Source organism: Aulonocara sp. 'chitande type north' Nkhata Bay, linkage group LG7, assembly GCF_057382095.1.
Source record: "Aulonocara sp. 'chitande type north' Nkhata Bay isolate Kocher_YH1m ecotype deep benthic linkage group LG7, A_spYH_male_GT1.1, whole genome shotgun sequence".
NCBI lineage: Eukaryota > Metazoa > Chordata > Actinopteri > Cichliformes > Cichlidae > Aulonocara > Aulonocara sp. 'chitande type north' Nkhata Bay.
This window is the reverse complement of record NC_141350.1, coordinates 49,173,915-49,386,365: the sequence shown is the minus strand read 5'-3', so window position 1 is coordinate 49,386,365 and position 212,451 is coordinate 49,173,915. Positions and strand designations below refer to the sequence as shown.

General features: G+C 40.3%; 10 protein-coding genes, 1 long non-coding RNA gene and 1 pseudogene across 24 annotated transcripts; 8 read left to right on the top strand and 4 right to left on the bottom strand.

Moving 5' to 3' along the window:
* The first annotated feature begins 18,792 nt into the window (after positions 1–18,792).
* ccbe1 (collagen and calcium binding EGF domains 1) lies at positions 18,793–68,010 on the top strand. Of its 4 annotated transcripts, XM_086300998.1 has the most exons (13): positions 18,793–18,881; positions 18,973–19,053; positions 19,185–19,312; positions 19,414–19,494; positions 47,485–47,537; positions 47,713–47,847; positions 48,092–48,229; positions 54,185–54,294; positions 55,295–55,400; positions 55,974–56,113; positions 65,009–65,044; positions 67,122–67,157; positions 67,412–68,010. In XM_086300998.1, the coding sequence occupies exons 3-13, from the start codon at positions 19,209–19,211 to the stop codon at positions 67,670–67,672; spliced, it is 1,200 nt and encodes a 399-aa protein (XP_086157124.1). In that variant the 5' UTR covers positions 18,793–18,881; positions 18,973–19,053; positions 19,185–19,208; the 3' UTR covers positions 67,673–68,010. The 4 variants fall into 4 exon arrangements, with proteins under 4 accessions (XP_086157124.1, XP_086157125.1, XP_086157122.1 ...); XM_086300999.1 differs by having other exon boundaries at positions 18,815–19,053; positions 54,188–54,294; XM_086300996.1 differs by having other exon boundaries at positions 18,815–19,053.
* Positions 68,011–75,609: 7,599 nt separating this feature from the next.
* On the top strand, positions 75,610–87,863 carry lman1 (lectin, mannose-binding, 1). Of its 2 annotated transcripts, XM_086300994.1 has the most exons (13): positions 75,615–75,871; positions 76,897–77,051; positions 79,198–79,305; positions 79,632–79,693; positions 80,000–80,099; positions 80,232–80,355; positions 81,518–81,576; positions 81,782–81,914; positions 82,172–82,359; positions 82,650–82,726; positions 86,896–87,058; positions 87,146–87,270; positions 87,364–87,863. In XM_086300994.1, the coding sequence occupies exons 1-13, from the start codon at positions 75,652–75,654 to the stop codon at positions 87,398–87,400; spliced, it is 1,551 nt and encodes a 516-aa protein (XP_086157120.1). In that variant the 5' UTR covers positions 75,615–75,651; the 3' UTR covers positions 87,401–87,863. The 2 variants fall into 2 exon arrangements, with proteins under 2 accessions (XP_086157119.1, XP_086157120.1); XM_086300993.1 differs by lacking the exons at positions 86,896–87,058; positions 87,146–87,270; positions 87,364–87,863 and adding an exon at positions 83,881–84,589 and having other exon boundaries at positions 75,610–75,871.
* Positions 87,864–90,318: 2,455 nt separating this feature from the next.
* cplx4a (complexin 4a) lies at positions 90,319–95,196 on the top strand. The gene is made up of 3 exons (XM_086300992.1): positions 90,319–90,693; positions 92,581–92,668; positions 94,685–95,196. Exons 1-3 carry the CDS (start codon positions 90,530–90,532, stop codon positions 94,910–94,912), a joined length of 480 nt encoding a protein of 159 aa, XP_086157118.1. The 5' UTR covers positions 90,319–90,529; the 3' UTR covers positions 94,913–95,196.
* Positions 95,197–95,937: 741 nt separating this feature from the next.
* On the top strand, positions 95,938–103,230 carry LOC147326078 (uncharacterized; annotated as a pseudogene). The gene is made up of 9 exons (XR_015130413.1): positions 95,938–97,116; positions 98,684–98,824; positions 98,931–99,103; positions 99,344–99,480; positions 100,025–100,118; positions 100,565–100,889; positions 100,983–101,151; positions 101,606–101,730; positions 102,066–103,230. The product of XR_015130413.1 is annotated as an uncharacterized LOC147326078 (transcript).
* Positions 103,231–107,650: 4,420 nt separating this feature from the next.
* On the top strand, positions 107,651–110,957 carry rax (retina and anterior neural fold homeobox). Its single transcript, XM_086302569.1, has 3 exons — positions 107,651–108,308; positions 108,749–108,984; positions 109,833–110,957. Exons 1-3 carry the CDS (start codon positions 108,047–108,049, stop codon positions 110,280–110,282), a joined length of 948 nt encoding a protein of 315 aa, XP_086158695.1. The 5' UTR covers positions 107,651–108,046; the 3' UTR covers positions 110,283–110,957.
* An 823-nt stretch (positions 110,958–111,780) lies between these two features.
* On the bottom strand, positions 111,781–113,188 carry grp (gastrin-releasing peptide). The gene is made up of 3 exons (XM_086300991.1): positions 112,854–113,188; positions 112,150–112,361; positions 111,781–112,059 (listed from the first exon to the last, which is right to left on the bottom strand). The coding sequence occupies exons 1-3, from the start codon at positions 113,005–113,007 to the stop codon at positions 112,006–112,008; spliced, it is 420 nt and encodes a 139-aa protein (XP_086157117.1). The 5' UTR covers positions 113,008–113,188; the 3' UTR covers positions 111,781–112,005.
* A 6,579-nt stretch (positions 113,189–119,767) lies between these two features.
* znf532 (zinc finger protein 532) lies at positions 119,768–137,781 on the top strand. Of its 2 annotated transcripts, XM_086300989.1 has the most exons (10): positions 120,837–120,965; positions 122,205–122,265; positions 125,304–127,642; positions 127,970–128,151; positions 129,566–129,742; positions 131,178–131,340; positions 131,514–131,828; positions 132,372–132,484; positions 132,731–132,860; positions 132,946–137,781. In XM_086300989.1, exons 3-10 carry the CDS (start codon positions 125,336–125,338, stop codon positions 133,447–133,449), a joined length of 3,891 nt encoding a protein of 1,296 aa, XP_086157115.1. In that variant the 5' UTR covers positions 120,837–120,965; positions 122,205–122,265; positions 125,304–125,335; the 3' UTR covers positions 133,450–137,781. The 2 variants fall into 2 exon arrangements, with proteins under 2 accessions (XP_086157116.1, XP_086157115.1); XM_086300990.1 differs by lacking the exons at positions 120,837–120,965; positions 122,205–122,265 and adding an exon at positions 119,768–120,007.
* A 331-nt stretch (positions 137,782–138,112) lies between these two features.
* On the top strand, positions 138,113–144,737 carry oacyl (O-acyltransferase like). The gene is made up of 15 exons (XM_086297772.1): positions 138,113–138,269; positions 141,255–141,388; positions 141,478–141,556; positions 141,657–141,792; positions 141,957–142,150; positions 142,328–142,540; positions 142,620–142,722; positions 142,809–142,910; positions 143,039–143,204; positions 143,298–143,377; positions 143,520–143,630; positions 143,797–143,920; positions 144,070–144,256; positions 144,407–144,549; positions 144,645–144,737. The coding sequence occupies exons 1-15, from the start codon at positions 138,113–138,115 to the stop codon at positions 144,735–144,737; spliced, it is 2,022 nt and encodes a 673-aa protein (XP_086153898.1).
* A 3,472-nt stretch (positions 144,738–148,209) lies between these two features.
* LOC147326073 (general transcription factor II-I repeat domain-containing protein 2-like) lies at positions 148,210–150,206 on the bottom strand. The gene has a single exon (XM_086297771.1). It carries the CDS (start codon positions 150,022–150,024, stop codon positions 148,210–148,212), a length of 1,815 nt encoding a protein of 604 aa, XP_086153897.1. The 5' UTR covers positions 150,025–150,206.
* Positions 150,207–156,362: 6,156 nt separating this feature from the next.
* On the top strand, positions 156,363–165,568 carry alpk2 (alpha-kinase 2). The gene is made up of 10 exons (XM_086300987.1): positions 156,363–158,204; positions 159,246–160,785; positions 160,872–161,019; positions 161,176–161,303; positions 161,411–161,455; positions 161,552–161,850; positions 163,469–163,557; positions 163,648–163,865; positions 163,971–164,019; positions 164,116–165,568. Exons 1-10 carry the CDS (start codon positions 156,456–156,458, stop codon positions 164,321–164,323), a joined length of 4,473 nt encoding a protein of 1,490 aa, XP_086157113.1. The 5' UTR covers positions 156,363–156,455; the 3' UTR covers positions 164,324–165,568.
* On the bottom strand, positions 165,235–166,447 carry LOC147326071 (uncharacterized). Its single transcript, XR_015130412.1, has 2 exons — positions 166,246–166,447; positions 165,235–165,767 (listed from the first exon to the last, which is right to left on the bottom strand). It is a non-coding gene; the product is annotated as an uncharacterized LOC147326071 (long non-coding RNA).
* A 1,688-nt stretch (positions 166,448–168,135) lies between these two features.
* On the bottom strand, positions 168,136–209,814 carry nedd4l (NEDD4 like E3 ubiquitin protein ligase). Of its 8 annotated transcripts, XM_086300984.1 has the most exons (32): positions 209,455–209,813; positions 207,625–207,698; positions 203,626–203,707; positions 201,205–201,243; positions 200,448–200,501; positions 191,479–191,514; positions 190,776–190,826; positions 188,438–188,499; positions 188,060–188,162; positions 187,085–187,239; positions 186,090–186,225; positions 185,789–185,974; positions 185,589–185,666; positions 184,051–184,110; positions 182,859–182,996; positions 181,737–181,919; positions 179,123–179,320; positions 178,794–178,871; positions 177,007–177,061; positions 175,650–175,708; positions 175,259–175,324; positions 174,868–175,097; positions 174,051–174,172; positions 173,807–173,877; positions 173,516–173,611; positions 173,325–173,398; positions 173,163–173,223; positions 172,707–172,766; positions 172,297–172,404; positions 171,476–171,572; positions 171,007–171,079; positions 168,136–170,047 (listed from the first exon to the last, which is right to left on the bottom strand). In XM_086300984.1, exons 1-32 carry the CDS (start codon positions 209,497–209,499, stop codon positions 169,945–169,947), a joined length of 3,033 nt encoding a protein of 1,010 aa, XP_086157110.1. In that variant the 5' UTR covers positions 209,500–209,813; the 3' UTR covers positions 168,136–169,944. The 8 variants fall into 8 exon arrangements, with proteins under 8 accessions (XP_086157110.1, XP_086157112.1, XP_086157111.1 ...); XM_086300986.1 differs by lacking the exon at positions 191,479–191,514 and having other exon boundaries at positions 184,051–184,107; positions 209,455–209,814; XM_086300985.1 differs by lacking the exon at positions 191,479–191,514.
* Positions 209,815–212,451: the final 2,637 nt, after the last annotated feature.

Sequence of the window (212,451 nt, the reverse complement as noted above, 5' to 3'; positions counted from 1 at the left end):
TTCGTTTCCCTTCCTTAAGAATGGCTTCTTGACAGCCACTCTTTTATTGAAACCATTTCTGATGAGGGTTCAGTGAACAGTAGATGAATCAACTGAACAGCCAGATGCTGTTCTCTGGTCCTGTGTCAGGTTTTTGCTGCATTTTTCCTATTTCTTTAAGACATGACTTTCTGACTTTCTTTCCTCAAGACATGGTTCCCACTCTTGCCTCAGGCTAGCGCTCTTCAGCCATCACACATGTGCCTCATCTGCCTGTAGTCAAGAGGCAGCTCCTGCATGTAGTCTCCACCAAATTTTCTGTGTGGTATCACCCACCTGCTACCCATCCTACCACTAAATTTCCTATGTTCCAGCACCTACCTCGAGAAAACCAGTGCCTCTCTCCGGAGCTTCTCCCTCGACACTCTAAAGTAAGCTGTTCCTCACTCACACTTACCAAACACTTCTGGAGCAGCACTGTGAAATTCCCTCTGACAGACTCACCTGGACTAATCTCCCTCTCCTCTCTAGGCATGAATTCACGCCCAATCTCCTGCATTGATTCCTGGAAATACTTCTTGTTGTGATCTTCCCTGTGTAAGTTATTCCTTTGTGTAAATAAATCTGTGATCTGTGAAAACTTCCTCTTTTAGGTCACGCTGTAGAGTCCACTAAACTTAGACATCTTTAAGACATGACAGATCAGGTACAAGGACTGGACTAAAACTGAGTGAAGAAACAGCCAACATACAAAGAAAAAACTCTGAAAGAACTACTGCTCAGGACTAGTTTAAACATTATAAGAAATCTGGCTCCTTGGAAGTCAGATCAGCGCTTCTCTTTCACAGTCCTCGAGAGCAAAATATGAAGAAATGAGGGGTGACCCAAGACTTTTTCACAGTACTGTATCTTTGCAGAATTTCATCTTCTGCATCCGCTTTTGAATGACATGCTGATATTTAAAGTTTAAAATAACTTTGTTTTCTTCCTAACATTTACTCTGGAGCCACCATCAGGTTTGCATTTAAGAGTAATGCTTGAACAGCTTTAGGGTAGACTTCCCTGAAATATGGTAAAAAAACCATTTCCGGATAAAATTTAGTATCTGTCCGTAAACCATACTATTTTGTCAAAGCATTATCAGGCTTGGCTCCGTTTCGTTATGAAATGCTGGTATACAGGACTGTATCCATAAAATAGCTAGTGTAGTCATTACGTCCATGTTATAATAATGATGTTAGCGTTTCCTTCAAAGTGATTAGCGCAGCTATAGAGTCCTTTGAAGTCAAGACTATGTTGCCTATGTTTCAGTGATGTTTTAGTCCAACAAAGAGCTCATGATTTTTATTAAATTTTCAATGTTTTTGCTAATAATCAGCCATCTCGGTGTATTTCAAATAGAAATTACATCACTAAAAGAGTAGATTAATTAGCACAGACTACTCCTTTGCAAGTGTATATCCTAAAGCCTTATTTCTATGTGTCACCATCTAATTCATGCTCTATTCATTCACTCGTGCCCTGATGATTCACGGAGGTGGCACGTGACAGTCATTAATCAGGTGTTTCCACGTGGCTGGGAGTGGTGATAAGACCAAGGCTTGTGATGAATGCTGGTGGGGATGAAAAAGCATTGTATTTCTTCCCTTTCACAGTACATTTGTCATATTGATTCAGTCAATTTACATAACAAAGAGGCCAGATGATCTCTCTCCCTCCCCTACTTTGAGGGTGGGTTGCGTGTTGTTCTGCAAAGTTTCTTCCTGTCAGCATCGTAGGAGGGAGCCATTTCTGGATCAGTGCTTTGTTGATTCTGATTTGGCGTCCCGGTGGTTTATTGACAGGAGGGAAACAGTTGGGCCACTTGACGTAAACTACTGGCCAAAGCTCCAATGACCTGAATGAGCGCAGAGGAGAGAAATCAATGTTTTTTAGTAGACAAGTCAAAGTTTCTTATGGATTCCAGAGCTTAATTTTATCTAGAGAACTTGGATTCATTCTGCTGTCTCACAAATACATGCAAATACACGCATGTCCTTTTTGTGAACCATTTGTCTTTGCCTCTCTTAAACTCACCGCACTCTGTTGGTGGCTTACTTTGAAAACAATAGTTTATGGCTTTGATAGAGCCTTCTTTGCTTTCAGATCTGCTTTAATTCTGACTCTATCATCTAAATGCAACATTTTTATTCACTCCCTGTAAACCCTTGAAATGTCTGTGTGGGAAAATCCCAGTAGATTAGCATTTTTCTGAATTACTCAGGCCAGCCCATCTTGGGACTAACAACCATGCCACATTCCAAATCACCTTTCTTCTCCATTCTGATGCTCAGTTTTAATTTCAGCAAGCCGAAATACACTGAGTTCTTGCCGTTGTATTGGTTGATTACATCTAAGTGTTATATGAGCAGTTGAACACGTACACCTAATGAAGTGTTGAGAGGACAGAACTCTGTAGATACTCTGGTGAGGACAGAATTAAGTCAGACATTTGTAGTCTACAATAAAAAGGCACAAATGCATAAAAGGTAGAGCAAGATAAATGTAATTTTGGATGTTTTTGCTCTCTCGAGTGGCCTACAAAGATAAAAGGGTTGTTTCAGTTATCTAACCTTCTATTTGCCCTGTTGTCAAATTACAGCTGGTCTGTGGTCCCTGAATCCTGACAGCTAGCTGAGTGGTGATCTGTCTCTTAAAAGCTTGCATTACCCCTGAGGTTAATGGCATTTCACAGAGGTTACTGAATCTGAATTCCTTGAGAGACATTTTCTCTGCTAGTAATGTCATAATCAGCTCCCTCCATGTTTCTCTGTTTGATGATCATAGTACACGGAGATTTGCTCAAAGTTCATGGTCATCTTTATGGTTGTGATGGACATCCTTCATCATGACACATCTATAAACACCAACTACAAATGAAATAGAAGCTGCTCGAGATCGTTTGGATGCATCGTTTTCCTGTAATGCTGAGTCCAGCGAGTCATCGGTCTTACATTTTCTACTGCAACACACACAATACAATTCAAAGCCTGTTCTGTCTGCCATTATTGCCTCGCTCAGCAAAGTATCCTCTTTCATCTACCGTATAGAATGATATCCATTTTTTTCTATCATCTTAAAATCACACAGAATAGACAAGTGGCTATAGGAGAAAAAGGCCCTGGCATGTACCTCATGGCTTTTTTTTGTTTGTTTAGTTATTTATTTGCATGTCCTGAGGCATAAAATGAGAGACTGGATAGCGCTTTGGCCCTGGTTCTGGTTATATAGTGCCTCTTCCCTGTGAAATTCTAAAAATAAACCCATTTATCCTCTCGTTTAGTTTTTCTCATGGAGAGGAAATACACAATTGCAATTACAGAGATTGGGTTACTCTTTTCTATTATAACTTTTATTATTTGTCACACATATCAAAGTGAACAGAAGTTGCATTCACACCGGAAGTGACTTGCAACAACGTGGCAACCAGAACCAGAAGCCAATGATAAGCAGCGACTTCAAGCAACAACAGGTGAAAACTGGACTTGGGCAGGTCTGGAGATTTTTTTTTCAACTTCAAGGCCAGCAATTGAAGTGACTACCAATGAGAGCACAGGATACCAGTGATTGACATATGAGAGGTTGGTAAATACATTACAGGTTTGCCTAGGCACGCAGGTCAACACAGGAAGTGATTTGTAGCAACATGCTGACCAGAGACCATAGAAAGTGAATGAAATTTAGTATTTTCAAGCAATAACAGGCAAAGAAAACATTGATGACATGAAAAGGAGAGTTTTTTATATAAGATATTAACATGTGGAAGTCCCTTTAAGTTGTGTCTACACAGGGAATGAATCGCTTATTGTGCATTGCTGCCTTGTGATATGACAGTCACCAGCATCCTGGACTCCTTGGTAGTTTGATCTTAGGGTCTGCTCACCTCATGTTGGCAGCATTTTCTTCTCCATTAGTTGCTTGAAGTCACAAAATGCCATTGACTATGTATACTCACTGGTTCTTTTTTTTTATTTTTTGCAGCTGAGAAGTTTTTCCTTGTATAAATGAAAGTGAAAACAGCTCCTAAGTGTCCATAAAACATCCTCAATTTCATACCATTTTAGCCCACTCACTAACTTTCTTGTCAGTATATTGAGTGGTGTATAAAGACTTGGTTGAACGAGACTGACTCACAGCATGACCTTACCCCCTTGGATGTTTAAAAAAGAAAAGATCACCAGATACAGACATATTGTGTTGTTTATTCCATGCAAGCTCTTTCCTTTTCAACACCTTCTCTAGATCAGCCCCCAATGTCCTTTAACCACGAGGAGTTGATCAGATATTCATTTAGCGTCAAGCAAAGGTGACAAGCGAGTCACAGAGATTTATTTGATACCACAAAGAAGTGCAGTAGATCTGAGAACAGACTCTGCTTGGGTTCTTCAAATAAATGTCAAGCTGGGAAATATTTTTACTTTCTGTGTCAAAACTTTTTTAATCACCTTATCCAAGCAAGATTTCTTTGTATCCTTTATTTATATATTAGCCAGAGTGAGTTTCTAAGTTAAGTTAGGGGAATCTTTTCTGCATACAGCAGACAGAGTTGTGGTCAGAAGACTTTATATTTTACAACATTTGTGGTCAAAAGTAACAAGTTTTGGCTTTTATTGGTTTCTTTGAGCTGTTCTTTTTCCAGGGTGGAATTTTTGCCCAGCATAACTCTTTGTGACTTAAAAAAAAGGAGAATTGGGTGCATAACTTTGAATTTGACTTCCTTAAAATCAATGAGCTTCCTAATATGGACCCAGCTTTTAAGCAGAGTCCAGACATTTTCAAAAGGGTTAAAGTCAGGACTTTATAAAAGCAATTCAAGAAGCTTAATGTTAGACCATCAAATGAAAAAAAAATGTTGATCTGTGATCATGATGTTACCACCACCATGCCTAACAGCTGGTCCAGTTTTCTTAGGTTTGAGAGCCTTATTTTCGCCTTTAGTACTCCAAACATACCTCTTGTCATTGTGGCCAAATAGCTCCATTTATGTCTCGTGCAACCATAAAACTTTTCTCCAGAAGGCATTTGGTCAACGTATCTGTATATTTGAGCCTGGATGTATATTTTTTTACTCTTCATGGATTAGAAAATAATCCTAAACTTAAGCTGTGTCCTGAACATTCATTCCACCCTGGAAAAAGAAATCATTGAAGACCCAAAATTACAGTGACATTCAGGGACATGAGTGTATGTAAACCTTTGACCATAACTATGCATTATATCATAACAGAGACATAGCAGACTTGGAAAACCTGAACTCAGCTGCCGAGGGATGCCTGTTCTTGTAAGCCCGGATAAATAGCATCCCGTGCACAACCTATTTGTTTTGATGAACAGATGAAAGGAGCGGTTTTTGTTCTGACCTGGTAAAAGTCATCCATCCATTTATCTTTTAGCAGCTGATTTAGTGCAGATTACCATTCACGTGCTTGTACTTTGTCATGCAGCTAGACTTTGCAGCTAAAGTAATGGATATGGTACAGAAGCAAAATGCCTTCCATTCATTTATTCTATGTTTAATTGTGTTTTAAGAAAGGTTGTCAAGGACTAAAAAGAACACATTTCTCATTGTGTCATCTGTTAGTATGCATCCCTTCTCTCTCTTTCTCCTCTCTGTCTCTTTTTGCCTTGTTCTGAATTTCAAGCTTGTCCTTGAGTCTGGCTACTTTTGATAACTAAATTAGCCAGATGACATGTGCAGGTACTTAAACCAATTTATATATTTTTAAAAGTTAAAAGTTGACCGACACTATTTTCCAAATAGCTTTGTAAGCTTTTCTACCCTTTGCGACTACATGGAGAATGGTTAGAAACTCAGTGTGTGTCTCAGTTGTAATTTGACACTTCTGATGCATAGTGAAGGACAGAAAAGTCTTTACTGTTCCAAAATGTACTTAGGTCCATTTCCTGTTCCATCCCCCCTTTTTACAGCACATCATTTTAATTATCACTGTCCACATAGAGGAAACCAAATTATGTGAGTGAAAAAGGTAATAATAAGTGATAAACCAAAAGTGTCATTTCTATGCAATCATGTGTTACTTTGTTTTTGTGTGTGCGTTTGTGTATATGTGAAAATGTGCTTTGGTTTGTGAGAGGTGCTGAATGACTGAGATGATTATGTGGCTGAAGTGGGAGAGAGAGGGCAAAGTGGCCAAGACTCTAGTGACAATGCTGTATGAGCCTTATCCATATTGATGCTGTATTTACCATCACCGCCTCCCAGCACTGACCTGAAAGCCACTGTTTAATGCATTATTAAAAAGGCTTGAGGGCTTCAAGTGTTCTGAACTGACTGCAGACTATCAGAAGAGTTATACTTTATATTCCTGCAGCAGTGAAGACATGTATATATTCACTGCTTAGTTAACTGTAGTTTTTTTACAAGCCAACATGGTGCTTGTTTTTAGGATGTGTCTCTTTAGCCCCCCCCCCCCCCCCCCAATTAACTCAGTATGTTTGACTTGATCAGTTGGGATGACGTAAGTAAAACAGTCTTAGATAATGACCAAGGGGAAAACTCTACAGCTGAAACATTAACCCAACAATGAGACCAAAACCTTCGATTTTGGTCTCATGTACATAGATGATTAATATCACATGCCCATACTTCTGTTTAATATAAAATGGTGGATGTGCACTAACTTGCTATAAGCCATGTTTGTCTTTGGTTATTAGTTTCTTACAGCAGGACAAAGTCACGCATTGCAAGACCCACAGCAGTCTCAAACTATAGCCAACAACTATGTAACAGCCTGTATTTATATAGCGCTTTACTAGTCCCTAAGGACCCCAAAGCGCTTTACACATCCCGTCATCCACCCATTCACACACACAGTCACACACTGGTGATGGCAAGCTACATTGTAGCCACAGCCACCCTGGGGCGCACTGACAGAGGCGAGGCTGCCGGACACTGGCGCCACCGGGCCCTCTGACCACCACCAGTAGGCAATGGGTGAAGTGTCTCGCCCAAGGACACAACGGACCAAGACTGTCCAAGCCGGGACTTCTGATTACAAGGCGAACTCCCAACACTTGAGCCACGATCGCCCATGTAGATAAAGTAACTTTGTTTAATTATTACAATCTTACTTACATTTCATTTCTCAAGCATGCCAAGAAAACTGCCAGGGCCTTGGTCGACTGTGGTCTATGACTGACAAGTTGGTCAGCTGGGGTCAGAAACAGAATTAGCCAATGCAGTCAGCAGGTCATCTCGCAGTACATCAGTTTGGACAGCATAGCAGTAATCTGCATGAGATATTGGACTGAAAAATGTTTCATTAGGACACATTTGAAAGAATACACAAGGCTGGATAGGTAGAAAAACACCAGATGAGGAAAAATGTAAATGAGTAGATGATGCAAAGTGCCAACCTGTCAAAAGGTTTTGGCTGTAATTATATTATCGGGTGTTTGTAAGTGTGAAAGCTGCCAGTCACTGTGCTGTAACTGTTAAGATTTCTGCAAGCTACAGTCTTTCTCTGCCAAAAAGTCCACTAAGGACCTTTTGCTTTACAGTAAATTTCTTTTGCGTACATTTGCTTACAAGACAAGTATAGGGAGATGTGTGCTGGGCGCAACTACCAGGCAAAGTTAGGTGTCATCTTACCCCAACATTAAACATTAACAGATCATCAGTGAGAAAGCAAAAGTAAGTCACGTATCAACTTGCTTAACATGGAGTATCTTAGACTTTGATAACAGGACTGCTTTCATTTCACAGTACTAATTCTTCATTCAGAGAGAATGGCACTTATTTTATTAGTATGTTTTCAGGTGCTTTGGAGAGTTGCTCCATATGTGAAAAAACAACTGGTAGTACTTTATCATAATGTCACACCATTAATAATTATTAAGGTAGTAGCGAGTGATTAATTCATCATTTATAGATCATTACTTCTCCTTAGTATGTCATTTAGAGATACAGATATGTTTATCCATCTGGTACTGTTACACCATGTATAGCTATCACTGCTACTACAGTATCACTTCTAGTAATAATCATAATGATCATGATAATAAAAGGGCTGTAGAAGGGATGCAGAAGCTCTTCTTTGTAAAATAAGAGGTTTTTTTCACAGTTTATGTTTGTAAAATTGCATCTAAAGAAACTGGACTTGTGGAGTAATGTCCTACTGACACATTGCGAAGATGCTTGGTCCTAATACACAGTGCCATGTTGATAGAAAACCAAACAGAGCGTATCAGCACGAACACCTCCTACAAACTGCCCAGCACAGTTGTGCTTGAGGGTTGATGATTTTAGCTTTTTCTTTTTTTTCGCAGCCACGGGACCTGGGCCACTCACAGTCATAGAGATGTCCATGAACTCCTCTGTATACCAGACTTCTAACCCATCTGTTCGACCGTTAAAGTTCAGCCAACACAGGATAATGATCTCAAGCACAGCAAAAAAATCCAGAACAAAATGACTCTAAATGAAAAGAATCAATGTGTTGCAATGGCCCAGTCAAAGTCCAGACCTCAGCATGATTAAAATTAGTTTATGCACAGCTCTCTGTGCATGCCCACAAACCTCAGTGAGCTGAAGCAACGTTGTGACGAAGAGTGGGCAAAAGGTTCTCCACAGCAATGTGAGCGACTGAAAAGGTCATGCAGAAAACAAGTACTGTATTATTATACTTATTATTAGTTTTTGGCAGGACTGCATGGAGTCATGGTAAAAATGCATTTTAGCTAATTACAATGTCACATATGTCATTATTTGTCAAATAGGGTTGGAGACTTCAAGGTTTCAGACTAGCAGCTCAAGAGTAGTGTATTGTTGATAAACAGATTGCAACAAGAAAAAAATGCATGAAAATATGTTTATTGTGCATTAGCTTTTTTTCAAATACATGTTTTTAAACTGACCATTAATGCTTTAGGCTTGCTTTCTGGTGTATATGCACATGCTGAGATTCCCTCCAGTAGAAAAGCATGTACTGTTAACATAGATTGCTTTTAACAGACATAGACCGGACAAGACATACAGGGAAGTAACGCCTCCTGAGGCAATACCCCCACATTTGTGCTTACACCTTGCCAAGAATGGTCACTGTGTTAGTGATAGCTGCACCTCTGCATTATATTTTTAGGTCGGTATTAAGGCTTTGGCTTTAGCCACAATATGGCACAGCAACTTCAGAACGCAACACCATGTTTATAAGGAAATGAAATCATTAACTAACAGCTACTGGAATGGAAAACTAGTGAGCGGTGTTACAGCTGCAAATAAATATAGTGCATGACCATGACAGGAAAAGAAATGGGTGTGATAATAGTTTCACCCACCCAACAATGTGGCTCGGTGTAGTGGTGCATGTTGTCTCAACTGTGCCATAAAATCAGTGATATGCAGGCCCAGTGCCTAATGCTTCAGAACTAATTTAAATATTGATGAGCCATATTATGAAACCAGCACACGTTCTGACCAACACAACACCCACACCGGGTTTTTTTTAAGTAGTTGACTGCAAAAGTGAATGCCAAATTAAAATCCTGTGTTTACATGTACAGTTACAGTGGTAACATAATAACATCGAGCTCTCTTTTGTTATAAATGTCACATTCGTTCTAAGGGTCCACTGATGAAAAAGAATCCTTCTTTTGCCTGTTTTTGCTGCATGAGCTGCCACAGTCCAACCATCTGCTCGCTGGCATCACGTTACCCAAATATATAAAAAAAAATACCAGAACTCTTAATATCTTAAAAACATTCAACCATCCATCTGATATTGGAACATTCATGTCAGTTATTTTACTGAAGGCAATTTAGCATTGCCGACTTCACTTCTAGAAAATTAATTTTCTAAGTTGTTTTGACCATCTTGCCTTTTCCCTGACATTACTTTGTTACAGGGGTCAGTAAATCTCTTCCTTTATCAAATGCATATCTAGCTCTGATAGAAGGATGGAGAAGGAGAATTAATTCAAGGACGGTTGTAGTGCACTGCACATGTGCAGTTGTACATGTGGATGTGTGTCTGTCATGAACTAAAAAAAATGCAGCCAGGACAACTGGGGATGGGAGTATAATGGCTTGGAGAGGCAATGAAATGTGGCCATCTCAAGGATACTGCACTAAGGTTATATTTATTGATTACAGCTCTGTGATGAGGACACATGAACTGACATGTACAGTATTCCATGTATGTTTTCATCTCTCTATAAATGCTAGTGATGTTTTGACATCGGTTAAATTCTCGCAGCTTACTTGAGATTTTTATAGCTCTTACTGCTCGAGTCTGTCGAGTTCAGAAATGAGAGCAGGTTCACCCTGAGCTCATGTGACAGACACGAAAGAGAAACCGTAGAGAGCATTGTGCTGCCTGTTACGTCGTTCAGCGTGGCCAGTTTATCTGTGGGTCACTGATGGTCTTGTGAGGTATTTCATTGAGGGATGCACTGACCTCTACAGGCTCAGCAACGGGACCCTGACTGGCGTTAGGTATCAGGATGAAACAGTTGTCCCAGGACCCACTGTCAGACCTTACACTGGTGCAGTGGGTCCCAGGATCATGAAAGTGCCTGGCCTCATGTTCAACCAGTGTCAGGTGCATCATTTTTATCCTTTGATCTGCAGGGTGCAGGTCAAAGGGAGCAGCATGGTGATAAGGTAGCACTGTTGCCTTACAGCAAGAAGGGTTTAAATTTACTATCTGGCTGGGGTCATTTGGAATGGTGTTTGCATGTTACATGTCACATGGGTACTCTGGCGTCTTCCCACAGTCCAATGACATGTAGTTAGTAGGGTTAGATTAATCTGTGAGTTCAGATTGTCTGTGAATGATTGTCTTCTTCTCTATGATGATTGAGATCTGATGTCTTTTCAAAGAGTTTAATTTCTTTGAGCAGTACATTAAAACAGTGCTTTTCACAGTCTTTCTTTCTCCTCCTCAGTTCCATGCAGAGCCAAGGCTGTTTCTGTGTGGATGGGAAACTTCACAGCAACTGTAAAGCAAAGCACATCTCTTGCTATCCTTATGTGACTCAGCAGTGAACAGCTGGTGAAGAAAGAGAGAGGGAGAGGCAGAGCCACAGTGACATGTTCAGAAGCAAGTCACCATCACTGAGATGGCAGTAAGAAAACTCTACATTAACCTGCTGCCACAACAGTGGAGAGCACAGTGTTGAAGGTTGAGCTTCACCGGCTCGCCCGCCACATCCTTAGATGGCATCTCATACAACACTTCCAAAAGGAAACGATGGACTTAAAAAGCTATTTTATATTTGGCATAAAAACAAATATACAATTTTTTGTGTCTTTTACTCTGTGTATGAATATGACTTGACATATGTTCAGTCAATTTTCAAGTCAGGCTTAACCTACACTGGAATTACAAGATTAAAAGATCTTTGTAGCTAATTTTTAAAATGAGTGTATAAATAGCCATTTTATTACAATATAGACACTTTCGGTTAACATAAGTGCATCATCCATCCCCTGGCCTATCGTGTTTGACGAATTATAGGAAAGAGTTCAAGAAAGAAATATTTTCGGTGTAACTGATTCTCACTTTTTCTTTGATTTTTCTAGAGAAACAACAATAGATCCTCTTCATTTTTACCTGTTCTACATTTATGATCTTTTCTTTAACTGAATTATGACTCAGTCTGTTTGCTCTTTGATTTTATCGCTCACCTATTATTGTTCCAACTACTATAACAAAAAGTAAAATAGAGGCTATCATCTTGCTAAGGGAAAAGGTAGACTAGAAGAGCAACATAATGTGCTAACATCAATATTTTCCTAGAAGGAAAGTCTGTCCATTAGAGTTGCTAAGCTACCGGATAGTTTGAGAAAGGAAAGGTTAGGAGAATATATATACTCAGAATAATAGCTACTATATGGCACATGCAATCTGAGACATTATTGAGATCCAGAGGGGTCGGATCATTAGCTCATACAGCACAGAATTACATGCATATAATGAGGGTTATATTCATCCTCAAGCTAAAGCGTATGTAATCATAAAAAAAGACTTGGTGTAATGATGACGGGAGGTAGAGTTGACCTTGACACCCAAAGACAACCCTCTTTGCTTCAGTGAATGTGCTCATGTCAACAGCACCTTGACCTTCCAAAAAAAGGGAACAAAAGGAAACAAAAGATACATATATATAAATATAATCTTACAGATTTAGAGATTTTTTCTCTGGATGCAAATACATCTTGCAGGACTACACAAATGTGTCTGTGATGCAGGCTGTTAGTATTTCTAGTGTGCTCAAAGTTGCTGTGGCACTCTCCCAGTCTGTCTGGGCATGTGCAGGAAAGCACTGCAGTGCTGCACTCTGGAGAGAGAGAAAGACAGAAGGAGAGGAGTTTTGACAGTAGGGTGCTCATTCCCTGCAACATACTCTTTTTTTATCCCATGTGTGAGGGAGCATTTAGAGGATAAAAGGCTATGGTCGGCTGCTGCATTATAATGCATCCATTAAGCAAGAAAAGGTTAATGTCATTGTCAGGAACCTACAAGGCACTGAACAACTTTTCATGGTACGTATTGTGATTTCATAGCTCATCAGTGCAGTGCAACATGTTCCTTTTCAGATCTTGCTCTTGCCAGCAAATAACAGAGTATATTTGATGCCGCATAATTAAAGAAGCACATCCAAGATTAGCGATGTATTTTCTACCCTTTTTATGAACGCAGACAGTTTTAGCCAGGCAAGGACAGCTCCTTGATCAAGAGAAACAACCAAGTCCACTCACAGGCGGCTCTTCCTATTGGCCTTTGTTTGCTCCAATAGAAAATGCTTCCTTTCATCTCTTTTTTTAATGTGATTTTATTTTGTGTCTATACAGTATTTTTGTCTTCCCCATGCTTTTATTTGTTCCCCTTTCCAGGCAATAAACATCCCAAAAAGTGTCTGCTGAGAAAAAACAGGTGGTCTAAACAATCCTTTTAGATCAGAAAACCCCAGTTCTTCCCGAACAACACTGTAGTTGATCAGTGAGAATGGTTCCCATTAAAGGCCACATAGTGACTTCTAACGTGTCATTAATTTGGGAATTTGTTGTTTAAAATAACACAGGAGGAAAACAGGGATTAAAAGTACAAAAAGAAAAGAAAAAATGAAATCAGTAGTAAAGATAGAGGTAAGAAGAAACAGCCCCTATGCCCTATACACATAAATAGAGGTCATAAGGCAAAACACCTTTTTGAAAGAGGCAATAAAGTGCTAGTAGAACAGAGAAAGGGTAAAACTCTTCTTCTGTTGTCATTTTTTTTCTCCTACAAATTAATTACATAAAGAATCAGCCCTGGAGCTTTGATACAATATCAGGCTGCAGCATTAATTGGATACTTGTGCTGCTGCAGGCATGATCACTCTCTGGCTCTCGAGCTGCTGAGGCATCAAAACAGGTGGAACATAAATGGCACAGCATGTGCACCTCAGAGTCGTGACGCACCCTGGTATTGCTAAAAGCTGTCATCCATTTTGTGGGCAATGATGACGATAGTGGCGAAAGGGGGTGGGTGGGGGTGAGATCTCTGGGTTGAAAGGGCCATCAAGTGGCCGGGAACTGAACTGCACCGTCAGCTCAGTGCTGGAGCACCCAGGCTCTGCTGTAATGACTCCAAAAGACAGACAAGCGAAACAGTGCTTACCACTGAACTTGAAATGGTCACACTTGAGCAGTCCCATTTAGGCAAGCTGCAGGTGTAATTTTCTGCTAAGTGATATTGAAGGAGGTGTGACTGACAGGCTTCAGTTGGGAAAAAGAAGTTTCCCATGAATAGAAATTCAAATAATGTCTGGAATAAAGCTCAATCATACCTGACTGACCTCCCCAAAGGTACCACAGTTGCTGTTTCACTGGGATATCCTTTACAGACGCCTCAGTGACTCCGCTATCCAACTCCCTGTAATGCCACACTGTGTTCCTGAGAAACTGAAGAACTCTTGAGCTTCGCAGGTGCTGGAGAGCGGCGTTTGTGCTTATATCAGGCCCGCTGTTGGAGGTTACAGCGAGGTCGAGGTCAATCAGAAGTGAAGTCAGCAGCAGCCTATTATTAGTGTAGGGTTTCTCCTCCGTCTTCGTAGATCACTTGACCCAAAGAATGAGCTAGATAGCGAGGTCACTTAGCAGAGCACGAGCGTCACAACTTGGTTCCAGGGAATCATTACATAGTTGATGGGATGGAGGCACACTGGGAATAGTTTTTCTTCTGTGTAATGATCTGTCAGGATGAGAGAGGCTGCTCTGCTCTCAGGAAAAAGACACACCTGTTAATGAGCGGTGTTTTAAATCCTAAGTCAGCTTTTTTTTTTTTAACATGATTTAATAAAGTAGAAATTGGACTGGTAGATCTGCAGCACTTCAGTTGATTTTTTTCTTCTAGATACTCAGTTATAATTCAGGATTTTTTAAACAAGTTCCTGGCTGGTAAAACTCTTTTGTACAAAAACATTATCTAAGACAGGAACTTTACACTTCTACATTCTCCAGTGAAAAAGCTGTCTGATTTCTGTATTCAGTGAGTTCCATTCAAAGTGACAGAAGCCACATGACTGAGGTGTGAGTCAGGTAGGCATACATCTAGGCACCTGGAGTCCCAGGCTTCTACCGTTCTACCTTTAAAAGCCGGAGAGCAGTCAAATGCTGGAAGTGGAAGATATGTATATTAGGTTGTTACCTAGGAATTCTGGAGGGAGGGGAGTGGGGGTGTGTTATTGAGGGGGTGGGGGAGCTGCTAAAAGCTGTGAACTTCCCTTTTGTGTTTCATCTTGATGCATTCTCAATCATCCAGGGAAATAAATCTCCAAAAGTCACCAACTTGGAGTGTTTCAGTTTGCCATCTTAGGGAGAAATCAACACACATGGGTGTATTTCCTTTGTTGCTGAGATTTATTGATAAAAACAGTACAAAAAACCAACCATTTGTACTGTACTGTACTGTATCTGAACCACGCTGTGCATGCTGCTTGACCTTCCCATTGCTCACAATTTGAATTTGTTCACACTGCAGATGAGGAGACTGCTTCTCCACCGAAAAAGAGAGCTTGTTTGGGGACTGAGACAGCGAAAGATGGCACAGTGTGGCGTGAAGAACAGGTGGGGACCTGTCTCCCTTTCACCCCAATAGAAGCGTACGCTGCAGATGGAGAGCCAACGGCTAAGGCCAGGAGAAGTATCTCGAGTCGCCTTCAGAGCTTCCTGTGTTTCATCACTCTTGACATGCTTCATAGCATTCAAGAATGGACTATTCAACATGCACAGCAAACGGAGCATGTTCATTGGTTCATGGACCTCCCTGAACTAATGGCATTTATTGCAATTGTCATCTTGCGGGGGGTTTACAGGGTTCCATCTGTAAATGACTGCTGGATGGATAATTGGAACCCACAGATAATTGGAACTATGGCACGAAACCGCTTCCAAGACATCATGCAACACCTACGCTTTGATGACAAGTCCACCCGCTGTGATCGAGCAAAGACTGACAAGTTCGCTGCAATTTCCAGTGTGTGGGGATCATTTGTCACCAACTGCATCACGTGCTACAACCCTGATCTACATATCACCGTTGATGAACAGCTTTTCCCATCAAAGACTCGGTGCTGTTTCCTGCAGTATATTGCAAGTAAACCTGACAAGTTTGGGATCAAGTTTTGGGTGGCTTGCGACCTAAAATCCAAGTACATTTGCAATGTCTTCCCATATCTTGGCAAGGACCCCAATCGTCCCACTGGGGAGAGACTTTCTGAAAATGTAGTAATGAGGCTGATGGAACCATTCCTAGACAAGGGCAGAAATGTTACCACGGACAATTTTTTCACATCGCTTTCACTTGCGCAAAAACTTCTTAGACGGAAAACCTTCTATTGGGGTGAAAGGGAGACAGGTCCCCACCTGTTCTTCACGCCACACTGTGCCATCTTTCGCTGTCTCAGTCCCCAAACAAGCTCTCTTTTTCGGTGGAGAAGCAGTCCCCTTATCTGCAGTGTGAACAAATTCAAATTGTGAGCAATGGGAAGGTCAAGCAGCATGCACAGCGTGGTTCAGATACAGTACAGTACAGTACAAATGGTTGGTTTTTTGTACTGTTTTTATCAATAAATCTCAGCAACAAAGCGTGGTTCAGACTGATAACACTACCAAAAGGAAGCCAAACACTGTCACCCTTTACAACAAAACAAAGTGTGGCGTGGATGTGATGGATGCCAGGATTGTGAGTGATTGCTGAAAATGTTGTAATGTACTCACTCGCTTTTTATTATTATTTGTAAATATGTGTACAAATGGTTGGTTTTTTGTACTGTTTTATCAATAAATCTCAGCAACAAAGGAAATACACCCATGTGTGTTGATTTCTCCCTAAGATGGCAAACTGTAACACTCCAAGTTGGTGACTTTTGGAGATTTATTTCCCTGGATGATTGAGAATGCATCAAGATGAAACACAAAAGGGAAGTTCACAGCTTTTAGCTCACACACCCCCACTCCCCTCCCTCCAGAATTCCTAGGTAACAACCTAATATACATATGAATGACTAGCCAATTTAGCTTCCACTTCCAGCATTTGACTGCTCTCCGGCTTTTAAAGGTGGAAACGCAAAATGATGGCTCCGCGGGGGTTTAAGTGCTAGGCAAATGCTACTGACTTGTTTGACTATCCATCCATCCATCCATCCATTCACTTCCGCTTATCCTTTTCAGGGTCGTGGAGGGCGCTGGAGCCTATCCCAGCTGTCATAGGGTGAGCGGCGGGGTACACCCTGGACAGGTCGCCAGTCTGTCGCAGGGCCAACACACAGAGACAGACAACCAGTCGCACTCACATTCACTCCCGCATTCACACCTATGGGCAATTTAGATTGTTCAATTAACCTATCCCCCCATTGTGGGGATTGTTCGACTACTTAATGCATAATACAAACCTATATACGCTCAGTGGCCACTATATTAGTTACACATCTGTAAAACTGCCTGTTAATGTAAATATTTAATTAGCCAATCACATGGCATCAACTCAAAAGATTTAGACATGTACACATGGCCAGACCATGGATAGATAGGAAAGCATCAGTAACTCAAGAGTTGCAGAAGAGCATCTCTCCACAAAAAACATACTGAAGCTTGAAGCAGATGTGTTACTGTATGGCAGCAGAAGACCACACTGGTTCCCACTTCTGTCATTAAAGGACAGGAAACTGAGGCTACAGTTCACTCAGGCTCACCAAAATGGGAAGTTCAAGACAGGAAAAATGTTACGTGGCCTGGTGAGTTTTCATTTTTGCTGTGACATTCAGATGGTGGGGTCAGGATTTGGCATAAGCAACATAAAAACATTTCTGAAATTCATATTTATAGTGTTTACGACAAAAAGTCAGGGCTTGCATTTGTGGTCCAGGGGGCCCACCGTGATCCCCAAAATAAATAAATAAATACAAATCTTGAAATTCCTATGCATGATACATGCGATGAAAGGGGATTTTTTTAAAATAGCTGTCTGATTTCAGTTATAAGTCACCATCTACATTGTTGCCTACATTGTAGATGGTCACTTTACCTTCAGCAATAAAACGAGTACAGTCAGGGGTTACAGTGGGATTCTGTGTAGCGGCTCAGCGTAGGGAGAAGAATCACAGCTCACAATAATTTCTAACATGAGCATCAATAGATTTTCTTAGTGTACAGGCTATGATCAGCTGACCTGCGGCTCTTTCTGGATTTACACAACTGAATTTAGCAAGATGTATACAGTTTCACAGCTATCTTGGCTGAAGTCCATCCTCTACACTGACAGTATACTGTTTATCCTGTCTTATACCTGACAGTATGCAGTTGGTATAAAGTTGGAATTCAGTTAATTAATCTAATCATCATCAGCTTAAATGGAGATTCATCTCTGCAACACTTCCTATAACCTAAACACAGCCACTGTATTATCAGTCCAACACAGTGCTTTACTGTGAATTCACCACAGTACTGTAAGCTAACCTGTTTATCCAGGACAAAGCTACCCAGGATTTTAAAGCAACATTTCAAAAACACAAAGTTAGTGTAGCTTTGTTTGTTTTGCAGCATTTTTCACAAAATGCCATTTCCAACAGGATAACACGGCATGTCACAACGCTCAAATCATCTCAAACTGGTTTCTTGAACGTGACAGCCAATAGTCTCGGTCCAACTCATCTATTTTTGAGATGTGGTGCAATGGGAAATTTGCATCACGGACACGCACTTTTCTTCAGATATTGAAGCTCATCTTCTGATAGACAGGACATTATTTACAGTTGGACCACCTTTTAGGCACACTAGGAGGTTGCTCAGGACAGGCTGCCCTGGGTTTCTTCCTGCTAAAAGGGAGTTCAACAGTCGAGGTTTTCTCTGTGTTATTTTAAGGTCTCTACCTTACAATAATGAAGCACCTTGAGGTGATTGTTGTTGTTGTGATTTGGTGCTATATAAATAAAATGTAATTGATTATTCACTAAAAACATCTGCTGCAACTGTGTGATGCTATCATTTCAACATGGATTACAATTTCTAGATTCTCAAGTAATTAAGACAAGTCTGAAGGCAAAATGGGGTGAAATAAAAGTTAAAAGAAAAACAATATCACGAAGGTTTACAGTTAAAACTTTATAACATTAGGAGAACAGAGACATACTACATTAGGTGCACCTACCTAAAGTGACTGAACTGATGAACACTAATTAGGTGTTATTTTATTTACAGCCGCGTGGTGGCAGCAAAGCTCAAAACGCTCAGTAGCTCCGGAGCGCGTGTTTGCGCACGTGCATTTGCCTGCGCGCTCTAAAGTGTTGAATGAGTTTAGGGTTTTGCCAGTCAATGTTCAACATTTAACCGAGGAGACACTATTTACAAGAGGTTTACCTCGGTGCACAAACTACTTCTACTTTAATTAAAACACATTTTGGAGAATTAAAAGACTTTAAATTAGTCTTAAAACGTAACTTCTTTAATTATAGAAGCGGCGGAAGTTAAAGTGAGTTCAGGTCCTGCAGTGGCACATCAAGAATGAGCAGCGGTTATACACCGACAAGCGCTGGGTGAGTGGGTGGGTTTCTCTGCGCTCCACTGTGTGTTTGTGTGTTGGTGTGTATGTGTGTGTGTGGCGTGTGTGTGTGTGTGAAGTTGCGACAGTGAGGAGATTACCCCTAAAAGTGCGGACTGTCAACAGACGCCAGGTGACCGGACCGAGGAGATGCTGCTAAAACACAACGGGAGTCTTCTTCTGCTCACCGTCACCTGCATGTGCTTCTCAGGAGGTTTGCTTTGGTCCTACCAAGAAGAGGATGCCACTGACGGGTAAAATTGTGTGTGTATGTGAACCCAAAATAACTTGAAAGGTCCTTGCAGTTTATGTGCAATGAAATTATGACTTTACTTTCGAAATGTTTCATCCGCAGTGAGAAATGCTCGGAAAATAATATTTCTACCACAAAGTACCCCTGCGTGAAGTCAACGGGAGAGGTTACGACGTGTTACAGGTACAGCAGAGACTGTCAGCGGAGTGATTTATACTTCTATGCAGTTGTGATTGTGGGAATGTTTGAGTGAAAGGGTTATAATTATAATCTGCGCCAATGCACGTAGCTCAGCATGATGTCAGATTCGGATTTGTTAATGTGACATATAAAAAGTTTTTGATTTGGTAGACAGTGGGTGCAGTTCTCTTTTTATGAAGTACTGAATGGTATGTGTAAATGAAGACTGCGTAAGCTGTCACTGCCTGGGGCTAATAATAATTAAACGTCTTCTTCATTTTATCTACTGTTTATAAAAGTTATCATATCTGCGCTTGTAGGCATGTATTTATGCTCTGAAGAGTTTTCCTGTGACAGATGTGGATTCTCCACCTTATCATCCTTTGTGAATTAAAGGGATCATAGGCATACACAAGCCTTTAGACTGGCCTTGTCTGTGCTCAGAGACTGCCTCTAATTATGACAGTTCACAGGCATAGTGGACACAGCTATGCCCTGCAGCAAAACTTCTGTCAGAGGCTTTGGATTAAGTTAATCTGTCTTCACTGCGAGGGGTGCCTCACAGGCATAATAAAAAAAATACTCGTCACTACATACTTTAAAGAGATGGTCATATTAAAAATGTGTAAGAGACAGGGCAGATTTCATGTAAGCAGCCGAGTGTAATAAATGCCGTTAGTGTTCATCATGGGTGTGAGTAAGTTTTCCACAAAGCTGACTCATTTAATTAGCGGCAACTACAGACGTGCTACTGCACCGCCACCCACACAAACCTCCTTAGGGTGTTCCTTTAAGATATATGCTTGAGAATTTATTTAATTTTGGCTTGGACAGATACTAAATGCTCAAACACCACTTTGCTTGGTAATGCTCTATGTTTTGATTCGAGCTCACAATGTGGGTGTGCTGCAGCTTTGGAAGCAAAATCATACGACCTATTTAGGGAAGTAATTTCAAACATTTTGTCAGTGAGCTTGAGTTATAGAAGCCTCTATCGCTGTATGTGCTTTTGGGAAAGAACATTGAGAAGTAAAGAAATGGCAGCCTTTTGGATGTCTCCTCCACATTTCACAGACTTTAGAGAGGTCCATTTTTGCATCACTTGACAAACTGCTGGCCGCGGTTCAAGCACACAGTAACATCCTGTTTGATCTCCAAATCTCAAACACACTCTTAACATAACGATGTTGGTTTACGGTTATTGGCTGCAGCCACAGTTGTTTCCCACAATGTTTACTTAAAGAAGAAAAGTTGTTTTAGCTAAGAGCCAAGATAATGCGTCCTGGGTGCATTTCAGGTCGCATGCACAGTGTGAGCTGATAACTGTCTGTCAGCCAAAAATGGTCAGATAGCAAAGTTCATTGTAGTCATCATAGGAAAGAGGATAGAATAGCTGAATGGGGATGTATAAACACAATCTCATGTTCAGTACATCCACACGAAGGAATTACTAACCACTCGCATCTCATTTGCTGAATAAGATGAGTTGCACTGTCCAAGGTTCTTGTTTAACATCATTAACAGACTACTTAATCCTGCTCAGTCTGCTTTCCCTGTCATGTCTGCTGATGACTGTGAAGAATTTATAAGTTTTCTTAGCTGGCAAGATTAGGGGCATCGGGTTTTAGCTCAAGTCTGGATTCTTTCAACCTGTCCCGTTGCCCAAGTTTAATCTGATTTCCACGACAGCTCACTGATATATTCTCACACATGTACAATTCGTCCTGCCCAGCTGACGTTATCATTTACATATTTATTCAAGAAGTCCAGTCTGCAGTAGCATGGTGGTGTGGTCGTTAGCAAGCAAGAAGGTCCTGGGTTTGAATTTAGCCTTGGGTCTTTCTTTGTGGAGTCTGCATGTTTGACACAGGTCTGTGTGGGTTCCTCTGGGTACTCAAGGTTCCTCTCAAAGACATGCATAGGGTTGGGTTAATTGTTCAATCTAAATTGACTGGAGGCGTGACGGGTTGTCTGTCTTTGCGTGTTAGCCCTGTGACAGATTGATGACCTGTCCAGAGCGTACCCTGCCTCTTGTCAGCTGGGATATGCTCCAGCCCCTTCTGACCTTGAATTCGATAAGCGGAAGGAAATGGATGGATGGTTCTGCCTGTCATTTACTGCTGCCTTCTCTTTATTATAAATCAGACCCTTTCATCTCGCTGCACACCAGATTAGTTTAAAACACTCAGCATCTTCCCTCTTCTTAAAGAAACCTCCCTAGATCTCAGTGTTTTAGATAACATTTTACAGGCCCATTTATTAACTGCTAATCGTTTCTAGAAGGCTTGAGAATACTGTCGCTCATCAGCACCTTCAGCTGGTTAAAGGAAATGGTATCGTTGACAAATTCCAATCAAAACCACACTACTGAAACAGCTTTACTGGAAGTTGCTAATGATATTCTGATGCACTTGGATAAAGGTGGTGTCAGTTTTTGACACCACTGATCATCTCACTCCCAATAACATTACAAAGCTGGGTTGGCATCTCTGGCACTACTCTCAAACGGTTTTTATCATACTTACACAGACACTTCAGAGTTCATATTAATAACTGAAACTGTAGCTGCTGTCATCACTGCTCATAATATTAGGGTTATATGTGTTACCCCTAGATCATCTGCTTAACAGCTTCAGAAACATATCTAGCTATTTCTATGCTGATGATGCACAGCTGTACATTTCTGTTAAACCCAACAGCCTCAACAGATGCTCCTACCTCTGTGAATCACTGTCAGCTGAGGTTGTCAGGTTTGGCCCTGACAGCTTCTCTAAGGAGATCGGCCATTCCTTCTAAGCCCATCTTTAGCTGGTTGTGAATGCAGCAAGCTCGAGTGCTTATGAAAACAAACTGGCACTCACACATCGCCGCTTTTCTTGCTGCCCTTCACTGGTTTTCAGTGAAATTCAGAAATAAATTTTAAAAAAAAGTATTAATAACATATAAAGCCCTACATGGCTTGGCCCCTGTGTGTATATGAGCGCTACTGAGACCTTATTCCAGTAATTGGCCTCTCCAATCGCCTGATCAGTCTCTTAACTGTTCCACACTCTTATTTTAAAACCAGAGGTGGTCATGCTTTTCAGGTTGTAGCTCCTGAACTTTGGAACAGCCTTCCTCAGCCTATCAGGTCGGCTAAATCAGTCGTGTGTTTGAAATGACTGCTGAAAACTAATTTGTATAGGTTAGCCTATCCTTACACTTTCTCCCATTACTTTAAACATGGTATACACCTAAGGAATATGGATGGAAGTATTTATGTTAAATGAATGTGTGACTGTAGCTGGAATATGTATGCTTATCTTTAATGTGTGGTTTTATTCAAACTGTGGAGCACTTTGTCACTGCGTCTTTTAAAAAATGCTAGAATATAATGCTAGAGAGTTATTATTATTAGGAAAAAAGACTAGAGTGATTGGCATTTGATAGCATGAACCTGCATGCTGCATTATTCTCAAAATACAGTCGCAGAGTGCTATTATGCCTTGGCATGAATGAGACATTCTTCAAAGGGAACCAAGCACCATTTAAGTTGGCAGGATTCAGCTGCCAAAGGAAAATAAAGGCTTATGGCATTCATTACGCACTCTGTAGAGTATCAGTGTGTCTGCACATCTCGGAACATTTTGTTGGTTTGCTAAACACTGTTGAAAGAGCTGTTTATGTAAAAGGTGTTGCTAGATGGGCATCAGTACCACAGAAATTTACAGTCCACAAGGCTGTGAGCAGAGGTGTTGCAGAAGTTACAAAGAAGTAGTGTGTATGACTAGCTTTTAGTCAACGTGATATGCTTTCAATGAAGATTTTTTTCAGGGCAGTCATCACAATATATTTTTTGAAGCTATTGTATTACTTTAATTTGCATTTTACAGTGGATTTTTTACCAGAAAGAAAAATAGACCTATTTTTCCTCATGCAGTGGCACTGTATGCACAACACTGATGCACCACTGATCATACTGAGAAAACAGGACCAGAGGAGAATTGGTACCAGGGCTCATTTGTCTCTGCACATATATCTCTCAGTTTCGCTTCTGGTCTGATCTTCTCTCACTTTCTGTTTGAGTTGTTTCACATTAAGATTTCAATATTATGGGTTGTACTGAATTAGGATTCTGCATTTCTAGTCATAGCGTTTGATATGCTTGGCTCATACTAAAGCTAAGGCAGGAAAAGCTGTGTAGAGTTGCATTTGAATAAAAAATACATAGGATTGCAACATAAAAGCCTTACAAAATAACAGACAAGGGTTTGATTAACATGATACATTGAGCTTTGTGTTTGTTTGGCAGCATCTTCTGCCTGTTGTGTTGTTACATTGTAACACCCAGAATTTATGTCATAATTGTTGCCAGTAGCAGGGTTTATGTTGACAAAGTTTTTTGTTTCTTTTAGCAGTGCTGTTTTCTGTTATACTGTATTTTTTATGAAACCACAGTTGTTGACGCTCAAACATCAATTCTCCTAAATTAGGTCATTTTTCTTTTTGTGGCTTAGCTTGAGCTGAGCTTGATTTCTGATTTATTGGAACACTGCATGGAGTATTATCAAGCAACGTGCTTTATTTGAATCAGTGTTACAAATTTAAAGGCCTTCCAGTTCTTGCTGAGCAGTTGAAAATAATGTCTTGTGAGACATAGTCATTGGAAAAATACACTCGATGGTCACGTTATTGTGTGCATCTGCTCAACTGCTTGTTAATGCATATATCTAATCAGCCAATCACATGGAAGCAACTCAGTGCATTTAGACCTGTAGTCACAGTTAAGACAACGTACTGTTTTCTCTAGAGTTTACAGAGAATGGTCTGAAATTATCCAAGGAGCAGCAGATCTGTGCAAAATACCTTAATGATGCCAGAGGTCAAAGTAGAATAGCCAGACTGCTTCGAGCTAACAGGAAGGCAACAATACCTCCAATAATCATGTCACAACACAGATATGCAGAAAAGCATCTCTGAAGCAGCAGCAGAAGACCACACTCCCATCAGTGTATGTCTTCTCTCAGAAAACTGAGGTCACAGTTCACACAGCCTCTCCAGAATTCAACAACAATTTCTGCAGCAACATTCAGATGGTAAGACCAGAATTTGGTATAAACAACATGAATGGATGGATCAATCCTACCTTGTGTCACCTGTTCAGGAACCTAGTTGTGTTGTTATAGTGCCGGGGATATTTTCTTGAGCATCATTTAAAGACCACAACATACTTGATAATTTCCTGATGACCATGTCCATCGCTTTATGACCACAGCATAACAATCTTCTGATGGCTGCTTGCCAACAGGATAACACACTATGTCACAAAGTGCAGATCATCTCAAACTGGTTTCTTGAACATGGCACTGAGTTTACTGTACTCAAATGCCCTACACAGTCACCAGATCTCAGTTTAACAGAGCAGCTTTGGAATGTTGCAAAATGGGAGAGTTGCATCATGGATGTGCAGCAACTATGAGGCTGGATCAATATTTCTGAGGGATGTTTTCAAAACTTATTGAATATGGACGATGAAGAATTAAAGTAGTTCTGAAGGCAAGTATCGGCAACACGTACTTAATAAGTGCCCAGTAGATGTATACTTTACAGAAGCTCTTAGTGAGTATAACTTTTGAGCTTGCACTATTTTAGGCCAATTCACAAACTACAAAGGCAGGTTGTTTGATTGTTTTTGTACCGTGTATTCATACGTTTATTCAGGTTGTAGATGTTTTTCCATACTGAAGTGTGAGTTCTCTGACAATCCAAGAAGAGAGCCAGGTCCAGTATGTAAAACATCATAGGATTGAGACACATTAATAATCTTTGTTTATAACTTTTCTTAGGGTGACAAGAAGGTACAAGAAACAGTTATAACATTGGCTTGATTTATTGTCTATATGATGTCAACCCTGCCTAGCCTGCAAAGGAAATGCTTCTCTGGAGAAGAAGCAGAACACAGGCAGTGCGATTTTAGTTCCACTATACAGCTGTAACAGTTACATATAATTGATGTGGGGCATGTGTAATTGTTGCTTTGTTATTTTTCCAAACAATTCTGGTGGTACTTAGCAGTTTGTGTTCCCTCTACCTTTTCTTCCTTTTTGTAGTCGTTAACTTTGGAAGTCCGGGGAAACTCTGCCTTACACAGCAATAAAACTGAGTCTAACCCCCCCCCCCCAAGTGGGACATCATAGTCATGACATATGCACTTGGCTGATCCAAACAGCGCTGTTTGTGTCCTATAAATGTCCAGTCATTTATTTCCAGTTAACTTCTCTGGATTCTTTTGGTTGCATTTCCTGTAAGTATCAATTACTCCTTGTATTTTAGTGAATCACGAAATGCACAAATGTGCCAACAGGAATGAGAAGCATTGTCTACTCACTACACCATAAATCAGTTCCTGATTTATGCTGTAATTCCAAGTCATATTCGGGCACAGCTGGGGGTGCTGCTCAGCTCCAGTGAAGTGATCACTTCAGCCTGATTATTCAGCTTGGCCAAAAGACCTTAAGTCTCCCTTGTTTCCTTTGGTTTTAAATCTGTTTTTCACATCATATTTAAATCTATTCTGCACCTTGGAATAATCCTCTCACTTGGACTTCTGTTCCGTCTCCCAATTCAAATAGCTTTCAACACAAGAAATACATTTTGCAGGGCATTGTTTCCATACTGTTGTCCCTCCAATGATCCATGAAGGATATATTGCAGCACAGTTTAGCAGACCCTAGTAAAATGATGTTTTGTTCTTCTGGGCTACTATGGTTCTTATGATGTTGTAAATGTTTTGGACTGAAAAACAGAATGAACCTAGATTTATAGACAACATATGTGTAGTGTCATTCAGGAAATTTCCATGATGGAAAAAAATGTGACTCAGAAAAGCTCCCGTGTTAGGATATTACTAAATGAAAGTCAACTGAGCCGCAGGCAAACATTCACTATTGTAAACTATTTGATTGGGTAGAGCCCTTTGGATATATGTCTTTACTTCAATTTTCCAACAGTTGAATGTCTTTGCATACCGGTCTTCTATCTGTAACAACACATTGATACAATATAATGAGGCATTAATTGCACAGTGATTATTCTGAGACTAAGGAATGAACATCCGGCGATGGAAAACTGATGAATAAGACAGAAAAAAAGTAGGCTAGCTGAGAATCATTACACCTAGTTTTGGGTTGTCTCTCTATTACCTACAAACCCATCCATCGTATACTATGTGGGACTAATCAAGTCTTCCTACTCGTTTATGGATAGCAGAAACTAAAGAGAAGTCCAAGTAAAAGGATTTTGGAAGATAAATTCCAGAAACTGGAGAACTGTAGCACACAACCACATCTTGTTTTGTTGTTATTCTATTTTTTTTCTCCATTTGTTCCAAAAGAGGCGCGTTATAAATTATTAAAGCAGAAACACAAAACAGTTTTAGGTTTGGCGTAAATATTATATATTTAAGCCAAATATTTTTAGGCATGACAACATAATAAGCTATTTGTCTTTGAACAAAAACAAAAATGCATTACAATAAATTGAGTCGTATGCTTCATATCTCACATCTGCTTCATATTCATGAAGCAGATGTGAGGAAGCAGTTTAGGAGTCTGAATGCTCGGAAAGCTCCCGGCCCAGACGGTGTGTCTCCTGCCACCCTCAGACACTGTGCAAACGAGCTGGCCCCAGTGTTTTCTGGCATCTTCAACTCCTCACTGCAGGCATGTCATGTGCCTGCCTGCTTCAAGTCCTCTACCATAATCCCTGTCCCCAAGAAACCTAGGATCACTGGACTAAATGACTACAGACCCGTGGCTCTGACATCTGTGGTCATGAAGTCATTTGAGCGCCTAGTTCTCTCCCATCTCAAGACCCTCACGGCCCCCCTCCTGGACCCCCTGCAGTTTGCATATAGAGCCAACAGGTCTGTAGACGACGCCATCAACATGGCCCTACACTTCATCCTGCAGCATCTGGACTCCCCAGGAACCTACGCCAGGATCCTGTTTGTGGACTTCAGCTCTGCCTTCAACACCATCCTTCCAGACCATCTCCGAGGCAAGCTTTCCCAGATGAATGTGCCTGATCCCATCTGCCGGTGGATCACTGACTTCCTGACGGACAGGAAGCAGCACGTGAGGCTGGGAAAGAATGTCTCGGACTCCCGGACCATCAGCACCGGCTCCCCTCAGGGCTGTGTTCTTTCTCCTCTGCTCTTCTCCCTGTACACCAACTGCTGCACCTCCACCCACCAGTCTGTCAAGCTAATCAAGTTCGCAGATGACACCACCGTCATTGGGCTCATCTCTGACGGGGATGAGTCTGCCTACAGGAGGGAGGTTGAACGTCTGGTGTCTTGGTGCAGCCACAACAACCTGGTGCTGAATGCCCAGAAGACAGTGGAGATTATTGTGGACTTCAGGAAGCACACAGCCCCACTCCCCCCCATCATCCTGACTGACACCCCCATCACCTCTGTGGACTCATTCCGCTTCCTGGGTACCACCATCACCCAGGACCTGAAGTGGGAGCCCACCATCACCTCCGTCATCAAGAAAGCCCAGCAGAGGATGTACTTCCTGAGGCAGCTGAAGAAATTTAACCTGCCAACACGGACGATGATGCAATTCTACACTGCAATCATCGAGTCCATCCTCACCTCCTCCATCACCGTGTGGTACGCTGGAGCCACTATCAGGGACAAACAGAGACTGCAGCGTGTTGTGCGCTCTGCTGAGAAGGTGATTGGCTGCAGACTCCCATCTCTGCAGGACCTGTACACCTCCAGGACTCTGCGGCGTGCAGCCCGGATCTCAGCTGACCCTTCTCACCCTGGACACAGTCTGTTTGACCTGCTGCCCTCAGGCAGGAGGCTCCGGTCCATTCGCACCAGAACCTCTCGCCACAAGAACAGTTTCTTCCCCTCTGCTGTTGGACACATGAACAATAACCACATGACTGTCCCCGCCACTAACACATGACCCTACGCTGTGTCACTGCATCATTTCATGTCTGGCACTGATCACCACCTGCACTCATGTATATATCTTTCTACATAGCACTCATAATTCTTACTCTCATGTATATATGTTTGGCACTGATCACCACCTGCACTCATGTATATATCTTTCTACGTAGCACTCATAATTCTTATTCTCATGTATATATCTCATGTATATCTCATGCACATATCTTTCTTTCTACATAGCACTTTAATTCTTATTGTCTGCACTGAAGCACCGCAGCAATTTCCTAATGTTGTAAACCTCAACATCTGGCAATAAACCCATTCTGATTCTGATTCTGATTCTGATGAGGAAAGAGCATGAAACACGTCCAAGCTGTTTCTCATCAGCACTGGCAGTGAAACCAGTAGATGCAAAACTATAGATAAGATGGTTCAAAATGATTTCAATAATTTCAGATGCTTGAAATTATTTACCTTAACCAGCTCCATATTGTCATATTTTGATACTAAGGTAAGAGAAAAGAGGAAGTTAGAAGAACAACCTATATTAAGTCAGTGGGTAACACGTGATTTATTTAAGTTAACAAGCCAGATCAACCCAACAGATTTCAGTTTCACACAGTGCACAATCAGTGAAATTTTACTTGCATGTTTTCAATTAAATAATATCAGAAAGTTAGGGGAACAAGTTGTAATTTCAAGTTGATGAAAACTCTAAAAATATACCACCATCAATAAAGTGGAAAGCTGAGAGAGAATCATTTAAAACATTGTATTACCTCAACTACAACTCAAATACCCATTTTACACTGTAAAATGGGTATTTGACCACAAGCTCTGGTATTAAAATGTCATAAACCCTTGCCTTTAAAAAGTACTGAATATATGATCTCTATGACTGACATAGTCATGAGAGTGTGGTTAGATATATTCCATAATAATAAACCAAATGCCTGAAATGATGCATAATGTCCTGTCAGAGAAAAAGATATCAACATCTGCTTTGTATCAGGAGCCAGAAAGTGGGTATGAAGCCTGTTAAGTGTAGCAGACTGCTTTAATGCACACTATGTTGTGAATTCTTGTTTGCTTTTTTTTGCTCTCCAGTGACAGCTCCCACACTGTTGAACATTAAAAAGATGTTAAGAGGAGGAGGAAGTCAGCTGCCCAGTTAAGCTCCTAGTCTATCTCATTTAAACCCTGCTTTATATTAAGTGAAATCAAATGAATGATTAGTAACTATAACTTTTTATTTATTTTTTTGTTTCTGGGGTCGACTGTTTGAATGCTGGATCTTTGTGAGCCAATAATTTGTTGTCTGATTCAGTGAGGCGGTAGAAATAAATTATCATTTATTTCCTAATTTATTTCAATCAAAGCTCCAAAAACCAACAAACTGTACTCCAGAATTAAGTATAAGCAGCTGAACTGGTACCTTTGCTAGCTATACAATAACTTCAAAAACTGAAACTGAAAATTTTTTATTCCAGCATAAACATGATTTACTTAGTGATGGTTAAGACTTTGTTTTGGTTTGAGTAGATCTGCAAAGGCAGAAGACCTTTATTTGAAATTGTTACACAATAACCACTTGGTTTAAGTCGGGGCTTGTTTGTGATTGTGGTTTGAATTTGTTTCTTGGTGGTTGTAGAGGGCATGGATATAAAAAACGAGTAAAAAATATTTTTGGTTTTTAGGTATGGTCACTTCGGGGGAAAAAATGTAATTGTAAAAATTAAAAAAATCTTAATTAAACTGATGTATTTTCAGATTTACTTAATGCACTTTAAAAACACAGTTGCAACTTTTATTAGATTAACAAGCTTGAAACGGAGCTTGCCAATGATAACAAAAAAAATAGCACAGTCATAACACTACAAGTTGTGGTAAACCCAACGCACTTTTGATTCCTGATACGGAACAGAAAATTAGGTCTTGGCTGGCGAAATAAATTGTGTTGTTGATGTATAAAATAAGTTCTAATTTATACCGGTAATTTGCTGGAAAAGTCTCTCTTTTCCAGCAAATTACCTTCTCACCAAGTCTGACAGCACATTCATGGCCCATGATTTCTTTTCTTGTAGGTTGCATGGAAGTCCTAGAAATGATCCAGAATATCCAATCTGTACATATTCCTTCATAGCCACTCTTATAAGCTGGTTGTCTGTTATTTAGACTCAACAACAGGAATCGTCAAAACGTGATGTTCCCTGTTACAAACACATTCTTTTATGATTTTATAACATTACAGCTTTCAAAGTTTACAATAGTGCCAGTTCTTCTTCTTTTCAGAATAAATAATTTCAATTTTGCCAGATGTTGTACAAAGTTAAAAGTGTACCCGGTAGGTTGTTGTGTGCATGGCTCTGTTGCCTGGTCTTTTTGCTCATCTACAGCTATGATGAATTATCTCCTTGTGTGCATGTCCCACTTTGGTAAATACATTACTCTTGAAAAGGAGGGATTAGGTGCACCTGCATGGACTTTTCTGTGCGTATAGACCTAATTGTAAATCCATCATTGTTTATTCAACTATGCTCATTACTTAGTTCTCTTTTGAACTGAAACAAATCTTTTTTCTGTTGTGGGCCAGAAGAGCCAATGCTGCTAATCTTATTCAGTTTTAACATAATGATTTGAGTAGAGAAATATATCATATAACCTCCTCACACTGCCCCCGCTCACCATTATTTTTATCCAGCTGTGCGACCTGCGTCAGGTATAGAGAAGCGGTGTTAATGCACATTTGTACATCTATATAAGGTCATCACGAAACTACAACATTACATGAGGACAAGTTCATCATTCAGTCCTTCAGATGACAATGTCTGCAAAGTGAATATCCAGAACGCCTCTCTTCTCTTCAATTATAAATCATGGTTTCCACCCCTTGGAGGAACTGAAGCACAATGGTTAAAAAAACATAATGATTTGGGAAATCATAAAAGTAGGTTTTGGTGTAGACATCATCAAACTGACGTCATAAGAAGCTCATTGGTCATTTGTCAGAGATAAATTACCTTGATGTTTGTTGTTTTGAAGAAAGGCTTTTCCCTATTAAGAGTAATTTTCATTGAAATAATCCTCTTTTGGAAAAAGAGTTCTTTAAAATTCTTGGTTTGATATTAAAAATCAAAGCCAAAAAAATACATAAAAAAACCAATATTGTTCAGTTTCCCAGACATGGATTAAGGCTGGTTAGAGACTAAAAATGATTTTCAATCCATGTCTGAGAAACTGGCTAGATGTGTTGCGTGGGACTCTATGCCACTGATTTTAAGACACACTTTCACATGGGATACAGGATGATGTCAGACAAACTATATCCATATAGTTTAAACAAGATTTAAAAAATGTGCAGGCTAAGAAATCCTCTACACTAATAACCCCAACAGAGAATGTTTCTAACAGCAACATTCAGGTAATCGTACACTTTTCTCAGAAAAAATAAAAAATGCAACATATCAACAGCAATTAGTTCTGTGTCTCTAAAATTCAATATGATCTTGCTTTGGAGTTTATTCAAATCCATTTTATCTTTTATTTAGATAGTAAAGCTGAGAGTAAGAGCAGAGAGGATGAAACATGCAGTAAATGGCCTTGAGGCAGATTCAAACCCGGGCCTCTACAATAGCCTTACTGCACATAGTTTGCATGGTCAACCCAGTAACTTATACTTGTGCCCTGTTCACTCTCATTCACTCTGTTCACACATTGCCTGACTGAGCTGAGGCAGGTTTATAGTGGACGGCCGAATATTAAGAGTTTTTCACATATAGACAGTACCTGGGCAGGACACTCACATATATGAATGATCGTCCAAAATGCGTTAACATTTTTATTGGTGTCACCCCTCCAGTCCCAACCACAATCACTTTATTAGTGGAAAATCTCCTTATTGTGAAAGTTCAGTCACTGCTAATCAGCCAGCCCTGGTCTTTCCTGTTTCATGTTTTCGCTGCTGACTAACTTGGTGGCCTTGTTCCTGTTGTGGTGGTCCTTTTCATCATTCAGCAGCTTCCCAAGGAAGAATCTTGCACTGCGATTGTTATTCAATAATAATAATGGATTGGATTTATATAGCGCTTTTCAAGGCACCCAAAGCGCTTTACAATGCCACTATTCATTCACTCACTGGTGGAGGCAAGCTACGGTTGTAGCCACAGCTGCCCTGGGGCAGACTGACAGAAGCAAGGCTGCCATGTCGCGCCATCGGCCCCTCTGGCCAACACCAGTAGGGTAAAGTGTCTTGCCCAAGGACACAACGACCAGGACAGAGAGCCCGGGGATCGAACCGGCAACCTTCCGGTTACAGATACGCTTCCCAACCCCCTGAGCCACGGTCGCTCAGGGGGTTTCTTAGCTGCTTTCTTAGCCATATTTTGTTGCAGACACAGACATTGCTGTTATACTTCTTTGAAGTCCTCTTCAAGTCCGTTGCCTGGGTACATACACAGTTGGTTAAATTCTAATGCTTACCATCCAATAACAAAATTTACGTCACTGGGACCCTAGTGGAAACGCGGAGACGTAAAGTATAGAAGTATGTTCAGCAAGTTGGAGGGCCACTCTAACCAGGACCTCCAGGGTACTTTTTTTTATGGAGAAGAAACTCGATTTAGAAGGACATGTAGGTGCGTGTGTCTACCTCAACCACAAAGTGGTAAAAAAGAAAGAAAGAAATCTGTAGCATGTCCTGCTTGCTTTGTGAGGTTTCCTCACTTTAACATTATTGGCGCATGTTTTTAGCATACGAACTAGAGGACAGGTCTTTTCACTCATGTCACCATAGTTATGTGCCTTGACTCGTACTGCTCCCATTGGACCCTGCATAACTTTATTGTTTGTAGATGACTCATGTTTAATCATCTGGTGTTTCAAAGTAGATAATGCTAGTGTGCTGTATCATCATTGCTGGGGATCATTGAATAAATCTGCCGTGGATAACCTGATATTCGTAGGTTGTATCCTGTCCCTCTTGTTGCTGATTCTATCACTGCATTTGCTTTGAACCTACTTCCCTATTCGTAGGGCCCCCTTGTGACCTACACAGCCTATCTGTTCTGTTGGCTTGTCCTCGTCATTCAAGGAATTTTAATACATATTTACTTAAATACAATTGTCTGAATGCTTATTTTCCAAAACCCAGTAAATGTATTTTGTGCATCAATTTTTTCCACCAATGTTATCATTACCTCTACTTTATTTTGTTTCTCTGTCCCATGCAAGTATTATAGATATGTATTTGTATTTAATAGCTCACCCTAGGGTAAGCAGCTTAGTGATGCGCCTTATACGGTAAAGGAAGTGTCCCGGTCCCGTTCCTTAGCGCTTAGGTAGATACAGTCATGTGTAAGTTATCATAGTGATTGCAGGGGAGGACATGTTAGTGTTAAGGAGCATTCTTTAGTGACAGATGTAAAGCACCAGCAATAACAAACATCCTTTCTCCTCTCCTTTGTCTTCAGCACATAACACCAAACTGTTATATCAGTATTATAGATTATGTGTTGATTCAGTTGCTGTTGATATAAAAAATGTCATGTGCTAAAGGTTCAAATCAGCATTCATGACACATGATCTTTAAATACACTTGGAATTAGGAGGCTCCCTTTATTAGTTCATTGCCTTTGTTCTCTTATTTTCTTTCTTTGAATAATTAGAAACATGCTTTCCCGATTCTGATCAGACTTATTTCAACATTTACAGCATTACTGGACAGATTGTAATTTGATTTGGTTCCTTACATGCATTTTACCATCTGTTTCCATTTGAAAGAAAACTGTAACACAAAACATGCCTCACCCGAAAGTTCAAATAATTTAAAATGTGTCCTTAAGTCTGTAGACTTTTTATTTTTATTTTATTTTGCTGAATAGTTCAACAACAGCATGTGGAGCATTTTCACTTCTTTTAAAGACTTAAACACTATAGCAGTTATTGGAGAGCGTGTCAAAGCATATGGAGGACACTTAAATTTGATTGCTCTCATCAGTATTTCTTATGTACTGGCTGATTATCTTTTTGAATATCTCCCTTTTTCTTGCTTGAATAAATCAGGTGTTAAAGAATGCATTTTGCACGGGTTTTTTCTAAATGATAATCCATTCTACATGTAATGACCTGTCAGCTGATCTTTAAGACTTTTGTGTGTGGTCTGTTTTCACATTCAGCCTAATTTTGCAAATCACAGGCACTTTTTTCCTCCTCTAAAACACGTATCAGCCATTTTTTGCTCGACATTTTGGTTTCTTTAAAGCCTGCTCTTGTTTCTCTTGGCTGATGCTCATTCGTGCATCTGGCTCATTCCGCAGAGAACCGAAGTGTGGTCACGCTTTGGTCACGCTGTGGTTTTGCTTTGGTTAAGGGATGTGGTGATAAGTACACCTCATGCTGTGGCTTTTCTGCCCCATTTCTTGGCTCGAGTTTTACTCAGTATGTTATTTTAAAATACCCCGATGTTGTTTATAAAAATTACACTGTAGCACACTATACATTAAAACGATGTTTGTATACCTATTACAGTGAAACAGGAACTTCTTGACAAGCTCATCACATAATTAAAGTAGTTTGAATGTTTCACCTTGATGTCCTTTTTGATCATTTGTTATTTGTCGTTAGACCACTTGAAGCTGCAATTTCTTCTGCCATTAGTGGAAATAATATGCAACTAATTTGTCAGTCCTGAAGGACAGCAGCTCGACACCACCTCAGTAAAAACACACATCCATACCAGTCATTTTAAATTGTAAACAGCTGCAACGCGCGATGTTAATAACACATTTTGGAAGAGGGACCTCAGGTTTTGTGGTTTTCGACAGATGTTTCCCCTTCCGTTGAGAATTTTTTTCATTTGTTACTGAATTTCAATATTTGTAAGTCAGATGTCATTTATTTTAACGATAATCATCACTGCCGCCGCCGTCAGTGGCTCAGTCCCTTTCTGCAGACTTTATTACACTAGTTTTGGAGCTACATAATACCAGCCCGCCTAAATTTGCTGTCCTTTATCGTTGTCCTCATCTTACCTTCTTCTCCCCATAAATGTGCATTTTATTTGCACATTTACACGCAGCGCCCAGCAATAATCAGAACATGAGTAAGCCATTGTTGGCTAATTTCTATGTGCAGTCGCTGGAAGGAAAATTCCGTTTCACTGCAACATAAAAATAACACAAACACCAGAAAGCCTCGAGCGGGCTAACCTCACATTCCTCACATCTCCATTTGATTACTCTTTTCTTGTCATGAACATATGCTGAAAGCAGAAAAAAATACAGTAACTACTTAGCACCTACACGTAATAGTCAGTAGCTGTTTTCACACTGCAGCGCTGTGGCTGAGGAGCACATGAGAAGAAACATCTGAGGAAGTTGGACCAGGCACGATTTTTAACGTTGATCGCTCCCTAGAACAACGTTTGCGTGATGACTGAGTGTGTTTTCCAGTGATATGAGACTAGCACAGGTACGGTAGTAATTCTTTTCGTGCTTTCTGGCTGCACTATCGAGGCAGCACCCTGAGAGAAAAGACAAGTTTGGATAGTCCCACTTCCCCCTAACTTTTTTCGGGAGTTTTTGAAAACGGGCAATAGTACAAGTTGTTCCAGGGCAAACGCTTGTAGTCCTGTGTTTGTATAAGAGCACGTGGCAAAAAACGCAAGACACCCAAAAAATGGATTACAGTTGTTAAAAAGCAAAACAAATTAAATAAATAATAATTAAATAATTTAGGTATAACAGTTTTTTGAAGTAATTGCTAATGTCATGATGTTTAGTAGTTATGTAGAACCATGTGATATATTGCTCTGGCTTCATATAATCAGTCACAGATCCATTGATTTAGATGTGTATTGTATTCATTTTTGAAGAACGTCATTCTAAAACCGACGCCGGAGTAATTTAATGGTGGCGTCAACACACAGTTTGTTTATCAGAGCAGCTTCTGCACTATGTTTACATGTTTATCAGCCCTATCTGCAGCACACTGTGCAGAGTTAGCATTACAGGGAAGACGATGTTGCTTCAGAGTCAAGTTATGTTTTCACGTTTGATCTTTTTTTCTGGTAATTTTTTACTGGGTTTCGATTTTAGTAAAACATCTAGAGTTTCCTAGCACCACAAACATCTTTCATCATCATTTGCGGACACTGTTGTTTACGTTCACTCAGTCCTACTCACTGCAAACTATCTTTCGAGTGCGGTCCAATTGAATTGACTTCAGCACATTAGCATCATTTGGAAGCGTAACCCAGCAGTGGTACAACATTTCATGGAACTATACAGAGTAATTGTGTTTTTCAGTGTAAACCAAAGTTTATTAGAGCTACACTAGAAGCATGACTGTAAATACATGTAAATATGTGCTGGAATTCAGCATTTATTTATTAGCCAAACTCATACAGCAATTCGGTACTTATCATCTGAAAGATCCATTCTACCCTTTTGAGTTTAGAGGAATGTATTTGTATTTCTATTAATAGTTTGTTGTTGTTTTTTTGTATGAGGTGAAGGTTCTGCAGTATTACTGAGAGAGACAGAGAAAATCTGCTTTATACATCACCATTTTTATCCAACTATATTAGCATTCAAAAGCAAAAATTCAGACACATTTTGATATCGGTTGACCTTTCAGGAGCTTAGTTCTTTAAAACAGTTTTTTCTTTAGATAAGTTTTTCATCTTGTTATGGCATCATTTACGTAGAATGGCTTTTTTGCAGTGCAGAGTTTGTTTTTCAGCAGATTTTTCCTCACAGTTAAAGTAATGAGCTGTTAAATCTGTGAATAATAGCATAGGAATTAAATGACTATCATTCCCCGCAAGATTCTTTTAGCATTTCCCTGAAGTGAAAGTTGCATGCTTCCACAGAAATATCTGTGTTTGAAGGGGATTCGTAATACCTGGCCTCTGTCCATCAGAATGGTTTGAGTTAGAAACACATGGAGGTGTAATCAGGTTTACTGTAACAGGCCGCAGATAGCCACGCTCGCTATAATTTCCTGAGGTGTCACTTTTACTAGCTCATGTAATTGAAATGTTTCTCAGCTCGATTTCATCGTGTTGTGTTTTGAATTATTTAAACATTTTTAAGATGTGATCACAGTTCAGTTTAATTTGTCTGAGAGAAAGACACCGCTTTGGAAAAGCTACAGAGAGAGTAAAGAGCTTGGGCTGACTCTGTTACAGCCAGCTGGTGGCTTAGCTGAGCTTAGTGTTTTGTTGCGTGAGTCTTGTTCAAAAAAAAAGATGTTGGATTATTTTGCAGATGCCAGCACAGCGGGATGACTGTACGTAGTCGCTATAACTGTTGACAGCAGATAGATCCACAGAGAGAAGTTCTTATTTCAAGTGAACCTTTACAGCCAAACAAAAGCAGTCAATGAACAGCTGTATCTTATTCCTAGTATGGCTGCATGACAGGCAGAGCACTTGTTTATTGTTTGTTAATTCAGGATGTTATGCAGTTACTAAAAGAGACTCTTACAGAGGAGAAGAATACAATGAATTGTTTTAAGGTTATTCTAATGTTTAAGAAACATGCGTGTTTGCTTTGTAGCAGACAGTGAGATAAGAAGATCAGTACTACTCTAACAGATGCACTAAATGAAGTTGGAGCCAGGGGGCCGTTAGCTTACTCGGTTTAAAATCTGTTTGGAAATAGGGGAGAACAGCCTGGCTGTGTGTGACTGGGGGCTTTTTCTCTCTTGTATTTTTGCTAATTAAACATGCCAAACAAGTTTTTTTTACATGTTTCCAGTCAGTGAAAACTAAGAGGCTGCTGGCTATAGCTTCATGTTCGTACAGACTTCAAAGATGTCTCACTCTTCATTTATTCGCACATAGATAAATAAGTGCACTTGTCAAAATGTTGAAAGTTTCCTCTAACCACAATGAAACACTTTCATGTAATTAAAAGCAACATATTCTGCTGCTACACAGAGCTCTGGAAGCAGATTTTCGCATTTTTCCTTCATTTACTAAGCCTCTCTGTTACCAGCGTGTCACAAGAGAGCATATGAAAACAAAAGGGCAAAAATTAAGCTGTTTGAAATAAGTGCCATGAAATTGAGCAATACATTTGCACAAATCCAATCCAGAGAGACCTTAGCTGTGTACCAGATCTGTGCGACTGTAACAGGCTGTGAGCAACGAGTTCAGACAGTTAACATACCATGCTAGTGATCAAATGAGGCATCATTTTTATTTGAGCAGATATACAGTATGTGCGAATACACTCAGTGGACACTTAATTCGTTAAACCTAGCAAGTACTGGGTTGAATTGGCTGGTGAGTCTAATCTAAACAGTTTTTATTTTCCCGGTTGAATTGATGTTCAGACCTGCTCTTACTTATCCTCCAAGTTTCAGCCTTCACAGTCTCTGTATGCGGCTTGCTCCCTTCTTTTCTGTAGCATTAGGATTTAGCTTCCCATAAAACAAGTGAAATTATTATTTCTGAGTCTTGGATATGCTTGAGGTTTTAATACCATTCCCTTTCAAGCTCTGGATTAGGCCGTTCCCAGTAAGCGCAGGACATCGCACTCAAGCTTACTTAATGCAGTGTTTTTATATGACATCATGCAATTTGCAGTGAAGATCCAAACATAGCGCTTCTTGTATAATACATAACACAGCTCTTTTGTGATACTTAAGCTCATATTTAGAGTTTTGCAGATTCCAGAGGGTTGATTGTGTGCCACATTGTTATAAAAAAGGTTTTAGCCAAAACACATAATTTGATGAAAAGCCAAGGCTGAGTGTCTGGGCGTCTGTTCGGATGCTCTTTTGCATTGCCCTGATACCTGCTCTTCCAGGTGACTCTTTAAACCCGAATTGTTAGGGAAATTTTAAAGTGAACTCTTTTGTTAGGCTATAGGTGTGTCAGCAGAAAACAGTGCAGTGGCCAATAATTTTCTGCACATCTGTCACCCTAGTATAGTCCAGACATGGTTAATTTATTTTTCTTGTAACCTTGAACAGCTGAGTTGTTCTTGGATGCCACAGTCTATGCAATGTCAACTTAGACTACACAGTGGGTTTAGAGGTTATCATGCTCCAACTGCTGTTGGTAATAACCTCCTTCTACCAGACATATATCAGCTAGTGGAAAAACACATTTTCCAAGCTCAGTTACCTTTTATGGTTTTTCCAAACAGTTGCCTTTAATTACATTATAATAAGTGATAATAATTGGAGATAGCTGAAGCTGAAGTAAGAGCAACAGACGCAAAGAAAGAATGTTAAGATCCCCTGCTCGCTGCTACAGAGAAAATTATGGTCTGCAACCATCTGATTATTTCATTCTGAGTGTATTATTTTTAGCAGAAAGAATGACCTTTCCAAGAGTCTTTTGTTTTCTCAGTGGGAGGTTTGGAAAACACAAAGGTATCCAGGCATTTGGAAGATGCACTCCGTAGTTTGTTTTTTATGTGTTCCTGTGAAATCATTTTCATCAGGGAGAATTTTCCCCCCTTTTTTGGATACAGCACTGGCAGACGGAACTGTCTCTCTTAATGTTCTTTAGTTTTGTCTGGCTGTAACGCGTTGGCTGAACCTTAGCCACTGTTTGTCTTGACAGCTATTGCATGTTTGCAGAAATAAGACACATTGTGACATGCCGGAGTTTTATTTCTAAATGACATAATCTAAATGAAGCTCAGAAACACACGTCCAAACCAGGAGGCCTTAAAAAACTGGTTTATATTACACCGTGATGTCCCTGAAGCTGCAGAGAGAGTCTTATGTCTTTATCTGTGCGCCTGTGTCTGCGTGGCTGAATTTGTCTGCATTTGTAACTATAATCTGTGATGACTACATGAAGGGAGCAGGCCTCGGTTGACCTGAGGTTTCACTTCATTTTGAGGCAATATCTGGTATTACTGTTGTTTTTTTCCTTGTTTCTTCATCAATGGGAGGGAATTTTTTTGGAATATTTTGAAGGGAGTGGCTGTTTTCGTTAAAATATTTGGAGAAAGCTAGATACACAGAGATTCCAGAGAATCCTAGACATAATAAAATGCTCCAACCTTCCCAGCAATATACAAATATGGAAAACATCCGCAAGAGTTTTTCAGGACCTACGTATATGCCATCTCTCTTTCTTCTAACTGTTCTGCGAATCTTAAATGAAAAACACACTGAATCGTGATATAACATCCAGGAAGTGTCTGCAGCACACAAGAGCCCAAACAGCTGCTAAGCTAAACCTTTGCCATAAAAATGAAGCTCGAGTGTAAAGGTCGAACATCTGAGCACACACATTGAATGTTTCTGGCTTAAAGAGGACTCTATCCCCTTGTCCTCTGTTTCCTTCCTCGAAGGACAGATATTTATACCAAGAGTTTGCTCATAAATGCACATAACAAAGCTCAAGTACTGTCAGCTTGATCCAAAGAAATGTGACCCATTACTGCTCCAGTTCTGACCCTCACACATTTCTTAGAGTTTACCTCAGTAACATTAATATTAACAAAAGATGTCATTCATAACATTCATGTCACTACCTCTGACTGCTAATTTGTGAGAATTATTACTCTTGTCATGTCACAATCATTCACTCAAGTCTGGTTTTCTTCAAGATAAGGGTTAAACACTTGGACAAGTTCCTCAGTTTGGTGTCTTTGCAGAACACTTCAACAACCCCTACACTTACTGTTAAATTAGTGCTCACTGGAAACTTCTTATTATAGCTTATTTTTAAAGCATCTGATAGCTGAGTGAGGGAGTGATGATATCGGCTAGAGCTTGAAAATTCTGCTAAACAGCAGAGGATCCTGCAGTAAAGGTGAAAGTGAGCTGTTAATGAACGGCATGGAATACTAAGCATGTAATATGTCTGCAGAACAGTTGCTTTGTGAACATTTCAGAGGTCTGTGTTTGGGATCTAGATTAGAAACTGGCGGCTGCAGGAGAATATTTCTGAAAGAACTGCAAGAGGAAGCTCTTGCGGTCCAAACATGAGACTGAAAGACTGAAAAAGAATTTGGGCAGAGGTACTGTTGATGAGGAAACATCTGATTTAACAGATGGTTTTGTGCAACCACGCAAAGTCCTGTGTTGCAGGTTTTCCACAACAATCAGTTGACTAAAGCTCACACCAGATTCATTGCAGTATAAACAGGAGGTCCTGTTGTATTTACACTAGCATCTCACGACACATAGCACGTTCATGCAGACTGTGAGGCGAATAGACGGTGCTGATGGCGGTGATGTGGTGCAATGAAACAAGTAAAAAGTGAAGAGAATTCAAAGAAACTAGAAATTGAAAGGACTGTGCCAAAGTGCCAAAGAGTGAGGTAAAAGGAGAAAAAATGGAAAAATGTCTGCGATCCAGAGAGAATAAATAGTCTGAAGGTTCAGTTAGCGTGGCAAATTATCAGAGGCCTTTGAGACTGATCATCAGATACGGACTCAGCGGGCTGGGGAAAGTTATTGTCAGAATAACCAGCATATCAGCTATTCTTTGGCAGCCACTCACGTTCACTCCATTTAATTTTCCCTCTTTAGTTGTCAGGGACCATATACAAAAAACATTAATCTCCTAAGGAAAACGATGCATTGTACCAGATTTAACTTAATTTAACAGTCCCTGGGCAGGTCAAATAACAAATAGAAATACATGAAAACACAACATCGATGAACAAATTACACTAACCTATGTAGTTTACCTTACCTATGTACACTACCTTCACAGATGTCAAATTACACGTGTAAATAATATATACATATTCAACTGGTCAATGTGTGAAAGATCTGAAAAGAGTGGAAATATAAACAATCAATAAAGTCTGTTTTGTTTTGTGTTTCGTGTTGAGTTCAGACCTGAAATTCTGCCTTTTTTTAGATCATTTTAGTTTCTAATGTAGAAACTGTAGATCGGTGTTTTATCACCAAATGTTTTCAAAGTACAGAGAGTCTCTGGAAGGTCAGGGTGTAAGGTAACCTTACTCACAATCAGACTCACAACCCACATCCACAGTCATAATATTTTTATTCTACTCTGAAGCTTTGCCTAAAAATCTAAACTAATTAGGAAGAACCTCATAGAACAAACCATAGCTGCATCAGAAGTCCGTCAAATGGGGTAGATGATGAAATAAGTTTTGTTGTGGATGGTTATATGCATTTGTATATTAATGATATGTTTCTGTTAGCGTGTTCTTTTGTTTTTATGATTGTAGCCATCCTTTTATTTATTTATGAGTCATTTGTAAAAGCTCCACTATTGAAAATGTCATCAGTGTCTTCAGTTTGTTTGTTTTGTCTCTTCAAGCTACCGAGACTTTAATTAATATAAACACAAGTCCAAGAAAAACAGAAAATCCTGGTAGTCATTATATGGTCATAACGGTGGTTTCGTTTATGTCCCACTCTTTTTAGCACGATCAGGCTAATCTGAGTACAGAAGCTGCATCCTCTTCACTTTAAGAAACCTCTTCTCTTGTGAGGAATGCAGAATCACTGGCAGCAATGTTAGACAAATAAGCCTCCATGGAGCAGAGTGCATGTGTTGTCTCACAGCTGTGTGTTTGTGTGTGAGTGTGTTACCATTCAGTTTGCTATTTTTCCTTTTTTGTAAAGCGATGATCGATTTATTTTTTGAACTTCTTGCTGTATCCAAATGTTCACGTTGATGCTTCTGTGTGCTGTGGTGAATTAGTGTGTCACAAGGCACTGCCAGGCCAAGCTGGGTGCACCGTGTTGGTTCAGGGAAGGGCTTCTGTTTATAAGGTAATTAGAGTGCTTATGGTTCACCTCGGGTAACTGAGGTCAGACTAGTTTATGTCTAGATTTCAGGGGCCCCCCTGTAAGAAGATATGCATTACTAGCACATTTAAATAACCTTGTGGTGAAGAAAAAGGCACAGGTGACAAAACAAACAGGCTGTGTGTTGTCCTGATCACTCTGAATAAGTGCAGGTTTTCACAGTCTAGTGTGTGTGAAATCAAGTGTCAGTCACAACATGCGGGCATTGTGCGTGTGCAGGCCTGTGACTCCCTGATATTCTTGTAGAAAAGTGGCATGAATGCACCTGGGAAATCTTTCTCCCTTGTTCTTTCACTCATGAATATGAATGAAATCCACATGTGTTTCAAATTTGTTTGCCGATTTGCATGAAGCACATGAGCGAACGGCAGGCTTGCAGGGGAGAGAAGCTGTTGTTGCGAAAAGTGCCAAGGCTCTGTGCGTCAAAACTCGGCGGGGTTTTGTTTTGTGTGCTGAATCATAAAGTGCTTTGTGGTTAAGTGGCCGTGCACAAACTCCTTAATAGTTGTTGTTGGTAAGAGAGCAAAGAAGCATTCATGTCGTGATCCCTGACTCTCCCCAAGTGTGGAGCGTGATTAGGATAAGAGCATTTTCTGCTATTAAACAGTGTTAGAGGAGCAGAGGTAAATTGCTAAATAGTTTTTGGTGAATCAGGAGTTGTCTTGGTACATGCTGCATTTATAACAGTTAAGGTATCCGTCATCACACTTAATCCCAGCACTTCAGCGCTTCAGTGTTACACTTGTGTAGACTACAAACACTAGCTACAACCCTAACCACTACACAATGTAGGAATTTGACAGAAATGAGCAGTAATATCAACACAGTGCATTCGTTTTTGAGCATGTACTTCACTATATGGCATGTACATTTTTTGTTGTCATGTATTATCCATTTATCTCTGAGGACTTCCATTAAGGAGTTGTGGCAGATTTTTCACAATCAGGAAATAAATCATGTGGATAGTTTGAGGGTATTTTATAGCCTTAGTGCACCAACCTTAAACCCAAGCATCTATCATCCCATGTCTTTACAAAGCATGTTGTTTTAACTTTTAGACAGGTCATGTCTTTACCATCACCCTTTATCTCTTAGTTTTTGTGTCCACACATGTCAAAATACAAATGTTTAACCAAGTGGTGTCATAATAAATCAGTAATTTACATTTAGCCAATTTGTAAAAATGGAAAATGTCAGATAATACTTAGTTGTGTTTAAAGTGCTTTTTTATCAGCAAGGAAACCAAATACCAGTGCAATTACACATGTTTATTTAATAATATAATGAGAGACAGTACGGCGAGGTATAAAATGATAGAGATAATCAGCATTTCACTGGATGCTAATTTAATAAAACAAAAGATGCAGCTCAGTAAAAATGAACTTGAACACAGCTTGGGATCCAGTTTCCATGGGATGCTGTTGCCTCTTTCGTGATCCTTTGGAGACGGACATAGATGTTTGTTTTCTCATGATTGTTCAGCTAACCCTGGTTATTTTGCTAAGCTGGTTATTTGCTATAAGTGCCTTCTGCCCTCAGGGGGATGTTATTACGACATGCGATATTGGGTCACGCAGGAAGCCATCCTCAGATCTACTCTCTCGGGGTGTCTAAATCCAAGCTTCTCCCAACATTCAGTATGCTGGGATGCAATCAACATAAATTGAAAGACAGATGTGCACAGATCTGCTGTATATGTTTTCTGTACAATAATTTCATACCTGCTTTACAAACTGATTTACAGTACAAATATGACAAGGAAAGATTAATAAGAGTAGCAGCTCTTGAAGTTGCCAGTTGTCTTAATCAGCGCTTCTGTGACAGCGTCCAGTGTGTGTGTGTGTGTGTGTGTGTGTGTGTGTGTGTGTGTGTGGTACATGCATAGATCTGTTCCTCAGTCAGTATGTTTCATACTATGCAGATCAACAATGGTGGTCATCTTGACTGATTTCAGGAACTGACCAGTACCTCATTTATGTGCTAAAACCCCTCTCTCTGATGTTCAGAATCACTGCACTCAATTCAACAACCCAGCAAATCATATGTACTCAGTGAAAAATACATCAGTGCACCATATTTGAATTTATACATAGATGCGTTACACATGGCCTGCTCTTTCCCCATTAAGAATCTCTTGAGTGGTGAGTGTTCCTTTTGTATGATAATCACTTGTGCATGAGTTAAAGTGTTAAGTTTGAGGTAAGGGTTCAAATCTGGTTTTTGCAGGTTAATTTCCTCCTGTGGAAACCTGAAGAGTCACAAATGTTTTTTTTAAATAAAAAACTACCATAGTCAACTTACAGTCCTCTGAATTATGTTGAAATTCAAAGAAGTGTAATTAGACCTGAGCAAACATGCAGAAACAGACACAGCAACGAGATCTGCCTACAGCTGTTTGTGTGTGTGTGTGTGTGTGTGTGTGTGTGTGTGTGTGTGTGTGTGTGTGTGTGTGTGTGTGTGTGTGTGTGGTTATGTGTGTGTGTGGTTATGTGTGCATGTGCGTGCATAACAAAATTAGTTTTAGATTTCTTCAAACACGTTCATATAAACAGCCTGAAATATTGGAACAGTTTAGTTTTTACTTTTCTTAAAAGCTTGAAAGTCAGTGTTTGGTATGACCACCTTCATTCTTCAACACAGCCTGAAGTCTCTTAGCGAGCTTTCTTCTAATTTCTTTAAGCAGTCTTCAGGAATAGTTCTCCCAGCTTCTTAAAGGACATTCAAATGTCTCCTTTGGATGTTGGCTGCCTTTTTGTTTCATTCTCTGTCAAGATGATCCCACATTGCTGTAATAAGTCTGAGGCCTGTGCTCTGAGGAGGCTAATCAATGACTGACAGTGCTCCTTGTGTGTGTTTTTTTTTCCAGGTATGCTTTTACTGCACTGGCAGTGTGTTTGGGATAATTTTGCTGAAAAATGAAGGTGTCGCCAATCAGATGCTTTTAAATAGTGTTGTCAACACGTTCCATCAGCATTCACAAGATCGCTGTTGCAGTCCTAAACATGACAGAGTGCCAAGCAGATGGCTATAGAAAATGACTGTTTTACCTCTTTCCTGATGTCTTCCATATATTTATGACCCAGAAATCTTACACTTGGATCCATCTTTCCATCAGACCTGTTACCGATGATTTTCAGTCTAGTTCTTGGGTAATTTGGCATACCTCAGCCTTTTCTCCCCATCTCCCTGGGGGAATGGGTTCTCAACAGCCACCCTTACACTGAGACCATTTCTAATGAGGCTTTAGTCAACAGTAGATGGATCAACTGAAGGACCTGACATGTCTCTCAGGACCTGTGTCATGTGTTTTCTGGATTTTTTCCTATTTCTTAAGGACATGACTTTTAGATACTGTTCATCTGCTGTAGATCATTTTTAAGGCCTGCCACATCTTCTTTTGTTCTCCAGTTGTCCACTTTTTTAAGTCCACACTGTACATTATGCTACAATATGGCAGCGTTTCAGCTAATAGCTCTTTGGGAATCAACTTGATTGTGCAAAAAATACTATTGTATGTCTGTCAAACTGTGTTATCTTTGGGAGTTTCATGGATTCAATCAGCTAAAGAAATGGAAACAAATTATGTGTTCTTACAACAGACTAGTAACAAAGATACAATTTGAAATTGGCTCTTTGCTAAGTTTTCTGTTATGTGTAAAAACAACACTGGTTCATCCTGTAAGTTAAGAGCCTTTTTTATGTTTCAGTGATTCATAGGTCAGTGTTAAGAGGGTCAATAAGCATTCCATTTAAGTAATTGTTTTATTGGTGCTGAAGTACTACAGTATTTTATACCCGTCAGACTGTGCTATCTTTGGCATTTGTTGTCGATTCAGCTAAGGAAAGGGACAAATTATATCTTTTGGGACAGGTTGCTAAAATGCCCAAAGGTACAGTTTAAATGTTGTTCTTTGTTAATATTTTTGTTATCTGTAGAGAAAACATTGGTTCATCCCTGTATGTTAGGGGCCTTTTGTAATACTTTAATTATTCATAGGTCAGTGTTAGGCTTAACACACCGAAAACATTCCTCTGAAAATGTTCGGGTACAAGGAGTGGACTGAACATGAGCGGAAAAGCATTTTTCGACCTGAAGAAGTGTTGCTCAAGATCACTTAAAAGAATTGTAAGTCTGGTTCCTTGGAAGCAAAATACAAAGAGAAAAAGAGGAGCTCATTTCTGTATATTCTCACAGTACTGTATATTTTATGTAAATACACCTTTGGTATTAAAGTAGTGAATTTGTCTTCTTATGCACATGTTCCTTTGATATTTTACAGAAAGAAGTGTTGCAAGGGCTTTAAGTTTGTTCTGGGCCAGTGCATTCCTGAAGGTATGAAACTGGATATCTCTCCTGTGCTTCTCTGATTATTTTGGGAATTCTTCCCAAACCCATCCAGTCTTTAGTCTTATAATATGTAATAATAAAAACTTAATGGTAGATGGATCTGAGATGCTCAGTTTCTGTTTTCTTGCTCATACTGACAAAGCGCTTCATTTATGTCCAGACTATGACGTATGCGCCGGCGCCCCCTGTGAGCAGCAGTGTACCGATCATTTCGGCAGAGTGGTGTGTACCTGTTACCCCGGCTATCGCTATGACCGTGAGCGTCACAGAAGGCGAGAGAAGCCCTATTGTCTGGGTGGGTACACCACATACATATTAATCAGTGTCATCTTTTAAAATAATGTTTGATTATTTGATCTTAACGGTCATTTAAAAGAAGCCTGTGCTCCTTTTGTACAAAGACAAAATACCTTACGATGAATATTTTTTATATATATTTCTTTAAATTATCATGAGGTTGTGCTTGTCAGTAAAACCCAAGTGACCCGAAGTGACACTTTGTCTTTCTTTTATCTCCCTCTTGTCACCGCATGATGCAGACATCAATGAATGCGCAGACAAAAACATGACTGCATGCTCTCAGATCTGCATTAACTCTGTGGGGAGCTACAGGTGTGAGTGTGAGAAAGGCTACTTCCTGGAAGAAGATGGGAAAACATGCACCAAGGGGGAGAGAGGTGAGATTGACATTTTCTCTTCAGCCAAGGTCACCTCACAGTCAGACGTGCCCTTGAATAAAGAGACTGACATTTTGTCTTTATTCAAGGGCACCTCTGACTGTGACGTGAAGCTGACAGCTTGTTATTGGTGTATGTGAGCGAGAGAGGGAGGCGGAGGAAGAGGAGGGGTACTGCAAAACACAGACACCTGGGAGTCATTAGACATCTTCGACCCTTGTGCATGTCAGAATGGTTCTGTCTCCTCAACGTGCTGCTGCCCCTTTGACTCCTGATCTTTCCTGATTTGCTGGGTGTATTTGAAGAAAGCTCAAATGTTCTAGGCGATAAAAAACCATTTTTTTCTTATTTTGCCTCAGATTCAGTTGCAATGAAGCAGTAAAGTGCTAAAGATTTGTTACTTCCTCCCTTGTGTTCATCTTCCATTGCATACTATAGTTCAGCAAAAAGCTGGAGAATGAGAAACTGCGGTACACATCATGCTGCCACTTTATGTCCCGCTGTTTTGTAATATAGTGGGGGAAAATAATATCCAGACAGTTTCACCATTCAACCACAGGCTCGAGACCAAACTAGAAGAGCTACAGTGTGCTTTTTATGGGCTTTGTTTCCATAGGAATGTGAGGTATGTGCAAGTTTATTGATTAGATATTATCGTTTTATGTATTGCATATGAGAGCATGAGGGTGGGAATGGATGTCTGTATCTGTGTGTGCCTGTATGTCTGTGTCTATATGTCAGGTTGGGTATCAGACACCACCTCTCTAGGGACATCCCAGGTCCTCCAAGGTATGGAGGCCTATCTCTCCCCACCACTCCCCCTGCCAGTGGCAGACGCCCTCAAACATCGGTGCGTTGGTGGTTCTTTGTGTCCGGGGGTGGGCGTCCAGGTACACACCGGCTCACTCCTGGTGGCTGCTTGTCGGGGCTTGGAGCCTGGGGCTCACTCGGGCCACTTCGGGGGTGGGGTGCCCCCGGCCTCTTGGCACTGCAACCCCCCCTGGCTTCTGCTCCGCGGCTGCTGAGTGACCCCTCATCTGGGGTTCTCCTCAGCTCTTTCTGGGATATCGTGCAGCTGCCCCTCTGTTGGTCTTCCTTGGTCTCTTGTGCTCTGAGGGCCTCTGGATGTCTGGAGTCTTGATCTCCTCCATACCTGCTTCATGCCCTGGAGGACGGGGCTGTGGCCCCCCCACACCCTCTAACAGATCTTTACATGAAGGAACCTTTTTATACAAGCGCGTCCATGCTCACAGGTGTACACACATGAAGGAACCTTTTTATACAAGCGCGTCCATGCTCACAGGTGTACACACGGGAGCTCACACACACAAACTACACCCTTTTTGGCTCCTACCTCAAAGCACACTGTGCACTGTCGATCTTACGTGCTGCACAATAATGTTTAATATTTAGTATTTACTGTTATATTCACATACACTCAACAAAAATATAAACGCAACACCTTTGTTACTGCTCCCATTCCCCATGGGATGGACGTAGAGACCTAAAATTCATTCCAGATACACAATATAACCATCCCTCCCAAACAGTGGTCACAAATCAGTCCAAATGTGTGGTAGTGGGCACATCTGCTATATTGAGATAATCCATCCCACCTCACAGGTGTGCCACATCAGGATGCTGATCTGACATCATGAGTAGTGCACAGGTGTACCTCAGACTGCCCACAACAAAAGGCCACCCTGGAATGTGCAGTTTTGTCTCACAGCAAAATGCCACAGATGCCACAAGCAATGAGGGAGCGTGCAATTGGCATGCTGACAGCAGGAATGTCAACCAGATCTGTCGCCCGTGCATTGAATGTTCATTTCTCAACCATAAGCCGTCTCCACAGGCGTTTCAGAGAACATGGCAGCACATCCAACCGGCCTCACAACCGCAGACCTCGTGTAACCACATCAGCCCAGGACCTCCACATCCAGCAGGTTCACCTCCAAGATCGTCTGAGACCAGCCACCCAGACAGCTGCTGGAACAATTGGTTTGCACAACCAAACAATTTCTGCACAAACTGTCAGAAACCGTCTCAGGGACGCTCAACTGCATGCCCGCCGTCCTCATCGGGGTCTTGACCTGACTCCAGCTCGTCGCCGTAACAGACTTGTGTGGGCAAATGCTCACATTCGATGGCGTCTGGCACGTTGGAGAGGTGTGCGCTTCACGGATGAATCATGGTTCACATTGTTCAGGGCAGATGGCAGCTGAGAATGTCCCAGTTCTTGCATGGCCAGCATACTCACCGGACATGTCACCCATTGAGCATGTTCGGGATGTGCTTGACCGGCGTATACGACAGCGTGTACCAGTTCCCACGAATATCCAACAACCTCGCACAGCCATTGAAGTGGAGTGGACCAACATTCCACAGGCCACAATTGACAATCTGATAGACTCCATGCGACGATGTGTTGCACTGCATGAGGCAAATGGTGGTCACACCAGATACTGACCGGTTCTGGGTCCCCAGACCCCCAATAGCGCAAAAAAACTGTACATTCCAGGGTGGCCTTTTGTTGTGGGCAGTCTGAGGTACACCTGTGCACTACTCATGATGTCAGATCAGCATCCTGATGTGGCACACCTGTGAGGTGGGATGGATTATCTCAATATAGCAGATGTGCCCACTACCACACATTTGGACTGATTTGTGACCACTGTTTGGGAGGGATGGTTATATTGTGTATCTGGAATGAATTTTAGGTCTCTACGTCCATCCCATGGGGAATGGGAGCAGTAACAAAGGTGTTGCGTTTATATTTTTGTTGAGTGTAGATCATCATGATGTTGTTTATTATGTTGCTCTTTTTTTTCTTCTGCTTGTTTTCTTTTTTCTTTCTCAACAGGTGATCCAGGGGTCCGTTCTTCGTACCTCGCTTACTACATCCAAGATCAAATCATCGCGCTAACTTTGAGCTCACTATTCCGGTTCTTCGAACACACCTGTTGTTGACGATTAGTATAGCTGGATGAAGTAATGTGAGATCACTGGGTGGCTTAACAGGGGCTATGCATCGATAGTAGAAACATTGATCGGCAACCCTCTGATTGGTCGGCGAAAATGTCGAAGGAGCGCGCTCAGTATTTTTCGGCAGCAGAGCAAGAACTCTTGAGTGAGGGATTTCAGGAGTTTCAGAGTTTAATTAAAACGCAAGGGAACACTGCAAAGGCTGCAAAAGCAAGGAGAGAGGGCTGGCAGAAAGTTGCTGACAAATTAAACTCGTAAGTAATTTAATAATAATAACAATAATAATGGAGTGGATTGATATAGCGCTTTTCAAGGCACCCAAAGTGCTTTACAATGCCACTATTCAGTCACTCTCACATTCACACACTGGTGGAGGCAGCTACGGTTGTAGCCACAGCTGCCCTGGGGCAGACTGACAGAAGCGAGGCTGCCATATCGCGCCATCGGCCCCTCTGGCCAACACCAGTAGGCGGTAGGGTAAATTTATTATATTATATTATATTATATTATATCCTCTTTCACATTAGAGCCACAACAGGACCCACTAGAACATAAGATAAGATAAGATAAGATAACCTTTATTAGTCCCACACGTGGGAAATTTGTTTTGTCACAGCAGGAAGTGGACAGTGCAAAAGTTATGAGGCAAAAATTAGAATACAATAAGAATAAATACAGTACACAACTGTACAGAATAGAATAAAATACTATATACAGTAGAATAAAATAAATATACAATAAGATAAAAATAGAATACAAATACAAATACTATATACAACTGAGTAAAAATACAACGATGACAGAAAGGATTATTGCACTTAGTATTATTGCATATGTATGGATGTGTGTGCTTGATCAGTGGGAACAAGTAAAAGTGAAATATAAGAATATTCTACAGAATGGTAATATTTATCACTTATATTGCTTTTAGTCTCTTGAAAAGAGACCCTGAAATAATCTGTTTGTTTATAACGGCAACCAAGAAAAGGGCAGAGCAACAAAAGACAGGTGGTGGTCCTGCACCCCCTCGTCAACAAGTTGGTTAAGTAAATAATACCCTCACGGGAAAATCGATATCTCTCTATGAGCACACTGTCGCGCTGAGCTAAAGGATCCTGTCTATCCCGCAATATACGCTGAATTCTGAAAACTCTCCTTATCAATCTTGCACCTTCCGCAATGGGTGGCTCGCGTAAACGGACAGGATATGACTGCGACAGACTTCCCAAATCCACCTTCGCTTTTATAGCCGTGGTCTCCCATCTTGATTACACGAAGTAATTTCCAATTACTACTCTAAAATATGAATTACATCTGTAATAATCACATACATGTAATAAGATGATTAATAGTACATTTCCCTTTTTTTAGGAAATGACCTGTATGTATCTGTGTGAAATCAATAAATGGATCAAGTGCTGCATTATCTTTAGTTACATTGATAATATTTATTTATGGTAAAACAGTGGTGAAATATCGCTGTTGCTTTCATATAAATGAAGCGGACATACCTGAGTGGTCGCGATCTAATCCTGTTTACATAAAGTAAGCCTGCTCCCGAGCAGGTTTACGCTTACGGATCTGTTGCTATGACAGCAAGTCCCGGATGAGCTTCGGAGAACCGAACGATCCAAGATCACGCGAAATCGTCAACAATCAAATCCAGCTAACTTACTTAGCGAGGTACGAAGAACGGACCCGAGGTGATTGATATATGTATTTTTTGTCTGCTTATTTTGTTGGTTTTTGTTGTTTGCCCTTTATCACATTTCCTTTTCCCCACTGTTTTTCTTTCCCTCTTTCTTTCTCCCCTTTCTTTTCCCCAGTCAAATCTGTCCCGTATTCAGCAAGTGAAAATAAAATAAAATAAACAATAAAAAAAAAAGGTGAATCAAATAGACCATTACGGCAAGGCTGGGATGGTCCATTTGGTAAAGTAAATCCGTTGGGCCTTTAGACAATAATTCTGATGGCAAAAGAGCCAAACGGGACAGGCAAAAAAAAGAAAAAGATATTATCGTTTTAATCTGGACGAACGAGCAAAAAGCTGAAAAAGTGGAAAGGAAAGTAAGAAAAAAAGACATGTAGTTATTTTCAGTTGTAACAATATGTTATTAAATCACATTGTTAACTCTGAACTCATTTTAATTCTGCACTTTCCAGCGACTGACTCATTTTTTACAGCCCCCTGCCAACTTTAGTTCAGTAAATCACCCACAATGGTTAATGTACCTTTTCGCTAGTGGATTTGCTTTTCCCCAGTTATTAAAAAAGAGAGTGTTTGCGAGAACAAAACTGCTCAATCTTATATTCATCACACAAAGAAAGCAGTCACTATCCGGTTGTACAAATCAGATCAGAATAAAGTCAGAACTGGTTCATGAATAGTTTCCTCATTTCAGGTTTTAATACCTGTTTCTGAAAAGACTAAAGCACAAACAGAACTATAAGACTAAATAACTGTTTTGCTGCTTTTGCCTTCAGAACATAAGCCACTCATCCCTCACTCTGCTCACACAGCTTATCAGAAACCCATCGAACAGTTACGAAGGCAGCACTGCTGAACATAACAACACTATTTAAATTATTAGACTGTTTTGGCGACAGATTTAATGTAACCTGACAGTAATAACAATTGTAGTTTCCCTTTATGTGGTCAATTTAACACAGCTCTGAATCATACGCTTTAGGTTAACTTTCCCAAAGCATAGCTTTTGGTTTACACTTTATGACAAGCAAGTGAAAGATACGTGGTTCGGTCCCAGGAAGAGACACAATTCCCTTTGGGGGCTACGTCAAGAAGAGAATCCAACATAAATATCTGCCAAATCAAAAATGTGGAGCTTCCCACTGTGGTGATCCTTGTTGAATAAGGGAGCAGCCAGATGTAGCTTCTTCAGTAAAGTCTGTTTTCCGGACAGTTTTCTAAGAAAAGCATTATGTTAACATAAACATTTTCCCATTTCCCAGCAGTACATCTCTTTGAGAAGTCTGATAATGTCATGAATACTGGAACCTGCTCAGCCACGTGTGATGATTTCTACCAAATTAAGATGTCTGTCCTACAGCTTAAACAGAAGGTAAAAAAGTGCGCATTGGATTGGTCCATTTCACCCACAAACTCAACAGAAATATCACAAATCTTGCAAACTGAGCTACACATGTGCATGACAGCAGTATGTTAGTTTTCATTGTGGAACTCAAAAAACTGTTTTTGTTTAATAAAATAAACATAAAAATGTAGATGTTCTTTAAAGTTTCAGAAAAAAATAAGTAAAGATTTCATTTATTCATATCATGGAAAGGTTAGGAACCCTCAGTTTGAACACCTGTACCCAAGGTCACAGGCTAAAGTCTTGTATAATTTTTACTGATCAGCAGGTGAACCACAACCTTTCAGAGTGTGTGAGTGTGTGTGTGTGTGTGTGTGTGTGTGTGTGTGTGTGCGCGCCAGCATGGACAGATGCTTCTGCGTCTTGCATGAATTCTGATTTGTCAGCCCTGGCAGCATGGTGAGGTCTTTAAGGTATTACCCCCAGGGGTCACCAGCTCCACATGATGTTCTACTCAGATCAAAGATAACTTTTTCCTCAAGGATGCTACTTAGTATACAGGAGCAGGAAAGCTCCTGGTCATGCTGAATAATGCAGAGGGGTTGCCTGGCCTTCCATCTGGCTGGGTTACTGCTTATACTGTGGTGCAGATAGATGATCAACTTTAATCTTTAAAGAATAAAATTTTAGCTTAATTTTAGTTTATGTTGGCCCTCCAGGGTGAAAGTTTCATTTCCTGTTTGACATTGCAGGCTTTTATGAGTCATTGTATGTAAAACTGTTTTTAAAACTAAATGCATAATTGTACAGTCAGATATTTGTATGTTTTATATACACTGTCCACTTCCTGCTGTGACAAAACAAATTTCCCACGTGTGGGACTAATAAAGGTTATCTTATCTTATCTTATAACTTCCAAATCAGCTTAAAAAAGGGCTTAATTAATTCAGCAATTTTTAGTTAACTTTCCATGGCATTTACAGTGTTATTCAACCATTTCTTCTTTTTCTTTCGTAACTCCTCTAAGATGGCTTTGCTGTCAAACAGTGCTGGCATCCCTGAGCAGATGACGAGTGAAAAACTCCTATCACCTATGTCTTTACCAGGGCCTCCAGGTTCCCCTGGACTCCCAGGTAAGACACAGCCTCAGTTTCTACGGGAGAACACCAGCCTCTATGAAGAAGTCATGACGTTAAGCAAAATGTTGGAAGTACTGATAGGCTAGATGCATTTAGGCACACCTTACATGAAAATATTACTGACAGCACTTATGCTATTAGTAGGTTTAAGCCCACACTGGGGTAATGCACTTTTTACAGCATGGTAAAAATGCATTAATCAATAATAATCAATAAAATACATGAGTATTTAGCTTTCACAATTCAAAGCATTGGACAACTTTTAATTTTGACCTGTTAATAGAGAATTAATATTTGTACCATATTTAACTGCAAACTATAGGTAACCTCAAATTGTAAACCTCTGAAAAGCTAAAATCCAAACTTCAGGGTGTTTTTGTGGTCATCCCTCTTTTAAACAATGTTAGCACACAGTGCAGGTTTTCCTCATATAATATAGGCATTGTTGGCATCATCTTAACATTGAAATCTCTCTAGTACAGCTAAGAAGCATCTATTATGCAGAGTCTGTGTGTGTAATCTCTTCAGTTGTTTCCTACCCACTCATATCAGTGTGTAATACTTCAGGAGATCCAGGACCAGAAGGCCCTCCAGGAATTTCAGGACAGACGGGGCCCCCTGGACCACCTGGCCCCAGAGGCTTAATGGGACCCATTGGACCAACACCCGACCTGTACCACATCAAACGAGGCCCTCGGGGACCTGTGGTCAGTTATTAAATCCCTGTTTTACAATTAAAAATTTACGCAGAATTTAACAAGAAAAACTAACGTTCGTCTTGGATGAAACAAACAGCCTCGCAGCATTTTATATCCAATTTGTCTTTGTTACGTCCCCCCCCCCACCACCACGGCGTAGGGTATAATTCTGAATAATCAGTGACCAACGCATAAGCCGCTGGTTGTGATTATACATCTTGGAGAGGAAAACTAAAGGGTTGTGATCTGTGAATACTTGGACTGACCTCTGACCTGACTCTGTATAGACTTCAGAATGTTGCAAGGCCCACAACAAAGCAAGGGTCTCCTTTTCAATGGTAGAATACCTGAGCTGGTGTTTGTCAAACTTCCGAGAGAAGTAACTTACAGGATGGTCAATGCCCTGGGTATCCTCCTGGAGAAGCACCGCTCCCGCCCCAACTGCGCTGGCATCTATTTCCAGTTTGAATGGTAAAGAGAAGTTAGGAGCAGACAAAACAGGGGTGCAACAAAGTAAGCCCTTAAGGCTTTCGAAAGCCTGCTGGCAACTCTCAGACCAAATAAACGGCTTTGAGGGGCTGGTTAAGTCAGTGAGGGGGGCAGCAACAGAAGAGAAATTCTTACAAAATCGTCGGTAATATCCTGTCATCCCAAGGAACCGCCGCAGTTCTCTCCTGGTGGTTGGTTGGGGGAACTCTCTAATCGCAGTGACTTTGGCATCTGCAGGGCGCACTTTTCCTAGACCAACTTGCTGGCCAAGGTAGAGGACACTGCCTCTGGCAAAATCATATTTGGCAAGGTTCAAAGTGAGAGATGCATTTTCTAGGCTAATGAAGACTTCTTTCAATGTAGCCATGTGGGTTGACCAGTCACTGCTATACACAACGATGTCATCCAAGTAGGCTCTGCAGTTGGGGATGTTTCCCAACACTTTATTAACCAGTCTCTGAAATGTTGCAGGGGCATTGCACATGCCAAAAGGCATAACCGTATACTGCAGAAAGTGGTCAGGAGTGACAAAAGCTGAAATGTCAGATGCTTGCTGTGTCAAAGGCACTTGCCAATACCCTTTTAACATATCGAGTTTAGTGATGCATTTTGCAGGCCCGATTTCATCAATGCAGTCATCGATAAGAGGTAAGGGATGTGCATCCGGTACAGTGACAGAGTTCACCTTTCGGAAGTCGGTACAGAATCTTGGGCTTCCATCTTTTTTTGTGTCTAAGAGACATGGTGAACTCCAAGAGCTGGAGCTTGGCACTGCAAATCCATTCTGAAGAAGATACTCAACTTCCTGTTTTATGATCTCCCTCTTTGCAGGACTAACCCGATAAGCACGCTGTTTGATTGGTGTAGGGTTAGTCAGCACCACATCATGTTTTATGACAGAGGTTTGAGACGGGATATCACTGAACAGAGATGGGAATCCCGATATGAGTGTTATAATATCATTACTCTGTTCAGCAGGAAGGTGGGACAGGTATTGTGTTAGGGTCGACAATATCACAGAATTACCTAGTCGAGCACTTTGAGGCTCAGCACCCCGTAACACCAACCCATCTTCATCTGGAGTAATCTCCACCTTGGTCACCGAAGCCATCGGAAACGTAGCCACAGATGGCACAGCTGAAGGTTCACGAGAGTTGTACAGCTTCATCATGTTGACATGACACACCCGAGTGGGACGTCTGCGATCTGGGGTCTGAATAATGTAGTTAGTCTTGCTGAGTTTTCTCTCTACAACATAAGGACCAGAGAACCTAACGGAGAGAGAGGAGCCGGGCACCGGAAGGAGAAGGAGCACTCTGTCACCTGGCAGAAATGAACGGTCAACAGCCCGCTGATCAAAGTGTCTCTTCATTTTCGCTTGTGACGTGGCTAATACCTTCCTGGTTAAGGAATAAGCCCTCTTCAACCTGTCATTCAGTGTCTTGACGTACTCTGGAAGGCTTTTGGCGTTGTCAACCGGTGTAGCTAGCCTTTCTTTAAAAACCTTCAAAGGACCCCTCATCTCACGCCCAAACACAAGTTCACTGGGACTAAATCCCAGAGATTCTTGGGTTGCTTCCCGACAGGCAAATAAAACAAGTGGAACACTTTCATCCCAGTCCCGTTGGGAACTATAACAGTGTTTCCTTAACATAGACTTCAAAGTCTGATGAAACCTCTCTAGTGCCCCCTGACTTTCAGGATGGTAAGAACTCGAGGTTATGTGTTCAATGCCTAATGTTTTCAGGGCTTGGGCAAACACTCTAGACTTAAAGTTAGTGCCTTGGTCTGTTTGCACAACCTTAGGCAGACCAAAGGTTGAAAAGAATCTCAACAGTGCTTTGACAACAATCTGAGCTGTTATTCTCCGTAGTGGGATTGCCTCGGGAAACCTGGTTGAAACGCACATGACAGTCAAAAGAAACTGGTTTCCAGTTTTAGCTTTAGGTAGAGGCCCCACACAGTCAACAATCACTTTTTGAAATGGCTCCTCTACTACTGGGATAGGACAGAGAGGAGCTGGGGGGATTACTTTGTTTGGCTTGCCGGTCATTTGGCATACATGGCAAGTACGGCAGTATTGAACAACATCAGATTTCAGTCCGGGCCAGAAAAAATGTTTCAGAATTCTGGTGTATGTTTTATTAACCCCCAAATGTCCTGACCATGGATGGTCATGTGCTAAGGACAGTACCTGGGTACGATAAGCAGTAGGTACAACCACTTGATAAACTGCAGACCAGTCTGCGTCTTCCGAGACCTCACTTGTCCATCTGCGCATCAGAAGACCTTCGTCAGAGAAGTAAGCCAGCTTTTTCCTTTTGGCATCCTGTTGACTGAGAGTGGAGGAATGACACTTGGACAGGGTTACATCATTTTTCTGTGCATTAATGAACTCCTCTCAGGAGACTGGCAAATCCAGAACTGGTTGTGTTTTGTCAGCAGGTGGAACTGTGGCCTGAACCTTAGATCCAGAGGTAAAGTTAATCACGTCACCAACGGGATCTGACCTCATGAAGGAATCGGCCAAGTCAGGACCATACTTTTTTGTCTGGGGCCTCGTAACTACACAAGCTGGAAAAATGGCAGGCTGGTCTTGGGCTGGGTCAGAATCCCGGCTCAGCTCGGGTCTGTCTAACACCTCAGGAATGGGTGTGACCTTACCTCCAGCAAGGTCATTACCTAGGATGAAGTCAATGCCTGGTATGGGCAACGCAGAACGAATAGCCACTTTAACAACTCCGCTGACTAATGTTGACTGAATGTGAATAGTGTGCAAAGGGGCAGATACAAATCCGAGTTCTACTCCCTGGACAATAACACTGGACTGGCAAAACGACGACTCAGAAAACGGTAAGACGTTTTCTCTAATGATGAACTGAGAGGCCCCTGTATCTCTCAGTATTTTTACTGGTTGTTGATCTTTTGGATTCCCAGTCAGCGAAACCACTCCCTCTAGAATGAATGGTTTGAAACAGGGGTCAGGGTGGTTAGTGTTCGGTTGAAATGCCCTCCCATTCTCTGTGGCTTTAATCAGTCCCACCCCTTTTGGTTGTGAGGATAGTTGCTGTTTACGCTTTAATGCCTGACATTCTGCAATGAGATGACCCCTCTTGTGGCAATAAAAGCATTCACGCTCACCGTGGGGAGGCGAGGGCACCCTCACTGGCCTCGCAGCAGAGCAACTAGACTCAAGCCGTGCTGAGCGCAAGGTTGTGGGCCTATCTGGATGGGAAACAGGGGTAAAAACATTCTTATGAGTTAACACAAACTCATCGGCCAACACAGCTGCTTTGGACATTGACATCACCTTCTGTTCATTTAAGAACATTATGAGCCTCTCAGGTAATGAATTTTTAAAATCCTCCAGTAACATTAACTCACGCAGCGACTCATACTCATCCCCAACTCCGTTAGCAGCGCACCATTTATCAAAAAGAGCCCCTTTTTCATGTGCAAACTCCACATATGTTTGACTGCTGGACTTCTTATGGTTCCTAAATTTCTGCCTGTAGGCTTCAGGTACCAGTTCGTAGGCACGTACAATTGTTTCCTTCAACACGTCGTATTTCATGCTTTGCTCTAGCGAAAGTGAAGCTACTACCTCCTGAGCTTTGCCCACTAATTTACACTGAAGTAATATGGGCCACATGTCTCTTGGCCATTTCAGAGCAGTAGCCACCTTTTCAAAAGCGTTGAAGTACGAATCTACCTCAGTCTCACGAAAGGTAGGTACTAGGGCAATATGTTTGCTAACGTTAAAACTTTCCGGGGAGACTTTCGGGATTTCTTTAGTGGCATCTGTTTTCTGTCCTGATGACACCCACTGTCACGGTCCGGGGCAGCGGCCGTGTGAAGAGTGGAAAGGAGGACTCAGATGCAGCACTTACTCAGATGTGAAGGTGATTTATTGACAAACCTGAACATGAAGGGAGAACAGCAGGGAGAGCACGCAGGGGATTCACCGGGTATGAACACAGACGACGCGACGAGGAGCAGAGGAAATCACACACTATAAGTACACGAAGAGACACTGGGAAATCACACACAGGTGGGGGAAACAGCTGGACCTGATTAACCTGACGAGACAGGGGAACACTAACACCAGGGACCAACAGAGGGAGCACAAACCCAGAACCCAGTGTCTAAAATCCCAAACACAAACCATCCCAAAACAGCCATGAATAATAATGAAAGTAATAACAATAAAGAACATAAACATAAAGTCACTGAGTCATGGTCGCAGGACCATGACAGTACCCCCCCCTCAAGGGCTGGCCCCCGACAGCCACAGAAACACACCACCAGATCCGGGCGGGCGGCAGGGGGCCCAGGACGGAGGGACCAGCCGATGTGGCAGCCGGTGTGGCATGAGGCCGGATGGGCTCCTCGGGCCCCCCAGCCGACGTGGCAGTCAGTGTGGCATGAGGCCAGACGGGCTCCTCGGGCCCCCCAGCAGGCGAAGCAGGAGGCTGGACGGGCTCCTCGGGCCCCCCAGCGAAAACAGCCGCAGAACCAGCGGGCACACACAAAACAAAACTAGGAGGCACGTGGGCCTCTGGCACACATGAAACAAAACCAGTAGGCACGTGGGCCTCTGGCGCACGTACGGAGGGCTGCAGCTGCGCAGAGCACTGACCCTGCTCAGGCAGTGACAGCCCGGTACAGTTCACAGCTGGCATCTTGGCCTCCAGGGGTCCAGAGTAAGCTGAGGGCAGTAACCCAGCCTCTGGGGAAGCCCCGGAGTGAGCAACAGTCTCTAATGTTGCCAGCTTTTGAGGAACAGGTCCGTAGCGAAACAGTTTGTCTCCCTGCCCAGAAACAGCGGTGGAAAAACAGTGTGAAAATTGTGGCTCAGCCATTACCGGAACTGTGGGCTGTAGCGATGCTAGCGGTGGTGGTGGCTGAGTGGCTAACTGGAGCGGCGGCAGAACGGGTAATTGAGCCCTTAGGGAGGCTAACGGTTGAGCCACAGAACTGGGAGCTTGTGGCTGGACACAGAACTGAGCCGGAGAATGGTGATAAAGTCCTGGCTCAGAAGGAGCGGCAGAGAAACAGTCTCTCGGTTTTACAGAGGGTTTGTAGACGCCCACTTGCGAAGGATCCGTTACCACGAAGGTAGGTAAGCTATCTACACTGTCTCTCATCCCGCTCTGAATAGCCCCAGAAAACAGAGTCCCGGAATCTGGGGAAGCCAGAACATGTCGCTCGCTCACCGCCTCGGGCTGCTCGAAAGTAAAAGCAGACGGGGGGTGAAGTCCGAGGTCCAAAAGGAGGAACTCCCGCTCCCATGAACAAAGCGAGCCCAGAAGCCATGGGAGACCGGTCACCAGACGCTGTAGCCGCCTCTCTATAGCGCGCTGGGACATGCCACCCGGGTTTTCCAGCCACCGGTCGATGAGCTCCTGTGTGGCATCGATGAGATTTTCCCGTAGCTCCCTGGACGGGTTAAGCGCTGCTGGGTCCATGTTGTGGTCGCGTCGTACTGTCACGGTCCGGGGCAGCGGCCGTGTGAAGAGTGGAAAGGAGGACTCAGATGCAGCACTTACTCAGATGTGAAGGTGATTTATTGACAAACCTGAACATGAAGGGAGAACAGCAGGGAGAGCACGCAGGGGATTCACCGGGTATGAACACAGACGACGCGACGAGGAGCAGAGGAAATCACACACTATAAGTACACGAAGAGACACTGGGAAATCACACACAGGTGGGGGAAACAGCTGGACCTGATTAACCTGACAAGACAGGGGAACACTAACACCAGGGACCAACAGAGGGAGCACAAACCCAGAACCCAGTGTCTAAAATCCCAAACACAAACCATCCCAAAACAGCCATGAATAATAATGAAAGTAATAACAATAAAGAACATAAACATAAAGTCACTGAGTCATGGTCGCAGGACCATGACACCCTCAGTGCTTCTACTTCAAGCTGCTTTAACCTGACTTCTTTTTCAGCTTCTATCTCCAGCCTACGGACCTCCAGCCGGAGATCATAATCTGCTTTACGCACCTTATCCTTCTCTTGTGCCTCTAGCTGTAAACGCAGTAAGCGAACCTTAAGCTTTGCATCACTGCTAGACGTTTGGGATTCTGGAGTGAAAGGCTTAAAGCGAGGCAGAGTTTGGGGAGCCGCATCCGAGTTAACTTGGGCACCCGGAGGTGTAGCAGGCAGCGCTTGCTCATCAGTTCTCTCTGGAGAAGCTGGATCAGCAGAGGCTCCAGGGGGAGCTAAAGGGTCCTGAGAAGGCACCCCAGCTGTAACAGGGCTGATTAAAATACCCAACTCGATTAATCCCTCCAACAAAGCCTGCTTAATCTCCTTCTTCACTCCATACTTTGGTACAGAAAGGTTATACTGGGCAGCAATACTCAACAGGTCGTCTTTGCGACATAAGTCAATCTTATCAACGCTAGGCTGACTAACAAAATCAAGCAGGTCAAAACTCATCTCCGGCTGATACTATGAAACGTAGACACCCTAAAATCACGGCACCCTCCTCATTAATATAGGTTGTCCACCGCATACAACGATCCCGGACGAGCCCCCATTTGTGTTACGTCCCCCCCCCCACCACGGCGGGGGCAAAGGCAGGCAGGGGACAGCAACACTGGACAACCACAATCAATGAAGGAGGAAGACCACAGAGCAGTTAGGTATCAGGCAGAATTTAATGGTTGGACAGTCAATCTTAACAACAGAGAAGAGGTGGGGGGGGAGGAGGACTGGGCGGTTGATCCAAATCAAAGAAAGTAATAAAACAAAAAGAGGTCAGTAGCTTCCAGGGCCTAGCCTAACTGAAAGAAAAGTGCAAAACAAAAGGCCTACCTAGCTACTCGATAAAAGTCAGTGAAAACCTACAAGGGTGGCATCAACCGCATAACCTAGTGTGACTAACAGAGTAAAATCTACAACCAATGTATAGGGTACCCCGGCTTACCTGTCCAGCCTCCCACCACACACAACATAAAGAAGCCTGTTCGCAAATGTTTCTCAAAGCAGAAGCCAGCAGCCCCAGCTGGCCAGGGAGCGGCTCATTTGTAGTGTTCCTTGGAGTGTGATTGGCCAACTGAGCCCAGACCAGCCAATAGACACCTGCCAATCAACTTCGAACTGGCCAATCAGAGGAGGCCTGACGCCTGAAAGATAAACAGAACACAAAACAGAGCACAAAAGCAAAGCCACACCCCTTGGCACGTAACAGTCTTATTCTTCATGTCAAATGGAGAATATAAAAATCAGAAAGTTTGTGTCCTGATTGTGACCTATGAATAAGTTGATGTATAGCACCACTCTTACACCAGTTACCTCTATTTATTATTATTTTTATCTTATAATTTTACTTTGTGACACATAGAAGAATGGCTGTTTTAATATGAAAAGCAATACAATCTTGAAAATCTCTTTTTTCATTTTAATGATTCACTAAATTATTATATTATCAGATAATTTAGTGTAACTGCATTGACAGGAAACCCCCCTGAGAAAGACACAAAATACATCCCGTCATGCACCCTTTTAAAGACCCTCATTCTTGCGAGGTGGATAAGGATAACACGTGGAAATGGCAGGACAACAGCTTCGGTTGCTTTCTTTGGCTTGCTGTTTTTGTGCCGTGCCAAGTCTTTCCTGCAAGTGTCAACCCTACATGTTAAAGTGTGGGACTGGAATCAAGAATGTGCAGGATGTGGCTATCAAGACATATTTTCTACTTTTTTAAAGCTCTTGTATTTATGCAATCTTCTCACTGATAAATCAGACTATCATCACCTACCATCAATCACATCACAAGCTGCTTAAAGCCAAAACAAGAGCTGTAGAGCAGTGTTTTTTAGAAGATGACCTGTTGCTTTGTGTTTGAGCGTGGATGCGTTTTTTTTAATCTTATTTATACATTTCATCAGTACACATGCTGATGATCTCCTACTGAAAGGATGTTGTCCTCTCATCGCACAACAACCTGGTTAAACTCTAGGTGCAGTTAGGTTTGGTTTGGTCACCAGGCCATGTGTGTTTGACTTCATGTCTGGATTTCAGAGGTGATGAATGCGTGACTCAGAAGGTTTTTAGTGATCTGAATATTGGCGCTACTCCCTATACAAAGATTATTATCCCATGAAAGAGATCAAAGCACTCTGTGTTGTCAGTTTGAAGTTACTCAGAAATGGCCTGGAGGCAGGAACAGAGTTAATCGTGGGTACTCTCACTTGATGTAGCATAATAAAGTAGTTTTGTATTTTGAGGGGCTTTGGGTAAACTGTTTCTGGGAATATACTGAATTCAACAAGCCGCCACAGAACAATACTTTAAAGCAGTAAATATAATTTCATACCTTTGGAGTTTGAAACAAAAGTGACTAAAATATGTTTAAAAATCAAATATATCTGAACTACTTTTTGTATTGAACAGGGGCCTCCAGGAGCACCAGGAAAAGACGGTCTAAAGGTGAGTTCAGATGCTATTTAGTCAACCAGAAATCTTCATTTTGGGGAATTTTAAAGTATAAATTTCCTCTACAAGGCAATTACTATAGACAAGAGTAGAATTGCCCATCACATTGATCCCTTAGGGAGCAGGAGGAGTCATCACCATTGACATATTGCATCCTATTTTAAAAAAGAAGTCGGTGCGGTGAGTGCAGAAAGCACCGGCTGTATAGATTTGCCAAAATCATATCAATCAAAGTAAATTTCTCAATAGCTAAATTGTTCCCCCCCTCTCCAGATTTGTTCAGGATGAAAAGCACAAGGCAGGTGCCAGAATACTTGTTAATCCTCACCTGGGTGCTGCGCGGGCACATGAGGGGATTACTTAACTGCAAGTTGCTACAAGTTTATAGGCAGTTTTCACAGTTTTGTGTACAACATGAACACAAGCTTTGGTCGATGCTTGAAACATGCGTTACATATTCTTACAGAGAGGGTCAGGATTTTGCTCACTTGGAAAGAAATTTCTCAAGTCAGACTTGAGCCCGTGACTTCAGCACAGAAATGTCATTGACCACCAATGTGAACACTATAGATACCTCTGGGCTGTTTTGGTTGTTTGGAATCACCTGGATTTATTCAGATTGGCCAGCTGGAGATGTTATTTTAAAGGGCTAACAGGAATGCTTTTCTCTGCTTTGCGTTCTTGTGAAGCCTAAGACAAAGGGTTAAAAAAAGAAGGCTCTGACAGATGGTTAAGTCTGAGATTAAGTGGGCACAATGCAGATTTCATCCTAGTTACTGTGAGATTTATTTTGTGCATTTTTCACATCTTTGCATTAAACAATATGCCTCTTGCTCTTTTTTACAATATCTATAACCAGAAGCTCTTGCTCTGCCACTTTGCTGCACCGTGTTGTAGTTGAGTTTGACAGTGGTTCGCTCTCATTTAGATGATGATGGTTTTTATATGGCAAAATAATGTATGAACATCACTTGTGACTGTGGCAGTTGTTACTAAGATTAGCCTCAAAGAAAAAGCTTTTTAAAAATAGAACAGAGCTCTCTCTCTATCTTTGATTTGGCCCTAGCCTGTGATAAGTACAGCAGGTCGGTGGTGCAGTGAGTGAGTGAGGTAAGATTTTCTTTTTTAGTTTCACTGGGGACTTGATCCTGAACCTTCAGGATGTCAGAATGAATTTAGACTGAGAGCAGCCAGGTGAAGTAGTTAAAGGAGCTAATATGCAGAAACCTTGAAACATTATGAGACTTAACAGTGCCCGTGATTGGACACCAGGGTGGTTGTGTTTATTTAAAAGAAAAATAAATCACTTACAAGAGCAAGGTATGAAAGCTTCAGAGATTCTCATGTTAAATTGGACCTTGTAACTCTGTTTGCTTGGCTTGTAGATTGAACGCATGGAAAGACTTAGGTGCATCTGCCTTATTGACACAGTACCTTGGTGTTCTTTTCAGTGCAGCTGGGATGTTTGTGCGGATAGATTGGAGGGTTATGGTAATATGTCTCTCAGAGTAACAAATCCAAACCATCTGCCAAAACACTCCCAGCCCCCTTGTGACCCTGAGCATGGCTAACAGGGTAGTCAGCTTAATGTGTATGTGCTACTGTAAATCACCAGGCTGCCATGATAATTCACAGTCAAGCTGTAAAGGATCCAGCTTACTAAAGGGGCTAATTTTACTTTTTTGCTTAGAAATGTATTTGTTATCTAAAGCTAGAAAAGAAGATTTTACACTAAACTCTATGGAGAGCCACACTTTGTATTCTCACATTTTGAGCATGAGCTTTAGGGTGACATTTAGATAGTTTATGTTTCAAACTTTACACAGAGTTGATGAAAGCTGCATTGCTCTTTTAGCAAATATATACAGTATAACAACACAGTACATGCTTCTTTGATATAATGTGCTCCCATTTATTCCTTTTTTAATCCATGAAGCAATCGTGTTTACTTTCATCCTGAACTCAGTTTTCCAGTTTGTGAAAGTTCCCGTAGCAGAATATCATGAATTCCTCTCATGCATTTTCCTTCAGTGTAATTCATCCTAGCTAAATATTTGTTTTGTTTCCTCAGGGGGACAGAGGAGCTCCTGGGCCTGTTGGACCACCAGTAAGACTAAGGCTATCTATACCAAGGCCACATTACTGTAACTCGTTACTATCAAATAGAAAAGTGTAGTTAAACTACAGCATGGCTGGGAAATTAAATGGTATCTCATGGAAAGTATTCATTATCATCATGTCCAAGCATCCAGTGGCCTTGATGCAATAAACTCTTGTGTAATAATTATATTTATATCCACAAATAAGCTAAAAATCTAAATTTCTAAATCAGTTTTTCTGTATCTCTTTGGTCAAACCCAGGGCCCTCCAGGATCCTTTGATTTCCTGCTTCTGCTGATGGCAGACATCCGAAATGACATCGCAGACCTGCAGAGCAAGGTGTACGGTCGACCTATGCACTCTCTAGAGGAGGACTTTCCCACAGTCCCTGACAGCGGGAGACAAAACCAGGACCCTTTAGATATGGGCTCGGGTGAGGACTCTAAGGAAGCGCCGCCTCGAACAGGCGCAGGGCCGAAGAGGAACAGGAAGAGGAAACCAACACGAGAGAGAACAGAGTGAACAAAATGGAATGAATGAAAAAGTACAAAAAATACATTGTCTTTGGTGTGAATATTGAAATGATCTGCCTTCTTATTTAACTTCTTAAAAAAAGAACATATTTTATGCTGTTTGATTACAGATTGTCTATTTTTGTATGATATACAAAATTTCATCTATTTTTTAACAAAAATGAGTAGACTGTGCCAACGCATGCTTTTTTATTGCATATTTTCAGAAACCTACTGTTCCTTTATAGCACATTAAAGAAGTCTCTCATAAAAACAGGGTTTTTTTTCTCTTTAACTGTAAACAATCGGCATGTGTTGCATCATTTTTGTGCTTGCAGGAAGAATTAAAGCAGCAAAATATAGAATTTTACTTTTTAACCTTAGTGCATTGAGTCTCATCTATTGCATGACCCATTGTCATTTTTAAAACTTTGTTTTACCAAAAGTAATGATTCAAAGAAAGTTTGGAAATACTGCTGTAGTACCAGCTGTGATCAGAGCTGCAACTGTGGATTATCGGTAAGTTTCAAATGTCGCTGAAATGACACCGCACCTTATCTAATACAGCGTTCCTACAGTTTTTGACTTCTGTCAAGGAGGTGCCATTTTTTCTGTGTAGTTTTGAATGAATTCTCATAAAACTTTGTTCTGATGAAGACGAAATGAATACATACCAAATATTCCCTTAAAAGTGAATACTGCCCAGAGAGTGAGCTGTCTTGGTGGAGGTTTGCGCTGTCACAGTGGTTCTTGTTTTGTAATGTTTTGCTACCTGTAAGAGCTCCAAGGTGAGAACAGTTTTGTTTTTTCATAATTTATTTCTAGTTTTTACAAAAACAAAAAACAGATGCATATTTGTTATCAGAGCTTCCTTTGATATACGCAGTGACGCTGCGCGCTGAGGTGTTAGTTGGAGGGCTGCGTTAGGCACCAGAGCTGCCTTCTGGTGCCTAACCATAGCCTGTAACTTGATAATTTTAAAGTAAACTTCTTAAAACTGAATTATATCTCCTGCCATGGACACCAGACTAGAGATGGCACGATACCACTTTTTTATGTCCGATACCGATATCATAAATTTGGATATCTGCCGATACCGATATGAATCCGATATAGTGTTTTTTAATCAACAAAACTGTTTTTTAAATATCTTGCTGCATTTTGTATAAGTTCATACTCAAGTTCAAAACAACAACTACACTAAAGCTATTCTGTTATACCTGTATGCAAAAAAAAATATTTCATAGTTCAGCAATACTGATCAATCTAATAAACTTAAACCTACACCATCCTCCCTATTCTGGTATTTTAAAGAGTACTTAGCATAAATATTAAGCAACCTAACTAATAGGGTTCCAACTCCCAGCAACAACAAAAATAAAAAAATAAAAAATAGGGAACCACCCCTCACGCTCCACCTCATGATGCTTAATCGACGTAATCAACCTTAATTTGATGCAGTGTGAAAAAAAAATGCACAGAAATCAATTATTTTTCAAGAAATATTAAATAGATTCAACATCTTTCTTCAACAAAATTGCAGACTGCACAGATGGTACCTTCCCAAAGGAAAAAGTACTATAGCTTACTAGGGTATATTAGACTTAATAGTTACTATATACAGTAATTGACTTCTATTCATTTTACATCAAATTAAAACTTTGGGTGTCAGATAATTATTTATTAAAAGCTAGACATTTTAAATGAGAATAAGAAAGAAAAGTATGTCTTTGTGCCCCCTTTTCCCTGTTAATGCCCTATCGGCCCCCCTGGCTAAACTTTGCTAGATCCGCCCCTGCACAGTTACCTGCGTCAGCTACGTAGAAAAAGATCCTCGAGTAGAAACTAATATTAAATACATTGTAAAAACAACAGCTGATCAAGCTTAAACGTGCTGCTGTTGTTCAGCCGCTGGTTTCCTCTTTCTGGTGCAAAGTGGGCCAAAAGCAAACTAGAGACACGGACTCGCAACAGAAAAGCCGATCAGCTGATCGTTAAGCAGTTTCATGATTGAAGTAGCAGCAAGAAGAGGCAGTCGCTCGTTAAGCTTAACGCAGGAATGCTTTACAAACATTCAGAGATGGACTTACACACTTGCTTTACTTCTCTCGGGATAACTTTGTCGGAGATGAAATGCCGGGTTGCTAGCGAAGCTCCAAATGCTATCCAGACCACCGACAGGTCCCGCATGCCACAGCCTCTCTATCACGTGATGCATACTGCTCCGACTGCTAACGTTCTGAGGTGAGTTACGGCGTGTTGCAAGTTTTGTGAGGTGCTTTCGTGATATTTAATGGATCGGATTACATTTTTTATTTTTCTCCGATATCCGATCCAGTAATTTAGGTCAGTATCGGACCGATACCGATACGTAATATCGGATCGGTCCATCTCTACACCAGACTAAAGTTTCTGTGCCTACAGCTCATTTGTGGCTTGTTTAAAACTCGGAATAAAAACCACTGCGCTTGTATATCTGATCTAATAATAAACCAACCAAAGTAAAGCCTTCTCTGCAAGCAGGCAACTTTCAGAGGGCAGTGTGAATGTCAGCTGACTGAATTTCTAAAATGTTTTAATTTTTTTCTCCACCAGAGGGAGACCTTCTCAAAGCAAGAGATCCAAAGCAGTCTGATGTTTAAAAAGAAATCCTATTTTTAACCGACCTGTTGATTTGTTGGCAGAAAATTTATAAAAAACTGTTCATCCTTGATGAACATCATGAGACTAATAATCACCAAAACGAGAATTTTATTTCCTGATCTTTGTGGATTTCAATATCAATTCTGTCTGATGATCAGGCATATAGGAAACAAAAAAAGAGAAAAGAAACTCTGACTTGACTCATCTGTGCATGTTTGTTTGTTTGTTTTATTTATTTTATGGTATTTGGTGTTTGGGTTTTTTTTGCCATTATCCACAATAATCCCAGCCACATCCACACACTATGAACGATTTTGATAGCATACTCTTACATATTACCACCTAATATTACCATTATATGGTGCCACTCACTCTCTGGTTGAGTTAACCTGATTTTATATGACATTATTATCCATTCCTTATTTAATAAAGAATAACCAGAAAAAAGGACAATACACTACTTAGTTGTGTTTTTACATCAAGCATTCCCTTATGAATCCACTAGATGGCAGTAATTTCTCAGTCCTGTACTGCGTGTACTGTTTGAGTTCAGCCCATTAAATGATGCACAGCACAGAGTGCTGACTGAACTCATTAGACTTTGGCGTGTAGTTCACAGGGATCCACACAGACGCAATCAAAACACCGTGATGAATAAAGCTGTGTGGGAATGCTCACTCAGCATGGGTAATGTGTACATGCTTGTTTATTTTGGGACTCTGTGACATTACCTTTTCTTCTCTCTCAAAGATTGACCTGCAGGCGTCAGAGTGATCATTTTGTTCCTGGAAGAACTTTTTTCCCCTCATTTAAATCATATTCACATTCGTTATCTTTTCTATTAGAAACATTTATGTCGTTCCCAAAAGACAAACGCAGATTTGTTCATTCTTTGACAACATCAAAACCGAAATCCATTCAGATAGTTGGAAGTTTTGGATTTTGGATGCCAGCCTCATTAGACACTACATCATTGTTAACACGTTGTGTATTTGTTTCACAATGAGCCCATTTTCCCACAACGCTGTATGTTATGATTTGCATTTGATTAAAGAGGGACCGATATTGAAGTGCTGGGCGATTCTTTTTAACAAGCTGGGCTCCTCTCGTATAGAAAGAGACAAAAACACGGGGAAATCTTGGCAATAAATTTCTCAAATATCTCTTCTGGAAGTAATTATTCACCACTGTACAAGGACAGGCCTTTAAAAGGATTTCAAATATTTGCTGAAGTGGCCCCTTGTTCCCAATTATATCTCTCTGCTTGCCCCCTTCATTATTTAGAACTGTCCACAAAAAATATGCAGCACTAAATGGGAACATGCACACACACACACACACACACACCCCAAAGAAAATGTTTAGTAGCAAAAAGGATGAGTGAGTTACTGTGTTGCTAAAAAGCCCTAATGAGGTAATTTTATTAGTAGCGGCTGCCCAGGACTGTTGGAAACAGATGGAGGAAACAGAGAGGAGCAGCATAAAGAAAATTAGTGCTACCCAATTCATTAATTAATGCATTAGTGTGGGCAGCAAATTAACTGCCCCAAAAAATCTTCCATTCAGCAAAGATTATGATGGAAGAAAAAAAATACATTGTTGCCCTTCAGCGTAATTACAAGACAGTGCAAATTCAATTCTAATGAGGCGAAAGGCACCCCCTTAACATACATCCCCTATTCCCCCCTTTATAAAAGGGCTTGCTCTTGTTGAGGCCTAAGTTTAAGGAAGTATTGAGAGTGAAGGAGACAATGATGAGAGATCGGCCAGGGTCTAAGTGCTTTATGTGCTGCAAACAGGTAGAGAGGATTGAATGGCTCTCTTTCTGGGACTCCTGGGGGGCCTGTCTTCCCAGCACAACAACACTTGGCCCTGAGAAAAGGGCCCGCTGAGGGGCCTGGAGAGTGAATGGACCTGTGCCGTGGTGGGTCAGACTGAATGGCCACAAGTTCTCCACTGATTAAAAACGATGTTGTGCCGGTCCGGGCTTCAACACATGTACGCAAACACACACTTATGCGTGTAGACACAAAAAAACACACACAATCACACATGCACATACTGAGAGCCCTCACCCTTCCACCTCTCCCTCTCATTGAGTTATCTTTACTCGGGCTTTGTCTCCTCTAATTGGAGCTGATGAGTGACTAATTGGTAGCTTTTTTACAACACCCGGTACTTAAGCAATGGCAAACCGAGTGAGGCAGCATGAGCGGAGTTAATGAGAGGCTTTGCACAAATAAAGGCTTTAAAATGGGCCTGTTTCACAGAATGGGAGAAAAAGGAAAGTTGAGGATATCTTTTGTGTCCTCCACATCTTTCACTCATGTGCAGGTATCTAAAAAGGGAGCGGGAGTGGTGGAGGGCACACAGTGGCTGCTGAAACGTTGAGCACTTGTCTGCATAAAGGGATCTGTTCTGTATTGTTTGGGCCCCATCGTTTAGTGTGTCTGTTAATAATGAGAAAGGGCTGCTCCTCAAATGAATGTGGCAAAGTCCTTAGTGGACAATAAGTGCCCCCTCTTCTGCCCAGACCACACTGGACTGTGTCAAAGCAATCTGAAATGAAGGTTTAGCCCCTTTCTGCATTGTCCGGGGTGAGTGTGTGGCCTGTATGCACAGAGCCAAGCCTGCGAATAATACAGCGGCAGATCAAATCTATGCATTATTGGCTTAAATGATCATAAAACATTCAAAGCTTCTAGGCGTGATAAGCAAAGCTTCTGTGTCTCTTGTGCATCGGGTCAGCATCAGGCTCACTGGATCGTAATTAAAATCATAAGAACAGTGAGTGCCCTGGTCCTCAAAGGAGAGAAGCGATTTGCATCATGGTGGTAAAAGTAAGAGCCCGGTGGGACGTTTCCTTAGCATGCTGTCACCTCAGCGGATATTTAGTCTACGTGATAATGGATTGCTTTGTGCTTTTCCGGTATGAATAAACGCCATGAAGCAACAGGCTTCATTTAACTAAGCCATCGTTCACACCAGGCGTTGACAAGCCACTCTCCCTTTCCTCTTAATGCTTTAGATGCCCAGATCCCCCAAGAACAAATGGCCCCATGCACAACACAACAGGTATTTGTTTTGTCTGTTAAGGCCACTGGTTCCACAACACACAGAATGATAGGAGGACATCCAGCGGTCAAAACAAGGATAGAACATGCCCCTCAAAAAAGTGCCACCTCAAACCTCATGTGGCTCAACGGCAGAGGCTCGCTGTCATTTCCAGGATTATATTTAGTACAGTACTGTATAATTCGCTGGCCAAATATTTGTTCTGACTCATGCAATAGGCTATTCACAGTTTCACTGACCCATTAACAATCCACGGTTTCCTATTGTCCACTTCTAAATGGATCTATTAGCACCGCCTTTGTTATTCAAATCCTGCATTTCCCCACAAAGAGTGTGGTTTAACTCTCTAATGAGGACTTCCTCAGACAAAGGACAGATGTCTCTATTTTCTCTGCCCTTACAAATCCACTGGAAAGATGTCACGAGTGGTAAGAGCCTGCACCAGACATTTTCACAATCTCATATATTCTCCTTCGTGTGTGTTTTGTTTGGGAGAGCATTTTACAGATGTATTTTAATAGTATATTTTATAGTAGATAATAGATCAATCTAATAGAGTTTTCTTTCCACAGCCTCATGCCACATGACAGTTTTCTGCTATTTAAAGACATGCAAAACAGATCTGGTTTGGCAACACTTGTGCATACCTGTCATATAATGGATTTTATTGTTGTGTTGACACAGAGTTGAAAAACAATATTCACGTCTTTCACCTGCTCGAGGAGCTGATCTCCTATTAACCTTGTTTCCAAAAACACGATTAAAGCTTTAGCTCATCTGAATTTTTTTCATCTGCTTCACCAACTTTTCACATGTTGCTTGCAAAGGTAGCCAAATAATTCAGTGGCTCACTCACAGGAAGAAAAAGGCTCCAAACGGGCCCTTGTAGTGGTGCAGCACCCATAGAGGCAACTGGGGGAAAGTGGGGAAAATTTTGAAGTAAATCAAGGCCTCGGTATATGTTTTAATAGTTTATATCATGTTCATCCTCTTCATATAATCACCTGCAAGACCTAATGGAGTGACAACTGCACATATTAAGGTCACATTGACCCAGTATGCTGCCCTGGGGTAAATATGTGCTATTATGCCCCAAAGTCTTAGTGGATTGTGTCAAGTTCCTAAGCATCGGTCAGACAGTGCAACATGATTTTATTATTTGCCCGCAATCAGCAGCAGTTACACACAGCAGGACTCTGCCTCTCTATGTGTGTACCTGTGTGTTTGTGAGTAGAGGTTTATTTAGTGAAATATCCAAACATGTAAGAAGAATAAAGTTTTCTAGTCTTACAGTTAGTATTAATAATAAATAAGCTGATCCGATTTAGTTAACATTACTACTAAAGTACAACGTTATCAGTTATATTGAAATACCCCTCTTTTTTGACAAGAAAGGCGGAGTCTTGAGATTCGGAGAGTCTTCTGCAAGAGTGTCCTGGGCTGTCATTAGTAGAATTAATCTATAAAAAAATAATAATAATAATAAATAAATAAAAATGAAAAAATAAAAAGCCTGTGCATTCCCAAAGTGGCACCTGGGCAGTTTGTGGTTTCTTCCATGCAAACTATTTGCAACAGATGCAACTGGTACTTGCTACCAGCTCTGACCACTCCCTAGACCTTCAGAATGAGATTGTAGCAATGAATTTCAAAGCAACTGCCAACAACAACTTACCAAACAGCCAGTGAACGCACATTTTTGTCTAACGGTTGCTGGTCGGTTTATAGGCCTCTGTGACTTGAATCAGTGTTTTGTTTATTTATTTATTTATTACAAATATACTGCATGGTAAAATGTCAAAATATCTCACATGAAAAGGCATTCTAATCAAAAGCATGTTGGCGGAGTGAATCCACCCTTGACATGTAAATGCTATTTCACCATTTTTGTCAAATTTAAATTGAATTTGCATTACAGCTCTTTTTTAAAAAATTGCCAATTCCAGCCTATCACTAGCAAGGATGTGGCCATTTGAATTTCTGCTGTGGTATACTGCCTCTGTTCCTGGAAGCTTTATTGTAACTTTTTTCCGTTTATTTATTTGTTGTCTGATTATTTGGCTTTTTATTATTATTATTATTATTATTATATTCGCCGTTGATTATTCATGTTGTCGTTTACGTTTGTTGGTTGTGTTGCGATAGCGCAGAGAGGAAGGGGCGGGACGAAATAGGACCCAAACATCGTCCAATGAGAAAACGCCCTGTTGGCCCAACAGGCATCCCGTCATGCTCGCGGACTCAGCGCTACGTCAGCAGTGATACAGAAACATGGCGGTGCCCATAACGGAGAGCCCGGCTGTCGGCGCTCGTTTGTTGATAACAACTTTTGTCACGACGCTAATATTTTACAGCAGTGTCGCCGACATCGCCGTGGGAGCTTCGACGACAGAGGAGGCTCCACACCGCCGGTTTGAGTACAAATACAGCTTCAAAGGGCCGCACCTGTCTCAGAGTGACGGCGGTATCCCTTTCTGGATCCACACTGGAAGTAAGTTTGTGTCCAGCTGTCAGCATCACTGAACCGCTGCTCGTCAAATCTCTTCGACAGCCGTTTGTCCAGCTGGCACGAGCACGGCTGAGGCCATGTCCTGTTTGTGGTTTGTTTCGGCTCTGGGGTGTTCAGAGGCGACAGCGGCTTGTTTTGTTCATTCACAAGTGCACTAGGAAATGCTTTGATTTTAGCACTCGACTCCCAGTCTCATTTTCATTCAAATCAGTGCAGAGCTGAATAAGTCAGAGTTAAGTTCGAAGTCCTGACTGGCGCTGGGGAGTGTGCAGACACAGGCCTCCTCATTGTTGAACTTTCCTCTTGCAAAAATAGGCCTTTGGAGTCTTGCATCACACTGTGAGTATTCCTGCTGATACAAGAAAGCTGCACCAGCTTACACTGCATTCTCTCTAAATAACACTGCATGAAGACCACCTTCATTAGCATTCTGCAGGTTATTTCCTCAGTGAACTGTTTATTGGTGGCTTCATTAAGTGTGTGAGTAGAGGTTGACAGGAAGCAAAGAGAGAGAAAACAGAGCACCCAACATATTGTGAATAAACTTTTTTTCTGTTGTCCCCCAACAGCTGCAAAGATTACTGTCACATTTGAATGCATATTAAATATGACCTTTTACACATTCCCAGAGCACAAGCTGATGCTCTTCTTTGCTCATTTTGTCTTACAAGAGCTCCAAAGCCATACTTCCTGTGATATAAAACTGCTAAAAATATTTATTCATTTATTTATTTATTTATTGACCTGGTACAAAGTAGAAGCAGTGTAGCATTTGGAGAGGGGAAAAAAGCGTACAAACAAATCAGGTGCTAGGCAGTAAAGAGCTTATCAAGTAGGTACAACTTGATAATGCTGACGTGTAATAACAGTAATACACCTCTGCAGCAGTAGTGGGGGAAAAAACAACATTTATTGTGTCACTGAGTTCTTTTCCACAGATTTGTGATAGTAGAAAGTTTGTGATAAATTAGTAAGTAAACTCACTTTGCGTCCTCTCTCTGTTCTAGATGCCATTCCTAGCGCAGACCAGGTGCGCATTACGCCATCCCTCAGGAGTCAGAGGGGTTCTGTTTGGACGAAAAACAAAGTCAACTTTGAGCACTGGGAGGCCGAGGTGACATTCAGGGTATCTGGAAGAGGAAGAATGGGAGCTGACGGTTTGGTAAGAAGGGGAAAAACCTCAGTGTGGGCTGATTGTGCAGCTGCGAGGGTCTAGCTTAATTTTCCACCGTCTACTCCAGCATACTCCAAGCTAGCCTGTGCCAGTCTCTTCCTCATGATGAGCATAAACATAAAGAGAAATCTTTCTAAAGCCAATAGGAAACAATTTTTTTCAAAGATGATAAGAAAATGTGTGTTTGTTAGCTGACCTTAACCAGTCACATGAATGGCTGAGGAAAAACACTCTCAGTGATCCCACACTGATTATCACTGCTTCTGGCTCAGCTCAGCTTAAACCCCCTCCTCTATATTGGACATTTAACAACCACGTATGGTGGTAACTCCTTGAGGTGGATGGCTGTTGCTCGGGAAACTGGTTGCAGATCTTCTGCACCAAAATAGTAGTTTTTCACGTTTGTCTGCAGTTACTTGCTAACTTCTAGCTGAGTGATAGTAAAATGTCAAAAGGTCCAATGCAAATTAGAAATGAAAAAGGTTCACCTTCAAAATAAAGTTTTGGCTCAGTGCTGCAGCCAGCATTTTTCAAAAGGCACATCTTTTACTTTGAAGGCAAACCTTCTCCATTTCCACTTTTCACGGTTTCACTACTGCTCAGAGAGCAGCTGGGCAGTGTTTGTAGACAAGACCGCAACTTCCATTGAAACAAAGACTGTAGCAATATGGTAGCAACCAAAGCAGTCACAATGAGGGTTTATCTTACTGCTTGTGCAATACACATTTTCACTTAGCAACAAGGGTTGCCAGGGGGTCACTGACCAGTCCATAGGTCTGTGTGACTGGGACTTTAGCAATCATTTTCCCTGTAACTACCATCAACATCCAATAACTAGTTGAGGAATAATAATTTTTCCCTCATAGCCAGTATTGACTGTGTGGATGGAAGAAATCTCCCCGTTGCTGTACAACAGGCCAATATTTCTTTTGTGGATAATCTAATAGTAGATATTAAGAAACTTGCTTCAAAACCTGTTTCACCTACACACCCTGTTTCAGGTGTGTCATACCCATAGGGTTGTATGACAAACACTGCCTAACAAGTGTAATGTGAAGCATAAAGATATTGATTTTACTTGTAAAATAAAAGTAAAATTTTATTTGTATAGCACCTTTCAAGACAAAAATCACAAAGTGCTTCACAGAAAAACTAAAACATAAAAACAAGTTTAACCTTGTAAGAGGTTAAACTTCTCTGGGGAGCCTAAATGAAGCACTTCACCCAAATACACAATTGCATGCTACAAATATGTAAAATTGCAGATTTTTATATTGTCAATGATGTAGCAGTATTTCATGCAGTTTAGTTAGGTGCTGTTTCATGTATATAGCACCAAATCACAAATAATCTCAAGATGTTTTATATTGAAAGATTGAAAGAAAACCCCAACAATCAGAGATTAATAGTGACTAATGAGTAAATACAGAGTTGTGTGTAAACACGTCAAGAGTGAAAAGAGGTGAATAAAGAAGAAACACACAATGCATCACAATAGACCCAGTAACCTTGGCCTGTTACACCATATCGTCATCTGACACAAACTTTAAGCTTTATCAGAGGTTTTAAGGCTAATCTTAAATAAGTGCGCTTCCTTCTATTTTTAAATACTCTAGGAACCGCAAGTAAACCAGCACTCCGAGAACAAAGTGTTCTGACAAGGACACTATAGCTTATGAAATGAACTTACACTGTATCCGTTTAGGTCAGTTGTTAACAAGAAACTGGAGTAGAGAAATGGTGCACTGTGTAGTCAGTAAGTGGCATTTTAATCTTTATTAGATAGTGACAGTGTAGAGATAGAAAAAGGAGAGAGGAAATCAAAAAGAGAACAGATAAATGTATGACACTCAACTCAGCTGGGCACGCAGAAAAGGCTCTGATCTGATCTGATCACACTGTCTTAAAATAATATTGCCAAACCATCAAAATAAAAATTGCTTTCCAATAGAAAACAAATATATGTGTATGTTTGTATATATGTAATCACCCATATATCAAATTTCCTTTAAATATTAAATCAGATATTCTTTATTCAGCTCTAATCCCATGGATTCCAAACAAGTTCTTTTACATAAATGAGCTATTTATTGTTTTTTTATTTTATTTACTGACTTATTTTTATGGCTGACAGGCCGTGTGGTTCACCAGCACACAAGGCCTTGAGGGTCCAGTGTACGGAGCTGCTGATCAGTGGAACGGAATTGGAGTCTTCTTTGATTCTTTTGACAATGACGGAAAGGTTGGTGTCAGCTATAGTTTTTAATAATGGTAAAACCTTAATGAGTAATAAGCGTAAAGTGTAAAGCACTATAGCTTTATTCACATTTGTTTCTGTTATTGTGTGGTGGGAGCAGTCGGTTGAGAGACTTTCTGCCTATATTATAACAAACAGCTTGATTTCTCAGTCAGGAATCATGTTAGCAATTAAGAACCCAGAGCTTTTTGTTTATGTGAAATTTAAATTTTACTTAGTTAAATAAGATTACCTAAACATCAAATCTATTTCTGTGCTTTAGATGACAAAAAGGATTAATTTTTTTCTTTGTTTTCTGGGAATCTTTCCAGAAAAATAACCCAGCTATTCTCATCGTGGGAAACAATGGCAACCTTGTTTATGATCATCAAAAGTAAGTAAACATTTCTTGCGCTTTCCTCTGATGTCATCACCAACTCGAATTTTACCAACTTAAAGAAGATTAGGAAATATGATTATATTTGCTTGGAAAGTAAATAATCCTCTCTCCTTCCTAATCTCCCTTGGGCGAGTGAAAGCTTTAAATCATTTTTTTAAATCTTAAATTCTGTGCCTACTGTACCATAAAGTATATACGCAGGCATGAATGTTATTATCTAATAAACGTGAGTGTGTTTTCCTCAAAGTTTAACCGTAATTATGAGGTGCAAGTAATAGTTTTTTGTTTGTTTTCACGCAGCGATGGCTCCACGCAGGCCCTCGGTACATGTTTACGAGACTTCCGCAATAAACCCTACCCTGTCAGAGCCAAAATAACATACTACAAAAGGACACTGACGGTAGGAGAAAACATGAACCTTTTAGCATTAAGTGTGTATATATTCACAATGTGAAGTAAGAGAAAAACAATGGCACTTTTGAGACAGTAAAAATGTAGCTGTGTTTTTGTTTTTGCTGTTTTTCCTCTTCAGGTCTTGATCAACAACGGTTTCACTCCGGACAAAGAGGACTACGAGTTCTGCACAAAGGTGGACAACATGGTCATTCCATCTGACGGTTTCTTTGGCATTTCAGCTGCTACCGGTGGTTTAGCAGGTATTATTCTATTTGCTGTTAAAAGTCTTTACTGTCTACAAAATCAAAATTTCGTAAGCAACGGATTTCTCTGTAATAACTCATATTCGACCCAGCAGTCGCTCTTAGCTCACTTTCTAAACTGAGCCACGCTCACAGGCATTTTATCAGCCGCATATTTTTCCTCTTATTGACTTAGCTCCTCCTTTTACCTTCAAAACCATCCATATGAGGTGATAGCTTCACACCACAGCTGCAGATTTGTTGGCTGCACAGAAACGGTTTGAATCTTTTGTTCCACTATTTCCCAAACAGTGACTGTGGAGGTCATTTGAGTACAGTCCTTTTCTTAGCAGTGTGGTCTTCTGCTGCTGTAGCCCATCTGCTTCAAGGTTTGATGTCTTGTGCATTCTGAGATGCTTTTCTGCATTTCTTGGTTGTAAAAATGGTTAACTGTCATCTTCCTATCAACTTGAAGCAGTCTGGCTATTCACCTCAGACATTAACAAGGCATTTCACCAGTTTTTGGAACTGGAACTCACTAGATGTTCTCTCTTGTTCGGACCATTAAAACATAGAGATGTTTTTTTTGGAAAATTCCAGCAGATCAGCAGATTCTGAAATACTCAGATTAGACTGCGTGGGACCGACAACCATGCCAAAAATCACATTTTTTTCCTCATTCTGATGCTCTGTTTGAACTTAAACAGGCCCTCTTGACCATGTCTACACATCTAAATTCTTGCTGCGATTTAACTGGCTAATTAGATGTTTGTATTAATGAGCAGTGGCAGTAGTAGCACTAGAAATATTTCAGGTCTGCCTTCTATTAAAGACTTAATTTCATTTGTACTGTCTAGTAATTTTCTGTAGTTAAAACATTATTGAAACATTACCTCAGTCTTATGATGACGTCACTAGTTTTGCTGGTCTGGTCTTGACTAGTTAAATTGTTTCCATCTTAACATTATTGCCTATTAGTGCTACCTTTAGTCCTTGTTCCTAGTATCACTATTTGACTTACTGCTTATTGGTAATTGCTAATTACTAATATAGCATGATAGTATTACCTTATTGCAGTTGTTTCTGAGATATTATATTATAGTCTTAAAGTGTGGTAATTCAATAATTTTATTTCTGATGTTTGTGATTTTTCTCATTGAAATTTTCTTTTGTCCGTCAGATGACCACGATGTTTTATCCTTCTTGCTATTCAGACTCACAGAGCCTGGCCAGCAACCGGTAACTACATTTTTTTTTTTTTTTTTTTTGTCTAGAACTCCTAATACGTTTCCAATCCGTTGTGTCTTTTACTCACTCTGTAGTTGTGTGTGTGTGCGTGTCTGTCTGTGTGTGTGGACGTGCATGTGTGCGTGCATATGCACTATACACCCAAGCAGAGCCTCTATTGAGTTCACAGAGGGGTTTTTTGTCTTTCCCATTGAAGCCCCCAGTTGAATCTGAGATTCCTAAAGAAGAGAAGGACAAGTACCAGGAGGAATTTCAGAACTTCCAGCAAGAGCTCGATAAAAAGAAAGAGGAATTTCAGAAGGAGCACCCGGACGTCCAAGGAGAACCAAGTTAGTTTTCTGAAGCATGATGGTCCAAACAGTTGTGTAAAATTACACAATGAATGAAAAATACACATTTGTTTTTATTTATATTCTATATTAATCTGTTACGTGTTACCTAAAAAAAAAAGTTAAATTATTTGAAAAATATGAATCAGAATACATTCAAGACAAATATGTCCAAATATTACTTTTGTAAATCTACATGAAAAGTTTACAAATTTCTTTTCTATAATTAGGTTTTAATCTGCAGTCTCTTTTTTCAGTCGATGATTTGTATGAGAGTGTGAATGACCGGGAGATTCGTCAGGTGTTTGAAGGCCAGAACCGGATCCATCTGGAAATCAAACAGCTCAACCGGCAGCTCGCTATGATCCTGGACGAACAGCGTCGATACGTCTCCGTCATCACGGATGAGGTCGCCAAAAAGGGGGCAAACACTGAGTCAGGACAGGTGGGCATGTCATCAAGAAGCAAACTTACGCAAGCTAAAGGTGTTCGCTGTAAAGCTGCAAGATAGATTTTTAGATTTTGTTACGAATGGAGAAGCATGTTTCTTTCTTCTTCTTTTTTTTGTTTCTTTTTACATTTTAAAAATGTGTGTCGGGACTTTGGACTGTCTTTCTATGAACTCCTACCTTATTAAACTTTTCATCTGAGCACTTATCAAAACATAGGAAACCCTTTATATGACAGCTGTAACAGTATGAACTTTGAGACCATTGTGCTTCATTTCTCTCTTAGCTGGATTCTGCTGGTCAGCAGCTGGGCTCCATCGTAGCCACGCAGCAGGAGGTTCTCAAAAGCCTGAACGAGTTGAAGTAAGTAACAACAGTGTTTGTTGTTGACAATCAGTTATTCTTAAAAAATAGCTGTTTTTTCAAAAAAACAACATAAAGACACATCTGTGATACTCCAGAAAAACAAGGGAAATCCTGCCGCTTAAATCCATCACATCACATTTAATCTTAGGAGAGGCTGGCTGCGACATCACAGGTGTCTGCTGTCCTGATAATCCAGCGGCTGTAACGGCTTCCTCCACAGTTGGTAACGCTCGATTTCTAGGCCCAGATTTACTGATGCATTGCGCCAGTGTAAACTGGGTTTTGGCACAGAGACAAGAGTGCCCAAATACCTAATACCAATTACCTAATAAAAAAAACTCATTTGCAATGAATCCGTTGCATGATAGAGAAATACCGCATGAGCGGGATAGTGTTGCAGTCGTTTGGACAGACTTTTTGACAGCTGATCAGGAAGCAGAGAAACCCAAAAGGTGGCTGATTAGGAATTCTGTCATACCACAATTACAGCTCAAAGTGCACACTGATATCCAGCTCTAATGTGCTTCTTTTAAAACCATAAAAATAGTCACCTGTGCTCAGATTTCATTTTTCGCAGAGAATGATTGATTCTGCTACTTAGAATAAGTGAGTCTGATTTGGTGTGTAGGTTCAATGTTATATTAGGTCAATAACATATCTTTGCTTATGTATTGTTTACCATAAGCTCTTTATGGACTATGTCATTGTGGGCATGCCAGCATTTTTAAATACACTCAACAAAAATATAAACGCAACACCTTTGTTACTGCTCCCATTCCCCATGGGATGGACGTAGAGACCTAAAATTCATTCCAGATACACAATATAACCATCCCTCCCAAACAGTGGTCACAAATCAGTCCAAATGTGTGGTAGTGGGCACATCTGCTATATTGAGATAATCCATCCCACCTCACAGGTGTGCCACATCAGGATGCTGATCTGACATCATGAGTAGTGCACAGGTGTACCTCAGACTGCCCACAACAAAAGGCCACCCTGGAATGTGCAGTTTTGTCTCACAGCAAAATGCCACAGATGCCACAAGCAATGAGGGAGCGTGCAATTGGCATGCTGACAGCAGGAATGTCAACCAGATCTGTCGCCCGTGCATTGAATGTTCATTTCTCAACCATAAGCCGTCTCCACAGGCGTTTCAGAGAACATGGCAGCACATCCAACCGGCCTCACAACCGCAGACCTCGTGTAACCACACCAGCCCAGGACCTCCACATCCAGCAGGTTCACCTCCAAGATCGTCTGAGACCAGCCACCCAGACAGCTGCTGGAACAATTGGTTTGCACAACCAAACAATTTCTGCACAAACTGTCAGAAACCGTCTCAGGGACGCTCAACTGCATGCCCGTCGTCCTCATCGGGGTCTTGACCTGACTCCAGCTCGTCGCCGTAACAGACTTGTGTGGGCAAATGCTCACATTCGATGGCGTCTGGCACGTTGGAGAGGTGTGCGCTTCACGGATGAATCATGGTTCACATTGTTCAGGGCAGATGGCAGCTGAGAATGTCCCAGTTCTTGCATGGCCAGCATACTCACCGGACATGTCACCCATTGAGCATGTTCGGGATGTGCTTGACCGGCGTATACGACAGCGTGTACCAGTTCCCACGAATATCCAACAACCTCGCACAGCCATTGAAGTGGAGTGGACCAACATTCCACAGGCCACAATTGACAATCTGATAGACTCCATGCGACGATGTGTTGCACTGCATGAGGCAAATGGTGGTCACACCAGATACTGACTGGTTCTGGGTCCCCAGACCCCCAATAGCGCAAAAAACTGCACATTCCAGGGTGGCCTTTTGTTGTGGGCAGTCTGAGGTACACCTGTGCACTACTCATGATGTCAGATCAGCATCCTGATGTGGCACACCTGTGAGGTGGGATGGATTATCTCAATATAGCAGATGTGCCCACTACCACACATTTGGACTGATTTGTGACCACTGTTTGGGAGGGATGGTTATATTGTGTATCTGGAATGAATTTTAGGTCTCTACGTCCATCCCATGGGGAATGGGAGCAGTAACAAAGGTGTTGCGTTTATATTTTTGTTGAGTGTATGTCTGCTGCTTGATGAGTGAGTCGTTATGACTGACTTATGAAACAGCTACGTAGTCTTACTCACTCTTTTGTCAGCCATTTAGCACAAATATTTATTTTCCTTTCAGGAAAACTTGATTGACAAGTTTGATTCAATCTGGGCGTTTTTAAAATCGAGCTGCACGAACAAAGAAACTGGATTTATTTATTTTTATTAATACATATTTGTCTTGTGTTAATTTTAACACACCATCTGCATAAAGATTTAATCAGAATGACAAGATATTAAAGATTGTAGTTTATGTAACATTAATCTCTCATGTATCACAAAAAAGCAAGCTGTTTATATGCCCTAAATCCAACAGGACATTCATTCTCAGATGACTGCATACATGATTTTCTTTATCATATTGTTGACCCATAATTCCCGTGGCACTCGACTCTTGGTTACTCGTTTGCTAAATCTACCCAAGCACTCTCAGTTTTTGTTTTTTGCTTCTTCTTTTTTTTAATCCTGCAGTGAGTGGGAAGATGTAATAATTGAATATTAAGGGTGCTACACAGGAGTAAGCTGATTGGCACAGTAAATAAGTTTGCTGGCAAAAGGCTTCAGCAGCTTCTGCTAATGTGCTAATGTGAGCAACTGATCTGTATTACTTTATAGATTAAGTGCTCAGTTTATCCTGACCCGTCTTAAACACAGAGTTTATGATAGGACTTAGTCTCGCTCCAAAACTACATAGAGGGCTCTTTGCTCATAAATGGGTCACTTGGAGTAGACGAAGATTAGACGTAGGGTTTAATAAATGCTCACTTACTTCCTCAAGGGAGATTCCCCCCCCCCCCCCCCCCCCCCCCCAACATGTCCGTGAAACAAATTAGATTTTGTTTGTATGTCGTCCTTGTTTCAGACCAAGCCGAGCAAGAAAAGGCCCCTTCTTAGCACCGTTCTGCCCTTATCAGCTTAGTAGTCTTTAAATACATCTGTCATATACAAGCAAAATACAGTGTCCCATCCTTTTGATTTCTTGTCACAATCTCCCTCAGGGCTGTCTTGCTTACACTAGTGGAATTCTGCTCATTTGTCTTTTTTCCCCTTCATAATCGCCTTAGACGTGTTTAAGATGATAGAGGGGAAACTAGTTGCTTCCTCCCTGTAAGTAATCAACTTTTAGAAATTACATTTTGTTGAGAAATGTGATCCTGGCTTAAAGTCTTTCTTCTCTTCTGGGAATGCTTTGCATTCAATGTAGTCTTCCTTTAGTGATTAATCTGAAAGTGAAGATGCAGATTTACAGATTTCACATTCAGTCCTTGGTGGGCCTCAGCACTAGCACCTCAGACTGGTTTATTCTGCTATCTGACGGGGTGAATGTGAGAAATGATTTGTACTAATTTCCATTGATAAATCAAGGGTGAATGGCAGCTTGACACAAATCTTCCAGACAGATGATGAAGTGACCAGGATAAACCAGTCTGAACTGGTCAGCATATGTTCTTTTGACCCTGACTGTTCAGTTAGTGGTGCACAGGAGTTATAGAAGAGTGTTTCTACCAGATATAAATGAGCAATTTAAAGATTGAGACGGTAAAATGCTTCCACGGGTGATCAATTACAGTTAGAAAGGCTCTCAATTTCATGCACATCCACATTAATGGGGACCAGCTATCAGATGCTTTGTTACATTTTCAGACAATTTTTTAATTTTGTCTTCAGCATGTTAGCCGTCCCTCTCATAGATGCATAATCCACATGGTGTCCCCCTGTTTCTGAGCCATTTCTTATCCCTCTGTACTTGTAATCTGTTGTAAGAACATGTTTTTATAAGGGATTAATTTAGCAATCATGACCTCTTTTATCAGATGGCAATTTTCTGTTTTTTCAAAGTTTGAGAATATGTAGCCTCCAGTGAATAGGGATTAAAAGATTAATTTTTAGACAATTTATATGACTTTAAATAAGCAGCACCTCACAGCATGTTTACTGTTCAGCATGTTTCCCCACATGAATTCAATCAGCAGTGATTTATTTCAGTCCTTTTGAGGCTTCTTTAATGTTAATGTCCAGTCAGTAAGCATGATGTCTCTGTCCTTCTGCAGAAGCTCCTTTCACGAGTCGCTGAGACAGATTGGCTCTGTCCAGAATCAGGGTAATCAAGCCGCTATGGGGACATACGAGACCATGCAACATTTCAGCGACATCAAGGAACATCTGCACACCGTCAAAAGGGACGTGGAGCACCTGGTTCAGCGTAATGCTCAGGTATGGATCGGAGTCTGAACTCTTCTGATCTGTTTTACAACAAAAAAAGTGTTGACTGAACTCGCTGATCTGCATTGTGTTGTTTAGAATCCAGCTGACAAGGTCCTGAAGTGTCCCGAGTTGCCTCCCATGCCTTCCTGCTTATCCACTGTTCATTTTGCAATCTTTGTCGTGGTCCAGTCAGTCCTATTCTTCTGCTACGTCATGTACAAGTAAGATATCAGGTTGTAATTTGGGTTGCATCTGCCTGGAAATCTAACCACTCCTCTAATTTTTTTGCATCCTTTTCTTTATTTCTTTTGCAGAAGTCAACAAGAAGCAGCAGCTAAGAAGTTCTTTTGATGACCTACTTTCATAAAGCCAAAGTGTATACATGAGGGAATGTCCATTTCCATTTTTTTTTTTTTTTGATGGGGTTTGATTATTTTCAGTGTAAGTTATTTTACTTAAAAAATTGGTTTTGCTGTAGATGTTTTTTAAATTCATTGCAGATTTGTAATTTGATCAGTGTAACACTTCTGGATTTCCAACATGATGCAACATGTTACTTACAGTATTCCTGGTTGGTCAGATCCTTAGATTCTTTTTTTTTAAAAAGAGAGAAATCTGCCACAGTCCCATTCCCTGAAACAGAACCTGTGTTTTGAAATGTGCAATTTTGTATAAAATACGGCAGAACTATTGATAATGTAAACCCAGACATTGGATTTCTGGGACTGTTTATCTGTTTCAGTTGAGTCAAACAAGTCAGAATCTGACATATCCTCTACCTGAACAATTTACATAAACGACTGTAAACAAATAACTGCACCATGCCTGGTTATTGTTCCACACTTCATACATGGTGCATCTATGCTCAATAATTTGTTTTCTGTTAATTTCTCATTATCACAATTTTCCCACCTATTGCAAAAGACTTCCTGGACGCTTTATTAGGTTAACCATGCTAATACTGGGTTGAATCCTCATTTGCCTTCAGAACTTCCTTAATTCTAAATGTCAGATTTAACAAGATGCTTAAAACATTCAACAGACATCTGCACATCCACGACTGGACTCGATTGGACTGTGATCGGGGGTCTAGAGGCCATTTTAGTAGAGTGAACTCACATTCATGTTTAATAAACTAATGTAAGATGATCTGTACTTTGTGACATGGTATCATGTGCTCGTGGAAGTATTCATCAGGGGATAGGTACACTGTGGTCATAAAAGGATGGACATGGTCTGCAACAATACAGTACTCAGATTATAGTGTTTAAATGACATTGACTAAGGGGCCCAAAGTGTGCGAAGAAAACATCTTTGACACCAGCAGCCGGAACCCTTCATAGGTATGCAGAAGAGCATCTCTTAATGCACAACACGTTGAAGCAGATCCGCTATAGCAGCAAGAGACCACATCAGGTGCAACCCCTATCAACTAAGAAAATGAAACAGGTGTGACAAATCCATGCTTTTGTTGTTCACACCAAATTCTGACCCTACCATCCAAATGTTGCAGCACAACTTGAGACTCATCAGATTTTCTCCTTTCCAGACCATTCTTTGTAAACTCTAGATATAGTTGTGCAAAATGTATTGACACAAAATGTAGTTGTTGTGGGCCTCGGATCAATTTCATGGCCATCCATAAATTGGATATTTATTTGACTAGTTTCAATACAGAGACTAGAATGGCAGCTGACCAGATGACTTTGTTAACTAGAGCAAAACTGGAAAACAAGCAAAACATTGTGTAAAAACAAACCAAAACAAATTGTATTAATTTTTATATTTTGGTATAAAAAGTGAAAGATTCAATTCTTTCGGAGGCAAGAAAGAGCAGATTTACCTCTCTGGGTTTTAAAAAAATGTAAAAACCGAGAAGAAAAAAACCTCATATTTGCCATCAACTTCTGAAAACAACTGTGAATAGTTACAGAAACCCCCCCATCTCTGGGCAGGTCATGCAGGATGAAATAAAGGTGAAGAAGGAAACTGTTCTCTGGTCCAACAAATTAAAAGCACTTTCAAAAATGATGGACACCATGAGGGGGAACATCCAGCTCATTACCAGCACACTCTTTATAAACATGGGATGGTGGTTGCTTCCTGAGCAGGTAAAGTGATTACAAGTGGGGTAATTATGACCCCATTATTTTTTAAATAGCAATAATTTCTCTTTATTTGTTTATCATACTGTTTCTTTCCTTTATGGTGTTCAATATATTTTGAAAAAATATATCAGCAGGATTGTACATCCCGTCACCGGTACTGGTACTTATAAAGCACTTCTCTGCTGCAACTGAGTAGAAAAGCATTCCATTCAAAGAACAAGTCTCATTCACCCAATCATACACGCATTCACACAAGTGGTTTTATTTTCCATATTCAGACTCTGATGAATGCAGGTTCATCTCCAGGTGCAGCATCTTGCCCAAGGATACCTCGATACGCAGACTGGAGGAGTACTCAAGGCTCAAAACTACAACTCAAAGAACTGTACGGATCCTCTGGTGCCAGACATCACAGGCCACCATGACAGGTCTCATATCCATCCTCCTATGGCTGAGAGCTGCTTTGAATCCAACATGAATGAGGCCTCCACAATCAGGCAGGTGGTTTAAATGTTGTGCAGGAGTTCTCTATGATGTTGTTTGATTGTATTAATGAAATTAAAAACAAAAAAATAAACTCTTACAATCTGCACTGTACTCTCTTTGGTAGTATGAGCACCACCGAGTTATTAAATCAGCAGAGCAGCTTTCCTAAAATGTTCAGCGTGCAATCATTCGTGTACAGGTTCCTCGCCAAACTTGAATTTTGATTGCGTGATAGTGAAATGAAATGAAAGGTCCCCACCCTTCCTGTCAATCATCCTCCCACGGAACAATAGCACTGCTTGAGGGATGGCTTCACAGGGATAAACAAGACTCTAATCCTGCTCCTCTCTCTCCACCCTGCTACTCTGCTCTTGGCAGTATGAGCTGCACACGGGCCAACCCGTACTTTACTAATATGATTAAGCAGCAGTGGGTGGAAGCCACATATGTGTGGTGATAAACTGAAGACGCCCCACTCCAAAATGATTTTTGACACGAGCGCGTCTCCAACTGTTGCCAAAGAATCCCCGCAGTGTCAGAGTTATTCGAAAAACATCCAGAAAGTCCTGCATGATTTAAAAATAGAGAGAAAACAGGCCATCTGCCTCTTAGTATAGTGAAGCAGGAAGGATTAAATCCAGATTATGGACGAGGCAATACGTGTGTGCGTTTAAGTGTGTGCATGAGTGTGTGTGTGTGTGTGTTGTGTATGTTTCTGTTGCTTGTTGCCAGTGTGTCCTTGGGTCCATAGACAAGCAGCAGGTTAGCTAGAGAGCTACCACTGGATTTGACAGCTATAGGAAGCTGAAGCGAAGGGGAGCAGGATCATATTCATCAGCTCAAAATTCCTCGTAGCCGTAAAGGGTAAAGAGTCCCAGAACTGAAGATGGCTTTCTTGATCAAGAGCATGATTGGGAACCCCCTGTCAGGAATGGGTCTTGGCGGTGGAGGTGACAAAGAAGAGGAGGCCACCCCCTCAGATCCTGCCAAAGCCGCAGGGATGACACGCGAGGAGTATGAAGAGTACCAAAAACAGTTGGTGGAGGAAAAGTAAGTAGCAACATGGAGGGTACCCCCTGTTTTTTTCTTAACGGCTGTCACGGGCCCACCAAAAACAGTATGGCTGCTGACTGTGCAATCTGACCTTGACGAGCTGTGTTCTGTTTCATCTCATTCATTTCTTTCACAGTTTTCCCTTTTTAATCTTAATATATGACTTTAATCTTCACACGTTAGCCTCACTAAATCTTAATGCCAATGTGGATATTATTTCTTTTGAATTTACAATAAGCAAGGTGTGTTTCTGAGCAGTGGATCTGTCATTGAAGGTCACAGAAATCATACCACCACAGTAAAAATGCTGTAACATTTAATCTTTTTTTTTTTTTAATTCATATTGTTCTACAATATAATCCGTCAGGGCTATATGTCATAATGGACCCAGCTCAGTGATCTTCTATAATCTGTCATCTGATTCTGCATCGAGAACAGTTATTGCTGACATTTTGAGTGACTTATTCAAATTTTGAATTTAAACAAATAATCAAGCAAAACCTACCGCGTGAAGAGCATTTTCTCACTTTTTTTCTTTTCACTTTCTTACTTGTCTTTAAAAATAAAGTAACATTAATAATTTTGCTACATTAAATATTGAAATAATGGCATAATGTGAGTTTACAAATAATTAAATTCAATTAGTTTTTTTTTTAAATGCACAGATTCTGCAGCATGAAGCAGATCCATGCAGCCTGTATTATATAACAAGTTTAATCCTGCCTCTCTACTCCCATGTTTGGGTACTTAAATCCGTTTAATTTTGAAAGGCATCAGAAAATGTCTACATCTGTATTAACTGCACAATCCTACCATTGATCAAATTCTCCAAAATGATGACTCACACACAAACAGAATTTGTTAAAGAAAGAAAACGAAAGATAAAAAGCACCTCTTCAAAGCAAAAATAGGCCATCTGTAACTTGTACTGCTGTGAATAAAATTTCAATAAATGGGAGTTTGTTGGAAATCTTAACCTTAACCACCTTGGTTTTTTTCACTATAGTTTATATTGTGGTGTCTTGGCTGGATTTCAAACCTGCTTGACTCAGTCTAGCCCAATAATCCCATCTTTAATTGGCTGAGGGAAAGTACACAAGCTTTGTCTCAAAAATGCAGGAATATGCAGAGTCTGGCAATCACGATCATCACGTTTTTAACTTTTTTTTAACTTATCACTGATAATCTGAAAATCATGATTCAAAGATCAAAGTATCATCATTCAGAAAAAAGTTTAAATGTTGTTTATAATGTTACAGTGTAATAATTTTTATATTAAATATGCAAATGTTCTTGCTGAGCAGCAGTCTCAGCATGTACTTCATCTTTTAAAGTTATAAGTGTTAAACTTGGGCAGCATACATTAAGAAATATTGTATAATTTTTATTATAAGAAATATTAATTTTACACATTTTACATATTTTTTAAAAGCTGCAAAATAAGAAAAAAAATTACATGTTAAATATTAAAAAAGAACAGCTATACCACATATGTCTACTAAACGTAACTTTATTAAAGCTGCTATTACATACAGCATGAGCGTTCCAAAAACAGCTAATAGGTAAATTAGCAGTAAGTAAAATGTTATTTTTTATATATTAAACTACATACTGAGAGCCTGTAGGTGGAATGAACCATGTTAGTACATAAAACTGAAATTAACTGGAGGATGTTAAAGGCACTGAGCATTGATGAACACCAAACAATAAAAAGCAGAATAAAATACTTTAAAGATTTTTTTTCTGTAGTTATGTCAGAATTTAAAAGAAAATCTAAAAGTAAACCAGATTTCTTGCACATTCGTGGTTCGGGAAAACTTTTAATTATGACTAATGGCCAACACTGAAGGATAGTTTACTAATAACATTTTTTTGTCCCGGAAGGATGGAGAGAGATGCAGATTTCTTGCATAAGAAGGCAGAGAGGGCAACACTGAGGGTGTGCCTCAGAGATAAATACAGACTCCCAAAGGTAAGTATACCCACATTTTTTTACTTTTACTTTGGGGACTTACTCAAATTTGATACAGATTCATTATATTAATTAAGGCTGTGTCAGGTTCCATGAAATCTGAATGATTTTTATTGCTTTTTGGTGATTTACACCATTGTCTACTAATATAGCAAATTACAGCTATTGGTTTACTTGAGTTAATAGATGCACTTTCAATACAAGAGTTCACTTTTGCAAGCATTTTATAAACATATTAACATTCAATATATTTTCATAGAAGCTAGCTATAAACAGAGGTAAGTACAATTAAAATTGCAAATATAAATATATTAATATACCTAATAGACCCTGGTGGTTTTGGTTTAAAAAACATTAAAACATGCTTATACTGTATCTGCTTACAATAAATGTGTTTTAAATTGTTTAAATGTAATTTTTTAATTAGATTACAGGTATGTATGAGGGATTTTTTTAAAGATTAGGGCAGGTAATAATAATTGACAACCCTTTATTAAGCTTTATAAAGAAAATTAGATGGCTGAGCTAAGTGCCCTGTCTGTAGGTAGAAATAGCTACTTCATGGTTAGTTTAGGCTATCTTACTCTAATAGTAGTGCTTGGCAACTCCAGCCTGGACAACAGGAGGTAGAAGTCATGCCAGTAGATTAGTGGAAAAAGATTCAGCCAGTGTCCCGGAGATGTTAGCCTATGTGTTGCGCACTGCGCCTTGAGTCGGACAAAGCCAATTGCCACTGAACAGGTGTCCCAGGCTCATCAGGAAGCACCAAAGTTATTCAGAGTGATCTGGCTTTAAGAAACAGCAGCATCTACTTTAGAGTGTTCAAAGTGAGCTATTCCAGGATTTCCAAGGACTCTGAAAAGAAAAAGAAACTGTAATGGAAGGAGAAAAAAAGGTATGGTAGATTTTTTTAACACCATTTAGAGCTAAAGACCAAAAGAGGGACCTTTAATTTGATAAACATGTGATTAACTATGTGTTCTTTGGTGGAAATGGCAAAATAAGTTTCTGTTACAGGTTTTCTAACATCGTGATTGTTATTTATCTAAATGAAGAAATGAAGTGATGACCTTGGCTACCGGAGGTGTTTCTAACAATCTCTTGCAGCAGGCATGTCATTGTTTGTGTTTGTGTTTCAAACGGCAAATGGATTTCTTAGCACTGTTTCTCTTCTAAATTGAAACCACATAATTATGATAAGGATAATGGCTGAAAGAAGTACGTGCAAATGTAATTATGCTTGGAGAATGATGGCTACATCGCTCATCACTCTTAAAGGGAACAAAGGTCAAAGTGTTTTTACTGGAGATTAGCATTTGAAATAGATTTTTCAGCAACAAGAAAAAAGCAAAAACATTCTTTGAATTATGTGAAGCAGACAATATGAATAAAAACATTGGTGTGGTAAGAAATAGGAATGAGGTCTCGTGCAAGGCTATAGAGGATATCTTTAGATTCTAATAGGAAAGGATAAAGCAGGTCTGCGATAATCCCTCAGATTGAACTTTAAAGTACCCGTAGTCACAGCACAGTGCCTACTGCATGACTATTCCAGATATTAAGTGATTAGATTTTATTTGTTGAAAAAAAAGGCTTTAAATTTAACATCTTTTCTGATGCAGTGACACATGAAGTGTGGCAGTGTGGATAATAACATCAGATGAGACTCATGCCTGCTTGATAAAAACACAGCCAGCCGGAATATCCTCGAGTGCAGTTACTTGAACGTGGATTAAGACAGATATCAGAGTCTATCTGTTTGTCTTCTGCCTTGTTTTTAACTTTGCTTGTTTACAATTTGATTTCAAACCCAGAAAAATGTGCCTAATTTGAAAATAAAGGGGTAAAAGGTAGATCTTTAAAAAGCCTGTTCAATTCTCTTTGTAAGAATTCAACATAAAATGTAGAAATGCAGTGATCATTATCCAGCTCGCTTTATAAATCAACTTTCACCTTAACGCACCGATGTTCCTGGATTCTGACCGTGCTCTCTGTTCTGATGTTGTCACTGTGCAGAGCGAGCAGGATGAGAACATGATCGAGATGGCCGGGGATGACGTGGACGTGCCCGAGGAGCTGCTCAAGATGGTGGATGAGGACGCTACAGAGGAGGAAGGCAAAGACTCCCTCCTGGGTCAAATTCAAAACTTGCAGAACATGGACATGGACCAGCTGAAGGAGAAGGCCTCGGCGACGGTCACCGAGCTGAAGACCAAAGCAGAAGAGAAGTGTTCCGTCATGTGAGCAGCCAGAGAGGGCGTGTGTGTTCACAAAGTCGGGAAGAAGAAGAAGAGAGAAGAGAGGAATGAATATCACCACTTCCTGGGGGAAAAAACACGTCTGGGATACAGTCAAAACGTAAAAATGCCTGCAAAGTATTCATTTTTCTTATAAGAACGAAAAGGCATTATCTTCACCAGGGTGTTATATCTTTACCACAACCAGTCTGCATCTATTTAAGAATATACATTAAAGGTTTCCATGTCAGCTGATTACTCGGTGGGTAATCGTTTCCAACTTTCAACAAATAATACTATTTGAAATCATGTGCTGAGTGCCCTATCCGCTCCCTCCCCCTCATCCCCGTTTAGACAAGAAATCTAGAAAAGTACATTTTCCTGATCCACTGCCACAGTTGATTTCTTTTCATAACTCCTTCATAAAGCTACAGGCCCTGATATATTTCGAAATTTGTAATTGTCATATAATATATTATATTTTTCTCTGTTTATCAAAAAATTTAAATGTTCAATCTCTAAAATTGTTTTGCGGTTCATTAAAATAACCAAGACTTATTAAACCAATCCTGTCTGCGTATTTCCACTTTCCTTTTGGTTTCATGGTGATTCTAGATTATTTTTTTTCTTTTGTATATGGTGTTGAACTAATGAAATGTAGTCTTTTTTTCTGTCGGTGTTACTACAAAAGGTGATCTTTACAAGTTTTGACATTATAGTTGTAATAAAAACTGTTGTGTCTGACACATTTGCGGAGACGTTTGCAGATTTGCACAAACTGTAATTTCAAAATCATTACAATAAAAGCAATGCTCATAAACGCTTAAAACACACATGGTGGCTACACTGAGAAAACTTCAAATAAAGACATGTGTGGAATACAAGTAATGTCTTGGTTTGCATTGTTAAGCTTGAAATATCTTCTCAAATATCTGACTTTTTTATGTGTCAGTTATGTGCAGCAATTTAAATGGAAACACCTTGTTATGAATGTACTGTGTATGGTAATGTGATTTTACAATCAGATTTAGTGGCTTTTAAACTGGTGAGCCAAGCAGAAATTCTGTTGTACAGACATCAAATATTTAAGATTAAGTAACTATAATCCCATCTACTGAATCAGGACTAATACAGTAAGTAAATAAATAGGTCTTAATTTAATTGGGCATTATCCAAACAGTTTGGAACTATAAGGCAGAAAAGGATGGGGGCTGGGGGGACAGGGAGTCACAACCTTAGGAGTTTCACATGAACCCAAGATGTGGATTTGTAAAGTCTGGAGATTACGTCTAATAGGATCAGCACAGCCAAGGTTGTCAGCCTGTGCCGTCCTCCTCTCTTTCTCTCCAGATGAGAGGACAAACTCAGGTTTTGAAAAACCAACTATCCAATTCTCCTTTTACAGAACAAGGAAGTACTAGCTTGGAATATTTCCATAACACCTCCATTCAGCCAACAAAACCTTTGCAGCATAAACATGCTTGCAGACATGCTTGTAAAGTGTGAAACAAATGGAGATTTAAGAATGAAAATATTTTCATTTCTAACTATTTAAAGAGCTAGCAAAAGTAATGGCTAAACAGTTTAAGCTAACATAGTTAGCTTAAAGCAAGCAATGCACTGTTAAAGTATACTTTTTCTTATATTGAAAAATTTACTGTTGCTAAAAAAATAACCAGTTATAATGAAAAATTATATGATTACCCATGAGTATTGATATACATTGCTAAAGGTAAGAGTTAAAGCACTGAAATAATAATGGATAAATGCAAACAATAACACTAGTTAGCTACCGGTAATCATAACGGCTTAATACTTGAAATTGTTAGCTCCTTAAGGTGCTAAACAGAGAAACTGACTCACCAATGAGTGCAGCCAGTGCAGGTTTAACAAAATATTAACAGGAGCAGAAGTTCTGTTAGTTGCTTAAAACATTCTCCTGTATACTCGCAGCTTAATTAGAGTTACCTACACAGCAAAAATGCCAGTGTTGATTTTTCAGTGTTAGTAGATTTCAACAGAGTTCCGAGTTAGTTCAACACTTAATCGAGTTAAAATAACACATCGGGAGTTGATTCCTGAAAAGTGTAAGTGTGGATTTTAGTCGTTACTGCATTTTAACACTGTGGGTGTTAAATTAGACCACGCCTTCATTTCCTGTGGAGCTTCGCATTTCAGAATCTTCGGTCGCCATTTTTTCTTGCTGCTGCGGTAAGTTTTATTCGGTCAAATATTAAGTTTTAGATTGATGTTAGAACAAGTAACATGATAACTAGTAAAAACAATAGTATTTGTATCAAAATACATTATCTTTAAGTGTCATATTTGAATTTTAACTGTTTTTTGTTAAGCTGGGCTACTGCTAGCTAAAACTGCAAAGTACCAGTTACTTTCCTAGCATTCATTTAGCATAATCTGGCTGTTGGCAGACTATAACGAATATTACTTGTTAATATATGTCACAGTTTTTACTAAACGCCTTTTATTTATTTTCAAATTAAACTTGCTAAATCCTTAGTTCAGGGGTCTCAAACCCGCGGCCCCGTGTGGGACTCCCCCCTCCCTCCCTCCCGGTTTGAGTGCGAGGGAGGGAGAAAGTATGAGTTGCTACCCGCGAGAAACGGAAGATGAAAGCATGTAGATATAATAACCACTGCAGCCAAAAAGACTGGCTGACGAGCCCAGTTGTAAGTAAGCTGTTTATACTCGAGTGTACACTGTGTTCGCTGACAGTAAAGCTAGTTAGCGGCCACGAGCCCGACGCGGGACCCGACGTATTAGCCAGGTTTTTTTTTTTGTTTTTTTTTAACCACGGTTCAGAGCCGCGGAGCTAGGCTTCGGTTAGTTTGGAGTGAGAAAAATGCGTTCAAGTTTGCGGTTTTGCCTTCTTATACAATATTTGAAATTTTAAAAACTAACGAGGAACTGCATTTTGGGAAATATTTGTGGGTGGTTTCTTTGTATTTTTTTTTTTGTACTACTTGAACACTAAAGTGGCCCTCCAATGAGATGGCAGTGGCCCATAGCTCATTGAAGTTTGAGACACTGGCTTAGGTGAACTAGGATGCTTAAGGCTACCCTGAGAGTATGTATAGATGGAAAGATTTTTACACTAGAGTATGCCCCCTACATCTTGTTAATTATGGTAATTTCATATGTTATGCATTTCTGTGACAATAAGGCATTTTTCTTTTTTTAGATTGTTTTTTTTCATGGTAAAATAAGCATTTTTCTGCCTCTTTATATTAGGGTTTGTTAGAGTGCAGGGAGAGTTTTTATGGCTTAAAGTATATAAAAATAATAAAAAAGAAATATGGTTTCTACTAACCCCCGCGATTATCAAGAGACTACTGTATTGCAGTGCAGTTATGCAGTTTTGTTCTACTCTTGGAAGGTGGCGATATGCTTGTTCCTGTCGAGTTTAAGGGAATGAGCAAATGGGTCAGGGTACCAAAGACAGACGATGCCTACAATTACTCCGAATTTTTGCAAGGAGGTCATTTGAGTGTAGTGATTAAAAGTAACTAAGTAAATTTATTCATATACTATTCATGTAAGTATTGTTTTGATTTACTTGTACTTTACTCAAAGCCTTCACTGCAGATCAAGGGCAAATACTGTAAGTTTACTTCACTACATTGATTGCTAATTTAAATGAATAATTCTTTTAGTAATTGAATGAATAAAGAATTTATAAATATTGTCAAAGTAAAACTGTGATTCACGGATTTATGAATTATAAATTCATATAGAACTTTATTGATTGTTTCTTTTTTAGTGCTGGTGAAATTCAGTTTGCCAGGTTCTACCAATTTGGTCCTGATGGATTCTGCGGGAGTGGAAGTGGATTCGGACATATTTGATGAACTTTTGAAGTCATCTCAGGTGTCTTTCAGTGTCTTCACTGAAGAATGCAGTGGTAAGAAGTTTAAGCCGTATGTTTCATTTAAAAATGCGTTGTTAAATTTACTAATTTATAGTTGGTGTAATCATGTTTAAATCTATGAGGCTGTCTGTATTGTTAGACAACAGTGTTGCAGGGTCTTCTTCAGATCACACATCTTCATTAGAGTTGTCACCGTCACCTGCATCAGGAGGATCATCATCAGGTTCAGACACAACAATAATACTCGAATCTACCAAAGCTCGGAAAAGACAGTTAATTGAAGGACCTCCTGACAGCAACACTGCAAGAAATGTAAGTAATCTTCAGGATATGATATGTTGTAACTTAAGATTGCCAATTACCTGTTCATTTGTACCAATACTCAATATCTTTAAAAATATTATTAAAAAAATTATAAAAACAAAACAATGGTCCCTCTCATGATTAAATAAGATGTAGTGATTAATGCAAAGGCTATAGCAGTTGATGCTGATAATTTTTATACCCACCTGGTAGGTGCTTTCTATGAATTTCTTGCAATTGTTATTTCAGATCATCAGAGCAGCCTTGTATTCAAAGCCAGATGGTGATCAAGTATTTAAGGAATATGAGAAAACAAACTGCCTCTCTGATACTACAAGAAGAAGGATGGTGAACATCCTTGTGGCAGACATGGTAGAGAGTCATGGGTAAGTGATGTAAACATTAAGAAAAATCTTTGTTTTGTTTTTTTTTTTTTTTGTCTGCAATTTTAGTTGTTTACCATTATTGCACCACTTAAATAGATTCTTCTATATGTCATGAAGTCATTGTTAAGTTAAATCAAATCAATCATAGTTTTCATTAGTTGCTAACCCCATATTGATAATGTTTCAAAAGAAAGTCACAATTTGTTATGGAGTGATGTTATTTTCCATTGTCATTATTGTAGTTTCTGAATATAGTGCTTCTTAACAGGGATGGTTGACAACAGCAAAACATTAGGAAAATGTCTGCATCAAATTGTCATAGTCCATGTGGAGCATAATCCAAGTCTTCATTTTCATTATTCTTAAAGACCTGTCACGTGTGTGATGTGGTCAGTCATGATTTACAGATGATAGGTAGTTTGGGTAGTTCAAATCATACACCTGGATACATGTTGTTCTTGTTGCTGACATTTTATAATTGAACTTGAATCTGTGTTGGGGTAAATAATTGATAGTTTTCGTGTTCTCTGTATCTGCCTTTTAGGAGGATCCCACCAGTAAGTGTCCGCATTATGTATGCACTTGGGATTACAACCTTGTTCCCAAACTTGAAGGACCCAGATTCAAAGAATGGTTATGTATGTTATGATGCATACATGCTGTCAGTGTCATAGTCCTGGGTCTGTGACCCAGTTTTTATGCAATTAAGACTTTTTTGATTGTGGTTTACGTGATAAATGCCTACACCTGCAGATATGACAGTCAGTGGTCTGTGAAAGTATTTTGTTGTTGGCTTTTCTGATGGAGTGGTTAAAGAAATCATATGATAAGACTAATTCAGGTCAGTCTGTCATTCAGGCAGTTTATCAAGTTATTCCCTAATGGACCCAAAATAAATAAATGTAAAAAAATGTCATTGTGTAACAATTGATTTAAATAGACCTCTAATGCATGATGCCATATCTGGCTTTTTGACATGTAGCACTGAACAATCCCACCAGTCAGGAGTTTTCTTCACTTGCTACAAACAGAGTAGCAGGTAATCAATATTGAATAAATATCTCTCTTGCTCTTAATTCGGCAGGAACATTTCTATGATCACCAGAGTGGTTCTGGTTACCTGGCATGGAGATTGAAAACTGTGCAGCGCAACTCTACTGAAGAGATGAAGAAATCAAAGTCAGCTTTTCAAGACAGCCCCAAGACTCTTCGCAACTTCGCAACAAATGCGATACAGTTGTCGGGTGATGAATGCAAGGAAGCTATGTCAGTGATGAGGCACTCGACTGATATGAAAGTTGTCAAAGAGAAAAGTGACATTTCAACATAGGCAAAAAGTGATTCAAGATCCAGCCACAGCTTCTTCTGTCCTGGACCTTTTCCCAAGATTTCTGGATACACCTGGCTTGGTAAGGCATAAACTGATTGACTGACAGCTGTGTGGTTCCTTTGTTTGTTTGCTCGTTAATGCGTTCTTTCTATTGTCACATTTTGTGTTTCAGATTGACCAAGACTTCACAATGCTGTTTGGGGAGGAAGTGTCTGGTAAATTCCTTGCAAAGTGGCCAACATTCTTCAAGCCAAGAATCATCAAAGATTGCAAAAATCTGTCTCAGAGTACAGAATTGGATGACCTGCTTGTCTCTGCACAGGGGGACTCTGATGAGGGTGGTAAGTTGGAGATGGTAGACTTCACATGTCTTTACAGCATTTTCACAATTCCCACAGCACAATATATTAGGTGGACCATACTATTAAATCAAAACATGTTTTGGCACCTTTACAACAAATTGGAATACAGCTGTCGATTTTATAAATTACGTTGAGTTTCTGTTCATTTCAGTATGGTATGAAAAGGAATTTACAAACAAACTTTAATGGCATTTAAAGTTTGACAAAAAAAAGTTACTTAATGTTAGTATTGTTATGACTCAATATTTACGTCACTTGGTGGCCAGAAGATTTTAAGTGTCTTGAAATGAATTTTCATACCATACTGAAGACATTGGAAAACTGCTTTATTTGAAAAATTATCAGTTATCCAAAACTGAATAACACTGACAAAATGACTGCTGTGGACCTTAAAATGACAGTAATTGCGATTATCCTAATTCCTATTCTGTAGTTTGGGACTGCGAGTTGGCTGCCATTCTTTTGCTGCTTCACTTGTTACCTCCAACATCTAAGGGAAGGAAGTCTTCAAAGATTAGCACATTAGATGCTGCTCACCACCTAATGAAATTCATGAAGGTATGATTTTTTAGAAATGTGTTAAAGTAGCTTTCTCTTTTGATGAGAAAAGATTATCAGATGTTTTAAGAGGGCAAGGAGTTCCACTGTGCAGCAGATATATCTATGCCAGATAGGCTTGGTGTTGCAACGCCGGCACATTATTGTTACCATTAAACCTAAAATTACACATTGGAACAAAAATAACTGTGGGCCCGAAGTAAAACATTTTAATATTTATATAATAATATAATTAATATATTTAATATTGTCTTAATTTTAGGCAGCACTGCCACTCAACATCCGATTACCAATTTTGTTTAATGTGAATCATTTGGTTTCTTTCACTCCCTCAGGTGGGAGGTAGCATGGAGACTTTTCTTAAGGCTGGCCCCACTCAGCCATTCCTCCTGTGTGTTGGAGAAAGAAAGAACATCATCCAGACTTTCTACATTGTCCTAGATCAAAAGGTCATTCCCTGTGTGACGCAGACGGGAGTTGCAGCTTTTGACGAGCTTTTCAAGGCACATTTTGTATTTGCCGTGTCCTATGACGAAGCATTGCACAACTTCTACACATTCATCCAGACCACCGTGTATGGCATTGATGTTGGCAGCGTGAAGGAGAGTCCTCGGGTCAGGGAAATCAGAGCAAGAATTCTTCACAGTACAGTCTAAAGACATCGACTATACAGTACTTTGACTGTTCTTGTGTTACTTTTGCAAGATACACCACACAAGTTGCTCAGTGTTATTTAGACATGTCAAGTTCCAGCAACGTTTTTACTTTTGAGCTTTGGACAGCCTAGATATTAATTTATCTTTTACAAGCAACACCTCTTCAAAGCACGTGGAGACTTTGTTGACTCAGAGGTCATCAGTAATTTTTATTTTGAGCCTGCACCTTATGATAGAACCTTTGTTTCACAGCCTGTAAATGTGGCTCATCTTGTGACAGGACATGTATAGGACTGTTATTTCTCAACTACAATCCTCAGGAGTTCTGAAAGTACTGTGCAGTGTTTAGTTGGTTCATTGGAGGAAAGTGTTAATGACATGCGTCATTGCACATGCAAAACAATCTGTTGTTGAATGTTTGTCATCAAGAGAAACCTCGGAAAAGTTGAATGTTTTGATCAGCTTGAAAACCCATTCTCATATCTTAACAGAATCTAAAAGGATGAGACATTTTGAGCAAAAATGGAAAATAGTTGAACCTGTAGAGCATGTTTTCCTGTGTGTGTTTTGATGTCCTTAAAGCTGCTTGTGCATGCTCTAAGTAATATGGAGACCGAAGAAATGATCAATGGTCACTTAAATGCATTTGTTATTGAGGATAAACTGGATGCTGTTGCACTGATCTGTGTAGATAATGTGGTGTATTATAGACCTTACAATGGGCTATTTTCAAATGACACTAATGACAAAATGTAGATTGTCCAATATTCTAGTTTTGTATATATTTATGCGCTGTTTATTTGTGGTGTATCTGCTGTTTGAATACAGAGTATTTTGAACACTGTCCTGTTGTTTCTTTTAATGGGTAGAGTGTCTGTAGCTGTGAATACATTTTAATTAATTGTAGCAGTAGAGATATCAGAGATTAATGGGAGTTTATTGTAATCTGGCTAGTATTGATGATTTGCCTGACACTAGTGTTAGTGTTAGACAATCAACACTATTCAGTGTTAAATTTTTAAACACCAGGGCTAGTGTAAAGTACTACCAACACTATTTGGTGTTACTTTTTAACACTTAACACCAGTGTAGAATATTGTTGACACTGGTCAGTGTTAGTCAGTGTTAATCTTTAACTCTGTACAGTGTTAGAATAACACTAGGTCATTGTTAAAAATATAACACTTTGAAAAGTGTTAATTTAACACTCAAAAGAGTGGACACATATAGACACTTTTCTAGTGTTAAATTTAACACTCACGGTGTCAATTTAACACTGGCGATTTTGCTGTGTACCAGCGCCATAATAGTTTAGTTATGCTCACTGATGCACTGTGGCAACAGAAACCCTTTATTAATAAGTCAAGGCTTTTAATTATTCCCCAGAAGGTCACAGCATTGGTCAGGATGAGCATAATGTAAATCTTTACTTTTCTACACATCAGATGGATGGAAGTCATCACAGTAAACCTATTGTTAAACCACTTGTTACACTGGACCTGCAGTGGAGCTCTTGGGACAGTTTTAATTTAATAAAGTGCATTTAGTGTAAAGTTAAAATCAGAAAAGCATCACTAAAAGTCAAACTCAAATTCACCAAAAACACAGACAAAATAATGGTAATGTTTATTATTAATTCATTATTCAAGATATTATTACCTTGTAGAACTTATGGTTTTCCCCTTACCCACTGTTGTATTTTTCTATCTAGAATAATGATTGATTGATTGATTGATTGATTGATTGAATCTTTATTTTGAACATGTTGAAAAAGTATAAAAAAAAATAGAATTAAAAGAGACAAATGAACAAAGCAAACAAAAGGAAAACAAGCAACCGCAACTCCAAATAACGTCCATGTTCAAAAAGGAGCAGGAAGAAGCATAAGCTTTTCAACTAAACTATTTAAATATTGTACTTTGTACCTATCCATTTGACTGTATCCCCAAGCCATGCTTAAACTTGGGAATTAATTTCCAACAAAGTAAAATCTAAATCATACACCATCTGGTTTTTCAGTATTGTTTTATTTCTTCACAGTACATAAATGGATTAATAAATGAAATGCTAAAGTACAATCCTACATGGGGTATCACATCATTTACACACATCAACAATGTGTGTTTTTCATACGGTTCTGTCCTTATCATGTAACAGTTATGTTTATTTTTAGCTTTTTGGGGCCTTTTTGCTTTTGTTTTTAATAGAGTAAAGTAAGCAAGAAGGTAGAGGAGGAGAGTGAAGAGGGAAACAAGCAGGGGACACTCAAACCCAAGGTACTGTAGTGAGGATAATAGCCTTTGGTATACAGGGAGTGCAGAATTATTAGGCAAATGAGTATTTTGTCCACATCATCCTCTTCATGCATGTTGTCTTACTCCAAGCTGTATAGGCTCGAAAGCCTACTACCAATTAAGCATATTAGGTGATGTGCATCTCTGTAATGAGAAGGGGTGTGGTCTAATGACATCAACACCCTATATCAGGTGTGCATAATTATTAGGCAACGTCCTTTCCTTTGGCAAAATGGGTCAAAAGAAGGACTTGACAGGCTCAGAAAAGTCAAAAATAGTGAGATATCTTGCAGAGGGATGCAGCAGTCTCAAAATTGCAAAGCTTCTGAAGCGTGATCATCGAACAATCAAGCGTTTCATTCAAAATAGTCAACAGGGTCGCAAGAAGCGTGTGGAAAAACCAAGGAGCAAAATAACTGCCCATGAACTGAGAAAAGTCAAGCGTGCAGCTGCCAAGATGCCACTTGCCACCAGTTTGGCCATATTTCAGAGCTGCAACATCACTGGAGTGCCCAAAAGCACAAGGTGTGCAATACTCAGAGACATGGCCAACGTAAGAAAGGCTGAAAGACGACCACCACTGAACAAGACGCACAAGCTGAAACGTCAAGACTGGGCCAAGAAATATCTCAAGACTGGTTTTTCTAAGGTTTTATGGACTGATGAAATGAGAGTGAGTCTTGATGGGCCAGATGGATGGGCCCGTGGCTGGATTGGTAAAGGGCAGAGAGCTCCAGTCTGACTCAGACGCCAGCAAGGTGGAGGTGGAGTACTGGTTTGGGCTGGTATCATCAAAGATGAGCTTGTGGGGCCTTTTTGGGTTGAGGATGGAGTCAAGCTCAACTCCCAGTCCTACTGCCAGTTTCTGGAAGACACCTTCTTCAAGCAGTGGTACAGGAAGAAGTCTGCATCCTTCAAGAAAAACATGATTTTCATGCAGGACAATGCTCCATCACACGCGTCCAAGTACTCCACAGCGTGGCTGGCAAGAAAGGGTATAAAAGAAGAAAAACTAATGACATGGCCTCCTTGTTCACCTGATCTGAACCCCATTGAGAACCTGTGGTCCATCATCAAATGTGAGATTTACAAGGAGGGAAAACAGTACACCTCTCTGAACAGTGTCTGGGAGGCTGTGGTTGCTGCTGCACGCAATGTTGATGGTGAACAGATCACAACACTGACAGAATCCATGGATGGCAGGCTTTTGAGTGTCCTTGCAAAGAAAGGTGGCTATATTGGTCGCTGATTTGTTTTTGTTTTGTTTTTGAATGTCAGAAATGTATATTTGTGAATGTGGAGATGTTATATTGGTTTCACTGGTAAAAATAAATAATTGAAATGGGTATATATTTGTTTTTTGTTAAGTTGCCTAATAATTATGCACAGTAATAGTCACCTGCACACACAGATATCCCCCTAAAATAGCTAAAACTAAAAACAAACTAAAAACTACTTCCAAAAACATTCAGCTTTGATATTAATGAGTTTTTTGGGTTCATTGAGAACATGGTTGTTGTTCAATAATAAAATTATTCCTCAAAAATACAACTTGCCTAATAATTCTGCACTCCCTGTATAGGTTGTTTCCTTAACCAGCTGAATTACAGTAGCATCAAAGTTAAGAAAAAAAATGTTGCTTTCTTATTGAGAGCTGATGAGAGCGAGGAGACTGATATCACTAACAAACAGTTCGGGCAAAGTTGGGTCAACAATATGAGACGTTAATGTTACTCAGTCTACCAGTACCTCTGTTTTTACTGACCCCTTTGTCAGTTTTATAACCAAATATAAAACCACAAAATTACCAGGTTTTGGATTTGCTTTAATTAGATGTAAGTAAATGTTTTGTACAGAAGCTGGGCTGTTTTCTCCTGTTTACAGTTTTCATGCTAAATATTTGGCTTCTGGATATTTACAATACAGATGTGAGAGGGGTATCAATCTTCCTCTCACTCCCCCTCCCTCAAGAAGTTCAAATTTCAATCTCTAATTTAGAATAATCTGAAAAGATCAGGGTTTTGTTTTGGTTTGATTTTTGATGACATTTAGTAGATTTAGGCCTCTTTGATGAGCAACAGACCACACAGACGTGAAACAAAAAACAGAGGACGACTTTTAGCGATATGTGGGCTGCACATGTCTCTAAAAACCCCTTTTCCAAACAGCTATCACTGTTAACTGACATTTAAACTTGTGAGCCCTGCACTTCTGTCTCTTGGCTTAAGGGTTTAGTCTTTTGGACAAAAACATAATCGAAGATCATTATCTGCAAGTTGCAATCTGTCTTATATGATAGCATCGTGTGTGCAACAAAACACTGACAGCATCTTCTGTAAAAGTTTTGCTGGCAGTTGTCTTTTTCCCCCGTTTGCATCTCTCTCTGTTTTTGTGCCCCCTCGTCTCTGTGGCAAACAAAGGATAAGGTCACCTTCTTTAATTAGGAAAAGCTAAATAGTTTTAGGGGTTTTAACTCTTTTGAGTAAAATAATGTAATCCCCTTAAGCAGGATTACCACACTGCTGTCAATCTTTGTTTGCCGTTAAGTGGCTATAGCACAAATATGTTATTGTTTGGGCTTTGTTAACCTCTTTGACTCGACACTTGCAGGAAGCCGTTTTTAAAATGAACCTTGTTGACAAATCATTAAGCGCTTTTATTGGTTTTTAATGAGTGTATTAAATAATTTAAGTTGCTTTCAGTCGTGTGTCAGTTGGTGCATGACCTTTTCTTTGGGTCAAAAAAGCAAATAATCTTTAAACTGAAGGGGACGTCTCTTCATTTTTGGCAACAATATCTTGACGCTTTGATTAAATATTAAGCTGCCATCTTGCAATCCTTGTCCTCACCAGAAATCTTGTAATTATGATTTTGTTGTACCTAAATCTGTGGGCCTAAGCTTCCCTCTCTTTCCCCCTCCCCACAGACTGACATGAACATGACATCTGGAGGAGTGGAAAGATGGTTTTAAGATTTATGTAAGTAGGTTTAGAGCCAGCACCGACTCATGCACTTGTGACGGGGAGGAGTTAGGGAGGGTGTGGAGGCTGGTGCCCGCAGTGGTCGTCGCACTGCCACCCCTAAATCCAGCAGGGCCAAATCCAACAGGACGTCCCCTCTATGACGTGCAGCGGGGGTGCCGCATGAGCAGGGGGTCTCAGAGCTACTTTAAAAGCCGGCTCCGAAGATGCTCCACAACCACCGAGCAAGATACCTGGGTGTTGTGCGCAAGTTTTCCAACGTCGCCCGACATTGAGCTACAACTTTATCAAAAGGGGTAATATTATCTGTGAAGAAGTCAGAGTGTTTTGTTATTATTATTATTATTATTTTACTTTTGGATATTTTTTCTGGACTTATCAACCAATGTGGCTTCTTGGATCAACTACCCAAGTAATGATGATGGATGAGCGCATGTCTCCCTCCGCACGCTGCGTCCAGAACCCGGGGAGCAACCCGTCCACAGTCCACAGCATAGAGGCTATACTGGGATTTAAAGAAGACACCATATTCCACAAGTCAGCCTCCTATAACGTAATGGAAAGAGTCCAGGTCAAAGATGCTGAGCGCAACGGGAATGGGATAGTGAGCCAAACGAAAAAAAACCATTACTCGGAAAGTTGTGACAGTAAGTAAATTCGGTTTTCTTCACATTTAGTCCCGCGTCAGTCAATCTGAGTGCAAAAACAGTATGCTGAAAATATGCAGACATCCTGTGGTTTAGTTTGGATTAAAGTTGTTTAAACTCCAGATAAAGTAACACTTTGAATTCGGTTTTTACCCAGAAGGAAATCAAAATGTATTTTATATTGGTGCAAATGTCTAAAAGGTTATTTTCTTTTTTTAAAGGAGAGATACAAAAATACAAATGAAATAATGAATGTTTAAATAAATACATTAAAAATTTTAAACAAATCTAAGAAAAAAAAGTAAAATAATTTTTTTAATAAAAGCCACACTGGACTGGAAAAAGTGGAGTTACCATTTTATTTTGAAAAGCGAATTTTAACTCGGCTAAAACTTCCAGTCCCGGTGTTTGACTTCTTCCACCGCCTCCACTCCTCACAGGTGTGTGCTGTGGCAGCAGCACCGGCGAAGCCTCCGTGTGCCCGGACTCACCGGACAGAGACGGCAAACTGTCCGACGACGAAAGCCACAAGAAGAAGCACCGACGGAACCGGACCACCTTCACCACCTTCCAACTCCACGAACTAGAGAGAGCTTTCGACAAGTCCCACTACCCGGACGTGTACAGCAGAGAGGAGCTGGCCTTGAAAGTGAACCTGCCCGAGGTCCGGGTGCAGGTATGTCCCCGAAGCAAAACCACTTGTTTTATTTTATTGCAAGTACCTTTTATTATATTGAAGACCGTTAGGCCTGTAAGTCAAACCATAATGATGACGGTTCCTATGCTTATAAGGCTAAAGAAATTATTTTTTTTAGACCTTTTTAGATTAAATTTAATATATTTATTATATATTTCTGAATATTTATATTATCTTTTAGAAATGTAGAGAAACGACGTGTTCGTTTGATTTGCAAAAAATTACTTTTTCATGCCTATGATCAATATAAGATCATAAATATGGTAAATATGATGGAATATTAAAACGATCATAAATGTATAATAAAAGTAACCACAGTGGATTTTTTTTTATCTAAGAGGAAATGCTTATTTATTTGTTTGAATTGTAACCAAGCGAAATAGGAATCAAATTTATAAAATTAAACAAAATAATTAATAAATAAATGTTGAACTTGTCTTTATTTATTTTTTAAACATTTAAAAGAAATTTGAAAAATGGAATTTGAATCCATTTCTAAATCAGTTTCACTTTATTGTTTGTGCAGCGACACAGCTCAAGCCAAGTGCTGGAATCAAAAAGTTTCCACTGACACTATATTTAATTCCTTTCTTCTGCACTCATGTTCAAATGCTTTCCTGCAGTATTTTATTTCACATTCTAAATTATAGAGGTTACAGTTTACATTTATGACTGATTATGGGCCTAAAAGTTGTGTTTTTCTGCTTTTCTACTGGCTGCTGGGTCGATTCATAGACGTCATTCCTTTTTCGGGTATAAATCAAACTTTTAGGGAAATGTTTTATCAAGATAGACAGATGATTAAAAAAAAATCTTTATATTTTCAGGTTTGGTTCCAAAACCGGCGAGCCAAGTGGCGTCGACAGGAGAAGCTGGAGGTGAGCTCCATCAAGCTTCAGGATACCCCTTCCTCGTCTTTGCTCTCTTTCAGTCGTTCTCCCACCAGCTCTCTGGGCTCTGGGCTGCAGCTGGAGCCCTGGCTCTCCACCCCGATCACCACCTCCACTTCGCTGCAGTCGCTCTCGGGCTTCGTCAGCAACTCGCAAGGCCTCCCAGGCCCTTACACGCCTTCTCCTCCTCCGCCCCTGCCCTCTTCCTTGCCTTCATCCTTCCTCAACTCCCCAGCCCTGGGACACAGCTCTCACCTGCCTCACATCAGCTCTATGTGCCTGCCGCCCCCGGCATACCAGTGCTCAGCTGATCCGAGGAACTCCAGTATTGCTTCACTGAGGATGAAGGCTAAGGAGCACATTCAGTCTATTGGGAAGACATGGTGATGCTGGGTGGACTTTAAGACCCCTGAACACATCATGATGAATCTTTTTGGAGAAATCTGGCTTCATTTTCATGATGGGATTGTATTTTTTTTTTAAAGACTGACAACTCGAGCTGCCCTTTGGAATTCAAGACATCCACACGTACAACTTTGTGGAAAAATTGTGACACTTTATGTGAAATTCCTGTAAATATGAAGCCGTCTCTTCTCCTTTGTCTTCACTCTAAATTGTTTCATTGTATCAGCCAGCCCAGTCCGCATCTCATCCAGTGTTACTGCCAATAGAACAAGTACAGAGCCTACTGAAAACTCACCAATGCCTGTTTATGCTTCCTCTTGTAAATGGATAAAAGGAGCATTTTAAATCTTTACTTGTTTCTGAGTCTGAATCATAAAATAAATGTATCAAATGGGATTACTTTCCTTATGCAATAAATTGTTTGTGTACAAATACATTAACAAATTTACGATTTCTCCCGTTTTCATGCGTAATTTGAGATGTCTGACAGAATGAAATGATGGTAGATTAAGTTTCCATCAGGAAATGCATTCATTACCTGCAGAGGTGTCTTCAGTATCACACTTGTGTAAAGATAAAAAAAATCTGCACATGTTATATGGAAAATGTTAAAAATTAGCCCGGTACAGCGGTGAAAGGTCAGTAGACCCAGGGAGCTGCATTATTTAAATAAAAAACATTCCTGCTGTGAATCTAAGTATATTCATGCTTCTGAATTATTAAAAAAAAAACATATGGCAGGTTTGTTACATGCAACAGGCTTAAACTCGCCCACTTTCTCTCTCCGTTTAGGAGAATGAGTCCCTCAACCCACTTATTTCCTCCTCATTAACTCCTGTAAACTTTATCCCATTCGCTCCTGGGATTAAACCCATAATGGGGGTGAAAGTGGCTTGTACTTCTATTGTTTGCCAATCATCCTTAACAAATGAGTGAAAAAGAAGCAGAGTGAAAACTTTCCTCTGGCTTTAAGAGAAAACTGTGTGTGTGTGTGTGTGTGTGTGTGTGTGTGTGTGTGTGTGTGTGTGTGTAAACCAAATTGCTGCAATTAGCACTTCCTTCTGTCTGCAACTCCAGAGGGATGATAATTATCATTAATCCAACTACGCAAAACACACTCACACAAACACACGCACACACACACACACACAGACACACTCACACAAACACACGCACAAACACACGCACACGGCTGGTATCTCTGCGTTTTTGTGCTTGTGCGTTTTTTCCTTCTAATGAGAAAGTGTGATCATCCATTTTCGTCTGCAGTCGTGATTATGTCAACATTTTACAATCCACCTGATTATTTGCTGGAAATGAAAGCACTCTTAGATTGACGCTGTGCGACACCTAGTGGTACAAACTGGTTACTGTACTGGTGAAGTAAATCTCAAAAGCGCTAACAATTTCAGAAAAAAAGAAAAAACGGCAAAGGACACTTCTGACATGCAAAGCATGCTTTGACATCCACAGTGCAGTTATCACAATGCCCATTTTATTTCAGATTCTCAGCTTATGTAACACAACCTTGTCAGATCGTTCAGCAATCAAAACGCTGCATGATATGCATACAGGAAACCAAGATTAGTGATGAAACAAACAATCTGTTACAGCAGAATAAAATACACAGTGTGGATATGTGATTATAGAGTACTTTAAGTTGATAATGATGATTGTTTTTAAAAAACAGAAATTCATCTTGCATTCAGGTGGAGTCACTGTCTTGCAGTTTCAAAGCCAGAAGAAGCAGGTCTGACATCTATAAAGTAGTAATTACATTGGAAATGTACACATGATTAGACGTAACATTGGATCACTTGATAATTGAGGATCTGTTCCACACACATACCTCTGCCAGATATTTTTCTTTGTCTTCTTCTCTCCAGTGGCGCTGAAGCAGCCTGTCTGCAGTTTGAGGCATCATCTGATTTGGATTCTCTGGTTGCATCAGAGCCTGCATTAGATGCTGTGTGAGCCGGGCTGGTTTTAGGGCTGTCAGGTAGTCCCTGTCAGGGTTTACCTCCTGCTCCTCCTCTATGCTCTTCTTTCCCATCAAGTGACCTGGGAAGTTGGAAATAAAAGGTAGCATTCTGAAGAATCTAGAGCATCTTCTGAAATTACACTGCAATCAAGTGTAGATGTGTGCAAAGCATTTTTTTTCTCACTGCAAAGTGCTCATTCCTCCTGGTGTAACTTATAATATATATATATATATATATATATATATATATATATATATATATATATATATATATATATATATATATATATATATATATATATATATATAGCAGCAGCAGTATATATAACTTAGCAGCAGAGAATGACTAAAACATACTTATTTATAACAACAGAAAACAAATGAATGATTTGAAGTGACCTGGGGTTATTACAATTGTAATAAATAGGCTATTATCAATATGAGTATTTGTTTCGAAGAGTGAACAGTCCTGCGAACCTTGCGATATAATCGCCAAATACATAGAACAAAAAGTAATATTAACTTGCCTGCACGAAATACTTTTTTAGCAGATTGTGTGACGGTTTCCTTACCTACTGCCCAGTGATTGCCTCGTGGATACATTTTCCCAACAACTGCTGCAGGGCTCTCTGAGCAGTTCAAAATACACGGTACAGTAGCCAGAATAATAAGAACTGGCCACACGGGTCTGCAAGTCCATGAATACCATAAGCACTCTCCGCCCATGTTGTCGGAAAATATAAACGTAAATATAAACAAAAACAAAACACCCAACGTATGTTAGTCCTTAAGTTACAGTTAATCGGCTTGATCTATCTTTAGAAGATCTCCACCATACTCGTTTTTTATTCGCGTGAGCCGATAAGTTTGGAAACAGCTGTCCAGTTGCAAACCTGCTGAGGTTCCACTCCCGGCGCCTTTGATAAGAATGGCTAACGGTTCAAAGTTAAATGCCCCTCCTGACACAGCCGTACGTCAGTGGGTGTCTTAAGTAGCCCGACGCTGGTGCCAAAATGAGAAAGTGATGATGACAAATTATCATCTATACTCTGTAATTATCGATCGCTATTGTTTGCCCAGAGATTGCTGGGTGATTGCAGAAGATGTCAACGTCATTTCACGCGGATGGACGAGACCTCAGTAATTGCCTCTGTCTCAATAAGCATGTGAGGAAAAGCTGTGACTGAAGAACTCTTTGGGTCATTTACATGTACATTACACTATATAAAAAAATAATACTAACAAAATGAAATAGGGAGGTTTTCACGTAAAAGAAATGAGTCATTTCCACTGAGTGGCTCATTTTAGGGAAAATCCATACATTTTATGTGTTTTATTTAAATGATACATCACGACTGATCTGTTGGAGTTATTTGTACTTCATATGCAGATTTGGAAATGCATTGTATGCAAGCTGAAATCTTGATCCAAAGAAGCAGATAGTAGCAGAAAAAAAGCCTGAATATGAAAATCATTAGGCCTTTGCCCAAAACACTTTTCATGACTGTGATGATAATAATGGACAGTTCTTAGAAATCAGTGTAAAATTGAATTAAACTCACTTTTTCTGCTTAAAACAACGCTTCGTGGCTGAAATTGTTTGCTCAGATTCTGTCAAACCGAAATTAAACATTCATAAGCAAGCAATATTTCACATGTAAAGGTCTGCCTATAAACTGTTAAGGGGAATTCAATGTTCCCCGCTGGTGTCCTTTGTGCACGTCTGAAAAACTGATTAGCTGAAATGTTGTCTTTAAGGGGACATGAAACACCAATGGAGTGTACCACGAAGACGAAGAAGTCCAAATAAACATAAACATCAGAGAATAAATGCACAAAAGTTGGCTCCAAAGCACAGTTTTCAATGTTTTAACACTTGGTTACGCTCCACTACCGGCACAAATATGAATAAGAGTATTACATATTACTGTTTGATTCACATGTTTTTGATGCTACTGCCAAGTGACAGCAGGCGGGGGTAAATCACACACTCTGAAAAGTTTCTGCCACGTTAGTGGGACATTTTCCACTTAGCAAGTGTTGGAAGACTTCTGCAGGTATGTTCGCCCTCAAAGTTCAATCCTCATAACATAAAAGTGCTTTCCTTTCTGTGATTGGTAACTTTCACACGCATATGACCTCAAATACACATGTGAACATGTCACATGTCACAGTACAGTCAAAATACATGGGCTGTGAAAAATCATTGGTTGCCCAGTTGGCCAATGCATTGCATTTGTTATTATTTATTTATTTATTTGGTCTTGCAAGCCAAATGCAGGTACTTGCAGCAGGCAACTTTTGATCAAAGGGTGACGTAACATGTTGCCCGGTGGGTAGCAGCCTGTCTTCAAAGGTTGTCCAGTGCCTGTGTTGCTTTGCAGTTAAAGTGCAGCTGAATTCTTGCAGTAAATACTTTGCTATTTGTGGAGCAATTTCTACATTTCTGTTTTAAATCTACACATTTCTCACTGGTCTCTGAATGTCAGCAATTAATGTGAATTTCTGTGTAGGAGGGCAACAATTCTGCAACAGAAAACAACAGATTTGCAATATTCCCTTATTTATCACAGTTACTCGCCATATTATCACAGACACCATGTAACTGCCAACATGGCATTATTCAAGTCAGAAAATTATAGCAGGCTGATTTCATCTTATGTCATCTTTAAAGTGACCAAAGTAACTTGCAAGTGACTGCAAGTGGTTGCAGACCTGCTCCTTGTTACAACAACCAAAGGCATTTACATTGCAACTTCATTGTTACTGTAGCCTCACTTAGCCAAGCGTGTTAAGGCTCCAGCATACCGCCTTTATTGCTACCCATAGCTTTGCAGATGCAGATCTACAAGTTGCAGTTGTCTGCTGGAATGCGCTATTGTTTTCTTGGAGGACAACACATCTCCATGGGCTCTGCACTGTTTAAATTCCCAGAAACCTTCTCTCTGTATAAGAATGACATAAAAAGACACCATAAATCTGTATTTTCCAATATGGCAGCGTTCTTCATGCCTCAAGTATACAGTTTTTACAATAACCCCAGAAAGCAGGATATTATGTTAATAATATTTCTTACCTCAGAGAGCGCTATTACTCGGGTAATAAAGTACATCACATGTGAGAACTGTTATACACAGTTATATGTGTTGTACACAGTCTATACAATGAGACTTGTTTTTTTTTTCAGAGTAAGAGAAACTGCCCCCTGCTGGTCATTAGAAAGATTTCTCTGTAAGTATTGGCCCATAATAGATTATGCCAGTGGCTCCTACTCTGGGAGTTCTGCATCACAAACTCCCAATGAAAAAAGTTACTTCAATAGTCTAAATAGTATATAGAGCAATTTCTAAGTTGTGGCGGCATAAAATACAAACATGCTGATGCAAAAAAAACAAAAAACAAAAACAGCTCACAAAAAATAAATAATGGCTATCCATGACTCCTATTACCACCTGTAACCGAGGAAAACTCCTTATGTGTAGGGAGGGGTGTTTTCATTTGGTTACTGTTTGAAGATTTTTTTCCCCTAGTGCTTCAAAACTGCATTTATTTAGACCTACAATATTAAATTACAGCTTTTACCAGATTAGGGTTGCTTGCTTGTAGTAATCGGTTAGTTTGGTCAATACTCAGATCACAGTTATTTGACACATCACACACTTTTAAATTTTTTTTAAAAAATTGTAAATTTAAAACGTGTTAAAAAATATTATATTTTCAAGGGAATTTCCTTGAAATGTAAATACAATCCAAAAGTAAAGCAAAGGAATGTGCTGAAATGCAAATATAGGAATTATTTTCACAAGCAACTGGAGCCAAATACAGCAGCACAAAACGCACACTACTCTAACACAAGATTAGTAACTGTGTGCTAAAACATAGGAGGAAATCCTTCAACTTTTACTTCTTCCTTTTGCACAACACCGAATTGTCTTCACGTTTTCTGCATGTTAACAATTTGTAACTATCGCTTTATTTTCAAATCACAGAAAATTATGCACACACATGAAATAAAACCAACGGCTCTTACAAGATGCCATGAATAAGAGTGATGAATATTTTGACACCTGTTGTGTGCTTACTTACATCTGCCATCTTGTTAATGAAGAGTCCAACTAATTTATTGGCACACTTTATTGCAGAGCACGGAAAGGTCAGCAGTGTGAATTAGGCAGTCCTCAAACACAGTGAGGCACCCACGTATGTACCCGTGTGAAATTCTCGTGCTTGACTGATCCCTTTCATGACTTTATTGACATACAGATTGCTGGAGGTACAGAAATGATGAGGACAGATAAGGACTCCATGCAGGGAAATACAGTTTTGTGTTGAAAAGACTAAGGGTTCCACCTGGATAAGTCCACACACAACCCAGCAGAAAATTCGAGTGCGTATGGCTTCTAATATCATATCCTCGTTCAAGAATGACCTTAACAAAGCAGGATGAGTCACCTATGTTTAAAGGGCAGCGACAGATAGGACGCGCAGTGCAGCGTCTTATCAAATATTTGTTGGTTTATTTTTATGGAAGAAAACAAGCTCATGTAACAGAAAGAAAAATGTAAAAAAAAGACCAGGAATATGCAAGATGCAAGAAATACAAGGTTCAGTTGGAGGTTATTCTGTAAAATCATTCATAAAGCCATAGTTTAATTTATCACTTTCACCTTTTTTACTGTAACTGCTCACTTGGAACATTTTACCAACAAAAAAAGGAACAAGATGAAAAAAACATAATGAAATTACATTACCACCTAGTGAAAGTATGAACTTTGGATTACCCCACACTGAGAAGTGAAGGAGGTTTTCATTAACTCATTCAACGATTCACTAACACCTACTCATGTCTGATTGCCTGGATTTGATCACTTATACTAGAGGTCACCTTTTTTTTTCTTTCTTTTTTTTAATTTTCAGCCTCATAATTAAACCAACTTAAATGACTTCTCTGACAGAATAATTGTCCACATCAATCAGCATTTTGTATTTGGAAAGTAATAATTATAGGTTGTGACAGAATAAAGTGAACTTTGAAAGTTTTACTAGTAATTTTCAAGCATAAAAGGCAATTCTTCACCACAGGTTGCCATACCCTACCATGTTTATCATAAAAAAAAAAAAATCTTAACACATTCAACTGTAAAGCTCTATATTGCGCTCCCTTTGTTGGGATTTTAAACAGCAGATGGCAGTGTGGGGTGAATTTACAGAAGACTAAATTTGTGATTGAACTAAGAGTTGCAATATAAGTATAATATGTGATGTCAAAAGGCATGAAACTATTGATTTTACTTGTTTGATAAGTCTACAATCTATTTTTTGTTATTACTGTTATATAGTATTTTTTCAGCTTAGTATATAATTATTTTAATATGAGTTTTGAGCTGTGAGCATCATGTCATATGACGCATTAAGCAGTGTGATAGTGGTGTCACGAACACTGACTTTTAAAGGGTGGTCTTTTTGGCAGCGTTCATTAAAATGAACAGTTTGCTTTGTGTTTGTCACAGTTCTGAAATCTTTTCAGAAAGCCAAAAGCACAATATTGCTTTCATTTTATTGCATAAGGAACCTACAGTGGGTTGTTTTGATACAAATGCCATGATGGCTTGCGCTAAGTCATCAAATGAGTCAAAGAAGTTTGTCCCTTAATTTTCCTGTTATAATCTATGTTTTATCCTTTTGTCAGTCATAGCTTCATGTCTGTTTGTCAAGTTGTCTTGGTCTGGACTCAGTGTGTGTTATTTCCTGTTTTATTTTGATAGTCTCCTGTCTCATGTGGGTGAGGTTCAGTTTTGCTTCCCTTGTCTCGTCTGGTATAACACAGCGGATCCTCTCTGATCCCAGCCACCGCAGCCACAGACTTTTCACACTCCTGCCGTCCGGCAGGCAGTTTAGCAGCATTCAGACCCGCACTAGCAGACACAGAGATAGTTTCTACCCACAAGCCTCCAGGCTTTTGAACTGCTGACATTCTGCACACACCATTACACACTCACTACTCTGCACACTGTCACTTCAACAAATGCCACTTAAATGCTCATTGCACAGGTTTTTGCACAAACTGTAAATACCAACAATTGTCTTAAATTCTCTAAATATTTAATACTTTATTATTTTGTTTGTTCATTTTTTCTTTATCATTGTTATTATTATTATTATTATTATTATTATTATTACTGTTCCTTTCTTGTTATTTTCTTCTTAAATATAACTGCACACTTTCTATATGCTCATGTGAAGCTGAGGAGCACGAGCCAAAGAATGTCATTATGGGTAAATGTGGCTACACCGTTTATCTTTATATGACAATAAAGGTGTATACATCGTCTGTGTCTCCCTCTATTCTTTCTCGTGTCCTCCCTCATGCTGTATGAGTTTTATGCCGTCTGCTTAGCCTCAAGTCAGTTTGTTCCTGTTCAGCTCAGATATTGTTTTTGGTTTTTGTTTCCTGCACAGTTTTACCAGTGTTAAAACAAAGCTGCGGTTTTGAGTTACGTCAGTCTGCTAAGTCCTGCATCTGGGTCAACCCTCTGTTTGCCACACACCCATTCACATGACATTATAGGGTTAATTTGTTATGAAATGATAAAGGATCAGGCTATTCCTGAACATGAAACTCCGTGTCTTCTCCTGACCAAGTGCTTCTTATGTATAACACACCTTGAATTTAAACATCTGCGCTTCATGGGATCTTGATAGTTTAATTTAAAATCCACATGGTGGTGTGCAGAGCTAAAAATCACAACACTTGTGTTCAATAACTTATGGACCTAACTGTAAATATAAGCAATAAAGTATACTATCTACTAGGTATACTGCTTCAGTTTTCTTCAGCACACATAAACAGTCAGTATTGCTGACATAATCATTAAATAATGAGACACTACTGAGTAACAACCATGTTTCACTAAATGATCCAGAAAAAATTAAGCAGATAAAAGAGTTCATCTAGAACTATGCATGAACAAATACTGAACATATCTTCCAGTTGGTTCTCCAGTTAAAAAAAAAAGAATAGAAAGAAAAACACAGCATCCTGCACAGTTTATAGGGAAGTACTGAAGCACTCATTATCTACTAGGATGTCCTTTATTCATTTTTAGTACCCAGTTGTACCTACTGTAAAGTGATACTGTAGTCAGATGTTTTTGTAGCTGCCACTTATAATAGTCTATATACTCTATATCATGTAACTCCATAATTACATGATAGAAATAAGAAAAAGTGTCAAACAAAACAGGAATACATTGTTGGCGTTTCTTCTGCCTCCCTTTAAAGCATTGGGAAAACACATTCAAGTGATAATATCTCAAACAGGAAATCTGGTGGGGCAGGAGATGGCTTGCTTCTAGCAGCTCCTCTTATGCCCTGCATGAATGGAGACAACATGACGTCATGTGACTTTGTCTGTGTTAGGGGGTGGGGAGCAACCTCAGCCTCCTCTCCTGCACTGAATCTGTCACAGTGTAGAGAGACAGGAGGAACCATGAGGGCCTTTTTATAATATACATTCTCAGCTCCAGCTCCCCTTTCAGTGTAAAAAATGCATTTGTGTTGTCTGACGAATAAATCTGGCATGGTGCTTACATAATGAAGGATAATTAGTTTAAGCTGCAGCATTCGAGGCTGCCTTTGGTGGCTCTGCCAGATGTATCAAGGACTGGTAGCAGGCCAAAGAGAGTCAGTCTTATTCTGCTGAAAGCCTCTTCGTGCAGTCTGCCAGGTAGGTTATGAGCTATTTGATTTTGCGCACCAATTTTATCACACGTATTGTCATCGATGTTGTATGTTATACCTTGTGATTAGCTTGTCATTGGTATGTTATTTCTGTGCTTTGCTGTGTGGGCTAGAAGAATCATCAGATCAGGATGATTGAGCTCATGTCTGCAGACGTCCTTTGCATTGCAGTCACACCTCATGAATATTTTGTGTGCCGTTAAAAGCTGGGCAGCTGTTTGACCATCAATGCCAGTGCTTTAATGTTTAACAACAAAAACGCAGGCAAGAGTCTCGGTGGCAGCGGCACACAGACCGACAGTTGGGCCTAAACAGAGGCCTGGGCTATTTATACATTTTGTTTCTGTGTGTTATGTATCACTGGGGAAAAAATGTGCAGGATCAGAACATGGACATCAGCGGTGATCCTGTGTTAACATCATTTATTGACTTATATTTGTGTTCTGTAGCGTAAATATATGAACACGGTGCACAAAATCAGAAACTTATTATACGCTCGCGCTCATTTCCTTTTCCTCCATTTCCTCTCCGCCTCCCCCACCTCCCTGTGTTTTTGCCTCCCTCTCTCGCTCTCTTCTTTCTCTGCACCAGCTGCTGCTGTTTCAGAGCCAAAGTGGAGAGTCCTCTCACCACCTCCCCCCACCCCACTCCCTGCACAGGCAGAGACAAAAGGCCTGGTTCGCCCGCTGAATACTCCATCCGTCCCTTCATGCACGGCCGTAGTGGTGGTGGCGAGGGGTTCAGGATAATACGAGGCCTGGGCTGGGACTGAAAGCTAGGACTGACCCAGGGAAGGAGAGTGGGAGGAGGGGGAAGGGAGGGCTGAGGATGGAGGGTGGAAGCTGAAGTGGTTGGGGCTGAGTAAGGGCAGGTGCTGAGGCCTCCAAAGGAAGACTTTTTTCCACTCAATATCTCTCAGAGTGGGAAAAAAAAATCTGAGAAGGGTATGCCAAGTTTACCTTTTCATATGTACATATATATATGCATGACAGTGCATGTCTATGTCCCTGTGCGTCTCTGTGGGGGTGTATGTGGTGGTGGGGATGGCACGCGATTAAATTTTGGGAGGAAGGTGCATGTGCGGCCTGTTTGCCCATGTTTACTTTTGTTTACACTTCCTGTCATTATATCACAGTGATAGGAATAATTCTGTTAGGGGCCACATCAAAGTCTTCAGTTTTCAGAGGGGTTACTATCATGATTGGGGGTAAAGTACTGAGGGATGGGTCTGAGGAACAGGCCAAGGTTGCAGTATAAGATTTGGCTACTATCCTTATTGTTTAAACTTCCTTCTTCTTCTCAGTGCATTAGTAAGCAGCTATCATAAAGACTCATTTGGATGTCATTTTACCATTTAAGTCTTGTTGGCATCTATTACTTTTTTTTTTCAACATCTGTGTTCAAACCAATCATCATATTCTTCTCCATTATTTGTATTTTTTGGCTTGATTTCAAAGCTGTGCAAGCAACCAGACTAGTGTCCACCTGTGAAATGGTAATAGCTCAATCCTTGTTCTTTTATAAAATCTTTGACAATGTGGACCTGGTTTAGTGAGAATTGTTGCAGTGCTTCCTGGGAGGTGAGCACACTGCTTCTGTCTGCAGCAGAAGGCTTTTATGCTGGGTGACCGGAACCAGCTGAAACCGGTTTGAGGCAGTCAGAGTGCTCACAGGAACAATGCTGTCTCTGTGCTCCATGGGGATAGAGATAGCCTAGGCTGCTTCATGGCAGACCATCACAGCTCAACCATAGCACAAGCACAGACCCCGCTTCTCCTGCTAAATGCTGGCTGGATGTCCGAGCGCTAGCGTGCCGAAGCACAGCTCAGTGTGAGGGGAGCAGTGAGACTTGGGAAGGGACGAGTGCAGTGGGACGTGGCTGGCTGGGAGTCTTGAGAATCTGCAGCCTAGATCCTACCTCACACATACACACACATGCATACACATAGGAGCATGCTTTATCTGTTGTCTGTTTACATGTCTGTGTGCTCGAGTGGTGCAGAGAAGGACGATTTTTACCAAGACCACCATCACTCACCAGATCGCGGGATGTAACCTGAGCCTGTATTCTGGGCCTTTGCCTGGCTGGGAAGAAACAAGACTTTTTTCTTTTTTTTTTCAGGCAGGGTGGGGTGGTGGATGGCTTTTGTGGGTTAGTAGTATTGTGACTTTGTTTGTTTCAGGATGGAAAGAAGGAAGGAAATAAGGTTTGGCTAGTGGCTGGAGAGGGACGGAGGCAAGAGGGTGAGGAGTTGCTGATTCACTTGCATGTTTCCTCTATTATTTATTAGACTTTAGTACTCTTTTACACATTGTGTCGATTTCAAGTGCTAACAATGCACGTCTATTAAACTGGTGTTGTCAAGATGGGTTCTATGTTGTGTATTTGACATATTTGCCTGCATTTAACCTTCACTTGGTTTCTACGTCAAGCTGTTCTGCCTGTCATGGCTGTGAATAGCTGTTCTTTCCACCAGGCCTTTCTCCCTCTGCTGCAGCTTCACACAGCTCAGCAGCCATTTTTTCCCTCACTGCATATGTTTCCTGCCCTCTCCCCCCATAAGATTTCTCCTTTTCTCTGTCATTTCATCACCAGCGAACAATATGGATTACATGGGGAATTCTTTATTTTGCAATCCAAGTCCAGGTTAAAGGATATGGGTCTGTCTGTGGAACTTTGGCTCCTGTAGATTTGGATGAAACAGCAGCACTGATTCAGCTGCACGTACAAGCAGAGCAGCTTAGCTGTCCCTTTTGTCCCCAACACTCATAACAGGCTACATTCAGACAGGCCCAATCATAGCTAGTTTAAATTGTTTTTGTAATAAAAATAAAGGCTGATTCCTAAAAAATAAAAATGTTCAAAACACAAAACATTTCACCTGACTGCCAAGAATATGTTCCTGATTTGTATTTGATTATGATAAACAGACACATAGTGTTCCTGTTTATATTTAAACAAATTATTTAACTAAGCCAATTTATTGTGAACATTTTATTTCATATTATTCAAGACAAAATTTAGCTGAGCAGTGACAACTGAAAAAGGAAAATCATATATATATATATATATATATATATATATATATATATATATATATATATATATATATATATTAGGGGTGCAACGATATTCGTATCGATATTGAACCGTTCGATACAGTGCTTTCGGTTCGGTACGCATATGTATCGAACAATACAACATTTGTAATTTATTTTATCAACTTTCCTTCTGACGATGCTGTCTGTGTTGAGCGCTCAGTGAATCTGCGTTCGACTACTCCGCCTAGGCTGCACTGTCGAGCGCAGATCCACTGAGCGCTCAACACAGACAGCATAGTCAGGAGGAAGAGCACAGGGCAAGCTAGCGAGACAGAAGTTAAGCTCTCCTTGCAAGATGGACCTCCCCACCCTCATTCAGATCTGGCGTTTGGAATTATTTTGGTTTTCATGTGACGTATGACCCTGAAGGTAAGCGAGTCATGGACTAAAGTAAAACAGTATGTTGGATGTGCCATGCAATGCTTAATTACATTGGTGTGAACTAGTGTGTTAGCGCAGTTAGCTCGTTAACGTGTTAGCTGTCTAGCCCCATGCACGGGGCGATCGGCGGTAGCTCGTTAATGGAGATTTGCCGTGTTGTGGCGTTAAGGTCATTTCAACGAGATTAACCTGAAAGCACTAGTAGGAACACAACGAATATGACTGCACATTTACGCCGACATCATCCTAGTGCAAAGACAAAAACAACAAGCATGCTACTAACTTTAGCCGAATCATTTAGACAGCTGTTAGCACATGATTCTCCTTATGCTGCTGAGAATATAGCCCAGAAGAAGCGGATAGTATAGCTTTTATTTTGGAAAGAGACATTTCTCTGTAATAAACTCTCTTTTCCAAAGATGAGTGATTCCTCAATCAGATACAGGGCTTGCAAAATCGCTAGCCCGACGTCCCGGAGCTAGCGATCTTTCCAGTCGGGCTACAAAAATCTCTCTGCCCTGCCCGTCGGGCTATTGTAGGAAAAATATATGTCAATGCTTTTGCATTCTTTCAGAAATGTAGCTGGGTAATTATGTCATTGGCATCGGTGAGCCACTGTCAATATGTGACATATTGAAATCGCGTTTGAATTTGCGCTTGTTTTTTTGCTTTCACTTTGCAATGACAGCACTGATCTGTGAGTGATGATAATTTGTGCACCAATTCCTCTGACATCGTCTTATTAATCGTTAGCTTACTATGCAAACATGACAAGTGAAATCTCCCGCAGCAAGCTTAAACATGTAAGAGGTTGATCGTGCAGAAAATCGCTGAGCTTATGTGAGTGCGCGTGTAAAAGTAGCAGTATATATATTTTAGTTCTGCTGAGCCAAATAAGACAGGTCGGGGTGAAGAAGTGACAGCCAAAGAAAAGCTTACCACAAAACGGAGAAGTTATGACAAATCAGACTATAAGGCAAAAAGAAAGTGCAGCTTTATGGTTTCATGGACAAAAGAATTTCTGTGGCTGCAATATGATGAGCTAAATAACCAGGGCTGCACATAAGTGGTCCGCAGGTGCGCATTCGCTGTCAAAATAAAAAACGCGCACAAGGGTTAGGGTTAAATTTAAAAACTGTACTTTTGAGTTAAAATATATATTTATAATTTTAATAAATGACAAATTAAAAAGGCATGAACATTTTTTTGTATCGAAAAAATATCGAACCGTGACACCAAAGTATCGAACCGAACCGAACCGTGAATTTTGTGTATCGTTGCACCCCTAATATATATATATATATATATAGTTGAGGCATAATTCCATAATTCAGCAAATTCTTGACGAGAGCTAAAATTGACATAATCAGCACTGTGGTATACTTTAAGTTTATTTCACTTTGACGAAAATATTATTACTGTTTTATTTATTAATTTATTTAATAACAAAGTGCTTTTAATGTCATCACAGCATCACATCTACACACTATGTGGATGGTGTGTTACAACCTGGTGTACCTGTCTAAAACTAGTTAGTGAACTTACTAAGTTATGACAGAAATAGGACTGAATTCTACATATTTATATTTAATGTATGAAGCAAACACAAATATAAATGGAACACATTTTCTTCCGTATCCAATTTTTTAAGACTAGCTTCATGCCATCATTGTATGACTGACCTGATCAGAATTCTTATATACTTGCACACTCTTGTAAACAGAACAATTACAATAGAGTTAAGGGTTGTAGCTCCCAAGACCAGCATAATAAAATGTTTTGATACTTTGTCTTTCTAGGGTGATCACCTCACTGGAACAGGAGCAGGAATATGGGAGATATGAAGACGCCTGACTTTGATGACCTGCTGGCGGCCTTTGACATCCCTGACATGGTGGATCCTAAAGCCGCTATTGAATCTGGCCACCAAGATGACCATGATGGACAGCTCAAGCAAACCAGTGGTGGTGTGACTAACAGTGAGAATGAGGCCCAACACCCCTCAGCAGCACATGATGTAGGTGTTAGTGTCATTGTGAAGAACACACGAAACCTAGACACAAGTGACCATTGTGGGACTGAATCAGAGAGGGGTAGGCATTTCCACTCCCATTCCCGACTCCCTTCTGTTCACAATGGACTTCATAATATTTTGGTGTCCACAATACCAACTGGGGCTCAATACACGAAGAATGGATGTAAAATTCCCAGAGAGGAAGGCCAGAAAATGAACAATGAATCATGTACCTTCAATCAGTTTAGCCCAATTTCCAGCACAGAAGAGTTTGATGATGATGATGAGAAAATTGAGGTAGAAGACCCAGGAGACAAGCAGGGAGGTCACACAGCTAGGAAAGGGGAGCGGAACTCCAAATCTGCTAAAAGGGAAAGTCTTTCCAAGCCCAAAACAAATGGAGACCAAAAGCCTGATCTTAACAACAATAACAGTGGTACTTTTAGAAGTTGTAAGTTCAAGAATCTCTCTCAGCCAACTTTACCTGAAGGGAAACTTGAGGAAACAATGCCCAAGTCTCATAGCAAAGAGTGCCAAGAAGGTGGGCAGTCATCGGGACTTGGTAATCCATCCAGCCTTTCACAAGTCAAATCCAAATCCTCAACAAAACTTTCATCTTGTATAGCAGCCATAGCTGCTCTAAGTGCCAAGAAAGCTGGTGCTGAAGACTTAGGTACTTTGGATTCTCCTACAACACAACAAGAACCAGCACAGGTCAAAGAAAATTCAAGAGTCCCTGAGAAGCCACAGGATCAGGAATCAGCCATGGAGATTGCAAAGAGACTGCTAACAAGACAACCAGACAGCCCCTCTAGTGTGACTAGTGAACGCAGCAGCAAAGGTTCCCCTGCCTCAAACACAGACACCACCCCAGTTATCCCAAAGGTCAGGATCAAAACAATCAAAACCTCAACTGGACAGATCAAGCGTACAGTCACCCGAGTCCTTCCAGAATTTGATCCTGAGGGTCTGAAAAAAAGAGAGAACAGCACATCTGTCATGACAACCACTAATCCTAGTGCAATTTTTTCAACCACAGTATTAACCACCACAGGGGGACCTTCAATTGAAATAACCAAGCAAATGACAATTAAACCTGTTGCAACAGCATTCCTGCCAGTCTCAGCAGTCAAGACAGCTGGTTCCCAAGTTATCAACCTTAAGCTGGCTAACAACACAACGGTTAAAGCAACAGTCATCCCTGCTGCATCAGTACAAAGTGCCAGCAGTGCTATCTTGAAAGCTGCTAATGCCATCCAACAACAGACTGTCATGGTACCTGCCTCTAGTCTGGCAAATGCCAAACTTGTGCCAAAGACAGTCCATCTTAGTAACCTCAGCCTTTTGCCTCATACAGTGTCCTCTGCTGCCTGTGATCTCCAACACACCTTGTACAAACAGCCCCAACATCAGCAATCACAGCAAGCAAAACAGCAGACAATTCTCACCAGTCAGCAGTCAAAGAAAGTCTCTAGAGTTCAAGTGTTCACTAGTTCTCAAAGCTCTGTGGTGGATGCCTTCAATAAAGTCCTGAGTAGCATGAATCCTGTCCCTGTGTACATCCCAAACCTCTCCCCACCAACCTCAGCCTGTATCTCTCTACCCTCACTTGGCTACAAGTGCTTGGAGTGTGGAGATTCATTTGCTCTTGAGAAGAGCCTGACACAGCACTACGAGCGCCGCAGTGTGCGGATCGAGGTCACCTGCAACCACTGTGCCAAAAGTATAGTGTTCTATAACAAATGCAGCCTCTTGTCTCATGCTAGGGGTCACAAAGACAAAGGGGTGGTTATGCAGTGTTCACACCTAATCCTAAAACCCATCCCTGCAGATCAGATGATTGGTACATCAGCTGCAGGACCACACAGCGTTAATGGCACCACCACTACCACTCAAGCACATGCGCCTGCGGGTCAAATGCAAGACAAGGTATCTGGTGCTGGGAACCAACCTGCAGTGATTTCAGCTCCAAGCAGTGCACCTGTTGTGGCAGCCATGCCGTTGGAGGATGATGCATCAAAGCTCTGCAGGCACAGCTTAAAATGCTTGGAGTGTAACGAAATGTTCCAGGATGACAACTCACTAGCAATGCACTATCAACAAGCATCGGAGCCCAGAAGTCAGGTGTGTATGTAATGCGTAAATCACCACAGGATGTGAGGGAAGCTATTTTTGCCAACTCCGGTCAATTTGACAAAATCTCTACAAAAGCCGCAGAAAATACCATGCTATGAAAACACAAGGCATTCTATATAAAGGGTAGAGTGTATAGTTGACTGTAAATGCCAAGATACATGTAAGGAAGAAATATAAAAATAATTTAATCTGCAGTATATATTAATTTGCATTAATAATATTTTAGTTAAATAACATGATGTATTCTGGAAGCAGTTTTCTAAACATAGTAGGTGAAAAAAGTCAATTTTTTAATGTCTTTTCTTTATCCCATAGAAAACATGCACCATTTGCCAAATGCTTCTCCCAAATCAGTGCAGCTTTTTGTCACACCAGCGGATCCACCAGCACAAATCACCTTACATCTGCCCTGAGTGTGGTGCCAGTTGTCGCTCTGTCCACTTCCAGTCACATGTGACCAAAAACTGTCTGCATTACACTCGGAGAGTCGGCTACTGGTGCGTTAGAACTTTATAAACTTGTTTTTTTGTCTTCTGTTATGCGACATAGTTTTTTCTTTTTCAAAACATGTGCTATTGAGACCCAGATGTTTATGTGCATAGTGTGAAATCTGATTAAAATATGAAGCCACGTTGCACCATGATTTTCTGAAAGTGGCCATACACAGAATAAAATGTGTCTTGTTCTTGCTTTCCATTCAAAGTGGCACTTATAGTGTCATTTCTAATTACAGTTATTAAAACATCTGCAGCTTGACAATCCCATATCCCCAAAAGTGATATTATTCACAACAAAAATTACTGAGAAAAAATTAGACTGTCACAGTTGGAGTCACCCAAGTTACATGCCATTAAAAATAAAAGTTTGTCTTTGAGCAATTACAGTTCAATTATGACCCTGGTCAATCAAATTGTTATTAAAAGAACAGTTGGCCATGAAGGTAAAATCCGCAACGATGTAATACATTTTATTACATTCTTGGCCTCTTGATGATATTTTTACAGTTGATATGACTTGTAATTGCTTATCAATTAAGAGTGCTATCAACTTCATAGACATGACACTATGTGCAAATGCACTTTCAGAACATTTCAATTTTAACTTAAATTCATAAATCAGCTCAATATACAAAAAATTTACTTTTATCCCCAAGACCAGAGGTTAACAATCCCAAAATATAAATGTATTTTCTATTTCTGTGTGACGATATCTGTATTTCTACTTCAATTAGTACTTTAAAATGTGATTATAGAGAGATTTGTCAGGCTGGTCATTTCCCGCTGTTTCCACATACTAGTTATAGCTTCAGTCACATGCATAGTTGGTAACCTCATGTTGACCTCTGGACCCTGGGTTAAAGTTTGAAATCACAAGGTTTTCAGCTCAGCATATATTCTTCCAATTTCACTTTACAACTGTCCCACATCTCAGTTGCTCACAGAATACACACTTTTACTGATGGCTGCCTGGTGGTCCTGGCAACCTGTCTCTAGTCCAGCAGAAATGGGGCTTCAGCTATTGATTTCACATCAACTGCCAGCAACTGCTTTTTTTCCCTCATGACTAATGGTTGCTAAAGGGTTGCCAGCCAGTCTTTAGGCCTTTGTGACTGGGGCCTAAGTTAACTATCGTGTATTTTAATATTCAATATAAATCTTTATATTTAACTCCTAAAACACATTTATGCATATTTATTCATATATTTTACTATAAACTCAAGAATCAGGTCCAAGTTTGACACGAGTCTTTTGCAGACTAAGGTGCTGGACTTTTGATGGCACAAAGTCAATGACCATTTTGAATTCATATCAGCAAAGTTTCTGTTAGGAGAATGTGCTGAATTGATTCATAAAATGTAATTTGAGTCAATATCTTACCTGTTCTTCCTTTCTCCATTCTTTGTCCCTCCAGCTGTATCCACTGTAGTGTGATCTTTGCTGATGTCGCAACTCTAAAGTCCCACATACAAAGTGCTCACTGTGAGGTCTTCTTTAAATGTCCTCTCTGTCCCATGGCCTTCAAGTCTGCACCGGGAACACACTCACATGCATATACACAGCATCCAGGACTGAAGGCAGGCGAGCCCAAGTAGGTCTTCACATGCTGTATCTATCATCAAAAATATGTAAAATAGAACCTAATTCTGAAAATATTTTTGCAAAAATACAATCATTTGCAAATCACATAAGCCCATATTTTATTCACAATAGATCACAGAAAATGTATCAAATATTTTAACTGACAAAATGTACAATTTTAAGAAAAACATTATCTTATTTTGAATTTGATGGCAGCAACACATCCCAAAAAACTCAGGACACAGCCAAGTTTAACACTTTGTAGAATTACCACTTCTTTTAACAACTGTCTAAAAATATCTGGGAACTGAGGAGACAGTTCTGTGTCTTCTTTGTCTTATTTTTAACTTCATGATGTGGCAAATATTTTTAGCTTGTTAAAGGTCTGGACTGCAGACAGGTCTATTCAGCATCCAGACTCTTCTACTATGAAGTCACACTGTTGTGCATTAGTGCTAATTCCATAGGCACTAATGCATACTATCAGAGATGCGCTGCCAATCAAATGACATCCTCTCTTCTGCAGCATCCATGTTTTCCAATAAGAGTTTTAAGTCCATTGTAAATGAGCAGTGTAGTCTGACAACCTGAAGATCGCAGACATGCAGTATTGAGGTTCAGCCTTGTACTTTGTGCACAGATATTTCTCCAGATTCTCAGAACATTTGATCATATTATGTACTGTAAATACTAAGATATTCAAAAGCCTTTACAATTTTACATTGAGAAACATTAATTAATTCTAAAACTGCTTCACAATTTGTATTTCTTGCAAATAGGTGAACCTTCTGACAAACTCTGCCTTTATAAGATACTTCTTTATACCAAATAATGTTACCAATTTGTTACCTAATTGGTTACAAGATACTCCTCCAGCTTTTTGTTTTAAGGGTTAGGCTTTTCCAGTCTTTTGTCCCCAATGTTGCTGCCATCAAATTCAAAATGAGCCAATATTTATCATGTATTTCCATTTCACACAGATTCCTAACATTTTCAGAGCTGGGTTTTCAAATTAATCTCAGTTATATACCCATATGATAATTGTTTTCATGGTTTACTCATCAACATAAATGTATGTAAGCTTTCTTTGACACAAGCACACGTCAATGTAACCCAATACCCATGTCCAATGCCTTTCATTATCTTTGCTGTTTCATCAGTAGTAGGATTTGTGTGTTTTAGATTTGGTGGCTTAGCTTTGGTTTGTTTTTTCCACACAGTAACCTTTCACTTACTTACTTACATCACCCATCATTAACAGTTCTGATGATATATACGCTCAGCAGCAGCTGTCCTTGACCCATTTGGCCTTAATGTCCCTCAAGTTGAATATTTCATACTATATGTAGTGAACTGGCACCAACATTAATTATAAGCATGATGTAAACCCAAAAGTAGCATTTGAACAGCTCCCATCCCTAAATACTTCTCTGTCTGTCTTTCAGGATGATCTATAAATGTTCCATGTGCGATACTGTGTTTACTCTTCAGTCCCTCCTCTACACACACTTTGACCAGCATATAATCAATCATAAAGTTTCAGTGTTTAAATGTCCCGATTGCTCCCTGCACTATGCACAAAAACAGCTCATGTTGGATCATATTAAGGTAGGCAAAAATATATAGTTTGATTTTTGTGCAATAGGATTAATTTTTGTATGAATATTTTTAACTTGAAAGTAAACATTTTACCGTAACTTCCAATTAATCTCATGAGTTGTACTTTAGAAATGTCAGACTGTAGATTTTTTACACTTTTTGCCCACATGGCTCATTTTCAGGCCATACATGGAACCTTGAAGACCACGGAGGGCCCGCCAAACCTGGGGATCAACCTTCCACTGAGCACGAAGCCCACTAATTCTAACAGCACCAACAGCAAGAGCCCCCGTAATAATAACAAAGATGGTAGAAATATCAACGGTCAAAACAAGGGAGAAAAGAAACCTTCAGCTTTGTCAGTAAAGAAAAATAACAGTAACTGTTCAGAAGACTTGAAGAGCCCTCCCAGTTCAGGATACACATGTAAAGACTGCAATAGCCTCTTCAGTTCCAGGGAGCTCTTTGTGGTGCACATGAGGCGAGAACATGGCAAGGTAAATATCTGCCACTCTCATAAGAAAGTTTAAGATTTGCCAAATTATTGTTTTTAAGATTTGCTTAGTGCTGATAAATGAGTTGAGCCAGAAATGGAAAGCATTCACCTTCTTAGTGAAGCACATTGCCACTGCAACCAACATGTTTCAAAAGGGGAAATTTTTAAATTGAAGACAAATGGTCTTCATGGTAGTTACCATTTTCCATGCAAACAACTCCGAACGAGGTTTGCAGTGCAGCATCACATACCTCTTTGCAAGCAGTTTCACCTAGTGACAAAAGGCAACTTCCTGCAACTACATACCACTGGGTGCAGGACTACACCTTTTTCCCTAGCATCCAGTGGTTACTAGGGGCCACTGACCCTAGGTCAGGTGCTTAGGCAATCAATGCCACAGCAACTGCTAGCAACCTCTAGCAACCGCTTGCAGCTGGTAGGGAATACTCATTTTCCATAGCAAATGGTGGTTTCCAGGCAGTTGCCAAACAGTCTCTAGGTCTGTATGATTTAGTCCTCAGATATTCTTCCCTTCCCTCTGCAGATGTTGAAAAAGCACCCCTGTCGACAGTGTGACAAGTCTTTCAGCTCCTCCCACAGCCTTTGCCGACACAATCGTCTAAAACACAAGGGCTTGCGGAAGGTCTACACCTGCCCGTGAGTATCACTTTCTCTGCAACTGTTTGTGTATGCTTACATTTCCTGAGCAAGTCTCACTCTGTAAATGAGCAAAAGTAAGAAATTATTTGTGTCCATGGTCTCCATGACCAACTCACATTTTTTTGTAGGGATTTTACAGGTTTACAAAGTTCAGCATCAGAACAATGCAATGTGCCTTGTACGTAGTAAAGTCTGAAATACTTTTTTAATGTGCTTTTACTTTTTTAAATTGTGATTTTACAGGCACTGCCCAGCTCTCAGTCAGCCCTTTACTAAAAGAGTGTTGCTGGATCAGCACGTTCAACTGATGCATGGAGTTAAAGATGTAGGAGGAAAGACTCATAACATGGAGGCTTTACCTGACAAAGAAAAGGTACTGTGGAACAATTTTAGAAGGAAACCACTTCTTTGTTTTTCATGACATCTCTGAGCTAACTTTCATATAATGTCCTTTACAGAGCCTCAGCCCCAAAAGGAAGACAGAAGATGATGAAGGAGATCCAGGGCTGAACTCCAGGGGCACTATCTCGCAGCCACTGAAGAGGCTTAAGGTGAACATCCTCAAAGTTCACAAGTGTGCTGTCTGCAGCTTCACCACTGAAGATTTTGCTGCGTTCCAAGAGCACATTCCTCAGCACAAGTCTGACGGCTCATCTTACCAGTGTCAAGAGTGCGGCCTGTGCTACACCTCCCACCGCTCACTGGCCCGACACCTCTTTATTGTCCACCGGCTGAAGGAGCCTCAAGGCCTTGGCCGATATAACGGACGGAGCAAGGAAGATGAGGAGAGTCAAAGAGAGAACCAGTTCGATGTTACTGATGAGAACAGCGATGGGACACCAAACACTAAATGTAAGGTGTGTGGGAAGATGTTTGAAACGGAGGGAAACCTGAACACTCACATGAGGACACACGGGATGGCATTCATAAAGGCAAGGAGACTAAGTGCAGCGGAAAAGTGAAAGAAAGACACTTTTTACTCATTCCACAATTCAACTTAAACAGCTTGTTAAACCTACAGTACCTCCACTGACTGTGTTTATGTTGTAGGTACATCATGCAAATGCAGTGGTATATAACATGTATACAATACAAACTAAAAAGTGTGTGATATACATCAAAGATCATTTAACGTGTCTGAGGAAATTGAACAAAGTTTCTGGTAAAGATGTTTCTAAAGCCTTACATAGAACTTTTTTAGAAGAGCCTTTTATGTGAAATAGTTTCCATAGTTGTCTTCTTGCTAGGACCAGATAATGTATGGACAATATATTCTAATGGGATTAATCCTCATACAGTCAGCAGTGTTCTAAACTTTCAATGCCCAATGAATGTCTGTCAGAAAAATATATCAAACTGTGGGAAGCTTCAGCTTCCCCATAGCGCAGCTAACTTGATTTGAAATTGTTTTTGAAAATTCACGGAGCCCTTTAAGACTTACCTTCTACAAAAAGACCGCACTTCTTATAACACACCCAGAAGAACACATGTGCAGTAACTTTGAGCTGGAGTAAAAGTAAATATCAAACAATTCAGGACAATCGGTTAAAGAAGCAGCTTAGTGTCATTTGAATTTTCATAAAGTAAGCTGCTAACATATCAACAAAGTTTGGAATATGGAAACATAAATATGTGACGCAGCATACAAAAGCTAGGCGAAGTTGTTTTTTTTTTCCATTTTATGTTTCCTAAAATTTCCTAAAACTTCTCGATTAACATGCGAAAAATATTTATTTTTGATTATTTTCTATGAGGTTTAACTTTAGTAAATGATCAAACATTCAATACAAACTTCACGAAGCATACAAGTAACCGTCAGTCGATTACAATTCACAGGCTAGAGACAGAAAAAATATTCAGCATCACTAAAGGGAAAATTTCGTTGAGTATCTGAGTTGCACTCGTATGCCTGAATTACACTTCTGAGGCAAATCTACGTAGCGCCTGTGTTTCAGAAGGGTTTATGGTTACAACACTCCTGCAGATGCAGATTTAACACAGAAGTATAAATCCCCTGTCAGGCATGTGTAGGGTGACCATATTTTGATTTCCAAAAAAGAGGACACTTGGCTCAATCATGAAGAACTTGCTTAAAGAAACATATTTAAACGGCACCTTCTCTGTGCGGTTATTGAATTGTGAAATAAAATATGCCATATAGGCTTTTACAAGTCAACAAGTGCAAAAAAAAAAAAGCCTCTGGAATTAAATAATGGTACAGATAATGGTATGCCTCATCTGCATAGGAAAAATTACCAGTACTGGGTCGGTACGAGGGAAATTTCTTTTGCAGTTCGTCTGAAAAGATGGACATGCGCTTTGGGATCTTTTAAACATCATTAGGTGCGTTGCTGCGCGCTGACTGTCCCGTCTGTGAGTGCAGAACAAGCGCTCACAAAGCAGCAGTTCGGGGATGACGTCACACACATGGGTCCTCTGTCGGAATATAGGAAAACCCGGACATTTTTATCAATCACGAAAATCCCCCCTAACAGAACGTGAAGAGGACATGTCCGGGGAAAAGAGAACGGTTGGTCACCCTAGGCATGTGTGGCTGTGCTGTGTTTGATTTGAACTTGAGCTGAGAGCTTTGATGTGAGGATTTGGGGGTAACATTGCGCATTGTTTATATGCAGTTTATTCATCAGAAGCACTTACAGAATCTGTATTTGTCAGACGGTGAAGTTAAGATAAACACTGGCGATATCGTAAAGTCCCTTTCCTGTGCTGCGTCACATATGAGTTCAAAGCTCCCAACTTTACTGATCATAAAGTCAAACTTTACTATATCCTTTAAAGACACTTGTGGGCCAATTTTTTTTGGAAGTATTTTATAAAGGATTGTGATATTTTTTTAAGTTGATGTTTCATTACTGTCTTAATATACTGTAACTGGCAGCTCTTTGAGATTACAATTCACTTAAAATGTTTATTTACCTAAATATTGTAAATATGAGACAAAGCACTTGACTTCCTTTGAACAGCAGTCCTCTTTACAGTATATTAGCGTAATTCTAACAAGAGCACAATAACATTAAAATTGTAAGGACACTAGAGTATCATTTAATTTGCTGCCTTATTGTGTGGATGTGAATCTTTTTTCATTTCATGGTTCTTCAAGTTATGCGATGTTATGTTCACTGACAGGAATTATACTGAAACAAACTTCTGAGACATAAGAAAACGTCTATGAATGTACGCTTGGCTGTAAATAGGCGACAGCCAATTCAGTGAAATAAACACAAGATTGTTGCTCATTGTTTTCTTTGGTCTCAGCCTTTCCCAAACGAAAGCCTCACTTTGTTTGTTGTTGTTGTTGTTGCTTTATAATGACAATAAGACTTGAAATGTCTTGCGCTGTAAAACTGCATGCGAGAACCAGTCTGTTGATTAGAATGTGTCTTGCTGCCACTGCTGCCATTTTTAAACATTTCTGATGCTTGTAAACAAAATTGTTCTAAATGTTAATAAATGATGTCTGTTACACAGGAGACATCACCTCTTCACTGGGGAAGAAATCCTGTCATGATCATCCTGATGTACCTGATTCTGCTTAATATTACTATTAAGACTAATGTCTAACAGCCAGATTGATATAATTGTACTCAATGATAAAAACAAGTAGTTCTCTGATGAGCCACGCTCCCAGTAATACTTAAGAGTCAGGTGAAAAAGAAGGAAACTTTTAGCCACTTTTAGCAGAAATAAGTTTAGGGCAATCATTTTCTGCATGCCTTTATCAGTCTCTCACTTTGTTGTGGAAACATTCTGGCTCACGCTTGTTTCACAGTTCTCTTAAGGTCCCACTACAGCATTTCAATCTGCTTGACATCTGAGGTTTGACTTTGCCATTAAAATAACTTTATTCTTTCCTTTTCAGTCATTCTGCTGTTGATCTGCTGATTTGTTTGGGACCATTGTCCTATTGTGTGACACAGTTTGGGGCAGGCTTTAGCTTTCAGACAGACGCCCTCACATTTGCCTCTAGAATACTTTGGTACACAGAGGAGCTGATGGTCAACTCAGTGACTGTAAGAAGTCCATGTCCTGTGGCTAGAACACAAGCCCAAATCATCACTCCTCCACCACCGTGCCTGATAGTTGATATTGGGTGTTTGTGCTGATTTGCTGAGTTTGGTTTTTGCATCATGTCCAAACATCTCCACTTTGTTCTTGTCTCTCCAAAGGGCATTGCTCCATCAGATGCAAGAGTCAGCTATTCTGCAGTGTTCTTTTTATATAGAGACGGACTTTCTCGGACAGCCCGTCTAAACATACTCTTTTAGTCTTTTTCTAATTGTACTGTCATGAACTTTAACATTTAACATTCTAACTGAGCCTTCTTTTTTGCATGACTATACGTGTTACATCATGTTTTTGTTTAAAAATATAAAAATTTCAACAATTTCATCACTTATTTCAACACTAAATCCAGTAGCTATCAATGCAAAAGAATCACTGACATTTAGAAAAGTTTCACTCTGCAGTTCCCCTCGGCTTTTGCTTCATTTTTAGTATGTTGTGGCACTTTGTTATGGTTTGACTTCCTGTTACATAAATTAAGAAAAACTATTCTTTTACTTTTATTGATTGCCCTCCTTTGATGAAGCCACAAAATGTGTGTTCCGTGACAAGAACACAAAATTGTTATTTTTTAGCCCAGTGTGACAATTCAAAATCCTCTAAATCAGCATGAAAAACATAAAATAAACATAAATAACCACACTGCACTGTTATCTTTTAGAATTAAATAACCCAGTAATGACTATGAGTATCTTGCAGCACATGGCTAACAAGTGCCGCTAATGCCCAGTATTGCATAGCTCTAAAGGTACCAGTTAGCTGCAATGTAAAAACAGAAAGAAATGTCTATTATTTATTAAAAACTCTCCTTTTCTCTATAGATTCTAATGCTGCACTGTCAGTGACAAAATGTTTTAATCATGCTATGGAGTAAGTAGTTAAAATAAGTGGTGATTGTAGGGTCTTTTCCTCTTTGTAAGAGACACAGAAGCACTTAAGCACTAAACTACTATTATTAGATCAAAATAGGGTTGCATTCTATTAAATATGTGTTGCTAGGTAAAAACGAGACGGCCCAAGAATGTTTTATGGACAATCGCTCCCTCTAGTGGTCAGTTATTTGGAGTGCTGTACTCTGATGGCTGGATGATCTGTGGTGTTTCTTCCATCACTAGAGAAAAGTAGAAAATTGTAGTAATAGTTATAACTGAGCAGAGGAATTTTCAAGTAATTACCTTTGTGTCTCTGTGTCTATTTAATGCTATTTAAAATGTGTGAATATGTAAAATACAATTGGTATATAATAAAAATATAACTTAAAAATGTGTGCTTAAATGGTTATGTGGACTGGTCATCCGTCAAAGCTGCACTTTAATAATGTTGTTCTTGCGTAGTGAGAAAAATCACAGCCTGGATTGTTTTGTTAGCCTCTCATCCTCCTTCATGTAACCAAATCCTGTTTACACCTGCTAGTGAAAACCAGTTAAAGTCATTCAATTTAGCCATGGAAGATGAATTTCACAGTACACTCTGAATGGTGACGTGTTCCCTTCTCTGTTATTTAAACACCTTCTTCCCTAAAAAGAAACAGTCAGAGCCAAAATGATCCTCCATTTGGTGGCGTTTCTTCTTTTTGTGGGGGGCAGAGGAGCAGTGGAAAACACACAGATTTTGACAGTGTCCCAAAGATGCTTGGAGGATACAAACACTTTTCTCCGGGAAATTAACCAGGATGAACCAAAGGGCTATGCTGTTCTAAGTAAGTGATTGTGATTTTTGTATGACATTTCTTATGCGCTTGTGTGGTAAGTGGCATTTAATCCACTTTAGCAGAGGAGCCAAGATAGAAAAGTCAAAAATACAGAAATAGATTACAAATTCTTCAGGACAATGCAAGACCATAAGCTTAAGTTCATTTTCACCTTCTCAGAGAATAAAAATACTGCCGCTGGAAGCTTCTGAAAATTACAAAGATTAGGTTTTTATGACTGTCATGCTTACATCAAAAATGATCGATGCATACATCAAATCCGTGACTTTAACCTGTGCAGCTGGTGTAGAGCCTATGAAACTGCATAAGTGTTCAAAAGAACTGTAAGAATATTTAAATAGTTAAGATGATGATGTTGAAAGTGTTCATTTCATACCTACATTGTAACTAATTCCTACTCATTGTGTGCTTACAGTGGGGCAAAAAAGTATTTAGTCAGCCACCAATTGTGCAAGTTCCCCCACTTAAAATGATGACAGAGGTCAGTAATTTGCACCAGAGGTACACTTCAACTGTGAGAGACAGAATGTGAAAAAAAAATCCATGAATTCACATGGTAGGATTTGTAAAGAATTTATTCGTAAATTAGGGTGGAAAATAAGTATTTGGTCACCTCAAACAAGGAAAATCTCTGACTCTCACAGACCTGTAACGTCTTCTGTAAGAAGCTTTTCTGTCCCCACTCGTTACCTGTATGAATGGCACCTGTTTGAACTCATCATCTGTATAAAAGACACCTGTCCACAGCCTCAAACAGTCAGACTCCAAACTCCGCCATGGCCAAGACCAAAGAGCTTTCGAAGGACACCAGGAAAAGTATTGTAGACCTGCACCAGACTGGGAAGAGTGAATCTACAATAGGCAAGCAGCTTGGTGTGAAAAAATCAACTGTGGGAGCAATCATCAGAAAATGGAAGACATACAAGACCACTGATAATCTCCCTCGATCTGGGGCTCCACGCAAGATCTCATCCCGTGGGGTCAAAATGATCATGAGAACGGTGAGCAAAGATCCCAGAACCACACGGGGGGACCTGGTGAATGACCTGCAGAGAGCTGGGACCAAAGTAACAAAGGTCACCATCAGTAACACACTACAACGGCAGGGAATCAAATCCCGCAGTGCCAGACGTGTTCCGCTGCTGAAGCCAGTGCATGTCCAGGCCTGGCTGAAGTTTGCCAGAGAGCACATGGATGATACAGCAGAGGATTGGGAGAATGTCATGTGGTCAGATGAAACCAAAGTAGAACTTTTTGGTATAAACTCAACTCGTCGTGTTTGGAGGAAGAAGAATACTGAGTTGCATCCCAAGAACACCATACCTACTGTGAAGCATGGGGGTGGAAACATCATGCTATGGGGCTGTTTTTCTGCCAAGGGGACAGGACGACTGATCCGTGTTAAGGACAGAATGAATGGGGCCATGTATCGTGAGATTTTGAGCCAAAACCTCCTTCCATCAGTGAGAACTTTGAAGATGAAACGAGGCTGAGTCTTCCAACATGACAATGATCCAAAACACACCGTCCGGGCAACAAAGGAGTGGCTCCGTAAGAAGCATTTGAAAGTCCTGGAGTGGCCTAGCCAGTCTCCAGACCTCAACCCCATAGAAAATCTGTGGCGGGAGTTGAAAGTCCGTGTTGCTCGGCGACAGCCCCAAAACATCACTGCTCTCGAGAAGATCTGCATGGAGGAATGGGCCAAAATACCAGCTACTGTGTGTGCAAACCTGGTAAAGACCTATAGTAAACGTTTGACCTCTGTTATTGCCAACAAAGGTTATGTTACAAAGTATTGAGTTGTATTTTTGTTATTGACCAAATACTTATTTTCCACCCTGATTTACGAATAAATTCTTTACAAATCCTACCATGTGGATTCATGGATTTTTTTTTTTTTCACATTCTGTCTCTCACAGTTGAAGTGTACCTCTGGTGCAAATTACTGACCTCTGTCATCATTTTAGGTGGGGGAACTTGCACAACCGGTGGCTGACTAAATACTTTTTTGCCCCACTGTATGTATTTTCAGTGAGACAGTAACAAAGACCAGCCTTGAGGCTAATAACTAACTAACTGTACTACCAGCATAAGGAGTAGCACTGGACATTGCGTGGTCAACACCACCCTCCTGATGGAACCACTGAAATGCAAATCTTTGCGGAGCTGTGATAAGAGGCTATAGCTAATAAATGTAGCTGTTAGCTAACACATACTTTTGTAAGCTAACAGCTAACTTATGAAGAACAAAATACCTTATAAATCAAAATATGCTAATGCTACTCAAGTTCAATGTAAATGTTACTTACTACTTCACTATTTCAATACTTTTTTTAAGAGCCACCAACTATAAACCCTACACAATTAGCTTAAATTCACCTCTATCTGTTTTATTTAACTCCCTTTTCCCCTACCAGTGTCACAGCAACATTAATGACATCACTGTTTGTTTCACACTTACTAATAAAAGTAGGTATGCCAGCTCAGCAGGGGTCTTGGGACACACGTAAATCCAACCTACTAAACCTACTGTTAATGCCCTACAATCCACCTAGAGGGCGCTCATGAGTTAGTCTTCAGTGAATAGAGCCAAATGGCAGACTGAAGTATCTAAGCTTGCTCCTGCCACGGGGAAAAAAATCTTTTTTTTTTTTTTGTTATCCAGAACTCCAAATTTGGGGTTATTTCCTCAAAATTTCAACTTTAAAATTACAAATTTCAAATTATTTTCCAAGAAGATACTAAGTCGAAACAACTATATTTTGGGGGATGCACTAGTATGTGTATGTCGTTTTGTGATCAAAATTAGCAAGACAAAAGACACTTCTTCTTTATTTGTTATCTAAAGGGTGTCTTTAAAACCTAGAACTTCATGAAAAAGTGAGATTTACTTATATAGTAACACCATGCATCTTTACAGCCAATGGGCCTGTGAATGAATGGCTTTTTTTCTTCTTCTGTGTGTTTTGTCAGTGTATGATGCTTTTGGGAAAGTGGGCAGCAATGTTGTAGGAGGTAACACCAACCAGCCTGGTTTGCTGCAGCAGTGCCGCTCTGCTCACGGCCCCAGCTTTTCTGGACAGTACTGCCAGGTGTTCCTTCGGCAGGTAACAACTAACACGATAAAAAGTCATGACAACCAATAGATATTAGATGAAAGTAAGCATACTTTAAACTACGTTTTCTTCTTAAACAGGGAAGAGTCCAGTACTTTGTCGGTATTTGTGTACCTGACTCCTGTGAGAAAGATGACGTGCAAACATTGGTGCTTTACGGTCAGTGATTTAAAAATGAATTTATGCGGTATCATCTATACAACACAATATCGCTTCTTTCTTTTTTTTTTAAACGTGACTAATTTTCACTTTTCGACAGACCAGCTTCAGTTTAATCAGATGTCCCTCATTCCTCCTTTACCTTCCATCCTGGTCAATCAGTCCACTCAGGAGATGATCATGACTCACTGTTTGTCCAGCAAAATTGCCCCTGATACATCTGATATCACCTGCCTGTCAGTATACGATTACACTGCTCTCACTTTCTTTACTGTTTTATCTGCATATGCACTTCCATTAGGGTTACCTGTGCAGCAAAGATGAGCATCTCTTCATATGTCCAGGCCTTTAGCTCAGGACACCTTGTTTTTGTCTTGTCAAACTTTATTTTCTCCTGTAGGTTTGTCTGTTGTGTAATGGTAGCAATTCCTCTCGGAGCCACCCTGTTAACAGCTATGATAAGGTGGCAGTGGAAAAGAAAGGTCGAACCTACATTAGAGTCTTCCTGCTTAAACGCTGCGCTCAACCTTTACGGGACCCTGAAGACCAGCAGCTCATCCAGCAGTGAAACTAATAGCTGGAGTTCAGAAGAAAGTAGTAAGTGCAAAGTGCATCATCTAGATTTGCTGAGGAGTAGTACTGCATATCACACATATTATGGTTACTATCTTCAGTAACCAAATAATGCGATTATGTGAGCTGCAGAATCAGTTATTACAGATGTATTTATATTGAGACAATACTGACCTTGTATAATATTGGTTTTGGCAGATAGCAACCACCCCACACAAACATGCGCTCTTCAAAGCCGTGTGTATGGCTACCTTCAAGCAATCTCTATACAGAAGACCACGCAGGGCATTTTTAGCACCTCCACATCAATTCCAGTCGGAGGCTACGCTTCACTGAATGGCATCCGTGTTCTCAGCCTGTTATGGATCATATGTGGCCACTCTGCACAGTTCCCTGTAATCAACAGCTTGGGTATGGCAGTACATTGATGGTCTCATTACTCCATAACACACATATACTTTCACTTATGTTCATAAGACCTGTGTTGCAGACAATTACAAAGACTGGAGGAAAACTGTTGAAAGCAGCCCTTTCTATGTGCTAACCATAAGTGGACCTGTTTTCATGGCTGTCGATACCTTCTTACTGCTGGGGTGAGACTGGAACAATTTCAGATTGACAGTGTAAACATATATTTTTTAATTATTTTATTGCCAGCTTAAGAAATTTGATGTTTTAGGGGTCTGCTTAGTGCCAGGTCCCTGCTGGGCTCTATCAACAAGGCTGAAGACAAACTGAGCCTCAGCCTGGTTGGGAGCTATCTCTTAAAGCGGATTACAAGGTGTTGTATTTTGGTCAGTTAACCAAATTAATTTGTGTCTGCGTCACTCCATTTTTACACTCAAGTAAAAGAGGCTTTCTGCATGTGTTATTCATTTTTTAAATTGCTGTTCTCTGTCCTCTTTGCAGGATTCAGCCACTGCATCTGTTCATTATGTGTCTAACCATTGGCCTTATCTCTCTGGTCAAGTGGGGACCCTACTGGTTCCCATTTATAGACACAGTGATGGATTGTAAGACATACTGGTGGGCTAACTTACTATTGATCAGTAATCTGCTCCCAGTCCATGAGATAGTAAGTTTAACTTATAATTTAGTCCTACATTGGGTATTTTAGAACAGATTTACTTACCTGTTCTTAACCTTTTATCTTCATATCCCTGTGCAGTGTATTCCTTGGACGTGGTACCTGTCTCTAGACTTCCAGTGTTATGCAACCACTCCTCTCTTGGTTTATTTATACAGACTGTATGTTCACATCCTTTAATATGATTCTGAAATACTGTTAAAGTGATTTCTTCATTCTTGAACTAGAGCATCACTAGGAGCCGTATACATTTTTATTATCTCTGTGGTTGTAATCCTATCCCCTCCATGTTTTATTTGTCAGAAATAGGAGTGTGTTTATGGTTGTGGCAGGTGGCCTCCTCCTGATGACTATTGTGGCCAGTGCTATTATAACTGCACACCTGCAGCTACCAGTCTTTCAGCCATCTACAATGTAAGATTCAATGCAAAACAGCATTTGGTGAAATGAATATCAAGGTTTTTTGTTTTTAAGTTTCAGTGTTTCCTTTTTCTACAATGCAAAAACATAATTGAGGCTGTCTACCAACTATGCATCTCTTCTTATGAATTCCCAGAAAATAAACTTGTTTATTTTGCAGGACATCTGAGAATTATGTTTTGTATTACTATGTGAAACCCTACACGAGATACGGGCCATTTCTAATAGGGATCTTGACCGGAATATATCTGACAGCAAAGAAAAATCCACTGTTAAAGCAATGGGTGAGAGCATTTTGACAGGTTTCAATCCCAGACCGTGGCTTAGTCTTTTCTGAGAATTTAAAAACAGCATATGCCTTTTGGTTTATAGCCGAGCCAGAATTTGAACATTTGCCACCACACTTATGTGCTTATCATATCTGTTGTTTCAGTGGCAGGCAGCACTTGGTTGGCTCTGTTGTCTGTCACTTTTGGCTCTTTTGGTTGGATTGCCCTACATCCTGAAGGAGACGCCAGCCAATCCATCTGTGCCACATGCCCTGTATCAAGGGCTGCATAGACCACTCTGGGCACTGGCTGTGACCTGGATTATACTGGCCTGTGAGGAAGGCTATGGAGGTAAACCAGGTGTTGGGATGAACTAAATCCCATATCTCTACATTAACAGTAATAACAATATAGGAAAGCACATAGTATGTTAAAGGAAATTGAGTCTGTATGTTCTTATTTTTATATGTCTTTATATTTTCTTGTTTTTTATCACTCCAGGCTTTATCAAGAGGTTCTTATCCTTGACTTTCTGGGTTCCTCTTTCCAATATCAGCTTCGCCTGCTATCTCATACACCCTGTCTTCATCATCCTGTACATTGGCTTTCAAGAGACCCCAATCCATTACACAGACATCAATTTTGTAAGTATTTCATGTTGCACGTTCTGTTTTAGTGTGCTTATTTCAAATGATTTGGCACAGTTCTTCATAACATCAGACTTTTCTCCTCTGCTCAGATGTACCTGTTCCTTGGCCACCTGGTGCTGACATTGGCAGTGAGCTACATGCTCACTGTGTTAGTTGAGAAGCCCTACCTGCTCCCAAAATAGAGCAGGGCATGGACGTGCCCAGCTATTCACATCCTTAATAACTACCCTCATTATCTTTGTTTATGCATTGTGATCTCTAACACTGCTTTTATTTATAGCTGCTTTTGTAGCTAACGAAGCAATTTAATTAAAAACTTGGAAATATGCTTTTAGTGTGTGTGCGTGTGTGTGTGTGTGTGCTGAGGTTATTATCTGACACAGTAAACACAATTTACATATCTGACAAGTCGCTATGGGTTGATGGAGAAAACATCCTGCAGGGTCACATGACATTTTCTTGACTACATTTTTATTGCCTCACACGTCCATGTTCTTAATGCCTTGCAGATACCACACAAGAAAAAGATAACTTGTCACCATGTGTTAGCGTAAGGTGCAGACATTTTGAGCAACCCCGTATTTCTTTATATTATCTGAGGAAAATGGGAAATAGGTGCAGTGATTTACTGAAGCGTGCCAACATAGATGGAAATACAGTAAATAAGGCAAGAACAGAGTTCAAATTCTGAGAAACAGACAAAAAGTTTATGTTTAGTATGACCACCTTTAAGCCCAAACTCTCTTTCTTGAAGTAGTCTTCGGGAGTAGTTCTCCAGGCATCTTGAAGGACATCTTTAAATGTTGGCATCCTTTCATTCTGATCTCTGTCAACATGATCCCACACTGCTTCAACAATGTTGCCGTTTTAGTCATGTCTATGTGCCACTGATTGACTGAAATCACAAACCATGACAGAGACAGCACTGTGTTTATGGCTGTAGATACTCACTGGTCTCCCTGTCTTCTCTGTACATATTGACAATGATTTGAACCAAAACTTTCAAATTTCGATTCATCACTCCATTACACCTGTTCCCATTGATTTTCAGTCCAGATCTTTTGTAATTTGGGATACCTTAACCATTTCTCCCTGTTTACCCTTCTTTTTGACAGCTACCCGTCTACTGAGACCATTTTTTTTGGCAAACAGTAGATAGATCAGCTGAAGGACCAAATGTATGTCTCAGACCTTGTGTCAAGTCTTTGTTTCCTATTTCTTAAGTGCATGACTTTCAGACATTGTTCATTTGTTGTAGATAGTTGGGCTGCCACTTCTTCTTTTGTCCGGTTTCCTCAAATTTTCAAAGAACGCACGCTCTTTGTGAATCTCTTTGTTGCAAAAAAAACAAAAAACAAACTATTATCTTTGGTGTTTTTCATAGATTTAATGGAGGAAACTGGGTTAAAAAAAATCATGTTCTTTGTAACAGGCTGCCAATATCAAAATGTTTGAAGATATAATTTAAAATTGGTTGTTTGCTAAGCTATGTGTAGACACAACACTGGTTCATCCCTTGAGGTCGATCGCTTTTTTATGCTTGAGTGATTCATAGGTCAACGTGAAGAGCAAAGTTTTTTTCTAGCAGGAGAAAAAAAAAAGAAGAAAACTTAAAAAATGAGAAAATGAGTAGTCATTTCAACACCAGTGCACTGACAATGAGAGAAAAAGTTGCCAATGTATAAAGAAAAGCTTTGAAAGTGCTCATGATAGTCTGGCCTTGGAAGCAAAATATAAAGAAATGAGCAATGGCTCAGGACTGTTGCATAGTAATGTAGGTATTCAAGCCCATTAGCCCTTTAAGAAAACCAAGCTCCGACTGTACATAGCCAGCCTGTAAGCAAGGTACAGATGTGGTTGTGATTATAGTTATATACCTAAAACAACTACTACACCATTTGTGGTTGTCAAATATATATATATATATACATATATATATATTAGGGGTGCAACGATACACAAAATTCACGGTTCGGTTCGGTTCGATACTTTGGTGTCACGGTTCGATATTTTTTCGATACAAAAAAAATGTTCATGCCTTTTTAATTTGTCATTTATTAAAATTATAAATATATATTTTAACTCAAAAGTACAGTTTTTAAATTTAACCCTAACCCTTGTGCGTGTTTTTTATTTTGACAGCGAATGCGCACCTGCGGACCACTTATGTGCAGCCCTGGTTATTTAGCTCGTCATATTGCAGCCACAGAAATTCTTTTGTCCATGAAACCATAAAGCTGCACTTTCTTTTTGCCTTATAGTCTGATTTGTCATAACTTCTCCGTTTTGTGGTAAGCTTTTCTTTGGCTGTCACTTCTTCACCCTGACCTGTCTTATTTGGCTCAGCAGAACTGAAATGCTTTTACACACGCACTCACATAAGCTCAGCGATTCTCTGCGCGATCAACCTCTCACATGTTTAAGCTTGCTGCGGGAGATTTCACTTGTCATGTTTGCATAGTAAGCTAACGATTAATAAGACGATGTCAGAGGAATTGGTGCACAAATTATCATTACTCACCAATCAGTGCTGTCGCTCTCTATACACAGTTCACACGATTGCAAAGTGAAAGCAAAAAAACAAGCGCAAATTCAAACGCGATTTCAATATGTCACATATTGACAGTGGCTCACCGATGCCAATGACATAATTACCCAGCTACATTTCTGAAAGAATGCAAAAGCATTGACATATATTTTTCCTACAATAGCCCGACGGGCAGGGAAGAGATAGATTTTGGTAGCCCGACTGAAAAAAATCGCTAGCTCCGGGACGTCGGGCTAGCGATATTGCAAGCCCTGTATCTGATTGAGGAATCACTCATCTTTGGAAAAGAGAGTTTATTACAGAGAAATGTCTCTTTCCAAAATAAAAGCTATACTATCCGCTTCTTCTGGGCTATATTCTCAGCAGCATAAGGAGAATCATGTGCTAACAGCTGTCTAAATGACTCGGCTAAAGTTAGTAGCATGCTTGTTGTTTTTGTCTTTGCACTAGGATGATGTCGGCGTAAATGTGCAGTCATATTCGTTGTGTTCCCACTAGTGCTTTCAGGTTAATCTCGTTGAAATGACCTTAACGCCACAACACGGCAAATCTCCGTTAACGAGCTACCGCCGATCGCCCCGTGCATGGGGCTAGACCAGGGGTGGGCAAACTTTTTGATTCGTGGGCCACATTGAGTTCTAACATTTGACAAAGGGGCCGGAACAGGAGTAGATAGATGGCATGCTTTGAAAACATCACCTCATTGGGGGAAAAATACACATCTTGGGATATGGAGAAAACATGTGCTTTAATTTCCAATGAAAATGAAGAAAAGCATTACAATAAAATCTCTGACTTCGAAATGAGCCTTTAAACACTGAAAATCAAATAAATGAATATTTTATTTTAAAGCACTGAAAGTTCTGTTATCCTTCAGGATATCACATCACTCTCCTCCTAACTCTTTTTTTTTTTTCCAAAAACGGTAGGAGATGCAGATGTACTTGTCCTGTTCCTTTTATTCAATTTGTTTCCCCGGTGCCAAAAGTCAACAACGACCAGTGCAAGGACGAAACAGTTGCAGCAAGTCAGTCTGTGAAGCGTTATATTTGATCTGCGCGCACTGTTCATTTTAACAACGTGCGTATCACGGAGAGACACACATTTTAATGGGAGCAGTGTTGTTGGTCTCCTTTTTTAGCCAGCGCATCAAAGTCTGGAGTTAGTTTTGTTGTGGCGATTCTCAGGATTGATCTGAGGTGTAGGTCTGTTAACTTGGATCTGTGGCTGGCTTTGTTGATGTTCATGACGCTGAATGTCTGTTCACACACGAAGGTAGAGCCGAACAAAGCCAACATCATCTGCGCTTTTCGCCTTAGATTTGGAAACGCGGCATCATTGAGTGAAGCATAGAAGTCATTTAGTTTCAGAGAGCTGAACTTCTCTTTTAAGGCAGGGTCAGACTGAAGGTCGATGAGTTCGAGCTGAAGCTCCTCTGGAGCTGTTTCGGGGTCTTGTGACAGAGGTAAGGCCACCAATTGAAGTGACTTGTCAATTTTATCGAAATCCAAAAACCGACGGCAGAATTCTCCATGCAGTGCATCCAGTGACTCACTGTATTTCTTTACTTTTGCTCCGGCCTCTTTCAGCGTGGCTAGTGTAGGAAAATGAGTGAATGACTTGTTCAAAATCTGCCTGGAGAATAAAGCCAGCTTGGATTTGAAGGCTTTCACGTTTGTGTGCATGTCATGCACAAACTGCTCCTTCCCCTGCAGTTTCACATTGAGCTCATTCAAGTGTGAAAATACGTCTGTAGCAAACGCGAAGTCACACATCCAGCTCTTGTTGCTCAGCTCAGGAAATTCATCAGTCTTCCCCTGCCGCTCCAAAAACACGCCAATCTCCTCTTTGAGCTCCCACACTCGTTGAAACACTTTGCCCAAACTCAACCAGCGGACACGGGAGTGATAAAGCAGGTCCTGGTGATCCGCATCAGTTTCCTCCAGGAACGCAATGAACTGACGGTGCTGAAGTCCCCGTGCGCGTATGAAGTTGACAAGTTTCACCACAGGATTCACAACATGATTCAGCTGTAACACCGATTTACATAGAGATTCCTGGTGGATGATGCAGTGGAGGAAAATCACATCCTGGTCAGAGTTTTCATCTTTCACTTTATTCTGGATTCTCCTCAGCAGGCCAACGTTTTTTCCCGTTAAATTTGGAGATCCATCTGTGGTGACGTTAACAAGCTTACTCCAGGGAAGCTTCATGTTTTCGATGGCAGCAGACACTCGTTCAAACAAGTCCTCTCCCCGTGTTTGTCCTTTCAGAGACTCCATTGTCAAAAACTCCTCCGTTATTTCAAAGGTTTCGTTGATTCCTCGGATAAAAATGAGGAGCTGAGCAGTGTCTTTGACATCGTTGCTTTCATCCAGTGCTAAAGAATAAAAAGTGAATGACTTCGCCTTTTTGTTTAATATGCTGGTGATATCTTCATCTATTAGTTCTACACGGCGAGTCACTGTCCGCCGTGATAAACTGATTTTCTCAAATTTGTCTTTGGTCTCCGGGCACAAAATACCTGCTGTCTCTACCATACATTCTTTTAAAAACTCGCCCTCTGACAGTGGTTTGCTGGCCTTTGCTATTTTGAATGAAAGCATAAAACTGGCCTTGGTACTTGACTCTTGAATGGCAGTTTGACGGTGAAAAAAACTTTGCTGAGCCTTCAAATTAGCTGCCAACTTCTCAGCAGCAGATTCCCGTTCTTTTGTTGAGAGCTTGCTAGCATAATTTGCGTGCTTTGTGGCAAAGTGACGGCTAATATTATACTCTTTAAAAACCGCCACAGTTTCTTGGCATATCAGGCAAACAGCAGATGATCGGTGTTCAGTGAAAAAATATTTAGTTGTCCACTCCTTTTTGAACACTCGACATTCTCTGTCCACTTTCCTTTTCTTGGGTCCGCTCATCTTCATAGAGGGGCGGTAGGTCACAGGGTAAAGTGCAAACGTGGAGTAATAGGCCTACGCCGCTTCACCTCAACAAAGCCAATATATCTAGAGTGCGCCATCTAGTGAGGAAACATCAGAATTGCAGGGGAAATAAAACATTAACAAGGTTAATTTATTACATTTTTTTCAAGTTTGGCGGGCCGGATCAAAACGTTTAACGGGCCGCACGTGGCCCCCGGGCCGTAGTTCGCCCATGCCTGGGCTAGACAGCCAACACGTTAACGAGCTAACTGCGCTAACACACTAGTTCCCACCCATGTAATTGAGCATTGCATGGCACATCCAACATACTGCTTTAATCCATGACTCGCTTACCTTCAGGGTCATACGTCACATGAAAACCAAAATAATTCCAAACGCCAGATCTGAATGAGGGTGGGGGAGGTGCCCTGCGCTCTTCCTTCTGACTATGCTGTCTGTGTTGAGCGCTCAGTGGATCTGCGCTCGACAGTGCAGCCTAGGCGGAGTAGTCGAACGCAGATTCACTGAGCGCTCAACACAGACAGCATCGTCAGAAGGAAAGTTGATAAAATAAATTACAAATGTTGTATTGTTCGATACATATGCGTACCGAACCGAAAGCACTGTATCGAACGGTTCAATATCGATACGAATATCGTTGCACCCCTAATATATATATATATATATATATATATATATAAAGGCCTTTTTCTTTTACTGAAATTACAGAAAAATACATCGAACACTCCTCTTGAGTGTCTAAGTGCTTTTCTTGCAACTGACTCATAGCTCACCCCACCATCCTTTCCCTACCATTAACTGTTCTGGCCAAGACAATACGTTTGAATTAGACCATGTTTTCACTTCACTTTCCATGTCAGTGACTCATCTTAAAGTGAAACTGATTGACGAGATCACGGCAAAAGGTTTTAAATGTTTGGTGACGCAAAACACACGGCTACGTTTCCATGAAAGCACTTAAAGTTACGACAAGTTTGGTTCTATCAAGATGCAAAATGTTTGGTGAGCAGCCTTAAAGAAAAACATTGTTTTCTCCATTGTGTTGCTTTTCTCTGCCACATACACAAAGACACACATTACATTTTTACTTGAGTAGTCTCTGCTTTTGTAAAATGTTGTCAAGTGATTTAAAAACTCCTAATAATAGATCTGTTTAGCTCATGTTTGACAAAAAAATCTGTATCACTCAAATTTTAGACAAGTTTTCCAGCTGCAGCATTTAGTGTGTCATTATGTAAATAATGTCTTCATACAACAGCGTAACATTAAAGCCAAGTATTTCTTTCATAAGACTGGTGTAATGCATTTCTCTGTTCTGGTGACCTCGCCTTAATTGGTTATGGAACATCATCCTTTAGCTGACGCTCTCACGTACACGCAAAAACAAAACACGGCTGTGACGCACACTTGTTTCATGTGCGGGACCATTCTCACCCCCGCCATACTGCCCTAGAAGTTCTGGGAGAGAGAAAGAGAGAGGGAGCACATGTCGGGCTGAACAAGTTGGTGTAACAACATGGTGTAAAAATACATCTTGCTTTGGTAAGATGATACTTTTCTCTCCATGACTACACGACTCCATGGGGCCACGTCCCAATGACATGCTCGTGGTGGAGCAACTTGTCTGCCAAATGCTTTTAAAAAATAGTTTTAAGGTTTGTAATGCTGCAAAAATACTTTACGATTGTGTTTTTGTGTAACAAATAAAACTCTATCCAACCAACAGAACGAAGAAATTGGAATATGGACCTTAGGTTGACTAACATCTTCCTCTCACCCTCTGCTCTATGGGCTCTAGGGGACTGTCCAGAACAGAGCTAGCCCTCTTTACTAGTCTATTAAACCATTTCCTATCCCTCTCTGTGGTTCCACCTCCCCAGCAGAGAACCGTATAAAAGATAGCAGAAGCCATCACAGTGTCATAAAAGGTCCTTTGTAATGTTCTGCACATCCCAAAAGACTTCAGCCTGCCCAGTAAATGGAGCTGACTTTGGCCCTTCTTGTTTTGACCAGTCCAGTTTATTGTTAAGGTGAACACCCAGAAATGTGTACGTCGGTCCACTTGGTACCGATCAAGCCTGCCGCCATCATGAAATGCAGAGTTTTGGAGCCAAATACAGATGGATGGAAACTAAACCAAAAACAAAACAAACTCCAACAAAGTCCGTTAGGAGAATAAACTAAATCCACAACTGGCTGGAGAAATGTGGGGAAGTTAAGAGACGCACAAAGAAGGGCAACCTGGGAAAGCAGACATGGCTTCCCCTGGAAAGGGAAAAAGTAAACTAAACCCAAGACACTGAAGAAATCCCCAAATTAAAACTAGAAATAAGTATTATAAGTAAACGGAGAAACACCATCACATATATGTACTTATCATAAGGGAGATGAAGACTCAAAAGGCAAACTAAGACTCCAAAAGAAGAAAATATAACAAAGGATTCAACCACAAGACCCAGAAACAGACCTAGGCCAGGATCATGACAGCCACAGCACCCTGTGAATCTATGGCAGAAAAAATGCATATCCTTTAACAGTTACATTATAACAAGTTCAGATTCATTAAATCAATAACTTTTCCATCTATACAATTCAGGGGAGGTAAAACTTATTCCAACTGCCAATGGACAAAAGGCAAGGCGCATGCTGGCATATACTCAACAACACATTCACACCTACAGCCTAACTCCATGCATGTGTTTGGACTGTGATTTCATTTTCTAAATCTAAAATGTTACCACAAAATACCAAATCCGGCCTCAGATCTTTTTTCTAAAGTAAAATAACAGAAGATCCCAACAGAAGAATGAAAATTTAAGCAAAAACAAACGCAGCGAGGACAAACAGATACACACTAAATGTCCATTAATATTCCCTGTGTTGCTTGGTAGATTTTCAAAGCCCCCGACAGGAAAGCAACAGCTGTGAGGACGCGAGCGTTACATAATGGCACAAATGAGTAAAATGATATGACACGGTTTCAATGGTTTGTGTCCTCATCCAGTCATTCAGGAAACGTGTCACTGATTTGCATGCACAACAAACAATTATGACGCAGTGCTTTGTCAAAGCTGTTGTTGTTGTTTTAGAGTTTGAAAGGATTAAACCAAAATAGTCATAGAAAATCTGTTACACTGATATTTTTTTCTCTTAGTTTTGATGTATTGCTGTTTTATTGGACAGTGCTGGCTCCTAAACTACTATTTACAATGTGCTGATTTTAAAGCGGTAAAATGATCCGTTCCCGTCCTCTCACCTGTTCCAGGGAGGATGATGCAACAGCCTCGAATCACTTAGTTATAAATCTGTCCATCCCTTAAAGACAGGAACATGGGAAAGATTAGCTAAGAGAGAAGATATTTTACAGTTTGTCCTGCTGATAAAGAGCTCCATTATGACCATTCATGCTACACCAAAGTAATGAAGTAATAGATAATAATAAATAACAGTTAACTTCCTGTTTTTTCACCATCTACTACTGGAATGTCTGTTTTGGATTGTTTTTGTTCATAATGGGCCAACAGTGAAAAAATAATCCTTTCATTTTTCATTGTAATTCACAAATACTTTCAGTTTTATAATTAGAGGACATCCCGGGCAATGAATGAACAGAAATATTCTCCAGTTTTACACATTTATTTCTTACAAATTTCAGCCCTAAAACTTGTAACTATCTAATTTCTCCATAAGCATTTCATTTTGTGCAGAAAAACTGAGATGAAGTGTACATTTTGAATTTCTTTTTTCCGATATAAAGATATATTTGAGAGTAAATGAGTAGTTAAACTTCTTTGGGCTGATAGAAAAAGTAGTTTCACCAGTCCGGCCCACCTAAGAACAAAGTGGTCCATGATTTAAAATGAATTTGACATCACTGTCCTGAAGTAACCAAATGACTCATCGGTCTTCAGATTCTTTCTTCACATTTAGCATACGATGAGTATGGTATAGCACTATAAGACGATCACTCTCTGAATCCACATCTCAAAAGATAATTTGCTTCGTTTCCCAGAACTCTTCACCACTGACAACAGGGCATTGTTGCTTTGCCAGAGTAGTTGAAGGGGTATTAATTTCTCAAGGAAAATAGCCCTCATTGTTAAAGGTGTGCCACTAGCACAGTTTAATCAGACAGGAACTTTAATTACATGAAAATAACTGAAATAGTATATGCTGTATTTTATTATATGTGTAATATCTGTTGTTATTTAAATACCGCTGTAAACTGGGGTTATTGGGGATGGGACAGAAACAAACAAGATTTTAAGATTTTTTTTTCCTGCAATCAGAATCTACAATTGAACAAGAAACCAAACAGACAATTAAACAACCGCAACTCAAGTCTTCAGTCTGTAAAGTAGGCCATCATTGAAACGGCCTGTAAATATAGATATCGGGTGTTAGATCGGCACATGTCCACTATATCAGGTAACCGACTTTGTACTTGTGGGGAGACAACATTTAAAAATAGACTCACACCCCGAGACCGCCAGCTCTGCCTATGCTTGTACTGAAGTCCTACATCATAGGTCTATATTCTCAACCATACGGCTATCAAAAGGGTACGTACTACTTGCATGGCTGGAAATCCCCCCCACCTCACCAGATAGACAACTGTTTTAATGCCTGGAGTAATAGTTATACTTTTATCCTTTATGATTCACTTGTGTCATGACTTGTTAGACATTTGTTTGTGGCTTTCTTTGGAATGGTAAACGTGGACAGTCACACTTCATGTGGATATGTGGACGCATAAACTCCGCTGTGCTACACGATACACAAGAGACGCTTGGTTATTTATTATTATTATTATATTATTTCGGTTTTCATCTCCCTCTCATTTTTAATGTGTGACTGTCAGGAAATGCTTACATTATCAGGCAGCCTGTGCTGATATTATCAAAACTTTGTTCAAAAGCTTTTCAGGCAAAAAATTGAAAATAGATGCAGCACACTTGGGGAGGTTATTTGGCTGAGGTTGGTTTTATTTTGAAAGATCCACAAGAAGAATTCAAACCCAAACACATTTACATTACGCCATTCAATCCTGCCACCAAAACTGCTTTGAATTGCATGTGCAAGAGTGAAATGTGCTGTCATATCTTAACAAAGTCTCAATATGGGGTTAAGAAATGCACGACATGACACAAGAAAAAATTCAATTTACTTTGGTTGGTATTAAGGTCATTCATCAAATTAACTGGCTTTATTGTGATACAGAAAAATGATGTTGGTGATTTTTTACATTGATTTTTTTTTCTGTCTAAAATCATTGTGAAATCAGTTTCAAATATAAGTTTGTCAATAAACTCAGAGTAGGTAGGATTTGAATTTCATAGTAAACATCTGAGGTGGAGGGCTGTGCGACGTGTCCTTCCGTGCAGCAGGAATGAATGTGGCAAATGCAGGTCACGGGTAAAGATGTTCTGGTATTTTTCCAGTGTCTGTGCCACAACCTCCCCTCCAGAAATCTTGTATATCAGTGTGCATGATTTAAAGTCTCCACCATCAACACTTCATATATTGCCCGCTGCACGTGTGTCGGATTGTCTGCAATGGCATTTTAACGATGCTAAAGTCACGTAGAGACACCAAATAATTGCTGCTGTAGTCTGAAAAATAACAGTGAGGTATTGCTGTACAACTGAAATTGAAATTAAGATGAATGTGAAGGGGCTTAACTAACTATACTATAGCAATAATGATAATAGATATAGACCAGAGATGGTACCTTCCCTGTAGCTTCAGGAACATCAGGTATCAGGTTAGCAACAATCATTACATTTTTAATTAACTTTTTTTGTTTTCACAAAGAATCCCAACTTTGCACCTTTTGGTTCGTCAAATAAATAGTATATTGATAATGTAGTCAATGCACATTTCACCACCACTTGACTATTCAAGAAAATAGACTTTAGAAAGCACAATCTTCCACTGGCAACAAGAAAAGCATCACGAGGCAGACTTCTTTATCAGCAAAGAAGTAATGGCAGGATGGCTTCCCGTTGATAAGATATGTCAAGTGTGTCTTAAACGTCCTTGAAATAGATGCAACATGCCTCTGAATGAACCATCTCCTGCTGCTTAGATAAGCAAAATGCAAACTGACAGCTGAAAGGAGATAGTAGCTTTTGCTTCAGATACTTCAGGGAAGTAAATTCAAACTTAAGACTCAAGCCAGAGATTCTCTTTCACATCTTTGCATTTTAACTGTTTATTTATTTGAATTTTATGCTAACCTCATGTGTCACTTTGCAGATACTGAATTAGATAAACAAGGATCCAAATGTACTCTGGGATGGAATAATGACAGAAGGTGCAACAAATCTGTCACTGTACACAAAACTTTGTCGGCCTCATGTTGCTGTCAGTTTTTTTGACAACCTCCCCGAGACGCTCGACTAGAAGTCCCCATGGACGCGTCACTTCCTTGCGCAGACAGCCAAAGTCAGCCGGCTCTGACAGACAGTCAGACTGTGGATTTTGACTCGGTTATGCACAGCCCCTCAGTAGACAAGCTGTCTGGAACAGAGACTGCGCACTGTCTTTCAGACACCACTGATAAATCCACACATCCACATGTTTCTGCAGACCCACACAGCCTAAAGTCTTTATCGTCCATCCAAAATGTATCAGAGCAGTTTTCGCTTTCCTCAGAGGCTCCACCAACGGATGACAATTCCAGGGTTCAGCGCTGTTTGAGCCAGTCAGGAAGGAAATCACCTCTAATACGTCAACTCTGTCAGGACCTCATTTTACCTCAGTCTGAATCTGCTTCATCTCTTCTCATGGAAGGACATACTCCACCTGAATCTTTTGGGGCTGTGTCACTCACACTTGAAGGTTTGATGGAGCAGTCTGTCACTGTCCCCTACTCCAGTCCCAATTTCAGCTCTGAAAACAAACCTCCATTATTTAGGTCGTTATCACCTCAGTCAGACAGTTCAGATAGCGATATGGCTGTAGCGCCTTTGTCAGATCTTTATATCTTTGAAAGTGACACGCAGGACTTCATTGTAAGCCCAAGTATAGCTCCCGGTGAGATTAAATGTTCTGAATACCAGCCATTATCACAAACAAGTGTGGAACAAGTGAACCGTGACTGTGATAAACATGTAGTGATGTGTGATTCATCAGACGTGACAGGATGTCATCACAGCTCTTGTGAGGAACAATCCACAGAGAATAATGAGCCAGATGTGAGTGAACACTTGGGGCTAAGAACACCTGCTGTAGATGCTTGTGAGGAATACTTTATGTTTCTAAATGATGAGAGAGAAGGAGAAGCAGAGGTCACTGGAGCAACCCCGCAGCGCGGCAACAGCCCTATGGAGGTCTGGCAGGACGCACATCAGTATCTGGCTGGTGATGATACAGAAGATCGGGATGTTTTGCATCACTCTGTGATCCAAGAAGCTCTCTCTCCTGCCAGTCACTTGTCGTGTTCCCCAAGAGAGACACAGGTTTCACATTACAACCCTGAAGGTAGCAAGGGGATTGGCTGGACGGGCGATGACACCAAAGGTTGGGGGCCACCAATTGAGAGGTGGTCATCAGTAGACAGCTGGGCAAGTGCACTCTCAGATTGGACTGGGATCATTGTAGCTCCATCTGAGGACTTCACATCAGCCTTTTCAGAAATAGGGGCTGAAATAGATGCATTGACACAGGCTCTATCAGAGGTAAATACTCATACAGAAGCAGAGACTGTGAAAGAAGGACACAATCTAGAAACAACAGCTAAGGCACAAATGGGCGTGCAGGATCAACCTCTAAGTGCACAAAACATCTCAGAGAGCTCCATCCACTCTGGGCAAGGCTGTCTCTCTTTGTACCTCGACTCTACAGGACTTGAACCCCATCACACAGAGGGGGCTGAATCCTTCTGCGATCCAACACCCACCACACAGGGAGACAAGTGTTCCCCATCCAGAGGTGCACCTGGTACAACGGTGGCCTCTTCAGGAGAAAACACAGCAGATGCAACTGTGGTTACACTGATGCCTGGATCTACTTCTGCTGATCTGGACCTCTCTCCGTTTGATGAATGTGCAGAGTCCCAGGACACAGAACATTTCATCATCGATGAAAAAACCCCAGTCGTACTGAGCATAATAGAAGATACAGATTTGGACCCTCCTACAGATTTAATAACCAAGGAGGTAAGATGATAGATCTTTGAACACTTGAGAGGTAAAAGTTTGTGATCAGTATGAAGTGAAAACATGAACTATTACAGAATATTTTGCAGTCGTGCTTGGGGGATGTGTGCAACTCTTTCCAGTCTGTCTGTTTGCATGATGGCCAACAGCATCGTTGGCCAGCAGACAAATCAGTCATGCCCTTTAGAAACACAGGCACAAAGTTAAAAAACATTCCTGCTCTTGTCCTTGTCGGCGTTGTCATACCTCTAATATCACTAAGCCAGTCATGAGTTGCGCTGAATATAAAATCCACATATGTCACCACACACCAGGCTCGCGAGCATTGTCGGCTTGCTTTGGATTGGAGCCATTCAGTTTGCAACCAAGTCCTTGCACCCACAGCCTTGATTGGATAAGTCGTTTGGCTCCCAACCTCAAAGACTGACAACTGTGGGTGCTGAGGGAAAAATGAGTGCCTAAGAGGAAAACTTTGGATTGACAGAAATGGCACCTAATAATAGCTGAGAGTCCAGTGATAATAGCATGCATCCTTGGCATGTCAGGGTGAGAGGAGAGCACAGCTGAAAACTGAAACACGACCCTCCATTGCCCTCTCTCTATTTGTACGCACCCTTTGACACACCCATTTCCACCACATCTCCTTTAAAAAGCCACGATCAGGACCCTGACAGGGTCTTGGGGCCAGGAGACTGCTTTTGGTTGACTTAGAGGTGCAATTGCAGCTGGAGGTACAGTCTTTAACACTGACAGTCAGGGTTCCAGTTGCATGCAGGACATATGGACTGGTGGATTGGGTATAGAAGCATGGTGTTTTATAAACGTCTGATTTTTGGCTCTATAGAAAGGTACGTGCTAAAATAACAAATATCTGATCAGTCTTTAGTGTAATTGCCTGATACTGAACCCTAAGGCAGTATATTAACAGCACTGTTACAGTGTTCTGTGTTTGTCTATGTGCAACCATAAAGGAAACTGAAAGAGAACTTTTTTTAATTCTCAGTTTAACACTTTGTTGTTCTTTGTCCTTTTCTCTATCAGCCTGTTGGAGATAGACTGTGTGAAGTGACAGATGAACACAGGCTTGTCCAGCTGGGCTCAGTGGCCGAGCCAGAAGCTAAACTGAGCTGTGGGCGATCAGAAGTCAATAGGGATGAAAACAAATCAATAACTGATTTTAGTGTCCTCACCGCGGACGCTCTGACAAACTCAAACGTGCCAGGTGGAGACACACAACCTGGCCTGCATTTTAATGCGGACAACTGCGTGTCTATTGGCACGTTGCCAGACCTTGATAGAGCACGTCAGGTGGAGGCGCAGAGGGACAGTCCCACATTTATTATGCCCTTAGCTCCGGTCAGTATTGGCCCTTCCCTCAACTGTAGGACAAGCAGCAGTTTGGAAGGTGATCAGATTTGTTTGAAAGGCTCTCTCAATAACAACAGTTGCAATCAAGTAAGACAGAGTGCTGTCTTGCCAACCCCGGATGGAATTACTAACAAAACATCTCTGGAAGGCGGTGAGGAGTTGATTCATGAAAAGCAGAATACAACAAAGACTGCTGAGAGATCTTCACCAGAAGGACTACAAGACTTGAAAACTAGTGACACTATAGACTCTTTCTTTTCTAGAAAGACAATATTTGAGGAGATTGATGACTTCAATAGGGAACTAGAAAACTTCATCCCTATCCACGCTGAAAATCTCTTCATTTCAAAAGAGAAACACATTGCATGCATGACTTTAGATATTTATGATCCATTTGTCTCCAAGCCCGTAAAACCCAAAGCTATTAAATCGGAGAAGACTGATCTGACTCATAAAAAGACTGAAAAGATGCCTCACAAAACCCACAAGAACACCTCAGAGGGAAAAACACGATTCAAAAAGGATAAATCGGCCGGTCATCATCATTTCACCCAACCTTCCAAAAAACAGGAAAGCAAATGTCACCGTGTTTCTGCTCAGCAGACCTCCAACCAGCAAGAAACTCACCCTACTATTGGAGAAAATCATAGCAGTGAGAACAGTCAATCTGGACTTGAGGCCAAGGAGGCTACATTGGTTATTGAGACAGGTGTAACCGAGAAGGCAACAAGCAAGCCACACAGCAAGAAGAAAAAGAAACATGGTCAGAATACAGCGCCGGGGGAGCCACTGGCTGAAGTGGAGAATGGAGCAAAATCAAAGACTGCAAAAGGAAGAATCGAGCTGTTCGAATCTAAGTTGGGTGCCAAAGCTGGCAAAGCTCAAAAGGAAAGCGAACAGCCAGATGTAGCCGAAATAAAGTCCCAGCAGCAATCGGAGGCTAAAGCGTCAGAGGGAGAACAACCTCCACATCCCACAGACGATAAGGGCCACCAGCCAAAGAACTTTACAAGTCCTCTGAATGATGATGTGGTTAAAAGGCGACGTCTGTCAGAGGATAAGTTTGGGAAGATTGTGAGCATTTTGGAGTCTAAACTACCAAAGTCAGATGTGTCAGCAAAAGGAAAGGAAGCTGAGCTCAAGACTGATGTTGGAGGAACTCGTAAGAAGGCGTACAGTGAAGTGGTCAAACAGAGGATTCCACCCAAGGAAGGTACGGGAATTGATTGAACAGCTAGTCCTCTGCATGGAAACACATAGTTCACATGGCATTATTAAAGCCTATCATAATATCTGCAGAGCCCAAGGTGGTGAAGCCTATACAGGCAGTGCCCGTGAGTGGTGACCCCCAGAGTCTGTGCCTGTGGTGTCAGTTTGCTGCTGTAACCTCGGCCTACACTGTGACCTGGAGCAGAGAGGGTACTGTCCTGGCTGAGATGAAAAGAAGGTAATTCATATGACTTTTATGTCATTTTTAGCAATAATAATGTCCTACCGAGCTGGTTTAGCTTCCCTGCAGCTGCTTTGTATCTGCAAGCTGCTTTGCAACCCACAGGGCGTGTCTGTTTTCTTCTACTGAGTAACACTGTCCCTTTGTCTGAAGTGCAGGGGATGAGAGCAGAGTGACCCTGACCATCAGCAATGCTTCTCACAAAGATCTGGGCAAGTACCTCTGCCAGCTCAGCAGCTTATATGGCTCAGTCAGCTTGGACTACCTGCTCACATATGAAGGTAACAAAAAAAAATTTAGCTCATTTTTGAAAGTGAAAATGTTTAAAATGTTTACATGATGTATATAAATGAAAACTACATTTTTTATTTTCCCTGTTATTTCACAGTGCTCAGTGAGGTTGTCATCCCCCTGGCTCCAAAAACCATTTCATGTGAGTTAAGATTTAGGAGCATGTTACTTTATACAGCTGAGCTTTAAAAAGAAGACCCTAGATGTAATATTGTGTCTATATTTTTTTCCTCCCCAGCTGACCCTGTTGAGGTTAGCAGTGAAGAAGAGGACGCCCATTTCTCCAGACTCTTGTTCAAAGACGATTTCTTATCCGATCAATACTTTGGAGACAGCCATCCTATCAGTATGATCACCGAGAAGGAATACTTTGGGGAGGGCATGCATCGGCGGGCTTTCCGGACCAAGCTGCATGCGGGTCAGATACCCCTGTTACTGCCAGGTCACTCCTGTGTGCTCAAAGTGCACAATGCTATCAGCTATGGGACCAAGAACAATGACGAGCTTGTTCAGAAGAACTTCACCTTGGCTGTGGAGGTACGAATATCACAATTAGTGTGTAGTAATTCTTCATGGCTCAAGGAGTAATTATGAGATTATAGAAGACTGTAGGAAAACAGCCCTTAGCTCACTACGCCCTCGCTAACTCTCCTGATGATATCTAGCCTCTGTCACTAGTTTCAATTTTACTTTCAATTTACTTTTAATTTTTAATTTTACAAAGTAAAACATGAGGCTAATTTTGGAAATTACGGTCTCCATTAGAGTCAAAAAAGAGGACAAAGCAGATCATATTTTAAGGTAATTGCACCTCATTAGAGAGGGTGCATGGGGAGGGGTTGGTGGCTGTTGGAAAGATGACACTGCACCAAAAACCTCCTTGTGATTGCTTTGGTTGTTAGCATGTTGGTGCAGTCACCTGTGGTTTGCATGGAAGACACTGACTTGTCTGCAAACACTTGCTAAGCTCTAGCCATGCAGTGGCAAACCTTGAGAAAGTACAACATGAACCAGAATCAAAGTAAACGTTGTGTCTCAGTGCTGCAGTTGGCATGTTTGCAGACATGTTAGCATCTTCCATGTTATCATGTTAGAACCGTAGCAATCAGCCAGCGATCGAATCAGTCAAAAGAAGGTTTCTGTCAACTGACTGGTGAACACATTTTCTCTCTAGCAGCTGTGGTTGTTAGGAGCTCACCGACTAATCTCTAAGCCTTTGTTACTGGGGCTATCAATCTGAGCAACCACTCACCAGCTGGTTGGAGCATACCTGTTTTTCCCTAATGACCCGCGGTTCCCCTATGCTTTTAGACCATTCTTAAGTGTGGCTGGGGCCTTAGTGATGTGACTCTACACTGTCACACGTCCACTATGGTGGCCAAGTTAGTTATCGTTAGATATCTGACTGCAAAACCTAATTTGGACTAATTGTGTCCAGTTTCAAAACAGTAAGGTAGTGACAGTGTTAAAGCTCAGGGTGAATCTTCATAACAGGAACTCAGTTACATTTTATACACAGTCTATATATGATTAGCTTTATGGTTGTTGCTATCATTTTTTTTTTTTTGGAGACTGAAGTGACTCTTGACTGTGAGGGAGACATGCTAGGTAGCACTAGCCCATTTAAATGTGCTGGTGTGTGGTCTAGCAGCTTAAAACAATTGTTTTAAGCTGCTAGACCACACTTGAGTTTCAATCACCAAACACTGCAAAACGGACCTCTTGGGCCAGCTTTAACTGCAGTTAAGCCCCAGTACACCACAGTATTTGACAGCTAATGGCGTATTTAGCACATACCTGTCACTCAAAGTGGCCATTCTCTCAATATTGTAAACTTTAAGCCTTAACGAAAGTTAAACAGCACACTTTTATAACATCTATAAGCCATAAAGGAAAGATCAAAAGTGCTCTTTTACCAGACTACAAAGGAAGTTTTACTTTTGTCTTCAACTACATGCATCATAATGATAGTATTCTTATTTTACAACTCCAAAGTGTCTGTAATAGACAGTATGCTGTTCTACAGAACATACTGCAATTTTTTTCTTTGTATGTGTGTTAAAAGTTGGATTAAAAGATAAAATTCTCACCAATTGATTCAGTTCACTTCATTCTGTTTCATTTTATTATTTTATTTATTTTTAATGGTCTGCAGGAATGCCAGGTCCAGAACACAGCAAGAGAGTACATCAAAGCTTACACTTCTGCTGCTCAGTCCACTGAAGCCTTCGGAGACATCCCAGAGTGAGTGACACGTTTGATAAGCTCGTTATAATTTCTTCACTACATTAATTCGCTTTTAACCGGATACACTTTTTTTGGGGCATTCACCAGGATAATTCCCATCTACCTGATTCACCGTCCGTCGAATGACATCCCCTACGCCACGCTGGAAGAGGAGCTAATCGGGAACTTTGTTAAATATTCAGTCAAGGATGGCAAAGAGATCAACCTGATGAGGCGTGATTCAGAGGCAGGACAGAAATGCTGTGCTTTCCAGCATTGGGTTTACCAAAAAACCGACGGCAACCTGCTGGTTACTGACATGCAAGGTCAGGGAAACAATTAAAATAAAAAATTTTAAAATATGTTTTTTGTGGGACCTATTTCTTTGCAGGTTAGAAATCTAAACACCTATGTGATTTGTTGCTTTTCAGGAGTTGGCATGAAGCTTACTGATGTGGGAATAGCCACCTGTAAGAAAGGGTGAGTATGTACATTTTTTTGTGACCAAAGATACTCTACGTGCAAACTGTGATTTTGAACTAACTGATCTCTTAATGTTATTTATTTTCTTTGTAGATACAAGGGATTCAAAGGAAACTGTGGCACCTCCTTCATAGACCAGTTTAAGGCCTTGCATCAGTGTAATGTGTACTGTGAGATGCTAGGTCTCAAATCCCTGCAGCCCAAAGCCAAAAAGCCAGCGTCTGCTCCAAAACCCAAACCCCAGAGCTCCACTCCACCCAAGAAGAAAACATTTGGGCCAGTAGTTAAGGGGAAGTCATAACAAGAGGAGAATACTGGACTAAGGATTTGATTATGAATTGAATCCGTTACCTTTTCTTTTTTTAGTGATTCGCGTGATTCACTTTGGACTGAATACTGCAGTTTGGTGGACAGTTTCTATAAACTTTTTAAAGGTAACAAATGTAGCACAAGTTGGGGCTGACGAGACTGTTGATGAACTGATGAGCGAGCAACGATTTCTTCTTGTTTTTCTACTCCTGGGATATTTTCAAACTATTAGTTCATTAAATTAATGGACTTTTTATTGATTGATTAGAGGAAATGTCTTTAAGTTAGGTTGTATGAATGGGTGTGGGTTTGTTTTGTGCGTGTGTTCGCTTTGCAAACTGGCAAATAATTGATGAACATGTATCCAGTTTAATGTTACATTATATTTGTTCATGTGACTGATTTAGAATGACATCATGATCCTACTCTGGACACAAAACAAAGACATTTTTACCCATAAAGTTGATGTATCACTTGAATGTATGTAGAAGTGTGAGCCGTTGTGAGCATCTCTCAGCATTTCTAAGTTAGGCTTTGGTGTAAAAGTCCTCCAGCTACCCACATTCAGTGCATGTATAGGGAAAGGCACGTAGAGTGAACCCTATAATACCACATTCATCTGACATCGAGAGGCTTTACGACCCCAGGAATATTCCAGCTATTCAGCTGCAGTCTAAAACAGTCTTTATACATTATGCCTCTGATCACTCCTCACGTCTACCTTTCAGACCCTGACCCACATTGCTGGCATCGCACTCAGGTTGCAAATGTTTAATTTCTTTCACATATGCGTGGTAGGACAGGTGAAAGATGTTGAGTCAACATTACTAGAAGGAATACAAATTCCTGCGTATGTTTGTTCACCGCTTGGTCTTGAAGGCATCCGTGAAATGTGAACATCTGTCAGCAACAGATCAAAAGCACTTTATTTATGGTAAACAGAGACAAATGTGCAATAAGCTTTACATTTACAAAGCTGGCATCAGTAGTAGTAAACCAAGGTCTGTTTTAAGGTCTCCAGCAGCAAATTAGCACCTTGAATCCAAAAAGAAAGTGGGTCACACTCAGAGGCTCAGCATCACATATGATGCATAAACACACCAAATGTCTATTTCCATCTCCTGCCCTGGTGTAATGTGCACAGAGTCATTGGCACAGCTGATATACAGTCTTGCTTTACAGTTTGTACAACAGATTTAATAAGAGGATTAAAATTTAGAAAAAAAAGAAAAAAAAACCCACACACCACAAACACAACAACACTTAAACCCAAAAGTGAAGGGGTACGTCGAGGGGCTTTTCACACTGTAGCTATTTAGTGTGATAATGGCGTTTGACGAAGAGGAAACAAACACCATTGTCACACTCCACAGCTCTGGAGGACAAGGTTTTCTGCAGACAGAGGCGCTGTTGGTGCAAAGTGATTGATGGGTGACCTGGTGAAACAGAGGGGGGAAAGAGCAAAATCAGGAAAGAAAAATCCAGATTAAGTGAATTGTGCAGTTTATACTTGGCCAAAAAACCAAACCCAAAACAGATGTTGAAGCCAAAAAAAAAAAAAAAAGCCATAGTGTCATGTAAATATTCTAGGCTTATTCAGCATGTTCAAAGTCCAGTCTAGTCGCTCCCCCCCTCCAACTGATTGTAGGGATGACTGCAGCTGTGTGTGTGAAGGAGACAAAGAAAGACACCCATGTGAGACTCAATTACCAAGTTTGCCTTAACGTCTTTAAAATGAAGAAATTAAAGACTGGGTCAGGCTGTATGCCAAATGAGCTTGAATGAGTTTTCAGTCTACTTTTAATGTTAAACACATCTGAGCTGAATCGGTACAGGGGACGGTCCCGAGCTCTTTACAATTTAAACCGTTCAATCATTAAGCTTCAGACCTATTGGAGGGAAATGTCTACTCACCTTAATTTTCAAAAGGTCTTTCCAGATTCATTTATACTTAATAGTTGCACTTTTCCCTGCAGTTACTCTTCTACTCTCGGTCTTCCTGCTCATGCCAGTGTCGCTTTGTTAATGCCAGTTTTAAGTCCAGTAGAGCGTCCGCAGCTGCAGGTTGGTGAAGTGATCCGTGGTGCATTTGGGTTCAGGGCTGTCCCATCCAAGTCTTTATGTAGACAGAGCAGAGTTTGGACAAACAGCCAGTTGCACATTAGTGATAAGCTACGGGGGAAGTATTGATCGACCCTGACCAGAGGTAGAAGGTGGAGGGGAGACTTTTTTTTTTTTTTTTTTTTTAAATACAACTGTTCAGGGCCTTAATCAGGATTCACTGAAAGTCACTGTGAGCTCAGCAACAACAAACTTAAGACAGGTGCTGCTCCCAAACAGATAGCAGTTTGGTGGAAATGAAATTTCTTATTTTTGTTGGAGGTAGGAATCTAAAATACTCATAATGCCATGTGCCGTTTCACATGTTCTAAATTTTAAACACCAAAGTTCCTAAGAGTTTATTCATGATCAAAAACATCAGTTCTAGGGTCACAACTTAATCTGCAATAGCTGCCAGGTGAATGAACAGTTAATGGCTAAACCACACGAATCCCACAAGTTTCAAATGTCACAAGAGTTAGCAAAAAGTAACTTGCTGCAATAGTTGAGTTATAGATATGGCTGGTACTACGGCCAGAAATGTAGATTATATTGAAACGGATGCTTGAAGGTTTTGAAATATAAAACCTACATGTAATTAGATGTAATTCATACATTTTTTTTTTTTTACCAAACTGAGAATAACAGCGTGCATGAATTTGACAGGTAAACAAAGGCCTGTATGACACTGAAAACAGCTTTACATGAAGGGTCCAGTGTTTCACTCAGAAACAAGTGTTTAGCCTGAAATCAAATCTATTAAAAGTTCGTGTACCTACAAGAACAAAACAAACCTGTTTCAATAGCACCTGTGATTTTTATTTATTATTAAGTGAGTGAAAGCGTTTATAAGGAGGAGCTACAGGAGAAAAGTTGGCTTTTGGTTTGTTTGTGACCAGATTGAGGGTAGGAGGGCTTGATAAAATGTCCCCGGACTGGCAGGGTGGCTTTTATTTGCTCGTCCTTGAAGCTGATAACTCTTAGATTGCCTGTGTGAATGAACTGAGGTCCCTTTACCGCCCACGTGCACACACAGAGAAAGATGGTAGTAACTTTCAAATATTTGTCAATGCAGACAAATTTTCTGTAAAAAAAAAAAAAAAAAAAAAGCAGCAGCAGCATAGATACCTGGAAATTGAATTTAAATAGTTAGAATTGGAGAATGTAGGTGGGGAAAAAGGTGCAGCAGCAGCGCTCCATCTGGGATTACAAAGATTTCTGAAAACTTGTGAGTGAAGTAAGTTGGCAGAAGTGCAGAACTAATACACTTTAAGAGACGGTCAGTCATTTTTGAGGAAGGTCAACAAATGAGTTAAAATACAATAGGGAATAAAAATATAGGTGCATTTTTATCCACCCAAATTTCTATGAACGATCAGTCAGTAATAAAGTTAGACAAAGTCTCTGAATACATGTTAAAAATACACTCACTCAACTTTCATTTTCAAGGGAGTCGTGCAGGTGTTATGGAGGACTTAAGTCATACGATGCCAACCTTTCATATTTATAAGAAGCATATGCACAACTATAGAAAGCAACCAAAAGTTTTTGGCTGACGATTTATCCTAACTTTACAGGATGCTCATGCACTTGAGCAGATTTCTCCAAAGGGGCTTTATTGAAACCGTAAACAGTGTCCGTTTCATGGCTCTTCCACCTCGTTTTTAAGGAAAGTCGGATCTCGAATGATTAAACGACACAGTGTGTGAGAAGTCTGATTTTTATTTGACTGAAATTAAATGAACCACAAAGAGTTGCAGAAGTCAGCGAACTGTGAACAAAATGATATTAACCCTCATTTGTTTAAAAAAAAACAAACAAACAACAAAAACAACAAAAGCAAAACTGTACTGAGTCAGTCTGAGTGTTGGGATCATAGACTGGAAGAAACAGAAGGGAGGGAAATGTAGAGAAAGGGGACAAAGGAAGAGATAAAAGAATATTAAAAGACGTGAAGGCTCAGCTTCATTTCTGTCAGCAGCAGCCCAGATTTACAGACCACATATTGCACCAAGTGAGTGCTTTGAATAAGAGGAGGGGAGGGGGAAATCACATTCAAGTAAATGACAAGAGACATAACAGGCGACATGACCTCAGAGTGATCTATAAAGTGCCCTTTAGGTTCAATAGTGTTAGAAAAAGAGAAACAAGATAGAAAAAAAGAAAACACTTCTTTTCTTTGTAAGAAACGTGCTGCTTTATATTCAGTGGGGATCACAGCTTTTCTCTCAAACATCCACGCGCACACACACGCACAGCTTCATTTTAGTGTTGATCAGTAATACTTCTGTTAAATGTAATACATACATAAATTCATATAACCATGAAAGAACTTAAAATTGTTTTTAAATCTCCCCTCAAGTACAATTTACAGCATTATGAACAGCAACAGGCATGAGAATATTAATGTAATCGTGACGTCTCAGAGAAACTACCCCCCCTTAATTTTAAGTTTTCCCTCCCCAACTTCAAGATCAATTACACTTCCAAATTATTACGTAGCAAACACAAGATACAGTTTCATGCTGCTCTCAAAGCACTACAATAAAAACAGTTTCATTAAACACATTTGCTATCACTGTAACAAATGATATGGATTCATCATTTCCCAGACTAGCCAGATTTTCACTTCACACACCATGGCATATATAGTAAAGAACAATTGTTCATCAGTACAAATACACTGAGAGTACTTTCCTGGAAGAGTTATACCAAATGTTCAAAAGAAAACATGTTCCATGATGACAAAACGTTGCTTGTTTTTTGTTTTTTAAAGGAGAAAAAAAAAATTCCCATCTCTGGGAACTCATCCCCCATCTTTGAATCATTATTAGTGCCTGAAAAAAAAAGAAAACATTATTCTACAAAAAGGCTGCATGGTGATCTCTGATCACACAGTGCAGACAAGGCTCTACGGAGGGGCGTGGCCAATTTCCTGAAATGTGATTGGCTAGCATTCCTAAGGTAATCTGGTGTTGGTCTAAGGATTTGAGAGAGTTGTGATCATAGTGCCGTTGCAGTTTCTTAGAGAAATAGTGCATGTAGAAGCCAGATTAAGGCCATGCGAAGCACCCCTCTGTAGAAGACGGTGCAAATACTGTGCTATAGTGTACATAAAGGAGCTATTGAAATGCATTGGTGTTTTCCAGCACTGTAGATTTTCACAGGACGAGGGTAGAGGGGGAAGAAACAGCGGATCAGGGGCCAGCTCCCGTCATTCATTGCTCATGCCTGTGGATAACAGAATTCAGCATTCGAAACAGTGCGACACTCCCTTCCTTTCCCCAGCACCTTAAAAGGAGGGACCTACCCAAACCGAAAAGATATAAAGACGTAGGCATATTGGCTCGACAAGTCGCTGTACAGTCTCGAACCACCGTGCAGTGGAGGTGGCTCGCAGTCAGGCATTACAGTACAACATGCTTGCACAGAACTGCTACAGCAGCTGGTTTGACATCCCCGTTTCATTTTGTCTTATCGTTGGCGGGTTGGATGCGGTTGGAGGGAGCCGTTCTAGTCGACTCCCTCGAAGCCCTGCGCGTTCTCGACGGCCATCAGGAGCTTCTCTCTCAGGTCTTCAAATGATTCATAGGTGGGTAGATCCAAGCGGTTAAAACTGGAAAAGAAAAACAGGTAAAACAAATAAGGTAACATTTTAAATTAATTAATTAAATTTTTTGGTTCTGTATGTGGCAATTTCATATCATCCACAGTGATCACTCAAGTCATTTTCATTTATATCGCACCAAATAGTTGCCTGGAGGCACTTTTTACTGTAAGTTAAAGATCTTACAGTAATTCAGAGAAAACCCAACCCCGTCTCATTATTAAAGTCCTACCCCACAGCTCACGATCATAGTTAAGGTTGAGAACGTAGATCGACCAGTACATCAACAGCTTCACTTCTTACCATGACAGACCAGTTCAATCTCCACATGACCATTGATGCACCACCAATCTGTCTGTCACATGAGATTATAGGAAGAACTGCAAATATGCAGTGAACATCTGTACAAGACTTGTGTAAACCTTTCACATACAAAAGGGCTTCAAATACTATGGCAGTATATAAAACAGTGGCAATAGTGCTACACTGTAGTTGAGAAAAAAAAGCTCAAAAGTACGATTTAGCTCATACGTTCTCCTGCGTGGCTACAAAAAAAAAAAAAAATACAAATTCAGTCCATGATGCTAAAGAGAAGAACACAGACCGCACACACTGAACACTGGACTGGACGACCGACAAACTCAAAACCAAGAATATTACTGCAGAGTTTAATTTGGTCAACAGGGGGCAAAAACATGAATGTCTTCACACTAGCTGGTACCATTCCCACATTTTAAAAAGATAACATGGTAAACAACCTTTAGCAGCTGCACACTTTTACCTTGCATGTGACAAAAACTCTGCCAAGCTGAGATTCCTGTCAGTTTAGCTTTAAGTGCCTGCTGGGACTGCCACTGAAAGTATATACGATTTTTTGCTAAGCACCACTGTGCAGTTTCACAGAGCTGCTAGCACAGCTGCAGACTCTCAGCTTTGTTGTTCTGTGAGTGTGTGTAGCAGTGACATACCATGTGTGAGCTCTTGGCAACTTATCTGGTGTTCCCCACTGCTCGATGGTGAACAGCTGAGGACCATTAGAACCTGGCACAACGGGAGAAACAATTATGATTCCACTCTTGATGCACACACGAGGACAAATTAAACCCTTTAAGACCTTGGCTGCAGGAAAGCCTTTGGATATTTACTGCATTTTACATAAACGTGTTTTTTGTTTAAAATGGAAATACTGGGTCAAGTAAAGCTGTACAAATAAATCTAAAACAAAGGATTTCGTTTAAACAAATCAATGTGACTTTTTACAACTTAGAAAGAGATGTCAAGATTTGCTATGTATGGAATTACATTTACTCAATGTGGTAAATGGACCACAATTTGTTAGAAAAGGATTTTTGTGACCTTGTTGCATCTTGTTTTGGCCGAGTATATGCTAACACTGCTACAAAAGTAGAAAACACCACACAAACACCAAACACGTACCATAAAGCTCAGCAAAACCATTCATGGGCACTCGTGATGTTCCAGTGACAAACTGGAGGAGTCGAATTCTTTTTTCAGCGTCCATCAGCAGGACAACCTGACGAGAGAGAAACGTTTCAATTTCCCAAAAGTCAACAAAATTTTTCAATCAAAAAATAAATAAATAACACTGTCTTTATTAATGCTTTCCCATCAACTCAACACAAAATTATATTTGAGGAAAGTTTCTGCATATAGTTTTCCAGTGGGGATGAAGTTTTAGATCTCTGGCATGAGGACATGGACGGTCTCACTTTGTGACCTTCAAAGAACTTCAAAGAACTGCTGGACTGCATTTTAGGGTTAACAGTTAGTTAACAACTAGTTTAATAACTAATTGGCAAGCGGTGAGGGTAGGTTTTTGTCAACGAGTATTCTTACAAATATATGCAGATTATAAATGTACATTTGAACACATAAAAAAATTAAAGGAAAAAGTGATGACACAAAATGAAACTGAAGCGGTCGAAGCCCTTAATCAGATGACACGACACAGCAGTCTCTGTGGCTGGTGTGTGTTTGCTGTGTGAGTGTGTTAACGCTCAAGTCAAGACAAATGATAACGAGGGGCAGGTACCACTTTCATCAGAGCAAACAAGCCTGTTCTTCCAAATAGACTTTGATCTTCAAAAACGAGGCCAGCAACTTCCACTCGCAGGCCAGATGGAGGGAAACGTGCTTTTATGATGAAACGTCCAGAAACACGTAGACTAACAAAGTTTAAATGGTTCTGCTGCATCCAGTTATGAGTCTCGAACTGTGTAACTGAGTAATGAGCATACCTTCCAGAACCACTGTATGACGGGATGATTGGGACAGTAGCCATTCTTGTAAACGGTGTGTTGTCGCCAGTCGTTGACGTCAACGTCACCCAGACCACACATGAGCAGCTACAGAGAGACGGAGGCAAAAGAAAAAGACAGCATTTACACCCGGTGCCACATTTTACCATAAAATAAACCCTTAACAGAAATTTTAACGAATCTTTCAGCTATAGCCTTAAATAAGTGGTTTAATATACGTTTCCCCAGCAAGCAAGGTTACTTAAGACAGTCTAAAGATGACAAAGCAGCTTAAGAGTAGGATAAAATATTCTCACAGAAGTAGTATGTTGATTTAAAAAACAATTAATTTTACCCACTGGCTAATGAATTAAACTTTTCTTTCAGCTTTACTAGAAAGATATTCATACCTCCAGTTCGTTTTCGTCAAAGATCTTGATCAGATCTATTTGAATGAGCTCAGTGAAGCCCTGAAAATTAAACAAAAAGAATTATGATAACAAGTAAGCAGGTTTAGAAGAATTTAATTTCAACTCTTAAACTAAGTAATGGTAAAATGAACTGGTCCTTATATGGCACTTTTCCACTTTTCTATACAACAACCATTCACACAAGCACTTTTCTATGCTTTGTTTATGTAAGTGCTTTCTAGCTAACATTCACACACATTCATACTTGGAGTTAGTATCTTGGCCAAGGATATTAGGCATGCAGACTGGAGCAGCCAGCGATCGAACCACCAACCTTTCGATTAGTAGATGACCTGCCTCTTGGGCTCTTAGCCACCCCAAAGGCTTAGGTAAACTAACTAAAAATCAGTGGCCACATTGCCCTCGAGTGGTAAGCATATGGCTGTACATAAATACCTCCAAGAAAGCGTTCATCTGCTTCTGGACCCGATTGACAAATCTCCACTGAATGACCAGACTGACGGAGGAAAAATTCATATATTATTGTAGATGAGCAGATGATTGCAATTTTGTTTATAAATATGAGTCAACGGATGACATGAAAATCAAAATACTTACTCTATGTATTCCTTCTTGTTGTCATTGGTGACCACCATGTCTGAGCCACTGGGCTTCAAGTCAACCTGGTAGGTCTGAAGGATAAAAAAAAAAAGAAGCTGAGTTTTCTTCTGATATGCAATAACATTAGTATACTGAAATTAAAATGAGGTTTTAACTGATTAAAAGTGACTGCTTCGATGCCTGCACACCTGCCCAAAATTGTCCTCATCAATGCAAAACCTCAAGTCCAGTTCAGTGGGATCATTCTCCAGAATCCACTTCAGAGAATTGTAGTACTCACTGTCCTATTAGACACAAAGAAAATTAAAGAATTCATTGGCCTTCACTTGTGAGAAAGGAGAGTTTGACTTCATCAATGTGAAACTGTTCCAAAGAAAGCTAAGCAAAAATATATGTATTTATTTTAGTAAAGCAAGTTCAAAGAATAAATATTTCACAGATCCAAAGTCACTGGCTCTATAGTGCAAAAGAAACCTTACCACAGACTCCATGTCTTTAAGAGAGATCTGTTTTCCTAGCATCATCTTATAGAATGGTCGGATGAAAAAACCTGAAAAGAGGCACAAAAAAACCCCAAAACATGATGATAATCATCAACATCACTTTTATTTTCTACATTCTACAACACGTTTAAAAACACAAGTGACAAAGTGCTTTAACCGAGCTAAAATTCTGTGCCAACTTTGCAATATCAAAGCAATCCTCTACAATCAAGTCGCCTACCATCCAGCAGCTTTCCATGAAACACGGCCATTCCAGCAACACGCCCGATGAACTTGAAATAGGAGAGGTGATCCTCATTGCATAGGCCAGAGTTGGGATTAATTTGGAGAGTGTAGTTGTCCCTGGAAAGACATGAGCACAGATTTAAAAAAGTATTCGATTAGACAGTAATATCGATATCATAAGAGTAGACGTTTAAAAGCATACACAGCACAAAGTAAGTAATTTAGGTAAGCAATGAAAAGAAAAAACAAAAAACACAAACAAATAGGAACAGTGGAGTGGAGACAGACATCTTTTAAGGCGATTTCAAAAAGTTTTATTAGCTTTTCATTGAACCACATCTATAGACTACTTTTTCCATTTAAAACTTTCAATTCTTTGCCCTTAAATGTCACCATTTATTTTCTTTGGGTACCTCATGTCAAAAATATGTGAGAACAAAGTCATTACATATTGATGACGGTACAACATAAGACACTTTGACCACCTTAATGCGTATTGTGTGTGGGAAACCCTTGTTCGACGTTGGCTTTTTGAATAAGAGGAAAAGCTAATCAAAGTAAAAGGAAACTTTCACAAGTCTCATGGGGATGACACGGCAGCACTGCCCCTCAACAGCTAACGCAATAAATGAGTAGAGATGGATGTTTTCATGGCTCAGAACAGAAAGAATGGTTCCTTTACGACTAGCTTTGTGTAACACTATGTCCTGAGTGGTGTGTGAGATCCTGTTGAATTCTCAAGGGTTCAACGCCTTTCTTCAGTCTCAAAAGCAGCTCTTAAAGGAGGCGCACACAAACGAGCAGACACTTACGTGGCAGAGTATTCGAAAAGGCCGTAATAAGGATTGAACATCTCCTTAGATAAGAGGAAAAACCACTCTCTGGCCACACCGCCGTAGTCTAATCCTTTCTCCGATTCAAACTCGATCCATAGACGTGCCTTCAAAACATCTGGCCTCTTTAATGACATGATTCGACGGTAAGACTCTTCAAAGATGTTGTTCCTGTGTAGCTTCATCTCAAATCGATTAGGGATGTCAGCCTGAAATGGTTAAAAGTAAAAACTGTAACATGTGTTTTGTTGGAAATAATAATAATAGAAACAGCTAAAACAAGACAGTTTTTAGAAGAAAGTAATGTCAATGTGTCATTATGCAAGAGTAGCACAGACAGAAACTAGAGACACAGGATAGAAAGTCTTACCGGTTTCTTTAATTTCTTTCTGAAGTAGTCATATTTCTGCTTGAATTCTCTGGAGTAGGGAACCGCCTGCAAAGACAAACAAAACACAGAAGTCAAGAAACAGTCAAAAAATTATCAGTCTCCTCGTTGGGTTTCCTGATATAAATGTGTAAACACAAGCGCAACATGGTGGCGACCTTCCAGTGAGAGTGAAGTCTGAAGTGGTACACAGAAGGACACCAGGTTAGCATGTTACAAATGCAACAACTAAGTGATTTATCTCTGCTGTGCACAGACGGGCCGGGGCTGATGAGAGTGCACGGCAGATAGAACTGCTATGTTAAGAGAAAAAGCTGTCATTTGTATGTAGCGACTCCCTAAACAAGTGGGGCAGTAAGAGGAAACAACTCACGGGTCCTGTGATGGCTGGACTCTGTAGACGCGGGTCCTCCCACTGCGTGTTCTTTGTATCTGGATAAAATGAACACAACAGAACATAATTTCACTTCATTTCATTTGTATCTTTAAGAAATTATGTTCAGGGACACTGGGACGAAACAGATGTTTGAAACCAGTTTGAGTAAATAAGAAACAAAAATAATGGCAGAAAAGCAATATAATGTGAAAAAGAAGGTTTTCATAGGACTCCATGCTATCCTGTAAAAAACTTAGTACACCCTTACTGCTGCCACAGGAACAAACAGGTCAAAAGCTGCTGAGAGGATGATGAGAATGAGGATGATGATGTAGCCAGAGTCTGCAGCAATGAGAAGGTTGTTTGTGATCTTGATGAGAGAAGTCTCTGTGCTGTAGTGCGTTCTGAAGCCAAAGTGAAAGGGTTCACGGAGTTCATGAATAGGCGTGTTGCAGGGATAGACTATTCAAAGGATTTGATGATGATGTCAACAAAAGCTAAAGCCATGCCCTAACATATCTACTAGGTCTGATTTACTAACAGACTTGATGTGACTAGATGAAACTCAACAAAAGGATGGCATGGAGGTCAGAGTTGGTGAGGTGAAATACTTGACTGTCTTCAAGTCAGATCAGGTGAACACCAACAGCTAGTTTGGAACTTAGCCTTCATGAGAGAGCCAAATCGAGGGAAAAGTCTATTCCTGAGTAGTCTAAAACAGTTTGTGGGAAGTGATGTAAAGTATCCGGAGGAGTTAAACATCCCGGCATTAAAGAAGAGTGCAGTCTGACTGCTATCAGAGAGAATGTTATTAGTAAAAGTCCATTGTAACATAGCGATGATCATAAACTGGATCCAGCAAGAAAGTACAGTAGAAGGCAAGTACACAAAATGTAGTACAGCTGTTAAACTGTAACAGCACAAGGTAACCCAATGGGAAATACAGATTCCCAGAACTGCAGGTAGAGATATCAAAATGGAGATATTCTGCCATAATTCACAGGACCACATTTGCTAAAAATCAAACACACCATCTTAGCACAGCTTAAATTTACTTTGCAGTCATTCCCCAGCCATGAACTGTATTCAAGAGTCAAACATCAGGCCATCTGTCTGACAGCTAAGGCTTAATCAGGACAATAATCCCAAGCACAGCAGCAAATCTTTATAAAAAAGGGTGGGCCAAAATTCCTCCAGAACAATCCGAGAGACTGATAAGGTCATCCAGAAAATAGCTACCTCGTGTTTCTTGCTGCTAAATGTGGCTTTATGAGCAACCGAATAACAGGGTGTTACTTGGTTTTTCACATGACTGCACACATAACCAAATGCAAGCATGGAAAAGGTATCTTACTGTGGTCGATGTAAAAGGTGCGTCCGTCTGTATGAACTCTTTCTTCCCATCCAGGCTGAAAAAGAAGAAGAGAGGAAGAATAAGAATCTACTAGAAAGCACCAATAAACAGGCCGTGCTCAAATAGCAATTTAAATCCATCCATTTATTTTTCCTTTTCTTCAAATTTATGTTTAATTGAACTTCAGTGACCATTAAATGGTCCAAACAATGACATCCCAGCACTGCAAGCAAGGTAAGCTCAATCAAACACCGACAAAGGAAATGAAAGGATTTTGTGCCTTATTTGAGTTCGGTCTGGCACATCAGCAAGGCAGGGATACGACCACAACATAAAGGTTAAATCACCACTATGAGTTCAAACCAGTATATCACGACTGACACGGTGACCACTCAGTACAGTGTCACAGGCCACACACACTCGTACGGCACCAGCAATCAAGCAAATAAAAACATTACAGTAGACTGAGTGTAAAGGGGTGGGGGGAAAGGCACAGTTCAATCTGTTGAACAAGGTGTAGCTACAAGACGTACGGTATATGTGTAAGTATGCTGCTGCTGCATGAGTGGAGACCAGGCTGAAAAAACTGAGAATACATGCAGCATACAGCCAATTCCTTCCTCTGATATATATGTATTTTTATATATATATATATATATATAGCTCCTTGTGTTTCCTTTGAAACCTCCCTCCCTCATTGTTTTACTCCCATTATGTACTCTAGTCTCACTCCTTCAGTCAGTCCAACTCCAACAAATGCCTGGGAAATCCATCTAGTGTTAACCGTTTCTCAGACATTGATACAGACTGAGAGATCCAAGGACAATGATGGGGAGCTCCAAATGTTAAACACTAACAGAAGGAGCGGCAGTGGTGCAAGGAGGCTGCACACAGAGAGAGGAAGTGGGGTAAAATACCAAGGAGGTAGAGCGACAATCCACCCATGCTGGTCATGAAAAAAGAAAAGATTGAAAGAAAGAAAGAGAGAAGAGGAGAAAAAAAAAGAAAAAAGAAAACAGAAAGCTGTCTGCAGGCATTTGACCAGACTGGACTGGACCAGACAGGTAGGCAGGCAGAGGGAGGGAGGCACCAACCAACCTCCTCTGGTAGGTTCTGCCAAACAGACATGGCCAGGTGTAGAAGAAGCATACATTAGATCCATCAGAATGAAGAGAAAAGAGAAAGGGGGAGAGAGAACACATACACACATGCACACACACCACACAAGCCTGTGAGTTGTACAAACCCATAAAGCTTTTTTATTATTACTGTCATTAGTAATATTCTTATTATTAATACTACATCTAGCTACAGTAACATTTTGCCCACTTCCAGGGAAGGTTTCACCTCCTAATAAGGTTATTACAGTCCCCAGACCCTCTTGGCTAAGCTTCACACAAACAGCTTCTGTTCTTACAGGACTAAAAATGGAAATGTGTAATGGAGTCCGATCACATGAACACATGAAGTTTCATATTTTACTGTCAAAGTAATTTCTTTCATATTTTAATTTTAAACATAAACAGACCAATCACATGCCGATTACAACATGCACCATAACACAAAAAGCCAATTAATATGTTGGCTTGATTCTACTTTAGCTAAGACTACATGGTTGTACTGCTCCAGAAGAGCAGAGTTGTTACACACACATTAAAGACGGAGTACATATTGCTAATGATGAGTGCACAAAGGTATGTAGTCTTTGTGATTCATGAGGTTGTTTTTCATCTCCATTGCAGGCCAAAAGTTAAATATCTACTTAGTCTTATAGTAATTGTACTTACAGGAAGAGGGCCAAGGTCACCAGGCTCCATTGAGTTCTTATTCCTCATATGGACCGGATATTTCAACCTGGGATCCTCCTGATTGTCAGCAGTGAAAGACAGGAAAGTAAACAATTATACTGGAAAAAGCACAACAAACTCTAAACGTGCACTTTGTTCTCTATATTAAAGTTAAAAAAGCAGCTCTGTCAGTGTACATAAAATTGACCTTACCACCACCAGATGTCACTAAAAGACCAACACTAACTACTGCCCCACATTTTCTAATCACTAGATTAAAATCACAGAGTGTTTTTTCTTCATCCCTAAACAGCAATGTGCTAGCTCACCCAGGTGGTGGTCCTGCTGTTGTGGTCGATGAAGAAAGGCCGTCCGTTTGGAGCTATTCTCATCTCCCATCCTGGGGGCAGGAAGCTCTGCTGGGTCTTGTGTTGCGACTTTGGGGAGCTGTAAGGGGACGGCTGGGGAGACTGAGGGTTAGAAAGTGTGTCTTTCACAGCCCTCCGTACCTGAATGTTGTTGGCTCCCTGGGGGGGGGGGGGGGGGGGGGGGGGGGGGAGTGATATGAAATAAATAAATAAATGTCATGTAATGTTATCTCCCATTTCATGATAAAATAAGGATACATATCGAAACTTAAACGGACACTCCAAAAGTTGATTCTGTTCAGATTCTGTTCATCTGGACGTAGCGTTTTGTGGGAGACTGAAGAAGTCACTTGGATGAGCGACGAAACGTTTCTCCCACAAAACGCTACGTCCAGATGAACAGAATCAACTTTTGGAGATTTACTTTCCTGGATGATTGAGAATGCATCAAGACGTTAAACGGACACTGACTGACAGCGAGATACAAAATTAGTGATCATTAACAAAGACAGAAACACATCTTCCAACAAATCGCTTTTTCTTTGTCTGCTCATAAAAAAAGAGAGAAAAAGATTAGAATTCTTAGCACCATGAGATTTCCATCTAAAACTTGCAACATTTGAACATATCATCACCACTTTTCTCTTTAAACTATTATATCACTTAACACCAGGCTCATTTCTGATTTCCATGTTCCATGCGGTTTACTCCATCAACCTGTAAATGAAAATGTCACACACATCTGATTTATCACCCTTCCCAGATAATGCGTAAGACTTCTCTTGCTCTCTCTTGGTTACCTAGATACTGAAGAAGTACAAGAACAACTAACAAATGTTTACTTTAAATCCAGCAGAACTCATTAATCTAAATCTGGTAACAGAGCTTTCTGTCAAGGCTAAAAGGAAACCTAATTACAACATAATACCGGAAACTATTTATATACAGGAAAGTGAACATCTCTGGTAAAAGCTCCTTATGTCGTCCAGACTAAAAAGTGTCCCTGCATCAGATAATTTTTTTTTTTTTTTTTTTAATAGCAGTAATCATCACTGATTGACCTTTTTTTTTTTCTTCTTTCAAACAAGAGAGAAGAGTGCATTAATTAACCACATCCCCTGCAAGTTGTAATTACAACAATCTGCTGCGACTATTTCGCTTCCTTTTACTTCCACAATACTCGCACACACTTTAATTAAACCTTGTTCAGGTCTGTTCCCTAGGTAGCATCTTCGCCACCGAACGAAGCCATTAAAAGGCTGCAGAAGCACTAGATGAGATCATGCATTTCTACAAACGTGTTGATCAGACTTACATTTGCATTCGTAGTGCATAATTTAGGTTGAGGAAAAAATGTACGTGCAAATTAATGCGATGCAATTAAATTGACAACCTCAAAGGTTATCTGCATGATGTAGCCTGCAGCTTAAAAAAAAAAAAAAAAAAAACACATTAAAATGTGAAGTAGAAATTTCAATATTTTACCAAGGTGTTATACGGCTAACGCATTAACCACTTATGCTGTGTGAATATTAACACCCTCTGACCAATGAGTGAGAGAAAGCAGTCATATAAAGCATAATGTTGGGAACAACGTAACATGGATGAATGAATTGCTATTGGTCGTTAACATTCAGGTTATTAAAAAGCAGTAATGAAAAAAGCTAATATTTAATCTGTCCACTAGATGAGTCAAACACCAGGAATGTACACGGATTGGCTACATAAAATCTCCTTGGCAGAAAGACAGATGTCTATTAAGCTTTCTGTGTGCTTTGTTACTTTAGTTAGACCTTTGATGTTTTGTTAGCATAGAGTAGCATCGGAGAATGAATTAGCCTTGAATGCGGTCTTATTTGATTATAAAAACTTGTGCAAACACACAGTAATATTGACACAGCCTTCCTTAAGTTCCTTATTTACAATTTGTCACGCCTTCCCAAATAAAACCGATTGGCCATTGCGTTACCAAAACAGTCTTTATTTAATAGTTTTTCCACTCCTTCACTTGTATGTCCCTAGTTTTATTTTAACAAATGACATCATTAGGGGCCCATTATCAATTTAAGTAATTTAGCCATCTTAGATTTACCACACCAGGTTCATGCTATTATTCTTTTAAACCATAGCGTGAATCAAGGTGCTTAAGGAAACCTCGGATCATATTATTCATCTAATCAGTGTTTAGCTGCAAGGTCCTTTAGTACACAGTCATGAGCTCAACTTTCATTAATGAGGAGAAAGTAAGAGCAATATGAAAAAAGAAAACTGTCATTAATGGAGAGATCCCAACAACACTTGAGAAGATTTCATTAAGTTTGGCAATGAGGAGAAGACAAAAGCAGCAACCTGAAAAGAGGAGAGCTAACAGGTGGAAATGTTAATCTTTAGAAGGAACAGGCAGAAGTGTGAGAAAGTGAAGATCACGATTTAGTCATTTGGAGCACATGGCAAGAAAGGACAAGAGGGTAAAGATTCAGGAAGGTAGGACAGAAATAGGTGGTCCTCAAGTATGTAGAGGAAAATGAGATGGGAATGATGGTGGAGAGGGACAGTACAGGTGGCTAATTCTCACCTCCAAGGGGGTGGAAAGGGTGACAGTAGGGGAGCTGAGGCTACGAGGTCGTCGGACTTGGGGCTCATGGAGGTGGTTGTTGGAGGCATTGGAGGAGGAGGAAGGGGTGGATGCAGGTGCCAGGGCTGAGGCTCCTCCTGATGCTGCTGCTGCTGCTGAGGTGCTGGCGCCATCTTCAGTCAGCTGTCAGTGAGAACAGCACTTTTGAGGTTAGGTTGGGAAGAAATCAAGCATGCCATGCCGTTTGCCAAAAATAAAAAATAAAAAGAAAGTCTCTTTGAGAAGCATGCTTTTCTGCACTGGAAAGGTCTGGATGCAGGCTTTGTTTTCCTTGGGAAATAAGCCACTAAAATCTCAAAGGCAGGGGTCATTTCAGGGCCACAAACAAAACAACAATAGGATTTTATGTCCAACTAGAAAACAATGACAAAGGTTTGAAATAGTGAGATTACCACATAACTTTCACCCCTAGATGAGGTGGGAGGTACAGCCCACATTTACAGCGGGGTATAACTTCAGAGCAAACACAGAGGAATTATTTGATAGATTTGCCTCTCCTTCCGAGTACTTAAGAAAACAGATGAGGATCAGAGAATGAGGAGACTATGACATTTATAATACAGTCACAGAGTTACAGAGTTGACCATAAAAAGGCACAAATGCAAGGGTGGATTTCAAAGGAGAGCATTAAACATACACCCAGTCCCCTCTGTCTCTCTGTGAGCACTGCTTACGTGGGGCTGCCTCACTTGCAGACAGAAAGGCAGGGTGGAAAAATGGAGTGGAAATGGGAGGAGGGAGGGAAGAGTAGTGGTTGCGGTCCCATGCCAGGGTTTAGAAACACGTGACCAATACACAGTTGAACTTCATCCTTGTGTTACACAAAATGCTAGACAAGAGAAGGAAGACGCACAGTAAAAGTTGGACAAAGTAGGAAACAAAACAACGCAGAACTTTGACATTTAAAAGCTCTCTCTCTTTTTCTTTCACTCTTGTACACAGAGAAAAGGAGAAACACAGGAGGGGGAATAGAGTGGGAAGAGATCCAACACACAGGTGAAGAATCATGGGGCCGGGTTACGGTCCAGCCAGCCCGACAGCTACACTTCAGACCTGCTGTACCTGCACAACTGGCCTAGTCCATGTAGTGGTGCGGTTGTTATGGTTGACGTAATAAGTTCTTCCCTTGGCGTCCTTCCTCTCCTCCCATCCAGGGGGCAGGCCAGGGGTGGTCAAGGTGTAAGCAGTCGACGAGGGAGACTGGCCAAGTGCAGAGAGAGAGCAAAGCAAATATGGCTAATCAGTACAGACTAGTACATTTAGACAAGTGGAGGGGCTCTAATATTTTATATTGAGGTTGCAGGGAATAGATTATTACAATCCAACTAAGTGAACTATTAACCATTTCCAGCATAAACATTACAGAGTGTCAACCAAATAATCACAGCATAATCTGGTGATGTATTACACAGACAGCATGGCTGAACACTGGCAACATTTTACGATGCAGCGTCATGGCTCGTTATCAATGACTGATCAGTGGCATTCGTTATTTACAGCTAGGCTGTCAGTTCTTGGTCAAAACACAAACACAGAAACACACACATAACAGACAACTTCTGATCTAACGCTGCAGATCACAATAAGAGAATAAAGAAAAGACAGGTTTTTAAGCTATGTGCTAATCATGATGATTTATGTTTCTAATGTGTTCAAAAGTAATTGCTTTATTAAGCTGTTTGCGTCCATTATGAAGTATGTGTAGTGTGAAAGGGGCAATCTGTTTTTTGATGATTTTATAAAGTACAGATCATCATTTGGCATATGATCTGATTTTTAGGGGAATAAAATAATGTTCCTGTCAATAAATTAATAAGTAACAGTGCTGTTTAGGCTTTCCTGGTCCACAGGAACTGAAAAAAAGCTGTATTATTTTCTACACTGCAAAAATAATTTAAAATGCACGCAAGCATTTCTTGTAAGTTTGTACTTCGCTGAATTTGCAAAGTGATTTCACGCTGTGAAAAATGGGATTTAAATGAATATTACTCCCTTGCATAGCTGCCAAGAAACAGCTACATGGCTTTAGTCTTGACCTAAAATGTGACTCTATTGTGATATCATTTTCTTGATCACACTGCCCTGCTCAGCATATGCTCGTACAGGACTTTACTGGAAAGCAACACTGGTGTAACAATGAGGAAATCTTCCTAATGAGTAAGCTCTAACTGAGTGCAGGATTAGAAGTCATTCACAAAACTAGTCGGGTGACAGTCCCATCCTACATAGTGCTGTGCATAAACTGAGATATTACCATAGGCTCCTCACCACCTGAGACTGTTTGAGCTCTCGTTCTTCTGGACTGGGAACTCTGCTGGTGGTAGACAACATGGAAGAGGGTCTTTAGTTCACAATAGGTTATGTTTTAAGGGTGTAAGTTAAGAGCCAAGTGTGGGCACAAGCGAAGGCTGAAAGAGGAAAACTGAGTGGACAAAAGGGGGGAAAATTCATTCTCAGAGGAGGTGAGGAGTGGCAGAAAGACGAGAGAATCTTTTGGTTATGGGCCTAAGAGCGCAGTGACTGAACAGCAAGGACACAGGACACAGAGTGAAGCAAACGGCTGCTGTGATTGGCAAGAGGGGGACAAAAAGAAGTATCATCCCTGTGCAATCAATAACCTTTGGAAAACAGATTTTCCCCCCTCCATTCAATGTGCAGCATCTTTAATTTCAACCAGAAACAGGTGCGTCCTGAAAATGTGCAAGCAGGTAAGTGATTTACAGTGCTGAAGGTGGAAAAAGGAACCAGCCTTAACAAAACAATCAAATTTTGAAGGAAAAAAATGAAAGAAAATGTATTTTCTTTCATGTACACGTTTTGTTTCTCCGTTTTAAACGCAGATATGCAACTAGGTGTTGTTCTGCTTACACAGAAGTACATAAACAATATCAGTCCTCCAACAGCAGCCTTTTATAAAGCAATTTAATAGCTACTACTGCCAAAACAAATAGAAAACTAAAATATGGGAACAATTTTAAATCTGTACCGTCAAATTAAAGCTACCTCATATCCTCCTATTAAGTTAATGACGTATTTTAAAGTATATTACAGTCAAATTGACAAAAGAAAAAGATAATGAAATAGAAGGGGGGGGGGGGGGATTTCCTGTGGTTGCTCACTACGCCCACAGGAAAACATTAATCCTTGTATAGACCTCAAACAAATGCTCCCCCCCCTCTAATGGTTTCTAAACAGTCGTCCAGTTCTGAGAAACGTATCATAGAAGGGAAAGAAAGACACGAGCACCTGTACTGTCACTTCTTCTTAACAATGCTAAAGCTCACTGCTGTGTCGCAGCTGTGTGACTGACAAACATCTGGCTCAGATCTTGCGACAGTTTGTTAAGCTGAATCCCAGCTGACGCCATGACTCAGGACTCCAGGGGAACCTTGGTGCACTTCTTAATCTTACTTTTTTGTCTCAGAGTTTTTAAGTGGAATCATGATTCTGGTGAGACGTAACAAATCAAACACAGTGGAATGTGAATCACAAAGAGTAGTGATGAGAGACGAAGATGTGTGGTAACCCTAGAGAGACAAAAAGTAAAGTAAGTAGAATAAGTGGTACAGTTGAAGCAGGGAAGAAACAAAGGGTGAGGTGGGTAGTAGCATCTGCTGGAGGTTGAAATGCAAGAGGAGCAAGAAAGGTGAGTTAGCATGTGGTAAACTAACAGGACAGACACATCCACGAGGAGGAGGTAAATGAGACATTAGCAACCTGCTTAGACAACACAGAAAGAGAAGGAAAGTAGAAAAAGCTGGAGGAAGGGTTTGTGGCTTTAGAAATATGTACCGTAAGAGGAGGAGCCTGGGCCTGATCACTGACGCCATCCGTCATACTTGAGGAACGGAGTCTGTTTGACAGCTGGCTCTGTTCAAAGGAAGCAAAGAGAGAATAAACGCCGCTGCCAGCGCTGCCTCTTGTTTGGCTGCCTACATTTACACGAGGTCCAGGTTTTTGACAATGGAAAATTAACGGTTCTCCAGTCTCACCAAAGCAGAGCTGGGCCCTGGCACTTCGCCGTTTGTATCGGGAGTCAGCGACAGCCTCAGATTTAAGTCTTCTGAGAACTCCTGGGTGATGGGTGTTGGTGTGTGCTGTGGTGTCAAAACGGAGGAGGGACCGGGCAGAGATTGAGCCAAGCTGTCGTTATCCTCTTCTGTGATGAGCTCCCAAGACTACCGGCACAACAAAGAGACAAAATCTTGATGTAACACAGATCTTTTGGAAATATACCACTGTAGATGAGTTTAAGTGTGCGTGAGTGGACTGCTCTTTCCCCCCCCCCCTCACATTATCCAAGTCCCTGGGCTCCAGGTGCTCGTTCTCCAGGTCTTCACTGATGTGGCGCCTTGATCGGAAAACGCGGTGGGCTTCCTGATGGATTTGCCGCTGTTGATTGTCACTCTCAATCTCTGAAATCACGTCTCTGAGAGAGATTTGGTGAGAAAATATGAATGGAAACCAAAAGTTAATAATCATGAATTAATTCTCCTGTGCAGGATTATTTAGTAACAAGAGCCAAACACTGTTATATTTAGTTATTTCAACAACAATTTACAGTCTATCAGGTGTGCTCAGAATAATGATGATATAAAATATGTCCATCATGTTTTGTCAACCGCGTATACTTTGTTGAAGGATTACTTTGACGAGCGATATGCTCTTTCATTTTACTGCTAAGAGCTACCTCAGAAGGTTAAAAGCATTTCTTCTATCTGTCTCCTAAATATAAAGCTAAGTCAGAAGGCTAGCCAAGGACAAACACATTAGATTACTGACATTCAGTCCATTCTTCTGTCTTCAGTTTTGTGCAAAGCTAAGGGGCTTGTTTTTACCCTGTGTGCACTTATTTAGTTTTTAGCAGAAAAAGTGATAAAGCTCAAAAATTGAACTTTTTAAAAATATTGTAATTCATTTTTTCTTTTTAATATATCTATATAATTAATAATAATAATTTCCCAATTAAGTGGAGACATGGAATATGGCATTATTGTGTGTATAGAGAGGGAATTTGTGTATATTTTAAAATGTCCAATTATAAATTTTTAAAGGAGTGTAACGTCTACAAATAGGAATAACTGTGGCCGACGCCAGTTGTTTTGATGTTAAAAAAAACAACAAAACAAAAACATCTTAAATAATATTTTTGAAGAGTATTTCCTCATTAAGCTTGCAGTACATGGGCAAAAATCCTCAGACTTTAACACTGTGATTTTTTTCATGTATAAAAACCAACAGTGACATGTGAAAAGTTCGAGGCTGTATTAGTGCGAGATCAGGCGTACACGTTGGAAGGCCGTTTCCACTGTGTAGTGCGGTTGTTGTGGTTTACGTAGTAGGTGCGTCCCAGGTTGTCCACTTTTTCCTCCCAGCCTTGAGGCAAAGGAGGCAGCAGCTGCTGGGGTCGCTGGGAGCCTGAGTCAGCAGACTCATCCCAACCCTGAAAGACAGTATGGTTGAAGGGTAGTATGGTAGGTTTAAGCCAAAGATCAGAAAGAAGTACATTAAAGATTTAGCTGGTTATATTTTTCTGCTGTTTTTTTTGTTTTCATGTTTTACTAAACATTTACTTAATGCCTGTGTTTCATAGCTGCCAGCAGGCAGGTGTATCTATGCCTACAATCCAAGACGGAGCTGATGTTTAAGCAACAATCTCACTCGTAGTGTTGGCAATTTTACGCTTAATTTAATACGTAGGCAGAAAAAAGAGCTACTACAAAGGAGAAAATAAGCATTAGTAATGAGGCTTTAATACAATGAAAAAGAAAAAAGAAATACAGACAGTCGGGGGGGGAAGGGAAATTTTTTGCAGTATGAACATGAGGGGTGCCATTTAAGCTTTCACGCTTTGGCTGCTAAATGTCATCTTATCTGTGAAGCCTTTCGCTCTCTAGCTCTCTTCCACACATCCAAGAACACATATTAAAGTAGGAAAAGCTCAATTTTCTCCAAATAACAGGCCACATTGTAAATGTTTTTTCCAGACCCTGACCTGGAAAAGACTTTTACCAGATGCTGGCAGTGAGCGGCTTCCCAAATTCTCAGAGAAATAATAAAAGAAAAAAGAAAGATGCTCTCACATTACTTTTGGTTCACAGTGGGACATTCACTTTCAAGCTTAGAACTATGTTGCCTTCATGTGGCAGAAAGGAATAACAGTAGAATCTGGTTTGCTTTTATTGTGGAAAAAACAGTCCAAAGAATGTCTTAGGTAATGCAAAGTCAGCAGTTTATACTAACAACAGAGGATTAGACCTTACCTCAGCCTCCTCCCTCATGTCTCCCCCCTCCTCCTCATGACCTCCTTGTTTGGGCAGATAGGCCATCTTCAGACGCAGGTAACCCTTCACCCTGGACTTGTGACTGAAAGGAAAACATCTGCTTTAAATACTTCCTGCTCATTAGTCCTAGTTGGAATTCCAAGTTCAGTATTTAGCTGACAGCCGCATGAAGTTATCGTTGTCTAGACTCCAATATGGCCAGAGTCTAGACAGTGTTGTGAACCAAGATCTAACTTTAATAATGTGTCACTGTCTACTCCACTTGCTAACAGGGGGCAAACTAGACAGACACAAAAAAGCAGCTACTATTTGCCATCTACGTTTTCTCATTTTATATCAAACAAAGCCAAAACTGACCTTCTTGGCCGCAACAGGAAGTCTTTAAACGTGTAGGGCCGCTCCATGGCAGGATCCTCTGTCTGCAAATAGAGGAGGTTTTTGCTGACGGCATTTAAGTGAACACAAGCAAATACACATGTTGCGATATCAGAATATCACAGTCGCCAGCTTTCAACAGAGGGTACAACCCTCTGCACAGACATCCCAGGATCATTATGCAATCCTGAGCTTCTCCTGTTACATATTGAGCAGCCTTTTGTAATTCACAGCAATCTCACACCGCTCTCTGACAGGGCCAAACCAGTCCGTGCTGGCTGCTCATCGCATAATGCCCTGTGAGATACCGCTGAGGCCAAAAGTCAGTTTTCATATTTAAAAGAAAATGCTGGAAAGTTTTGTAAAAGGAAAAAGAACATGTGTGAAAAGTACCAGTGTCAAGTTTCCAAATAATGGACCTCAATTACAGTCAAAACACTGGTCTCAAAATATTAGGTGGGGCTCCTCAAAGCAGGAATATGAAATAGATTGGAACAAAATTCCAAGTCAAAATATTAGGGGCAGTATTAACATAAAATAATATCTAATATTAATTTTATCAATCAAGCTCCCATTTAGGATGTTTTCCTTGTGGACTAAAGCAAGTTCTGCAGACACTTTTCAGTCCATGGAGCTCCACTCTGTCCTCCTCCAATCTGAAGAGGTTAAAGTCACAGGGAGGCAAATCTGATGAGTCAGGTGAGTAGCGAATAAGATGGTGCACAGTTCAAGTTGTTTATAATGACTGGTCACCCATAGTTTGAGGTCATTATGGACTCATAGACCTAAATCTGGCCTCAGTGGAGCAAACTGTGAATGTGGCAAAAACGACCAACGAGCTCACTACCTAAGCTGCTGTCCTAACCTTGAACATCAACACCCTTTCAATGAAAACACTGTTCGGTCTCCAAGTTGAGAATCTCCGGAGATTAGTTCTCATCAGCCTGATGATAATCCTTACTACAAACGTCAGCTCAGTTTGAGACAGAAATGCACAGTAGTATGGATGTCCTGGCAGTTTCACGGTCCCATCTAAAATTAGCAGCAGCACTGCAAGAAGTCCAGAGGTGCAAAAGCAGATGACTTTAAAGGGGAAATTCCAATCATACATGGTTTTTGATTTGCTAAACTTTCAGACCTCACGTGCTTTTATTTATCTGGTCTCGCCACATACAACACAGAGCCCGGTAAAAAGAGGTAGTTGAGTGTGGAGCCTGCTTAAATACAGACGACCAAGAAAAAGAGGAATGGCGTTGTCCTGTTATTTGCTAAGAGGAGGTCATGGTTCCATAAGGAAAATGTAGCTACCAGATGGACTCTGATGAGTCAGTATTCATGTCCTGTTTCATGAAAAGTAAAAGGACATTTACAAGAAGCTATTACGGAGAAAGGAGACATGACTAAGTTATGCCCAGTAACTATTAATTAAAAACAAGCCTTGGTTTGTTTTGTTTTTTTAGCATAAGTCACATCAGGACTAAATATTATCCATGTTGTCCCAAGGCTTCAACTCTCAACGTGACTCAGCTGTAAGCTTTTATCTGCTAATAATTTCCTGGGCCTGTGGGACCCAAATAGGGCATTAATAATTAACCCCAAAAACTTTTACTGATAGGCTTTTAAGGTCGACAACTAAGACAGAACTTTAGGGAGCCACAACCAAGCTGGCAGCAAAGCTCCCAAATGTGCAGAGGTGCTGCTGCTTCAGGATGATTTGTAGGTCTCTTAAGCCTTTTGCACATAAGAGCTCTACTCAGTTTTGCCATTTTCACAAGAAGCAACTTCAAACGTGTTCTCTGTGCAGAGTATGCAGAGGACAGAAGGACATCAGACGCGAGACAACTACCTGGTTTACTCTTGCATCACACCGACTTACTACTTAAGAAGGTTTTAAAAACAACAACAACCAAAAAAAAAAAAAACATTTCTTGTCCAGTCCAGCTGAACAGTTGCAGGTGTGAGAATGGCTTGTGCTTGCATCAGACCTCAACTGTAAAAATTCCCAAGCACCCTGATTCTGCAGGTCGATGTTGTGTGTTTACATGCTAGACAGCCCGCTTTCCCTTTCTAATACAGAGAGCGCTGTTTAATCACAACAGAAGCATTACCTGTGACTAGCACGTTCTCACACTCAAGATGGGAAAACACAAACAAACTCCCTCCCTGACCTTCACAGAGGTTAATCAGGAACAGCAAAATTGTAGATAAGAAACAGCTGAGCATTCAAAACAGTGCTAAACCAGCCAGAGTGTCCACACGCACTCAAGCTTTACACACATACAGACGTAAATAAATGACAGCAGAGATGTAAATAACTTACTGGCAGATGACTGAGAGGAACATCAACTTGCCCCAGGAAATCATCTCTAGTCTAGAGGGAAAGAAAAAGGTCACATTTAGAAGCTGAAATTCAAAAAGAATGACTTTTTGTTTTTGTTTGAGTGTGTCTGTGAAAAGCCCGAAGTATCATTAGGGATAATGAAGGGAAAACCACAATGTTGAGGTAAAAATCACCAGATTATCCAGCAGCATTTTGTATGTATTAAAGACAGGTGGAAAGAAAGGCAAAAAGAAGTTCATTTCATGGACAGCCCCATCCAGAAATACAGTGACCTCCAGCCTAATTTGTGAACACATGTGGAAACCTGAGAATCTAAAGTTTAAAGGCAGTAAAGAAAAACTGTTCAAGTATTTCCACGCGGTCTTACTGAAAACAATTGCACTTGATTAGTTATGATTTAAGATCAGCTTCTCTATCAATCAGGACAGATTTCCACATGTGTCCAGACAGAAGGTTCAGAGCGAGATTTATTTATGGACAGGCCTTTTGCAACACTTTATGGGAGAAAAACCTGCGATCCCAGCAAGGAAAAAAACATCTACAGCCACCAGATAAAAGCCAAATCAGCTGGACAGAGGGAGAGAAGGGCAGATGTGACCACAAGGAAAAATTTAAAACAGGGAAGGTTTGTGTCTGAAATTTAAGAGGCCCATAGATTTGTCCGTTACAGAGTATGGATTACCTGTCCGAGATGGAAAAGCCCATTCTTGGAAGTAGCCTGTGTGTAGGACACAACTGATTTAGACAACAGGCATAAACTAACTGATTGACACACAAGCTGGGTTGAATGATGCAGTGACAGATTTACGCAAAGACAACTACAGTAGTGCAACAAAAAAAACCTACTGACTGTCAATTATACGCTCTCCCACTCACCACAATTACAAAAAATTAAATTAAAAAAACCTTCAGTCTGTTTTCTACTTTAAAGACTGATTATTGTTAATGTACAACAGAGGACATTTTCAACATTGTTTCCACAACTTTCACACGTGCCACAAATTCCAGGTAAATTAAGTGTGGGGAACACTGTATATATGCTTATTCTGACAGTAAAATGTGATATTTATGGCTACTTAACTTGAAATCAGCAAAAAAAAAAAAAAAGTTTTCAGAAGGAATAAAAATCAAAAACTGACTTAGTTCTGAAAACAGTATTATACCTCTGGATGAAGAATAAGAACAAGCAGAATTTAAGCCTCTACAGAATAGACTGCATGGCCTGGAAAGGATTTTTTCACACTGATTTGAGGTTAAGGTGTTTAAAGATTTAAAACAAAAAACAAACCAAAACACCAGCTTATTCTGATAAACAAAAGAAAAAAGAGCTGTGGAGTGACTGCACTGGGCTCCCACCACAGTTAACCGAGCTGGAATTCAGTAGTGAAAAGGTTACAAATGAGTCACATAAAAATGATGACTGATTAACGCACAGGCATGTAAGCACACACACACACGAACGTATGTGAAGTCACTCATCCTCGCACGTCCACCCACCTCCACTGAATAACACACTGTAAATGAGCCCTTCTTGGAAAACAGGAGTCACTACTGTGCAAATTACCGCAATGCATGCTTTCAATTTCTAAACCAACCAAACTAAACGATTCACTTACTGTTAACATAACTCATTTAAAGCAGTCCGACATAAGATTCCTCCAAGTTCGAGAGAGCATCAAAAGCAAACTTGACCACAGCATAACCACAACTCTTTTACCACATGATCACATAAACAGCAGTAGCACTGTCACTTCCAGTGTATGATATAAGCAATTGCAATGATATTATCACATGGAAAACAACACCTTCTGCAGGCAAACCTGTTTTGTTGTTGTTTTTTTAAATGTCACTAACCAAAACAAGCATTTCAGCTCTGACCTTATATACGGAGTTGGATTTAATTACAGAGTCATTAAGAGGTCAGATTTGAGTCTGCAACTGCCTCCCAGGACCAGGTTACACTCTGAGAGTGCGACCAAAGACCAACAGAAGGAAGTACGGGTGGACAAAGAGGGGTGGCTTGAGGTATGAGAAAAAAAAAAAAAAAAGGAAGCTAGCCCAAAAAAGTTTGAAAACTGAACACGAGTAGGTCACCGAAACAATTGCTTTTCACACGCTTCTAATTTTACTCTGGCAAGTTTGGATGAGAATATAACCATTTCAGAGATTTGTGCTGAAATACCACTGCAACATCTGTGGATTACAAATGATTTTGTGGTTCTCACAGCACCAAAAAAATGATAAAATGAAATAAAATTTAAAAAAAAATAAAACCCTAAATGTCGCCTGCAGCAACATCTCTCTCTGACCCTGTAATTAAATCCAACAAGCAAAAGCACCCAGACAGCGGCTTTCATGGCCAATGTTTATAGGATATTTTGCTCTTCACTTCAATTCACATGTAATGAACGAGTAAAAACCTAATCTATTGTCATTCCTAAACACACTCCAATCTTTCAAGACTATAGGAAAGCAGCTAAAGTGCTAAGAACTGGAAATGCTATGAAGCTACAGGAAGATGATGACAAGATGGTGACAGGGTGTTTACAACAAAGGGCAATCTGGAGCAAGTCCAGGCTGGCACTGAGGTTTAAAAAGGCTGTCTCACCTTCTCAACAGTCTCCCTGCTGACACAACTGTATTACAATACCATGCAATTCAGAGAAGTCCACGCTGTCAGAGAAAAGCCCTTCGCAACACAAGTGATTTGAATGCCTCTTACATGCTATCGGACCAAAATAAAAAGTGTGCCCTCACCCCACTCGTCCACAATCTTGCCTCAGGTAAATATAGCCAGCCTACTGGCCTCCAGGAGCTCTCAATGAATGGAAACCGAGGGGTACTAAGGCAGGGCTGTAACGAGGGCATGGCACGGAGGCATAGCCATTTGCAGCTAGTCCATCTGGTGTGCGCACACACAAACACACACACACACGTCATCCCAAGCCCAGTTTTAAAAAGGGGCAATCCAACTCCAGGCAATCAGTTGGGGAAGACCTGTCATTATGGTCTAATTGGGGACTTCCTCGTTGCTTGAGAAACAGGATGCCATGGAGTCTCACATCACTACCATGAGGGGCGAAGGAAGAGGTTAATTTTTCCCACTAGATCTGAAAACGTTTTCTTTCTTTTTTTTTTTAATCCAAACCTAGATTGTCTATATCAACACCACCCTTGCCCTTTTCATCATCACCTTTGCTACTGCATCTTGGCATCTCCTTTTTCATCACCTGAATAATGCGAAGTCACTGGCAGGACTGTGCATCACAGTATCTGCCTGGATGCAGACTAAGCTCAGTCAAACTGAGTGGGAAGAGATATTCTTTAGCCGACTGGTCACAACTTCTACACATACAAGCAAGCAGAAACCGATGAGGTGCAATAAACTCAAGCTGATGATTAAATGCAAAAAACTGCAGTTCCTGGAGTGGCCACTTGAGGCTAGCTCCAAAAGGAAAAAAAAGCATGTTTCTACTTTTACAAATAACCAATCTGGTTTGTGGCGGGGGAATCTTTGGGGTTTTGGGGGGGGTTGACTCAGATGAATGAAATCAGTGGTTTGGTCAGATGAACTAAAACATGATATGAGCAAATAGCTTCCTGTTTAGGCGGTCCTTCCTGGAGCTAAACATCTCATGATAAACCTACATCCTGCTGGTGTAAACCTCAAACAGTCAATGACGGCCCTATCATTTAATTTCAAAATCGACTATATTTAATTTTAGGCTAAAAATTGAGTTTACAACTCCAAAGTGCCATTTAAAAAATAGCTTAAAAGAAACATCTAAAACGTTCTACATCGAAAGTATTTAAAAGTTTAATAAATAAACAGCAATTTGGGTAACTCGATACACTGATTATAGCATTCTAGCACCAGAGTTGGACATATGCATAAGACTGGAGAGCAACACCAAAAGATTTCAGGCTTTGAGGAAACCGACGCTGCTTGTGAAACTTTTTGATCATTGTTTGGGCTGCACTGACATGTTAGTTCTTAATCGCCTGCTGAGCAGCTGCAACGATTCACATCCATACCAGCCAAGAACTGGAGAAGACATGCCGCTTGCCTGCTTTCAAAACCAACAAACACGCTCGAGGTAAACTAAAAATAGACACAGCCGGCTCTTAAAGAGTGCTGACTGCACTTAAGGGTATTATCAAAAACCCCAGTGTCGCATTTCTGTGAAACGGAAGGCAACAAGTGCATGGGAACAAATTATCCATTCATCCATTTCTTGCACAACTAAACTGGCTGACGTGTGTGAGATTTTAAGTCGTTCTGGTTATGAAGTGAAAGAAAAGCAGCATGTGTGATTTAGATCAGCAAGGTTGTCTGGGATTTTTAGGTCCAGGAAAGTCACCACCCTGTATCAGCACCACACGGATCTCTCCCTGTCTAGCCTATATTCTTAGTGTTAAATAGTACTTAAGCAACCACTGCAAATTAGATGTGTTAGACTGGCTTTTTCATTTGTTATGTCCATGACAGTGCTGGACCTCACCCTTTTGGCTACAAGAGGAACAAGCCAAGTCATATTAAACTAAATGTCACATGCCACCCACTATTTTTGGATTTGTTTACTATTCATTCTAATATCAGTTTCTCTAGGAACATTAGAACAAGTCTATAAATGTTACATAACACTTTTGTAATTCAACAATTTTTCACCAAACATTTCAGAGGCAGAGTATGCTTCTACTAAACTTTTCCACACTCTTTACCTTGGAATTACTTGTCGTTGCTTCATTGCCAAAGCTCACATCCTGATTTCCACCTCCACCCGGGGTAAAATATATCTTCAAATGTGGCTGCCTTCTGGGATTTTCCCCACTAAAGTTTAAAGTACAACCATCAGGTCTGTTTCTTGCTTCTGTCTCCACATCTGTTTCATTCTCGTCTATAGTCTGACTGTCTGCACCACTTTTCTGATTATTATTTTCCACCAGCAGCCTCTGATGAGACGAGCTTCTATGTAATCGAATTCTAGGGTAGCGCACCCTATGGCAACCTCTTGAGCTGTTGGGTCCAGCATCTGTGCATTGTTCTTGTGATGGATCATCCGGTTGTCTGCCCTGCTTCTGATCCTGGCTCTGATTTTGCTGGAGCTGAAACACTAGCCTCTGCTTTGTGCCATTAACACCAGAGGACTGGTCCAGGCTTTGCTGCTGGACAGACCAGCCGGTACCGCCATAGGGAAGGATTCTGAAATGCTGGACATCAGAGCCGTCAGGAGAATTCCTCTGGATGTAGATGGCACCAACACTGATGCCAGGCTGGCGTCTGTTATACGTACAATGACTGCTGGAACCAATACTAAAGACCCTGCGCTTGGGAAGGTTTGGCTCCGCCAGAGAAGATTGCACACTTAAAGAATCAGGGCTGTAGTATGGAGGAGGGGACTGCCGCGGAAAGTTAGCTTGACTCTGTGGTTCGGTATAGGCAGGCGCAGGTCCTGGAGGAGTATAACAGGGTGGTGGGACATCATCAGCATGACCACTGGAATCTCCATTACTGGATCCATTGGAGCGCTGAAGGGAGATGTGCATGGATGAGCTCCTAGTAGGACGTGGCTCAGTGTAGGCGGCAAGCTGGGGTATGAACATGGAGGAGCTGCGTTTAAGCGAAGGCTCAGAGTGGAAACCAAAAGCCGCCGACGGGACGTGCTCCGTAGCAGAGTCCTGGGAAGGCCTCGATGCTGGACGTGGCTGCACGAGGTGTGCCGTGACCCTATCGTCGTCTCGCTGCTGCACCTCAAAGTCTCCTTCCAGTATGTCCGGGGCTGTGTTACTGTGTCCTGAGCCAAAGTACAAACGCAGACGCTGTGCCATTTTCACCCCACGTCCAAATCTCCCGTTGCCTCTCACTTTCTTACTGAGTGGCTGCTGGTTCTCTCCTCTGGCTCTTGCCTCAGTATCCTAACTGTTGCCCACTTCTCCTTTGGCTAGACAACTGATCCTCTTTTCTTCCATTCCCCCCTCCCCTCTCCCAGCCTCTTCCGCAACTTTCCTTCCCACACCAAGCTGAACTGAGAAAAGAAGTACTCACACCACAAAAGCAAAACAGCCACTGCAAAACAGCTGACAACTTTACACAACGCACTCAAAGGAGAGGGAGAGTGAGGGCTGATGGCTACGAGGAGGAGGGTGGGGGGGTGGGGTGGTGTTTTTAAAAAAAAAAAAAAAGGAGAAAAAAAAAAAGAAAAAAGGAGGAGGATCCCTGTATACCAGTCTCTTAGCACCATCAAGCACTAGCGACAGACGGCAGAAATAGCCTGAGCCAAGTGACAGCCAGCATTCCCGACATGATTGGATATGAGTGGCCGGCACTCCTGGTTTCCGAGGTGACAGTGGATTGCCTGGCAGTCACGTGACTACAAATGGCCCTGCCATCTCCTGTTACGACCCCATACTGCCCTCACGTAGCAAATGACCCCCCCCCAACGACCCCACCTACATCCTGCTTGCTTACTCCTATCCATCCTCCGCTCTATTAACATGAACTTTTTCTAACCCCGCCAATTCCCCTGCCTCCACATCTCATTAATGTCCTTTCATCTGGCTTCATGAGTTTTTAAACTATTTTCTTCATAATTTAAACATCATCTGGAATTTGATTTAATTTGCTAAAATTGATATCTCAGTAAGAGTAGCTCAGTTTCCCCAGAGTAGCACTCAAATATCAAAACACCACTCACCAAGAGTACACCTGTTAAATTAAATCGTAACTCATTCCTTTTTCAATATTGTGGCTTATATTATTTAACAAAAGAAGTTCCCAACGTATTCATCTTAAATACAAGTCATTTCGTCTTTTGACTGTGGATTTCTTTGAATGTAAAAATAAGTTAATAGAAACTTAACTAGAGTGACAAATGGCTGAACTACTGCATGCTCACCTACAGAAACGTTCGTCTATCGTTGACTAAACACTCTTTTTGGATCAAACTGAACTAAATGGCGAGCAGCTTTGGATTTTTAGGGAGGGGTGAAAGTTCAGCAATGTGATCAAAATGGGAAAGCTGGATAAAATTAGAGCATTATTACGAAAAAAGAGTGCAGCAATGTTGGCAATGCCAGTCAGCTGTTTATTTGCTCCCACTCAACTCCTTCGGCATTGAACGGTTCCAATCATTCAGTGCTGCCTGCAATCAGCCTGTTCTGGAAAAGACATGCTGTGAACTGAAGGAGCAGAAAGAAATGGAAGGGAAAAGGAAAGCATCAATAACTTCTAGATTCTAGATTCACAGCAAGGTTACTTGTTAATTGATCACCAATTGCCATTTGGTGCCAATCATGTCAAAAATTCAACACCAAGTCTGGAGCATATAATTTATCCTGTAATGTCTTGCAGCTTGGAAACAGAAAAAAAGAAGCATAAGGAAGTTGGTGCTAAAAATGGATCAAGAAAAAAAAAGTGAGATTGAGAGTAAAGAGCAGATTATCTGACAGATCACAGAACAGCATGGTCCTCACTCGGAAAAGGCATGTCTACTTGAAACAGAATAAACATGCAATGCCTGCCATACACAGCCAAACATTTGACGCTGCTTTTATAGGTCATTCCTTTTGCATCCAAAAGCAGTCCGAGACACAACTTGGCTGTGATCCTAGCCTGTAATGCTGAATGAAATCATGCACAAATTCTAATGCCTAACTCCAAGTTACAACACAGAAAAAGACGCTTTGTTTGCAACATACTGTACATTAATGTAAAAAAGCTCCTACAATTTGATTCACCACAGCATCATCATGTGAAAAAGTGGGAGTTCGACTACTTTGCCCTGAAGCCAGAGTTAGTGGGGGAGTCATCCGCCTCCGTGCACAGAACTGACAAAGCCCCTATCACAACTTGCCATTTCAGAGCTACACGCTTGAAAAGTAACTGCCTTGTTTTAACCGCTTGGACTGGTTCAACCTATGGCTTAGACCACAGTGCGTCACCTTATCTTTTTCAAAAAACAAGTTGCAACCAGCAGCCTGTAGTATTTCAAACGAATGAAAAAAAGAAATAAATATCAAAGGTCTGCATTGTGGACAAGAGGGCATCAAGAAACAATACTGACTGGACAAAGAAGCCAAAAGAAAGACACTGTAATACAGGAAGACTCACGGCTTGGCAGCCAGTTACACTTAGTGATGACACACTGCCTGCAGTGTTAGGCACAGTCAATAAATGTGTGTCTGTGTGAGAAATGTTATGGGGAATGTTCTGTATAAAAGAAACAAAATGCCAATGTGTGGTCCAATGGCAGCGAGCCCAGCTTGCCAAATGACATAACATGCCTGCTTCAAACTGCACTGTGCTGTAGGTCTATTCAGCCGCTTCTTCAAATTCAACCATCAGTGTCATACATAGTTCTCTTATATTTGTACTATGCTCCAGTACAAAACGAAATGCTGACCAGTGGTGGGGGAGCTGCCTTGGCATGCACCAAGAGAAAGACAAAAAGCACCTCTTCGGACATATAAGGAGAGGACCGTGCTTGAGGCTGCCTGTGCTGTGCTCTCGTCTCATCCTCTTATACAGAAAGTGTTCACTGTACTGAAGGAAAATTAGAGCTGCACTTTTTAGAAGGGACGGAGTGCAAATGAGCAAGTTAGACATGTGTTACATGCTTAGATCAATGAAATAGTCATGTCTTTATATGGTTCACCTAGAAATAAAACTAGAGATCGTGTTGTTACAAAAAGACACTCCCCAAACAAATCCCAAATGTTTTAACCTCCCACGATGGTCCTCAGCAACAGCCCTGAATCTGAGAGGCCCCGACAGAATGTGCCTTATCCAGCCAAGATCACCAAAACTATGTTGGGCTGCATCCGCTGTTTGTTTTATACAACATCAAACCCAGGACCCAGAGTTACTGAGAAGACATAGGAAACAAATAACACTGCTAGCAGAGCCTTTTGCTTATTCTACAGAACAATGACTCCACAGTGTCAGCAACCACTTCTCTTATGCACGCCTTCTCTGAAGATACTCCAACCAAGGTGACGTTTAGAGCCAAGAGTGAATTAGTAAATTGATTACAAGACCTATTTGTGATGGTTTTACTCACTGCAAGAATTGACAATGTGCAGACATTTAATTTAGTTGTCAAGGCAACTGAGGGCCTAAAAGGGGTTTTAATTTCACAAGTCAAGGAAACCAGTGTTCTCGTCTGTGGGGGAAATCTGAGAAATTTGACATAAGAGGAATGTAGGAGCTGTTAGTGGATTACAGTCTGAAAGCAGAGTACCGAAACTAGCAGTCAAACAAACTGTACGCTGTTTATAATCTACAAAGCCTAAAGCTGAAATCATGTCATGTTAAACTGGGAAAATGGTTCACATCTCGAAAACTGTTAACACACGAGGGAGGGCAGACAAAGTCAATAAAACGTCTTCTAAGTTATTGAAAATCTCTGCGGTATAATGAAAGCAGAACTGGTTGAGACAAATTTAGCAATATCAGTTTTACAGTCATTATGTTTTATTGGCGTAACTGAGACTAGAGAACAAAATAAAGTGCTACTGGAAAGCAAATTATCACCATAGGACATTAAATGAAAGACAATATATTGTGCAAATATTTCCAAGGAGAACAGATTGCACGAAGCAGATTAAACGACACAAGACAACTAAATAAATCTACAAAAGTGGAAATCTTACCAATCTGTTTTCATCGAACACCTCAAAGAGTAGCCTATGATTCTGTGGACACACCTATGGGAGCAACAAAATAAGGAAGATGTTAGAGACGTTGCTTGCTGTTTATGTCAAAGTGTATGTGCATTTGCGGGTAACTGGCTGCTTGCTTTTTGTTTTGTAATCATTTAAAACTGTGCAGAGTCTTAGAAGGCAGTCAGCTGTCTAATTATCGAAACAGAAGCCTAAGCTGTACTCATTTTACTATAATACACAAAATCTGTTTCCTTGCAAACAATTCCTACACTATCAGGAGTTGAGCAATCAAAGTTGACACAAAGGTACAGCTTATACTCTTAAAAGGCTGTTATCCATATTGCACATTATGACATCATTATGCAACTTAACTACCTAACAACAGGAAATGACCAATTTGTATCATTTATTCACCCATGAAATCTTATAAACTATTCTATCGTTTTAATTTCACAAAATGTTATTGATTTAAAAAAACTTGAATTATAGATGCCTATCAACACCACCTAACAAACTGAACTGAACTAAACACCCTCAGTCTAGAGTTATCATGTCACTATACTTATAACGTCCTGTTTGATTACAGGGGTGGAAGACGTGGGTTTCATCGCCATGTTAAACTGCAACCAAAGATTCACAGCTATACAACTCCTGCTCCAAAGTAGAGCAATAACAGACCGTCAAAGCAAAAATAAATAAAAATAATAATCATCATTCACGAAAGCATTTCAAAATCTGAACTCACTCTAAAGTAGAATTCTTCGTTCCATTTTGGGTTGAGGGTCTGAAACACAGTGTACAGAAGCCACAATGAATAACTGCATTAAAACACAATAAACAGCATCATTAGTTTACACAGAAAAGAGAACAGATGTATGAAAAGCATCCCACTCAGAGTGAGAGAAGAGAGGCCACGTGCAAAATTAGGCTCTATCTGGCATGCCAATGATCCTCTCTTATATTGTTAGAGGAGGTTTGTAGCAAACTTGCTCCTGTGATAAGAATAAGCCTTCAGATTAACAGGCGTGAGGATTTTCACCCACTTTCTGGATGCATCAGCTCAGCAGTTACACCCCCCTCCAATCCACTCTCCTTCTGCCTCACACATTTGATGTTTTTATTAGACTGGGAACTAAGTGACAGTTCTCATTAAAATTCCTTTGGTGACTCAAATGACTTAAACACTCAAATGTCAATGAAACCTGAATTTCACAAGTTACACTGAATAATAAACATTAAATGTTTTACAGCAGCGATAAAATAACATCTGTACTAAAACTACTGAGATACCACAATTACAAATTAACTCGCTGTACTTGGATGAACAATATTAATGAAATCTGCAGCTCACAAGGCAAAAACAAAAACATCCAGAACAGCCTAACCTCAGCTCTTCTGTGCTCAGGGCATCATCTAGATACTGATGTTTGCCTCAGATTGGCTTTTTATTTCTTTGTCATATCCCATTTTTTTCATGTCATCTTGCCACAAGCCAAACTCTTAGCTTCAACAACAAAGATGCCATCAAAGGTGTCCCACTTAAAGACACATGAAGCCCACAGAAGAGCGAAGCACCACTGCTTCTTTTTCTGCTCCACATAGCAGTACTATTGTCAGCTATTTATATCCTATAAAGAAAACCATGGCCACTGGCAGCATATGTTTGGCTGCATGTAGGCCTGAGCTGCTTGACTCCAACACAGGCTTTCGTTGGCAGCTTCTTATAACCAACTTTACTACCAGGAAGTAAGAAACTGAGTCAAGCTATGCTTTAAAGTTTAACCCCTGCACATTATAAAGTACAGCCTCAGAAAAGAATAAAATGGAGTGCAGCAGAACCCAATACATTTCAGATCAAATTTAAACCATGCAGCTCAGAAAATTCAAAAATCCTGGAAATCAATATGCACTTCCACTCAAATTACAGCTTCCTTTGAATTGGAAACGTCTCCTGTCCTGGGTTTACAATAATGGCAAGTAATAGCTCCCCCTGCTGTGAAGAGATTTCCTCCTCAAAAAGAGGCCACGGGGGAAGAGCTCGACCAGTGTCTCCCTGTCCTGAACAGATAAAGGAAGCACCACCTTTTTGTGCCTTTCTGGAGCTTTGCCTTGATTGGTAGGTGTGGGGGTAGGGAGTGTGTGTTGGTATTAAGATGATCTGTGATCCCACACCTGTGACTTTAAAAGGGACTCAATAAGTGCACATTTAAGTGGCTGAAAAGGCCCATCTAAAGTGCAGGTGTGGAAGTAGATTAGTTTGGCAGGAGTGGCCAAGCTAGCCAAGCAATACAAGTAGGTTCATTAGAGGTCATTGGGCTTTCAAGGCTCAGGTGGTCGAGCGAGCTCTCCACTAATATAGGGGCTGGCCATTCGATCCCTCCATGTGCCAAAGCACCATCAGGCAGTACAATGAACTCCAGATTACTTCTTGCATAGCAGTCTGCTGCCATTGGTGACTGAGTGTGTGTGACTAAGGAATAAAGCTACGGCTCTGTTCTCACCTGGAATTAACATGCATCTTGGGTGATCCAATCACAAGGAGAAACCTCCAAGTACAGGTGTAGGAATGCACACGCAGATTTAACTGCTCACACCATATTCAGATATGCCGTGGGCTACACAATGCCATTCGCTTGTTTTAGCAGTGTGTACATAAATTTATCTGGAGCCACATTTAAAGAACGCCTACACAATCAGTGTTCTTCCTACCAGTGGAGAAACACAACGTCCTCCTGCACTAGTACTGGCTAACAGACTTATTCCCAACAACTCTGTTTACAACTGTAAATGTACACGATAAGAAATCTCACCAGCACATTAGTGTGATAGCATGAAATATCTCCAAACTACTGCCCATTTCCCGTTAGCTTCTGCCATTTATAATAGTTCTCCCATTAGCGACAGGTGCCCTGCTGGTGAGACCGGCTGTAAAATGAACATAGAGCAGCACACTGTTTTGAGTCAAGATTAATTAGACTTTAATTTGAGACCCTGAATAATTAAGCAGGTTTGCAAAACTTCTGTAGGCTCCATGTTTATTTGCAGAGTAGCTGTCCACTTGTGACTGCGTCATCCAAGACATAAACAGGACCTCTAAGACAACAAACATCAGACTAAACATGCTACAGTTCAATGCTTCAAAGTCACTGTTTACTTATGGACTTACCTTTTTAATCGTTTTTGTTTGGACTAGGGCAAGCTCTCTAGTTTCATCAGCAACATAGAGGGAAAGCTTGACATAAGGATCACTGCAAAACCAAAGCAGAAAAAAAAAAGTCGGAAGCATATCCAAATTCAAACCATCTGCTCCCAGCAATACATATTTACCAAAAACAGCACACATCTATAATAAATAGGATACATACATTTCATATTACATTTAATTTCCATATCAAAACAATGATTTCCAAAGTGATAAAAGACCAAAGCAAATTACATATTAGCATATACAAACAAATTAAGTTTTTTTTCTCAATGCAATCAGTTATAGTTCCAGTGTAGACAGTTCACACTTAGAAGAAAAAGAAAATTGCAATTGGTGCGCCTTAGTTAGACACTCCTTCCATTTGAGTATCCTGAGAAATAAAAATCCTGTCTTATTGGTAAAGACTGCTAAAAATAGAAACAGCTAAACGTTTTGAGGAGAGAAGTACAAACAATAAGCAGACCATGTGTGACTGTGCTATTTAAAACTCCCCACGTGGCTTATTTGAAGGTGCTGACAGGGTAGAAATCTCCAGTGAGCTCTGGTCTGAGCGGCGATCTACTGTTCACTGCGAAGACCAATTAACCTGATGTTAGTCACAGCAGGCAACACCTGGTACCGTGTCACACTTTGCAAAACCCTTCCCTGGGAGAACTGACTATTTAAAAGGTCTGTGTACATGTGGAGGGGGTGACTTTGCAAAGTTACATAGTCCTACATGAAACTTTCACGTTAAAATTACAACGCAATTAACACAGACGATGCTTTTATTTGTGCATTTGTATATCTAAATAGGATATCTTAAAGCATCCTCTGTGTTAACAACTTTTTATTGATCAAGTTAATCAACTAGGTTTACTGAAAGCTAGAGTTTGGAGGTTAAAAAAAAGAAAAAGAAAAACAAAGAGTAAAGCAAGAAAGAAGCTAAGCAACAGCAGGGTTTCTGCACAGACTTTGTTTTTCCTTTGCTCAACCTAATGTAATAAGATATTTGTGCTGCAGAGACAGTTTGGTGTGAATTACACTTTTCTGGATTTGCAGGTTCAAATTAGTTTCTCTAGTAGTGTTAGAAGAGAGATGACTATATTGACATTAGAGATTTATTCAGTGAAAGCAAATGTAATACACTTTAATTGGTACCTCACAGTCCACAATTTATAAAAGCAACTGTAACTTATTAACAGATGCATATTACCTGCATTACAAATGAGTGGTGACTTGCCAACTTGATATCTCATCAATATGTAACCTGGATTCCAATCAAGAGAGCCAAGTCCAGACTTTAAATCATTAAAATATATTCACACACCTTAGCTGTTACCCAACATGATGAAAAGAACTGAAATTAAGTGGTATCAACACAGCTAATATACGTGTTAGCCACCACCAGACACTGTTATCTGTGGTATATAAAGATGATGTGGAAGATAATGTTAGTAGGGCAATTTAGGCAACTCAATAACTGCCTACTACAATAACCCTTCCCCTGCTACTTACTCTTCAAACCACTGCAGTCAAGAACGCGACTGCTTCGGCTTCAGGTGTCTTTGGTCAAATTAGCAGTATGCTGAGTTGACACAGGTGAATGGTGCGATTGCCGTTTTGTGTCGAGATGATGATTTGGGGTTTCTGGCACGACCCACATGGCACATTTCAGCACCCTTCACAGAATTTACTGCCACAGCATCCTGTAATAACCTCTTGTGGTCTCAGGAGCTACAATTGTGGCTGCTTAGCAAGAACTGCTTAGTATAAGGTTAAATACAGGATTTTAAACACTTTTTAAATATCAAAATATTAGAGAATGGGTTTTAAATCTATTCAGACATAATCAGTAACCATAGCATTAGGACTGACCTAATCAGCAATTCAATTTCGCAGCTACAGTGCAGTCTTACTTTCATTTGAAGGAAGCAGTTGAGATAAAACAAAAGAATAAGAACGAAATTAGACGGGCAGACAGACGGATATTGAAGGAGTTGCAAACATACCCTAGGCAAAACAGGTGCTGCTAGTTAACCTCTTCAGGAACCCCACAGCTTCTAATTGTGTGTTTGTGTGGTTCTATGATATGTTGCGATTAAACAAAAACAATGAGACCACTGTATCCCAGCTGCACGGAGACTTCTTGTCTCCTTCCTTCTATGAGCAAAAATCCTTCTAAGGGTGGGAGAAAGGCTACTTGTGGTCAACACAAGATTAAAGATACCAAAAGCAGCCGGAATCAAAGCATAGCCCCGTACACTTGTTCTTTGAAGTTACTTCCTTGAGTTTCTCTCATCGCCGCACAAAAACGGTGAAAACAAAACCTCAGAGTGTTTCATTTAATCTGAAACAACAGAATGTAACACACGAGCCACAAAGGAGCACCGACAGGAACACATTTGGAGCAAAAAGAAGAAAAGAACAGGCTGGAACTGTTTGAGCATCTTATGAGGTGACAGACTGCCAAGTCAGCACTGTCTCCTGTGGTAGCTAGCCACACATCAAGACCTCATTCAGTGCACTGCATTACAGTTCAGCTTTCTCCTGAGCCAGGCTGAGCTGTCCTGCCAGCAGGGCATCAGGATGCTAACACATGCACTCTGGCATGCGAGTAGCACTCACACAGTGCTACACATGCCAAGCTCTTCCTCAAACAATGTCTGCATTCTTACAGTTCAGATACATTACTGTGATCAACAGTAGGCACAGAGCTCAAATTCAGAAGAGGCTTCCAGTGCTCCTGTGGTGATTTCAGACAGATATACAGTTTAATATAGTTAAATATTTCTTTACAGCCTCATGCAACATGTTACTTTAAAGAATGATGATAAGCAATCTTCAGTGAGTCTGTCCTGTGAAGTCTTGCTACATGTTTTGCATTGCAATTACATTTGCAAACCTACTCAGGCATTCAATAACATGTAGCTAAAAGACCTATAACAGCAAAAAGCTGTCACATGTTAAGATTTAGATCTCTTCAGCTGAAGTGCTGTGCCATTTAAGTGACTTACTGGTCATTGCTATTTCTAATGGAAGTTTGCGCTTCAGCATAATAAATATTCCATGTTTAGTTTGACACTAGAAAGCTAGTTTCAAATTAAGAAGAAAGTCTCTGATTGGCACATGGAAAAATACAACAACAGCCAGCAGGATGGCAGAGGTGGTGTTGATAGAAGTGACAGCGAGTCATTCAGCATATTATTAGAGCAAAAGCAAAGCTGTGGGTAATTAAAATTCAAGGAGCAGAAGTTACACTGCTTAACAAAAATAAAATTACAATAACTAAAGTTATTATGTAACATCATGTAAAAACTGTATTAACAGTCTGTTGCACTTCACAGACTCACACATGGGAGGGAGATATTGATGGACATAACGCTTCAGAGATCATCAAAAGTTTAACCACACTGTGTTCCCACATGTGGGAAGGTATGTGGCATGTATAAGAATTAGTCAAGCTCTTATCTGGAAGAAGGGTAACAGAGGTGGGTTATGAGTAGGATAGGAGAGGCAGGATGGAAATCATTGATTAACACTTGAGGTGCAAGGTCTGTAACTAGAAGGAATGTAGGAACTGTGCATAACACTGTGCTGCTCAAGGTTAAAAACGACTGGCTAGAAGGAGAACCCCAAAGAGTTGGGATGCTAAACACAATACTACAACTAAGGTCTGTCTAGTTTTCCTTAAGCATGGATTTCTTCATGTAATGATCCATGGCGAATCATTATTAGTGAGTGAAGTAGCTGACATGTTTGGCATGACCCATCTAAACTGTGATGATGTGTATGCAATGTTGAAGGCCTCAAAAGACCTAGTTTTGTGAAGGAAGAGAACATGTAGAGCACCAGAAAGAAAGAAGCCCAAGTCCACTCACCAGACCTTCACAATGACAGCAGGAAAGCAACCTAACACTTCTATTATTAACACAAAAACAGTATCTTCTGACGTTTTCTCAGAAATTCCATGATACGCACCTGGCTCCAAGGATGTCTTTCTTCGCCAGATCAATTCCTGCAATGACCTTAACCCGTAACACTCGTGTTTCATGCTGCAGACAGAGGGAAAGAGATGATGGGTCAAAACATTTAATCAGCTAAGTTAAGTCATCTAAGATATTTCAAGCAGCCAGCTGCAATGAGCTGCCTTTTAAATCAATAAAGCTCACCTATAAATAAATGGCCGTTTGTAACTTGGCACCAAAACTCAAACGCAGTATCCGAAAATATGTAGACACTTAATATGCTAAACCACCTCATGCCAGGCTGTGACTACACTTTTCTCCAAGTCACTGCAGCGGCAATTAATTTACTGGGGAAGTCTCTGACATAGTTAATGATGTTAGCATAACACCAGATGACAAAGTGAGAAGAAAAGGGGAGTGGGGTGCCTTACTGAATGTTTACCTCATGATCACAGTAAATGCTTTGTTTCATGGTATAATCATCAATGAATACTATCCCCATCTGTTTAGTGTGTGTGAGGGAAGTTTTTACAGACAAGCCTCATGTCAGCAGGGTACCCCAGAGCTATCAAAGTGGGTTAAATGATAGGGTTCACCTTTTCTTCTAATGATTACTAAAAAAAATTATAATAAATACAATGTTAACATAAGAAGGCACCTAAATTCTACGCCAACATTTCAAACCCGATGTTAAAAATATTTTCTAGCCAATAAAGATCCTTCCCCCAGATATAATGATTTTGGTGGTGCTGTTGGTATTTGTTTCCTCTTTGCTGTCGCTGAAACATTTAAGTCACATAACATACTAAAAACTTGAAGTGACAGAACAAATTACCAGTGGCTAATATAACCAATATTGATAATCGGGAGCTAAATCGGCCAATCCCTACATAGATGTTAGAGAAACTAACGTCACAGGGTTCAAAGTGCATCTACGTAACACAGATTCAGTGAATTGCTGAAGCTGAACCCTCTTACATCCTTCCTGGTCAGACTGACAGATGAGTCAAATGCAGCCAGAGTGCAAATTCAACAATCAAGAGTCACACCCCTATTTCCCCTTTGAGAAACCATTAAAGATATATTTTTAGCTGTCCACCAGGATTATCCAAAAAAAAAAAAAAATTCCACACTGCTTGCCATTTGAGAGTACACTGCTCCGATCTCACATATAACAGCTCCCCTATTTAAAAAAAAATGTTTGGAGATATACATAGATGCCCAATGTTTGACTCGTGACTATGATGCTGCAGTATTAAAAACAAAAACAAAAAACAATAACGCTTGAATTATTTCATAATTAATGGCTACATGCTTTATGTAAATCTGAATGCCATGGCAACTCAGTCGTCTACATCCAAGATCACCTCACTTATCAGGCAGCCACGATTACAAACAAGAGGTAGTTTTTAAATCTGACACAGCGGTCGAGCTTGTACCGGGATCGAGCCATCGCACCCGAGAAATCGGTCGGTTTCCCTTCTGCACATCTGGGATTCAACAGAGCATTGCGAGGTAGCGGTTAAGCTCCAAGTCGCCCATAAATTGAATTAAACCGAGGATGGAACGAACCAACAGAGGCTGCTGACTAACTTGGACTGCTTGGGTTCACGACTGTAGGCACAGTGGTGAAAGTGCTACTGAAAATGAGCTGAGAAAACTAGTGGACACGAAGACAGGGAGGAACTGACAGCTGCCGAACATTACACTGGAATGTTATCCAGGGTAAGGGGTTGTTAGCTTGCCTATCGGGCTAACGCTGGCCATCTCTGGCTGCACCCCTCTTGAAGAGACTCCTGGTTGTAGTATACTTTTTATGGGCTCGGTTGAGTTTAAAGCTTACCTCATCTTCTGAAAGTCCATATATCGGTTCGTAATTCGCAGCCATATAGCCTGCGGTCCACGCTATATACACACAAAAACAAGCCGCTTTGCAAAGCTAGCTAGCTAGCCTTGAACAATAAAGTCCCACTCTCCTCTCTGTGCCGAGCTGTGAAGGTAAAGTCCACTGTGAAAGCAAGTCCTCGGCACGCCGCGGGTGGTTGGTTCTCAACCGGATAACGTAATCCTTTCCCGCGTGGTCCGTCCAGGACCCAACTTGGAAATGAAAAAAATAAAAAAAAATTACAGTGTAGCGAAATGTTTCGACTGAGGCAAACCGCTTTTGTCAACTCCGAGCTTATCCCTCCCGAAATGTTGTGACACTTGACTTCCTCCTAAGAGCTCAGCCAATCGTGTGCCAAGAACACGTGATTGCTGTCAAACTCAGCCAATAAAGTGCGCCTTGAATTCCCTAACGCGCCTGGCTGGCCAATTAAATAAGAAGAGGACGTCGAAATTAAGTGGGTCGTTTAATTTTTTTCTCGCTCTTTTTGTGTTATGTAGAACTATGTCTCACTGTTGAAATAGCCAGAATGTGTAAGATAGTTTTCACATATAATATCACCATCTCCACCTAACTGACGTCACGGAGAGCCCGAAGGGGATCGTGACGTGGGCGGGGCTTGTAACAGGCAGCCAATCACGTGCTGCAGTCACAGCAAGCAGCAAGTCTGGTCCGCTGCAGGTACTGATCTGGATCACGAAATTAATTGAGTCCAGGATGGGCGAAAACTGAGAGTCACTTTTGGAAATCGAGTTAACTCAGCTCATAGATGAGTCAGGTATTGTATATTCATTGTATGCCGTAAAATTACAACTATAACTTTTATTGCATGTGCGATCACGTATGTTGGTGGAGTCTAAAAAATCCATGGATTGTGACGACCTTGACATGTCGCTAATTAAAGAAGTTCTTTATAGTGTCCTTCAACCGTTAACATATATTTGCAACAAATCATTTCAAACTGGAATTTTTCCAGATAAAATGAAAATTGCCAAAGTGATCCCATTATATAAAACTGGTGATAAACAGATTGTGTCAAATTATAGACCGGTATCTTTACTGCCTCAATTTTCGAAGATTCTTGAAAAACTATTTGCAAACAAACTAGATTCTTTAATTGATAAATATGATTTATTGAATGATCATCAGTATGGGTTCAGAAGAAATCGTTCAACATCTCTAGCTGTGATGGAATCTATTGAAAATATTGCAACGGCTGTGGATGAAAAACAGTTTGGAATAGGTTGATATACATGATAGAGCATTCTTTACTTTTACAGAAGTGTGAAAGGTATGGTTTAAGAGGTGATGTACAATTTTGGTTAAATAGTTACTTGAATAATAGGTTCCAATATGTGAGTATTAATAACATGAAATCTAAACTTAGAAAAGTAACTTGTGGAGTCCCGCAAGGATCTGTTTTGGGACCTAAGTTATTGTTACTTTATATAAATGATATTTGTACAGCCAGTGATACTTTAAAATATGTGATGTTTGCTGATGATACAAATTTATTTTGCTCTGGAAAGGACATAAAGAAATTACTGAAAACAGTGGAAACAGAACTCATGAAGTTAAATAGATGGTTTGTATTTAATAAACTATCATTGAATGAAAGTAAAACAAAATTTCTGTTATTTGGAGGTAGTAAAAGTAATATTAAAGTAAAATTGAATTTAAATAATGTTGAAATTGAAAGAGTATATGAGACAAAATGTTTAGGAGTAATTATTGATGATAAACCTTGTTGGAAGCCCCACAAAGAACATGTGAAATGGAAATTATCCAAGCCTGTTTCTATTCTTTATAAAACAAGAGACTCTTTGAATAAGAACTGCCTTTATTTATTGTATACTTGCCTTTGTTTGCCTTATATGACTTATTGTGCGGAAATTTGGGGGAACACATACAAAACATATTAGGATTCAATTTTTAAATTGTAAAAAAGAGCCATGAGAATAATAAATAAAGTTGGATATAGGGAGTCCACCAACCAGTTTTTTGTAGGATCATCTATGTTAAAATTCATAGACATTATATATTCTAAAACTTTAGAAATGACATATCGAGTGATGAAAAAGAATGTTCCAATTCGTATTTTAAGTATGTTTCAACTAAGAGATGGAAAATATGATAGAGAGGGTCTTATGTGTTTGAAATACCTAAAGGAGAACCAATGTTAAGTATAGATTTGTGTCAGTTTTGGGAGTGAAATTATGGAATGGACTTAATGATGAACTGAAGACATTTTTCAGGAAGAATTAAAAAATTTGTATCATACAAGGTTATAGAAATTTGGCTTGATGAATAATTTTGTGTTGATTTAATTTCTTGATTTATCATTGATTTCTTTTCAAATTGTTACATAACTTATTTATCAATGTTATTTATTTTCTTGGTTAAGGATTTGATTATTCCTATGGGGGTAAAGGACAGGATAATTATAAGCCACAAGGCTTCAGCCTATTCCTTTTTCGGTTACTGTTTGATTGAGTACTTTTATGTAAAATGTAAAATGTTAATCTGTTGTTGTTGACCGAATAAACTTAAACTTAAAATTACGATTATTCTATTATGTGAACTGCTGTGGAAAAAAAAAATCTGTTCTGGTAACACTCCGACACATTAGAGGCTTGTTCAAGTAAATGATTTGCAATGACAGAAAGAAATGACAACATTTCCTTTCGTTTCTTTAAGTAGTCTTTAGGAATAGTTCTCCAGGCTTCATGAAGAGCATTCAAAGCTCTTCTTCTTTAAATTTGCCTGCCTTTTTGTTCTGTTTCCTGTCAAGTAATATTGATGTCCAGGCTCTGGGGAGGCCCATCATTGACTGATAGTGTTCCACTTTGTGTTTTTCTATGCTTTAACCACACTGGCATTGAGTTTTGGGATCACTGACACTGAAAAATAAAGCTGGTGATAATCAGACACTTTCCAAATGATATTTCATTGCAG

What these genes read in the sequence shown, in the direction of transcription:
- nedd4l (XM_086300978.1), bottom strand. Translation starts at nt 196,625, where the DNA reads ATGGCACAGCGTCTGCGTTTGTACTTTGGCTCAGGACACAGTAACACA. An exon ending in ATGAGGACAATTTTGGGCAG is followed by an intron (nt 173,399 to 173,515) that starts GTGTGCAGGCAT and finishes TTTATCCTTCAG; the next exon opens with ACCTACCAGGTTGACTTGAA. An exon ending in TCATACAGTGGTTCTGGAAG is followed by an intron (nt 171,573 to 172,296) that starts GTATGCTCATTA and finishes CTCTCTCGTCAG; the next exon opens with GTTGTCCTGCTGATGGACGC.
- grp (XM_086300991.1), bottom strand. Translation starts at nt 113,007, where the DNA reads ATGGGCGGAGAGTGCTTATGGTATTCATGGACTTGCAGACCCGTGTGG. An exon ending in AGGCAATCACTGGGCAGTAG is followed by an intron (nt 112,362 to 112,853) that starts GTAAGGAAACCG and finishes CCAACTTCCCAG; the next exon opens with GTCACTTGATGGGAAAGAAG. An exon ending in AAGAAAAATATCTGGCAGAG is followed by an intron (nt 112,060 to 112,149) that starts GTATGTGTGTGG and finishes ACTACTTTATAG; the next exon opens with ATGTCAGACCTGCTTCTTCT.
- LOC147326073 (XM_086297771.1), bottom strand. Translation starts at nt 150,024, where the DNA reads ATGAAGATGAGCGGACCCAAGAAAAGGAAAGTGGACAGAGAATGTCGA.
- cplx4a (XM_086300992.1), top strand. Translation starts at nt 90,530, where the DNA reads ATGGCTTTCTTGATCAAGAGCATGATTGGGAACCCCCTGTCAGGAATG. An exon ending in AAACAGTTGGTGGAGGAAAA is followed by an intron (nt 90,694 to 92,580) that starts GTAAGTAGCAAC and finishes TTGTCCCGGAAG; the next exon opens with GATGGAGAGAGATGCAGATT. An exon ending in ATAAATACAGACTCCCAAAG is followed by an intron (nt 92,669 to 94,684) that starts GTAAGTATACCC and finishes GTCACTGTGCAG; the next exon opens with AGCGAGCAGGATGAGAACAT.
- lman1 (XM_086300993.1), top strand. Translation starts at nt 75,652, where the DNA reads ATGGCGGTGCCCATAACGGAGAGCCCGGCTGTCGGCGCTCGTTTGTTG. An exon ending in TTTCTGGATCCACACTGGAA is followed by an intron (nt 75,872 to 76,896) that starts GTAAGTTTGTGT and finishes TCTCTGTTCTAG; the next exon opens with ATGCCATTCCTAGCGCAGAC. An exon ending in ACTACAAAAGGACACTGACG is followed by an intron (nt 80,100 to 80,231) that starts GTAGGAGAAAAC and finishes TTTCCTCTTCAG; the next exon opens with GTCTTGATCAACAACGGTTT.
- rax (XM_086302569.1), top strand. Translation starts at nt 108,047, where the DNA reads ATGTGGCTTCTTGGATCAACTACCCAAGTAATGATGATGGATGAGCGC. An exon ending in TTACTCGGAAAGTTGTGACA is followed by an intron (nt 108,309 to 108,748) that starts GTAAGTAAATTC and finishes CACTCCTCACAG; the next exon opens with GTGTGTGCTGTGGCAGCAGC. An exon ending in TGCCCGAGGTCCGGGTGCAG is followed by an intron (nt 108,985 to 109,832) that starts GTATGTCCCCGA and finishes TTATATTTTCAG; the next exon opens with GTTTGGTTCCAAAACCGGCG.
- znf532 (XM_086300990.1), top strand. Translation starts at nt 125,336, where the DNA reads ATGGGAGATATGAAGACGCCTGACTTTGATGACCTGCTGGCGGCCTTT. An exon ending in TCATGTTGGATCATATTAAG is followed by an intron (nt 131,341 to 131,513) that starts GTAGGCAAAAAT and finishes GCTCATTTTCAG; the next exon opens with GCCATACATGGAACCTTGAA. An exon ending in CGGAAGGTCTACACCTGCCC is followed by an intron (nt 132,485 to 132,730) that starts GTGAGTATCACT and finishes GTGATTTTACAG; the next exon opens with GCACTGCCCAGCTCTCAGTC.
- ccbe1 (XM_086300998.1), top strand. Translation starts at nt 19,209, where the DNA reads ATGCTGCTAAAACACAACGGGAGTCTTCTTCTGCTCACCGTCACCTGC. An exon ending in GAAGAGGATGCCACTGACGG is followed by an intron (nt 19,313 to 19,413) that starts GTAAAATTGTGT and finishes TTTCATCCGCAG; the next exon opens with TGAGAAATGCTCGGAAAATA. An exon ending in AGAGAAGCCCTATTGTCTGG is followed by an intron (nt 47,848 to 48,091) that starts GTGGGTACACCA and finishes CGCATGATGCAG; the next exon opens with ACATCAATGAATGCGCAGAC.
- alpk2 (XM_086300987.1), top strand. Translation starts at nt 156,456, where the DNA reads ATGGACGCGTCACTTCCTTGCGCAGACAGCCAAAGTCAGCCGGCTCTG. An exon ending in CAGATTTAATAACCAAGGAG is followed by an intron (nt 158,205 to 159,245) that starts GTAAGATGATAG and finishes TTTCTCTATCAG; the next exon opens with CCTGTTGGAGATAGACTGTG. An exon ending in GAGGATTCCACCCAAGGAAG is followed by an intron (nt 160,786 to 160,871) that starts GTACGGGAATTG and finishes TAATATCTGCAG; the next exon opens with AGCCCAAGGTGGTGAAGCCT.
- oacyl (XM_086297772.1), top strand. Translation starts at nt 138,113, where the DNA reads ATGATCCTCCATTTGGTGGCGTTTCTTCTTTTTGTGGGGGGCAGAGGA. An exon ending in AAAGGGCTATGCTGTTCTAA is followed by an intron (nt 138,270 to 141,254) that starts GTAAGTGATTGT and finishes GTGTTTTGTCAG; the next exon opens with TGTATGATGCTTTTGGGAAA. An exon ending in ATCCACTGTTAAAGCAATGG is followed by an intron (nt 143,921 to 144,069) that starts GTGAGAGCATTT and finishes CTGTTGTTTCAG; the next exon opens with TGGCAGGCAGCACTTGGTTG.